Below are 231,553 nucleotides of genomic sequence, written 5' to 3' on the forward strand. Positions count from 1 at the left end.
ATCTATAGGGCTGTCACATGGAGGATGGAGCAATTTGTTTTCTTCTGCTCTGGAGAGTAGGATTAGAACCAACGGCTTCAAGTTACAAGAAAGAAGATTCCGACTAAACTTCAGGAAGAACATTCTGACTGTAAGAGTTGTTTGACAGTGGAACAGATCCCACAAGAGTCGGTGGACTCTCTTACCTTGGAGGTTTTTAAGCAGAGGTTGGGTGGCTATCTGTCATGTATGATCTGGTTGAGATTCCTGCATTACAGGGGGATGGACTAGATGATCCTCAAGGTAAAAATAATAACGTGTTATTCTTATTTCCCTTGCTTTCATATGTATACACCATAAGAACAGAGATATGATTAAAAATAAAATATCATAAAACAAAAGAAAATAGCATGGGTGTGTTGAATCTTATTGATAGTATTTTCATGTAACCCATACTACAGCATTAGCTGGAGGGATAATCCGTCCATATGCCTCCTTATTTGTAAATGACATAAATTAAACCATAATGCAAGGGGGGGGGGGCTGTTTTTGTTTTTTTACTAGACCTCTTAGAGACTTTCAGTTTATGAGAATTTTTTTCCTAAGAAGGCTGTCTGCCAGACCCTTGAGTACCAAGAGTCCAAACTAACTAACTCAAACATTTTCCAGAATCTAGCTGCCTTTATATGGAGACAGATGAGAACTATTTTAAATAATTAAATGCTTAGCATGGGGCACAGGATTAATTTTATTACATTTATATCCTGCTCTTTCCTTTCGGAAGCTTAGAGCAGAGCAGCCCTACAGATGGCTCCATAGAGGCAGAATCTTTAAGCAATTACTATACATCAAATAGAGAAGCCGTCTCCAATTTGGTGTCTTCCAGCTGCTTTTGGACCACAATGCCAGCTGGGGCTGATGGGAGCTGTAGTCCAAAAACAGCTGGAGTGCCCCGATAGGAAAAGACTGAATACAGTGATCGTAATTCGGTTCAGAAAAGCAGAAATCATCTCTTCAAAGAGATACCAGATTGGAACAGCTTTAAATTTTGTGGTGTGTAAAATCAATTAAGACATCTAGACTTTTCTCACCCCCCACCCCCAATTTCCTCTCTGGTTAAAGCAATTGCCCTCTCACAGTGCATTTCCCCACTGAGAGGCTCTAAATAGTTTTAATTGCCTGCGGATGAGAAGAAGGATCAACCCCTGGAGATGTTTACTGAGCCTATACAGGTTTTACTCTCCCCTTGTACTAGCTGGTGGAAGCCACTGCTGGAGAGAGACTAGCAGACAAGACCATTACATTGTTCTGAGCCCATCTGGTAACACCCCAGTTCAAGTGGTCATATCCAGGGCCGGATTTAGGTTTGATGAGGCCCTAAGCTACTGAAGGTAATGGGGCCCTTTATATGTCCAGCTGTCCTTTGTCAACAACAAATTGTCACTGCTTTTTGTGTTGAATATATGCTGTATGGTAATTTATGGACCTAATAGGTATCTAAAGCCATTTGAACATAACAAAATATTTATTTCTATCAAAGTAATTGTTGAACCGAAATACAATTAAGAAGTATATTAATAGTGAAATAATTATTAAGCTCTAACTGTATGTAGGTTTTATTTTATTTGTTTTTTATCTTATATTTTGGAAATGTACATCCGGTTTCCCCCCTTTAATTTTTTTGGGGGGCCTCCAAGAGAGTGGGGCCCTAAGCTATAGCTTGTTTAGCTTATACGTAAATCCAGCACTGGTCATATCAATTAGTTTCATTCTCCTTTTTTCTTTTGCTTGTCCTTTGTCCCCAGTAGGTCCGCACAGATACTGCTGTAGCACCTGCAATTTCAAATCTGTTTTATGTTGGAGCATCTGCATTAGAAAAGAAGTCTTTGGCTTTTTCAGAATTTGGAGCCACCTTTAATCCCCATCTTCTCTCCCTTTCTGATATTCTGCTGTTTCCATTCCTCTTGTAACACCTAGCTGTGGTCCTTTTAGATGGCTTAAATCAGCCTTCAGTCTAGTGCCACTACAACATTTGGACCACAACTCCCATCAACCACATGGGAATTAATATAAGAGCATAAGAAGAGCCTATTGGATCAGGCTGAAACCCCACCTACTTCAACATCTTGCTCTCACAGTGGCCAACCAGATACTTATGGGAAACATCCAAGCAGGACCTGAATGTTACAGCACTCTTACCGTTTGTGATTCCCAGTAACTGATATGCAGGGCCACATGGCATCCAGCATAACCATTGTGACTACAGTGGTACCTCAGGTTAAGTACTTAATTCGTTCCAGAGCTCTGTATTTAACCTGAAACTGTTCTTAACTGCCAGAGCACAATTTCTGTTCTCATCCTGAAGCAAAGTTCTTAACTTGAAGCACTATTTCTGGGTTAGCGGAGTCTGTAACCTGAAGCGTATGTAACCTGAAGCGTATGTAACCTGAAGCGTATGTAACCTGAGGTACCACTGTAGTAGTAATTTATATCCTTCATGGATTTGTCAAACCTTCTTTTAAAGCCATCTAAGTTGTGGAGGTGAATTCCATGCTTTAACTATACTGTATTTATGTTTTAGTCCAAAACATCTGCTGGGGCTGATGGGAATTGCATTCCAAAACATCTGGAGAGCACTGTGTTGGGAAAGGGTGCTCTAAATATGCACACTAGTCTGCATGACACCTGCCCCTGCCTCCCCTTTTGCACACTAGTTTCTTCCCTAATAATCAGGACAAACTTAATGGGCAGAAATGTTGGCAGCACCACTTAAGGCCGACTTACATATGCCATGAAAATATAGCCCGGTATCATCTACTCTAGTGGCCAGCAAATTTTTTTTTAGCTGCGGGCTGGTCCACTGTCCCTCAGACTTTGTGGCGGGCCAGAGAAACAGCACCGGGGGTGGGTGGGTGGGGAGCTATAAGAAGAGGCGAGGGGGGCAAGTAGTCCTCCTCCCCACCCCCCAGACCCAGCCGCTGCACTTACCTTCCCTGGGGCTACCACCACCACTGCCGCTGCTGCTTCTCGTGGGTAGGCAGAGCGAACTCATCCACTCCACTCTCTGGCCTACAGGAGCACCAGGGCGGTGGCTGCTGCGGAGGGAAGGTGAGCGGCGTGAAAGGGCTGGCTCTGGAGAGGGGCTACTTAAAATGGCACTCAGCCCAGCTCCCTTCCTCCTCTAGGCAGGGCAGGGAGAAGCCAGGAGGAGGGAGGGAGGAGGCGCCACAAGTTGTGTGTGTGAGAGAGAGGGAAAATGGAATGGCATAGGAAAAAGAGGCGTAGCCCAAATGAACAGAATCCCCACGCCGATCCGGTTGTCACCGATGGAAGCGAAGGCTCAGAAAAAGCTCAATATAGAGGCCAAATGGCCGAAATATTGGGAAATTTTGGAACAAGTGGGAGACAAACTGAAATTGCAGAGTTATGAAAAACTAAAAAACAAAGTGCGAGATTGGCTTCATTCTTATCAAATAATGGAGGCATACAATTTGGACAAAAAAATTGGATTCCAGGTGGAAAAATCAAAATTGGAAACAGAATTGTTAGATTCCAAAACTAAGACTTTGTCAAGGATGTATAACTTGCTGTTGAAATGTTTCAGGATGAAACAGTGAAATCTGTTATGATTAAATGGGCACAGGATGTTGGACATAACATTATGATGGCTGACTGGGAACAGTTATGGACCACAGGTATGAAATTTACGGCATGTAATGCCTTAAGAGAGAATATTATGAAAATGATATACAGGTGGTACATGACACCAGTCAAGCTTGCAAAAATCTATCATTTGCCCGATAATAAATGTTGGAAATGTAAAGAAACTGAAGGTACATTCTTTCACCTTTGGTGGACGTGCCCAAGGATTAAGGCTTTCTGGGAGATGATATATAATGAAATGAAAAAGGTATTTAAATATACCTTCCTGAAGAAACCAGAGGCCTTTCTCCTGGGCATGGTCGGCCAATTGGTGTCAAAGAAGGATAGAACTTTCTTTATGTATGCCACAACAGCAGCAAGAATACTTATCGCAAAGTATTGGAAGACACAAGATCTACCCACCCGGGAAGAATGGCAGATGAAGATGATGGACTATATGGAACTGGCGGAAATGACCGGCAGAATCCGAGACCAGGGAGAGGAGTCGGTGGAAGAAGATTGGAAAAAGTTTAAAGTCTACTTACAGAAATACTGTAAAATTAATGAATGTTAGAATGATGTTGGATAAGAAGTTAAGTGGTTTTTAGCTATAATGCTATAAGGAATATGAAAAAATGGATTATTAACAGGTAAAAATTTAATGTTATAATATTTTAAGATTAAAGACTAGGATAAACAAAGAGGGAAAGGATTTGCTGAACTAACAAATTGAACTGGAATACAAAAAAGGGAGGTGTGAGGAGGTCCGGGAAACAAGCAAATGAAAGATAAGTAATGGGAAGATGGAATTGTTTTTAACTATTTTTATTTTGTATTTTTCTTTTTTCATTTTGTAATACTTTGAAAACCTTATATAAATATCTTTTTTAAAAAAAGAATCCCCACGCCGATCCATGGACACTCCGTGGGCCAGATCCTGAAGGCAATTGGGCCTGATCCGGCCGACAGGCCTTAGTTTGCCGACCCCTGATCTACTCTGACTGACATCAACTCACCAGCAGAGAAAGGTATTTTGCATCACCTCCAACTTTTTATTATTATTGTCCATTTCACCATACACACAACCCAAGCACTGTCCTGTGACCAAAGGCAGAAGGTTCTTGCATAAAACATACAGGTTTGCTTAAATGCTTAAAAAACCCAAAAAACCCCACAAACCAAACGCAGCAAGGGAGACACCTAGTGGTTTCAACTATTTATTTGTGCTTTTATCTTGTGAGATCAGGATGCTGGACTCCACAGGCCTCTGGTCTGATCCAGAAGGGCTCTTCTTTCTTACTTACTGCCAAGCTGGCCCTACTGTGTTTGAGGTCTGCCCTGCTCACTCTGCCTCACGGGGCCCTGGGCTTTTGCTTCTGAGACTGTCCTGACAATACAAAGTCAGCTTTTCATTGGCCCTGCAATATGTGATCCTGCCCCCACTCCCTAAAACTGCCTTTTGTTACCTTCGAGACTTACTTACTTATTAAAAGATTTCATTGAAGTAAATCAAAGAAAATAATGTGATAAAAGTAACAGAAGTACAAAAAAGCAGCCCAATATATCTTAGAGAGACTTAACATTAGGTTGTTAAGGTACTTAAGAGCATTAGGAAAATAAAATTTCACATTGTACTGAGGGAGCACTGTGTTTTTTGCATATAAGATAATTTCCTACCATACAGCATTTATGGGTTATTTTCTCAGCTAGTGCCAAACTCTACACATTTTGATACCAAAGCAAAAGTAGCAAATCCTGCAAGGTTTTCCATTTTGGGGGCAGTTGAGGTTCTGACAGCTGGCAGCACCCATATCAAGAGTTCTAAGGAGCTGAAAGAGATTTATTAACTTATTTTCTTACTTTTATTTACCTGCCTTCCTTCTGCCATGGAACCCAAAGTGGTGGTGTTGGGTGGGTGGTTCCCAAGCAGTCACCATTTAGAAACTGACCAGACCCAGACCTACTTAGTTTCACCAAGGTGGTGACCTCATGTGTCTTCAGACCACATTCCATGAGGTCTTCCTCACAGCCTCAATGGGCTCCTGGCCTGGCCACATATGGACAGCTGGTCACTGCCCCTGGATCATGATTCTGAGAACCTGGCTTCCCAGAGATGGTCCTGGGCCCCCTTGCCTATGTGTCAGCTGTTTGTGAAAATCCCAGAAAGAGATGGTATCCAGTCCTACAACACTTTTCTCTCAGCAAAGGGGAGGGGTCACATTGCAGCTTTCAAAACTGCTCTGCTAAGCATGAAGGTTGCAAATAAGGGGGAGGGGAGAGAATTATGCCACAACAACTCCCCACTCTGGGCCTCATTCCATGACTGGCTGGGTTTTAGGGTTTTAGGAGGTACTCAGTTCAACAACTACCCTCAATATCTTCTAATGCTGCTGCTGCATTTATTATTAACGGCCAAGTCCTCAGGTCTTTATGCAAACTGCAGTGGGATGCTGAACATGCAGTTGAGGGTTGGGATTCTGTACACTTGCATGCCAAACAGATTGGACGCTGGTGTATTGGACTTGGAAGATATAGAAAATTTAGCAAGCAGTACAATTCAGACTGACAAATGGATGCTTGAAAATGACTTTTCTCCACTAGATGGCACTTTTAATACATCATAGGAAATGTTTCTGTTTCCTACTATTACAGCCACAAATTACCCATTTTAGAATTGAGTTGATGATATTCGGTAAGTGATCACAACATAGTTCAGTTTATTGACCTCCACTGGCTTTCTCAATTCCTCTCAACTTTAACATGGCTTACTGATTAACTGGTGTTCGTTGCTTTACAGAAATGCAAATAGACAAAAAAGAAAGAAAGTGCATTTAAAGAGAGTGATCCTCCTTCCTCTTTCGGAAAGAAAGCCTCATTCTGAAAGACTAATGTTACAGATTATTGCTTCTCATACCCTATGTTTAAAAACTCAAAAATATGGATAGGGCTATTAATGGCTACTAGCCATGATGGTTATGTTCCCTCTCCAGTGTCAGAGGCAGCATGTCTCTGTGTACCAGAATTGTAGAGTTGGAAGGGACCCCGAGGATCATCTAGTCCAACCCCCTGCAGTGCAGGAATCTCAACTAAAGCATCCATGACAAATGGCCATCCAACCTCTGCTTAAAAACCTCCAAGGAAGGAGAGTCTGCCACCCTCCTAGGGAGTGTGCTCCACTGTCAAACCACTCTCACTGTCAGAAAGTTCTTCCTGATGTTTAGTTGGAATCTCCTTTTCTGTAACATGAATCCATTGGTTTGGGTCCTGGCCTCTGGAGCAGGAGAAAATAAGCATGCTGCATCCCCTATGTCACAGGCCTTTAGATATTTGAAGATGGCTATTCATATCTCCCTCTCAGTCTCCTTTTAAACACACCCAAGTCCTTCAACTGTTCCTCATAAAGCTTGGTTTCCAGACCCTTGATCATCTTGGTGCACACATTTCTGCTTGTCAATATCCTTATTAAATTGTGGTGCCCAGAACTGGAAACACTACTCTGGGTGTGGTCTGACCAAGGCAAAATAGAGCAGTGCTATTACTTCCCTTGATTCTTCTGTTGATGCAGCCAGTGGGGAGAGTTGCTATTGCACTCAAGCCCTGCTTGCAGGCTTCACAGAAGAAGCATCTGGATGGCCACTGTTGGAGCTGGGTGTTGGAAGAGATGGACCTTTGGCCTGATCCAGAAGCTCTCTGTGTTTTTATGCTCTTACAAATAGCTATTGATAAAACAACAATGCTGTGGGGGGTGGGAACAGTATCTGTAGCATAGCCCTCTTCAGGGAGAAGGCTCCCCATGATCTTGTGGTGGTTCCTTATGCATTTTAGAAGCTTGGAAAATCATTGTTGTAAAATGTTTGCAGAACGTAAGTGCAGAACATCATGCTCCAGACAGTTATCTTTACTAAAGATGAATGTATAGACATTTTTTTATACACACACCTTGATATAATGCATTTGGGTATACTGTTTTCTTGAATGTATGCATTTTTGTGCACATTGTTTGAAGGATTGCATTGCATAGTTCAGGTAACTGCAAATTTTGAAGGATAGCTGTGTTTTGGTTCATGTATTGCTTGGAGAAGTGCAAATTGGGTAATTTCTCATTAAAATGCAAACAGAATTAAATTTATTCCTCCTCCCTAGTTCCAAGCGTGTATGGCAGGAAGCAGGGGGCTGGGTGAGGAAGCAGGTGGGTGGCGGGGATGGAAGAGCAGGGATAATAGTTATGTGTGGCAGCACTGGCTGCTGCATTGCAGCAGGGGCAGCATTTTGGGGCTTGTTGCTGTGTAGCATGTGAAACAGCCTCCTGCCATTCCATTCAGTCTAGAAATAAATGCATGAGTGAAAAGTGTAACAGTGGTGTCAAAGGACCTTCCAGTGTCAGCAAGGGAGAAGCTTTGAAGTATTCTTTGTAGGTGGTTTGTCAATGTACAGCTGCAGTTTAAAGCAAATTGCTTTGCAGAATAGAGTAAGACGGGTTTAAAAATAGAAATGTGTGGGCAGTGAAGAAAACTCTTCCCAAGAAGGCAGCAAACATTTCTGAAACCTTAAATGAGTTCTATCTGTCAGCTGAAGATTTCGACACACGTCTCTGATTTCAATAAAGCACAATTTGCAGTATGATAGCTTCTCAAAGGCATTATTAGGAGGTTATCTCAAGAAAGACATTGCCACAATATGTCATTCACAACTGGGTAAAAATAGCAAAAGATTCAGAAAATGTATTGTGAGGGGGTTTGGGGGTGCAGGTGTGGGTGGGGAGTGGAGATAGGCTGTTTGCCTGAGTCCCTTCTAATTCTTGAATCCAGCAAGGGTTAAATAACCTGGAATAACCAGGCCACCTTCTTGGTGAGTTAATGGTCCCTAAGTATGGGTTGTTAGAGTAGCAAAGGAAGTGGCTTTGTGAAAGAGAACAAATGGTAGGTCTTTCCTTGACCTGGCTGGTAGTGAAAAAGCCATGGGTCAGAGGTGTGTGACCATCCAGGCTTTCAGGTGGGAACTTTTTCCAGCTCTACCTGAAAATTTTGGGGACTGAACCTGGGACCTTCTGCATACAGAGAAGAGGCCCTAGGGCCTTTCCCCTTGGATTAAGATACCTGATTAAAATACAGGTTTGAGACCTAAGGGTACAAGTTGTGCAAACACACCAGCCACGAATCCTGATGAATTTCACAGCTTAGGAATGTGAAACAGATTGTGGATCTTGTAAAGGACCATTAGAAATGGAACTTTTAATTGCCAGAGACTGAAGATGTTCCACAGCTAAGCTGCTACACACTGCCATGCAAGAGACAGTGTGGTGTGACAGTTAGAGTGCTGGATGAGGACCTAGGAGACCAGGGTTCAATTCCCCACTCATACATGAAGCTTACTGGGAGACTTTGAGCTCTGTCACTCACTTTCAACCTAACTTACCTCACAGGGTTGTTGTGAAGGTATAATGGAGAGGGGAAGAACCCCTGCATGCTTCCTGGATCTCACTTGGAGAAAATATGGGATATGAATGTAATAATGCAGGTGTGTGTGTGTGTGTGTGTGTGTGTGTGTGTGTGTGTGTGTGAAATAAACACAGAGGCTTATAGCCTGTCAAGGTGTCAGGCATCAATGACCACTTGACCTCTCCACATTTGCAGCCTCTCCACATTTGCAGCCTTGTTGGGCATACATAGGTAGCCCTTCCACTCTCTATTTTGAAGACTCAGCAATGTGGCAAGAGCTTAGTATACCAGAACTAGGAACATAGTAGCTGACTTATTGGTAACCTCAAGACTCAATCATTGCAGTGAGGTTGTATTTTGTCACTGTTGGGTTGGTCCAGAAACTCCAGCTGTGGCATAATGCTGTGCCCAGACTAGGGTTTCCCAAACTTGGATCTCCAGCTGTTTTTGGACTATGACTCCCATCATCCCTAGTTAGAAGGACCAGTGGTCAGGGATGATGGGAATTGTAGTCCAAAACCAGCTGGAGACCCATGTTTGGGAAACCCTGGTCTCAACTGTTGGTGGGAACAGACTACCACTAGCACATAACTGTTCGTCCTGGTCTGAGTTCATCCTGGCTCAAATCAGACGAACCCCCCTTCCTGGTAAAGATTCTTATATTTCAGCTGTCTTTTTATGTATGTTTTCTTATTTTATGGCTAGTCATAGCTGGTTTTATCTTCACCTTTTATTTTGTAACCTTACACCCCTTAGTGACTATGGTGGAAAGCAGCATATAAATGGTTGAAAATTCATATGTAAATAAAACAGTATAATGAAGGTGCCTGCCTAATGCACATTTTGGAAAAGTAAAAATAATAAGCAGCAGGTACGAAAGCACGTCCAAGTGCAAGTAGATAAATAGGTACCACTCCGGCAGGAAGGTAAATGGCGTTTCCGTGCGCTGCTCTGGTTCACCAGAAGCGGCTTAGTCATGCTGGCCACATGACCCGGAAGCTGTACGCCGGCTCCCTCGGCCAATAAAGCGAGATGAACACCGCAACCCCAGAGTCGGTCACGACTGGACCTAATGGTCAGGGGTCCCTTTACCTTTACCTTTACTGCAGGGCAGTGGAGAAGCAGCAACAGGGCTGCAGGGACTTCCTTTCCCTGCCAAAATCCTGGCAAAAAATACTAAAAACATGAGAAGAGCCTGCTAAACATGAGAAGACCAAAAGCCCACCTACTACAGCATCCTGTTTTCATAGTGGCCATCCAGATGCTTGTGGGAAGCCCTCAAGCAGGACTCAAGTGCAGCAGCAACTCTCCCCACTTGCGATTCCAAGTAACTAGGATTCGGAGGCAGTATGCCTCCAACAGTGGATGTACAACCTAGCCATCATGGCTGAAAACCATTGAACCCCCCCAAAAAATGGTCTTTTGAAGCTGACCAACTTGGCGATATCCCATATCACCAAGTTGGTGGCAATTCCCACCTCTGAGGTTGTTGTTTGTGTTGGGAGCAGCGGCACCAGCTCATGGGGGCCGAACTGTTTGGAGCCCCCTCAATATTGGATGAGGTCAAGTGCAGAGAAAGCCAAGTGCAGAGGAGGCCAAGCGCAAGAGAGGAGCCCATTGTCCACTGAGGTAGCTCGGTGCTTGGTGCTTGGCTTAGCATGCTCAGCACCGCTTGGCACAGCAACACTGGCACGGGGTGCTTGGTGCATGCAGCTTCCTGCCAACCATGCAATGTCATGCGTGTGCAACGTCAGGCCCACTCAGTCATCGGCGGAAGGTGTTGCCTCTGATTGGGAGAGAAGCTTCCATGGCTTCTAACGTGACATTGACAACATAGATAAGTCTTGCCTGTTGTTTCATGGCTTGCTGAACAACAGAATTCTGCAAAGCAAGTAAAAGAAATTCATCTATATCATAAATCCCTGGCAGTTGAAAATATTCACCTTCCTTCCTTTCAAAAAGCCTTGCCTGGGGGTAGGTGGTGGTTGGGACTGTCCCTTTCTTGTGTTAGGCACACAGCAGGAAGAAGTACCTGTGGCAAAAACTCCTTTCCCTTTCCAGCATCTTGATCTCAGAAGAGGCAAGCTGTGACATTTGGCTCTGGTGTGTGGAGCAAAGCTTCTGTTGGCCTCCCTGAGCCATATCACTGCATCAGAGTATTGAGTGCCTCTGAAGGTGACCTGTTTGCAGAGTAAGAAGCAACTCACCAGTGAAGCAAATGTCACCTTGTCTGGATGAATAACTGCACAGAGTGTAACTAAATATCTTCCTGGTTTGGGGATGTGTCAGGTGACCAAGATAGCTTAGGGCCCTTCCCAGAACACTTTGGCCCATCTTAAGTCAATATTGTATTGCACCACAGTTTCAAGCACTTTTCTTTTTCTTTTCATGAGTTCTCTCCACCTTTTCCACATTATTTCTCTACTGAAATTTTTCAATAATATATGTATATAAAATTAAAAGTTAGAGCTCTGGTGCCATTTAGGTATTAAAACAACTGCAGGCTGCTGGGAGGGAGACTTTAACATTGGATCTCCATCTTTGACCTCAGAGCACCATCTCTAACTTTGTAGAGCTAGATACAGTCTATTGCATGATCCATGGGAGTTGGGATGGGTGAATCTGTTAATTTCAGTTTCTGATATTTCCATATTTTGTCAGTTTGCAATTTATTTATAAAGTTCTCATGAAAATCCATCAGCATTTACTGCAAATTTCTCCAAATATGCAAATTTTTGTATGCAAACTAGGAATGCTTGCCTTTAAATGTGAACTGGATCAATTCATCCTCAACCTCTATTTGGTCCCTCCACCCAGGAGTTATGTAATTCACCCAAAGCCCAGTTCAGCCCAAAGTTTGCTGAGCCTTGCTAGGTTTGCTAGGTCTGCAGAATCAGTAAACTAGAGGAAACTTGAAGTACACAGTAGAGCATAGGTAAATGATGGATCAGAATGGATGAAATGTACAACTTCATGTTGTTTCTGTGCAAGTTGCTTGGAACTTTATGCTAGACTTCACTTCCTTCTGTGTGAGATCTCTATATCCTGAGGGATGACAAGATTAGAAGGCAGGAAACAGTTGTAGACCCAGTTACAAAACCAAAAACATAATGCAATTTGGCCAACCCTGTGTGGGGAAATGCTGATGAAGCAAGAGTCCCAGCTACACTACTCCCCTCTTGGATAGATTATGTCTTAAGTAGGTCCACCCACGTAAGTAGTTAAATGAGGGCAAGAGAATTAAAAGTCCATGCCCAAGGCCCGGTTTGTTGTTGTTGTTGTTATATGCAGTTATTGGCTCACATTTGCATGCATAACAGGGTTAACCTGAGCCTTGAGCTCAAGTTGCCAATGTGTTTATCTTAGCAGGCTCTGCTCCCAACCCTTTTTTCCTACCTGGAACAAGCTAGAAGCCATGCGGCCATGGCTCCCTGCAAGTGAACTGAATATCTCTAAAATGTGATTTTACAGCCTGCATCTTTGCTAACACAAGATTGCATAATCTTTTTTTGTAAGGAAATCAAGTCATTTTCTTTTCTAGTCATTTAGAACCCCTTACATATTCATTGGGACGCGGGTGGCGCTGTGGGTTAAAGCCTCAGCGCCTAGGACTTGCCGATCGAAAGGTCGGCGGTTCGAATCCCCGCGGCGGGGTGCGCTCCCGTCGTTCGGTCCCAGCGCCTACCAACCTAGCAGTTCGAAAGCACCTTCGGGTGCAAGTAGATAAATAGGGACCGCTTACCAGCGGGAAGGTAAACGGCGTTCCGTGTGCTGCGCTGGCTCGCCAGATGCAGCTTTGTCACGCTGGCCACGTGACCCGGAAGTGTCTGCGGACAGTGCTGGCTCCCGGCCTATAGAGTGAGATGAGCGCACAACCCTAGAGTCTGGCAAGACTGGCCCATACGGGCAGGGGTACCTTTACCTTTACATATTCATTACATCACCTTACCAACAAAGGTCCGCGTAGTTAAAGCCATGGTATTCCCAGTAGTGATGTATGGAAGTGAGAGCTGGACCATAAAGAAGGCTGGTCGCCGAAGAATTGATGCTTTTGAATTATGGTGCTGGAAGAGACTCTTGAGAGTCCCATGGACTGCAAGAAGATCAAACGTATCCATTCTTAAGGAAATCAGCCCTGAGTGCTCACTGGAAGCACAGATTGTGAAGTTGAGGCTCCAATACTTTGGCCACCTCATGAGAAGAGAAGACTCCCTGGAAAAGACCCTGATGCTGGGAAAGATGGAGGGCACAAGGAGAAGGGGACGACAGAGGACGAGATGGTTGGACAGTGTTCTCAAAGCTACAAACATGAGTCTGACCAAACTGCGGGAGGTAGTGGAAGATAGGAGTGCCTGGCGTGCTCTGATCTATGGGGTCACGAAGAGTCGGACATGACTAAACGACTAAACAACAACAACAACATATTCATTTCTGCCCATGGTTGGAGACTTGTTTCCAACCCAGCCTGCAATGCAAGAATCACAACTAAAACACCCATGACAGACGGCCACCCAAGATCTCTGATATTAATATATTTAGCATACTATACAATGTTTAGGCCTGCATGCTCAGATAAGGTATAGGATAAATGAGTGTCAATGTTCTGCTATAGTCCTAGATTAACATCCAGTATGTTGGGGAAGTTTCCATCATGGATGCCAGTTGCAAGAGGTCTTATTGTGTTGATGAATTATTCATTTCACTGACATCATGCCTCAGTGGAATCATCTTTAGGAATCTAAGAAAAACCTGCTGTATTAAGCCAATTGCTCATTTAGTCCAGCATTCTGTTCTCACAGTGGCCAACAAGATGCCAACAACAACATTATTTATACCCTGCTCATCTGCCTGGGTTTCCCCAGCCACTCTGGGCGGCTTCTAACAAAATATTGAAAATACAATAAAACACCAGACATTAAAAACCAACAGGGCTGCCTTCAGATGTCTTCTAAAAGTCAGATAGTTTTTTATTTCCTTGACATCTGATGGGTTAGGGTGTTCCACAGGGCGGGCGCCACAACTGAGAAACACCCAAGAGTTGAGCACAAGTTGAGTTGAGCACAGTTTCCAGCAACTAGTGTTCAGAAGCATTGCTGCTTCCAACTGTGGAGGTACAGCATAGCTGTCAGGGCTAGTAGCCCTCTCCTCCATGAATTTGTTTAATTGTCTTTGGAGTGGAGGGGGTTGGACTAGATGACCCTCAGAGTCTTCTTCCATCTCTACAGTTCCATGATTGTGGTCATCATTGCTTCATGGGGAAACATGTTCCCTTGTTGGTAGAAATGAAGTCTTGAATAGGAGCACTACTCTTAAGCCTCAACTGCAAAATTTCCTTGCAGTTCCCTACTTGTATACATATTTTTATACATATTCTGTAGTGCAGTGGTGGCCAAACTTGGCCCTCCAGCTGTTGCTGGACTACAACTCCCATCATCCCTAGCTAACAGGACCAGTGGTCAGGGATGATGGGAATTGTAGTCCAGCAACAGCTGGAGGGCTAAGTTTGGTCACCACTGCTGTAGTGAGATGCAGTATTTCCCAGCTCACAGCTGATATTCATAGCTATTGCATGGATGCATTATGAGTTTTGATAGGACCAAATGCTTTTTGTGTCTTTAAATTGAAGTTTATCTGGTATAGCAAACTTATTTTCTTTGGTGTTTTAATAGCAAATAACTTCCACTTCTATAGGCTTCATTCATTGCTACTGTTAAAATAGATCATTTACTGACACAACATATTATAGATACTTTTTTACCACCCTGGATTTGCTTAGCCTAAATTTGACTTTCCTTCCCTACATTTTCTGTGATTTAGGAACTCACCAGCTAATGAAATTTCATGAAATTCTACCTCTGTTGAGATGTTTGATTCAATATGTTTAAAGAGGACATTTATTTCTTCACATTCAGCTTAGCTGCCTCAGCTGGAGCTGTTTGTGGCAGAATAAATTTCATTTCTCATTCAAAAGCAGGGCTGAAGTTAATCAGTTTCAAGTTTAGAAGCTGATATTGAAATGACACTTGCTACAATGGCTTACTCTAAGGCTTCCTGCTACCTTCATGTCAGCATGAGAACCAGGATAGCAGAGCCTGTTGAAAAAGTAGCAGAATCAACTTCCTGCTTTTTAGATGAGGGGACCCCCCCCCCCCCGCTTTCCTTTAAAAACAGAGATAGAAAAGGAAATAATATCACTGTCTCTGGTGTAACCCAGTTTAAATTGGGGGCAACCAACCTGCTAAGGACCAATGTATTGCTTTTGTTTTGTTTTCTAGGTGGGTAATGGAATGACATTTGTTATTATTATTTTTGCTTTCTTAGGGCAACCAAAATGCCAAATAGTGTGCAAGTGTTCAAGTTCTCTAGAACCTGATGGAGGCCTGATGAAGAGTTCTGATGAACCTGAAAACTTGCACACTGTTTCATGAAATTTTGGTTGCCCTAATAAAGGCATTGCCCCAATATGGACTTTGGAATGTTTTATCATGGGCTTCAGCGGCACACTCAGAGCACAATCCAAATCTGCTAGGGCTTTATGGAGCAGGGCAACTGCTGCACCTGCAACCTTGAACTCACAACAGATGGGGTGGAAGATGGGGATGGGACAGGGCAATTGCCACACTAAGCCTGGAACTGGAACAGTGAGTGGGCCTGGACAGGGTTTGATGCCACTGCAAGATGGCAGTGAGACCGATTCAGGTTCCACCCACCCTGGAATGCTCCATTTTGGGGCCCTCTGCAGGTTACTCTGCTAGGGATCCTGCCAATGGCACTCCTTCAGGGGGTTGAACTAGATGATCCTTGGGGTCCCATCCAACTCTATAATTCTATGATTCCATGAAGAAAACACCTCTCTATCCACTGTCTCCATGATATGCCACACCATGCATACTTTTAGGAACCTACTTGGCTTTTCTTGAAACTAATAAGACCCAAATGCTGCTACCTTTCAGCATAGAGTTGCTCCATTCTGTGGATCATATAAAGGCTTCAACTGGCTGGCTAAACCAGGTGAGGGTAGCCAATGGATCGCAAACACTTGGTGAGTTAGGGACTTCCGCTTTATGCAAAGACAGGCTCCGGCAGATTGAGTAGACAAGGCCAACACGGGTTCTAACAGTCAAGAAGGCAGTTTTGGCCTGTGCTGTATGGGGCACGTTGGGCTCATCAACTTGGGAAGGTAGCCCATTTAGGAGTCACAGGTGAGAGCTGATTGTGGAGTGGGGGCCAAATGTGGACAAACTGCCCCAGAAGGAGCATGACATGTCCCCCACCAGAGGTACTACCCCCTCCCCTAACACTCCATGCACCCTGGACCCTGGAGGGTTGTGTACTCAGAGTAGGCCCATTGAAATGAATAGCCCTAAATTAGCCATGTCCTTTCATTTCAGTTGCTCTTTTCTGCATATGACCATTATGGGAGAGAACAAGCTGGGGCTGCTGGGAGTTGTAGTCCAGAGGGCACCAAGTTAATATGGCAGATCTATAGAGAGAGTCACAAAAGCTGCCAAACATAACTACACCAAAACACATTGATGCTAAGGCAAATACCGTATTTTTTGCTCTATAAGACTCACTTTTTCCCTCCTAAAAAGTAAAGGGAAATGTGTGTGCGTCTTATGGAGCAAATGCAGGCTGTGCAGCTATCCCAGAAGCCAGAACAGCAAGAGGGATTGCTGCTTTCACTGCGCAGCGATCCCTCTTGCTGTTCTGGCTTCTGAGATTCAGAATTTTTCCCCCCTTGTTTTCCTCCTCCAAAAACTAGGTGCGTCTTGTGGTCTTGTGGTCTGGTGCGTCTTATAGAGCGAAAAATACGGTACATGGATTTCCTGCTCCCCAGAATTGGTAAAATGTTCTCCTCCAGTTTGCAAATTGGAGGAAATAATTTATTAACTGTTCTAATGAATCAGCCTTTAGAATGCAAGAAAAGGGGATATTGAAAAGGTTCTTCAGGGCAATTCAGTTCTAGCATGCTGTTGGCATGTTTTGTCTCTCCATCGAGCAAAACTGGAACATCAGTGCCTTATATTGAGGGCTTATCCACACTTACCTTTATTCTGCTCTTTCTAGGCCAAGTCTGTGATTTAAACCTCCATGTGTCATGTCCCGAGCTTTCCTTGTGAAAACCCACTCTTTAAAGCTCAGTTGGAGCAAATGTCAATCTGCAGAAAACCCAAATCGATGTTTGCTCTGATTCAGTTTTAAAGAGTGTGTTTTGGTGGGGAAAGTGGAGAGGAAAACAACAACAACAACTATGACACAGATCGTTAAAGCGCAAACCTCTCTCTGGAAAGAGTGAGGAAAAAGTTAAGTCTGGATAAGCTCCGAGTCTGGCTACTGGTCCATGTAGCTCAGTATTGCTTATACAGACTGGTTGTAGAATGGTTGCAGAATGGGGACAATCCCGGCCCTACCTGGAGATGCCACTGGGGATTGAATCTGGGACCTTCTGCACACAAAGCTACATGCTCTGCCATGGACCTATAGCCCTTCCCCATTATTGGCACCCAGTAATGAATCAGAGACCTGTTTATAAGGAAAAGAAAGGGAGTTGTTACCTTCAGACAGCTTGTTTTCCACCCCTCACAACCTGCTCTCCTCATCTTACCCCCACATTTCATTGTTTGCTGCTCGATTTGCTAAGACAGTTTGTGACATCCTTGCTCGTGGCGTAAACAGCAAATAGTGGAGTTGAAAAATATACATGAATAAAAGGTCAAAACTCTTCCAGGAAGGAATAAAGTTATCATTTTTTTAAAAATGTGTAGTTTATGAAAAGCAAATTAACCTTTTAGAACTTGAAGAATTTGTTCTGACAAAGGTTCAACTTCAAAATTAAGAGGCAGCTACTTCACCACCAGCAAATCCAAAGAGGCTTCTCCTGGCCATCTCTTTTTATATCTCCAGTATAAAAACAAAACAAAACCGTAAGCACATCAACAAATCAGTATCCCTTGCAAATCAGAGTCTATAGTTCTGGCTTACTCAAGTGACTGTTTATTGGGTGAGATTAGAGGACCAGATGTCAGAGAGTTATGAGTGAGGGCTGCTAGGTTCAAATGTCTTAAGAAAATAAGAGGAGCACGGCTGTTGGATCAGACCAAATGCCCATTTAGTCCAGCATCTTATTTTCACAGTGGCCAACCAGATGCCCCAATGGGACGCACGTAAGCAGGACCTGAGTGCTACAGCACTCTCCCCACCTGCAGTTCTTGATAGCTCGTATTGCTTTCAATTTTAAGGCAAGATGTAGCTTCTGGTTTGGATGACATGGTATAAACCTTAGCTACAGCTTATGGTTAGTGAGGAGAGAGAGCATAACCATGAGTCCATGTTCAGACAACACACTAAGCTACACATTGGCATAGTAAACACAGCACAGAAGCACTGACTCATGGGACTGCAGAACTGGAAGGGACCCAAAGGGTATTCTAGTCCAATCTGCAATACAGCAAAGTGGGGAAGCAAAACTGCTGTGAGTTCCTTGGTGGCAGCCTGCATGTTTACATATTCCTGAAAAGCCATAGTTTGGCTAAATGCAGTGGTGGGGAAGAACAAGCATGGGACCAAATGTGGACCTCCAAGCCTCCAAGTCTTAGATTTTCCCCCAGGCTGCACCTCTCACCAGCTCTGCTTCACACGCTCCTTGAGTGTTTCTACCTGGCTGAAATGTGTCCTTGAGCTCTGGTGCTGCCTCTTGTTTGCCTGGATGGAGGCTAGATAGAGGTGTGTAGAAACTAGCACAGGTGGGGTGTGTGCATATGCGTGGCTTTTTCTGTGTTATGTGTGTATGTGAACATTGGTGGCTGTGTTGTATTTAAAACAATTCAGCTGGCACTGAAACATTTCCATGTTGTTACTGTCCCCACCCCCAATTTATAGCTTTATTGTAAGAAGAAAAGAGGTTAGGAATAACAATTGATATAAAAAACTGAACTTAAAATATAAGTGACAGAGTCTGTGAATCTTTGGTCACAGCATTTTGCCAGACATTCACTGACATGGAAATAATATACAGTACAGGATACATCTAGATACTGAGAAGTTCTTCAAAAGGATTCCTGTGAGGTCAGCGGATGTGAGTCACCCGGCTCAGAGCTGACAAATGAGTCGTCCAAACCACATACCTTAAAGGGGGCCTTGTTTAATTTCCCTCCTGGCCAACTTGCATCATTGTGTTAGGATTTCTGCAAGAGGTGTTTGCCTGATTCTGTCATGCCATTGCCATATCCTACTCTCCAGCATTCCACCAATTAAAATCAGGAAGTGCATCTTTCGGTGTCAAGCCAGCTGGGTCCCATCCCCTGTCTCAGTTACCAGCTGCTACTCTTAGAGCAAGCACCATACCGGCACCTCCAGCTCCTCCTTCTCTTCCATTGTCATCCTTGACTTCCTTGGTTTCTTCTCCTCTGGTGGGGATGTCATTGGGTGGAGGTGGCACAACCTTTGGGTCCAGTGAGGGAAGCCTGGCCTGCACCACCACCAGCCCTCCTCCCCCTCCATGGGCTCCAACTCAGAGTCCTTCTTTCACATGAAAGATGTGCATCTTTTGGAGTTGAGCTCTTGCAGGAGCCTGCAGACTCGTGCAAGAGCTTGGCACCAAAAACAGGACATCCAATCAGAAGCTGGGATGTCTTTTGTAATTCTTGGTTACATTGGCATACCATATTGAAAATCAGTCTTTACTCTTTTATAAAAAGATGGTTTTCATGTGAGCTACAATGGGGAAATGCAATATTAAATCTTTAATAGCCCTGCTTACAGCATACTGATGTGCTGCCACCATTTTTGTACCCATGAATGCACCCTCCTTGTTTTAACAGCCTTCATTTTGTAAAGGCATTGGTCTGGATTTAGCCATGTGATCTTGACAAGGGTCATATGCTGCCCACCAAGTGGTGGGACACCCACAACTGTGAGAAGACCTGATTTCTTGCTTGAGGACCCTGCTATGCTTCTTGTCACTGTGGCTTCCCAATCATTGAGTCCTTTTAGGCTTCTGCCGTCAAGTGGATTCTTCCTGTTCTGCTGGTCACATAACAGGCTCTTTTGAGAGGCTGCCTTTGATTCTGTTTCCAATGTCCTTGTGTGCTTCCCCCTCCCACTTCTAACATCCTTTGGATGAAAACTATAGCACTAAACTGAAAACTATAGCAGTCCAATGCTGCATTGTGGCCCCATGCATTGAGTATGTACCTTCCTTCCTAGGAAAGATGCCTTATTCTAGGTTAGATTATTTACCCACAAAGCCTGTTTCTAACTCTGATTAGCAGCAGCTCCTCAGGTTCTTGGCTAGGGACCAGCTGAGCTTTTTAACAGGGCATGATTGGATTGAATGTAGGTCTTCTGCATGCAAAGCAGCTGAGCTACTGTTGCAATTCTGTCTATCTGTGTATTTTAGTGGAACCCAAAGATCTACCAACAAACCAGAGGCACCAGGCCTGCACTATAGTGTAAAGTGCTTTTAACTGGGGCTTTGAAGAAAAAAAAGAAGGCATCATGATTGGGTTTGTTTTGATGCCTCAGTTAACATGGGAATTCCTATCCGATGCTTGGGATAGAGAACATATGACACAAAGGAGGCTTAAGGCTGTATAAAATCAAATTATTTTTATTTATTTATTTTTGGTTAATAATTACAATACATTTTTGAATATATAATGAGAGCAGGTGTTTTGATTTCCCCCCAGTGCATTCTTCAGACAGACAGGGTCTGGTCTCACTGTACATTCTGTAGTGTTTGGAGCAGAATGGGACATTTACTTATTTGCTTGCACTGCCATCTCATTATTTGGGTCACAGGCATTTGTTAATGGTACTGACAACTCAGGAACAATGGGAAAATGGGGCAGTAGAAAAAAGAAACCCAAGACTATGGGAGTTTCTGCTCAGTGCGGTTCCTGATAAAAAGTCTTCCCACAACCAAGGCCCGGAGATTTAAGGACGTATGAAGAGCCCTTTTGGATCAGCATTCTGTTCTCACAGTGGCCAATGGGAAGCTCGCAAGCAGGAGATGGTTCCAACAGCACTCTCCCTGCTTGTGATTCCCAGCAAATGTCTCTCTCTGTCTCTGTGTCTTTCTCAACCGAGAGGCAGAAGGCCAAAGAAATATAGGGCAGGAAATAGGGTGATTATTGCTTTTGTCAGTGCAGCAGATAACGACATATAATTAGAGCAGGACGAGTAATATATTTCTGAAAGAATCATCTCACTGTAAGAATAGGTTGTGGCTATGAACAAATGTCTTTTCTGAAGCTGCTGATTATGGTATAAAGGGGGAGAAAACCAGGGCTGACTGAAGACATTTTGCTGCCTGAAGGGAAGCATGTGTCAGTGTCTCGCCCATTTCCAGGTACAAAAGCTGTCTAGACTGCCAGCTGAATTCTTAACTTCAACACTAGTGCCAGGACAAACTCCACAGGCAGCAGGCAGGTGGTGCAGGTCAGCCACATGGTACACAGTTTTGTGTGCCCCTCAGTGTCATTCTACCTAATGGTGGAGCCGGCCCTGGATACAAAACAGGTTAATAATACTATCTTCTCTGGTAATGTAGGGTTGCTACAGGAGTGAAAAAACATAAGGTCTGGCTTGGAACAAAGAGAGACAGGTTTGTACTCATTAACATTGAACATATCTGAGGTTTGTCAGGTCACAAAGGCAGGTGGCTGAGTATCTTCTGAAGTCACAAAATATTCCCTGAGTAGTCTTAAGATACCAAAATATACACTTCTATTGGGCAACTGGCTCCTCTTTTTGTCCTGCAATTGAGATCAGCCTCACGTGGGAACAAGGTCAGTTACCGTATTTTTCACTCTATAACACGCACCCGACCATAACACGCACGTAGTTTTTAGAGGAGGAAAATCCGTAGGCATGCCACCCGTAGGCATTTCCTCCATAACACGCACAGACATTTCCCCTTACTTTCTAGGAGGAAAAAAGTGAGTGTTATGGTGCAAAAAATACGGTATGTCTTTCTTGCTCTTTGATCCAAACACCACAAGATTCACATAGCTCCCTGTTTTCTGAAAGAAGCCAGGTGGCATTAAAAATAAAACAAAGACGTCCCCAAAATGATAAGGAAGATGGGGAAGTGGGTGGTGTTCGGCCAAATTGGCAGTAATTGTGGAACTGGGGAGATTCTTATAAACTGGGGCCTGTCCTGCAAGCGTTAGTGACATTTTCAGTAAACCCATGGAAAGCTCTTATTCCAGGGGATTTCCTGCTCTTTGGTAGTACATAAGAATTATACACGTTGCTACATAAATGAAAGTCTATATAGAACTGCGTTTACAGATTAAACACAATGAGCAAGATCCTGCAGAAGTCAAACATATTGGTAGCACCTTTGGGGAGAAAAGAGGTTATGCAAAGGAAAGGCTCACCTCTACCAGTGAGATCAGGTGCTTTGCTTCTGCAGGATTATATCTATCTCATATAGCAGCTTAATTGGAAACACACACACACATAGTAATTAAATTAAGGGAATAGGAAGATAAGGGCAGGAAAAATATTAGTAAATAAAATACAAGTAATATAGGTTCATTTTTAGGTAGTTACACAGACTGGTTAAAACAAAAACAGTGAGGAAGTCTATGAATCCAAAGTCAGAACCATTCCTGGCAAGAAACTAGGCACTGAGTCCAGATGGGGTGCTTCTTGCTTTGGGAAGAGTCATACTACACAAATTCTTCAATTCCATATTAGTTCAATGAAGGCCTCTTTGGGTTTCAGATCCAGAACAAGAGGTGAAGTAGGCAACCTGCCTGCAAGAAGATAAGGGTCACACCTACTCTCATGCCATAAGGCACTTTCTGCATCTCCCTTTCTCAGTTGCCAATTAGCTGAATTTAGGGAGAACACAAACATGCACCTCTCTTGCTACGTCTCTGCTCAGTGCCGCCTTTTTGTACACCTGAGATGCTGAATGCAGCAGGCCTTGAGAAAGCTGAATGTTCTTCTGCTGGTCCTGAAACCAGTTTTCAGAGACCCTGTTAGAAGGTTATGTGTTTGTCAGAGTTTCAGGATTGGGGGCTTGGGCAAAAGGGTTAGGGCACTTCTTCCACTGCTCTGCCTCTGAGGAAAGGGCCTCAAGGTTCCTTATTCTGTGCCATTCTCTGGATTTATGAGAGTGGCTGGTTGCATCTTCCCATACTCCTTCAATGCTAGTGTGGAATGAGCAGATACTTTGACTTACAACACCAGCATCGGTATCTCCCAAAAGAGAGCTGCATGTTAACATTAACTGGAATGGTGTGTGTGTGTGTGTGTGTGTGTGTGTAGTGGGGGAAGGACATCACAGAGAAACGGCAACTACACCTTTCTGGGAGCCATACAATGACTTTCAGGACCACAGTATGGTGCAGATGCCCTGGGGTGGTTGTGCAGCCAACACACCTCTTTGTGGGGAGCAGGAACAAAGTGGAAGTAGCCACAATCTCCACAGCATTCATATTACACAGCCAAAGAAAACATGTTATTGATCAGAATATGCAAGATAGTGACTGGAATACAACTCCCCCCCCCCCCACCTTAAATAGCCATCTCTCCTCTCTTCCTCTCAACGAAATGTTTTTGCTGCTCATCAAGGCATACAATTTTCTTTTTTGGAGCCACTGTCTGAAAAATCCCTACCAGAATCGAATAGATTTTCTTTCCAAACACCTTTTAAGAGGATGCTTTTAAAGTCACAGCTTCACAGGGTCACAGGCTTGCCTTCCAGCTTGACCTAGCCTGGCTCAAAAACACCTGAGGCATATTTTCTTTTTATGTTTTTCCAATATTGTTGGATCTATTGAACCTCACTACCCTAGATGGCTAAAGGTCTTTTTGGTCCCTGCTGAATGACTAACATTCATTGCCATGAAAGTTTTCACACCCATTTCTTTCTGTAATAGATTTTGAGGAAAGTGGAGCTAATGGCAAATCTACAGGCCAGGGAAAAGGATGTTATGTAATGGTCATTTTCTCCTCCAAGGGAGATTTCTATGAGTAAGGGCCTGGGATGGGGCCTGGGATCTGCAATGGAGAATTATCCTACACCCTTCCTAAACTATAATTTCCAGGGTTCTTTGGGGGAAGTCATGACAGTTACACAGTTATAATTGTCAGACTTTTCATTGGGAGAAAGAGGGAAGGGAAGTTTGCTCTGGAAAAGAATGAGCTCATCTAATTATTCCCTTATTAGCTTTTATTTATTAGGAACAAAGGACATTGGCTGTCAGTATAAATATGAATCCCACCCCAGCCCTGTTTTGCAGTGCAAGCTAATTGTAATCTGATGTGGACTAGGGAAGGGGTGGGATTCTGGCAGATGTAAATATGGTAATGATAATAAGGAACCAAAAATGAGGAAAAGAGAAATTCTTATTTCTACCTGAAACTGTGAGAGAAGTGATCCCTGAAGAATATGCCCCTGTTAACAGAACCAGAATTTTCAGTGTATATCCCAAAGCTTTGAGAAAGAAGCCCCCACAGAATGACAATGCAATGGGTACAACTGCATTTTTTCTTCTTTAAACAAATTTGCTGTGCAGAAGGTTAGAAAATAAGAGCTAGATCAGCAGAAATATACCCTTTAAGACAGCTGCTCTTCAAAGGACTTCTATCTGCTTTGGGGGTTTAATACCTTGGACAGATGGACCTGGATAAGAGTGTGATCTCTTATCCCCGTTTTTGTGCGAAAAAACCACCCCACTGGTTCCATTAAGCAGGCAGCACAAATAGGAAGCCTGATGAATATACTGTATGGTCAAAGATGTGTAAAATGAAGAAGATCAGCCCTGAGCCAATTACACTGGAGGAGCAGAGTACTGAATCACTGAGTTGTAGTCAGGAGGTGGGCTGTGGCACTCCAGGGTGGGATCGACTGGCAGGAGAACATACTGTTCCTGGACGGCATCGTTCACCTGTGTTGCCGACAGGTACTTCACAGCCTCACGCTCGTTCTCCGAGAATACAGACTCTTTGCTCTTGTTGATAGCTTTTCTCCTGTGGGAGGTAAAATGATTGAAAATTCAGCAAAAATGTCCTCACAAAAACGAACCAGCACTTTCATACACATTTTTCATAACATTTTTTGTTGGACTACTACATTGCAAAATCCAGTGAGGCGTGGATTAAGAAGGATAGCTGTGCTTTGGTTTGTGGATTATTTATGGAAGTGGGAATTAGGAAGGTTCACATTAAAATGCAAACCAAACCAAGTCTCTCCTCCATCCCTACCCTTAAGACATAAAATATTTGTGTTCCGAATAATGGTATAGTGGGTTAAAGTGTCACACTAAGACCAAGGAGTCTCAGGTTCAAACGTACTTGGCCATGAAGTTGCCTGGGTTTTCAGCATAACCTACTTTCCAGGGTTGAGGCTTTGAGGATAAAATGTGGATGGTGAGACCCTTACACATTGCCATGAGCTACTGATATATAATGATATATAATGTAATGAATGAATAAATTCATCTCATATCTTTCTGCCCCCACATCAGCTCAAACCATTGTGTGCTGCCGAGAATTCTGGGACGTGCCACACTTGGTTTACCAAGGACACTGGCTCAGCCTGTGGGTTTGAGTGTTGTCTCATGTGAATTCAAACCATAGTTTGCAGCACAGAAGAGGTGGTGGCAGTTGGTGGTTGGGATACGCTGCTACCAAATCACAGGTACAGTAGCATCCTAGATTTCTCCTGTGAGCACCTGTTGTTTTGACTGCTCTAACATCCTGGGAAGCCCTGTCCGAAGGCAAAGGAATTATCTGTATAGTACTATTATTTTGTGGTGTCTGCCTAGAACACAGGTGGAAAACCACTCTGAGTGGAACATTAGGAACATAAGAAGCTGCCTCATATTCAGTCAGAGTTCTACATGGGCTCAGAACTGCCTATACTGACTGGTAGTGGCTATCCAGGGTTTTAGGCAGGAGTGTGTCCTAGCTGCACCTGGAGATGCCTGGGATTGAACCTGCAGGGTTATGCTCTACCATTTAGCTAAATAAGGTCTGTAAGATCCTTGCTCCTGGGAAGGGAGACATTTGAGGCAAAGACTGTGAACTGTGAAAGGCTTTAAAAGAGTATTGGACAAATTCATGAAGGAAAAGGCCATCAATGGCTGCTAGCATGATGGCACCTCTATTGGTGGAGGCAGGGTGCCTCTGAATACCAGTTGCTGGAAATTGCAGGTAGGGTGATAATTAATTAATTAATTAATTAATTAATTATATTGTTTAATATATTAAAAACATCTCTAAGCAGTGTACAAAAAACTGAAGCAACAACAGGCAACTTAAAATATTACAAAAATACACAGTTAAACATAAAAATGTTTCATTAACATGAAGTTTCTAATATATGTTACCGTATTTTTCGCACCATAGGACGCACTTTTTCCCTCCTAAAAAGCAAGGGAAAATGTGTGTGCGTCCTATGGAGCGAATGCAGGCTTTCGCTGAAGCCTGGAGAGCGAGAGGGGTCGGTGCGCACCGACCCCTCTCGCTCTCCAGGCTTCAGGAAGCTATCCGCTAGCAGTGGGAGACCCAGCTCTCCCACCGCTAGCGGAGCGCTGCATTAATCCCGAAGCTTGGGGCGTGCGGAGCTCAGCGCGCCCCAAGCTTCTGGGTGCCGGCAAGGTCTCCGCTAGTCCTGGGAGAGCCCCGCGACGTCGCGCGGCTCTCCCAGGGCTAGCGGACCACTGCGCTAATCCCGAAGCTTGGGGCGTGCGGAGCTCAGCGCACCCCAAGCTTCTGGGTGCCGGCAAGGTCTCCGCTAGACGGCTAGCGGAGACCTTGCCGGCGCCCAGAAGCTTGGGGCGTGCTGAGCTCCGCACGCCCCAAGCTTCGGGATTAGCGCTCTGCTAGCCGTGTCTAGGCTGCGGATAGCAGCCTGCTTCCCGGAGCGTCGGGCGCCCTGAAAGCAGAGCTCCCGGCGCTTCGGGAACACATCCGCAGTGTGGGGACCCTTGCAGGAGTTCCCCGCAAGGCTCCCCACGCTGCGGATAGCAGCCTGCCGCCCGGCGGGTGGGGCGCCCTGAAGCAGAGCGCCCCTCGCGCCAGGCATACACCCGCAGCTTGGGGAGCCCTGCAGCAGTTCCCCGCAAGCCTCCCCAAGCTGCGGATAGCAGCCTGCTTCCCGGAGCGTCGGGCGCCCTGAAAGCAGAGCGCCCGGAGCTTCGGGAACACATCCGCTGCCTGGAGAGCCTTGCAGGAGTTCCCCGCAAGGCTCCCCACGCTGCGGATAGCAGCCTGCCGCCCGGCGCGAGGGGCGCCCTGAAGCAGAGCGCCCCTCGCGCCAGGCATACACCCGCAGCTTGGGGAGCCCTGCAGCAGTTCCCCGCAAGACTCCCCAAGCTGCGGATAGCAGCCTGCTTCCCGGAGCGTCGGGCGCCCTGAAAGCAGAGCTCCCGGCGCTTCGGGAACACATCCGCAGTGTGGGGACCCTTGCAGGAGTTCCCCGCAAGGCTCCCCACGCTGCGGATAGCAGCCTGCCGCCCGGCGGGTGGGGCGCCCTGAAGCAGAGCGCCCCTCGCGCCAGGCATACACCCGCAGCTTGGGGAGCCCTGCAGCAGTTCCCCGCAAGGCTCCCCAAGCTGCGGATAGCAGCCTGCTTCCCGGAGCGTTGGGCGCCCTGAAAGCAGAGCGCCCGGCGCTTCGGGAACACATCCGCTGCGTGGAGAGCCTTGCAGGAGTTCCCCGCAAGGCTCCCCACGCTGCGGATAGCAGCCTGCCGCCCGGCGCGAGGGGCGCCCTGAAGCAGAGCGCCCCTCGCGCCAGGCATACACCCGCAGCTTGGGGAGCCCTGCAGCAGTTCCCCGCAAGGCTCCCCAAGCTGCGGATAGCAGCCTGCTTCCTGGAGCGTCGGGCGCCCTGAAAGCAGAGCGCCCGGCGCTTCGGGAACACATCCGCTGCGTGGAGAGCCTTGCAGGAGTTCCCCGCAAGGCTCCCCACGCTGCGGATAGCAGCCTGCCGCCCGGCGCGAGGGGCGCCCTGAAGCAGAGCGCCCCTCGCGCCAGGCATACACCCGCAGCGTGGAGAGCCCTGCAGCAGTTCCCCGCAAGCCTCCCCAAGCTGCGGATAGCAGCCTGCTTCCCGGAGCGTCGGGCGCCCTGAAAGCAGAGCGCCCGGCGCTTCGGGAACACATCCGCTGCCTGGAGAGCCTTGCAGGAGTTCCCCGCAAGGCTCCCCACGCTGCGGATAGCAGCCTGCCGCCCGGCGCGAGGGGCGCCCTGAAGCAGAGCGCCCCTCGCGCCAGGCATACACCCGCAGCTTGGGGAGCCCTGCAGCAGTTCCCCGCAAGGCTCCCCAAGCTGCGGATAGCAGCCTGCTTTCCTGGAGCATCATAGGCATGTTTGTATCCTTGAATGCAGTTGGCTGCTCCCCTCTCTTTGTTAAACTCTTCATGTGAAAACGTTACTATTCATCTATTTCTCACCCACACGCCCTGCCATTGGTAACCCCTGATGTTTCTTCTCAGCTGACTCCATAGCTCCAGTAGCTTTTATAATTTACCAGGTATTAAACTGGTCAATGGGGATGGAGAAAAACACAAAAATATCGGTGTAACTTGGCCCTTGGCCTGGGCGAGTCTTGCTGTGCCCAATAAAAGAAGTGTTATTAAGGCTTAGCCTGGCCACACAATGAGACTATCTAAGCTCTGTCAGCTCCCAGTATGTAGGAAGAAGGGAGCTTGCATTTCTGGTTCATCCCAACCACCATGTCAAATCTGGGAATGACACTGTCTGTCAGCTAATGTTTAAAGCGAGCCTCTCAAACAATGACATTTAATATTTGCTCCCAAGTCAGAGGGATGACAAGTTTGGTCAGAGGCAAGGAGTGTGGTTAACTATCTCTGGCAGATTTGAAATGCAATTACCATCCTAGAAAATACTCATTTCACCCAAGCTGCATACCCTGAAATTAAGACAACTCTTCAGCCTTTGTTTCCTAACCCTTAACAACTTTCTGTATTTACTGAGATTTCATTTTGTTCTTCCCCTGCTCAGCAACTGACCCAATCTTGAGATGCTGCCAGTGTTGTTTACATGAATTTAGATGCACATTTTGTTTTCCCATTGAAGTCCTGGAAGCCCCCTTTGCATCTCCTTTCCTACTAGGAGGACCAAAGCCTCCTAGGGGTAGAGCACCTGCTCTGCATGAAGGGATGGGAACATCCCCTGTCTGAAACCCAGGGAAGCTACAGTCATTCAGTGTGGACAATACTGAGCTAAATGGACCAATGGTCTATTCTTTTCAAGTGTTCCTCATCTATAAAGCAAAGGTGAGGTTATTTTTTCTCCACAGTCAATTGTTCCAGCCATTTCCCCCTATTCTTGGCTGATGTTGTTTTTGTAGCTGGAAATGGAGAAAAGTGGCTAGTGCAAGATTGTGAGGAGGTTAAGGTGTGGGAGGAGGAAGCACTTAGCACTTCTTTTATTTTTAAAGCAAAACCCTGATTTATATGTAAATAAGGCAGAGACCTTATGGTGGCCTCATAGGTCTGGAATAGTGGCTCCAAAACCCTATGAATGAGAATGCTTGAGCTCATGCATACTTTCTTAGGAGCAAGGTCCACTATGTTCAATTGAGCTTACTCCCAAATAAGATTGACTAGGATTGCAGGCTTAATAGATTTTCCCATTCATTAAAAATTCTGTACACAAGGAGCAGCAGCCCTCAAAGAAAGACATCCCAATCAATTTGCTGTTTGCAGCAAGTTATACCTTGCATCTGAGTCCTGTAACAATTGCGGTAATTGAGCTGCAGGGGCTTATAATGGGCTTTATGGCTTTTTATAGGTGTTTAATGAGGCTTTATTTTTATTTTTTTGCAGGGCAAGCATGTTTAAGGCCCTTAATGGATTTAATAATGGTTGTAAGTTGAATTAGAATTTGCAGTAGTGAATGCAGTTGTTGAAACAATGGGTATTTCCCCTACAATCTGCTTCATGGGACAATTAATGGGATGTAAAGGTTTAAGGCCTGGAACATGCTCTCAGCCTGTATTAACATGCTAGAGACAGGTGGTACAAACACTGAAAATTCTAGCGATGCCAGATGGAGTTTCCCCAGCTACTCTGGGCGGCTTCTAATCAAGTGTTAATGGTAGGCAAAATGTAGATCAAGAACTACTGATATATCTCTGGGTGATTTGCAGTACAGCAGCAAGGGTTTCTGACTCCCAGTTGTTTATGGATGACAACTAAAAAAGCCATATTTTCCCCAAAATGTAAAAAAGCCTGGGAGGAAAACCAGGAGCAGATTTTTGCATAAAGTTGCCAAGAGTTCAGTTCTGGAACTGAAAACAAATCCTTGATCTGAGCATGTGCTCAGAATTTCAGCTAATTGCAGTTGGTGAATTGAGGGGTTCTAGTAAAAAGCAAAGTACCGTATTTTTCGCTCTATAAGACGCACCAGACCACAAGCCGCACCTAGTTTTTGGAGGAGGAAAACAAGAAAAAAAAATATTCTGAATCCCAGGAGCCAGAACAGCAAGAGGGATCGCTCCACAGCGAAAGCAGCGGTCCCTCTTGCTGTTCTGGCTTCTTGGATAGCTGCACAGCCTGCATTCTCTCCATAAGACGCACACACATTTCCCCTTACTTTTTAGGAGGGAAAAAGTGAGTCTTATAGAGCAAAAAATACGGTATATTCCACAAGCCTGAGCTCTTTCCACTTCTGGGTTACACTGATGGGCAATGGCTATGCAAGGTTTCAGTTAGGGGTCTTTCTCAACCCTACCTGCAGATGCTGGGGAGTGAACCTGGAATCTACTCGGCACAGAGTGTGTGTGCTGTAGCAGTGAGCTATGGTCCCTGAGGCAAGTCCCTTAGCTTCAATGCAGGATTCGGACAACCAGTTGGAGCCCCATCAGAAGCTGTTAATGATTATGATTTGCCCCCTAACACTTTAGATTGGAACAGGAAGGCCTGCCACAGTCGAGGTGGGTTGTTCGATTTGATTTTGCCAGGAGAAATGCGTCTGAGGCAAAGGCAGTATCCTTGCTGGAATGCTTTGGCATTCTGATGCCTGAAGCACCTCAGCTATGCCCTACTTGGGGAATATCTTGGTTCTCAGCTAAATCGTTAGGTCTAATTATTTCTGAGCTTAATTGGGTATGACAAAAACAAGGCAGAGCCAAGACTTCAATGTATATCAAATAATGGTTTGCTGAAGGAATTCAGAGGAGTATGACGACCAAGGTGGTTCTGCCCTGCTGCAGACGTAAACTTGAGGTTTACCTCACTGCTGCAGGCCTGTTCAGACGAGAGTCATGCACAAATTGCCAAATGAAAATCCTCCATACTGCTTGAGGGCACAGAAATGTTGGGGGCTATTTCACAAAATTCGCCCAGGAGGGGAAAAGAGAATGTATCCAAGGGAGGGGGACGAAGGGCAGCATATAAATTTTCTCTAAGAACATAAGAAGAGCTTGCTGGATCAGGCCAATGGCAAATCTAGTCCAGCATCCTGTTATCACAGTGGCCAACCAGGTGCCTGTGGGAAACCTGTGTGCAGGATCAGAGCGCAAGAGCCCTGGAAGCAGCCATCAATAGCCCTCTCCTCTCTGTGTGTATTACGTGTCAGCCTGCTTCAGCCTTGGAAAATTTATCTAGGGATAGAGAAGAAATTCTCCAACAGTTTCTCAGGGCTGCAGTCAATCATTTCTGGTGATACATATAGTGAATGTTTGGTGGGAGGGGTCAGGACTGGACCCACTCCCTTCCATTGCCTGCCACCCATTCACTGGAAAGGCTGAAAAGAGCCACATAGTGTGGGTTCTCAGTGCCTGGGGAGTACGAGTACGCAAGGGTGCAGAGGTGGCTGTGCCAGCCGAAGCCCTCACTGCCAACTGAGCTGGTCTGAGCCACAGTTGAGTGAGGTGAGGGAAGGAGAAAGAGGCTCGAAGCTGCCCTGTGATGAGGACAGAACTGAGAGCCGTGGTGCCCCATTCGCAGAGGTGGCTGCCTGTGCCTCTTGCCTCTGCAGGCAGTGCCAGCGGTGCCCCTTCACCGGCCACAAGGGGAAGAAGCCACCGCTGCTGCCCAGCCCTGAAGGCTCAGTCTGGGTGCAGCTCAGCAAGTGAGGGAGCCTGGTTGCGCCCCCTTACGCCCTTTCAAAAATCTGCACCCAGGGCCATGGGCCCCCTGGCCTTCCCCATGCTACGCCCCTTGCTGAAAACAGCTCACTTTTCAGGGGAAAAGGATTCAGATCTTCCTTCCATTCATTTGATATATCTCTGGACGGAGGATACAGGACTCACACCCAACTCATATTCAGCCTGTCTCTTTGGATGTTGTTTCTCTTTTCTTAACACCTGACACAGCATACAGTCATTGTTTGTCCAACAGGATTCCCAGTCCCAGAGTTTTGTATTTGTCTTCCCTAAACTCTCCAAATTCTTCACTTAAGCATTGCCAATTCCACCGCCTCCTCCACCCTTTCAACTCAGCAAAAGCAAGTCAAATAAACAGCTAGATTTGGCGGGGGGTGGAAAGAGGACGGGAGCCTCAAGAGCCACCCTGGTTTGGAAAACACACTAAGCCTTCCGTAGGGCTTGTAGAAGTAAAGCAGGACTGTTTGTAATAGGTCCAGAATAAATGTTTTTGATAAGAAGAGAGATATCGCTAACAAGGGCGACATACTGATTCCCAGCCAGCCTCAGCAAGCCACGGAGAAGAGAAGAGAAGATATTCAGAGCTGCTTTTTCCAAGTTTGTGGGTAGATGCAAAGCTGTATTTTTCTCAGGGCTTAACTAGGTGTTGGCTTTCGATGACATGGAATGATCCTCATAAATATATGAAATAAACTTTAGGAGTGCAGTTATTTAGTCAACTGAGGCTCAAACCTTATGCACCAAGGATGGGGAACTTACTCCAGCCCAAGGGCCACATTTCCTTCCAAGCAACCTTCCAGGGGCCACATGCTAATGGGCAAGACCAGAGATAGGAGTGGGCAGAGACACAAATGTGAATTTTACTTTCGTACTGTAGGCTACTGTCTACACACACTGCCATACCCAGCTCTATTGTCCAGGGTAGAAAGAGGCATCAAAGACACATTCCAGCCAGTCAGAAAGAGGAGGGTTACCTTTTCCCTCTTTCTATACAAGACCCCAGACATGAATAATGAATGAATACAACTTGTATTTCATCACAAACCAATTCTTGGATATATTAGCTTATGAAAAGATGCCAATGGCTATATTTGCATGTAAAGCTAAGTGTGGTTTGTTTAATAAACCACAAGTCAGCTCACAGATGACGTAACAAGCCATAGTTTGTTTCTTCAAAGCTTGGTTTGTTTTCCAGCTGCTCTTGCCTCATGAGAGTGTCTGTGGTGGGGTGGCCAAACAAACCATGGTTAAGTAAGGATTTGGACATAATACCAAAACGTAGTTAAAACAAGCCATGGTTCATAAGCCAACAACAAAACCATGCCTATATATCACAACTTTATTTGCAGAAAATAAACCATGGCTACTCTGCTGGGTTGAGTTTGCACATCCAAACAAACCACAGTTATCCCAAATAAACCATGGATAAGCACACCAGGCCAGTATCAACTACTATGTATTCATCCAGGGGTACTTACGCCAAAGCCATGATTCCATAAGGCCAAGAACGAATCTCCAATCTCTTCCGGCTTTTCATTTCATCCAAGGTCAGCACCATCCCGCTATCTGACTCGCATTCCTAAAGAAGGGAAAAAACACAAAAGCTTTAGCTTCTTCTAACTGTACAGCTCCTTTCAAGCTCAAAATACAATCTCGAGGGAGGGTTGGATTCATAGCAAATGCAGCCTGGCAGTGGCAGAAAAAGCAGAAGGAAGTGAATCCAACACCAGCTGTTCAATTTTTGCTAACCCTTCCAAGCAGAGTTCCACCCCTCTAGAATTTTTGTAATGCAAACAGCTTTTCTTCCCTTAGTGATGACACCATCAGAACCATTAAGCACATGGTTAGGGAACCACCAAATATTGAGGCCAGGCTTCTCTAACCTGGTGCCCTTCAGATGTTTGGACTACAGTTCCCATCAGTCCCAGCCAGCAAAGCCGGGCAATGCAGAATTCCCATGATTAGGTTTTCCAGCTTGCTTGCTTTATTTTATTTTTAAACTAATTGGGAGATCTGCATAACTCCTCTGAAGATTGAAGTAGTAGGTAAGGTTTTTTTGGGTTTTGGATCGACTCTTTCAGGTCATTTCCCCAAAGTAAATCAACGCATCCCAAGCACCAGTTGGCACCACGAAGGGAAAAATACCAGTGTGTAAGGTGCCAAGCCCATCATATTCAAAGGAGCCATGTGGGGATGTTAATTGGTAAAAGAGAAAAAGAGAGAGAGAGATCCTGATCACAGGTGTCCTGTGTCACATTTCTAGTTTGGCCCTAAATGCTTTTGTCAAAAGTCAGTCCCTTGTCCAAGGAGCATAGGTAAAGGGTAAAGGGACCCCTGACCATTAGGTCCAGTCGTGACCGACTCTGGGGTTGTGGCGCTCATCTTGCTTTACTGACCGAGGGTGTCAGCGTACAGCTTACGGGTCATATGGCCAGCATGACTAAGCCGCTTCTGGTGAACCAGAGCAACGCACGGAAACGCCGTTTACCTTCCCGCCGGAGTGGTACCTATTTATCTACTTGAACTTTGACGTGCTTTCGAACTGCTAGATTGGCAGGAGCAGGGACCGAGCAACAGGAGCTCACCCCATCACGGGGATTTGAACCGCCGACCTTCTGATCGGCATACTTAACCACAAAGCAAGCTGTTTTATACTGACTCAATACCATTGGCCTATATCATTCTGCCTTGTCTACATCAGACACAAGACTCTCCAGATGTGGAATCCAACTCCCATCATCCTTGACCACTGGAGAGGATGAGTGGGGCTGATGAGAGTTGTGGTTCATAACATCTAGAGGGCACCATGTTGGCTATCCCTAGTCTACACAGACCAATTGCACCTTTTCAGGATTTCTGGGTTTTTTTTTGGGGGGGGGGGCATTACCAGCACTACTTAGAGATGCCAGAGATTGAACTTGGGGCATTCTGCGTACAAAGCATAGCCCTCTCCCCACATAGTCTTGTAGTTCATATAAGTGACTGTAATGAGTTCTGTGACACAACAACATTTCTAAGCTGCTGAAACCATGCGTATTTCCTTGCACATGTGTACAGGATGACATATGGAGACACCTGTCAACAAAAACGGCACATCTGTGAGACTGCAGCTCAGCTGGGAACCCACCAGTGACCCATTATGTATCCATGCAATCATTCAGTGAATTGATCTGAGATGGGAGGGGGATCTTGTGAATGAGAGGAAAGCTAGGTTTAAATACTTCCATGGAGAAAGCATTTCTTCAGAATGGTAGTGCCCCACTGGTTTTAAGACAGATCTACTCCTGTGATTAGAGAGCCCACTTTCTACTTTAAATTCAAGGATATTCTTGGCAGAGAAATGGCTTAACCTCCCCATTCTCAGCCACCTGGCTTACAGCTGGCTGCAGTTTCATTTATAATGCTGGCACTCTGCAGTTAGCCTGTAAATTATTTCCTCTCTTAGTTTTATGAAGATAATGCTGGGGTGAGGGGAAAAGGCAAGTTTTAAAAACCATATAAAATTAACGTACACAGATGGTATAGTGAGGGTGGCTAATTATATAAAAAGCAAAGATGCTTTTATTTGATTCATTTGGCTTTCCCATGTATTAAATCCTGGGTATATTTAGCAGAAGGGATTTCTCCTGGGGAGGGGGGTTAGTGTTTAAAGCAGGGGTGGGATAACTTTTCCAGTCTAAGGGCCATATTCCACTGTGAACAACCTTTGGAGGGGCCACATGCTAGTGGTTGTGGGCAGGCAGAGGCAAAACTGGGTCCGATCAATAGATGTAATCCTTACCTTTGCACAGTAAGCTACATTCCAGCCATGCAAAAGCCAAAGCTTTCTATACCCCCCTCCCACTTATCTCTATCCAAGCAATCAAAAAGCATTATCACACATTACAACCAAGCAAAAGTAGGAGCAGGGATGCCAAGTGGGGGTGAACTGGGGAGCATCCTGAGGGCCAAATAGGGAGGCCTAGCTCTGAGGTTTCCCATCTCTGTTTTAAAGCCTGTTATGAAAGAGTTGGGTAGCTGTGGATAGAGGCTGATTAGTGTCACTTCCATTTAGGTGAGGTCCCCACAAGCTATAACTGCTTCTCTTTCTTTAACAGATAGTGATGGGCACCAACTTGGGATGGCTTTAAAAGAGGATTAGACAGATTCATGGAGGACAAGGCTATCAGCAGCTACCAGCCCCAAGGCTGATGCTCTGCATCCACTGTCAGAGGTGGAATTCCTATGAATACCAGTTTCTGGGAGTCACAGGTGGGAAGAGTGCTGTTGCACCTGGATCCTTCTTTTGTGCTTCCCACGACACTTGTTTGGCCACTGTGAAAAAATGATGGGTCTTTGTCCTGATCCAGCACAGTTTTTCTTCTTACTTTCAGAGGCTGGGCATTTGCCAAGGAAGGGCAATCGGTTAGTGGGTACCATATCAAAATTTGTATCTTATTCACTGCAGCGGCTATAATTACGGTTTTCCACTGCTTGTATGGTTTTGACAAGTTCAATATATTCTTTACAGTTGCGATGAGAGAAATAAAAACATGTGTTCAGGCTGCAATGGCAATCAGAATGATCTCATTTTTTTTTTGCTGGCTGTACAGAGGGCCAAACGACAAATGACTTTTATACTGACAGTTCTGCCTTGGGCGCAGGGTTTCCCTTACACACACTTGACCACACAAAGGATAGCGGGGACATTAACCCCCCTTTGCTCCCCGTGCCTGCAATCTGTGTTGCAAAATATGCCCAGGAAGGCATCTGTCTCTGGTCTCCCTGTTCAGGTTTTCTATGCATTGCAGAGCACTGGAGGGCAGCATCCAACAAAGTGTCAGAAACTGACCCCGGCAAAACACATTTCTATGTATTCTGGCCCTGGAAAACGTGAAGTTGCTGCGATCAGGATGGTCACTTTTTAATTTTATTGTTTATTATTAAAAATCACTCACACACTGCAATCCTAACCAAGAAAGAAAATAAGACGCCGACTTGGATGGCTTTGAAATGGGAATAGACAAATTGATGGGGGATAGGGCTATCAATGACTACTAACTGTGCTGGTTATGTTCCACTGTCAGAGGCAGCATGTTTCTGAATACTAGCTGCTAGAAACTGCAGAAGCAGAGAGTGCTGTTACTCTCTGTTCCTGCTTGTGGGCATCCTGTGAAAGCCCCCCTGGCCTGACTCAGCAGGCTCTTATGACAGCTTATGAACTGATAAATGCATCTCCTCTATTACTCTCTTCTAAGGACACTGTGAATTACATAATAATTAATTATGAAAAAACATGATGAAGAGCAATGACTATTTATATGCACACAACGCACAGGCAAATATATTTGTAACAGGTGCGTTACTAAATTATGATACATTAGGAATGCAGGAAGCCACTTCCAACTAGGCCAGTACTGTCTGCAAGGGAAGAGTTATCAAGCCTCCTATCCTCCATACGATGGTCTGAATTGCTCCCCCTTCTTCTACACGCTGACAATTTTGTGTTCAGAAAGTCCCAAGCCTTCAGCTAATGACACACAGATGTAGCTAATGCAACATCAGCAGTAGAGCATCTGCTTTGCATGCAGAAGGTCCCAGGCTTAAACCCACCAAGTCAAGATAGGGGCTGGGGAAGACACTTGGCTAGAGAGCTTCTGCCAATCTGTGTACAGGCCCCACAGACAGTACTGACCTACATGACTCCTCCTGCCTTCCCTGCAACAGGCGCCTGTCTGATTTTGACTGGTAACTGATTCCAGAGAGCTGGAGCTGCAACACTAAAAGCTCAATTTCTAGTACAGGCTAAGCACACTTCTGGGGCATATGGTACTCTCCAAAGTGCCCGATCTGAGGAGTACAGTTGCTGGGCAGGAATATAGTGGGCAAGGTGGTCCCATAGATATCCTGGTCCCAGGTTGTTTAGCACTTCACATGTTAAAAACAGGTTTAAACTCAGTTTATTGGCTCTCATCCAGCTGTGGCCAGACACTAGTCCAGAGGCTGCATGGCTACTCCTGATTCGGATGTTCTGGAGATACAGAGCTGCATGCCATCAGCATACTGATGACACTTTCCTCCACATCCCTAATGGCTGATCTCAAAAGCTTCATATAGATGATAAATAGGGGGACAAAATGATACCCCATAACATAAATGCCAACTGGCCAATGAACAGTCCTGCAGGTGGGACTGTAACTGCTGTTAAACACTCATCTCACAGGAGGATGTCGCGGTTGGAGGTATCAAAAGCTGAGAAAATATCAGGCAAATGAAGCAAGGTTGTAGTCCCCTTGTCCCTCTCCTGAGAGAGGGATCATCCACCAGGGTGACCAAGGCTGACTCGCTGTCAAAACCAGGTCTGAAACCAGATTGAAATAGGTTTGGACAATAAGTTTCATCCAAGAGGGCCTGGAGCTGCCCTGCCACAGCCCTTTCAATCACCTTCCCAAGAAATGTTGTTATTAGCAACCGTGATGATGTTTAGGTGCCTACTAAAGACATGTTTGTTTAGTTAGGCTATCCCAGTGGTGTAACTGAGTCATTTATGTAAAATCACTTTTATATTTGATGAAATAGTTTGGTAGTTTCTAGAGTTTGTGTGGCTGGTTTTATCACTTTAGAGTTTGCTGAATCAATTTCACTAGAGCTTGTGTTATGTGCTTTATGGTGCAAAGCAGTCTATAAATTTAACCACATAGCAGCCACATAGGGCGGAGTAGAGCTGCTCTCCCCACACCAGTGTCACTGCAGTTTGCTTAGATGGGCTGGGGCAGGACAGTGGCAAGCAGAAGCAATGCAGTGCTCCTGCTGCTGCATCAGGTCTTATTCACACTTGTCTTTTGCTCCACTCTTTCTAGGCAGTGAAAAGCTTTGTATTTGAGTGCTGCCCCCCCTCGTGGAACTTTCCCTGTGAAAACATGCTCTTTAAAGCTGAATCGGAGCAAATGTCAATCTACAGAAAACCTGAACTGACATTTGGTCTGATTCAGCTTTAAAGAGCAGGTTTCCACAGGCATGACTCCAGGGCAAAAACCCCAACACCACTCAGACACAGAGTTTTTACAGCTGGAAAGAGCGGGGCAATTGGTAAATGTGGTTAAGCCTTCAATCATATAGGCAACCTGTGCTCATCTAGGAATTATGCAGGGGTGTGGGTGGCACTGTGGTCTAAACCACAGAGCCTAGGACTTGCCAATCAGAAGGTCGGCAGTTCGAATCCCTGCGACGGGGTGAGCTCCCGTTGCTCAGTCCCTGCTCCTGCCCACCTATCAGTTTGAAAGCACGTCAAAGTGCAAGTAGATAAATAGGTACCGCTCCAGCGGGACGGGAAATGGCGTTTCTGTGCGCTCCTCTGGCTTCGCCAGAAGTGGCTTAGTCATGCTGGCCACATGACCCGGAAGCTGTCTGCGGACAAACGTCGGCTCCCTCGGCCAGTAAAGCAAGATGAGCTCCGGAACCCCAGAGTCGTTCGCAACTGGGCTTAACTGTCAGGGGTCCTTTACCTTTACCTTTACCACAAGGGCAACACTATGGCTCCACCCCACCACACCAGCTACTACTGGTAACATATGGCAATCCCAAATGTATGATGCAATATCACTGCACTCCTGAGTGTTCCCACTCCAGTTCCAGGGAAGAGGTGCAAGGAAACTCAGAACACAATGATGTCACACGTCACACTTCTGTATTGCTAGATGCTTCTGGGGAAAAGAGAAGGAGAAGAGGTAAGGCTGCAGTATCTGGTGGTAGCTGTACAAACTCCATAACATCTGACTCTTGCCTACAACTACTCTGCTTTCTATCCAGAGTTCGGTAACGATTTTGGGAGTCTTCTTATTGATTTCAGCCAGTCTGATAGCAAGACTGTTTTCTCTTAAGGACAATCCAGTTCGATGAACACTAAAAATAACACAAGCAAAGGGAGAAAAGAGCCTAAGCCTGCACTTTGAACCTTCCCAAGCAACTCTTTGAATCAAGCATACTGAATTATTTTGACGTGTTGCACTGATACTAAACCTCATGTAACCTCATGGACTGGCGCGAGGGCTTGGCTGGGCAAGAGTCCCAAAGCAATTCAGAGCTCATTAGCAGCACCATTATTTTAAAATGTCACCTTGATCTAAAAGCAAAGACAGATGTTACCATTAAAGTGTTTCAGTTAAAAACTATCTCCCTTTATGAAGCAGCTTGCAGAACAAAATGAGAAAAGATAGATGTCACTAATGAGAAAAGATGCAAGCTCTTGTTTGGAAACTGATAAGTATTCATAACTATAGGTGCCAAATAGTGAAAGAAACCCAAGAGCCATCCAGTTCAGGGATGGCCAGCTTGTTGGGTCTCTCCCCCCGCACCACAAGCTATTTCAACAGCCTTCTGTTTTAACGTTGCCTTTTTGGCAATGATACCAACTGAGAGGCTCACCTGTGCCCACAATAATATACTTTCAGCAAAGACTTGTTTAAGAATCCAAGAAGGAGCCCTGCTGCATCACACCATCTAGTCCAGCTTTTGTCATCACAGTAGCAAAACAAGATGCCTATGAGAAGCCTGCAATGGGACATGAGCGTAATGCTCTCTTGCCATTTGTGAATCCTAGCAACTGGTGTCCAGAGGTACACTGCTACCAACAGTAGAGGTGGATTGCAGTCATCATGGCTAGTAGCCAATGGATAGACTTGCATACTGCCCAGGCTTGCGTCCTGGGGAGGTCACTTCAGTGCTGCTAGCGTAGTCGTTTGACTTTACCTCCAGAGGCACACTCCATTGTCTTTTGAAACAGATGGATGCTGACAAAAAAAGTGGGCAACGGGGTAGAGAGGTGTTTCTTACCTGGCCTTCTGATGGATGGTTCACTGCTGCTTTTCAAGAGAGAGACTGGGAGGAGCAAGGAAGCACAGAGATGCATTGTGGGGAAGAAAGCATTTGGCCCAAGCTTACCTCATGCAATCTTTTTTCCTTCTTCACTGACACCTCATCAAATGTTTTCACACTGAGTGGCCGATTCTTGGGGTTAATACTGAAAACAAGGAGAATGAGAGATTCAGTCATGGACTTTTAGTTCTTTATTGTGTGGTGGAAAGATGAAAACAACAGCTGCATTTAGCTTTCAGGCACATGTGTACTGAATCATTTTTGTTGAGCCACGGCACAATCACAACACAAGGAGAATGCTGGAGCTGGTCCCCAAAAACTTAGGACTCACCTGTGCAGTTGCTGTGTGGCCCCAACAAAGTTGTTCTAGCGCCTAGCCTCAGTTGCATGGAATATGGAAATAACAGCCACCAGCCCAAAAAATAGTTTGGAGGTAAAATTAGAAAGAAAAAAATCTCCACAGTCTACCCTCTCTCTTTCAGGTTTCTGTCATGCTCTAAATTAAAATTAAAATGCAGCTCCCTTCAATGAATGGATAGAAGATATGTACAAACTCACAACACATGAAAAAATGCCTATAAACGTAGACTTCCCATGGACAAATTTAATGATATTTGGAATTTTCTATAAATGCTGTATTAGGTTAAATGTAGGTTAACTACAATAACAATCTTGTAATGTTTAAAAGTTCTGTTTTTGTTTCGTATTGTATATGGTTGTTATCTTTCCCCCCCGTTTTCGCTTTCCCTCCTTTTTTCACGTTTTATTTTATCCTGTGCACTTAACAATTACATACACATTACTTTTTATATCTCAATAAAGAATATAAATATATTAACAAAAGAGCAAACAAAGGTGTAAAAAAACAGAACCCAGAACAGGGCTATGCAGGTAACATGACTATGAATACAGGAGAATGATACATTATGGAGGATGAAGGAAGTAGCCAGCAAATGGCATGACTGTTATGGAAGGGGCAAAAATGACCCCTCCAGAAAACCAAGTCAGCAGTGGAGAGGGGAGGCTCTACCACCCACTATTCCTGAAAATATCCCTTTATTGTCTCCTACATCAGGGTCAGGAACCTCAGGCCTAATAGCCAAATGTAGTCTTCCAACTCTCTCTATTCTCTATTCCCTTAGGATTCTCGCCTGGCTGTACCTCTTACTAGTCTTGCTCTGGCCTGAAAAAGGTTCTCCATCTGCACCTTGCCATCTTCTTTAAGAAGAAGTACAATTGTTGCCAAGAGATGCATTGCTGTCCCCATAACTCACAGCCATGTCCTCCTGCAATGGAGCCACTGCCTCTGCCTCCCTGTGATAACGATGCCTTTTTGCTGGTAAAGATATATAGATGCTGTATTATCTATTTGCTGAGATTCCGCAGGCTACCCCGGACCTCTTACATTTCCATCCCGGAACAGCAAACAAATCACTGGCTTTACCCTCCTGTTAGCAAAAGCTTAGAAACAGCAGCAGCCTTCTCCCAAACCCCAAAGAGAAGGACGAATCATTATGATTATTTTACAAAATCCTTACTAGGCTTCCAGTGTACTCCAGCGATGAAAACCCTTCTTCACATTCTCTTCAAGGATGCTGATTTTGGGTTTGGAATCTCCATCTGGGCACAACGTAATGTTCAGTGGGATGTAGTCTTTCCCATCCTACATATTTCATAATCAAGAAGAAAACAAGGGATTCATTTTTCTTACTTGGCTTCAGTCATTAGTGACTGTCACATTCTGCTGAGTTGGTCTCTAGCAGGTTGCCTATCCCAGAAACCCTCTGGAGTTTTGCTTCTTTCTTTCATTTTTCTATGAAACTACTGTGAATGTATTGGCAATGCAGCAGCACGATTAGGGCTTAGGGCTTTTGACTGGCCTCTCGTCTCTGAGGTGATCTAAGGATACCTAGTGAGCTGAGATTTAGTCTTGGGTCTCCCAGCTCAAAGCCTTGATCAGGAAGACAAAAATAACAAATTTGACACTCACTTTCAGTAGCTAAAAAGATCTGCTCATCTCTGTCATTTGGCATTGCCTATAACAATTTTCAAGGCAAATATTAGCAGAACTGGAGCACCCTCTTGCACATTTTAATGTTATGCCCTCAGTTCTCCTTGATGGAAGATTTAAGGAGTTACCTTATATTAACAGGTTATGTCCCTGTGGTTCAGACCTAAATGATACAGTAATCCATGTTTTATTGTTTTGCAATTTTAACACCAAATAGTTGATCAATCCACTAATCACTTTGAATCTTGGAAGACTGGTGGAAATGTTTATCTTCTTCTTTCTGATACAAATAAGTTAATTACAGAAATGGTAATTAAATTTCTGCTAAGTGCAATGATGATACAAGTAAAAATATTTTCCAAATAAATGAAATCTTTTTCCAAAAAGCACACACAAACCCTGCCCTGAGATATTTGATAATTCTGCAATTCTATTATGGTATGTTTTATTGTGAAATCTGGATCAATAAAATGAGTTATGATCACTTATATATCTATTTATTTAGGTAATTTATACATTGCCACATACAGTGGTACCTCGGGATGCGAACAGGATCCGTTCTGGAGCCCCGTTCACATCCCAAACAGAACGCAAAACATGACAGCGCATCTGTGCGTGCGCGGGTCGCATTTCGCCGCTTTCGCGCATGACGTCATTTTGACCATCTGCACATGTGTGAGCGGTGAAACCCAGAAGTAACGCGCTCTGTTACTTCCGGGTCGCCGCGGACTGCAACCCGAAAGCGCTCAATCTGAAGTGTATTTATCCCGAGGTATGACTGTACTTCGAAAATGGCTCAAAGCAGTTTACAGCATTCTAAAAAAATCATCAAAAATACAAAACATATTTTTAAAAGTTCATGTTGTAAAGCAGCACAGAAGAATTAGGTAACATCCTCCCAAACATCATTATATAAATCTAAAAGAACTAACATAGTAACTACTAAAAGATCAAAATACAGAAACACAGCAAAGATACCTAGTCATCTCTTATGCCCCTTTTCAATGTGCTACTTTCGTTGAGTATTCTTTACATAGCCATACCCATATCCTCCAAGGGGGTCAAAATAAAGGAGCTAGACCAGGCTTTGCCAACTACCAGACCACAAGACACACCTAGTTTTTGGAGGAGGAAAACAAGAAAAAAATATATTCTGAATCCCAGAAGCCAGAACAGCAAGAGGGACCGCTGCGCAGTGAAAGCAGCAATCCCTCTTGCTGTTCTGGCTTCTGGGATAGCTGTGCAGCCTGCATTCGCTCCATAAGACGCACACACATTTCCCCTTACTTTTTAGGAGGGGAAAAGTGAGTCTTATAGAGCAAAAAATGCGGTCAGTGCCCCTGAACGGTTTTTGACAACAGCTCTCATCAGCCCAAGCCAGGGCACAAGGCTGATGGAAGTTACGGTCAAAAACATCTGGAGGGCACCAGGATGGTGAAGGCTGTGTTAGATGAGCTTCCCAAAAGACATGTCTCAGGATATCTGCACATCAGTGTTGCTACATTTTTTTCTAAGGAGCTCAAGGTGGGGCACATAGTTCTCCCCCTCATTTAATCCCCACAACAACCCTGTGAGGTAGGCTAGGCTGAGAGGCAGCAACAGGCCCAGGATCTCTATTCAGTTTCAGTTTGATTATGTATTTTGTGTTCTCATTTTGTATTTTTATGTTGTGAGCCTTTCTTTGTTCTTTGGACGAATGATGGTATGCAAATTTAATAAATAATAGCAATAACAATGGCTCAGCGGGGATTTGAACCCTGGTCCCCCCAAGTCCTAGTTTGGTCCTCTAACCACTACATCACCCCACGAAGACCCTTTTCAATTCTGCCACCACCCTCTTCACCTACTTTTATTCTTCTTGTTCCTTAACATCATCTTTTCTTTCTTGTTCTCCTTGGCTATGTTTGGAATACACAAATTATACTCCCCACCCCCACCCCCACATGGCAAACTAGGTCTCCATCAACTGAGCTTCACTGATTTGTTTCGCCAAGTGAAAAGGGAGAACTGAAAACCAAGATACTGAAGGTTACATAACAGCTCTGCTCTAAAAGCAGAAATAAAAGGTTGATCAAGCTATTGTGCAGCAGGCAATTATGTAATTGCCTTTGTGGGACACAAAGCCTTTTATGTTAAAGCCCTTGAAAGCAATGATGAGTTTAGGACACCGGATATATGTCTGTGTCCAAGCTACATATCTAAGGAGAAACAAGGTAGTCACTTTCTGGATGCTGAAAACTAATTAAAAATATGCATATTGTTTATCTAGGGAGACAAATTAGGCTTTCAATGATTGGACATGATTTTTTTTGCTGGTCATGCATGGCTACAACTGGATCTGTGAGCATGAGATATATTGTGCCCATTCAACATTTGCTCTGTATTTTCTGCTATGATGCAACCTTTAACAAACTTGTTTAATGTAAGTTCCCATATTTCAGCAAAAGCACACAAGCTCTGCACACATTGATTAAACTTGAAACAAGATAGATTTCCCTGAACTTTACCTGTTGAACATTTGCCTGGAGTAAGTCTCCTAAACGTTCCACAAGTTCGGAGAAGGTGGGCCTCTCTGTCGGCACTCCATGCCAGCAATCCAGCATGGTCTTGTAGCTACAAGAAAAGAGAATTGAGCTTTAAACATCAACAATTCTTATTCACTTGTGATGTTATCTTTTCTCTTCCTGTCACCATCTGAAAGCTGGTATAAGGGCTTGTCCAGACTTCCTTTTGTGCCACGCTTTCAACGTCTGTGTCTGAGAATGGTTTTTTGTTTTGTTCCGCTGCTTTCCCCAGATTGCAGACCTGGGTGATGCTTTTCTAGAGCAGATTACCAAAGATTCAGAAAGGAGTGGTACAGTAGTAATGGGAGACTTCAACTACCCAAATATATTTTGGATGGCAGGTCTAATGATATTACATTGGCCGTGGCAAAGTTTCTTCCAGAAGTTAAAAGAAACAAAGATCATCATGCTTGAGACGTAACAAAATGACGGCCTGGGTTTCTCTCTCTTTTGTGATTGGCTGTCTTGACTGTATTTTGTTCTGAAATTGTTCTATGGGTCTTTGGACTGCAATAAAGATTTATTTATCTGTTGGAACTCAAACTCTGCCAAAAATGTAAAGTCCAACAAATTCCTCAACTGCTTCAATAACAATTTCATTTTCTAGAAGGTGGAAGAAGCAACAAAGGGGAAATCTATCTTGGATCTGGTCCTCACTAACAGGGAGGAACAGATCAACAAAGTGGAAGTACAGGGAATCTTGGGAGGAAGTGATCATGTCCTCTTGGGTTTCATGATACAGAGACAAGGGAAAGCTGAGTGTAGTCAGACACGTACTATGGACTATAAGAAGGTCAATTTCAAAAAGCTGAAGATACTACTGGGTGAGATACCATGATCAGAAATACTCAAGGAGAAAGGAGTCCAAGATGGATGCTAATTTCTTAAAGGTGAAATACTGAAGACATAAAAGCAGACAATTCCAAGAAAGAAAAAGTGGGAGGCATCTAAAGAAACCAGTACAATTGCATAAGGAGCTCACAGATGAGTGGAGATTTAAGAAGGGCATGTCTAGGGAATGGATAAATGGAAAAGCACAAAAGGAAGCATATACATGAATAGCCAACACTTGCAGGCAGAAGTTCAGGCAGGCTAAAGTGCAGAATGAACTCAGGCTTGCAAGAGAGGTTAAAAAATATATAAAAGGTTTCTTTGGCTATGTTTGAGGAGACAGGAAGAATAAATAGGTCCTTTGGATGGAGAAGAGGGAGAAATGCTATTGGGGGACAGAGAGAAGCCAGAGCAGCTCAGCACCTCCTCTGCCTCTTTTGTCACTTCCAGAAAAGCAGTTCCCAACCCGATGATAACAAAATTAATGATGCAAGGAGGGAGCTGCAGCCGAAGACAGGAAAAGAAGTGGTAAGGGAACACCTAGCTACTTTAAATGAATTCAGATCTCCAGGGCCTGATGAGCTTCACTCAAGGTACTAATGGAGCATGCAGATATAATCTCAGAGCCTCTGTCTATAATCTGGAATAGCTGGAAAACAGAAAAGGTCCCTGTGAGCAAATGTCACCCACATCTTCAAAAAGGAAGTTTGGTAATAAGGCATACACTTTGCATGTAGAAGATACTAGGTTCAACCTCTGTCATCCCAAGTAGGGCTGGGAAAGACTCCTGCCTGAAATCCTGGATAGCTTCTGCCAGTCATTGTAGATAATACTGAGTTTGATGAACCAATAGGCTCACATAGTGTAAGGTAGCTTCCCATGTTGACCTCTTTAAAATGATGCATTGCGGGTTAAGATCATGATTAGGACTGGGTGATGTATCAAAACATTGTCCTGGACCGGTCTGAAGGCCTTCACCTGGTGGTATATCACTGGGGGGCTTGCCTGCCACCTTCTTTCATTGGCTGCCTCCTTCGTCCCTGTGCTGGGCGCTGTCGCTGGAGGGAACTGAGGCAGTTTCACCCCATTGCCTTGCAGCGCTGGGGCTGAATGATGCTCCTTTTCAACATCACTATGTTTAGCTGGTTATACATCAGAATGTTGAAAAGCTGTTATCACCCAACCCTAGTCATGACTGCCCACATTCTAGAAAGCTGAACCACTGAAAGGTAAGCTGACATCTTGGTATTTATGAGAGAAGACTGGTTACTACATTTCCCCCTTTTTATCACTCTTAAAAGCCAAATGCTTGTATGAATTGGTCCTAAGGTCATTTGTATGAATGAATGAACACATATTCCCAATTTCATAGTAAATTACAGTACTTTTACACAGTATAACTATGTCCACATAAATGTTTTTAATGAAAAAAAATCCCACTTGTCTATTTAAAAGCAACTTGCATCCCACTTGTTTTTAGAACTTCTAAGGGAGGACCACCCCCACAAATGGTAAAGAATAGATATAATTTCCTAACCGCTGCTTTTGGACTAGGTGTTGGGTGAAACAGCTGTTCAGAGTACATTACTCAGCCAGCAGCTCTGCAAGGCAAAAATCCACACAGTACTTGAAGAAGAAGGGAGAGGGTAAGGCAGGCACACTAAACATTCCAAAAGGAAGAGGAACAATGAGGGACATATGCTGAAGCACATTAATACATAATGCTGTCCATTAGCAAAATTAATTGATAGATATGATTCATGCATTTCATCTCCAACAGGGTCAATATATCAGTACACAAAAGTGACCAAGGAAGACATGTGAATCACAATGGGGGGATTGGAAGTCATGTTGGAATTTGTGATGTGTGAACTCAATCTTTTTTTTGTATTGAGTGTTGATCATTTTGTTGATTGTTGTGTATTATAATAATAATAATAATAATTTATTATTTATACCCCGCCCATCTGGCTGAGTTTCCCCAGCCACTCTGGGCGGCTCCCAATCGAGTGTTAAAAACAATACAGTATTGTTTTGTACTTTTTTAAATAAAAAAAACCAATAAAGCATTTGAAAAGAAAAGAAAGACAGACATGCGAGATGAAATTACATTTCTGGAGTTGAATATTCTGGTGATCTCATCCTTGTCCCTTCCTTGAGGCGTCGACAGAAGTCCTCATCAATCTGCACACCTGGATATGGTGTCGCTCCTGTAGACACAAACACAGACACAGACACAGACACAGACAGACAGTTAATGTTCTGCCAGATGCTTTAAGCAGAGCCTGCATCTCCTGCAAGAAGGATAACACTTCCTTGATGCAACACCATCTAGCATCCCTACAAATAAATCAGAATGGATGCTAACTAAATAGCCAACATGGACCAATCTCCTTAGGAACAGATAATGAAGAAAGCTCAATAAACTGGTCATCTGGAAGCACCCTGAAACGGAAATCTCCACTTATCATTATGGCTCAGAATTATTGATAGACAAATTATTTTTAAGCTGTCTAAGCTGGTTGCCATCACCAAATGTGGTGGCACTGAATTGCAGAAAAAGGAGATAAGGTAAGGAGATTTGTGACCTACATACTATCATGTATAGAGAGGATGGGCTCATAAGTGGGACTGGCCAGTATCCCATTGTCCAGATGGATTTTCCCTGAAAATCTATGGCCTGGGACTAGGTGAAGAAATGTCATGAGATGGTTGCCTGCAGGTGATTCAGTTCCTCTTAGTTATGCATAGATGCGAAGTCAATGCAGAAATCCCCTTGCAGCGATCAAGCAAAACTATTGTGCGACTTCAGCTCCTGAAAAGACTCGGTCAAGAGCAAAAGTTTAAGGCAAGATAAGCTCAAGCTCTTGTTTCATGAACGGCTGATGGGATAAAAAGAAATGTGAAATGTACTGGATAGAAAATGTCTAGAGAGACAAGCCACCTCAGCCCGCTGCTTGCACCTTGTTCTCTTTTGAAGACCCTGCAGGAGCCTTGCCTCCAGTAATGACAGCTGAACTAATATGACAAGGAAACCGAAAAGAACACAAATAAATCACCCTGACTAATACAACTGTCAGGGCAAAGAAAGTAAGTGTGCAATGGAGCTGAGAAGCTCTCTACTAGACCTTGATTTCCTCAGAGCGGGGTGGGGGCGAGGAAGTATATTCCACTTCAGAATTGCAAGTGTTGGGACAAACATGACTCTCTTCAACTATGCTTCAGGTTTTATCTCCCTTTTTGTTTTTGTTTTGTTTTTTACAGGATGCCCATAAAACTGCTGGCTTGAGACAGCCTGAAGGCAGAAAACGAAGGGAAACCAGGCCTTCTTCCTCTTCATTCATTCATTCTTGCATATGTACATTTCATCACATTTACATCCTGCCTTTCTTCAGCTTTGGAACTCAAGGAAGCCTAAATGTGGTTCTTAGTTTGTGTCCTCCATCCAGGTGCTGACCAGACCTTGACCTGCTTAGCCTCAGGTGTCTTAAGTTACTATTTGACTATAAGCATCTACAGGACAAAAGAGCAAAAGAACAAACCACTGGATCAGGACGAGGAGGATATCATCTAGCTCACCATACTGTTTCCCACAGTGGTCTAACCCAGTGCTCCCAAAGTCACCCCTGATCCTGAAGCTTACCTATCTACTGTATGTGAAAAAACATGCTTTGGGGATTTAGAACTAGACAAAATACCTGTGCTGTATGTAGTTATTGCTAATTCATACAATCCTTCTGACATGTCAGGAAGTGAACCTGTAGCAACTCCTTGAGCTGTCACTGCACACCTGGTAAATCTTAAGTCCACCTTAAATCAAACAGCAACCAGGATTGCCCCAACCCTTTGATTACATTGCATTGTAAAATGTTAACCAACTACTTGCCAACTTTTCAAACAATTTATTGATCGCTTAAATGTATATTATAACTGCTTCTTCAATGCTGGACGGGCGTTAAAATAACTTAGTGTTTCAGAAAACAACAGATAATGTTCTGAGTGTGAGTTCCCTGTTCAGCAGCTTTCCCTGGAATCATGCCTCCTGAAAGCTTGAGTTATTATAAAAGTTAATAGAAGAATTAATTCCGCTCTAACTCTGTAAGCTTCCCAATTCCTTTATTTCCCAGAGGGTTGTGGGATGTAACGTTCTTTTCATAATCTGGCCTCCCTGAAGCCTGAAGAATCATTTGGAAGAACATGTAATCCGGTTTTAACATAGGAGATTTAAAGGAATCTGAATGGGAGTCCAAGTTTTGAAGAATCTCTGTACACTTTACATTCCATGCTCAATTTCCTGTTTTTGTCTGTCTCTGGCCTGACAGCTTTCACTGGATGCTTGGGAGCAAAGTAAGTAATGCAGGAACAAGGAGGAATGAATGAGAACCCAGGCCAGAGAACAACTGTTCCTTAAAACTGTTTGGATAACCTGGGGGTTGTCGCTTCAGCCACGGTATGCAAAGATGTGTTCCAATTGCTAAGGAGGCTTTTATGAAAACAATGTTGACAGAAGTTGGAAAATCCCTTTTGGGTGTATAAGAATATTTAAAATATGAATGTAATCAAACATAGAAGATATAAATAATATATCCTTAGGGTTTGGTCTCCTTTGCACTTCCTCCTTTCCTCTTTGACTACCTCCAACTCCACATTCCTTGTATCAGTTTTAATCATAGGTCAGTGTCACGTCTGCACTACTTAATAAATGCTATGCCAAACCTTCAAATGGTCTTTATTTTGACTGCTTGCGGGGCAGCAGGCACAAAGCATAGTCGTCTCAGAAAAAAGTGGTATGTGTATGTAGAAGTGATGTCTTTTACTATCTGAATTTTTTATTTTAATATAGGCAGTGGAGTGGAGGAGCCCTGTAAAAGGGGATTTTGGAAGCCCAAACATGCCCCATAACAAAGGCAAACAAGCCTTCATGTTCTGGTTCTTAATGATCTGTAAAAAAATTTTTATGTAAGTGAGTTCCATCACTGACACAGCTCCTCAATTAAATATTTATTGCATGAACTGTAGATAGGAGAGTGCCAAAACACAGAAATGCCTGGCTGATTTTTATCAACACATTGCTTTGGAAGAAAAACTTGCTTTTCAACTGCAGCCACAGAAAAGGAAATGGGACTCTAATCCTGAGTCACACGACAAGGTAATCAGAAATTGTGCTGTGACCAGAATGGGATGCAACCCAGTGCAGATAGAGCAACCCGTTGTCTCAATGGAGCAGTTTGGGTTGGCAGTAGGGATGCACGAATCTGTCATTTTTAGTTTTCCCCCCATTACTCATTTTTCCAGACTTAGATTCTGTTGTCCACATTTCCACATCTGTTTGTAATCTTTATATATATATAAAAGAAGCCCCATGAAAATTCAGTGATTTTCTCCTAATATGCACATTTCTGTATGCAACTTTCTCTCATGCGCATATTTTTGCAATATACCCAATATACTCTGTACCCAAAGAGAGTAGGTACAAGTTGGATTCCAGAGCAGAAGAGACTATTATGATTGACTATGCTCCTGGGAGCAAAGTATACAACATAATGGGCCTGAGAAAGGGAAAGTCAGCACAAGACATGTGGTTCATTTACCTCGACTACTTTGCTTAGGTATTCCACAACCTCTGTGTGGTCTTGGTCATTTTCAGTTGCAATAATTAAACCATCTACAATGCCAAAACTTAATAAAATTATTCATTTTTGCACTTGGTGTATAAGCACCTGTCTGTGTGATGCTGTGTGTAACCCCAGCTGTATAGTTTCTCATTCCATGCTGTAGCAGCTTGTTCTGAGCCACCAAGCCCCTTCTGAAATTTGCATACTAGATGTGCTTCCTTTGGTTTGATAAAACCTTTAGGCTGTTCCATATAAATCTCTTCTGAGATCTGGCCATGCAAAAATGTGGTTTTAATGTTCCACCTCCATTTGTTTAGAAACAGTGATGCTGAAAAGCAGGCTAGCACACACCCCCCCCCACCGCCCTAATGTCTCAGACTTCTCCAGATGTTTTGGACTACAACTCCTATCAGGCAGTCTGGAAATTGGAGCCCAAAACATTTGGAGGGCACCAAGTTGAGGGAAAGCAGAATATTGTAACTAAGTCTAAGCTGAGAAATAGAAACTGGCATTCTTTTCCAAGATCCACAGCCTGATGAAGCATTTGGACAAAAATAACCACTTTGTTGTTATTCAGATTCTTTCTAATAGATCAGCCTGAATACTTGCAATTGTAGATTGTTATGTTCAGTTTCTGTTAATTGGTTCTCGTGGGAAACTTGCAGATTCTAGCTTCGCACAATTAACTCAGGCTGGTGTCAATTTACTCTTGGCAGAAAGCCCAGGTCAGCTTGACCTAGAAACTGCTTACTCTGATTGGTTAACGACCAGCACTCAGCTCTGTTATCTAGGGATTGCTAGCTCAGTTTGATGTGAGGTGTTGTTAGGAGTAGAAGTGCTGTGTATGGTTTTGAGAGAGAGAAAGAGAGGATTTATTTTTGCTTTGATTTGTATGCAGAAACTCTGCTGGTTTTATTTTCTCCTTTTAATAAATCCTGTAAATAGTTATTCTGAGTCTAGCTGACTTGTCATTACTGCCGCAACTAGCTTCTTCGCTGTGCAGGAAAACTCTGCTACGTTTGGGCTAAAGCCAATAGGGCTATGCCTGACACTTCAAAGTTCCATGAGGTTATGGGCATTGTGCTGCCAGCCTGAGTTGCGGTGGTGTCAGCATCAACGGCGTTGGTTCCAGTAGTTCCAGAAGTTGTTGTTCCTGGCTGGTTCCTGACCGTGGTGAGCTGGTGACGCAGCGGACAGAAGGACAACAGCTGCAGCGTGTGAGTGCTGGGTGCTGTGGTTCCTGTTCTCTCTCTCGGTGGTCGTGAGTAGCTGGTTCCGGGTTCCAGGGACATCGCTCTCAAGATGGCCTCACAACCAGTTCAGATGGCTTTTGAGCGTCTGAATGACTCCAATTACTTGCTGTGGTCGGAACGCATGCAGGCAGTGCTGCAGAGGGATTGTCTCTGGCAAGTGGTGAGTACGTTTCCTGCGAAGCCTGATGATGAAGACCTCGATAAAGACCAAAGAGCAAGGGCCACAATTGTCTTGAGGCTGGAAGATTCCCAGTTGCCGTATGTGAGGGGAATCAAGACAGCTAGAGGTGTGTGGCAAGCACTTAAAGAACTCCATGTGCGTGAGACAGCGGTTTCCAAGCTGTTCATTCGCAAGGCATTGTACAAGGCAATGTTACAGCCTGGGGTTACAATGCAGGAACACCTACACAGTTTACAGTTAAAGTTTGCGGCGCTACAGGAAAGAGACTGTGCGTTAGACCAGCAGGAGAAGGTGGCTATTATTTTGAGTTCTCTCCCGGAAAGCTGGGATATTTTAGTTTTGTCTCTAGAAGGCATGCAGGAGCATGATTTATCAGTCAGTTACGTTACTGGGCGTTTGATTGAAGAATGGCAGAAGAGGCAAGAAAGGTCGTTGGCTGCAGAGGCTTCTACAGGCGGGCGGTTTGGAAGGAGTTCTCATGCCGTGCCAGAGGTGAAGCAAAAGCAGCGTACCAGTGAGGAGTCAGCATTTGCTGTTAGGCGTTGTTTCCGATGTGGGTCTTCAGCGCATCTAAAACGACAATGTCCGGAGTTGGTCAAGTCTCAGTTACCGGTGCAGGAGCAGAGACGAGATCAGCAGCAGCAGCGTAAAAAGAAATTCTTCAAACGAAAACAGTCGGCTCAGCTGGTGACCGGCGAGGTCAAGATTGCTGATGAGAAACAAGCGGTCTGGGTGGTCGATTCGGGAGCATCTCGCCACATCGTGAATTCAGATGAATTGTTTGTTTCCAAGAACTCAGCACAGCGCAGCCAGGTGGCTCTAGCAGACGGAAGTACTTCTGAAGTGATTTCGGGGGGTGCAGTTTTTGTTCCTTGTCTTCGTGAATGCCTGCAAAATGTACTTTGTGTGCCGTCATTAAGGAGCAATCTGATGTCTGTAGATTGTTTGCTAAAAGCTGGGTTTAAAGTGCATTTTGAAGGAGACAGTTGCATGATTAAGAAGGCTGGTGAGATTTTAGGCACTGCTAAGTCAGAGGGAGGCTTGTTTTGGCTTAAAGCAGGATCTCAAGTTGCAGCAGTAGTCAGTAAATCTCAGCCTGCAGTGAATAACAAAGCTATACATGACAACTGTGTGCACTTATTGCATAGGAAAATGGGGCATGCTTGCTGGAAAAGTGTACTAAAAATGTCTGAATTGGCTGATGGGGGTAATTTAAAGAGTTGTAACAAGTACCTTGATTGTAATGTTTGTAAAAAGGTTAAAACCCACAGAGTCTCTTACCCCAGAAGTGACAGAGTTAGTGAGTCACCGCTACAGCTGGTTCACATGGACGTAATTGGTCCATTTGCTGTAAGCAGGGGTGGATCGCGCTTTTCATTAACAATTGTGGATGACGCCACACGTTATTCTTGGGTTTTTCCCATGAAGAATAAGGGTGACGTGTTCACTAAGTTTAAAGGCTGGGTGGCATCTGTGGAAAGATTTCTGTCCATTAAACTTAAAAGGATTCAGACGGACAGAGGTGGTGAATTTATGTCAAATGCCTTTAAAGATTGGTTACAAAAGCGTGGCATTGGGCATAGAAAAACGAACGTTTTTCCCCCAGAGGAGAATGGCGTTGCAGAGCGAAAAAACAGATCTTTACAAGATATGATGTTTGCCATGCTTGATGATGCTGATTTGCCCATGTCTTATTGGGGGGAGAGCATGCTCACCGCGTGTTATCTCCAAAACAGGCTCTTTCATCAAACAATAGGTACAACCCCGTACTTTAAATTGTTTCAGAAAAACCCCAAAATTGACCATTTGCATGTGTTTGGATCAAAAGCCTGGGTATTAATTCCGAAACAAATGAGGAAGAAGGGAGATCCTAAGACCAAACAGTTAGTGTTTGTGGGTTACCAGGAGCTGGGAAAAGGTTTCCGCTTTGCTGAAGGGACAAATGGCATTGTGATCTCCAGGAATGCCAGTTTTTGTGAACATAGTGGCTGGGAGAGACTACATGCCAATACTGAGGTTTGGTTTGAACCTTCCCAGGAGCTTCATGACTCTGAAGGTAGACACAGGGAGTCAGAGTCTGAGGGGGAGGAAAGTTCAGATAAGAGCTCTCAGGAAAGTGAAGTTAGCCAGAGACCAGTGGCTATGCAACAAAAGAGAGGTCGAAGTTCTGAGGAGGAAAGTGGGTCAGATGAAAAGTTTTCTCCCAGAAGATCTAAAAGACAAAACAAAGGAGTGCCTCCGGTGCGTTTTTCTCCAGATACTGCAAATGTGTTTAGTGTGATTGCAGAACCCAAGAGTTTTCAGGAAGTGTTAAAGTTACCAAAAGAGGAGGCAGAGCGCTGGAAACAGGCAATGGAGGAAGAGATGTCCTCTCTAAATGAGCACAAGGTTTTTACACCAGTAGCAGCGCCTGAGGGGGCAAAGATTGTAGGCTGCAGGTGGGTGTACAAACTTAAACCTCTGGTGACAGGAGAGTACAAATACAAAGCTCGTTTAGTGGCTCAAGGATACTCTCAGAGGCCTGGAAAAGATTATGACGAGACTTTTTCCCCTACTGCTAAGGGGGACAGTGTAAGGCTGATTTTAACGCTTGGAGCAAAGAGAAAACTCCTGTTAAACCATTTTGACATTCAGACTGCATATTTACATGCATCAATATCAGAAGACCTGTATCTAGCCGAACCGCCTGGTTATGAGACAGGTTCCAATAGAGTGTTAAAATTAAACAAAGCTCTATACGGTCTCAAACAGGCTGCAAGATCTTGGAACAAATGTTTCCATGAGGCCTTAGTGTCATTTGGTTTCAAGCAGAGTACAGCTGACAATTGTGTTTATGTACGTGGTACAGGCAGTGATCAAGAGTTTTGTCTGATTTATGTAGATGATGTTTTGTATGCCTGCAAAACAGATAAACAAACTAAAAGGTTTGCCAAGCAATTGTCCAGTAAGTTCAAAGTGAAAGACTTAGGCCCGGTTAGGACGTATCTAGGGTTGGAAGTGTGCTGGGCCCAAGATGGCAGCTGCTTAATTAGTCAGCAGAACAAAGTTAAACAACTACTGACTACATACAGGATGCAGGATTGCAAAGGGGCAGTGGTGCCTATGGATCCAGGTTTCATAAAAACACTTCATGTAGATGAGAGTCCTGAATTTGAACATCCTGATGTATATCACTCTGTAATTGGAAGTTTATTGTATCTAGCACAGTGGTCCAGACCTGATATTAGTTATGCAGTAGGCATATTAAGTAGATTGGTCTCAAAACCCACACTAAATGCCTGGAAAGGGGTAAAACAAGTTCTGAGATATCTCAAACAGACAATTGGCTATATGTTACAATTAAATTCTTCAGAGGATGAAATGTTGAGTTGCTTCTGTGATAGTGACTGGGGAAATTTGCCGGATAGAAAATCTGTCACAGGACTAGTCATAATGGTCGGTGGAGCTTTAATCAGCTGGCGGTCACGCAAGCAAGACGTTGTAAGTGTGTCATCAACGGAATCAGAGTATGCCGCATTGAGTGAATTGTGCAACGAGGTGATTTATTTCAAGCATTTGTTAACAGATTTAAATGTAAATTGTGGAGAACCAGTACAAGTTTACATTGATAATCAAGCTTGTATAACCTTAAGTAAAACAGAGGGTTTCAAATCGCGTTCCAAACATATCTCTGTAAAATACCAAAATGTACGTTGCTGTGTACAAGACAATGTAATCACCTGTACTTATGTATCAAGTGAAGAAAATGTAGCAGATGTGTTAACTAAACCATTGGCAAAGATAAAGAACAAGCGAATGTGCAAGGGTTTAGGTTTGCTGGAAAAATGATCTCCTACATAGGTGTATTTGGTGTTAATTGTTCAGCAGAATCTGTGAGGGGGTGTTCAGTTTCTGTTAATTGGTTCTCGTGGGAAACTTGCAGATTCTAGCTTCGCACAATTAACTCAGGCTGGTGTCAATTTACTCTTGGCAGAAAGCCCAGGTCAGCTTGACCTAGAAACTGCTTACTCTGATTGGTTAACGACCAGCACTCAGCTCTGTTATCTAGGGATTGCTAGCTCAGTTTGATGTGAGGTGTTGTTAGGAGTAGAAGTGCTGTGTATGGTTTTGAGAGAGAGAAAGAGAGGATTTATTTTTGCTTTGATTTGTATGCAGAAACTCTGCTGGTTTTATTTTCTCCTTTTAATAAATCCTGTAAATAGTTATTCTGAGTCTAGCTGACTTGTCATTACTGCCGCAACTAGCTTCTTCGCTGTGCAGGAAAACTCTGCTACGTTTGGGCTAAAGCCAATAGGGCTATGCCTGACACTTCAAAGTTCCATGATGTTATTCATGAAACTCTCTGCAGACTAATTTAGTTTTCCTGCTCTCTACTCAAAATGCCTAAGGTTTGTTCCACTGCATACTGGGATAAAGAAGCAACAATCCACATTCCTTTCCCAAAATGTAAGCGATTTGATCTAGGGATTAGCAAAATCTGTCAATTTAAATTTCTCTCACTTTCTCATTTGTCCACTCTTCAGTTCAGTTCTCCACATTTCCACATCAGTTTGTGAATTTTTAAATCAACAAGTTGCCATGAAATTGAAGCAGCATTTTAGTGTGATTTTTTCCTAATACACACCGTTTTTGTTATTCAATTTTGCCTAATACATTAATTTTTGCAAAGCAACATTTAGTGATATCTGCATTTTTATGCACACTTGATCTTAGTATATGCATGTTTGCACACATTACTTGGCAGGTGAACTGCATTGCAAAATTGAGAGAAGTGCAAATTCCAAGCGGGGTTGTGTTTTGGTTTGCGTATTGCACTGGCAAGCGTGAATTAGGTTGGTTTGCCATTAAATGAAAACAATCAAATTCTCTCCCCACCCCATCCTTACTTTTGCCTTTCTAGAAAGCCTTACCCCTTAAAAATGCACATGGGCATGAATGGAGAATGAATAATCATTCCAAACATTCTGTGGCTTGCATGAGTGGCACAGTCAGGGGGGGGAAAAACCATCTCTTTCTCCTTCTGGCAAAAGAACATGCAAAGTCCGGCATAACTGCCTGCATTTCTGTGACAGCGGCTTCAGCCAACCTGTGGGCCCTGTGGGTGTTTTGTGTTTCATACGGTCAGCATTTTGGAAAGAATTCTTCTAGGATCAAATATCTGCAGCATTCATTCTCTCCCCGCTCCTTGTTGTGGGAGTTCTTATATTGCTAGCGGTGGGCAGATGAGCCGTCTGGGGCAGGAGCCGCAGCAAGCAACTCTTTGAGCTGTGTGGTCCCTAAGTTGAACCCGCTCGGCCTGTGGGAAAATACCATTTGACAGGAAGGTTTTCTGCTCCATCAAAATAGCTTTAATCCACAGAAGCCACGATTAAGTGTTTTCCACAAAGTCTCCTGGTTTGAACTGCTGCAAATGTCAATTCCAGCTTTGAAAGCATTTGTTGTGGGCCAAAATGTCTATCAGTCACATCAAGATCCATCTAAAATCAACCTCTGGCTTAAGAAGAGTGTATAATCAACAATCAGCTTTTGCTTTTTTTTTTAAAGGGTTTTGGCTTCAAACCAATTCAGAGATTGGCAAAGCTATTCACTGAGCCCTCACAGCCTGCCTCGCGGAAAGTAGGAAAGCTGTATCATATCACCTCAGACCACTTATCCATCAAGCTCTGTATGGCATATTCTGACTGGCAGAAATTTTCCAGGGTCAGGAAGGGCTCTTGCCCATCAGCTGCTCACACTTCTGCTTATGCCCTGCCTAGAAAGCACGTGTCTGTGCTGTTTTCCCCTTGGCCCGCTCCTTCCCAAAGGAAAACTTGCTCTTTAGCAAGAATAGACCCAGGAAAAACCCAAATGGCTGTTTGCTCCAGCTGAGAGCTAAAGAGCTGTTTTCCCCAGGAGAAAGCAGCAGGATGAGAGGAAGTGTGGATAAGCCCTAAGCTGAACTATATGGGGCAAAGCATTGGTGCTGACCTTTAAAGCCCTAAATGGCTTCAGCCCTGTATACCTGAAGGTGCATCTCCACCATCTTTCAGCCTGGACACTGAGGTCCAGCTCTGAGGGCTTTCTCGGAGGGTTCCCTCATTGAGAAAAGTGAGATGACAGAAAACCAGGCGGAGGGTCTTCTGGGTAGTGGCTCCCGCCCTGTGGAACACTGTCCCATCAATGTCAAGGAAACAGCTATCTGACTTTTAGAAGACATCTGAAGGCAGCCCTGTATAGGGATGTTTTTAATGTTTTATTATGCTTTTATATTTGTTGGAAGCTGCCCAGAGTAGTTGGGGACCCAGTCAGATGGACGGCATATAAATATATTTATGATGATGATGATCCCTTCTGAGACCCTACCCATAGAAATGTTTGGCTGCAGCAACTTTGACTTGTTACTGAGGTGCTCAGCTTTGCTTTCACTTTATACCTATATATTCCTGAGCACCGTGACTCCTAAATATTTGCTCTGTATGTGTGACTCTGCCAAGCAAGGGCTTGTGCACACCAGAGGATGTGAACAGCGCTGCATGCCAGCCATTTTCATGAACAGGAGGTGAGATTCTTCTTATGGCATATGGAGGTGTAAGCACTGTGGATAGATGCAAATTTCCTTGTTCTGCTGTGGTTGTTGTTATTTAACAAATTTATAAACTGCTTCAGGGTCTGAGGCCATCAAAGTAGTGTACAAGATTAAAAGGGAATTAAATAAAATCAAAAAGATTTTAAAAAAAACAATTAAAAGCACCCCTCCCTACACATCTATAGTTAATATTTCATAAATGAGTTGGTCACACCTCAGTGAAAACCTTCTTAAATAAAGCTGTCTTCAGCAGGTGCCTAAACATCTATTTTCAGCTGCTGTCTAATTTTCAGATGGCTGGAATGGCAACTCTAAAAGTCTGGTTTCTAGGAGAAACCAAGCACATCTCTAGGACATGTGGTGCTCTCAGCACAGCTCCATCTAAGGGCTGCTGTAACTGACTCCTTTTGAATATAGCCACCACAGGCATGCTGCCTTTCAGTAGTTCCGACAAGTACAAGCTTTGTAAGAGAGCACCTCAGTATCTACTGGTAATATAGACAACCATCGTTAGCACCGAAAAAGAATTAGGAACCCTTCATGCAGATTAGCACACAGAGCTCCAATAGTAACTCAGTAATATTAAATCATGCCTGATTTGTTACTCTCTATTAACAAATATCCTACTCTCATTCTTCATCTGAAATGCACAGCATTCAGTCCATTTAAAATAAAACACAATAAAAGTAAGCACAACCTTACCTAGAGAAAATATTTCCCACAGCAACACACCAAAAGACCAAACATCGCTCTGAGTGGTGTAAGTTTTGTCAAAAATAGCTTCTGGAGCCATCCATTTCAGAGGAAGTCTCGCCTACAAAATGAAGAAAGCAAAAGGAGACTAGTATTAACAATATTTACATTTGTCCAGATAGAGGCGGACTTAGGGGAGCAAGAACAGTTTGGCCGTACTGGACGTGGAGCCTCCTAGCTGCAGCTATGATATAGAATGGAAGGCAAGAGATGGGGGGATTTTGGCATTGTGGTGAGATTTGATACCCCAAGAGCCACCACTGGTCCAGATGCAGGGAAGTAATAGTGCCACTCCATTCTGCATTGGTCAGACTCCACCGGGAGTGCTGTGTCTAGTTCTAGTTTAAGAAGAATGTTGAAGAGCTAGAAAGTGCAGAGGAGGGCGACCAAAATTAGAAGGGTATGGAAACCTTATGAGGAACAGTTGAGGGACTTGGGTATGCTTAGGCTGGAGAAGAGAAGATTGAGAGGTGATAGGACAGCTGTCTTCAAATATCTGAAGGGCTGTAACATGGAAGATAGAACAGGCTTGTTTTCTGCTGCTCCAGAGGGTAGGACCTGAACCTTTGGATTCAAATTACAAAGAGGGAGATTCTGACTAAATATTAGGAAGTACTTTCTGACAGAGCTGCTTGACAGTGGAATGGACTTCTTTGGAAGGTGGTGGACTCTCCTTTGATGGAGGTTTTTAAGCAGAGGTTGGGTGGCCATCTACCTAGCTGAACTAGGCGACCCTTGGAGTCCCTTCCAACACTACCATTCTAGGATTCTATGATTTATCAACCTGTATTTACCCATATCCTATCCCACTGACTTATTTGTTTCAGTCTGCTTAAAAGGGTGGACCACACATGATTCTGCATGCCTACAAGACTTACGTCGCCTTTCCGCACATAGTCAGGATCTTTGTAAATATCTCTGGCCAATCCAAAGTCACAGATCTTCACCACATTGTTTTCAGACAGCAGAATGTTCCTGGCTGCCAGATCCCTGTGAATGCACTGGAGGAAAGGACAATTGAAATAAAAAAATATTTTAAAAATTTATTTTGTTTTGTTTTATTTATTATTTTATACCCTCATTGTAAGAGCTGAGCTTCAACAACTTATTGAAATATTAAAGGGCATTTTTTAAAATTAAAAAGTTTGCAAATAATGAAGCAAGTCACTAGAGAATGGAATCAGAACCAAAAATATTATTGAATCCCTCAAGATCAGATGTGCTTTCCTTTTACATTTTTCTTCAGAAACACTATTGCGAAAATATACCAATATACAACATTACTCCTAAGACACACATTCCTCAGATATTTACACTTTCTTTACATCTTATACATTACTATATGCTCAACTTCTACTTTGAATCCTAACATATGCATATATCAAAATAACATATAATCTTTTATTCAAACCCATGTTTTTCAGATAAACTGATCTGCCATAACTAAACGGTTCAAATCTTTCTACCATACATAGAAAGGACACTGTCAATCTGATTATTTATACCTGATTTCATACCTTGTGCAATAATACTGCCTTCTATTAATAATTACGCATTCAGCTGCTTTGCCTCTGTTAAATGGAGAATGTCGGGCTAGATGGACCTTAGTTGGATTAGTTGGATCTTGTTCTGATTCAGCAAGGAAGATCCTACAACTTTGATTACATCTCCATATGCATGCGGAAGTGATTCTTGCATTAGTGAGGACTTATAAGACTGGGTTGTGCTTATCAACTGATCCACGGTTCTTAATAAAGATCATATGGGACCTTCTCACTCAATGTCTTTAACAGCAATGGGGTTTTAAACAGGACTTACTTTCCTGGAGGCCAAGAACTCCATGCCTTTGGCGACCTGGAAGCTGTAGCAAATCAAGTCCTCCAAGGTCAGGGCACGCTTGTAGAGATCTTCAACATCTAAGAGAGACCAAGGAGAAATCTGAGCAATGCACATCACATCACAGGGTCAAGTCATGCATTCAGAGCAGTAGAGGGAATTGCTCTCAGGATTAGTCCTAGCCAGAAGCACTCCCACAAGAGGAGCCCACTGTGGCAATACCCCTCCAGCCCAAGGACTCCTGCTTGGAAGTACTAGTGCAATCAGGGTCTCCCCTGCTCTGCTAGAATCAATGATTGCTAAAACAGGCTGAGTCCCTCTACAGGAAGAGGCTCCCATCATCACAACTGCAATAGTCGCAAAACTGCATTAAAGTTCAGTCTGAGGATAACAAGTGCTGAAGCAACAGCTGAGCTTTGCTGTTAAGGAGCTGTCCAGGGTACCATTGAAGACTTAAGTCTCTACTACAGAGGCCCACCTAGCAGTTCTAAAGCACGTCAAAGCGCAATTAGATAAATGGGTACTGCCCCGGTAGGAAGGTAAACGACGTTTCCCTGCGCTGCTCTGGTTTCGCCTGAAGAGGCTTAGTCATGCTGGCCACATGACCTGGAAGCTGTCTGCGGACAAACGCCGGCTCCCTCGGCCTATAGAGCGAGATGAGCGCGCAACCCCAGAGTCGTCCACGACTGGACCTAACGGTCAGGGGTACCTTTACCTTTTTACAAAGGCTATGGCTCCAAACACATCCTAAGCATAGCTGTCAACGTTTCCCTTTTTCAAAGGGAAGTTCCCTTATTCCAAATAAGATTTCCCTTAAAAAAAGGGAAAGGTTGACAGCTATGAATTCCTAAGACACATGAAGGAGCCCTAGAAGCAACCGCAACAGAAAGCTTCAATCTTGACATTTGGTGGTAGAGGATCCATGATTGGCACAGCAGCTCCTTTTTTATGAAAAATGTCAAAGTAGCTTCCCGGGACTGCCAATTTAAATGGGAAAGCAGCTCTTCAAGGGGGAACGTTCAGCACTCTTCGATTTATTTTAAAAATACAACTAAAAGGGTTATAGTACAGGTATACAAATTAACGAATATGACAGAGAGAGTAGATAGGGAGAACTGTTCTCTATAATACTAGAATATTGGGGGCAGAGGGTGGTTAACGATCCTGAGCTCCTTGGAGAAAAAGGTGGGTTATAAATGCAAGAAACAATCAAATAAATAAATAAGCAATATATTTACCTTCCTCCTCTTCTTCTGAGTCTGTGTAACTCTTGTCTTCAATGAATCCTGAGCTTGCAGAGCTTCCTGTGCTTGCCACGCTCTCCAGGCGCCTCTTGATCAGTTCTGTTAAATCACTGATGTATGCTTCCAGCTCTTTCTCTGCAGGGTCTGGATTTTCCTGAGGCTGGAGGAAAGAAAGACCCAAAGAAGCTCTTTTCTTCTCTCTCTCTCTCCATTCCCAGCAGTCATCACACCCTAATGTATAGCTGGATCAATACATGTTCCTGCCATTTTGCAGCTCATAGTTAAACTATGCAGCTGGCTTCCACAGGAGGCAGTGATAGCAATAGGTGGCTTTAAAAGAGGATTGGACAAATACTCCTGATGACTACCATCCGCTATGGCTATGTTCTTCCTCTACAGCTGGGAGGCAGCAATGCTTCTGAACACCAGCTACTGGATACTACAAGAGGAGAGCACTCTTATGCTCGAATCTTGCTTGCCAGCTTCCCATTGGGACATTGGGCTTGGGTCCTGTTTGCAGGTTTCCAATAACTATCTGATTGGCCACTGGACTAGATGAGTCACTGATCTGATCCAGCAAGCTTTTCATTGGTTCTTATGCCTGAGGTGGTTTCATGGGGGGCGGGGGGCGGGCTTGAGCAAGACACCATTCATGGGCCCATTCCCTCCATGAGTCTACCTCCTCACTGAAGCCAGTCCAGGGGGCCCTTGCCAGTGGCCCTCTGCTGGGTGTAGGACCTCAAGTTGGGCTTTGACACCAGCCCTGTTGAGGTGGAACAGTAAATAGCAACCCATCCCACAGTCAAAGTGATTCAAGGCTGGTTATGTTCTTTCCCCCTGGAAAATAATCATAGCTAAACCACAATAATAAATTAAATCAGCTAGCGATCTCATCCCCTTTCATGACACTCAAATTCTTCAGCGAGTTGGTGCTCTCTAATGGTACAGTGAGACCCTAAAAAGAAAAGAAAACTGCTCTCCAAATCACCAGTGAAAAAGCCTGCTTCCACCTTACCAATAATCATCTGACCACAAAACGACAAACAGGGTTCCATTTATTGGTCTTTATGCCATTACTGGGCAAGAGAGGGAAAGACGGTCTTTCAGGTAGCCTAGTCCAGAGTTGTTTACGGTTTTATATGTAAGTAACAAGACTTCAGAATTGGTCTGGTGTCTAATAGACAGCCAGAGATTTCTGTCAATGTGTGGTAATGCTTATGGAAAGAAGATCATCAATGCTTTCTATGCACAAATGTGAGATCAGTTCGAGCTAATCATAAACATGTCGCCCCCTCCCCTAAACTAAAAATAATAAAGAACCCCGTAACCCACTGTTATCTTCCCAGCACACTGGACTCGATTTCTTAGAGCAGTGATGGGGAACCTGTAGTTATACAAAGGCTGCTGGACACTAGCAGCCAACAATACCTGACCATGCTGGCTGAGTCTGATGAGAACTGGAGTCCAACAACACCTGGAAGACCAGTGGTGCCCCATCCCTTCTTTCTGCTCTTCAGAAATGGGAGTTTCTGTGTGCTTAGGACCATTTTTTGAAAGTGAATGGTTATTTAGTGTGGGGGTTTCTTTTTCATAAATATGGTTTGATTTAGAGCATAAATGCCATCCCATGGAGGGAAAAGAAAACCATGGAGACATGCGGCTCAACACTTCTCTTTGTTCTGCATGTTCTAGTCACAGGTCTGGGTTTTCCATGTCTGTGTTTAAGTGTGTTTCTTTTTGTCCTGGTGCTTTTCCTGTGAAAACCCATGCTTTACTGCTGAACAGGAGCAAACAGCAATTTGGTTTTATGAGGAATGCTATTTACAGTGGTACCTCTGGTTACGAACTTAATTCGTTCTGGAGGTCCGTTCTTGTAACCCGAGGTACCACTGTACTCTGATTCAGCAGTAAAACACAGGTTTTCCTGGTGAAAATGCCGGTACCAAGAAATAAAACCCTGCTCAGAAGTAGACCTGAAAAGCTTGGACCTGGGTTTAGAAAGTGCAGCGCAAATGTCATGCACCCCCTAGTAGATAAGGCTGTGATGGAATTTGAACAATACACCCAAAAGAATATACATAGCTGATGCTGTCTTCGATGTTGGCAGGGAAACAAATATTAAAGACAGGCTCAGAATTTTATAAGCACTCACAGTGGTTCTTCACTCATGATGAGCTTTGCTACTCATGGGGCAAACATACATCCCTTCAGTTTAATCGTGTCTGAGGTGGGCTGCCTACCTGTTTTGTTTCATTAAGTGGTACCTGTACATTGTATTATGTACACATCGAAAGTTCACCTTACACCTCCCTCCCAAAAAACATTCAAAACATTTAAGGCACATTTGCTCTGCAGAAGAAATGGATACTAGTCTTTAGGTGTCCACAAACCTGCAGAGTCAGCTTTTAAGAACTACCTTATAGTGAATCAGACCATTGGTCTATCTATCTATGCAGCTCTCTAGGGTTTCAGAAAGGGATCCTTTCAAGGTCTATCTGGAGAAGCCAGGGATTTAACCTGGGTCATCCTGCATTCAGATCACATACTCTACCAGTGAGTCACCTTTACTTTTTGAAAAGACACAACCAGCCTTCCCCTCATTTTTTCAGACTTTCTCAGGAGAGAAAAACTTAAGCAGAGCTGCAATCAGGCTGCATCTGCTGCTTGGACAGTGTAATCCTATGCACAGATACCTGGGAGAAAGTACCATTGAATTCAATGGTTCTTACTTCAGGAAAACATGCAGAGGACTGCAGCTTCGGAATGCCATGCCTGTCTCCACCCAACCATTCCCAGGGCCTGTTTCTCCTCAGTTTTCCTTCTTTCACTTGGTGTCAGGAAGAGGGCAAAACAGAATTTATCCGGGCTTTTGGTAGGAAACAAACAAATGGCCTTTTAAAGGACAGCCAATTTCATATGCCTCAGAGGTCAGATATTCATCTTACCTTGCATGCGATGAAGTCTCCTCGTTTTCCTCGTAGGTAGTTAGACAGATTTCCGTACTTGCAGTATTCTACAATGACCATCAAAGGACCTGCAAAAATGATCAAAGAAAAGTTTCTAACATGACCTCATATAAAGGATGTAGGAATCATCACGTTTAAGAGAACATCCCTGTTGGATTCCTGACGGAAAATGAGATGCAGATAAAAGAACTACAGATTCAGGGGCAAATGGTGATCTGGTGTAAGGAAGTTACCAGGCTCTAAGTCGGGGTAGGGAATCTTTTTCAGACCAAGGCCCAGATCAAGAAATCCCCAAACCTCTTCAGGCCACGTAGAAAGAAGATGGGGAGAAGAGGTAAGATGCCGGGGGATATGGCAAGCCTTTCTTGTTCACGCTGCCTGCCTCACACCAGGAATTGTTCCCAACAATTCTTGCTGGGGTTTTTTGGGAGGGGGGCAGAGCCCAGTTTCATTATATTTTTCCTGCTGCCTGCCCCACAGAAGGTTCAGGGATTGTTCCTAAGATCTTGAGCATGGTGCGGGGAGCACAGTGCAGAGGCATAATTATCATTATTAGCATAATAATTACTATTGCTAATGATTATTATCATTATTTGTACAAGCTTATATTTTTGATACTTTTCATTTTTGTGTTAGCAAATTGGTGTGGGAATGGGATGAACTGAACTGATGGCTGGAAACATGAGAAACTGAGCGAACACAAAATGGACAGAGTCACCCATCCCTATAAACCCTCAATAAAAACACAGATTGTCCCTGTGATTACGTGCCTTTCCATCTCTCTGACTCTCTTTATGCAGTCACGATTGTATTTTGTTTGCATTCTGTCATCTAGCTTGACCTCCATATATTTTGTTGTTGTACATCTGGATGTGAAACTCCAGGAATGGAAGCGTGTCAAAAAACAATTGCTCTTGAATCACACCCATCTGCCAGCTTGTTTCTTCTGTATTTGGGGAGCCAACTAAGTATTGTTTAGTTTGCTATAATTGCTGTTGGTGTTCCAAGACACAGGACAATGTTTTAAGCAATTCCCTTTGTATTATAGTGAGAATCAGACAGCATCATTTTGAAACCATCAGCTTGTACTCTGTGTCTGATGTATAAAAATAACAGCAAGAAAAATACCTCAGAAATGCCAGAAAATATGAACAAATGGGATTAGACCACATGGAACGAGCCATTAATAGCCATCTCAAGCAATCAGCCTTTCAATGTCTAGAAACCTTCTCCAACACATAAGAGCTACAATTACATATTTGAATACTCAGAAAGCTGAATGCTTGCGTTCACTACAGCTAGCTTATAAAAGGGGCACCAAGACGATTCTCATGACCCAGTAAACTATTCTGCAGGGGGTGAGCAAATCCAGTGGTACTCTCAAAGCTTCAAGAAAGTTTGTGAACTCGGGCCCTTCCATTCATGTGTAATCTCTCTCTCTCTCTCTCTCTCTCTCTCTCTCTCTCTCTCACACACACACACACACACACACATTTGCCCTGCCTACAAATTTTCTGTAAAGTTTCCAACTTCCTCAGTGAGTGTTGGCAGAAATTGGTCAGTGGGTGGACTAGGGGTAAGTCATGGTGTGTCAGAGGTGGGGCCTGGTGATTTTTAGTAGAATAGGGATCTGTTGGTCAGGTCTGGTGGATCAGGGTGTAGGGTTAATGGGGGAGGTATAATAGTCCCAAGAGGTGCTACGCACATTGTGCAGAGTGAGGTGGTAGAACTATTAGCTACTTTTCCTATTGATGGAAAACAAGCACCTCAGATAGATATTTTTGACATAACTGCCTCCCTGATTTGCTCACTTATTATATGCAGGGTGCCATATGTGTGAGAAGATAGCTCAAAAGCATGACCTGCTCTGCACTCTAAAGCAATACACTTCAGAATTCTGCCACATCATTCTGGGTAATATTTAGAATTTGCATCTATGGAGAAGTTTGCTTTTGGCCATGTCATGGATCAGATCACTTGTGATGTGAGTTGTTTTTCCCTTACAGAAACAGATCTGAGTAAAAGAAAGAGATTGTAGTGGCTCACCTCCTGGCTTGGTGCAGGCACCCAACAGGTTGACGACATTCAGGTGGTGTCCAATATGAATAAGGATCTTCAGTTCAGACATCAAAGCCTTGCGCTCGTTGGTCGTTGAGCACTCTGCTTGAGATAAACAGGACAGAGCCATCTTGACACAACAGGATATTGTCAACGTGGGTGGAAAATCCTGTTTATACTCAAAACGGAAGCAAAACACCACCAACCACCATAGTGGAAAGGAAATGAATAAAGCCCTCCCAGGTTGCTTTGTGTGTGTGTGTGTGTCTTATTATTTATTCTCATTAGATTAGGAATGCCTTCCACCCAAATGTCCTGCCTTGGCCCTTACAACACCAAGTCCTCAGAGTAACTTCTCTTTTATCTGTGGAGTTGGGGTGTTGGTGGGGGGAGTTAACTGCCCTGCAGGAACTCTTCCTCTCCACATTTCCTGCTAGAGGTTGAAAGAGCTACAGCTGATGAAATGTCTCTCTGTGCTGCCAGTTACACGGAGAAGGGAGGCCTTTGAAGTTCTAAGAACATCTTCCCCAGTTGGGTGCCCTTCAGATGTTTTGGGCTGTAACTCCCATCATCCCCAGTCAGCACAAATGCTCCTGGGAGGGGCAGCCCAAAACGTGGAGCTATTCTTCTACTTCTTCTTGTTATTATTTCAGTTTATTACTCGCCATTCACTATAAGGTCCCAGAGCAGTTTTCAGTCATTTAAATCACAATATTAAGTAACAGTGTAAAACAAATTACAGTCACAAGACTAGGGCCTAGCAGGCACCAGGTTGGAAATCTGGAGGACACCAGTTAGGGAAGGTTTTTCTAATACAGTGTATGCTAATAACCTGGCAGCACAAAGTATCATCACAAAACCACTTAGCATCTTGCAAAAGACCCAAGTGGACTTTTAGGAAAGCTTTGTGGACCCTGGCTGTCAAGAATCCAGCACCTTTCCCAGAGATGTTTCCTGCACAATCCACATGGATGGTGAATTGTAATATGAAATTTTCCCACCTGTGGGAACTGCCTCAAAAGCTGTTTGTTGTCAGAACTAACCCTTGAAGGAGACCTGAAAATGATGTGCAGCACAGTGCAAAGGTGCCTATCCAGATAGCTTTGGGAGGAAGTTCAACATTTAAAGGGGTTGGGTGCCCAGGAGAGGAGGCAGAAGATTGTGATGGTTGAGCTAGAGAAGCATTCCACAACTTGGTGCCCCTCCCCCCCAGTCATTTTGGACTACAACTACCATTCGTCCTAGCCAGCATGGCCAATGGTCAGGGATGATGGGAGTTGTAGTCCAGGAACACCTGGACATCCACAGATTGGGGAAAGCTATACCAAGGTGTAGGGGGAGATTCTAAAGCAAAAGAGGCACTGAACTAACACCAGAACTAGTGGATAGGGAATGAAAGAATCATTTGCATAATTAGGTAAATGCACAGTTCCAAAAATATTTAAAAGTGCAACTAAAATATTTTTATAATGTATAACCTGACAGATGATTTGTTTGTTCATCAAGTTTCTGATATGTAAACGTCATTAGGAGGTACCATATGACCCAAGCTTTGGATAAGAAACACATTCCATTGTTTTAAACATGGTAAGCCTATTGCCCTTAATTTGCTCTCTTGGCACCACTCACTTTTCAGGCCCCTGAACTTCTCTCCATCCCCAAGGGCTGGGATCAAAGGTTTATATCCCATTTCAGACAATCAAATTCCTTTACGTTCTATGATCTCCTTCCCGCACGACCTACTTTCTAATGGAGGATGTCACTCCATTTATGCTAGGAATTCAAGACTGCATCGATGGCTGAGTGTAGAGTCCACATGTTATTCCCTCTGTGTAGACAGCCACTGTGCATCTGACAAATTGTTCCCATGCAGTAAGTCCACATTGTCTGTAGCCACTGGCAGGAAAGCTTACAACAAAGGTGGTTGGGCAGTGCTGTCCAACTTGCTCAACACTGACTAGCAGTGACTATTTCAGGTTTCAAACCAGGAATCTCTTCCCAGCCCTACCTGGAGATGCCAGGGATTGAACCTGGGACCAGGGAGTATAGGTAAATAACGCCTGGGTCGTGCATACGGGGCACACCCCCAAAAGGAGTGGGGCGTGCAGGGAGCTGCTCTCTGCCCCCAGGTCAGTCTTGACCCAGGGAAGGCGGAGCCTCGGCTGGGTGCTTTGTAGCTGCTCTCCTTCCTGACCTGGGGAAGGAGGAGTTGTGCCTGGGTGTGCTGGGCACCACAGCCGCTCTCTGCTTCTGGCTCAGGATTGACCCTGGGAAGGGGGAGCTGCAGCTGGGCCCACCAGGTGGGAGCAGAACATGCAGAGGGTGATCTTCATCCTATGTGTTCTCCAGTCCCTGCCATTGGCAGGGTGCAAGGGGGATCTTGGGAGGGCACTTGGTTCGTGCCCCTCCCAGATTGTGCGCCAAGGGCCACGGCCCCCATGGCTCCTCCCATGCTATGTTGCTGCCTAGGACCTTTTACACGCAAATCCGATGTTCTGCCAATGAACTACAGCTCTTCCTCAAGTAGCTCTGGGATCAGATCTGTAGGCAAAAGGAATGGAAGAGTACCTCAGGTGCACATTTATTTATTTGTTTTGTTTTGTTCTAGCCGAACATTTTGAATGAATTACTTTCTGTCTCTCTCTTGTGCACCTTGAGTCTCCTCCCTCCCTTCTTACATCTGACGTCTTCCCACTTTTCTTCGTGAAACAGCTCTGGAGCCAGAGGGTTGTATCCAATCTGTGCAGGCAGGGGACAGCTGGGTATATTTGCCCTGGGCCTCAGAGAGCTAAGCTGGCTGGGGGGGGCCACCAGGGACCAGCTGCTTTTCTGTTTGATTTTATTTTAACAAGACCCCCACCCCACCCCAGGCCTCAGACAAGCTCTGCATAGGCCTGCAATGTAGAACTAAAGTCACTCAGCAGTAATAATTCTGCTGGTGCATATGTCACACAAGTGAATGTACAGGCAGGTTGCTGATAACTTTGTTGCACATCTGTGAAAAACGAGCTTCTTCTAGTGCTGCTCTTGCATTGGATTGCTCTTTTGCGCAACATAAAAACAAGCAAGATTTGGATACAGCCCAGAGATATTGAGGTGAGGGTTGGCCTAACTGTACAATCCATTAAGGACAACCAGAACCAAGATATATCAAATTTAATATATCTAAAGTCATTTCGCTATGTTAAATATTTATTTACATATTACCAAATAAGGATCGATAGTGCTGGTCAGTTTTCTAGGGCCCTTTGCACTTGCTGTCCAAAACACTAGAAGGCAAGCACAAGTTTGCATCTCACTGACCAAATGGGTAGGTTGCCAGAGGGGTACAATTGCCCCCACAATTAGTTGACACTATACAAGTTGGAGGACTGCAGATGGATGTTTCCTCTAAAATCCTGCTGAATGTTCAAGGAAAGGTCCTGGGATCACTAAGAGGGGCCTGCTCCATATTTGAGGCGACTCTCAGCAAAGCGACCTCTGTTGGGCTCTCACATGTTGGTGGGACCCCAGTCTTGGGCTTCTCTGGTGGCAAGGGCAGTTTCCACCTTGTCTCAACATAGTGCCACTCCGCCCCGCTGGAAGTTGCCATTTAATTTCTATATCAGGGGATTTATGGGAAATTTAAGATACAGCATGAAGATCTAGCCCTTCAGCCCCAGTGACCCCAGCTGTGGTGCTGGGGTTCCAGGAGTTGTCCAGGACTGCTGACCCCAGACCTGGTCCCTGGTGTGGACATCACCACACTGCATTTTCCCATCCCCTATTCCACATAATTCACAGACGGGGATGTGAAGACAGACAATGCAGTGATGTCAGCACAAGAGTAAGGGAGAGGGAGGGAGGAAGTCAGTGCTAATCTGCTGTTTCCAGCAGTGGCTCCACGTTTCTGGTTATGTGGAGAAGGAGTGAAGAGCAACACAGGGCTACCATTTTCAGCAGTGATCCCTTCATGTGGAAAATCAGCCAGCAACGGAGAACTGGTTGGCCATATGCTTTGGGAGAAGCCTTCTGAGATTCTAAGAGAAGTGTACCTTTAAGCATTTTAACAGCAACAGTTTTGCAGGTTGAAGATTTATCTATGCCAAAAGCAGATGCCTCCACCACTTTCCCAAAAGCACCATGACCCAGAGTTTTACCTAGAGAAGCAAGAGGAAAGAGTGAGCCAGGCAGAACCGTCAACAGTTTGCATCCGACAGAAGCAAGGCTGTGTGTAGTATGTGCAAAGGAAAAAAAACAACCTAGAACAAAACTATATCACGGTAACCTGAATTTTGCGTCAAGAAATACTGCGTTCATCAACCTGAATAAATTATGCAAAACTGAACAGCTTTGCATAATCCCACTTATTCAGCACAGTTCACTTCGCTTTTCCTTCTTCTGCTAATCTTGGGGTAGAACTAGGATCTATGCAGGGAACAAACCCTCATCCCCAGGATTACCATTTCAGATAGAATCTTTGTAACTATAAGGGGGAAACTTGCTTTATTATCTTTAAACAAAAACTAAGAGTTTAAGGAAGCTGAATTCTACTCTCAAGATCACAATCTGTGCCGTTTTTTGCAACTGCACAGAATTGACATGCATACACACAGCCCTGGATACAAGAGAAACATGCACTGCTTGCTGTGCAAGAAGAGCAAAACATTGGAGTCTTGGTCACATGCAGCAGCCACCAGAAATCCATCAAAGGCCCATATCACTCCAGAACATGTGCATAAACTAATCAAAGTTTATGGACATATGCAGTGCTTTTTTTCTTTTTAAAAATGTTTAGGGGTATGCGTCCCCCTGCGTCCCTCCAGAAAAGAAGCACTGCACATATGTGATGTAAGATTTTTTTCTATAAAAAAAATCTTCAGAGGGAACATACATTGCAGAGATAACAGACAGGGTAGGAGTTAGCTCTCAAGAGTGCAGTTATTCCAGAATTCAGGTTGCATTCAGACAACCTTGCAAAAAAATGTGCTTTGTTAATCGTGAATTTTCCTACAGTGCAGATTGTTAAACCAGGATAAATTCTGAGGTCTGTTTTCCTCTACATTCACTGCACCACAAATTATTGCTCTCATGAAAAACTTGCAAGAAAAAGAATTCTCTGCTATGCCTCAGCTGAGGGCGCTTGCTTGATAGAGGCAATGACATTTCTTCTGCAGAGCTGAGTTTGAAGATGTTTTGAAGCATATTTCTATGGTGGCCTGCACATCCCCTGCTTTAATGAACCCATCAGTTCCTGCAAAGATGATGGACTAAATTGGGAGCCATCAAGTTGGTCAACATGCCTACCAGGAACAGTGGCTTCTAAAACAGAATCTGTAATTCAAGATTCCTCAATGCAAATACTAGTAATGTGGACAAGTTTCCTTGAAAGACAGCTTGCCTGCCTCTACCAACCCTCTTCCAAGATTCATTAGCTGCGGAGGGGTGCATACTTGGGTGTATATTCAATTACTTCAGAGCAATGAAAAGGCTTGACAGATTTGGACTAGGCTTTGCATGGCACTCAGAGCACCCTGCAGACCAAGTTTAGTCAACATGGTGCCCTCAATATGTTGTTGGACTGCAATTCCCATCAGCCCAGCCAGCATGTCAGGGATTATGTGAATTGTAGTCTAGCAATATCTGGAAGACACTGCATTGGCTATTCCTGCTTATATGATGGCCCGGTCAAATCCTTTTATACCATCTTGGGGTCCTGTAGCTGAAAAATCAATATGGAAAGCAGTTACTTGAAGGGTGAAAATTTGAAAACCACCATACAAGAATATCATATCTAACCGAGGTATCAGCAGAAGGTAGATTGGGATCTAGCAGTAGATATCTGAGTGACTTGCAGTAGACTACCAAGCGTTTCTGACTTCCCATTACCTAACAGTGGCAACATGAAAAGCGCCCCCCTTTTCTAAACGACACTGCTGAGATGGATAATCATAGAAGCATAAAATTGTGGAGTTGGAAGGGACATATCTTTTTCCAATCTAGTCCAACCCCCTGCAATGTAAGGGCGAGGAGAAAGGAAATGAGGAGCAAGGAAATCAGGAGTACATTTATGTTTTACAGGACTGTGAGGTCACTTCTGGTAGTGAAATAAAACCCCTGGGCTGAGCATGTGCTCAGAATTATTTCCCCCACCCCTGGCCACTATTTGGCACACAGCTCTGACTGGTGGACCTTGGGGTTCTGGTAAAAGTGTGTCCTACAAGCATGAAATCTATCCACTCCTGACCTAGGCTGTGGTTCTCAGAATGCTCAAGCTCCTGCTTCTGAAGCTTGGCATGATACACATCACTTACCCAGCCGCAGACGGTCCCTTGGGAATTCCCACTTGCTGCTGTCATATGGGAGACGCTCGCACTGCTCATCAAGCGGCATCTCCTCAGGATCCATTATGATTGACAAGTATCCTGTTTTAATATCTGTGGCATCTGGCTGCAAAGAACGGAGGTGGGGGGTGGGAATCCCCAGTTAATGTGGCAAATGGCTGCTGGATCCGAAGCTAAAGGAGAGGGAGTCTAACAAAAGGAGCACACGACTGGCCCAAAATCTTGGCTTCGCTTCAGTTTGCGTTCTGTTCACATGAGCACAGACTTATAAATATAGATAGGCGTTCACTTAGTCGCACCTGGCAAAGTTTAAATAAATACATCTCCAGGCAAGTAACCAGAGATGACTTTTTTAATATGCTCAATAAATATTAGATTAAATAACTGAGAAGATTAAATATTTGAGATGATGATTAAATATTTAAGATAATGACAGTAACAATGGTGATGATTAGAAATATATAATTTAATATATTATATACTATTAATAAACATTAAATAAAAAATACAATGTTTTTTTTATTTAAAAAACCCCAATAAATATACTTAGCTGAAAAACCAATATTAGAATCATAGAGCTGTGGAGTTGGAAAGGGCCCATAGGGTCATCAAGTCCAACACCCTGCAATTGATTTGGAGCACACATAAAGAAGCCATGCTGATTGCCAACCCAATGCATGTGAGAATAAAAATGTTTTAACCATGGCACCTAAAAGTCAGTAAATTTGCTGCCAAGCTGAGGAATTTGCTGAGGAATGTATTTCATAAGTGTGCCACCACAGAAAAGGTCCTGTCCCAATCACCATCTGTCTGCTTTTTGGAGGTGTGAATATTGGGAGCTGTGTGTCAGATGGCCGTTTCAGAAAAGGGGCAGGTTCACAGGGGAATAGACAGCTCTTCAGATACTCTGACCCCAAACAAAAACCCAGACCAGGGGCAGGGAGCACTTCTCATCCCGATGACTGCATTCTGTAATAGGCACCCTGGGGGGGGGGGGTGCCAGCAGGGGGTGCAGCAAGAGCTGTGGCTCGTATCTTTGTACAGCAGGCTCTCACAAAAGTTGGGAGGTTTCTACGCCCACAGGCATCTCTCCATCACCAGAGTTGAAGGACATGTTCTAGCTAGGCAAAAGCACTCAAGGAGGTCACAGAACAGTGCCAGTAAGGAGGGTGGCCTAGGGAGAATCTCAAGGGCCAGGTGGAGAGGGTTGGAGGGCCGTATTCCACCCCAAGGCCTGAGATTCCCCACCCCTGCCACAGATCATTATCTGCAGAATAGCTGCCTATTCCTGTTCTGAACAATTTTGGTATCTAAAAGAAAAGCCTGGGACATTTCAGAGATCCTCTTACTTTTCTCAGTTTCCGTATGAAGAGGGTGAGGAGGAGCCAGAAGAGGGTGGCTGCTAAACCAGTGCAAACCAAAATGATTACTTCAATGTTGGACTTTTCCTCGGAGCCTGGAAAAAGAAATACATGATTCACTTACAGCAAAGTGTTTCCCACGGCACTATGCACAACATTCCAGAAACCACACGTGTGTTCAGACACAATGATCACCGCTGCAGGTAACTAAAAAGAACACCTTGTAAAATTAAAATGGTGATTGGTGTAGCAAACCAAGGGATTGATTTCAGATGGCTAGATTGGATGTTGCTTGGAGTCACTTTCATACAGTGGTGGAACACCAACCTTATATGGATTGGGAGCATGTAGGAAGGAAAAATATTGGCAGGTGGCAATTTAAATTACTTCTCAGTTTGCAGGGAAGGTATGTGTGTTGGGGTACTGGGATTATTGATGACTACTAGGCGTGTGGTGGCTGTACTCTGCCTCCACGGTTGGAGGCAGCAAGTCTTCTGAATAGCAATTGCTGAAAACCACAGGAAGGGAGAGTGTTCTTGTGCTCGAATCCTGCTTGCTGATTCCTCACAGGCATCTGTTTGGCCACTGTGAGAACAGGATGCTGGACTAGATGGGCCACAGGCCTGATCCAGCAGAGGCTCTTCCTAAGTTCTTGGAAATGGAAACTAACTGGAGACACCACTTTTGGCCTCTGATACTGGCTGGGCCAGTATGTTGGAGGTTTCTGCATCACTAAGGGACAGCAGATGCTCTGTTGTATCCTGTGGCCTCTGGGTCACCCTTCCAGGGACCACAGGATTGCAACCTAAATAAACCTATGGAGCAAGAAACAAAAGCAATGAAAAACAGCCCAATGAAGACTGGGCATGCTCAATAGCTACAGTATGGAGGGCATGAGGGAGTAGAGTGATCCAGAACAGCAGTGTGAGTGGTGGGGTGGACTGGAATACCTGGAAGAGAGCATATCTGGCTGGTACGAATGACCAGAAGCACTCCTGCTAGGAGGCAAGGATATTCCGCAACATTTTGTTGCAGGCCCAGCTCATCCGCATTGCAGCTTATCTAGGGTATCTTTACAATGCTTGACTGAGCCTGTCAAAGGTTTTCCCCTCTTGCAATCTCACCTTCTATTTTAATAAATGCCTGGGTGCTGTCTTGGCCCATTTCATTGATGGCCTTGCACTTATAGTGACCCTCATCGTCCTTTTTCACTCGCTCAATCACCAGGGTGTTGTTTTCCATGGAAATTCCTGAGGGATGGATTGAAAAGTAGTTTTAGCACGTACTAGAGTGTTTTCATGGAAGCATTTTCAACATATAATTGGCATCTAGAGTTTGCTGGCAACATCACACAAAAGTGCCTGGCAGCGTGAAGGAACACGAAATCAAAGGGAGCTGCCTTATTCTGGGTCACACCAATGGATCATCTTGCTCAGGGCCATCTGCTCTGACCGGCAGCAGCTCTCCAGCATCTCAGGAAGAGTTTTGCTCTCTCAGCTTTCTGAAACCCTGTTAACTGGATGTATTGGGTATAGGATCATATGAGGCCTGCTCTCCCCTCACCCCAACCCACAATGTGTACTACATCTAAGGCATAAAATAGGCCTCAGGCTTGCAGGAGCCTGCTGAAAAAAAGCACCAAATTGAAGAAGAGAGCTCAGGAATTTGTTTTGAATCTCAAAATGAAACTGAGCTCCTAGTCCTTCCACACAAAAATCCATTCCAAGTTTTCTTCGTTTTGGCAGCATAATTTAGAGCAGCAGGGGAGTCATTTTGCTGAAGCTATGGTTAGAAAATTGGGATTCAGGAATTCTTTGCCAATCTATTACAATCTGTATTGGATTTTATGTACAAAATTGTTTTTAAATTGTTGTTATATATGGAATTGTTCTTTAATTGTCATTATAGTTTCTTTGTTTTTCTTGTTAAAATCACTCTGAGCTTTTTATAGGAAGTGATTTGCAAATAGGATTAAATAAATACAAAATACTTGGTTCCCCGCCCCACCCCCTGGAGTAAAAGGATATTTTTTGTTTGCCACTTTCTCAGTGCATTCTGATGCACTCTGAAAAGCAACCATTTGGATACACACCTAAAAACTTTAAGGTGCATGAGGCTCTCAGAGCCAGGCTAGCTCTCCAAATGTTTGCTGAACTACAACTCCCACCAGCTGCAGCCAGCATGGCCACTGATCAGGTACTATGAAAGTTATAGTTTGGGCCCTTTTAGTTGAGAAAAAAAGACAAGTAAGAGGTGACGTGACAGAAGTTTAAAAATTATGCATGGAATGGAAAAAGTAGATCGAGAGTTTTTCTTCCTCCCTCGTATTGCTACAACTCGTGAACACCCAGTGAGGCTGAATGTTGGAAGATTCAGGACAAATAGAAGGAAGTACATAGTTACGCAGTGCATAGTTAAACTATGGCACTGGCTCCCACAGGAGGCAATGATGCCCACCAACCTAGCTGACTTTAAAAGATGATTAGACGAATTCATGGTCCTCCAGCCATGGTGGGTATGCTCTGCCTCCACAGCTGCAGACAGCAATACTTTTGAATACCAGTTGCTGGGAAATGCAGGAGGGGAGAGTGTTGTTGTGCTCAGGTCCTGCTTGTAGGTTTCCCACAGGTAACTGGTTGGCCACTGTGAGAACAGGATGCTGGACTAGATGGGTCACTGGCCTGATCCAGTTATGTAGTTAAGTAACATCTGGAGGGCCACCCATAAGCCACACATGCCTTAATAGAACTCAGTGAAGGAATGGCTGTTCTAGAAGATGTAGTTTCAATGAAGGACCATTCTAAATAAGATGGGATAATATGCTTAGTCTGTCATACCTCAACATTTGGCCATATTTTATCATGACCAAGAAACAGAAGGTACAGACTACAGAGGGGGTTGTGGGCATGATTCTCAGTGGCTGGAGTAAGTGTCCGTTGTTAGGAGAAGAGTGAATTTATGACTGTAACATAGTGTGAACCCTTCAGATATTTTGTTATATTAAGCGGTAGGTATTAAAATGTATGAAATGAAATTGGCAGGGCAGCTCCTGGAGACGCTGCTGCAGTGAGCACAAGCCCTCCCCTCCATCCGGACGTTGCGTTGCCCCGGCCCCCACTTACAGGGATCGTGCTGTGGGTGGGCCCCACTCTTCCAAATTTCCTTACATCAAGGAAGGCCTCTCTGTGTTCACATACTTCACCCTCTGTAGCGATGGAAGCTTCTTACAAGCACTATGGAAAAGCCCATCGGCCTGTGCAGACACCAAGCAAAGCCTTCTATCTTTAATTTCCCTGCTAATGCAGGGGATTTCTAAGTGAATCTGTTTTGCTAAGGAGGTATCATCACCAAGCAGGTAAAACCCACTGGGACTGAAGGGGGATAGGGTTTAGATCTGTAATGTGTCCTGCCTATGAATACGGCTGTTGTTAACATAAGCTCTGCGTGCAAATTTCCATGCAGAATGCTGAAATATTTACCCTGAGGTGTCCCCCCCACTCCAGATATTTTATTCATGTTTCCATTGGCTGGATGAGTTACATGCTTGTCCCTCTGGAATTATTTATGAAATTTCAGGAGCTGTAAAGGGTTTCTGCCCAGAACAGCCCGATCTGAATTATATATCCCTTTCTGCCTAACCCAAGAAGGAAAATTAAAGACACAGGGGCAGCCACTGATGAGGAGCAGAGAAAAATATGCATCTTTGCAAAACACAAATTAATCAAGCCTTAGTTTGAGACATGGGTGGCAAATGTCTCTAAAGGATGAATGTTCTAAGACCAACAGAGGCTGGTCTTAGCACCTTCACGACCCCTAAAAAACACATACCTTATTCCAGCCCTGGGACAAGTACTGAACAAATCTGGGAACTTTTGGGAACTGACTTTTTAAGGAAAGGGCTGGTGCTGTGATGTTTTCATTGCAATAACCTGTATCCTTAAAAGATGATAGGTAGATAGATGATAAATACAGATAGATAGATTTAATTCTATTAGCTTTTAATTGCTTTTTAATAATGGTTTTTCTGTTTTTTAGTTGTTTCTATCTTATCTGCAAGCTACCCTGAGTCCTGGTCTGGGGAAAATGTGGGATATAAATAAATAAAATAATAGTAATACTAGTATCAGCCCTGCAAGTTTTCAGCCTCAACTGGAGAAAAGCTGACTCCTTCTCTGGGTTATGGTTGTGATGGATACCTCTCAGATAGCAACTGTTACAACACACACTCCCCAGAGCAGTGTTAATGTATAAAAAGAAGATTGTGAAGGGCAAATGACCATATGTCTCCTTCTCTCATGCATCCACCCCTTTCTAAAGGTCAGGCAGACTAGCTGAAATGAAAGGGGCAGTTAGGACTCGCTCGCCAATGCAGCATTCGAGTTACTTCTTAGTATATTTTGCACCGCATATGATATGGGGCTTATCCATACTTCCATTTGCTCCATTGCTTCCCCCCCGGGGAAAACCCAGAGTTTAGTGCTGAAACAGAACAACTGGCAACCAGGTTTTCCATTCATTTCCATTTGCTCCAATTTAGCACTAAAGACAGAGTTTTTCTGGATGAAAGTGGCAGGGCAGGGGCAAAGCCACTTATACCTGTGCTTTCTAGGCATGAAACAACTGGAAGTATAGACGAGCCGTAAGTTAAGTCCATCCCATCAGATGCTTCACACAATCCACACTCATTAAATTGGGGAGACTCATGAAGCCAGGATTTCTCATCAATCTGCCAGTATCAGGACAATGACACTATCTGAATTGAAGTGAACAGGTGTGGGTTCCTGGATGTGGCCTGCACTATAGCTAGCATGCTGAGCATCCCAGAACTATCACAATTGCAGAGAAGACTTTTCCTCATCTCAGACCAAGAGGACAAAATAAGCAGAACATCAGGAGTAATATTAACTGTGTTGTCCAGCAGTTAAAAGAATGAAACCTGCTGTTCTGATTTCTTTCTTATATAGTGGTGGGGCTGGATAACTTTCTTTCTTTCTTTCTTTCTTTCTTTCTTTCTTTCTTTCTTTCTTTCTTTCTTTCGTCATATTGTCATGATTAAAATGCATTTTGTATTTTTTACACATGGTTTTAGTAAGTTGCCAACCCTAATAAGCAAAAGCACTAAGGATGACTTGTATATCTGACAACCTAGTAATGTTTGCTAGAGACATTTATGCTTATGATATATCCCTGTATAATGCTTTTTTAAAAAAATGGATCTAATCTCTTTTTTCTACTCTATCCTTTTATTTTTAAAAGTTAAGTAAGCCATGTTTCTAACCCAGTTATGAGCTATGCAGAGCAGCATATTGCCTACACTGACTGGCAGCCTCCAGGTTTCAGATGCGAGTGTGTCTCTGATGTTAATCAAAGGAAAATACCACTACAGTAATCAAAGGTTGGAGAAACAGAGGCTCACCTGAAGCAGGAGTAATTGGATAGCCATTTTTCAGCCAAGCAATTGTGGGTTTGGGTGTCCCATTCACTTTGCACTCCAGAACAATTTTCCCACTAACATTAACTTCGAAGTCTGTGAAGTTCTCCATAATGTAAGGCACAGTCTTAACTGCAAATATAAGGAAGCAATGCTTTTAAGGACCACATATTCACCAAAGACCTGCATTTCCATCCTTATACCAACACAAAGTCTCTAATGCATGGAAAGCAGAAAAAGAAAGAAAGAAAAGTGGAAAGGATACAGAAAGATCACATCAATAAAAACACAGCACAGCTTTAAATCCAACCAAACTAGGAATGAACAGGTGGATGAGGCTATCCTCCAAAATTCAGAGGAATATGGTATAATAGAAAGTAGCTCTCGTGGTTCCAGATAACATGGCTGAAGCTTATAGTAAGTACTTTTACTCAGAGGACGTCCTCAGGCCACAAATTCAGCCCGGGTGTCAGTTTTATCACATGCTCACAGGAGGTGGTCCTGAGCCAAATATTGGGGCGACAAGAATGCAGAGTCAGTTTTGTCCTGTAAAAACAAGAGTGAAGATGACCACCACCCTAAATTAATGTATGATATGCTGAAAGTATCAAGGACAGGTGCCAGGAAGCATTATTTACTTCTCCTACCAGTAATTGCCAGACAATCTAGCATAGTTGTCTATACTTCTCATCCTTTCTGCCTCGACTATTGTATTTTAACCTCAGAAACATGGCTGGTGCCAGGGGTTGGTATGGTAGGACACATGCCAAGGGCCCAAAGCCCAGCAGGAGCCCCACTAATAAGAGCCCTGTGCACCTGCGTCTCATGTTTACCACTGGAACCTACTTGTTCACCTGCCTCTTCCTCTGCCCTGTCAACAGCTGAAACTGGCACTCCTCAAGAAGACTAGTCGAGATTTGAAAGTTTTCTTTTCCTTTTCCTTCTCCAAATAGTATCACCTTTATGCATTCATTTGGGTCATATCCACACCATACATATTTAAAGCACATCTAAACTACATGGCTTACCCCCAGAGAATCTTGGGTACTGTAGTTTACTGCTCACAGAGCAACAATTCCCAGCCCTCTTTAACAAACTACAAATCCCAGGATTCTTTAGAGGAAGCAATGTGCTTTCAAGGTATGGTGAAGATGTTAACTTTGTGGATTTGAAATGTGGATGTGAACTGTTAGTTTTATACCAAATTATCCGGTATAAAATTTTCTGTTTGAAATATCAGGATCGCCCTCTGTCTCCCAAACAGTTCTAATGTCAGCACAAGGGTGTAAGAACACAATGAGAGCCATGCTAGGTCAGGTTAGACATCCATCTAGCCCAGCATCCTGTTTTCAAAGTGTCCAACCAGATACTTGTGTCCTATGGACTGCAGCAATACCTCTCCCACCCTGTCCCACCCCACCCTCCAGTCAGGGTTGATATCATACTGAGTAGGCAGAGCTGAGTCAGATCAAGTCCATCCAGTTCTCACACCCAGGTCTTAATGGTGCACACCATGTTGGTTTTATAGGATTAAGAGACCTGTCACCTTCGAAATGTTGTTGGGACTACAGCTCCCAGTAAATATTGTTATCCATCAGCCATGTTGGCTGTGGATGATGAGACAACATCTGGATGGCTACAGGTCCCCTACTCCTGCTTTAGCCAAGGTGGCACAGCTCACGATGGCTCCTTAACAATGGAATGATTGAGCAGCCTAAACTTTTTCAACACTCTGACAGAGAAAATCTCCAACTGCTTAAAAATATAAATAAATAAATCCACCTGTACAGCTACAATATTTTGGTTCAAGTGAATGACGGACACAGCTCTTTGAAGTAAAGTGTTCTGAGGCACCTGGCTGCAGATAATAACATCCTGACAGGGAGAATGCTGTTGCTGGAATTGGATTTTCCAAAAAAGCTGGAATTGGATTTTCCATTTGCTCTGCTGGAGAAATTCTCTCTGACTCAAAGAACGTCACAGCAAATCAAGTGGCCAGGTAGAGAGAAGCAGCTCTCTTTTAACCTTGCTTGTCACATTTTAATCATTCAGATAATTGTGGGGCTGCACTTCACTTTTATATATTTTATTATTTGTTCTCTTACGTCTATATCCCATCTTCTTCCATCATGGAATCCAAGGCAGTGTACATGTTGTTCCCAGAAGTCTCCCATTCAGACACTCACCAGACCCAGACTTACTTTGCTTCAGCAAGGAGGTGGCTTCATGGTCCTTCAGGCTGGGCACTGGGGACATTTGCTACAGTCCTGTATTGTAGCTGGCATGGAGGAATTTGTTTGGGAGCCAAGACTCTCTGTTGACTTATGAACTTGGGAGAATCACCCGATTTTCACAGTCCCCCCCTAACTAGCATAAACCAAATGGACACCAGGGTGCAACTGGTGGCGGTGAAGGATATCCATTCCTCCTTTCTTTGAGGTCAAGTGGAGAAAATCTTCACTCACTAATACCATGCCTAGAAAGATGGCACAACTGAGATGTGTAGAATTTCTTTTTTTCTTGGTATGTTCTTGGTATGTTAAGAAATCTGACAAGGACCTGTTGACCAGCAGGAGTCTTCTATAGGCTTAGATAATCATGAACATTCCTTAAAATCACAAATCAAGTTTTAGAAATTGCAAGATGTGAAAGAAATAATCTGGATCTCCCTTTATCTGTCTCCTAATGGTTTCTTTGGATGGTATCCAACAAAGTACTTTTGGTTGCACGATGAACTTCCCTTCCCTCTCTTCTCCCCATGCACCTCTAAATCTATTCTGAGGGTTCCCTCAACCTTCCAGATTAGAGAGGGGCATGGGGGTACATGGGCAGAGGAAAAAGAGGAAGAAAGAAGCTTCCATTCCACAAGTGGAAATTATTGTGCTAGTGAATGTACTTTGTTGGATGCCACCCTTAGTCTTTATCATAGTCCACGGCCATATATTTATTCCTTCAATTATGAGGCTAATTCCAACATGCTCTTTTGAAAATCAGAGCTATGGTTTTCAGACCTTTAGCATACACCATGAAATGCACATGTGCTTTATGAAGGCCTTGAGGTTCAGAGCTCTTGTGAGATTTCAGTGAGATCTCATGTGATCTTGCCAGTGGTGGTGTGAAGCTACTCCTTGGTGTTCCACCGCTCAAGGCAGCTGCCTCAGCCCACCTCATGGGTGGGAGGGCACTGCTCAGAGATATCTAGATGGCCATTCTGGGGAACAGGTTACTATACTAAATGAACCTCTGGTCTCATCTATCAAGGGGTGCTCATATGTTCCTATCTATTTGTTTCCACACTAAAGTCTAGAGCCACACAACTTGTGACCCACCAAGCCAAATACAATATATCAGACATCTATTGAGGTTGACCTTGACAAAACCTCTTACTGTTTTTGTTCTGTTTGTTTTTATATTTCTACTGCTTGTCTGGGATTTCAGAAAAGTGAGACATGCACTGTGCAAAGCACCACCTCCTGTTTCAATCTTTCCACATTGAGTTTCAGTGAATAGTCTTGAGTTCTAATATTGTGAGATAATGAGAAAAACTTGTGCCTGTCCACCTCTTCCCTATATCACATATAATTTTATGCACCTCTGTTGAATCCCTTTCAACCTGAGTTCTTTCTACTAAAAAAAACCCTAATGTACCTTTTCTTCATAGGGGAGCTGCCCTTTTCTGAACATTTTCCAATTCTATGACATTCTTTTTGAGATGAGGCCACTGTGTACTAGAATGATACACAGTAGTCCAGCTATTCCACAGATATGCATAATGATGATATTTGTAGTTTTATTTTCAATCCCTTGACCTGCCGAGGTATGTCCCTGTTCAACAATGTTGCCTTGGGAAATCTGGCCACCCTACCAGACTCACCTTTGACACTGAGCATGGTGTTTTTCTCCAGCCCCTCAGTGCTATTTGGGTGGCTTCGAGCTCTGCACCTGTATAGGCCAGCGTGGGCCTGCGAGACATTCTTAAGGCCCAACGTCAAGTAGATGGAATAGTTGTCCACCTTCTTCTGCATCAAAGCATCAGGAACGGCCTGCAAGGTGGGGTTGTACCAAGAGAGGTGGTTGTAGATGTACTTGGAGGACTTGCAGGTCAACTGGACATTGCTTGCTACAATGGCTGTGATTTGTGGCTCAGTCTGTAGTTGGGATGGCACATCTGGAAGGGGGGGAAAGGAGGACACTTGTAACCATGCTTGAAATGCAATTGCGACGATGGATAACTTCTTGTTTTCAAATGGCAAAAAAGCAGTGGCACACAGGAAGCTGACTCAGACCATTGGTCCATCTAACTCAGTATTGGCAACACGTACAGGCAGTGGGTCTCCTGGGTCTCAGCAGGCAGGAGTCTTTTTCCAGCCCTGTTCACTCCAAGGACTGAACCTGGGACCTTCTGCATGCATAGCTGATGCTCTGCCACTAAGCTATGGTCTTTACCAAATGAAGTGCATATAGACTAATGTAGTTTGACCTGAACAATGCTACAAATGGGAGGGGACAGGGAAACTGTGTGTGTGTCAGTTGCCAAACACTCTCCCCAGCCTCTGACAATAGTTGCTCACCCTCTACGTGGATGATGTGGTATTTGCGGCCTGCTGCCATCTGTTGCACCACTGGGTATCGCTTCTGGCAACTGTTAGGAGACAAATTCCCCTCACGCCAGCTGCTGGGGGGGCAATTCAACGGGCCAGGCCTGAGACTGATTCTAAGGAGTCTTCACTCAGATCCACTCCCAGGATTTAAAAGCTGGTGTGGCTTCCCCTGATGCAGCAACTCTGTGGGGGTTGTACCCACTTGATGTATGTCATGGGTCAATCCCAAAACTGGCCTTGACCCCTCCAGCAGGTGGGCTGGAGGTGATGGTAGCTAGCCCAGTGCCAAGCCTAACTCACTCACATCTGTCATCAATAAGCCTGTGGCCTAATATTAACCCATACGATGTTGTTGGTGGTCTTTGGTTTTGCTGAGATGTCCTGATGGGGGCAGGTTCATGGCACCTGGGCATGCAGCCAGGCCTTAACCATTTTTTATAGTTCGAAATTACCTGGCAATTATCCTCACAGCTACTGAACTGAGACTAATACATTTTCCACACACATAGATTTCTCTGTTCCCTTTTTAGGATTGAAACTAACAGCAGACTGGGCATTCACCATTTCTTCTACCTAAAACAGGAGTATGGAACCTCAAGCCTGGGGGTCAAATGCAACCCTCTAGGCTTCTCTATCCAACCATTGGCTCTTTCTCCAGACCATGTTTGCCCCAAGACACCTCCATTGCTCTGCTCATTTTTGCCTCTGGTCCCACCCACCACTATCATGCAGACCCCTGGAAGATTGCCCATGGGGGAATGTGGGCCTCAGGCTGGTAAAGGTTCCCACCTAAGACATAAAACCCTTCTGTGTTGAGTCATTTTAGTCATCTATCCCAGAAAAGACCATGGCACAACTAAAAACCTTGCTCACTGCTTTGTAGAATTTCCCTGCTAAGAAAAAGGTATTGTTTCCTGGTCTAAATTTGGATTTTGAGTTATTTTCTTGCGATTAACAAGCAAGTTTATGGCTTGCTCCTCTAAAATAAAACACTGAAGTTAATAAATTCACTATTAAAGTCAAGCAATAACTATATGATAAAAGCTCAATGAAAAAAGGTACAAAGAATTCAATCCTATATTCACTTACCTGGGAGTAAGTCTCACTGAACTCAATGGAGCTTACTTCTTAGTAGTTATATATAGGACTGCACTGTAAAGTAATACTTTATTTTTATGACTTTTCAACAGCCCCATGTGTTTGATTACCAGCTCTCAATAACTGCTGGCTTTTAGATTTTCAAAGGAAGAGTGGCCATTGCTTCTTTATCCCAGCAGCAGTACGTAAAGCTGCACAAACACTCGCTCCACTCCATCCTGTGATGATTACAAACTGCAGAATGGGATCACGTCCAGTAGCAACATCTTTCTCCCTGCCCCTTTTCCTCTGTGGCTTAAAATCCTGCTCAAGGGGACTTGAAAGCTCGCTCACAACATTTCAGTCAGTCCTAATAATAGATATTACGCTACTGATGCTTTTGGGTTGTTGTTTGTTTTCTTCCCTAATGGATCAATATAGCTACCTGCAATGTTTGTCTAAAATAACATGGAAATCTGATGTAAAAGCAGCAGTCAAAACTTGTGTGAAACTTTTAGAAAGAAACCATCATCCAAAAAATAAACTGAAGTAAAATAATATTTAGGCAATGCTAAGTTAGTCAGACACAAATGCCCAGGCCTGGCTCCTGATGGCTTCTCTCTGGCCTGAGATTGGTGAATCTGTCAATTTTAGTTTCTCTCGGTTTCTTTCTTTCTTTCTTTTTACAGTCTTCAGTTTCCCCATATTCCCACATCAGTTTGTGACTTAAAAAAAAATATTCTCATGAAAATTCATCAACATTTTTGTGTGAAGTTGTCCTAATGCAGCCGTACCTTGGAAGTCGAACAGCTTGGCTCCTGAACGTTTTGGCTCCTGAACATTGCAAACCTGGAAGTGAACTATCCAAGGTATGACTGTATTCAAGGAGCTGAACATCCAAGGTATGACTGTATTCATATTTTTACAAAGCAAATTCCCCAAATACAACCCATTTTTAACACATTATATTCACTAATATATGCATTTTCATGCACACTTTACACCAGTATATGTATTTTTGTACATATTACTTGGTTGGAGAACCGCAGTGCAACATCTGCAGAAGTGCACGTTTTGAAGGGGGACTCTCAATTCATGTATTGCATCAGAAAGTGCAATCTGCATAAGCTCACCTTTAAATGTGTACTGAATAGAATTTCTGCTCTACCCCTAGGCCTGATCTGGCCATGTTGCCATTCACTAAACACCTCATTAGGCCTCTAAATGGCTATTTTGCTGCAGGCATCTTCATCTACCCCAAACAGAAGGTATCATAGGTCTATAGGCTTGGGCATTGCATTTGGGATAAATAATGTAGTATTTGGCAGAAACTGAACTGCAGCAGAATAGAAACAATGCTAATTGTGACAAGTGGCAATTCCTGCCTTCTTACACTGCCTATTGTAACTGGGCTCTGTTTGTATGAATGGTAACATACAGGGCAGGTCCATGACCACGTTTGTCACATGTACGTAAAGATACACTGTCAAGGCCTTCAGCTGAATGCATGGAATCCATGGAAGGATTTCTCTCCAACACATTCAGGTTTTCCAGACCAGAATTAGTAACACTCATTTCAGTCTGGAATCAAGAGCTGTTCAGGGATTCCAGACGAGGGCATGCAATGGTTTGTTCAGCTGAGTTCCTCTTCCCTGCTTCTCTCAGCTAACATGTTGTTTGTTCAATGGACTGTAAACAAACTTCTGTAATATGGATTTATTTCACATCAACACTTGCAAGTTGTCAGCTTGAAGGTGGGTGTGAATTTGCCCTGGAAACAACACCACAGAAAACAGGACATACCATATTTTTCCGTGTATAAGACAAGGGTTTTTTACTCTAAAATAATGTTCAAAATTTGGGCTCATCTTGCTCATATTGCAGAGGGGGGAATGGACGATTGGTTGTAGCCACGAGGAGGTTGTCAGTGGTGATTAGATGGGTAGTTAGTGGCTGTGGCAAGGGCTGCTGTGGATTGGCTTCCAACTGCTGCAATGGTGTGTTTGCTTGCTGGCTGCTGGTGTCGATTGGGCAGACGCTTTGTGGCGATTGTGACACATGTGATTGGCAGCGTTTCTCAGTCTGGTGAGTGATTTTCAGCAAAAAAAAGCTCAACAACCCTGGGCAATCCCCTCCATTTTCTTAAATTGGAGTCTCCAAAAACAGGGGGTTTCTTATACATGGGGGTGTCTTATACACAGAAAAATATGGCAATTCCCCAAGTGATATTCAGCAATTGGCATGATGGGTCATTTTGCTGGGAAAGATATAGTTTGGAACTCTGAAATGAATGAATGAATGAATGAATGAATGAATCAAAGCATGTTTAACTCCGCTCTACAACCAAAAAGGCTTCTAGAGCAGCTTAAAGATCAATAACAAGCATCTCCAGAGAAACCTCAGAGAGCTGTTGCCAGTCAGGGGGGAACATTTTTAAGCTCCAGGGCTACATTCAACTTATTTTATTTTTAAGTGCTTTTCAGATGCAATTTAATTCAGTTTGATTCTCAATTATTTCTAGGGCTGACACCCAATTATAGAAATCTGAGTTAATGTATGGGTTTTAGTTGATTAATCAAATTAATTCATCAAAATGTCTGCATGTTTGCAGGTGAATAAGATAATATTGCGAAAGCCAAAAAGCAGAATTTACTTATTTACTTTACTTATTTTGAGACGATGCACACACCTGTAACGCCAACTTAGAAAACGCTTTCCCTCATGTGTAAGGGATAAGGGTGTGTGTGTGGAGCTTGCCAAACTACATGTTTTGGACCCATGAGCACACCTGCAAACCAAATAAAATTCTTTGGGCATTACCCACCCACCACAGCCTATTCTACTGGCTGTAACATAATGCGTCTCTTGAGGTGAACTTCAGCAGGGAAGTGGGGAAGTAACATTGCAGGTACTAAGGAAGGCCTCTGTGGGCGCATGTGTTCTGAGATGCTTCTCTAATGTTACCTCCTTGTCACCATCTAGAGGGACAGTTTTGCACTATAGCACCAGAAAAGTGGAACAACCCCCACCTCACCCCTGGGAAATTGTAGTATGAAAAGTTACTGGAGTTCAGCAGAAAGTTATGGGACCTGCACTGATCAGAAACAAAGCAGCCTGACTGCCCCCTAAACCTTTGGAGGCACCAACAGCATTGAAAGCAAGATTGCGGTTAATCACCCAGATGGCATCATGAGCACAAACTGTCATGAATGCATAACAAAAAGGAACATCTGGACAATCAACCAAAAAGTTTTTAATTAATTAAATAGCTTTCTCCACCCTGGTGTCCTACAGGTATTTCAGACTATAATTCCCCCCAGTCCCATCCTGTGCATGTCTGGCACTGATGAAAGTTGTGGTCGGAAACATATTGATTGTTCCAAGTTGGGGAGACTAGATTAAACATGGTGTCCCTATTATGTAAAAGGTTGAAAAATGTGAAAACCTCTTGTGTCACTCATACCTAAGGAGGAGGATTCACCTTGAAAGTGCATCTTCACTTTGCTTGTTTGTTGAATGTCTGTGCTTACATTGTCCAGACACATAAAATATAATTCACATCCTTGCACTGACAGATGCAAATAGCCTTTAAAAAATCCACACACACAACTCACTGCTGTAAAGCATGAGCTATGTAACATCTTCTAAAAGTAGCTGAGCATTTGCTTTCAGCTGTAGTTACTGTATTTATTAATTGCTATTACTGCAATTTGGGAGCTCAAGTGTCCAGGATTCCTTACAAAAACATATAAATTATTCCAATGAGAAAAGGTAAACTGTCAGTATATATCAAAAAGGAAGTCTGGTTCCATTTGTTTTTACAAGGAATTAATTGGCTTTAATTTCCTGTCCTTTGCACAATAAACTGCATAATTTAAACCCTCTGTGCTTTTGCAAGTTCTGTTTCTGAGCTTCCGCAGAGCAGCTGCATTGCTTACAGTGAGAATGGACAGAACAGCCCCCTTGCCAGCCTGAAAAAGCACAGGCCCTTTTCATGTGTCTCATAAACGTGTCAGGAGAGGATAAACTGCCTGGGGCAACCATTTGTAACTGTCCCCATTTGGGAATCTGGCAGCAAATCTTATCTTATGTCTGTTAGGTAGGACATTTAAACTTTTGTGTGAGGAAATCAAGTGACCCTCAAGGGACACAATCGTACAGCAAAGTCCTCTGTGCAAGCTCCAGTAAAATTAGTCGGACCTGAACAGGCTTTAGGGATGCATGGTTCTGGCAAGTTCGGTTCGCGAAGATTCTCATTTCCCCAATATTAAATTCAATGCACCACACTTCTGCATCAGGCGGGGCCTGAAGGGCCAATAGGAACTGCTGCTGCGGCTACCACCCAGGAAGACTCCCCTGCTCAGCTCCTGAGGGCCCCAGTACTGCGGCTCAACATCTGGCCCAGGGCGGGGCCTGATGGGCTCTTTAAAGGACTGCTGCCACTGCTGCCGCTGGGCAGAGAGGGCTCCATTTTTGTTTTGTTTTTGTTTAAATTGCTGTTATTTTTTACCTAGGTCATTTTAAACTGTGATATTAATGCTGTATTCTTAGTTTTAGATTTTGATTTATGTGGAAATTGTTTCCCATTTGGTTGTGTATTTTTTTGATGTGGTTTATTTATTGTTTACGACTTTTGTAATTATGTAAATCTTGTTATGCTGCAAGCAGCCTTGAGCATTTTTTTTTAACTGTGGAAAGGCGGCATACAAATAAAAAAGGATGATGATGATGAATCAGCTTGCGAATTCATCAGCATTTTTGTGCCACTTTCTCCTAACAAGCATATTTTTAATGCACTTTTGACTAATGTACTTTAAAAAAACCCTAATGTCCCCTAATACAATGCATTTTACAAGTTACTTTCACGCATCTTTATGCACATTGCACCCAAAATGTAAATGTTTGTATATGTTGTTTGGTTGGACACAGTGCTATTTTCCCTAGATTTAAGAAGTGTGAATTTCTCATTAAGATGCAAATGAGCTTGATTTTCTTCTCCACCCTCTTCATTCATATTGCATGGGACTTGTGCAAGAGGATTCTTCTTTGCAACATTCCTAACTTAAGGGAGAAATCCTAGCATACTGATGTTGGTGGCTGTGAGTATGTGTTTAGGATTCAGGGCTGGCTCCTCTCCGCTAGTGGAGGAGAGCACCGCTGATTGGTGGAGGCTCTGAGATGGAGTAGGACTCTAAAACAGGACATTTTGGAGGTTGAGTTGGGCCAGCCTAGGATTTGCCAGTTCTTTGCCAGGTGGGGTGAAGGGTCTGATCCAAGCACCTCTGTTGCACCAGCTGGGAGCTGGCTCAGCAATAACGTCTGCAGGAGCCAAAAGGGCTCCCGATTCATTGGAGACTCAACATTCAACATAGATGCCTGGGACAGTAATAACTTTGCACGTAGGGCGAACAGCACAGCCATACTTCATCTTCTACATATGGACCTTCTTTCCATGGGAAGAAAGCTACTGATTGTGTAGCAGGGGGGAGGAATGGAAGCTATGAAGGTATAAATGAATTTAAGAATCAGAAATGTGTTCGTAAGCAAGCTGGCCATGCATGTGTGTCCCTTGCAGCTCTGGGCTGAGTGGAATGTAAGATCTGTTTAAACCGATAACCACAGGCATCTTTGACAAGATTACCGTATATAGCCTCTGCCACAGAAGACCCTGTTTTGCAACCTTGCTATTGTAAAGTGGGACATTCCTACTCTTGCCATGTGTATCTCTTTGTGCAATGTCACAATGTATGTTTAATGGAAACAGAAGTGTGTTTCAGCTGTTGGCGTCCAACTTGCTTCATCTGCATGGTGAGAGTATGTCAGAATGCAATGCAATGCTTTAGTAAATAAACATTATGCTTGACTTACAGTTGGAGTCTGGCTCTTATTGACCACCCTGGCTTAACCCACAGGGTACTGAACCCCAATATTTCCCTAGCAAGTATGCCAGATTCTGAAGCAGCCATGGTGTCCAGTGAACCTGCAATACATGTATGCATGGATATATGTGCACTGCTGCAGATGTGCTTCCAGAATATAAGGTGTGAAGGCGCACTGGTACCTTACCTGAGACATAGAATCGAATGCTTCTTTCTTCTGTGCCAACCTTGTTGGAAGCCACACAGAAATAGACCCCAGAGACATTACTTGCTGTCGTTTCCAGGGTGCTTATGATCTGCCACGTGGGGAAATAGAAAAGACAGCCTGGTTACTTTTAGAGGTCATGGAATAAGCAAATCTGCAGAATCTTTCATGCAAAGGACCCAAGACTCACCTTTGGGGGATGAACAGCAGAGGCATTGTCAAGGGAGGACAGGGATAAAGTTTAGCCCAAGCAAGGCAAATTTCATCTTCCAGTGATACCGTTACAGATCCTCAGATGTTTTCAGCTACAGGTCAGGTGCAGGTTAATCTACTTTACTTAAATATTGATACTCAGGAAACTGGTGGTGCAGACAGGGCCTAGCTTAGGGTAACAGCAAGGATGAAAAATTCCAAGAGTTTTCTACTTGAAAGGGGATTCTAGCTGAGGTCATTCCCATCTTGCTTGCTTCTTACACACATCTACCAGTCTGTCACACATTGATTTCACACTTTCATCAATGCAGCTTAGAGCTAAAAGATCCACATTAGCTAGGGAAACTTTGCAGTTTTAGGCCAGCCTTCATCATCCTGATGTTCTCCAGAGCATCATAATCATATTCCAAAACATCTGGAAGGGCACCAGGTTGTGGAAGGCTATTATACACCCTTACCTAAAAGTAAGTCCCATCAAACACAATGGAGCTTACTACTGAGTAGACATTCCAGTGCCAAAGAAGGAGCTGGGATCCAGGATATATTTCCCTCTTCTGTGTCATTTTAAATTTGTTTTAAAATTTATATGATATGGTCTATCCTCCCGCTTGCCCTGATTCTCGGTTCTATCTCACAATCAAGTTATGTTAGGCTTGTGAAGATGAACTAAGGGGCAGGGGTTAAGAAAGGAGTTCAGACTATACCAGGCAGATGAAATAAGAGAGAATCTTCCTACTAATCTAAATCCAAGCTTACACCAGTGATGTGTCAGTCTTCTGGCCACAGTTCACCCCCCAAAACTGTTTGCACCTTCCAAGTAGTTTTGTAGAACATAAAAAAGTCCTCAAGGTGCTTTTGTTTCATTTTGTTAGTCTTTAACAAACACATTGGACATGCCCAAATAAAAGAAGCCTGCCAGTCTCCTCCTTTCCACAAGCAAAACAAGCCTTACTTTGGGGGAGTGGGGGTGGTGGCAAAGGGTTCGCTTCCACACAGGAGAGGACCCACAAGGTCCCTCTTTACCTGGAAATTATACCTGGTGAGTCACTTCCTGCCAGGGACCACCCTTGTGGTTCCTCTGCTGAATAGGGATGGGATGGGGATTTTGCCTGAGGGTCTCAAGTCGTTTTGTTCTTGATACCAAGATCCCTTCTGCTGACAGGGTTTGAATGTGAGAATTCCCCTAAGCCTTATCTTTGTAGAATGCTTTGCAAAAAAAAGTATCTCTGGCTATTTTCTTTAACACCCTACACCGAATATGCACAGTAGGTTCCCTCTCCCTCTTTGTAAAACATTCACCTTGAATGAATTTGTATCAAAAACTAAGCTTCACTTTTCAGCTAGAGCTTCCAAACCAGGCTCAAGGGCAGCCCCAAATACAGTACATTGCAGTAATCTAGCCTCAAAGTTACCACACACGGTCTTCAACTGGTCCAGACATGACACCCAACTCTGACTCCCAAACTGCAATATGGGACCAACTGGGCAGTCACCCAAGGTGCAGACCTCGGAGGAGGTCTTTTATATTTTGAAGAATTTTATCGTTTCTGAAATAATTCATGAATTAGAATTGTTCTTTATGTATATGTGAAATAGATAAAGACCATAGAGTTGATCGGAGGTTATGTTACATATTTCTAGTAAGCTATGGCTGATAAAAACTGGCCACCTGTAGCTCAGTACCACAAACAAAAGGCAGAAAAAGCTAAGGAGCAGGCAAAGCAAGAAGAGTTCTTCCTGAAATACCTTTGCCCACAGAAAGCAATTGAAGAACAAGAATACGACTATACTCTTCTTGAAGCTAGCACAGAGGGAGCTGAATGTGGTGCTTCTACTACAAATTAGATACGTTTCTTGAAAACACACATAGGAAAAAGAGGATGTCAAGAAAGCGAGAGTAATGCAAAGTCTGCAAAAGAAGAAGGTATTGTGCCTGACTTGAATTACAGTCACCTTGTTAACTGGCCCAACTATTGCAGTGATAATTTGTGACATCTTATAACAGAACATGGACCACAGCAGGTTGTATCACACAATTTCTCCAAAGACTAAAAAAAAAAGAATTTCTCCTATACACTACAGGCGGAGACTAGCAAATAGTGAAGAAGTATGCTGTCAATGGTTGACACGTTCAACCTCAAAATATGTGGGTTTTCTTTTTGCTGTAAGTTGTATGTGAAAAATTCGGTAATCACCCCTACAAGGAACAGATTCAAAGGACTGGGGACTTATCCACACATACCTTTTGCCCCAATCTTTTGAGGCACAGGTCTGCCCTTCAAAGCTCTATGTCTGAGCATTTTACTTTTTGCCCCAGAAATTTCCTTGTGGGCTGCAGGGGTGATGATGGTTTTCAACAAGTTTGGATATATGCTACTGAGAATGAGGCCCAGGAAGAGGCACCACAAGATCTAAAGCAGAAATTCAAAGCAGGTTTCTACTATGCTGCCTCTGATATGGCTAAACAATCTATTGAAGAGATTCCAACAGCTACAAAACCATAATTGCCTATTTGGCTTCACGTATGATATATACAGTATCAACAAAACATCTGCTGAAGATGTACCTAAGGCCTGCAAGAATTTGGAAAAACTACTGATGCGGATTTTCTGTGCTGTGAACTTATAACAATAGTTCAAATGCCAAAAGGTGTGCTTCCTTTCATATTACAACAAAAACTCCTGGATAATGTGCTCAATGTTTCTGTTGCACAAAGGATCTTTCTCACACTTCCAATATCAGTGGCATGTGGTTGCTCAAAGCTTTAAGAAAATGCACATGCTCAACAATGTTGCAAAGGAGACTAGTCGGTTTGGAAACTACATCAATTGAACATACCCAAGCCTCAGCACTTGACCTGAAGGAATTGGTGACAAAATTTGCGAAGGAAATGGCACACAAAATGAGATTTTTATGTGCCTGAAATTGAAAACCTTTAAGAGACTTGAATTTCAACATCACAATTCACAAGGTTATTCAAAATGATTTGTGTGCTAAAACATTTTCTTCTGTATTTGAGAAAGTTAATCAAAGACTGTTGTGTTACTTATTCTTGCAATTTTAAAGCAAATTTAGCAGTTTCAATTTTGTGCTTCTAATTTTTTCTACAAGACATCTGTTTTTGAAAATTGAAGTTAGCAATTTTGGGGAGTGGTGTGTTCAAGTAGTTAGCCTTGCCTAGGGTACAAAATAGCCTGCCTCTGGGGCTACGGTTGGCCAGAAATATCTTTTGCATTGAAAAAGGCTTTTGCTTTTCTTTTGCCGTTTTGCAGCACCCATGGAAAGGAGACACTACTCAGACAATGCAAATAGTGCTCCTCTGTTTGGTCAGCCATCAGGGCAGGAACTACTTTGCCATGACCCACCTAGAATGGCATCACAACCGACCTATGAGTCCTGATCCACTGGCTGAAGACCTATGGACTACAGTGGTCAGGCTAACTATAATAGCTTGCAATGGCCAACAAGGCTAACTATTATAGCTTGCAATGGCCAACAAGGTGCCTTCCTGATGTTGTTGAACTACAACTTCCAACATTCCTGACAAACTGGGACTGCTGGAAGTTGTAGCCTAAAAACATCTGGAAGGAACCTTGTTGGTTATCCCTGCACTTAATAGTTTGGGTACCAAGTTACTTGAAGGACCACCTTTACCCATATTAGCCTGTCTGGGTTAACCAGGGTCCCCAGACACATGCAAACAGATGTTTAGAGCTACATAGGCATTGAAACAGATGTATCTTACATGCCCTCCATGCTTGTGTGGGAAATAAAGGTGTAACACAGGCAGACATTCACCAAACCCATTTGCTGCATAACTGCCTTTACTTGCAAACAACTCTTGAGCCCAGAAATTTGCAGGATTTCAGTGGGGAAATGAAAGATTGAGAGTGATTATCTTTTAATAAGAAGAATCCCTTGAAATGATTATGTGCCAGCCTTTCACTCAAGCTTTCTTCTTCTGCGTAAATCCCTGAGATCAAGAGTTCAGTTATCTTGGCAAGGATCTAATGCAAAAGTTTTAGTTGTCTGCATGCTCAGGTCCTCTTTCAGTTGCCAATACAATAATGCCACACGTCTCCAGAATATCACATTGTGCACATGGTGCTATATGTCTGCATGAGCAAACCTATCTGTGGATTTCCCTTTCCAGCATATTAAATAGTAAATCAGAAAACTGAATTCATATGGAAATGGTCAGGACGTCAGCACTGGTAGCTTCTTTAGCAGCCAGGCACTTCCTGCTTACAATCAAAGGATACAGAATGTCCTTAATGCTCTAAGGTTATCTGGAATATCGCTCTTGATTTTAGTTTAGAAAAGGGATAGACATTGGGGTATTTGAGAGCGGAGTCTAGCTCACAGCGGCTTTTTACAGCTGATCTGCCCCCTAAGATCATCCTGGTTCTCAAGGAACTCCTTTTACATTTTGTTCTGTTACCTTTTCACGGTGCAAATGGCTTAGGGTCAGACTAGATGTGACTTTTGTCTTTGCTGACTTGACAGTGGTTTTCCAGCATTTCAGACAGCAGTCCTTCGCAGCCCTAACTGGAGATGTCAGAGATTGAACCTGGATCTTTTTGCATGCAGATATCCTTTAGCTACTTAGCTGCAGCTCTTTCCCTAAAATAAATTAATATTTCAGCCTTCCTTGCTCTGAATAAAGGTTCAATTCAAAAAAGAACTTAGGAAGTCACTGACCAAGTCAATTCATTGATCCACCTAACTCAGGACTTTATACATTGATCAGCTGTGGAGCTCCAGAGTTTTCAGACAAATATCTTCCCCAGCCTTACCTGAAAACACCAAAGACTGAGCCTGGATACTTCTGCATGCAAAACATCTCCTTTGCTAGTGTGTTATAGCCATTTCTCAGTGAGGAAGCAGCTCTAAGAATGACTCAGACACATCACTTAAAATGTTGTAACTAAATTGCAAATTTGCAATTAAAAAGATCCTGATGTTTCATTGATTTGATAACATTTTTTTAAAACAACAACAAAAAAACCTGATTATGCCTCATTTATATGCTCAGAGGGTTGAATGCAATGTCAAAATGTGCGGCTACGCCCCCTCAGTCCAGATATGGCCTGCACTAACACAAACGATAAACTGCCTATGACTACATAATGCAGATGTTTGCACAGATGTACCCCAGCTGTTATTTTAGGTGCTTAGAAAAACCACCTCGGGTTGGAGAAGCCCCACTTCCATGAAATCCGTCTGTGTCTGGCCATGAACTGCCGTTGGGGATTAAGGGATTCTTCTTTCAAATCTTGTCTCTTTGGAACAACTTTAAGGCACACGTTTTTTAAACGTGCAGAGAAAGATGATCAAATAACGAGAAGAGTGGGATAAAGGCAAGCAAACAAAACATAAATGCTGAAAAGGATAAATCCAGCACTGCAAGATCAAACCAAAGCCTCTTCTTTCCCACTTCTTGTTTTCAGAAGTGGACAGGCCATTGCTTCCGGAAAGCCCACAAGCAGTGCTTGGAAGACATTCCCTCTCCCCTGCTGTGTAACCCCAGCACACTGCACCCAGAGAAAGACTGCCTCCAAGCATGAAGACTCTCTATAGCCATTGTGGCAGGCAGACACTGACAGAGCTATGCTGATCATAATTACTGGGGGTCCTGAATTATAGATTAAGGCATGGATGGAGAGCCTGCCCCTGTCCCCTTGATGTTGTTGGAATTCCAACCATCCCAGCTGCAGTCAACATGACCAAAGAAGGTTTTCATGGGGAAAGCTCTAGAACAAAAAAAAAGGGAGGTGGGGAGCTTGGATACTGAGCTTAAAATCGCAGACCATGCTTAGAAAGAGTGGAGGAAAGGCAAGCATGGAGAAGCCCTCAGTAATCTAATTGTGGAAGTATCCGTGGGATATACATTCACATAAGAACAACCCTCTGCTTTGAGACTGGATAGATTCAAGTACCATGTAGTAACCTCCTCTTTGCAGAATCAAGTATTCTACTTCTAAAATTCTAGAATGCACACCCTTGAGCCTCTAAGAAAAACAGAATACATGACATGGTTATTTGCCCCAAAGGAAGGCTACGCCATCCATCATGTGTGAATAAGAAATAGCTTTGTCTCCAGGACTATTTGCAAGATTATTCTGCAAAGGCTAAAGTGATGAAGGGGCACGCTCTTAAATTGATCTTCCAATTAAGCCTTAAGAGACAGGAAACTGCAGTCAGCAAAAATAGACAGGGCTTGTGTGACTCCACACTTTTCAGTTCCATAGTCTCGTCCCCACCCCCACCTCTATTTTCTCCCTTGCAGCGAGGCAATGCGGGTGAGTAGGTGTGGGGAAAGTGGGCGGGAAACAGTTCAAGCTGTTGGATACTGTCACAGTGCTGTGATAGAGATGGTTATGGGAAGACAGAATTGGCAGGTTTACACTAGCGTCGTTCAGCGGCTCCCTAAATCTGCCAAGTGCATGGCAACAAGCTAACGTTACTGCAAGAAAAGAAATCACTATTAAGCCACGGAAGACAATTCACCTCAAGTCTTAAGGATGATGGCATGTCCTCTAAAGATTACAAAGGGGGCCTGAAGCATACTAGAAACTTTCAGGAATGAAAGAAGTTTTACTGCCACCACCACCATCACTGGAATATGACGGTCTGCTTCATTTACACTTGTATTATATATGCCACCTGCAATAAATTTCTGGGTCAAGTTTATAATGCTGTTTTCAAAGCCCCTAGCTGGTTTCAGTACAAGCTATCTAACTGCCCCAGTACCATCTTGTCCACACACCAAGAGAGAGAGAGAGAGAGAGAAGATGAAACAATGTTTTAAACTGTAACTGTTTTTAGAATGTTTTAACTGTTTTATAACGCTGCATTTTAAAAAAATGTATTTGATGTGTTTGCCTCCCTGGGCTCCTTTGGGGAAAAAATGGCAGGATATTAAATAAATATGTAATAATAATTTGTGATGTGGGCAGTCCACATGAATGCCTCAACGTATAGCAAGCTACATTATGCATATAATTTTTGGGTGTTGCTATTTAGGTCCCTGCATCCACAGGCAACCCCATGGAGGGTGAGTGTCTCATTCTTTATTATACTGTCTTGACCCTTTGTGGGTGCATTTATTTATCAGACCAAAGCCAACATCTGACTGCTTAGTTATCTAAACTTCAGAATAATTGCATTCTCATCCAACCCTTCTGGCTCTTCAAATGTCTGCTCATCAGTCAGAGAAGATTTCCTTTGCCTTTCATGGTGACCACACATAATGGAGAATGAGGGTTGGGTTGTACTGGAGACAGAACTTAAGAGATGTCTGCTGCTTCCAAGCAAGGTGTCAGGCATGCATATACCATATTTTTTGCTCTATAAGACTCACTTTTCCCCTCCCAAAAAGTAAGGGGAAATGTGTGTGCGTCTTACGGAGCGAATGAAGGCTGCACAGGTATCCCAGAAGCCAGAACAGCAAGAGGGGTCGCTGCTTTCACTGCGCAGTGATCCCTCTTGCTGTTCTGGCTTCTGAGATTCAGAATATTTTTTTTCTTGTTTTCCTCCTCCAAAAACTAGGTGCATCTTGTGGTCTGGTGTGTCTTAGAGAGCGAAAAATACGGTAACTCACTCCTGACCCAGGAAGGGAGCAATGACAAAAAACAACAACAGTGCAGGACTCTTTCGAGGCCCTGAAATTGTGAAGTCTTTTAATAAGGTCTAAACTTAATGTAGCTTGCCAGCTGTTTTATGTGATAGTTAGTCACACTGTGAAGTGTTATTAAAACACACAATTTTAATAAACAAATAGGAGTTATGAACCTGGCGGGGAATGCTGTGCCTTGCCTATTTTATCACCACAACCACCACCACCGCCAGAGCAGGGTAAGCATCTCCAAGCCGTGTGTTTTGGTTTGGTTTTTTAATAACCATTTTTGTTTGTTTCTGAAATTTCTGCATCCTTACAGGCCACTCAATCACCAAAATGGAAGTAGGCAGCAAGTGATTCACTGGAGGCTGAGGAAATTTGTCTCTCCAGTGAGGTCTGTGATGCGAGGCTCTTGATACAGTACAAGAGAGTCAAGGCACATAGGAAAGATTATCAGATCTGAGCTCATGCCAGCATCACAGCACAGTCAATTAAAGGCAGGCCACCAGAGTCTCTGGCATTTTTGTTTTATCTGGCTTGCAAAGCACCAATAAAATTACTTGCTAGTATATGGTGGGAAATGAATTGGTCTGTTTCCTTAATGATCTATTTCTGGAGGTAATTGGCACTGATAAAAAGAGGGTGGGGGGAACGCTGGAGGCAATAGGGTTTTCATCAGTGTGTTGTTTATAAAATTATATTCATTATCTGAAAGTTTTGCTTAATGCAGACACCCTTGGACTTCATTAAAGTGTTTGCGCAGGAGTTTTTTCTCTAATGGGCCGTCACAGGGAAAATGCTTGAAATCCAAGCCTCAGATAGTTTAGCTTTATGAGTCTTAGGCACAATTACCACAATGGTTAGGAACCAAAAGGAAAACCAATACTGTACAATTCGCACATGTGCACACACATACAGTTTTTATCGTGGTCTAGGCAGGGGTGGGGAACGTTTATCATCCCAAGGGCCACATTTCTTTCTGGAGTACCTTTCAGAGGCCGTATAGGTAAGGCCAAAGGCAATGTTTGCAACAATTGATGTCACCCTTATCTTTGTACAGTAGGCTACATCCTAGCCATATGAGCCAGATGTTTCTACCTACCTGCATACACACACAGACACCTTTCCATCCCCCATCAGTGGATGCAAGGAACTGAAAGTTTAGTGCCAGACCCACAGTCTTTTATGAGACTGGTAGGACTGGGGTGTGGGGAGGAACTCCTTCTTAAACCCTCTAGAGACCCACTGCCATTCACCACAGATCTGCCTTCCACAACCTCTTGTCTGCCAGATGTAGTTGGACTGCAGCTCTCATCATTCCTGACCACTGGCCATGCTGGCTGCAAAGACTGATGGGAATTCAAAAACCATCTGGAGTACACTAGGTTGAGGAAGGCTGGTGTAGACAATACTGAGCTGGATTTTTTAAATCTTATTTTTATTGATTTTCAAGATAAGGATACAAATATAAAGAAAAGAAAAACACCCCCTAATACTGAGCAAGCTGGATTAATGGTCTGACAGGTAGGTATAAGGCAGGCAGGCAGACAGCAACATAGCTATAGAAAGGGCTTTTCCCCCAGCTGGAATTCAGTTCCAGCACCTCTCAGATGGGCACCACTGCCATTCTAAAAGAATGAGGGAGGTATTCATGGTGAGCTCCACCACCATTTTTCCCCTAGAAAAAAGCACTGATTACTGTATAGATATAAATGCACATAGATAAATGGATGAAGACTACAGAAAACCAGCCTACATTGTCCTAACCCCACGGCCCCCCGAAAAAGGGCATTTCTCCAAAACAGGAGAAAGTGAGGTAGGAATTTCATGCATTTCTGCTTTGTTTGGGGTCGGAACCATGGAGTGAATAGCAAGTGTGGCTGGAATGGTGGAGAGCAAAAAAGAAAGACAGCTGAGCATTTGGATGAGATAAGGGATCTCATTAGCTGGGTGCCCTTTGCAAGAGTTCTCATGGCTGGAAGCGCTTCTTGCACTTTCTCAGGCTCAAGACCAAAAAGCTTTCTGAGTGAGTCGTGCAATTTCTGAGAGCTTTAAAAATAAAATGAAAACCAGGGAAGGGGGACAAGTGACATCATCACCACAGTCGATAAACAGAGAAGATTTGAACATGATCCCAGGGTGGAAGAATTCCAAGCACGTCAAAAATTCAGCGCTAAAAGGAAATCAGTGCTTGAGATGTTTGAGAAAGGAGGCTATGTTTTATTTTATCATTACTAACACAACTGGATGTAGTTGTGGTTGTTATGGGGAGTGAACAGGGGGAAATTGTAACTGATCGTATGTTGGTTTTTATATTCAAAAATTAATTTAAAAAAAAACACAAAGAGAGAAAGGGGGCTTTTGAGTGAAGCCACTGAAACTGCAGGAAATCAATACTCCGTACCTTTAATTTATTGCCATGTCTTATGTACTTAGGTTCAATGGACTTGATTTTATTTGCTGGGTAGGTGATTTCACGGCCAATGGTTTCTTCCACCTTGATCCTTTCCCCTCGTTGCTTGCATCTGAAAATTTAAAAAAAAGGAAAAGGAAAAAGAATAAGAATAAGAATAAGCTGAAATGGCAAATCACATAAATCTGTGCACCTGACTTGAGACATGGCCATTTTTCTAGCATGGCATCCAAGAAAATGGACTTAGGGTTTGAAGTAGGAGTGAGGAACCTGTGGTCCTCCAGTTGCTGTTGGACTCCAACTCCCATCAGTCCCAGTCAGCAGAGGCAATTCTCAGGGGTGGTGGGAAGTGGAACCTCCTAACATTTGGAGGGCCACAATTTAGGAAAGCCTGGAATAAAGTACATAAGAAGAACCCTGTTGGATCAGGCCAAAAGCTCAGTGTTGGAAATAAAACAATAATACTTGCAATAAATTACCTGAACCAGTGGGGGGGGGGGAATGATAGACAGAAAGGCACTGGTTCCTTCTCTTTTAATAACCACCTGTTGGTAAAGGAGACTTCTTCTCCTAGTGAATTAGCTCAAGCCAGCTGCACTTTAGTTAGTCCACGTCTGATTCCATTTTGGCCACATGTAAAACCCATCCTTAGAACGACTTTCTTTGCCATGAGTAATAAACATTGTGTTTTCTTTACACTTTCAAGCAGTTTCACCAGACCATTTCTTTCCTGTACACTGCTGCAATATATTTACCAAACTCCAGAAAGTTCTGGGCCCAATGCCAGCTTACTAAAGCTACAGAAGGTTTCTGAATGAAAGAACAAAGGCTCAGGCCAATGTTAACAGGCATGCCTTGATCCCAACGTTGCAATCAGGAGATTTCCATGCTTGGCTGTACATAATCTAGTTGCATTTGGATGATGAAGGACTTCTGGAAATGGTGAAGACTGAAAAATCTGTGTAAGGTGCTGGTACCATCGCTGGATGGGAAAAACATAGGGCAAAGACTCTTTTAATCCAATGTTTAGCTAATTTCCAGCAAATACACATGGGAAATGAAAGTATTGAAAAGGGAGTGTTTCTAGCCTTAAAAAATCTATATGGGAAATAAGGAATTAAAGATTCAGAGTTACAAAGAATTCAGAGTTACAATTCAGAGTTACAAAGAATTGTTTTCTGCTTGATGAAGGGAAGGAGATTGTTCTATGAAACAAATGGAATTATTGCTAAATTTGATGGTCAAATTAAGCATTGCTGGAGGAAATCTAGACCCTGTTATTACAGTGACAACCATATGCTTATGAGAAGCCCACAAGCAGGAATTGAGTGCAACAATACTCTTCCCACTTGCAGTTTCCAGCAGCTGCTATACAGAGGCACGACTGCTTCCAATGGTGGAGGAAGAACATAGGCACCCTAGTTAGTAGCTTATGTATTTTTTACATACTGCTTGCACCTTTGCCAGAACAGGGTACCAAACAGGTTTGGCATCATTGGGCATCTGCCAAGGACCACATCCCAGGGAGGGGCCTTTCCAGAGTCCTCTTGGACTGGCTCACCCCCCTTGCTATCTCTGCATGATCACCTGCCCTCTCTGAGGATGTGAGCAGTGATAAGAGAAAGGGAAAGAACAAGGAGCTTCCAGTTTGTCTTACACTACTCTGGGTGGTTCTATGGACTGGGCCAAGAGGGAGGATCAAACAAGCAGATGTCTTATACTAATTCAGGTCATAGGTCCACCTAGATCAGTACTTCCTACACAGACTGACACTAGCTCTCCAGGGTCTTAGGCAAGGGTCTATCTTTATCCTACCTGGAGATGTCGGGGATTGAACATTGGGACATTTTGTATGCAAAGCAAATGCTTTAACTACTGAGCTGTGGCTCTTGAGAGGTGGCAAGAAAATCAGTATTGATGACAGTGGCAAAGATGAGGTAGGCCCACACAGTCCTTGGGACTAGGCCATTGAAAATAAACAAATGAAACACAAAATCAGTTATTATTAGAAAGATAAATATAGAATACCTATTCACCAGCACTAAAAACTGCCCTTGAACAAAAACAATGGGGCAGCTAATTATTTTAACAATATCAGGTAAATAAGGTGATTTTTATTATTATTATTATTTTGCTACACTACAAACACCTTTCCATTTAAGGAAATTATGCCACAACTTAATAATGGAGCATCTGTTTTGCAAACAGAAGGTGCCAGGTTCAATTCCTGGCATCTCCCTGAAGGGTGGGATGTCCCCTGACAGCTGCTACCAATCAGTGCAGACAATACTGAACTAGATGGGCCAAGAGGCTGCCTTAGTATAAAGCAGCTTCCTCGGCCCCTGTAATTTCCTGGTGGCTTTTGCAGTTTCCTTCAGACACAATATCACTCAATGAGTGCAAAGGAGACAGAACTCTCTGTACGCAGATTGAACAATGTCAGAAAATCAGGACATTAGAAAATAAAAATGGGAGCAGTGGGGAGTGGGGGTTAGGGGAAATGAAATAGCAACAGGAAATGAGGGAAGGGGTGTTTTTCTCACAAGAGGTTTCCCCTCCAGCTTCTGTAAGGAAAGATAAGGCTACTTTGGAGGTCAAGTGGAGATACAAACACACTTTGCCATTGTGTTTAAAGTGATAGAACCACAAGCTGGGCATTTTCATTATTTGGCTTAGTTTACACTCCTGAGGTCAGCAGAAACACTCAAGATTATATTACTCTGCAATCCTGTTTGTCCATTGAACAGGGTGGGCCTTACATGTGAGTAAGCCTAAAGAGGACTGGACTGTAAAGATGCTTAAATCCCTACTTGTAAGGCAATTTGCATGCAAAATGTGTCGATGTGGCATTTTAGCTAATGCATTGTCATGGGAAGAATGCCTGACTTGTTCTGGATTATCTAGACATACTTCAATCTGGTTTCAGGTCCAGTTTTAGCACAGAAACAGCCTTGGTCAGCCTAACTGATAACAACAGACGAGATGCTGTGCAGATGTTGTACTAGTGCCTTGAAGCAGTAAGGCTGAAAGGGAGTCAGTAATCTAAGGTTAAATGCTGGTAACAACTGGAGGTGCTTTGGGTGGGAGCTTCCAATATTGCGTAATTATGTGGATGATCTGTTCTGGGATGGGTTGCACTGAGGGAATGGGTTTGTAGTCTGTGGGTACTCCTGCAGTGGTTTTGCAGAAGCTTAACTTAGAGGAGACCTAATGAAATTAATGAGCATGAATAAACTGCAACCATTAATTTCAATAGGTGTATTTGTATTGGATTCCAACCTGTCACTGGGGTCTCAAGTGGCATGTGACAAGGAGTGCTTATGCCAAGCAAAACCAGCATTCACACAAGTTTAAAGCACTAAGATTCCACTATAATTCTCATGCCTTCTCACAAAGAATTCTGGGAACTGAGTTTGTTAAAGGTGCTGAGAGTTGTTAGGAGACCCTGATTCCTGTCCCAGAGCAACAAGTCCCAGAGTGGTTTAACAATCCCCCCTTCACAGGAAACTCTGTGAATTATAGCTCTGCGAGGGAAATAGGAGATCTCCTAGCTACTCTCAGCACCCTTAACAAACTGCAGCTCCCAGAATTATCTGGAGGAAGCCAGACAAAGTGGTATTATAGAGCTTTAAAGGTATGGTGTGAATGTGACCTTAGGCTGAGTTGCCAGTTATGGCAAAAACAGGCAATGCCTCTGGTATGCAGGGTCAGTTGAAACAAGAGGTAAAGTTCTATATTAGCAAAATTCTTCATCTGTAATTTTTGACATTTTCAATGCATACCAAAATTCACATTAAAAATGCCTACTTTAAGGCAAAAAGCACACAAAGATTCATATTTTAGGAAAACATACACAAGTTGTTTTTAAATGCAGATTGATTCCCAAATTCGATGGGATGTACTTGTGTATGAACACATGCAAAACTGATCAGAAATAGACTGATAGCATCAGTCTATCATGGAAAAACTGGAATTTTGTCACACTTCCTTACACTCCACCCCACTCTCCATATTTCTGTTTTCTTTTTATTATTTATCCCTACCCAAACCAGGGGGCATCTTACTAACATAGATTGAAATAATGCGAGGAAATCAGATCCTGTCATGGGTTGCAATAAATCTGTTTTATTACTGATGCGCACGCACGCACGCACACACCAGGAGGTTCTCCTGGCTGCTCCTCCAACGAACTATCACCAGCCATGACCTTGGACAAATTAAGCTGCAATCTCAACTTCAAATATTTTTTCCATGGGTGTTCTTCAAATGACAGTAAGCCTCCCCATCCCAACAAAAACATCAGAAAAGAGACAAGAGGGGGCCCATTTGGCTCTTTATATTCCCCCATCTGTCCTTTATTTTTAAGGGTGGAAAACCTGACTCCAGCCTCCTTGCTGCACAGAAGGGTGAAAGTGCAGGAGGAGATGTTGGGTTTGGCTCCCAGACATCCCTCCTGGTGCTCACCAAGGGAAGTGCTCCCCATTCAGGCCTGAACCAAGGCATCTCTCCATGGGTTGCTCTGCTAACATTTCAACAGGAACAAAGGAAACTTGTCTGTTTGTTTAGAGAAACTGCGCCGAGCAGCACCTCATGCCTAACTCACTTAATTCCTGTTTGGTAGATCTGGGATTCTTTGTCCCTCCTCTAACCCCACACAGAGAAATAAGGCAATTAGGGGGTTCCTGTATCTTATGCCTGCCGGGCAATATGTTTTGAACAGTGAGTGAAGTCAAGGATAAGAATCTGCCCTTCACATGCATGCAGAAGAGGCATGGGGATCTGGTGCGCCAGGCCTGCACAGCTGCAACCCACCAAGACCAGCCCAGCTCACAATTCTGAGCTGTGTATGGTATGCTCCAGGGAATTGGGCTGCATTCACATGGCAGTTTATTCCATTTCCTTGACCTCTCCCTGCATCAATTATGATTTTTCTTTGTTCATGGGGGAATGTGGCTCTCAGGCTGAAAGGATTGCCCCTCCTAGATTTCAGCCTCTATCAGCAGAAGCAGAACATTGTCATTGTGGCCAGTAGCAACTCATGAATTTATGCACTTTTAAAGCCATCTGAGTTGGTGGGCATTGAGAGTGAGGAAGAATGGGGACTAACCAAGGGGTTAAGTGCTGAACAGTGTTCTCTATAGCTAGCTGAAGCAGAATTAAGACCAGTGGCAGACTTTGGGCTCTCACATTTCAGCGCTGCCCTGTAAAACACAAAAAATTCAGCGCCCCCATCTCTCCTGCTTCATTTTACAGTATTGTTTTGGTGCCCCCTACAGTGTGCCGTCAATGTGGCTGCACCGGTTGCACCACCCAAAAACCACCTCTGATTAAGACTCATAGGAAGAATCATTGTTTCATTTTAAGACAATTGTATTGTCTCAGTTCTGTCACTAACAGACATGTAGAACACTGTGATCATATCGGTGTTCAAAATTGTGGGAGATATGCAGTCAAATCTAACAATGCATTTTCTTGCTAGTTGGCATGTGAAAGGATTAAGACCATAGAGCTGTACTGCCAATAGGCAGACTCAGACAATAGAAATGCAAGTGGTAGAGAAGACTCAATGTGATGTCAATTCCCCTTCACTCCTGCGAGGGAAGAAGCAAAAGAAATACCATATTTACTTGAATCTAATGCTCAGCATTTTTGGCCAAATTATGTTGCGAAAATTAAGGTGTAAATTAGATTCGCTGGCACATTTGCATTCACCAGCAAATGCTTTTTTTGGTTTCAAGGTTCTGGAAATTGAGGTGCGTATTAGATTTGATGGTGCATTAGACTCAAGCAAATGCGGTATTTCCGGTGCCTTCTCTCTCTCTTTCTTTCTCTTCAACCAGCCATAAAGAAGGGCGTGCCTCTAAACACTCCAGCATCAGGCACCTGCCAGAAGCAGAAGCTGTTTTTGCTGTAAACACAAGTATTTAACCTGCATTTACTTTTAATGCTGTTGCTGCTAAGGACAAATGCTTGACTGTGAGTAAAATATATGTTTTAAACTTACTTTTCAGTCTGTAGCCTGTTTCCTTGATAAACCTAATTTCTTTGCTTTCACTTAACCTGCTTAAGATGGAATTTAAACTCTGCTCAGCCCCACATTTTAAAACTCAAGCAATAAGTTGATTCTTTTATCTGTCTGTTAACCCACACATGTGGCTCTGTAGGGGGATAAAATATAGTTAATTATATCTCCTCACCTGCCTAATAAAACCCATCAAAATATTATTGGGCTTCTGTTGTTTTGCCCATTTGTTCTTTTCCCCTTAACATCTCATCTTGGACTGCCAGAATCTACAAAACCAGCTTGGTTTTTGTTCTGGCCTGAAGACCCTACAACAGACATTCTGTAGGGGCCTCTTTATTTGCTTCTGAACAGCTGTTGCAGTTGGAATCTCTGAAAACTTCAAAACTTCACAGTGGGGTGTGTGTTTTTTGTAGCTGTTTATTTGGGGGGGGGGGTTCTTATGCCTTTGGAGTTCCCGGTAATTTGGCAATTGGGGAGCTTATTTCAAAGCTACAAAACTGAGATTAACTTCATAGTTTTATGTTCACTGATACTCAGTTCTGTCAGAGGAGAAGCGTTTAAAAAAACCCTGAGGTTCAAGGAGCGGAGCTTAAGAGCTCAATGAAGATTCCTGGGGAAGGAGGTGAAGCCTGTCCTTACTAGGTGACTTATCTTCAGTGCAGTTCTTTATCTCGGGTGCAGTCAGCCGCTCAATCCCTCCCTCCAAGTGGAAGGAAGTAGAGGATCCTGGAACTGGAAGAGCATGCTGGGAAAAGGGGTCATTTAAATTTTGGGATGGATGTGGGGATATATGGAAATAGATCCTGTGCAAAAAACACCTTGGCTTATAGCTTCCCAATATGAATAGGCAAATCTGTCAATTTTGGTTTCTCAGATGATGCTCAGAGCTGGGGTTTTCTAATGTCACCAAGCTGCAAAAAAATGTGTGTAGGTGGAAACACTACTGGCTGTGATTATCAAATGCAGGCAGAGCTGGAGGTGCCGCTTCCTTTTCTATCCTATCCTTAACTTCTAGTTGGTAAAAGTTAACTATCTCAAGATGATGATGATGATGACACAAGTAATTATGATAGTATTTCAGACAAATCCATGAAAGAGAGTGTCTACTAGCCATGATAATAAATGGAACTTCCATGCCCAGAAGCAATATACCATATTTTTTGCTCTATAAGACTTACTTTTTCTCTCCTAAAAAGTAAGGGGAAATGTGTGTGCGTCTTGTGGAGCGAATGCAGGCTGCGCAGCTATCACAGAAGCCAGAACAGCAAGAGGGATTGCTGCTTTCACTGCACAGCGATCCCTCTTGCTGTTCCGGCTTCTGAGATTCAGAATATTTTTTTTCTTGTTTTCCTCCTCCAAAAACTAGGTGCGTCTTGTGGTCTGGTGCGTCTTATAGAGCGAAAAATACGGTGCCACATTTCAGATGCTGCATGCAAACCATAGGGAAATATTGCTGGGGATTTTTGTTATGTGAACTGACTTGACTTGTATTCCAGGGACTAATGCAGAGATCACAACGCAGCTCTCCACTGTATTGCAAACTATTTAGAATGTTGCAGCACAGTCCTGGGCTCAAAAAATGTATGCCAAAAAGATGCATACCTCAGAAGGAAATGCATACAAACTGCCTATTTTAGGAGGCAGCACGTCTCTGAATACCAGAGTTGATGTTGCTAGCAGGCTTCCAACAGGCATCTAGTTGGCTGTGAAAATAGAGCGCTGGGCCAGATGGCCTTTGGCCCGATTCAGCAGGGCACTTCTGATGTTCTTATGCTAGGTGGAAATGTGTATTTTAATCTATTTTCCAGAAAACAGATTAAAACAAACCTATGGACCACCACATGTGAAACTGACTAGGAAAGAAAATAGAAAGATCCGTCTACCTGTAAGGGTGCTTGTGCAGTGGTGTAGGGTCCTGTTGGCTTGCCAGTCATATCTGGCTGATTGGTGGGGGAAGCCAGATGCCAGACTAGATGGATGCCTGAGCAGGGCATTTCTTGTTTTTGACCCACACAGTCTTTACCAATTTTCTTCCACAGCTTAAGAGTTGAAGAAACACCTTCATAAATAAATGTCCTGCAACCTCTAGTTGCATTAGAGCAAGCCTTAGCTCTCTTTCCAGGACTTGGGTGAATAATGTTTCATATATCACAGTTTTCTGGCATCTTCAGTGCAGAGCCCTATGTTAACAGTCAGGGAAATGACTTGTGGGCAAATGGTTATTGATTCAGATCAGCACATTACAGTGATAACTTACAGGTTGTCTTCATGACTGCATGGCTCCCATTCCCAATGTATGGTGGGCAGAGGATTCCCACTTGATGTGCACTGGAGGCTCTGCTCTCCTCCTTTTGTGACCAGCTCCATTTTAGAAAAATCTGTCTCCTTTTCATAAATCCTGGGTCTCTCTGCAAAGAAAAAGCAAATTTGTCAAAGGACCATTTTCTCCAGAAAACTGCAGTTAAGCAGAAGAAAAAGATCGGTGGAAAGAACTTTATGAATCATGCATTCTGCCATAGAGAGCATCCAGGAACTACAAACTGGTCTGAGAAGCCCATGACACACCTCACTGGCCAGGCCCCAGGCACTCTGAATGTTTTTGTCTTGCTGAAATTTGTCTTTGATTTATGACAGTCCACCTATGCCCCCCCCCAAATCAGGATGTTGTACACCAGAGGTTCTAGGACACTTGATTAACTAAAATTATATCCCACTCCTCTGCCCAATATCTAGTTAGCAGGAGCAGATCACAATACTGTGCTGGCACCCACAAATTTATTTAAAAGTTGAGTCTCAGGAAAGAAATGTTTTATGCCCCCCTCAAGTAGTTTAGTTGACGAAATGCAGTGATTGATCACATTTTCCCAAGCTCTGTTATCTTGGTATAAACATGGAATCAGGTAGATGGTGAAAATAAGGAAGCTGTCAGGGTGTTGGGGAAAAAGCCATTGCTCAGTGGTAGAACATCTGCTTTGCATGCAGAATGACCCAGGTTCAATCCCTGGCATCTCCAGGTAGGGCTGAGATTGTTCCCCATCTGGAACTCTGGAGACCTAGAAAGCTGCTCCCCCTCAGTGTTAGCTATACTGAATTAGGTAAAGCAATGGTATGAGGCAGTTTCCTGTCTTTCTCCTATCTAGGTACTAACCAGGCCTGACTCTTCTTAGCTTCAGAGATCAGATGAGATTGGGTGTGTTCAGGGTAGTACAGTCGTAGACAGCTTCCTGTCTTTCTGTGTGTACTTTTTAAAAGGCGACCTGTATCGTTCCACACAAATGCAGAAATGTATGCAATGTCACTCCTCTCCATTGTCTCCACTGAATTCCCACCAAAATATACATACCGCAGGATCAGTCTCAGACATCATAAACTACCTTATGAACAAAGCACAGCATGTTCCTATGAGCGCTCATCACATGAAACACCAGGAGACTTAGTCTCCTCTAATTTTAGTTTCCTTAGAATGAACACAAAATAAAGACTATTACTTCTTCTTTTTTCTTCCTCCTTCTACTTAAAAAACAAAGAAATAAAAACAAAAGAGGCTGAACTGAAGGCTCTCTGACCCCAGAAAAAAGAAATGGTTCTGAGTTTGAGGTGAAAAAAAAGTCACCTCTCATTGTGCATGGATGTTTTCCCCCTATCCCAAGGCTGATTCATAACAGGAAATCGAACAGATGTATCCCTTTTATACCCACAGTTAGAGCACCTCTGTCCAATTGGGGGCAGCTGCTGTACTTTCAGCCCTTTCGACAACGTGCGGAACGGTCCACAAATTAAACTTTTTCGTTTTTTTGTCTTTGCTCAACAATTTTCTCTCTCTCATCTTGTCAAGCAGGCCCCTGCCTGGCAATTTCCTCCACCGTTCAGCCCTGCCTAGGTGTCCTCGTTTCTAAGGCCTAGAATGGGGAACCTCTTTGCCTTGGTAGCCACTTGCAAACCTCTAAGGCCTTTCTATATGGTATGGTATGGCTCATTTATATGCCACTTTTTAGCCCAAGCCCCCCAAAGCTGTGAACAACATAGTGTGCATCTCCAGTTAGAACTGGGGTGCAGAACCTCCAGCCTGTGGGGTGAATGCAGTGCCTATCTGCCCATGAGGCAAGGTGAGGCTGTTGCCTCAAGGCAGAAGGCTCTGGGACTGCAGTTCCCTATCCTTGCCTCAATATCCTGAGATTGTCTGGGACTTGATTGCTTAGGACTTTCTAGAAAGAAAAGAAAGCATTTGTTTGTATTTCAGAATTAAAAAGAAATATATTAAAATAATTCATTTATATTTCAGGGGGTAACCTTTTAAACTTGTGATTAGGGATTTGGCAAAATCAAAGCAAATGAACATGATATTCCTGTTTTCTCTCTCTGAAGGAATCAATAGAACAACAATTCAAATATCTGTTTTTAGTAAGTATTCCCCCCCACACTTTAGGGTTAATTAATATAATGAATAGCATGATTCAGAAACCCCTTTATAACTCCAGAATAATTTTTATATGCATTTTGTTATTAAATATTACTCCAACCCTGATAGTGAAGCAAAATGATTCATTGAATAAAATAATAATTTCTGGGGAAACAAATGAGTAATTATTGACTTTAAAATGAAAAATGGGACTACTGAAAACATTTTAATTCTTTATGAAACAGAAACAATGGTGGGTTGTGCACATGCATATAACAATTATGAGGGGCACATTAATTATGAGGCAGAGATAAATAGTATGAGAATGAGTGACTTAAGGAAGTCCTTTGTGGGAGGCATATATAATTCTGTTTTGTTGTATGCTAGAGGGATGTGATTGCTGTATAAGGAGTCAATCATAAACTGATAAGAGGTTACCATGGCAGCAACATTTCTTAAGCTACTGAATGAAATTAGTGCTTTGCTGAAATATGAGACACACACCCCATTTCTGAGAAATATACTTCCATTTTTCTGCCTCCTTCTCAGTTCAGTTTTAGAATTTCTTTGGAATTTTGATGGGTGGAACACAGGAACACAGAAAGCTGCCTCATACCTAGTCAGACATTGGGTCCATCTAGCTCAGTGTTGTTGAGGCTGAGTTGTGCCTGGTGTCTCCAGGTAAGGTTGGGAAGACCCCTGCCTGAAATACACGAGGGCTAGAATGCTACTAGCCCAGAGATGGGTGGAAGGAGAAATACCAACAAAAGAAGAATGGCAGATGACACTGATGGAGTATGCGGAGATGGAGAAACTGATGGGGAAGATCCGAAACCAGGAAGATCAAGTATTTTCTAAAGACTGGAGTAAATTTGTAATTTATTTAAAAGACCGTTGTAAACAGTTAAAATCTTTGGCAGAGATGTAATTACACTTGCAATGTGGAATTATTTATGGTAATGATGGTAATATAATAGATGGATAATGGTAATGGTAAAGGTAAAGGGACCCCTGACCGTTAGGTCCAGTCGCAGACAACTCTGGGGTTGCTGCGCTCATCTCACTTTACTGGCCGTGGGAGCCGGCGTACAGCTTCCGGGTCATGTGGCCAGCATGACTAAGCTGCTTCTGGTGAACTAGAGCAGCGCACAGAAACGCTGTTTACCTTCCTGCTGGAGCGGTACCTATTTATCTACTTGCACTTTGACATGCTTTTGAACTTCTAGGTTGGCAGGAGCTGGGACCGAACAACGGGAGTTCACCCCGTTGCGGGGATTTCAACTGTCAACCTTCTGATTGGCAAGCCCTAGGCTGTTGTTTAACCCACAGCGCCACCCGCATCCCTGGATAATGGTAAAAGATGCAGCAAATTTAAACTTAAACATGGAACCCATGGAGGGAGGGAAGGAGGTCCGAAGCTTAGAAAGAACCTTTTTATTTTTAATGTTTGAAATGGTTATGTTTCATATGTATAAAATTATCAAAAACCAAATAAAAATTATATACATATATATAAAAAAAATACGTGAGGGTTGCTGCCAGCTGGTGTTCAGCTAGATAGACCAATGGTCTGAATCAATATAAGGCAGCTTCCTCTGTGTACATAATCAAACTGGATTCTTCAGTATCTCCTTGCTGTGGCTGATGTGTAGCAACAGCCCATTTTTAACGAATTCCAAGATCTAAAAATAACTTGAGTTGCACTTTAAAAATCATGCATCTCCAACGCAAATTTAATAAGACAAGGACTGTGAAATGAAGCTGCTTTTACAAAAAGAATATTTCTTTAAAAGAGTGGGCGGGGGGGAGATACAACCTACCACATCCATCTGGTGTGAATTCAGAGCTTACTAAGTGATACACTTGCAAAAAGCTAATGCAAGGTGAACGGGTGTAACCAACATCTTCAGGCACAGAAGTAACACATTGCCACAAATAGCAAATGTATGGATTTAGCATGTTGCAGGAATGAAGCAGCAAGCATACAGAGGTGCAACAAGTTCGCTGGCAATGTTCATTTCAGCCCATGACCCCCCAAATCCAAGCTAGGATAGCAAATGCCAGAACTGTTTTAACAGTAGTCTGTTGGTAACTTTGACGAAACTAGAAAACTGTCCCATCTCTTTTTCAGCAACTGGGTGTGACCACTTTTGTAGCAAAGGGTTTATTGCTGTAATTAATTTCCAGTTAAGATGTGTGCCATGCTATCCAAAATATGATGGTCAAAAACCGCAGATGGGCCTCAACTCACATAAAATGGAGTCAGTTTGCATGTTTGTGTGCAAATCACCAAATGCTGAATAAAGAAGTGATGAAAAGTTGAGCTGACAGTCATGCATGTGTAGACAGGCCCTCTGTGCATATTTTCATGCTGTGTGAAAGAATAACAAGGCTGCTGAGCAGTGGGCAGAGCATGAAGGGAGTTGAAGGAAAGGAGGACGAGTATCGGGGGATATGGAAAATTCTTCCATCATCAAAGACATCCAACAACGTCTTCCTCCACTCCCACATTTCCTTAGCTCCATCTGCCAAATCACAGAATAGCGTCAGCTCAGGCTTACTGAGTCTGCAGGTGTCTCTTGCATGGTACCCTGCTAGCGTTACAACTCTAGCCAGACAAAGAACTCCAGTGACGCAGCGGGGTAATAGACTTGCCAAGTGATTAACCAGAAGTGTGTTTCTGAACACAATGATGCAGTTCCTCTTTTTTCAGAAGGGGACAACATGTCAAGGGGCGATCGACACCTGGCAGCAACACTGTTATATTACTGGCACTAGGCAAGGGTATTTTAGCTTCGCCTGTTATTTAAGCAGGAACAAAGGATGCTGCTTTTACACCAAAACCCTGTTATATGCGCTCCTCCGATTTTTCTTTTCGGACGGAGCTCTGCATGTCCCTTCGGCCCTAAAGGTGTTCAAGGCAAAAGTGGTTGCAGTGCTTGCTTATGCTGCCCCGCTCTGGGCCGTGATGACAGATCTTGCTCCCCTTGAGACTCTGCAAAGCCAATTCCTACGTCGGCTCCTAATGCTCCCCCTATGCGTAAGCAACGCAGCCATGCGACTAGAATTGAAGATCGCATCCTTAGAAACTTGCCTGTGGAAGCAAGTCTTCAATTACTGGTTATCATTGTGGCATAGATTACCAAACCATTACCTTGCCCAATGCTTATGGCGAGATGAATTCTCCAGCCTTTGGACTAGTAAAATTCATGCCAAACTCCTGAGCTATGGAATCTCTCCCTCAGATTCCCTAAAACTAGACCAAATCACTGCTCAAAGACTGATCCGTCAAAGACTGGATGACATCGACTTGCAGCAAAATTACACGCTGGGGGGAGGTGTTTGTTCGCCCCAGAACATTGGTATCACTTTAACTTATTGCGTTCCATCATACCTCTCCTCCCTTTCGACTGTTGCCCATAGACTGGCCTTCACCAAAGCGAGGTTCAACGTTTTCCCCTCCAATGTCCTGAGACATAGATTCTCAAAGGGCCAAGTCCCCGCCACGTGCGAATGTGATAAGGTGACGCCGGAGTCGCTCCAGCACATTATGTTCACTTGCCCCCTGTTCAATGTGCCACGGGCAAATTTGTTGGGATCAATCATACAGAAACTAGAGGGTACCCCACCAAAATTCCACCTTGCCCAAATCTTGCAGGATAAGGATTCCCACACAACCCTGAAAGTGGCTAGGTTCCTGGTCGCTGTCCTCTCCCAAAAGCGACGCCAAGGAGCGCTACAAGCTAATTAAGGCGTAGCATGCCTTTCCATCTTACAGTATTTATTGTTATAGTGGTGTTTTAGCGACTGTTTTTTTTCTTTTCCCCACGGCACAAGCTGCCACTTATGTTGTTGTTTTTACCTGTATGGGCCTATGGCCGTAATAAATATTATCTATCTATCACCATTGGTCCACTTAGCTCAGTGCTAGGTAGGCTGTCCAATCTGACTAGCAACAGCTCTTCAAGGTACCAGACTGGAGTCTTTCCAGGGACTGAACCAGGGGACCTGCTGCTAAGATACAGCCCTCCCTGTTCCAGCATTTCAATGACTTTTTTTTGTATTTTGTCTTGGTTTTGTAAACTATTCTAGAAGCTCAGCTGAATGGCAGTGCCCAATTTTAAAAAACAAAATAAGAGGAAAATCCACATTTGCTGTGCTTCTAATGCAATAGTGGAAACCTATGGCTCTCCAGCTGTTGTTGGACTCAGCATGGCCAATGGTCATGGATGATGGGAGCTGTAGTCCAGCAACATCTGGAGGATCTCCACCCTCGCTCTAACAGCAGTGCGAGCAGCAGGAAGCAGCCGGTGAACATCTTTTTCTCCAAGCTGTGAAAAGCATTACTAGCTAATGTCTGCATGTTAAGTTTCTGTTAAAGGCAGAGGAATATATGTGGGTGTTACCACCCTTCCAAAATACAACAGCTGCCTCTCCTGGCACACTCCCTCCCAAGCCACCCTCCTGCCACAACTAAGGATAGATTAAATCTTTGGAGTTTGCCAATTGCAAATTCACACTCTTCAAACATACTAAACATGCAATGTCAAGTGCTACCCTTGTCTTTGGGTTAAAGTGTTAAAGGGCTTCAGGTCTACTTTGATGAAAGGTGTAAAAGCTGACCTGAATAACAAAATAATTTCCCCAGTGCTCCACTTGAGAGAAGAATCAAGGAAGGGTGTTTTTTTCTCCCTTGTTCTATACCTTTCAAATTTGTTGGTTTTACGCCACAAAACTCTAGGGCCTTAAAAGAGGATTGGATAAATTCATGGAAGATAAGGCTATCAATAGCTACTAGCCATGATGGAGGCTATGTTCTGCCTCCAGTCAGAGGCAGAAATGCTTTTGAATACCAGTTGCTGGAAACCGAAGGAGTGGAGAGGACTCTTGCTCTTGGGTCTCTCTTGCTGATTTCCCAGAATGGGCTTCTGGTTGGCCCCTGTGAGAAGAGGACGCTGGACGAGATGGGCCATTGGCCTGATCCAGCAGGCTCTTCTTATGCTCTTATTCCTTGTCCTAAACCCTTGGAGAGCTGCTGCCAGTCACTGCACACAGAAGCATCTTTTTAAAAAAACCTACATCTGCTATTGCAAAAACTTACATGGTCTGCTTCATCAGATGCAGTAACACTAATTAATTGGAGCTTTCTTCCAGTTTTAAATAGCAGGTGCGTTGCATTGCATTGTATGGTTTCAATCACTGGTTTCATTTTATCAAATAGGTTTACATATAAATATAATGCAATAGATGTAAACCAATTTGATAATTTCGTTGTAAAGGTGAAAAACATTATAGAAGTTTCCTAAATAAACATATTAACAACTTTTTAAGAAACATCAAATTCTGCTGAATATTCAGATTTTATAATTTGGATTTAGTGGTTGAAATCTCAACACCCACCCACCTACCACCCACCCACCCACCCAAAACCATAACTTAAATTTTGAAGTCAAATCCAAAAGTTTGATCAGGTTGCTTTTTGCAACTCCTCCAAAGGATGTTTTCTGATTGATGAGTGAAGGTATCACAAATATCTGCCAATTTTTATTACAAGTCCTCTGCTGCAGAGCAGAGAAGGCAGTAAGATGGCTGCAGTCTGTTTGTTCCATTTTGTAAAATGGTTCAACAAAGTTTCCAATTGTTTTACAAACTGAGAATAATATGCAGCTAGCTTCAACTGAAACGCTGCCGGTTCCACAAAGCCTTGGAGAAGACCCAGAATATTCTGTTTATTTGTTCTAGGGTGAGAATTAAAAATACCCTTACCAGACCATAAGTAGTTTTTAATCCTCCCCCCACCCACCTTTGCTTTGTACTCAAGTCTGGAGTAACCATTTTCTCCCATGTTTTTTCTCCTTCTTTCCATTCTTGGCTCACCAGGATGTATAGTTGCCAGCTGTTTGTTAAGATTCCCTTTTGTTCACTCTCTCCCCTCCTCTCTAATATTTCATGACATTTGCTGCCTGAAACTTTGGCTCTCAACAAGAATTTAATCCAACAAAACAAAAACACAGCAACCCACCAGCTTCTTGGACAGCTCTTAATGTGCAAACATATAAAGGAAGAATGGGTTTATATATAAAAAAGGGGTCCAGTGGCCTCCAGGAGACTCAAAGAGACCTACATGCAAAGCAAGCAAGAGGGTTATATTCCTCATGCCAGATTAAATTCCATCTGTTTGTAGAGTGGGTTGGAAACATGGGTGGCCCAAGCATAGGGCTACTACATGTATCTTTATACAGGAAGTTTAAGGAGGAACGGACTTTGCAACAATCCTTACATTTACGGATCAGTGAATCCATCAATTCTGGTTTACTCAGTTTCTCACATTCCAACCGCAAGTCCAGTTTGCCTCATTTCCATATTAACTTGCAATTCCTTTTATATTTTTGTAGAAGTCCACACAAAACTTTGGCTGTTTCTCCTCATATATGCAAACAACCCCCCCCCCCCCCTTAATACAGCAATCCATCAAGTGCTTATTACAGTGGATCAAACAATATACAAAATATAAAATGCAAAATCAGAGTCTCTGTAGGGCCAATGATTATTTATTACTACTGACAAGCTAGGAACTAACAATCGTAAGTCTGAGAGATGTGGCAACATCTAGATATTTGACATTATAAGAGAATAAGTGAGTTCCGGCACCTCGTTTTCTAGAAAAATAGCACTGAATAGAACATATCCATTATAGTAAAAGCAGTCCTCAATAACCCTCTCTTCCATGAATTTGTCTACTCTTCTTCTAAAATCACCCAGGTTGGTGGCCAGCACTATATGCTGTGGGACTGAGTTGAATAGTTTAACTATAGGCTATGAGATTAAGTACCTCATGTTGTTTAGGATCATCCAAGAAACCCCTTCATTAGATGGCAAATTGTGCAATACGTTCTTTTCAGCACCTGAAGACATTCTTATTTAGACAAGCCTGCCCATAAGTTTCCAAGTTTGTATGAGTTTTATTTTGTTTTTAGTCCGTTCTATTGCGGTATAAACTTTCTGTATGTTTTAAATTACCATATGCTTGCAAAATTATTGGGGTGGGGTTGTTATTGCCTTTATCAGTATTAATTCTGTACCTTTATTGCAGATTTTCTTATGATTTATGTGGAAATACTTTAATTTATTTAATTTGATGTTTTATTTATTGTTTATGACCACTTCTGTTTTGTTTGTAATTATGTATTTTTCCATGTTGTTGACTGCCTTGTGCATGGTTTGAACTATGGAAAGGTGACATGAAATTAAGTATGCAGGCATACTTGTACTTTTTATGTACTTTTTAATTTTAATGGGGTTTTTTTTTGTAAACCGTTTTGAGCATTTTTTCTACAATTAAGTGGTGTATAAATTTTCTCCAAGGGATGCGGGTGGCGCTGTGGGTTAAACCACAGAGCCTAGGACTTGCCAATCAGAAGGTTGGCGGTTTGAATCCCTGCGAAGGGGTGAGCTCCCGTTGCTCAGTCCCTGCTCCTGCCAACCTAGCAGTTTGAAAGCACGTCAAAGTGCAAGTAGATAAATAGGTACCGCTCCGGTGGGAAGGTAAACGGCATTTCCGTGCGCTGTTCTGGTTCGCCAGAAGCGGCTTAGTCATGCTGGCCACATGACCCAGAAGTTATACGCTGGCTCCCTCGGCCAGGAAAGCGAGATGAGCGCCGCAACCCCAGAGTCGGCCACGACTGGACCTAATGGTCAGGGGTCCCTTTACCTTTACTTAATTTTTCTCCAAGGTTTGCCATGTCAAAATGTTGTAGTGACAGTAAAAGCCACATCTGAGAGGACTTACAAGTACTTAACGGATCCACCAGTAATGATGTAGACCACACTTCCAGATATTTTGGACTACAACTCCCATAAGTCCCAGACAGCATGACCAATGGCAAGGAGTGTTTACAACTGCCATTGAGCAACATCTGGAGAGCCGCAGGTTACCCCACCTTCCATACTACATAAATATGGGAGCACTGCATGCTAGGTGCACACAGGTGGCAGGAAATATGTCAATTTCAGTCTCCCTCAGCATCTTGTTTTTCCAACCTTAAGTTCCGTTCTCTACATTTCCACATCACTTTGAAATTAATTTATCTTTTAAAAAGTCCTCGTGAAAAACCACCAGCATTTTAGTTTAAATTTCTCCTACTGTACTGTTTGTAAGCAATTTTGCCTAATGCACAAACACACGCATAAGGAGCCACCCTATTCTTCTGACTGCAAATTTTTAGAACTGCTTTTAATCTTGCATTTTTATATTGCTGTAACATGCCCTGGGACCTTGTGGTAAAAGGTGGGCAAGGAATATTGTTACTCCTCTTTCAGTTCCTTCTTTGACCCACTTCTACAACCAGAGGATGTCACTATATCTTGTAGCAGTCAATGTAAAGTAGAGATGAGTTTCAAGAATTTGGAACACCATGATATCAGGAAATTAGTCAGTTCTAGCAAACATTATACAGCAGCAAGGCAGGAAGATTCTGTGAGCCTCGTGTTGCAATTGCCACATATGTGTTTACATCACGGTTAGTTTATCCCTAACAAACCTGTTTGCGGGGGTGGGGAATGCATCCACATTCATAACAAGAATAGTCATATTACTATTCTTGTTATTGCTATTACGATTATGATTACTGTAAGTCACATCACAGGGAAAATAAATCAACACCAGAGATTCCTTTTCAGATCATCTTTTTTGGAAGAGCAATCTGTTGCTAAAACTTATGAAGCACCTGTTGTTAATTTCTCTCCTGCCCTCTACGTGCAGAAATATTTTTTCAGTATATGAATTATCAGCATTCTTTGAGCTGGAACGGTTGCGATAAGCAACATATTTACAGTAATTGCAATAATGATCCCAGTTTAATTCATGCCACCATGCTGATGCATGACAAAAGAACAACAGAGAGCACTTGGGCATGAAATCGTAAACAAATACAAATACGAAAAGCTTGCAAAAGCATTAACGGAGATGAATTGAATGGATTGTAGCCAGCACACAAGAAACCCTTTTGTTAACTGCCTGTGAATTTCATGCCAGCTGATTTGTGTTTGCATCCCTAGTTACGGACAGTCAATTCTTTAACTAGAAAATAATTCTGTCTTGCACACAACATGCAAAAAAATCCGTTATCCATAATCCACACGCCATCCAACCAATACTAAACAAAGCCATGAGACAAAATGTTGATATATCAAAATCAAACGGGATTTCTTGCCCTGAAAAACTTTGATGGAAAAAACTTTGGCAGCAGAAATACAAGCACTGCAACAGACCTGCAAATAAGGCCCCCAGTCCTATGAGATGCTGAATTAAAGCAGAAGCTCAAAAGAATGGACATAGCAGACCTTGCCTTTCTTGTATACTGAATTTATTTGTCAATGTGTTAGTTGCCTTTCTAGTTACTGAATTATTGAAGTGATGTAAAACAATTTCAAAAACGCCACCCCAACGTTAAAAGCCAAGCGGTGGTGTCAAAATGAATTAGCTCACCCAAATTCCCAAAACCATCTTCTCCCAAAATCTAGCAGAAATTTCCTGGGTACTTGGCTATACACTGGTGTCTGTATTTGGCATGCTATGGCAGAAGCGGTGGGAACCTTTTTCAGTTTGACAACCACACTGCCTCATGGGCAGCCTTCCAGAAACTGTGAGCCAGTGGGGTGGGGAGGAGAAGCAAAAGTGGGTGGGACAACAGATGCGACTCTTATTTATTTTTATTACAGTCATGCAAAAGTCAGAGCTTTATACATCCGCACACCTCTCTGTCCAGGCAAGCAAGAGGCACCACCAAAGTTCAAAGACACTTTTCAGCCTGGCAAAAGCACTCAGGAGCAGGAGAAGAAAGCAGTGGGCCTGGGAAATCTTGAGGGCCGGACAGAGAGACCTACAGGGCCACATTGTCCCCTGGACAATGCTTCATCCCCTCTCACATGTATCCTGCCTGTCCTTCAAGGAGCTCAAGGCAGCATATATGGTTCACCCCATCCCCATCTTATCTTCACAACAACCCTGTGAGGTAGGTGAGACTGAGAGTGTGGGAATTGGCCCAAGGCCACCTAGTGAGCTTTATTGGAATTTGAACCTGGACCTTCTCAGTCCACACTTATCCCACACTTAGCCTAGAAAGCATGGGTCCAAGCAGTTTCCCACTTGCCCCATACTTTGTAGGCATGGGTCTGAGAAGTTTTGGCTATGTCCCACTGCTTTGCCCTGGAAAACCTGCTCTGTAGCACTAAATCGGAAAACCCAATTGCCGATTGCTCCATTTTAGCGCTAAACTGAGGGTTTCCACAGGGGGCAGTGTTGGGTCAAAGGGAACTGTGGATGGAGCCCTAAGTCCAGAACTCTAACCACTACAACACACAAGCTCTGTGTCATTTATTATACAGTAGTACCTCGGGTTAAGAACTTAATTCGTTCTGGAGGTCCGTTCTTAACCTGAAGCACCACTTTAGCTAATGGGACCTCCTCCTGCTGCTGCCGCACCGCCGGAGCACGATCTCTGTTCTCATCCTGAAGCAAAGTTATTAACCCGAGGTACTATTTCTGGGTTAGTGGAGTCTGTAACCTGAAGCGTATGTAACCCGAGGTACCACTGTACTGAAATAATGATAGTAATAACAGCTATAGCAGCAGGAGCAGGCAGCTCCTTGGAGAGATGCCACATGTTTGTACATCAATTATACAAAGCATTTGGCCAAAAACTGCTTGCCATTCTCCTTTGCCCTGGAAACCAGAAACAGAGGAATAAGCTGGTTATTTAGATCTAATAGGTGCTTACCTAATACATCCAGCTCAACAGTGTGTTGTTCATGGACATTATGCTTAGTGTTGCTCAGGGTTATGGTGTAATTCCCAGCATGCTTTGGTTTCACGTCCCTTATGATGAGCCTGTATTTCACTGGATCTAGTTCATAGCAGTCACTGTTCGAATTGGTCAGCTTCTTGCCATCCTTGTACCTATAATGTCCAGCAAGAAATATACCAATTGAAAGATAGAGTAGAGGGGAACAAGGGCAATCCCATTATAGGGTTACTGAGACTTATTCTTCTTATTCTTTATTAACATGACTTCTATGCAACCCCTTAATTAAAGTTTTCTGGGCAATGTACACAAAAATGGTTCAAAACAAACAAGGGATTGGGAATACCAAATGCCAAACAAAACACACCACAGCACAGATTTAAGCACTGCAATTAAGCACGGGCAAGCCTGAGTAGACCTGCAAAGAACTGCTGTTAGATTGTTATGCTTTCCTCGCCCCCCTGCATCAGCATTTTCCTTCTGTCAATTCAAAGTACCTCCTTGGTTCTTACCAGGTCACTATGGGGCGGGGGACAGCTTGAACCTTCCAAGACAATTTCAGCATCTTTTGCCCTTCGATAACTTCATAGGGATTGATTTTCTTAAAGGAAACTTTGATGAAAGCTTCTCCTTAAAATAAACAAGAAAAATTGCAGGCATGAATCTCAAATTTGCTTTTTTGCAAAACAATAGTAACACAACGGATAATAAAAGCTGTGGAGCAGAAAGCAAGTAGATGGACTGGCCAGCCAGAAGTTAGTATAAAGTAAGAATAGGAAATGATGCTGCCATTTGAAACATGTGCTTCATTTTTTAATTAATTTAAACCTGCAGTTGATTTTGATCCCTAAAGGACACATGATCAAACTATTTGGAGAAAGGAATTTACAACATCTGCCTTCCTCACCTACTTTTGTGCTTTTACCAGCTCCAACATTCAATATCACTTGGTGGCAGTAGCCATAAGATATGGTGTTACGACTTCCTGGGTGCTGGATTTTCCACTGACACACACAGAGCTGTAGAAAGAGCCATGGTGGCTTCAGGGCACTATAAGGACGAGGGCCCCTCCCCTCATGGTTGTCTTTTAGTTGAGTGCCGGGATTGTGGTGCAGGGAATGGGTGCCTCTGGCAATTTCAAGTTATTATTTCTTCCCATCTAACACACAGTTCTCCACATTTCCACACCCGTTTGGAATTGTTCTTTGAAAAAGCAAGTCCTTGTGGAAATTCACCAGCATTTGCAGAATTTGCAAGCAATTTTGCCTAACAAACATTTTTTTGCAAAGCATTTTCTGATTATAAAATGCATTTTGTATACTATTTTCACTAATTATGCATTTTTAAATGCATAGTTTACTCTAGTGCATGCATTTTTTTAAACCAAAACAAAAAAAACCAAAACATTACTTGGCTAGAGAATTGCATTGCAAGATTCAAAAAAGTGTGGATTTCAAAGGTTGGCTGTGTTTCAGTTCCCATATTGCAGTGTTGGCCAAACTTGGGTCTCCAGCTGTTTCTGGACTACAATTCCCATCATCCCTGACCACTGGCCTGTTAGCTAGGGATGGTGGGAGTTGTAGTCCAAAAACAGCTGGAGACCCAAGTTTGGCCAACACTGCCATATTGTTTCAGAAAGTGTGAATTAATTAGGTTTGCCTATAAATGTGAACTAGAGCAAATTTCTCCCCCATCGTTAGTGTGGTGCTGTTCCAAGGTAAGTACATAAAGTGGTTGGGGAAGTAGTTTGAGTCTGATCACTTCGCAGGTGGGAGCTGGAAACTGGTGGTTGATTACTAGGGTGAAAAGACAGATCCTCAGCTGTAGAGGATAACTCTATGAATGTGAACAAGTGATTAGGTGAAGGATGTTAGGCTTTTATTGATGTTGGTGGGGTCCTAGATTGGATTTGGTTTTAGTCTTGTAGCTAGGTTGCCTATGTGGTGGGGTGGTCTATTTGTATATGCTTCCAGGGGGGTGTTGGGACCAGCAGCTGATTATAATGAAGCACAGCGGGTTTGCAGTTGTGCGTGAGCCCAACAGCTGGCAAATATGTACAGGTGTAGTTTGATTGAAGTATAGGTGTGTTTGGACCATAAAGAAGGCTGATCGCCAAAGAATTGATGCTTTTGAATTATGGTGCTGGAGGAGACTCTTGAGAGTCCCATGGACTGCAAGAAGATCAAACCTATCCATTCTTAAGGAAATCAGCCCTGAGTGCTCACTGGAAGGACAGATCCTGAAGCTGAGACTCCAATACTTTGGCCACCTCATGAGAAGAGAAGACTCCCTGGAAAAGACCCTGATGTTGGAAAAGATGGAGGGCACAAGGAGAAGGGGACGACAGAGGATGAGATGGTTGGACAGTGTACTCGAAGCTACCAGCATGAGTTTGACCAAACTGTGGGAGGCAGTGGAAGACAGGAGTGCCTGGCGTGCTCTGGTCCATGGGGTCACGAAGAGTCGGACACGACTAAACGACTAAACAACAACAACAATAGGTGTGTTTTGGGATGTGCAATTTTGTGGGGGTATTGGGTGAATGGAATCCTATTTTATGGATATTGATGCTTTAATTGCTTTATATACTGTTTGTTAATTTTGTTCTTTATACCTGCTTCGTGAAAACTTTTTTCTGATGAAAGGTGGTGTATACTTGAAATAACAACATTTAGGCAGCAGAGACATTTTCAAAATGCCCACCCTGAGCAAAGGAGGCCAGCTGTTGGAATGCATCATTCAGCTGCTCTCTTTGCAGATGCGTACTCTTTTAAACTGTTGAATCAATGAATTTCTCACAGTACATAATTAGTTCTTTTATGACACATACTGTTTGGGAACAACTGCTTTAGATCAAAGGCACACACACAGTCAAACAATGATCTCCAAAGGGCAAATATCCCTTTCTGTACTATTCTTTTTTTAAAGTGTGGCGCCTGTCAATGTAACAACATGTCACAGAAACCCCTGGAGTTTCTTGAATGCCGGCTGATGCAATCAGAAATATCGAGTGGTAAATCATTTCCTTGACTTTAGGCTGCATATATGTGTCAGTGAATGTTTGTGATGTTGATTATGATACAGTTGGGGGTCTGTGAAGTGCTGTAAACTGATTGCTGGAGTGGACAGGTGGACTCTGCCTCCACAAAAAGAAGTTGCTACTTTCTAACCAGTGTAGATAGATAGATGATAGATATAGATTAGATTAGATTAGATAGATAGATAGATAGATCGATAGATAGATAGATTAGATAGATAGATGATAGATATCATACGTACTGTATACAGTGATGTTGGCCTCTGATTTTAATTGTGTTGTATTGGCAATTATGCCTCTGCATACATACAACCCTCTGTTTTCCATTGTAACATTCTTGATGACCACATTAGAAGAAGCTTTATACACTGGCTCACTTAGGTCGAATGTATTTTCAGCCTTGGTTTCCTAAAGGGAGCAGAGTGGAGACAGAAAAACACCTGCTATAAGGCCAGTTCAGAACAGCTCAAACAGAGAGTAACACATATCCAGTCAAGAACAGTGAACTACAAAGGCAAATCTTAGATTTCCTAAAAGTTTCCTCCTTAGAAAGCCATGAATCCAACAATGTAAAAGGCTAAATCAGGTGAGTCCTCAGACTCTTGGTTCAGAAATGTGACTTTTACAAGCTCCACCCTCATGGAATTTTAGTGAACATGAATTATTAAAATGAAAAATGGTATTCAATTGCAAAATGGTATTCAGTCACAATGATATTTGGACCCTCGATATTAGTGCAACTCATTCCTATAACAATGACAGAGTTAACTACCAGTGATGGTGGTGCATTGCAATGTAGGATGGGCTAGAATCAAAATTCAGGCCAGAACCACAGTTTGGGAGGGAATTTCCTCCTGAGTGGACACAGGGCTTGCCACTTTCTGATGGGTTTGGGGCCTGTGTCTGAAACAGCATGAGAGGTGGGCGTAGCATGTGCCTTTGTGTGCAAGATGCCTTGAAGGTGGGAGGCAGGTGGTGCAAAGACAACATAACTCTCCTTTGTTGTGCTGAAGGCCTCAGAGCAAATTTGGCAAGGCTGAGCAGCACATCCAAAGCACATCTATGAGCCATGCTAGATCTTCTCTCAGATGCTCAAAAACCTCTAGTGAGGCAAAGGGTGGTGGAACCATTACTCCATTTGCTCATCAGCAGCCTTAGGGCAGTGGTATCTCCAGGTCTTTCTGTCTGTGACCCAAATCCTCTAAGATGGAAAGGGAACAAGGCCGTCTTACCCATAGGCACTAGGGGTGCGAGGCACCTGGGCACCGGGCTCTCAGGGGCACCAGGCTGAGAGTCCGGGGCCTGAGAATTGAGTCTGGGGAAGAGCCCACCAGTCGGTTAGAGCACCGCGGCGGGCTCTTCTGCGGGCAGCTCTGTGCCACGAGTTCGAGGGCGACTGAGCCAGTGAGATGCTGACGCAGCCGGCAGGCTCCGCCCTCCTGCGAGCCTGGGACTGGACAACCGGGGGGGGGGGCACCAGGTGGATCTTTGCACCCCGGCGCCACATATGCTTAAGACAGCCCTGAAAGGAAATGACTGCAACAAAATTAGTATATCAGGGGATTTTAACCCAGGCTTTATTTTTCTGCATACCCTCCCCACTATCCTGACTAAAAACACAGTCTTAGCAAACAACTCATCAGAATGGACTGCAGATATATGGTTTAATCTGCTAATCTATGAACCCTTCTGAGGGCTGTTTCACTACTCATACATATGAGGCTGCTCTCCTTTTTATTGTTTTGACATTGGAAAGATGCTTGAAGCAGCTTCAAAATACAGTACCTGTAGCACACAAGGTAAACATGCTTGTTAAAATGGTACAGGAAGTGACCTTATGCCACTTCCTGTATAATTCTATGCACAAAGGGCCATTGTACATACAATGTACCTCCATCAGTATAAAATGGGGCAGCCATTTTGTTGTATGTAGAATGAACCGTTGTGCATAGAATTACACAATAAGTTGTTTCCTGTACCATTTTGAAAAATGTTTTCTTTGCTGTGCAGCTGATGTGCTGGGCTTTGAAGCTACTCCAATAAGATTTACAGTGTTAAAACAAGGAAACAGAAATTCACCTCATAAGTCCTCCACATCTGTGCATGGGGGGAGGGGTTATGGCTTTTTCTCTTACTTTTTAAGGATTTATACAGAGTTATCCCCCCAAAAAATGCACATGGGAACAGACAGGACATACTTTAAGACAGCCATGTGTGGAACCAGAAGAGAACAAACTGAGGCAGATTTATCCATCCCTAGACATGATGCTGGATTCTTCCATAGAGCTTTGCTCAGTGGTAGAGCAGCTCCAGGTAGTCCCGACAGAGACACCTGTCTGAAACAGACTGGAGGCTGCCAGTCAGTGCAGACAATACTGAGCAAGATGGCTTCATAGTTTCACATGATATAAGACAGCTTCCTATATTCCTATGTACATTAGCTCTCTCTGCAAACATGTAGAATATGTTATGCCTTTAAATTTACTCAGGATGTTCAGTGGAGCAGCCATAATCATTTCTCTCCCCATCAAAATGTACTACCGCCAACCCAAATATTTCTGTGCATTCCTAGCAATTCTGAACTGATGCTAGAAAGCAGGCAGATGCTGCTGGGCCCCCCCAGTTAGTGCCAGCCCGCAGTCCAACAACATATCTGACATCATAATTTCTTTGATTGGATACTGAGCATTTGAATGCTCGCTCAAAAACTATTTGAGGAAGTGAGGACAGAGATTGCTAGCACACAACAAAACTTCTGACTGGAATCTTTTGCAATCAGCAGAACCAATAACTGTCCTTGATCCAGGGACAGATGTGATTTACTCACAGTCCTTCCAGGAATTGTCCATACAAATTCAATGCGTCCATTGAAAAATGTCTCCGCACTGCATTCCAGGTTAAGGTTGTCTCCAACCACCAGCTTTTGGGGATTTGTTTTGAGAACCAGGTTCTGTATCCTTTTCTCTGGAAGACATAGCAAGCCAATAGCCAATATCAAAATCCAAACAGTAGCAGATGTCAAATGCAGATTATCAAGTATCTGGCAAATATTATAATACAATTATCGATAAGAAAAATAGCCACAATTTAAGACTTCTGAAAGGTTAAAATAGCAAAATTCTAAAAACAGATTAAAACTTGCTTCAGCTTTCTAAACCTCTGGGTAGGCTTGTCTAAATGAAAATGTTTTTAGCAGGTGCCCAAAAAAGTACAGTGAAGACACCTAACTGATAATCAATAGCAGAGGCAGATTTAGGGTAGCATAGCTGGTTCAGTCGCATGGGGGTGCCACAGGTGACGCCACAAATATGATTTAGAATGGAGTGTGAGAGGTAGGGGGCACCACATGTTGACATCACACAGGATCCCACTGAAATCTGTCCAAGATCTGCCACTGTCAATAGGCAGGGAGTTCCAAAGTGTAGGTGCTGCCACACTAAAAGATCATCAGCAAAATATCCAAGTATTTGAGCAGCCTTCCCAAACTGGGTGTCCTCCAGATGTTTTTGGACTACAAATCCTATCAGTCCCAGTTGGAGTGCACCAGATAGGGAGAGACTGACTTAAAGGATATCTGGAGAACTTCTGACACCAGGCTCTGCAAGGTAAAACTCTGGGCAGCATTTGTGGAAGCATCTTAATTTGATCTGTAATTGAAATTAGGGTTCACAAATACTATGCTCCTTTTCTGTGTCCGCCCTAAGGCAGTGCTGCTTACAATGAATACTGTACAGGATGGGATCTGCTTCCTCCTCACATCCCTACAAGCTACTCACCTACTTTCTGTGTCACATAGTAGGATGTGTATTCATCTCCCCTGACCATAGCAACACACTTGAGCATGCTACTGAAGAACTCATAGGTAGGCAAAGTGACCACAAATCCTCTCTTGGGGTCCCATTCCATCTTCACAGACCTCACGGCACTGCTGGAAGGATGCTGAGGAAGATAAGAGGCAGATGTGATGCTACACCTGACATTCAAAACCACCCCAACAGTTATTCATTCATTCATTCATTCATTCATTCATTCATTCATTCATTTATACGTTTTATTTATAAAACATTTTTCATGAAACATCCCAGAGCGATCACCTATATATCATCAAGTACGAAAACATAGAAACATAATTTCAAATCCAATGCACATACACACTGTGGATAAGAATCTCTACCTTGGAGGCTTGTTGAAAAAGGAAAAGATGATGAAAAGATCACAGGAATGGGAGGGAGTTCCAAGGGGCAGGTAAAGGTAAAGATACCCCTGCCCGTACGGGCCAGTCGTGTTCGACTCTAGGGTTGTGCGCCCATCTCACTTAAGAGGCCGGGGGCCAGCGCTGTCCGGAGACACTTCCGGGTCACGTGGCCAGCATGGCGAAGCTGCTCTGGCGAGCCGGCACCAGCGCAGCACACTTGAGGGTGCTTTCGAACTGCTAGGTGGGCAGGAGCTGGGACCGAAAGACGGGAGCTCACCCCGCCGCGGGGATTTGAACCGCCGACCATGTGATCGGCAAGCCCTAGGCGCTGAGGTTTTACCCACAGCGCCACCTGCTGCCATGCTAAAAAAGATCTGATTCCCACATCGTACAGAACAGACCTCCTGATGGGATGGTATCTGCAAGAGGTGCTCCTACAAAGGGCAGAGATTATTCTGGGAGCTGTAGTTTGTTAAGTGTGTTGAAAGTTGTTAGGAGGCCCCTTATTCCCCTCACAAAGCTAAAATTCTCAAGAGTTCCCTGTGAGGAGGGACTGATTATCCTTGTGATCGGGGATGGGAAGCTGTTTTTCTGTCCCTTTGTAGAGTTGGCCAGTATCTGCACATGCGCACACACCCTTCTCTGTCCTCTACCCAGGCAAGACCTCAAGGGTACAAAATCATTCAAGAGCATGCATGCAAAGCAGCAAGGCAAGAGGGTGTGGCCTGAGGAGAGTTCTAAGGGCCAAATGGAGAGAACTGGAGGGCCAACTTCATTCAACACTCCTCATCCTTGTTCTGTATTATTAGCAGGGTCCCGTCCCCCCAATGGTGGTGAATAGCCAGAATGGCACCATGTGACAGAGCACAGCACCACATGCTTTGGTTGGTCCCTATTTAGTGAATGAATCAGCCTTTACAAAGAGTCATGCCCCTGCCCTTGTTTCTCCAGTGTGTTAAGTTTTATATTGGGGATGATGGGGATGTTGAAAAGGTTGGATTTTAAGCTCAAACCAAAGAACAAATCATGTGAAGTTAGCCTCTTTCCTTGAGCATTAGCAGTCTGCACACTTCCCCATAAATATTTAAAGGATATGGAGTGCAGTCATTTTAAAGTATAATGGAAACATAAGAAAGGTAATTTATGAGGGGGAAAGTACATTCCTACAGGAATAATACAATGGAATAGAGTTGAATATTACGGCTTTGTGCTTGAGTATCCCCCAGTGGTCAAGAAAAAGAATAGGAAGGAATATCTGCCTTTTTAAGATGGCCCCACATATGAAACTTATTCATTATAATAAAATATTTTAGCAACAACAACAACAACAAAAGGGTAGCATCTACCCAACCACTTAAAAAGACCTTGTGGTATTTCCCCCCTCTCTCTCCTTCAGCTTTATCAGTGGCCAGTTATTAATTTTGGGTGAGGATATTCTAAATTCGTCCGATCAACGGACTCCTTCCTTCCGCGTCCCCTCAAACTTCCTCTGAGTACAGGAAGCAGCCAGCATGGCTCTACACGCTTCCAGGCCAGGCCAAAACAGCCACTATGGTATTTCCTTAAATGGGAACAGAACGAAGGCGCCCAAGGTAAACACTCGCTCACTCACACACCTCCATGAATAGGTCCATCATCTTTACTGAGGATGTCCGGAGGCACCTTCCTTTCCAGCCCTGCCCATTTGTCCCCTTTCAAAGAGGAAGAGTGGAATATTTGGCCTAGATTTTGTAGCAGCTCGAAGTGGAAACATTTAGTTTATCCACTCAAAAGGGTAGTAGGAAGAAGGTCCCTTCAGTTCCAATAACAAGAAATGACCAGCTAGAAATCTGAGACAAAGCCAGGTAAAAGGAAGGTTAAGACTCTAAAAATAAGGTATGTAATGCTCAGTTGCTCAAAGATAGTCACAAGGAACCTTCTTATGCCACTGGTCAATATTAATCTTTATACAGTTCTGGGGGTGGGGGAGAATGATTCTGGCCATGAATCAGATGCACCCCACATCTCATTCCACCCTCTGGGTCCCTTCAAGCCAACAGTTTTTCATTGGGATACAACTGTGAGGGTGATATCGTGCAACTGTGCATCTGCTGCTCCTTCCTCTTACAAGAAGACCAAAGCAGATGGGATACTGTCTGAAGAAACTGGTACTCTTTGCAAATATGCAAAACATAGTCCATGAGTTTTGCAAATTGCATATATGAAATTTTGGGGGTGCAGCTGCCTTTTGAAGTTTGATAATTTAAATAGATGTAAGGCGGTGCTTGCAGTTCAGCTGTGTATTGACATTATTTGCATTCTTTTGTAGGGACTACTGGGGTCTTCTTGCCTTTTGCATTCCTATGAAGAAACCCAGAAATGAAGCCCTAATTGGAAACTGTCTGCTGATGATGAAGTGTAGAGTTGCTCCTCCTCTCACTTTTTTCATGTTATCTCACCCTGCCTTCAGCTTAACTGGAGCCATCCTGTACTTCAGAAAGAATATTGTAAAGCTGGAAAGGTGCAGAAACAGGCAACCAACATGACCAAGTTCATAACAACTCCTCTATGAAGAAATGATTAGAACATCTGGGGCTTTCTAGTTTTGGCCTCATCTGCAGGGGCGTCTTTTCCATTTGGCTTAGTCGCACCCTGTGCCACAGCGCCTGTCCATCAGGGGTGCTGGGCTCAGGCGCCCAGCAGCAGATGTTTCATTTCTTTCTGACCATGCTGCTTACAGTTTCTCTCTATCTCAGCAGGAATATCTGTCCCCTAATGCTCATAACTACCTCCCAGAACATTTATATTAACCCCCACTTCTAAGCCATGAAACTTTTATCAACTTAAACCCTTAGTTTTCATCTCTTCCTAGTTTTGTAACTTGACTTGAGTATAGTCTTACATGGTTACCATCTTCTTTGGACTCAGCTAAAGGTAAAGGTACCCCTGCCCATACGGGCCAGTCTTGACAGACTCTAGGGTTGTGCGCCCATTTCACTCAAGAGGCCGGGGCCAGCGCTGTCCGGAGACACTTCCGGGTCACGTGGCCAGCGTGACATCGCTGCTCTGGCGAGCCAGAGCCGCACACAGAAATGCCATTTACCTTCCCGCTAGTAAGCGGTCCCTATTTATCTACTTGCACCCGAAGGTGCTTTCGAACTGCTAGGTTGGCAGGCGCTGGGACCGAACAACAGGAGCGCACCCCGCCACGGGGATTCGAACCGCCGACCTTTTGATCGGCAAGCCCTAGGCGCTGAGGCTTTTACCCACAGCGCCACCCGCGTCCCCCTTGGACTCAGCTACAATCAGTCAAAAAGCAGAGCTTTGTATGTGTTACAAACGTGCAGGCATAAATGGTATATTTGCCTGTTGATGTGACGCTGAGACTAAAAATTAACTGAAACTCATTCTTTATTGCCTTCAACTGGATTCTTAATTGTGGATTATGGATACACCTTGGCTGGAGTGGTTTAAAGAAGATTGAGTTTGTTTTCAAAGTACGTATTCTTATAGATAAATTGGAATTTTAAAGTTTGGAATGGGCTAGAGAAGCTGAAATATTGATAAGGACTGGATATACCTGTGTCTTTTTGAAAGGAGAAATTATTTCTACAAAGATCGCTGGGAAGGTGGTGCCATAATCTGGGAGCCCCCACACCACCTTCTTAAAGCTGGAATCCGCGTGTGCTTATAAAAATGCTTGGAGAGATAAACTGAAACTTTAAAGTTTGGAACTGTGGGGATTGAACCCGGGACCATCTGCATGCAAAGCAGCTGCTCTGCCACTGTCAACTAGTCAATCACTGCTGCGCACAGAATGGGCAAACAGTTCTCTTGTCTGGCTATTCATGCCAGAATACGCCTGGTCAGTTCAGGGTTTTGTACTCTGTGGCCATCATCACCTTCCCTGCTAAGACCTTTTTAGGGGAAAATAGCAACCCAAATACAGGATCCAAGCACAGGAGCAGCCTTTTCCCTTCCTGCGGTTCCCAGCAACTGGCATTCAGAAGCATCCCTGCCTCCAACTGAGGAGACAGAGCAGAACCATCCTAGCTGGTAGCCATTGGTAACCATCCCCTCCATCAATGTGGCTCGTCATCTTATGAAGCCACGAGGATTGGTGCCCACACACTTTGTTTGGCCTGAGACATTTTTCTGCCTGTGGCAACAGAGAATCCTTGAATTGTAGGACTGAAGGGACCCCAAGGGTCATCTGGCCCACCCCACCCCCGAAATGGAAGAAGGCAGCACACACATTCACTGGTTCCATGGACGGAGTCCAGCTGGAGGAGTGGCTGGGTTTTATTCTAGCTCCACCAACTCTGGGAGCTGATATGATTTCAAAATTTGCAGAGAACAAAGTTACGAAAAAAGGGTTTTAAGTGCTTATGCTCACAATGTCAAGTAAATAAACCAGAAAATAACACTTGCAACTGTAAGTATCTTATTTTTCCTTCTTTAATGATTTCAATTGGGGGGGGGGGGGTTGACAAAAAAAATTCCGCACCGGGTACCTCCTGACCTTGCTATGCCACTGGGTCAACAACTCTGGGAAATTGGGGGGGGGGGCGCCAGAGGGATCTTTGCACCACAGCACCAGATATGCTTAAGATGGCCCTGCTCATCTATCTGCACTTTCGTTTGACATGTATTTTGATCATATCCTGTCCCAATTAATTCTCCCAGGTCTGAGGGCTTTTTCCATTGTTCTGTGGCTGTGCCTTGGGAAAATCCAATCTGACCTGCTAAATCAGATCTTATCAGATTCACAGAAAATCTGAGGAGGGATTTTGCTTAACCGAGTTACCTTAGATTTTCACAGGGCACGGCTGCGGAACAATGAGAAAAGTTCTCTGACCCAGGAGAATTCATCAGCACACAATGCAATCAAAATACGGGTCAAGCAAAAATGTGGATGAGCCCTGAGTAAAAAAAGGGCGAGTTAAGGGAGATAGGATACAAGTGAGTACAGTTATGTATGGTATGGAGAAAGAGGCTACAGAGACTCTTTTCTCCCTCTCTCAAAAAACTAGAAGCCAGAGAAGTGTAATAAAGCTGGATGGTGGGAGATGCAGACAAAATAAAGTACTTAATCACACAGCACATAATTAAACTATGGGATCTGCTTCCAGAGGCACTATCAATTTAGGATGCTTTCACACTAACCTGTTTGAACCCTAAAGTTTGTGTTTTTCTCAATCTGGAATCATTCATGCTCATCCTCAGCACGCTGCTTTCAATCTAGGTCGATAGTGTTGTTTTCAAAAAGCTAAAGGGCTGGATCAGGAATAGCTAAAAATAGCTGAAGTGAGGACTGAAGCAAAACACTATGACGGGTGACAAGTCCGTCAAATCCTATTCCAAGCCGCTACCAAGAATCGGATTACACCCATAATCTGGTTATGCCACTTGCGGAATTGATTATTTCCTCTTAGATGAGACTTAGAAGAAGTGTGCTCACCAGCAGGAGCGTTGGTGTGATATCCGGCGAGGTGACCCGGCAAGGCACGATCACTTCTGTAGCATTGTGTACGAAGATAACATCAGGAACACTTGGGCGGAAGTCTACAAAAGGCTGTGTGTTATCTGCGGAACACAGAGAAGATAATGTTAGTTATGTGCCAGCCAGCAAGCTCGTTTGGTCATTAGTCAGATGCTCATGCAGGCAACTTTGATGGTATTTCTCTCCTTTGTAACCTGTTACTTTCTCCAAAAACAAAACAGCCCCTCGTTTTTCTCAACAGCAACCTTGTGAGATAGGTTAGACCAATGATCAGCAGCCATTTTAGGACCATGGGTACATTTTTATTTGTGAGTGAGTGATGTGGGTGCCACACCTTCTGGTCACTTTTCTTCCTGTCCCCTGAATCAGCTCCCACTCACCTCCTATGCAAGAAACAGGAAGGAAAAAAGTGAGTGTACACACGCATACACACACTTCAGTTTTTCAGGGGATCTGGATAAAGATCACAGTCACCAGTTGAATTAATCTGAGCCCTGAAAAGCATATCAGGTTGAATGAGGAAGTGGGAAAGAGCACCACTCTTTCCAACTTTCTCTTTCCACTCTATGTACTTTTCCTGGGAGAAATGGTAACCACCCTTACCTGTACCATGATGAAGTGGGCAGTGAGTGGAGGCCTCAGAGGCTTTGTTGTAACCTCAGAAAAGCCTCAAGGGTGCTTTTCTGCCCATGGGTGCCACACTGGCAACCCCTGGACTAGAATGAGAGAATGCTCGATTGAGCCTGGATCTGCCCAGTCTTGGCCTGTCACTCTACACTTTGCTGGCTTTACATGTGAGCAAGACGTCCACAGTGTCAGGACTGAAGTCTGTAGGAAGGCATGAACTGTCAACCTGTGCAGTTGCAGGCAGGGGCTTAATCTGGTGCACCACCAACCAGCTTCAGTCCAGAAGGAACTGTAGAGGAAAAAGCCCCACCGGTCAAGGAAGCTTCTTTGCACCGATAGTTCAGAATGGGTCCTTAACCCACGTAAGAGTTTATGGATCCTGCTCACTGGTCTGGACAATGCTAATGCCTGCTTTTACAGGCTGTAGACTCACTCTTACCTCACATCACTCTCTGCTTTTGCTCAAAATAACAGAGACACAACTGCGATGAGTTTTCATTTGTTTGTTTGTTTGTTTGTTTGCAATGAGCTTTTGAGACAAATCTGTGGAGGCTGGAATCTCTCATCTTTGTAATGACCATGACACCACAGTTTATGCAGTTACAGACGTGAAGTGTCAAATGCTGTGTATTGTGGGATCAGTTTCATACCTTCCAACATTCCTCAGATGAAAACAGGAAAAATGTCTCACTCCCCCACCCCAACTGACCCTCCTTGCACCCCACCTCATTCCCCCCCGAAGCAGACCATTTCCTAGCAGAGGAAGGGCAAGTGCCCCCACAACTACAGCAACGGGACACAGCACCCACCCCTCTGCCATCCTGAGAAAACCCTTAGTCTGGATTTTATTTTGTTCTTTGAAAGATTTACAAAAAGAAAAACACACACCAATAAATAAATTTTACAAAGGGTGAAATCAAGACTCTTTGCGCTCCACTCTGCCCCCCTTTCTGGGGCGGCCCTGCCCTCCACTTGCCCCTCAGAGCCAGCCTCAGAGGTGGGCCTCAGCGGTGATAGCCTCTCCTCCTCGCCTTCTCTACATCAAACCCTGCAAGCTACCCAAGGAAGAAGGCTGGCAGCAGCGGCCATGGAGAGGCAATGGGATGCTACTGCCACTTGAGACAAGCATCAGCTCCTCCTCCTCCTTGAGCTCATTGGTGGCAGCACTGGAGGGGGGAAAGGACATTGCAGGATCAAACCAGAAGCTGGGATGGCTTTCGTAATTCTGGGGCATCCTCTGGAGAATCAAGACTCTTGGAGGGTATGCAATTTCAGCCAATGCAAAGCTGACAGAATGCAACACCAGAAACCTGTGCTGTTCGGCGGTAATAATAGTTGGTGTGATCCATCCAAAACACTTATATCCAAATACTGCATCTCTAAGAGGCTGTCCGTTGTTTAGATACTGCTGAAAAATAAATTCCTTACATTCCAACATTTTCTATTTATTTCTCACATTTCTAACTTGCCTTATTCCATCAGAGAAGTCACAGTGGTGTACCTGGAATCCCCAGGCACCCTGTACAAAGAGAGGGGATCAATAAGACAGAAGAGAAACATTACCAAAAGATATATTGAAGAAGAAGACAGCTACTCAGAGATAATAGAGCTGACTTTCTTCTTTTTTGTCTTGGGTTCCCAGGTTTATAAGCACTGAAGGAAGCAGATCACATGCCCAGCAGGTTCACAGATAATGCTGTTTACAAGAAAGTTCCATGGTCCCTGCTTCCACTACACACATGGTGAACTCAATAAGCTTAGCGATAAGTCTTGACTTCCTTTGGCTCACTGGTTTACAGGCTTCAAGAGCTGCCCCTCCCTTCCATCCGTGAGGGAAAGAGACAGTCATCAACATGGTTCATCTGCTTTTTACTGTGTTATACACTGTGCACCATTCAAGCATGATGCTTCCCTAATGCTTTCAGGAGACCTTTGGCAGAAGAGTTCTGCAACACAAGCCCTGCCTATTACAAAGATGGATTGCATTAGATTTTAAAAATATGTTATTGAGGAGCCATCGCCAGCCTGATGCCCTTGGAGAACTACTTCCATCAGGCAAAGCTGCTGTGGTGTAGTCCAAAACCTCTAGAAGGCACTAAATTGATGAAGGATGCTGTGTAGCATATCTGTTGGGCCTAGGCATTCGTGATAACAGAATAACCTCAGGATTTGCAGGACAGGCTTGCAGGACAGGACTTGTTCTTCTAATGTCTCAAATCTGAGACATTGGTTTTACAACCCAAGTAAGAGACTCTCCTGGCAGCTCCATGCAAGTGGGATGCTGTTGTTTGACTTTGCAATACAGTATATCATTACAATTTCGCTATTTAAGCCTTGTAGCAAAGGATGAAAGTCTTACAGGCTGATCCAGTACCATGAAATACCAGTTCTTACCACACGAGGGTGCAGTTAGGGTGACTTCTAATCACATCCAAACGTTTCTCTTGGTACCAGTACTTTGTACAGAATTTTAAATTTTACCATACTTCTAAATTTATGCTTGGGTGGAGGAAACTGAGCATGTGAAGCAGAAAAGCAGCTAGTAAGAAGAGAAACATCCTCCCTCATGCATTTTGCATCCCTTCTCTTTTCGTTTTATTCAGGGCTACATGTACCCTGTCCTTAAAACACCCAAAACACCTTCACTAAGTTCTGCACCACAAACGGCTGCATTCTGCAATCTGCTTAAATTATTGCAAAATTTTCACAATTCCTCTTGGATTGTTCACTGCTTTGCCTAATTTAGTCTGGACTCACCAAGTCATTGGGAAGGGGAAGGAGATACATGTGGCCCCAACCCTAACTGCCACACATTTTATATAGCTGAAATTTTGGCTGCCAAGATTTCAGCAAACACTGCCCATGCCTTTCCAAACTCTCTCCCTCACAGTCATAAAAACAATTCCATAAGTTTCTCAGTGTACCTTATGGCACACCCTGTGTTTTTTTCACTCACAAACTTGCCCATGTCATGCTTTTGCTGGGGAAGAAAAATCCAAAGGGGGGCAGAGGATCCAAGACAGAGGAACAATGAAATTGAAAGCCTGCTAGGATCACACTGGAAGGGGCAGAGGAAGAGAGGGGGCAAGGAAGCTATTTTCTTGGCTCCCCTCATATTTCATTAGCTGTGCTTCCCCTGCCCACAGGGTTTGCTAAGCACAGTCAATATAGCTCTTCACATTTTGACAGGTTGGATGGCATTATAGCTACTATTATAGCTACTATTCAAATTAGTTTTGGAAAATACGCAGAAGCAGCTCCTTGTCAGCCTAAAGTCCATCCATTGGCCAGTAAATTAAAATTTCCCCAAGAGCAAAGTGCCTAAGGAAGATGAGAGTATCTACATCAACTTATGTTTGCAATTTCACACTCTCAGAATATTTTCTGCATCAAAAGCCTGTAGAACAAATCCAGATGTTATTTTATATTTTATTTTAGCTTGGGGGTTTTTTATTTAAAAAATGGGGCAAAACCAGCTGAAAGGGGAAGTTGGGGTTGGCACTGGGGCCCCCACCCTGACCTCACAACTACACTCCTTAATCACAGATGTATTTCTGCCCTCAGTTCCATCATCATTACAGTAAATATATAATCCTTACATTCTGAAGTGATGGGGATGGAAGAATCTGTCGATTTCAGTTTCTTCCCATTTCATTTTTTCCCAATCTTAAATTAAGTTCACCCCTTCTCTGCATAGGTTATTTTTGGCCATTACGTCATTCCCCAATGGGATGTAATGGCAAGTTGTGATGTGGAATTATTTATGATAATAAAGAAATAAGTAAGTTATTTTGGGCAGCCTGGAGGTTACCAACAGTCTTTTGGTGTGGCAGCTTACACTTACTTACACTTGGGAACTCCCTGCCTGACATTAGGCAGGTGCTTTCACTATACGCTTTTTAGGTAAAGGTAAAGGGACCCCTGTCCATTAGGTCCAGTCGTGACCGACTCTGGGGTTGCGGCGCTCATCTCGCTTTATTGGCCGAGGGAGCCGGCGTACAGCTCCCGGGTCATGAGGCCAGCATGACTAAGCCGCTTCTGGCGAAGCAGAGCAGCGCACGGAAACGTCGTTTACCTTCCCGCTGGAGCGGTACCTATTTATCTACTTGGAGTTTGATGTACTTTCGAACTGCTAGGTTGGCAAGAGCTGGAACAGAGCAATGGGAGCTCACCCTGTCGTGGGGATTCAAACTGCCGACCTTCTGATCAGCAAGTCCTAGGCTCTGTGGTTTAACCCACAGTGCCACCCGCGTTTAAAGGTAAAGGTAAAGGTACCCCTGCCTGTACGGGCCAGTCTTGCCAGACTCTAGGGTTGTGCGCTCATCTCACTCTATAGGCCGGGAGCCAGCGCTGTCCGCAGACACTTCCGGGTCACGTGGCCAGCGTGACAAGCTGCATCTGGCGAGCCAGCGCAGCACACGGAACGCCGTTTACCTTCCCGCTGGTAAGCGGTCCCTATTTATCTACTTGCACCCGGGGGTGCTTTCGAACTGCTAGGTTGGCAGGCGCTGGGACCGAACGACGGGAGCGCACCCCGCTGCGGGGATTCGAACCGCCGACCTTTCGATCGGCAAGTCCTAGGCGCTGAGGCTTTAACCCACAGCGCCACCCGCGTCCCATCAGCGCCACCCGCGTCCCATCCCACCCGCGTTTGGCTCTTGCTAAAAACCATTTTTGTTTGGACAAGTCTGCCCAGGTATCTAGAATATTGATGTGTGTTTTTAGTTTATTGCTTAGCTTATTTGGGGGGAATGCTTTTTAAACAGTTGTTTTTAACTGTATTTTACTAATAATTTTATTGTTTTATTCTCTTTCTAGACTACTTTGAGGCTTTTTCTGGAATCAATAAGTGTATTAATTTTACTTAATAAAGAATTAAGTTTGTTTTAAAAAAACTGTTTTAAGCCCTAGCCGAAATTCATAGGCATTTTTGTGTAGGCTTAACCTAACAGACACATTTTTGTAGGAAAGTTTCCCCAAAATTCATGTTTTTGCAAGCAATTTCCTCTAAGGTAACTTGCTTTTTGAACATTGCTCTCACCAACATACACATTCTTGCACACACTTTCTGCTAATCTTGGTTTGTGTTTTTTGACGCTGGCAAACTACATCCCAAAATTCAGAAGCGGTTGGATTTTAAAGGATAATGTGTGCACTTTTTGTTCACATACTAATTCAGGAAGTGTGAATTAGGTGGGTTCACATTAAAATGCGAACGAAGTCCTCCCCCACCCTTGGTCATAGGACACACAAACCCATTTTCCAGACTTCATTAAATGCCTCACTGCTTTTTTGCAGATCCTTTGCTGGCAAAAGGACAAAGCCATTCAGACCTCATTGTGCAAGTTCTTTCCTCACAAACACATTGTCCTTGGATCTGATAGTGACATTAAAAACAAGACAAAGAACCCAAACCGCTGACTCACTCTACATTGGTACCCATTATTAAACCTGAATTGTTCATTTTTATAATAGCTGGGCTCCATCTGAAAGACCATTTTCCTGCAACTGTCTAGTCGGAGACCAGGATGAAATCCTCTCTTCAAGCTAGAAGCAAAAAAGCTTGAGTTGGATGTTCTTAAGACTACCCTATTCAATGACAACTTTTGACCGTTTTTGGAGATTTCAGAGAACAAAGACAACAATCTTAATAACGACAAAGAGTACCTGACAAAGTGTGTATACACACGAAAGCTCATACCTTGAAAGCTTATATTTAGTTGATCTTTAAGGTGCCACTGGAATTATTAAAAAAGATTTTTTCATCTTTCATCTTGTTATTTAATATGACTATGACAGATCCACCTGAGTCTTAATAATGAGCAGCTTTGGCAGAAAAGCACTGCTTAGATTTAAGAACATCAGAACATAAGAATAGCCTGCTGGATCAGGCCAATGACTCATCCAGTCCAGCAACCTCTACTCAAAGTGGCTGACCAGATGTTCGTGGGAAGCCCACAAGCAGGATCCAGGTACAAAACTGATCCAAGTACAAAACTCACACAACCTCACTATGGTTTCCAGCCACTGGCATTCAGTGTGTGGCACCTAGACTGGTGACTGGGAGTGGCCACTAAGACCACGTTCTGTAAACCTGAAGGAGCATCTCCACCCCCATCGTCCAGCCCGGACACGTCGGTCCAGTGCTGAGGGCCTTCTGGCAGTTCCCTCGCTGTGAGAAGTGAGGTTACAGGGAACCAGGCAGAGGGCCTTCTCGGTAGTGGCGCCTGCCCTGTGGAACGCCCTCCCAGCAGATGTCAAGGCGATAAACAACTATTTTATTTTTAAAAGACAACTAAAGGCAGCCCTGTTTAGGGAAGTTTTTAATGTTTGATGCTGTATTGTTTTTAATATTCAGTTGGAAGCCACCCAGATGGGCGGGGTATATATTATTATTATTATTATTATTATTATTATTATTATTATCATCATCATCATCATCATCATCATCATCATCATCATTATATTCAGAAGCATTACAGAGCATGGCCATTGTGGCTAGTAGCCATGGATAGCCTTATCCTCCATGAATTTGCCTAATTTGTCCGTTAAGAGCTTGGGTGTAATCTTCGACACCTCCCTTTCCATGGAGGCGCAGACTGCAGCTATAACAAAGGCGGCATTTTTTCATCTCCGCCAAGCTAAGCAGTTGGCTCCTTACCTCTCTCTCCCTGACCTAGCCACTGTGATCCACGCGACGGTCACCTCCAGACTGGATTATTGTAACTCGCTCTACGTGGGGCTGCCCTTGAGACTGACCCAGAAACTCCAGCGGGTGCAGAATGCCGGCCGCGGCGAGACTCCTTACGGGGTCTTCGCTGCGAAATCACATTCACTCTCTGCTATACCAGCTGCACTGGCTCTCAGTGGAGTACAGGATCAGGTTTAAGGTGCTGGTTTTAACCTTTAAAGTCCTATACAGCCTAGGACCCTCATACCTACAGGATCGCCTCTCCTGGTATGTCCCACGGAGGACCTTACAGTCTTCAAATAAAAATATCTTGGAGATCCCGGGCAACAGGGAGGTTAAGCTGGCCTCGACCAGAGCCAGGGCTTTTACAGCCGTGGCCCCGATCTAGTGGAACACTCTGTCTCATGAGACTAGGGCCCTGCAGGACTTGACATCTTTCTGCAGGCCCTCAAAGGCCCTGTTCCACCAGGCCTTTGGCTAAGACACAGTCTGACCCCTCTCTCCTTCTGTAATCCTCATAGAACTCTAGCCCAATGGTTGCCATTAATTTGATTCTGAATTGATTTTAGAACATTTTTTAATTAACTGACTGTGTGATTTTATGTACACTGTGCTATTTTTACTTGTTAGCCACTCTGAGCCCAGCTTTGGCAGGGGAGGGCGGGATATAAATAAACAATTATTAATAATAATAATATTTATCATTATCATCATCATCATCTCTTAAAGCTATCCATGTTAGTGGCCATCATGGCCTCCTGTGGAAGTGAGTTGCATAGTTTTAACTATGTGCTCCATGAAGATGTACTTTTTAATCTTTATTGAATCTTCCAAAATTCCACTTCACTGGATGTTTTCCTAGTCACTTTCTCTATGCTAAGCATGATTTTCTAAACTTCCATCATGTCACCTCCTACTCTCCTTTTCTCTAAGCTAACCCCCCACCCCCCAAAAAAACCGCTGCATCCTTTCTTTACAGGGGAGTTGCTCTATCCTTTTAATAATTTTGGTTGCTCTTTTCCGAACCTTCTCCAACTGTACAATATCCTTTTTGCAGCGAGGCAACCAAAACTGTACACAACATTCCAAATGTGGTTGCACCACAGATTTGTAGAATAGCATTATGATATTGGCAACTGAACATGAGAGTTTCAAAGTGCTCCTAGATCTGCCTTTGCCACAGGCAGCTCAGGTAACCGCCTCTTTCAGCGGGTCTGGGAAGGCTCCCTCACAGAGAAAAGCATTCACCACCCCGCGAAGCCCATCGCCCAGCCCTTCCCGGCTAGCTTTTATAAGCCAAGATGGGCAAGGATCAAGGATCAAGGAGACAGGTGGCTGGTTTCACTCGTCCAAGCAGCCTGTCCACATCCTCGGAGGTAACAGATTGGAATTGGTTGAAAACATGTGGCTTCCCACCCAGAATCCTGGGAATGGTTGTTTATTAAGGGTGCTGGAAATGGTATTTCTGTGAGGGGGAACTACAATTCCCAGGATTCTCTGGGGAAGCCATGTCTTTTAAATGTGCACTGAATTTGTGTTAAATGTGTGTGTCTGCAGCAAGATGGCCAACACGGAAAGAGAATAATAGAAACATAGGATTGGAAGGACCACGAGAGTCATCAAGTCCAATCCCCTGCAATGCAGAAATCAGTGTGGGGCTCTAACCCACGATCCTGACATTAACAGCCTCAGGCTTTACCAACTGAGCTATCCCAGGACAAAGGCATCGATACATCAACCACAAGCAAATAAAAACAGCAGGTTGGTTAACAGTCAGAACCAGAGGGAACAGATACCAAAAAGGAGAGAGGCAGGCAGTAAAGTCAACCCAACACCTAGGTCAAATGCCTGCTGAGCAAAGCTGTTTCCAGATGACAGCAGAATACTACCAGAGCAGGGAGCAGGGAGTTCCAAATAGCAAATGCTGCAATGGTGGAAGCCCCTGTGATCACATCCACCCATCTCACAAAGGGTTAGGGTCTTCCCTGCTGACCTTAGTGAATGGGCAGAATTATGCAGGTTATGGTGGTGTCGCCCGAATCCTGTTCTCGAAGCCACTGATAGGGGCTTAAAAGCAATAGCCACTAACTTGAATCAATTACAGAAGCAGGCCATCAACTATCAGCAGCCATTCACTTACACAGCAGAAAAGAAAGAGATGAATCCATGGGTATCATCACCAGGCAGATGAATACAAGAATCATAGAACTGTAGAGTTGGAAGGGACCCTGAGGATCATCTATTCCAACCTCCTGCAATGGAGGAATCACAGTTAAAGAATCTCTGATAGGTGGCCATCCAACCTCTGCTTAAAAACCTCCAACAAATGAGAGTCTACCACTTTCTGAGGCAGTTCATTCAAAAGGCTCTTGCCGTCAGAAAGTTCTTCCTAGCATTTAGTTGGAATTTCCTTCCTCGTAATTTGAATCCATTGGTTCGGGTCTTTTCCTTTGGAGCAGCAGAAAACAAGCTTGCTCCATCCAGAGTTGGCAGTGCATTTTTTAGCTTCCCAAGGCAATGTTTCTTCAATCAGGCTTTCACCAACCTGGTGCCCTCCAGATGTTCCCATCCAAAACACCTGAAGGATTCCAAGTTGGTGAAGGCTGTCTTAAGTGGATGAATGAACAAAGGTCCATACAATTATCTTGCAGGACGTCCACAAGCTTTCGGATAATGTCAAATGTTGACTAAGCAGTCACATGGGACCACCCTAGATGGAAGCATATCTGGCATCCTGAGCTCCTAGAGAAGTGATTTCCCCTGCGGTACAAAATGTCTGTGCTGCAAGGGCAGCTCGCTGCCTCCCATTCAAACACCCTTCAAGCCACCCACAGCTTCTTCAAGGGAAGAAAATTGCTATGAGCTGCAACACACATCGCACCCAGAGACAGGCAGGCACTGCAGAATGTTCACAGCTTATCGGCTGTCAGGGAAGTCCGAGGAGACGGAAAAGGGTTTTTTTGTGGGTCCCGCAGACAGGCTGTCTGGCTCGGCAGGTCGGTGGAATTTTGCAGGAAGGCAGGCAGGGCGGGGCTCACACAATTTATGTCCAGTGTAGGTCAAGGAGGTACACTTACATGGAAGAGCTGAAGAAGCATTCATGACGGGTCAGAAGCTTTTGGGGGGGGGGTGGAGTGAAGAGGAGAGAGGGGCAGATGTGAGCTTAAATCAGCAGAGATTAGCAGGCAAAATGAAGCCACACCAATCTGTAGTGGAAAAACAAAACAAAGGTCACATCTGAAACATACATTTAACCCAATAGGATACCACTTTATAAACAGTTGTGGCTTTCCTCAAAGAATCATGGGAAGTGTAGCTTTTTTAAAGGGTGCTGAGAGTTGTCAGGACCAGGGCTTTTTTTCTGAAACTCAATTCGAGCACCTTTCAGGTAGGCGCCATTGCCATTCTAAGAGAACGAGGGAGGTGTTCATGGTGAGTTCCGTCACCTCTTTTTCTAGAAAAATAGACACCCCTATTCCCCTCACAGAGCTACACTAAACCACCCCTCTCAGAGTGGTTTAAGAATCAATCCGTCTTCACAGAGAACGCTGGGAATTGTAGCTCTGTGATGTGGACAGAGATCTCCTAACAGCTCTTAGCATCCTTAACGAACTACAGTTCCCAGGATTCTTTGCGAGCAGGGAAGCCATTGCTTTTAAAGCAGTATCAAAGTGTTTTAAATGTATGATTCAGAAGTGGCCAAAAAGTAGAATGGGTAGCTTTGTGATTCATTGAAATTCATCGCAGTAGCTTGCACAGCTATCACTGACAAATGTGCATGCCACACAAAATCAGAACACTAAGGCCAATTCACACTTTACACCTGGAACAGAGTTGACCCTGCTATTAGGCAGAATGAGGCAACTACCTCAGGCAGCAGACTGGAGTGGGGGGCAACTGATGGGCAAGTGTTAGAGAGCAGAGTTGTGTGTACCACACACAAGTGGGCCTGCACCACCAGCTTGCTGTTCTCAGGTGTAGTGGAATATGTTCTTCTATAGCTAGTGTTGAAGTAAGATTCACCCTGCCAGCCTGGCTGGCTTTAGTACATGGAATTGGAGTGGAAGGGTGCCATCTTGTCCTTTGCTTCAAACTGCAAGTTGTGTTTTGTGTTGAGCCAGTCATTCTTACAGTGATTCTGTATTGTACTGACGGTATTTTATGTTTTGCTGCACTTGCATATTTTGTTGTAACACCTCCTCAATATTTGATATCAGGAGGTGTGTGTGTGTGTGTGTGAATGCATGCATGCCATGGTTTAAGATCCTGGTTATTAAAGTCATGGTTTCCCAGTTTGAGTTAACAAGGATCAGTATACCACAGCTGATATGCTAAGAAGGGCAGGCAGTGGGGTGAGGGAAGACGCAGAGTCCTGGCACTCATCTGGTTTAGCACCATTTAGAGTTTACAAAACAAGACAGTCCTTGTTCCAGGGATCAAATTCCAGAAGGCACAACAGAAAATGAAAAATTGCCAGTGAGGGAAGGGGAAAGCCAGCAAACCCAGACTTAAAGCAGCATTGGTGTCATGATGCTGTGTTTGCGATGAAAACCTTACAAATGTTGCTGGGGTGGAGAAGCTCACATGGATTGCAAAAGTCAATTGGCCACATGAGGCAGAGGACAGTGAAGGCTAGGTAAACACAGAGGGCACCAATAAGCTTTGGAACAATATGACTGTTCAACAAAGCAATGTTTTCTCTCTTTTTGTCTGAGTAACTGACTACTGGTCTGTTTTTGAGCACAATTCTAAGTGCTGGTTATGACCTATAAAGCCCTATACAGCTTAGGTCTAAGCTCTCTGAAAGACTATCTTCTCACACAAACCTGCCCAGGCTCTGAGATCTTCAGGGGAGGCCCATCTGTTGGTTCCACCACTCTCACAGGCCAGCTTTATGGGGACATGGGGGAGAGCCTTCTTGGTGGCTGCTCCCAGACTTTGGAATTCCCTTCCTAGATAATCTAGGCTGGCTCCCTCACTGCTGTCCTTCCGCTGGCAGCTGAAGACTTTGTTCTGAAATGGACTGGGGTTTTTTTAAGGAAAGGGCTTTAATAGTGCTGTGCTCCTTTATTATCTGTATTTCAATAGATTTGTTTGTTTATATTGTTTTAATTCTGTTAGAGTTTAATTAGTTTTTAACAGTTATCTTTTACATGTTTTTAACTTTTTGTATTTTATCTGTGTTTTTAAAATTTGTGTAATTTGAATCCTGGCCGGGGACAATACGAGATATAAATAAATATGATAATGATTATGATAATGATAATGTACTTGGCTCAATCCAGCCTATTTTGTGCAGTCAGAGATGCAAGACAGCATCGTTCCCCATTCTGCCCTGTAATCAATGTATGCAGCATCACTTCTGTTCTGCTGCATTTCACTTTCTGCCAAAACTTATATTATTAGTCACTGTCCTCTGTGGCACAATTACATAATTTACACTGTCATTATATTATTCTACCCCATTCATTTCAATGCAAGGGAAGGACAATGCAAGTGAGGGGGGCAATAATTAATTTGCAGATTGAAAGCAACAGCAGGGTTTACTGATTATATTCATTCCAGACATAGGATGAATAAGTGAACAGTGGCAATTTCCACTCCACACACCAGGGATGTCTAACCTGTTCCCTTCTAGAGTCCAGATGTTGTCAGACTACAGCTCCCATCATTTCTGACTGCGGGTCATGCTGGCTGAGGCTGATGAGAGTTAGAGTACCACATCTGGAGGGCACCACATTGGCCACTCCTGTCTCAGGTAGTCTGTGCAGGCCAATATATTCAGCTGTCAAGGAGCCTAGTCTGACAGCCCTGCAAAACTCCCCGGGGAAGGCTGTCAAAACAGGGGCAGGAAACAGTAGCAAGGGCAGCAAAACTTCTGTTGCAACAACAATCAGGGACTTCAGCATTAAGCACAGCTGGGGTGGAGGGCAAAGAGGGATGGATACTATTTTTCTTCCCCTTTATTAAGAATGGCCTGGTGCTCCCAGAGGAAGAACAATTTACTCAGCAGTTCCTCTCACTCCACCTGCTACAGCCCAGAGCAGTTGTATAGACATTTCAAAATCCACACTTGCTTTGATGCAAACATGAAACAAAAGCTATGGAAGAGCTTAAATATAAAGTAGTAGTTTTAAAAAAGAATGGCAGCAACCATAATACTTGGCAACTGTCCTCTCCCCCCCCCTTTTTTTTTTTTTACTCACAATGCCATTGATTGGAACTTCCATGGCACTGCATTTTGGGATTGCATTTAGGGGCCAATCATATGGCATCCTGCTGAGGGTTCTTTGATCCCCTAACCAGCACCCATCAGGAGGACCTGCATATTACATATAATGGAGATGGGAAGGGGAGGCACCTAAATCCTACATGGTGTTTTAGCACCACAGCAGGAACTAGGGTGAAACGCAAACCTCCGGCCAAGTGTAGCGTGGCTGAATCTAGATTCCTGTTGCTTACAAAGGCCATGATGGAATTTCAGAGGGGGCTGAAATTCTGACAATTCTTGCTGCAGCAGATCTGAATGAGCCTTGATGGGTCCCTTTGCTAGCTGGACTGTCTTAGCATGCAGTGGATCCTTGTCTCTGTCCTCATTTTCCCTTCCCAAACAACCCATTTTGGGGGCTTCTGTCCATGTCTTTTAGTGGGTACAGTTGGTGGTGAAGTCCACCCCCAACTCTGCCCCTGTGCAGCCTGATGCAGTCTGGTGGAGAAGGTGACCTCTGCCACATCCTAACCCCCTCCAGCACAGCACAGCAGGACAGATAAAAGAAAATCAGAGACGTGCAGGCGAACTCTGCCTAGCACCATGGATCATTTTGTTTTGGTTGGCTGTTAATGTGCTTGTGGCGAGGAGATTGTATCTAAAGAGGAGAGAGTTGTGAAGAGGAAGCACAGTAAACCAGTAAGTTACATTTTGTACTAGCTGGCTTACAATGAGTCCAATATAACTGCAGGTACAGGCCACATCCTGTATTGGTCCACTCATAGGTGTGAAAAAGAAGCAGAGATGTGTGATCTTAAGCTGGAAAATGGAAGGAAGGAGAAAGAAATAAGTATACGTGTCCTGTCTCTTATTTCCATAGTCAGGTGTTCCCTGCCCATGTGCTAAATCACTGCTTCCCAACCTTTTCAGGCCCCTGCCCTCTTGGCTCCATAAACTCATCCCCAGTGCACCCACCCAGCATAGTTCAAAACTGTGGTTTGCACAACCCAGTAAGGAAGATAATAAAACAATAACAACTGGTTGCACATTTATTCGAAATCCAATTAAAACTATTTGGTTTAATTAATGCAACAAAACTGATGAGCTTGATCCAGTGATATCAGCTTTTCAAAGTCTGCTGGTTATTTACACTCTAGCACTCCCCTGCTGCCCCCGTGCCAATTAATGCCCCCCCCCCGGTAGATAATCCCACCACCCCACAGGGGACAGTACTGCCCACCTTGGGAACGCTGTGGTAAAACAAGTATCCAGCGATCAGCAGGAGAATGAACCACTGAGCTCTACATAGTGTGCCATATGAAGAGATTTGGAACCAATTTTTATTTAAATCTAATTTACCTAAGTTTTCCTATTCATATGCATATTATGATTGCCATATTTTGTAGTTACTTACACAAATGGTTTTAATTTCCACTGCCTTCTTCTGTCCCCAGGGGTTGAAGGTATGATATTCAAGTTCCCCAATTATCAGTTTCATTAAAAAATATAAAATTAATAAGATGATAATTTATGAATTGCTGAAATGCAATACTGATTTCACAAGTCACAATTAAGAGCTGGAGAGTTAGGGATCATGCTGAAGTATTTCTAGAGTTAATCAGTCCTCATTTCTTGCTCACAACAGGGAAGATTTTCTTAATACCGGACTGCGCTTTTTGTAAAAAAGGAAAGACCTTGGGCACTCCTGGAAGGGTCTCAAAACCCACGTTGAGGCAATCGCAGAGAAAAGCAATTCAAGTCAAGGTGGTTTTTAATTTGCCAAGGGCACCGAATGCGAGAGGGGAATTGAATTTTTGTGTGTCCTGCTTCCTGTGGCTTGAGATGCCCGGGGTGAGTCAAGAGAGTTAAAAGGCAGGCAATCACAGCAGAATGTTGAAACAGGAAGAGGAAACAGCTCAAGACTAGAATTAAGGGAGATAAAGACAAATCAAGGTTATTGTGCTGCAAGGAGAGGGAATTCCAGGAATGTACAAAATGGAGGAAGAAGAAAAAGAGTAATTCACCGCACACACCGATGTAGAAATAAACCCAACTAAGATCAAGGGAACCCACTGCCTATTATAAGGGGTTTAGGAACGAAGTCCTGTGGGTGCAGCAGTGCAGCTGGGCAAAAGCACAGGACCCACAACCCAAAGACCACCCAAAGGACCACGAAGAGAGCGGCAGGTGCCAGGGGCAACAGCATCTGGACTGACATGGTTGTGACATCATGATTTATTCCTTTCTATTTTTTGATAACATTTCATGGCATTCACTTTTAAAAGTGAGTAGAGAATAATTTCCATATTCTGCATCATGGCATCAGAAGCAAACCCCGGTTTATTCCTGTATTCATGATGGCTCTCTGCTTTACGTGAGTTTTAAAATGCAAAACTGCACATGCTCTGAGTATTCACTAAATTAAGAAAAATCTGGGTCTGCAAACACTTTAATTTGGCTTTTTGTTTTTTCTTTTGCTCTAACAGATCAGGAACATAGAAAGAATTACAGTATAAAGTATGGAATAATGGGGATGGGGAAGGTGCAGAGGAGAGAAAGGTTAACCGTTACTACACATGGTTGACTAAAGGCTATAAGACAATTAAGTCCAGGTTCTAAGATTACTGGTCTGCACCACTGCATGGGCAGTGCTTTAAGGGACTAAGGTCAAACTAAATCATTATTCAGATGACTTGAACATATACAGTGGTACCTCGAGATGCGAACGGGACCCGTTCCGGAACCCCGATCGCATCCTGAATGGAACATAAGATGCGACGGCGTGTCTGCGTATGCGCGGGTCGCATTTTGCCGTTTCCACACGTGACGTCATTTTGAGCATCTGCGCATGCGTGAGCGGCAAAACCCGGGAGTAATGCACTCTATTACTTCCGGGTTGCCGCGGAGCGCAACCTGAAAGTGCTTAACCTGAAGCACATTCAACCCGAGGTATGGTTGTACTCTGCCTTTCTTGGAAGATGCAGTGTAGTGTTTTGTTTTTAATGGTATTAAGACACAAAGCCTATAGTGCCCCCCCCCCCCGCCCCGGAAGGAAAACAGTGGAAAGTGATGGGCCTGGGAGATGCTTGGAGGACGGTGACACCAGCACATTAGAGTCAGTGCAGAGGGTAACCATGTGCTTCAGGAGCTCCCTGCAAGGCAGTATCTCGGAGGCTCACCAGATGATAAACCTGGCTTTCCATGCAAGGTTGTTGCAAGTGTCACTGAGCAGCTCTGCAAATATATATGCCTTCATTGTACTGTTTTGATGCCGGCTAAGAGCTTTCCTATTTATGTAAGCCTACTAAGGCATGTAATTTTATTATGTATACAGTGGTGCCCCGCAAGACGAATGCCTCGCAAGACGAAAAACTCGCTAGACGAAAGGGTTTTCCATTTTTTGAGTCGTTCCGCAAGACGAATTTCCCTATGGGCTTGCTTCGCAAGATGAAACGTCTTGCGAGTTCTTGCGAGTTTGTTTCCTTTTTCTTAAAGCCGCTAAGCCGTTAATAGCCGCTAAGCTGTTAATAGCCGCTAAGCCGCTAATAGCCGTGCTTTGCAAGACAAAAAAAACGCAAGACGAAGAGACTCGCGGAACGGATTAATTTCGTCTTGCGAGGCACCACTGTACCATTTTTTAAAAGAGCTGGTTTTATCTACATTTTGATTTTTTTAAAAAATTGTGCCTCCTTGTTTTTCCAAGTCTCTTGAATTTATTGGTATTTTCTTATAAATATTTTATATTCTTTTATATAAACAGTTTAGATGATTTTCTTATATTATGCAGTATATAAATCCTGTTAAATAAATAATGCTAAGTGCTGCTGTTACTATTCTTTGCTAAACAGTGTGATTCGTTTCCAGAAGCCTGACCAGTCCTCTTACAAGTGTGTGTGTGTGTGTGTGTGTGTGTGTGTGTGTGTTATAAAGCCACCAAGAAAATGCACTGACAGCCACCTTCTTTGATCACTCTTGAGAGCCAGCATGGTGTAGTGGTTAAGAGCAGTGGGCTCATAATCTGGTGAACCGGGTTCGCGTCTCCGCTCCTCCACATGCAGCTGCTGGGTGACCTTGGGCTAGTCACACTTCTCTGAAGTCTCTCAGCCTCACTCACCTCACAGAGTGTTTATTGTGGTGGAGGAAGGGAAAGGAGATTGTTAGCTGCTTTGAGACTCCTTAAGGGGAGTGAAAGGCGGGATATCAAATCCAAACTCTTCTTCTGCTAACAAAGGCTCCCCCAAGCCTTGCACTTTTCCAAAACCCTGCAAGGTATTTCAGTAGGCTTTGTATAATTTAGAGGGAAGGAGGACCCTAAAAAACATATTACCTGATTGGTAATATGCATTGCCTGCCCTTGCCCCTCCTCCCACAATTTGTGGAGCTGGTGTCTGGCATAGTACATCTCCCGTGGTATCCAGGTTCCTCTGCTCAAGTTGGTTTCTACTGTGACTTCACAGGAAGATGCCTTATACTGAGTCAGATCATTGGTCCATCCAGCAACTGCCCCATTTTTTCAGGCAGGGGTCTTTCCCAGCCCTGCCTGGAAATGCTGATGATTGAAATTGAGCCAAGGCAGGTGCACAACCACTGAGCTGCCCTTCCCCCTGATTTTTAGCCTTGGTTGTTCTCTGTCTTCCTAGGATTTCCACTTCCTCAAATTGAGAGGCTAAGGGCCAAGCAATGATGACTACAGAGGATACCCCTCTACATCCTGTTTAGTTGGTTTGAAGGTTCATTTCTTCACCACTGAGGGCTTCCCTCCACACTCCCTCCACACAGCAGCATGAAAATACATGATGTGAGTGAGTCAAAGATCCTGCCCCTCAGGCTCCCACGCGTATCTTTCCCTTCCTCGTCTTGTACTTGCTCATGTCTTTGTCTTTGCCCTTGACACCTTTCAGATCTTTGCTGTTACAGTCAATGATAGGCAAACAAGATAAGTAGTACAAGCTTTGCATTATCCAGGTGTGTATAGTAGAGTAAAAGAAAAAGAGAATAGAAAACAACAACACAGAAGTGGCACAGAGTGAAATAAAATCGGCACCAGCATTTTAAAAGTTGTAGTCATGTCATGAACTCCAAAAGAGGAAAATTACAAAATGTCAGAAGGGTCAGTTCCTGGAAGGTTTTGCTTGCTGCAGCATAAAACTTTGCCACACCAAGAGTATTAGATGCACTTTGGTAAAGAGTAAAAGGACCTAAAATGCATCTGGCTGTCTTGGCAGATTTAACAAAGATGTTGTGGGCTACTGACAACCCCTCTAGAGTCACATGGCATTGTGGGCTTTGTGGAAAATAAAGTAGCATCAGGGTGGAATGTTTTTTGAGAGCGGGGGGCCAAAAGCAGACATCAGCATTCAGCCTGGCAGATTTAATAAAAGGGGTTTGGCTTGCCATCTTTCATGCCACAAGAAGAAGCAGCCATGTAAAGACTGATAGCCTGAAAGACAGGTTAATGAGTACTTCATATATATCTTGAACCATTTACCTCTGACGAAAATGTATAACTCGGCCTTGAGTTCTTTGTTTGATGGAAGGTCGCTGTAAAGGCAGGTGAAGTAGCTTGTGTCATTGGCAACAGCTCGGTTGACCACAAGGGTGCTGCAGGTGTGATGTGACCTGCCTGGGCATTTCTTTTCAAATACCTGCCACCGATTGCCATCCTTGTACTGGTCATTTCTCCAGATCCAAGTCAAACCAGGCAAGCCTCTGTCAAAAGAAGACATTGAGACATGAAACCTGTTTTGGTCTTCAGACATAATTAGGCAAGTACATATGTGAGTGTAACATAGAGATGTGTCACCTCAGCCTTGGGGAACAAATGCAGCCCTCTGGGCCTCTCTGTCTGGCCCTTGGAACTGGATGGAGGACAGAGAAGCGTGTGCAAAAATCCTTTGGAACGGCAGGAATGTAGCCTACCGTAGAAATGTAAGAGTCTCCTCCATTGCTCCAAATATTTTTCCCCTCATTCACTCTGGGTCAGGACTCACCCACTCTGGCATGCGGCCCCCCTGAAGGCTGTCCATGAGGGAACATGGCCCTCAAGCTGAAAAAGGCACCTCACCCCTGATGTAACATATTAGGCAGGCATATATGTGAGTGCAACCTATGCTTCAACTATATGGAATGGGGATGAATTGTATGATGCATGGATGTATGAATAAAATTATACACAACTTGGAGAAAGTGGTTATATAAATGTTTTGCTGCCTCCCTTATATCACCAGAACTCATTGACACTTCATCACTCAGTGCATAGGAGGCAGTCACAGCCACCAACCTGGCTGGTTTCAAAAGATGACACAAATTCCTGCAGGAGAAAGCTATTAGTCACTAATAATTAGTGGCTACTAGCCATGATGGCTATGCTCTGAAGTTGGGGGCAGTAAAAGAAAAAGAAAAAGTGCACCAAAGAGGGCACAGACTTGTATATTTTTTGCAGATGCTAATTTATATGTATATTTGCACATTTAGAAATAATTTAAATAGTAATAAAATTAATGTTATAGTGGGGAAGAGTGGTGAGGTGGCCTGTGTGTGCTGGCTTAGCCTGCTGTCCTAGTGCCAGCCTCAAGCTTTGTCTCCCTGCCCACTCCTGAGGCTGCTCCCCCTTTATAGGATTATATTTAAGCCAGACTTATTCCAGGCAGCTCTTCAAATAGAGAACTCCTTCAAGTATAGGGCTGTCCTCTAAAGTAGGACACATAGATTACTGGTACATCCAGCTCAGTGCTGCCTACATTGACTGATAGCAGCTCTCGTGGGATATCAGACAGAGAACATTATCAGTCCTACCTGGAGACACCAGGGATTGAACCTGAGGCCTTATGCATGCAAAGCAGATGCTCAGTCACTGAGCTATGGGCCTTCCCTACTCCAGACACAGTCAGGCTCTTCTGCCAACCAGCCAGACACCATCTTCTGCCCTGACCAGGTACTATCCTTGGCCCAGTAAGCACAACCTCTACATTCTCAGATTCTGCTAACTCAAGCAACTCAAACTGGGGACTTTCACAGGCATCCTAATCCCTGTTCCTCAAGATTCATTGGAAGAGAGTTTGCTTTCCATTCCATCTTTTACCCAAGTCACCTGCAAGGAGCAGGGCCTCCTCAGTGTTGGCTCCCATCTTTGCAGAATTCACTCCCAAATGGGACTCTGCCTGGCTACCTTTCTAGCTAGCTTCGACATAATTCATGTGTGTGTCAGAAGGCCACAAATGGGATGAACCAAACCTGCCACTGCTCTTTATTCCCTGGAGTTTGCTTATAGCTTGTTTGTAGACTGCTCATATACTACACTGATGGTATTCATTTTGCTTAAAGATATCAATGTTGTATGTTGCTACAAATTCCTTTAAAGCAGAAGAGTAGCTTCTAAACACTCTCTCTTTTTCTTGGAAGAGACAACCCCATTACGATCTGTATTCTGAGATCCCATCTTCTTTAAGTAAAAACTATGATTGGCTAGTTCAGGAGAACAGCTGCGGCTTGGAGACAGATCATCTGCTTTGCATGCAGAAGGTCCCAGGTTCAATCCATGGCATCTCTAGCTGGGACAGACTCCATCTGAAACCCTGGAGAGCTGTTGCCAGTCACTGCCAACAATACTGAGATAGATGGACCAATAAGACAGCTCCCTATGTTCCTGAGGTTGACTGCTAAAGCTGTTTGAGGAGTTATGCTAAGTTGCTTTTCCCCAAAAGAAAACTTCTGAAAGGTTAAGGGATGAGTGTTGCTGCGTTTCTTGCATGACATACGTGATGTTACAAGAGCAAGGTTATAAGCAGAACAGTATTGATTCTGGAGGAAAGGTATGATTATATTCCATTTTGGTGCAACAAATAGTGGCTGTTTGAAGTTGCTATAGAAATGCTCTAAGACATTAGTGGGAAAACACACTATAGATTTCTTCCAAGTTAAATTCAAATCTATTTGTTTCCATCAGTGTGAGTGAGTGGGTGTTATAGGGGCAGGGAGGAAGGGAGAGGGAAAGGGGAAAGAGTGATCGGCTCAGGAGCTTGCAAAGAGGTTAGGATATTTTCACATGTTGTGAGGTTTAAACACAGCGTTTTCACTGCAATATTCTGCCTTGTACTGAATTCCTTATTAGAGCATGAGCATGATTAGGAGGTGATTGCCAAAGAAGGTTTTAAAAAAGATTTATGGTCCAAGCATAGACTTAAACAAAAGAAAGCCCCATTTAACTCAATGAAGCTTGCTTCTGAGTGGACATGCATAGGATCACACTCCTAATATGTCAATATATACATGGTTATAGTGTTTGGGGATGCAGGGAGTGTAATTCAAAACATGTTCAGTAAGTTTTACTATCTGGTAGAAAGTTCTTTGATTGGTTTGGACAGAATGCAAAAGCTGGAGTGGGGCACCAGTGACCCTCCAGACCGATGTTTCAAACTGGGACTGTCTGCATCCAAAGGATCTACTCTGCTACTCAGCTAAGCTTCCTTCCTGTCACCACTAGGGATGAGTGAAACCATCCATTTTGGTTTCTTTCAGTTTCCATTTTTCTTAAATCCAGTTCTCTACACGTGCATGTCAGTGTCCTGATGAAAAGTCATCACTATCTCACAGTGCATGTTCTCCTAATACACATGTTTGTATGCAATTTTGCCTAAAATACACATTTTAGCCAAAGATTTTTAAAAAGATTTTTTTAATTTATTGCATTTATACCCCACCGTTCCTTCAAGGAATCTGGCTTTTGTCTTTCTGTTTTCTCAAGAGTGGTGAGAGGGTTGCATTTTTATTTTATTGTAGGTTGTAGGTCTGATTTTTCATTTTCTTGTAAAAGTACCTTGAAGTTTGGTGAAGTAGGGTACAAATATTTGAAATTTCTGCCTCCTGCAATTTTTGGATCATGGCTTAATTAACACCCTCCCATTTAGAATTCCTCCCCTAATCTTTCCTGTCTGGGGAAAGATGCTTGTTGGGAATCCATGCATCAACTCTGGATTCACCACCACACCTTCCTTTTTAGGATGGAACCCTGGATTCTCAGTGCACCACTTACCGGCAAGTGATTGCGAAAGGCTTTCCGGCGGCAACTGAAATATGATCACTGTTCAAGTTCAACTCCGGTTTCATCAGCCGCAGTTCCTTTGCATGACCTGCATCAAAAATGCACAAAGAACACAAAGCAAAACAATTTAAATACTTGTGTCTATATGGTTCCACCCCTTTTTCACTTCTTAAACCCAAACTGATGGACAGGAGGTTGCAGATTTTTAAGATTAACACATCTCATGCAAAACTCTTTCACCATTCAACTCTTATGATGACAAATTGAGAGTGGAATATGGGGTGGCTTAGGGCAGCCACCACTGACCTGGAAGCCCTGCAGATGTTTTGGACTGTAATTCCCATCAGCCCCAGCATGATGCTGGGGCTGATGGGAACTTGGAAGTGCTGCCAGAGACTGATGGGAGTTGTAGTTCAAAACAAGTGGGCTACAGCTGGAGGGCGCCAGGCTGACAAAGGTTGACTTTAGGGGATATTCTGTGCTGGGCTTCCCTCCTCCCTTCCCTATTCCCTCCTCCTGCTTTTTTAGATGTTTAAAAAACTTGTAAAAAAAAGAGAGAGAGCCTCCCACTTTGATCAGCAGTAACACTTCCTCAGAGACTGGTGTCAGCGAAGCCTCAGGGGAAACGGAAGAAGAAAGGTGGAGAGAGGGAAGGCAAAAGCTCACAGACTTATCTGCGGGACGCAGAGATGCAACTTCCGTCGCCTAGTTTTGGCAGGGGTGTCAAGCGTAAGGGAAAAAGGCGGAGACTGGGCGTGGCGAGGTTCTTATGATGGGGGGGGGGGCAGGAAAAGCCCACTCTCGGAATCCGCTAGCGACTGAGGGAGTCATGAACTTTGGTTGTCTGCACTGTACATACGGTAGTTTGCACCAAATAAAACCTGTAAAAAGGCAAGTCGGAGTCCTGGCTGTTTCCTCGTGAGCAACCATACTCATCCCTGACAGGTGGGTTGGAAAACCTCTGGCACAATGTACTATATGTACCAATTTGAGTGGCAGTGTGGAGGTGACCAGAGCCCCCAGTGCCTGATGGGAATGTGAATCACCCCCACCTTCATGAATCAGCTGAGAAGAGGGACTGTGTGCCTGTGTCTGTGTGCATGCACATGTCCCTTGGAACAAAATACTAATAAAATAAATAAAGATTACCCACCCCAGCTAATGGCGGGAAAGTGGGGGGGGGGGGTGTTAAACAAAACAGAGTATCAGCAAGAACCCAGACACTCACCATCTGAATTTGCTCAGAGACAGAGATTTGTATCTATACATATACAGTAAAGCCGCAATTTATGCAGGGTTACATTCTGGGGATAGTGCATAAAGCCAATTGGGTGCAATGTTAGGTGGGATTGCCAAAGGTTTTTTTAATCTCAGACACTCACCCTGTTTCCGCCCCATTTTTTTAAAAGTTTAAACTTTTTTGCCAAGCACATAAAGCTGAATGTGCACAAGTTAAATGCACGTAACTCAAAATCATAGAATTGTAGAGTTCAAAGGGACCCTGGGGAACATCTAGTCCAACCCGCTGCAGTGCAGGAATATGCAGCTATCCCACATGGGGATCGAACCTGCAACATCGGCATTATCAGCACCGCGCTCTAACCAACTGAGCTGTCCAGGTCTACTGTATGACATTTGTATCTTCTTTTAAGTTATGTAACAATGGTCCTGTCAGCAACACAATTCACTTGGCTTAGTGGTTTTCCGCAGTAAGGTAAAGGTAAAGGTACCCCTGCCCGTACGGGCCAGTCTTGACAGACTCTAGGGTTGTGTGCCCATCTCACTCAAGAGGCCGGGGGCCAGCGCTGTCCGGAGACACTTCCAGGTCACGTGGCCAGCGTGACATCGCTGCTCTGGCGAGCCGCACATGGAAACGCCGTTTACCTTCCCGCTAGTAAGCGGTCCCTATTTATCTACTTGCACCCGGAGGTGCTTTCGAACTGCTAGGTTGGCAGGTGCTGGGACCGAGCAACGGGAGCGCATGCCGCCGCAGGGATTCGAACCGCCGACCTTTCGATCGGCAAGCCCTAGGCGCTGAGGCTTTTACCCACAGCGCCACCCGCGTCCCATGGTTTTCCGCAGTAACCGACCATAAATAAGAAATTTCTTCATGTGCAACTGAAGCCAGTCATAAGAACATAAGAACATAAGGAGAGGCCTTATGGATCAAGCCAGTGGCACATTTAGTCCAGTTTCTTGTTTTCAAGGTGGCCAACCAGTTACCTCTTCTGGGAAACTGGCAAGCAGGACCCAAGCATAAAAGCAGGACTCTCCCTACCCCCCACCCCCGGCGACTTACAGCTACTGGTATTCAGAAGCATTATTGCCTCCAACAGTGGAAGTAGTGGAGGCATCATGGTTCAACAATTCCGTTCTGTTTCACCATGGGACTTTCCAATACAAATATCACATGACACATCAGTGGAGCTGAAATGAGTCTTTGCAAAAACTCAAAAGTTTTCTGGAATTTCCAAACTTATCACTAAAAAGTGGAACGATACTTGACAATGAAATTCTGCTTTGACATTTGAAATCTGAGCAACAGATTTTAGATGACACTTCTTGGCTTCTAAATTTTAAAAAGTACAAATGTGTTGCAAGCAGTCGCACACCAAACACACCAATGCTATTCCATGTTGGCCATAAAATGCTGTCAAATATTCTATGGCATTAACATATCACTCATCAGAAATGTTGACTCAACTGACTGCCAAATATCAAATGCCAAAATAAAAAGTAAAGCAGACTATCTCATATTAAACTAAACATTGTTAAATATTGTCGTTAGTTGTTGGTCTTAAAATGATGGGTTGGAGTTGGATTGCAGGCAAAACCAAGAGAAGTTGCAGCAGGATCATAACCGCCATTTTGTCTTTAAATAACAATAAAGGGTAAAAGACAGACAGACAGACACACACACAGAGAGAGAGAGAGAGAGAAGAAACAAGGCAGAAGACTACTGCTTTTGACATGCAACAAACAGCTGGAACAGCATTGGCCAACCTGGTGCTCTCCAGCTGTGATACAGTGTTTGCACAGTACCGAAATAACATAAAGCATGCACTTGGCTGGCATTCTGATTCACTCCAACCTGATGTTTTCACTGGAGAGAGAGGAGTATGCAGTGTGGAGCTTTTCCTAATCCTTCAAAATGTTTTCACAAGAGGCAAGAGAGAGAAAAGTGCTTTCTTCCTCCGCAATTACAAGTGTTTGCATTAAACAGCTACTTCTTTAAGTGAGTTTCCTTTGGCTTCACAAAGCGGGGACAGGGGGGGAAGGGTCAACGAAGTGGGCTGTGGATGTTTCCTCTCTCCTGTCCTGGCTTTTATATTTTCTGCCAAAATCTTTTAATGCTCAAATCAGTACAGGGAACACAAGCAAAATAAGGTTCAAAGGCACAACAGGTGGTGGACATGGCCAAGAAAGCGAAGAGGTTGAGCCAATGATCAACATGCCTCCTTGGGTCTCATTATAAGGGAATGGGATGGGCACAACTTCAGCAGGGCAAGCAGGGCATTCCTTTGCACTGGACATGGAAAGAGGAACTTCCTTTGGTGTGATGGACCTGAACTTCTTGTTCACACCGCAGCTAGCATCCCTATGACCAAGGTAATAGAGGAGTTGGCAATGGCGGTTCCAAACCAGACCTGGCAGAGGATAGGCTGTGGATGGGTTCTGGCAGTGCTGGTGGTGGTTCCAGGACTGGAGGCAAGGTTGTCATGGGAACTGAGGGAAAAGTGGGCACCGAGCATCTGGTTAACATGAGAAAAAATGGGGCAGATCATTGCAGTGTCACCTCCCACCACTCATTCTGGTCTGACCAGCCCCTGCATGGCATCTCCTCAGGACTCATGACATCTCCTCCCCTCCATGAGGCAGCAGAGTGAGTGAGAGGACTCTACTTGTGATTGGTGCCTTCCCTTATCCATCTATATGAGAGCCTGTGTGGTGTACTGGCTAGAGTATTGGACTAGGACCTGAGAGACCAGTGTTCAAATCCACCACCACCCCCGCCTGGCCCTGAAGCTCACTGGGTGGCCTTGGGCCAGTCAGCCTAACCTACCTCATAGGGCTGTTGTTGGGGTTGAATGAGGAGGGGAAGAACTATGTATGCCACCATGAGCTCCATGGAGTTAAAAGTAATATCCCACTTTTTCTCCGGACTTGGACTCAAAACAGCTTTCACAAAGCAAAACAATACAGATAAAATACAAAAAGCTACTAACATATTTTAAAAATCATTAAAAAGTAATTGTGGGGGGGTACTGTTTTTACTATCTGTATTTTTGCATATACATAAACATGCACACACACATTAAAATACAGATAGTAAAAACAGCACAGCACTGTTAAAACCCTTTCCTTAAAGAACTGTCAGTTCCCAAAGGCCTGTTGGAATAAAATAGTCTTCACCTGCTCAAGGACGGACAAGGAAGCAGCCAATCTAGCTTCTCTATGAAGTACCAAAGTCTGGGAATAGCCACTGAGAAGGCCCTGCTCTGGGATGCTATGGCTACTCCTTCATCATATATGATCAAGGCCTTCGGTAGAAAGCCAGCATTCTGTTTTGCTTTCTACCTAGGATTATCAAGAAACGATGGGAGCTGGATTTCAAGCATAATTTCATAACTTCTCAAAAGGTTATGGTTATGAACTTGTGGATAGCAGGGAAGAAAGTTCAGACACCTTGAAAGACCCCAATAAATAGCTGGTGACCTGCATTTGTCTTAATGGGTCATATAAACAGGGGCCACGAACCTTCTTGAGCTTGGGGTGACATGTGCAAACTAGGGAATCTGTTTTGGGTACCACAGGCACACCACAACCAAGCACACATTGCAACCTATTGTATCGCCTACCAAAGAATGCTTCTTTCATGCCTGATCTGCACAGAGGGTCAAGGGAGCCTTGTGGGTACTCAAGAAGTCTTTTGTGGGCACCATGTTTGGAACCGCTGGTCTACAAGTACTCCAGTCCCTGCCCATCCAGTTATCTGCCTGGTTTAAAATAGCTACCAATGAACACACGATAGCTTGACATGAAGAAGTGTTCAAGGCACCGGATCCATTGACAACCAGCTAGCTGTCAAGCACTTGAAAAAAGGTGTTTGCTTTCTTAACAGGTCTTTGCCATGCTGAAAACTCAGCTGGCTCATGGCATGAAAAGCAAATTAATTGAAGAAGGACGACAATGAATGAAAGAGACATGAGGTGGGAGGATGACTTCAATCCCCTTTCAGCGAGAACATCATTTGTGATGCACATAGGAAGATCACCTTTGAATCTCGGGTTTCATTTTATTATTTTAAGTCTTGACAATTTCCTATTATGCAGCAGAACGCACGACAGCAGCAGAAACTGGGGAGAGGGGCAAGGTTGAAAGGAACACGCAAGCACGCTCACTGCTGCTGCTATTGAAGGTGCGCATCTACTCGGCAGAATGACAGTGAATGTCATCCTGACATCTGAGTAAAAGGTCCACATGCCCTTTTGAAGTGGCAGAATAGGCAGGAAGGAAGGCAAAGCACAATACACACAGGAGGAAGCACAAGGACTTGTGATATAAATAGGGATGCCCTGGGCCCACTCCTCATGAAGAAATGCTGCTTGTCTTCTCAAAACTTTCCCCCCTGCTCCTCAAAATTGATTGAGCACTTTGTCCAAGAACACACATAGATAGAGCAGGCTTTGAGCAAATGTCAGGGACTCTTCCAACAGCAGAAAAGCCTCGAAGTTTTGTTTCAAGAGAAACTCAAGAGAGGCAGCACTTGTACAAGAGAAAAACAAGAAGCCGAACGAATGTTAAGAACCTAAGAAAAGCCCTGCTCCTGGATTAGGCCAAAGGCCCATCTTGTTCAGCACAACAACAAAAGTCTGGATCCTACAGGATTATGCTCTTTGCCCAAGAAGAATAACTACAAAGCCAAGAAGACTTGTGAAATTGGCTTTCTAGTCTTCATGACAAGCACAAGGCAGACCCAAAGCCCATTCAAACTTTACACGTGAAAAATCACCTCTGAGACTCTTTCTTGCTATGTTAAGCATATGTCTGATTTTTGCTTACGCAGAAGATAAAAGCAGGGTGGAGCAATTTCTAATGCAAATGGGAACTCCTGCATTCACATTCCAAATGGGTTGAATCCAGAACCTTCTTTTTAATCTTCTCAATCAATGTTCTCTCAATCGGCGTTATAGCTAGCATCTAGCTCAGCTTTCTCTACTCTGAACCTGCCAGCAGCTGTTCAAACACTCAGAGAGGACTTTGCCACCACCAAATTACTGATCTGTTAAAAAACACACGCATCAGTGTCCATAGAGGTTGCAGCTGAAGCTGACTGAGGGATCAGACCCATCAGTTTCTGCATGCAAAGCTCAATAGGCTGCCAATTTACATGCTGACCCCAAAATATGAAATGCATGTTCAAAGAACAGGACAAAATATTAACATGCACATCTCTGTGTCCAGCTATGCAAGAAGATTTTTGAATGTTCAAGTATATATACCAGCCAGGGAAAAGGCTGTAGAGTTGAGCCAGCGAGAGACCTGGTCTGGGGAGGGAGTATAGAGAGTGATGAGGCAAGGAGGGCCACATCTGGCACCTGACGCTTAGGTTCCCCACAGCTTTAAATGAAACTTGGAGATGAAGCCCTTCAAATACAAGGCACCTTCAAAGATAGGATTGTCTTCTGTAGATGACATGTGGCCACTTTGGTTCTTCATATCTTAACTATGATGCTTCCCAATGTCTTTGCATCAATCAAAACAGCAGTACATATCTGTGGCACCTTCCAGGCCAGCCAGAGGTTTTGAGATCAATAATGCTAATGTACTGCAGCAACAAGTCTTGTGTAAACAGATCTTTTTTGTCTGATGCCCTGTGGCACCCCAGAGGCTCTGGGTCAGAATCTGTGCAGAAGAACACCACTACATTCCCAATTTTCCTTTTAAGCCTGACAATTGCATGGGCGCTGCACTCTGCATCAAGCCAATTCCCCCTAGCAAACAGAGCTCTGCTTCATAACCCCCTTGCTTCATCCAAGCACAACCCTGAAAAACAGAAGACGTAACAATCTAAGTGAAGACATCTCTTTTGAGAGCGTGTCAGCACAACCTGCCAAGCCATCAGTCTGAAAGGGAGATATTTCCAGCACATGTGTTTCTTAGACACTTGGTTTAACCACAAGCTTAAACAGCAGCCTGGCGCCAAGCACAACACAAGGCAAGGCAGATATTTATTGACTTCTCCCCAAAAACGGCTTGGCTATAGTGAGCAGCTTGCAAGAAAGCGGGCTGATAAATGTATGCTGTGGAAAAACCATGAAAGGAGAAAAGAGGAACAGGGACTCAGGGGCTCCAGCCTGGAACCACATCACCAAGTGTCCAGTGAGTGCTCTCGCATGAGAAAATGGGAAGTCCCATCTTTTTCCAGGATACTTGTGGGGTATGATAAAACCTATACTCAGAAAGGCTTTGTTTTCCATCACTAATAAACCTTGGGTTTTCTTCATCCTTTCAACCAGCAGTCCTACAAGACTATGGGCTCATCTATGCAGAGTTCCACTTGTCCTGCCAGTTTCACCCAAGTTTTACTTCTTTCCTTACAAGATTCTGACAGAATCGGAAAACAGTTTGCAATTCATCCTATGGTATTGTCCCATCTGCACAGTTGTATATACAGTGGTACCCCAGGTTACATACGCTTCAGGTTACATAAGCTTCAGGTTATAGACTCCGCTAACCCAGAAATAGTACCTCGGGTTAAGAACTTTGCTTCAGGATGAGAACAGAAATCGTGTGGTTGTGGCGCAGTGGCAGCGGGAGGCCCCAGGTTAAGAACAGTTTCAGGTTAAGAACGGACCTCCAGAACGAATTAAGTACTTAACCCGAGGTACCACTGTATCTTTATCAATTTACTTTATAGTGCCTTATGCCCTAAAAGATCCCGAAGTGATTTATAATGTTCAAATTAAAAGAATAAAGTCACTTTAACAACAACAACACCATACATCTAAGCTAAAGTTACCCAATTTTTTTCAATGAATCCGGGGCCACTTTTCAACCTCAATGGATTTTGTATGGGGACTGATTTGTAAATCTGGGGACTGTCTCCAGGAAACAGGGATGTCTGGTAACCTTAATCTTAGGTAATCAAATCACTGCAAACCAAGGTTACTATAGTTGCTGCAAACCATATCTAGCTGTGATGTCTGAACTAAATCTTGATTCCTCATTTGTGGAACGGAAACATTGATCTTCCTACTGGAATGGAACAAGGAACTCTTGGTCCTCTTCTTTTGTGTTCCAAGAGTTGCAGGTTATTCTCTTGCCTCCTTTTTGATTTTCTCACCTGAGTTTGTGATCTACAGTGGTCAAGACGCTTAATGAAGAGACAGAGGTGGAAATTGGAAAAGGAGAAGATGAGAGCAATCAAAATAAATTAAGGGAAATGAATGGTGTGTCTTTCATAATATTGCCTGTGGTTTGGCCTCTTCTGCTGGTTGGGGAGCGGGGACACTAGACTGTCTGAAGCATGAACAGAAAGATTTGAAATATTCAAACCTGAACAAGTTATCCAATCTTTTAAAGACATGTCTGTTTTTCTCACCAAAAGAATTATGCATACACTCAGAATTTTGATGCAACATATTGTTTTTCAGTCTCAGGGGTGGTGGCAGATTTCAAAAAAGCATCTCTTAACCTGGTACTGCGAACCTGGCTGTCACGACATCAGCAATAGCTACATGTCACAGTTCTCATGCATTTCAATAGGGTTTGCAGAACAGAACATCCAAGAGGATTGTGCCCAATTTGTCTGTAATGTGGCATTATCTGAACTGCAATCATGAGTACAGCCAAATCTTCACCCATTAATAGAATTCGCTACTACATGATGTGGCTAGGACCACCAACTGAGATGGCATTAAAATGAGACAGATCTATCTAAGATAAAGCTACCACACAATGCTGGATTTAAGTACAAGTTAAGTAAGCTATGGCTTAGGGCCTCTAAATAAATAAAAATACTAAATTTAGAGTTTTACATAATTGGTTAAAAAAACAAAGAAAACAGGGAAAACAGACTCTAAAACAGACATTATTGTTCTGCTATGAAAAAGCCCATTTAATGGCTGCACAGTTATTTGTCATGTTGTGTTCATAAATCTGTGAAGAAATATATGCTAAGTAAAAAATCCTAAGTTTTTTTTTTATTTTAAAGGTATTTAATATGCAAAAAAAAACTTATTTCAGGATATATGTTTAAGTCAGAGTGTTAAGTTTTTAGCTGCATCCTTACCGGTGTACCAATATATGAGCAAATATGAAAGATTCGTGTTTCTTTTTTCATCACCTTTTCTGGTAGAAGAATACACTTCCATGCTATGGGGCCTTCTCATCTGTCCCTGGCTATCAGCACCTTATTAGTAGTCATGATTATGATTAGATCCATCATAACATAAGAAGAGTCTGCTGGATCAGGCCAATGGTGAGAACATGGTGAGAACCAACATTTGCCCATGAAGCTCATTGTGAGACCTTGGACTAGGCACTGTATTTCAGCCTAGCCTACATCTCAGGGTTGTTATGAAGATATCATGGGGAAATGGAAAAGCATGAATGCCACCTTGAGCTCCTTTGCAGGGGACTATGAACATAGGATAAGATATCCAGTCTATCTGCCCCAATTCTGAAAAGGGCAGCTGAGGCTAGGTTTGGAATAATACAACAAACAAACAAACAAACAAACAAACAAACAAACAAACCTATAAATCAGAGAAAAGGGAATCTGGGACACAACCAGGATATTATTGCCTATGCACATTAGACTTTACGTGCAACTCCTTGGCAAATCTGCTGTGTGGGTGTCTGCCGCAGCAGGCTAGCCTGGTTAGGTTGTGCAGAAAAGCAATCCATGCTCCTATATTGCACATTGCATTCTCATCTTCTTTGAAAAACTGTTCTTAATCAAGGATGCATTAACCCAACAGAGCTTCTTAAGGAGGACACACCACTGCCTCCTTCAAGGTGGATGGTATTTCCCCTCCCTCCAGAGAAGCATTGATCATTCCCTGGAGTGACGCGCCCAGTCAATGCCCTACAGCTACTTCTAAGAAGCCAAGATGGGCAAGTGGTTGGCTACATTTCTGCAAGCAGCTTGTCTATCTCCTTGGGGCAAAATAATTGAAAGCAGTCCTGTGAAGATGGATTAGACAGGGCTCTGGTAGTTTCCATTGGACTTGTTCTAAGTATTACTACAGGTAATATGCTACCTCCAGGATCAGAGGAATAATTCTGAAGTGGAGAGAGTGCTGTTGCCCTTGTGTCCTGCTTGTAGCCTTCCAGTAAGCATCTGGTTTGGCTAGTGTGGGAAACAGGATGCTGAACTAAATGGGCCTTTGCTCTGACCCAGCAGGCAGGCTCTTCTTATGTTATCAGTTTCCTATGCTTTCTGTACAAATAAGCACTTCACACAGGCACTTTATGTGGGTGTGAATGCACCATCTCCAATGCGCCTTCCCCTTGTCTCAAGCGAGTAGCACATTTTACCACATCACACTCAAAATAAGCAAGGAAGGCCACAGCTTCGAGATAAGAGAAATAAATCCCAAAGGAAGTGGTGGTATCTTGAGCTCCTGTTGCACAGTGTTAACCAGGCCAGTCATATATGAATAAGCTTTTCCTGTTGGACTGCCATGGGGTCACGCTAGTTTCCTCCTGTAATCAGTAGAAACCTTTCCATAAGAGTCACTCAACTGCCCTTCCTTGCTATTGGCAACTCCCTAATAATTTCTGAGGATTCTTCAGCACTGCACTTTTCTGAACCCAGAAGTCTCATTTCTCCTCATACCAGGGTTGTGGACCTGAGGCTCGGGGGGGGGGGGGGCAAATGAGATCTTTTATCTGGCCCTCAGGACTCTCCCAGGACTCACCCCTCTCCAGGCCATGCCTCTCAGTTGCCTTGCTCCATGCCATCCTCAACTGCTTCTGCCTGGCTGGAATGTGCCCTAGAACTAGGATAATGCCTATTGCTTGCCTGGATGGAGGAGGAAAACATATAGGTGGATGTCAGAAATCTCTGACTTTTGCATGGGTGGAATGTAGCCAATTGCACAATGGTACTCTCATTGGCTGTGCCACCCGCTTTTGCCTCTGGTTCCATTCACCACTGACATGTACCTCTCAGAAGCCTGTCTATGAAGGAATGGGGCCCTCAGGCTGTGAATGGTTCTCTACCCCTGCCCTGCATCTCTGGTTCTGGCTCACTGTGTCTGCACAGTATGGGAAGCTTTAGAAGGTCAAGAATTTCAAGAATTTCCCGGCCCTTCTTGTTAGTTTCTATCTCTACCCCCCCCCCTTTTTTTGCATCCTTTATGATGTGCAGCCAGTAGTGATAAAGGAGTGGTGTCATTTCCTGGCCAATGTGCACTGCCAATGGGTGAAAAATTAGGGTTGTCACCTTTGGTCTGGCAAAATAAAGGACAGGTTGGGCAAAATAAGGGACCAAAAAAAAATTTGAAATGAAATTATCCATGAGAGAAATTAACAACAATTTAAGACTTTTGAAAAGATAAAATGACAATAGACTAAAAACAGATTAAAACTCACATCAACTTTGTAAACACTGGGTAGGTTTGTTTTTAGCAGGTGCCAAAAAGAGTGCAGTGAAGGCTCCTGCTGGATATCAATAGGCAGACAAATACAAATAAAAGCTTTTTAAAAATATGATAACCACCTCTCACTTTTCTCTCTCTCTTTATCTTGGGAACTGAGAGAGAATGGGCTGTATGCAACTAGGTTTCACTAAGAGTAGACCCATTGACATGCATTAGCCTATGTTAGTCATGCCCATCAATTTTCAATGGGCCTTTTACAACCCAGAAAGATTGAGAGAGGAATGCTAGTGACCTTAAAGAGAGGGAAAAACTGCACATGGAGTGCTGAAGATGTGCACGAAATTAGTTTGGTTTCCCATTTCTATCCTAGACCCTTCAGAGATGTGCTGTCTCTCCATAGCTCATTCTGGACTCAGAGACAGTCTTAACAGTTCTTCTTTCTTCTTCTTTAATTTCCCGTTGGTCAGATGTTGATCTAATTTCCAGGTCTTTGCTGTCATTTCTTCCCTTTCCCTTCTCCTTGGTTTTCCCTGGGCAGTGTGACATACCACTTCATCATTGCATTGTTGCCCATCAGAAGAACCACAATACTCCAATGACTGCCTCTCCTTTAGAGGCCAAGAGAGAGCGCCAAAACTTGGCACCACCATGATCTCCAGAGTTCTCATGAGCTGCACATCCTTTGACAAAGCAGTCAATTTGAGGGTTTTACCCACATGATGCTATGACAATGGTGCAGACACCAGTCAAACATAAACCATATGTTGTGGCTTTCCATTTGCCAAAACCCCCATCCTGGTTCATCCAGGTTAATCTAATAAGAATAACATCTTTGTAAGAGACCTCATGTGTAGCAACTTCCAGCAGTTCTGGATTCTAAAAAAGGGGAATGTTTTGAAAAATGCACACATAGCTAGGACTAAGCTGCCATATTATTACACCTAACTCATTTATCAAAAGAGCACTTGCAAAGCTGGAAAGTCATTGGTGGCAACCTGCAGGCTTTGTGCTGTCGTTCCTGCAGCCCTGTGTGTATCAAATTTGGCATCTCCTCCCTCTGTTTGTTTCAAACCCATTTGCTTTCCGCAGCCACAAAGGAATGAAAGCAATTGTTGCACGCAGCCTGGTCCAAGGAGCATTCTCCAACCTTTTAGCACATATCAAAGGAATGACATTACCAGAATCTATTATGATGCAAGCCAAGGCCTCATGTGTAGCAATAGCAGAAATACATCTGTATCTGCCAGCAGAGTGATCTGTTATCCATTTCCTATGTCATTTTTTACAAACTTATCTATTGGACTTTTCACCTTCAATAAAGGCCTAGCTTTGGACCAATGGATATATCAAGGAATTGCCATTTCTATTCAAACAAATGAGGAGAAACACCTGCAGAAGAGGGAACCAATGTTGTGCTCTCAGGGGAATGCACTAGTCAGACCCAGGCCTGCTTAAACTTCAGCAAGGTGGTGGCTTCATATGTCTTCAGATCATACCCTAGGACACTTGGAAAATAACCAGTAGATTTATTTATTTATGTATTTCTTATTTCATAAAATTTATATACTGCTTGATTGTAGAAAAAAAAGCTCTAAGTAGTTGATCTTAAATGGATTATCACTGTTGTCTTATTGACATTCTCTACCGAACCAGGATTGAAATGATGACCAGTGTTTTGAGTGCATTGGCATTTATTTTTTTAATTTAATAGCATTTAGAGAGGGGCCAGTCTATCTAAAAGGTGGACTATGGCACTTTGATCTAACAATCTGACTGCAATGAATACCGTCTTATTGAGCTGAATCTCTGGGCTTGCTTTACAATCAGATGTTTTTGCTTGGAAAATCAACACTGTGGTGGCAAAGGCTGAAGGAATCTGGAAATCAAATGACATCCTCGCACTCACAGTTAGCTTTAGAACTCAGCTGTTATGATTCTTTCGCAACTTCCAAAAAGAAGGAAGGAGAAAGAAACGGAAGCAAATGAGTCAAACAGTTCAGAGAGATCAACACAATTAACCTCCTTTTTTGAATGTTGACTCCTTTCTTTGACCTGTATAGATTCAGCATGCTGAAAATGAGGACATCCTTGCTGACAGGAACTTCACAAAGTGACTAATTATTATAGAGGGAATGTACAGTGGGTAACCTTCAAAGCCTGCTCTTTCATTTCTGAATGTTCTAGCTCCACAAATGTGAACATGCTAGAAACCAGTAAGTCTTCCCCTACGACTACCATCATCCCGGGACAGCCTTCCCCAACCAGGTGCCCTCCAGATTTTTTGAACTATAACCACCACTGTCACAGTTACTGGGTATCTGGCTGCAGGGGCTGATGGGAGCTGGAGTCCTAAATATCTAAATTAGATGGCTTGATAAATTTTTGGGTTTAAGGGTTTAATCTGAAACTTCAGGCTTTTAGTCTTCTCAGGGTCTCCCTGACACAGTTAAAATCATAGTGAGGAGAAGAATTAAGGACTGGGGTATTCTTTCTTTGTATTGAGAGTTTTTTGCTATTTAATTTGTACCACCCTCACCCACCCCCCACCCCCCGCCATGCCCACCAACATCTACCCTAAAGAATTAAGCACAGCTCCCTGGGTGCAATCTCTGTTCTCACTAGGAGCCACTATTTATTTATTGACTGTATTTTTTATAACAGACAAAATAAAATAAAATATTAATGTACAGTACAGAGAGAACATTTCCTCCCCTCTCCATCTGCACAGTAAAAAACAGCAGCAGTTTAGAAGCATAGATTTTGAGTAAATTGCAGATTAGATGTGTGGATACTAATAATACTAGTAATAATGTTATTGATCTGGTGCTGAGAAAACTGTGACAAAGGTGCCAAGTGAGCTTTTCTGGGGAGGCTATTCCAAAACTGGGGTGCCACATGTTTTTGGGAAGGCAAATGGGACAGTTGCTCATGGTGGCAAATTTGAGGAGGTGACATTGACATTGCTATCTGTGGTGCTGATACCAGTAAATGCCAGCACCTGTCAATCAAATAAGATATTGCCACCATACCACACCTTGCTAGAACATCCTCATTGAGCTTTAGTTGGATAACAGTTGAGCCTAACCGCTCTAAAAGAGACTTTGCCTAAAGACAGACTTAAAATTCCCACCAGAGAGTCCTTAAGTAAGGTGGTTTTTACTAAGGTATCTCTGGGCAATCTGCTTCTTCATTCCTCACACCATTCACTGATTGGAGAAATCAGTATTTAGAAATATAGTTTTTTACTTTCTGCTTCTGGATAGGAAAAAATATATCATTTTCCCCCTTTTTAAATGCCATGGGAATGGTGTGTGAGCTTGTGTTCTATGTTTCAAGTTGCTTTGGAAGCTGCATTTGTTTTTACTTGACTGGAGGCTTTAAAAATACTTTTTATCTGGGGGCAGTTTTTAAAGCTCTGAGTCTTGTATGCTGTTTAACATTATTTTGGAAGCTGCATTTGTTTTTGCTTCTTATATGGGAGTAGTTTTTAAGCTAGGTATGAGACTGTGTGCTGAAATTTGTTTTACTAAAAAATATGGTAGCCACTGCTCTAACCCCCCTGCCCTGGCATCTAATTCTAGTGTATTGCTACCATTCTTATATGGTTGTTTATTATTATTTTTACTTCACATACTTCTCAGACACTGAATATAGATTTAGAGACTAAGGCTACAATCCCAACCCCCCTTACCTGAGAGTAAGCACTATTGAATGCAATATGGCTTACATTTGAGTAGACATGGTTAGGATAGCTCTGGGCTTTGGGCTAGAAAGCTGTTCTGTGCAGAACAAAATGAAATGCATTGAAATGTCCACAGCAAAAAGTGTCCAGAGCAAATTCTTCTTCTTCTTCTTCTTCTTCTTCTTCTTCTTCTTCTTCTTCTTCTTCTTCTTCTACTACTACTACTACTACTACTACTACTACTACTTCTGACATACCTACAGAACGGGGGATTTCTCCAACAAATTCTGGTAGTTGAAGTTTGACAAGGAGCTGAAAAATCTCCATTAGCAATAGTTTTCTCATATAATATGTGAAGCAAATGGACTGTACTGTTACAGACTGTTCTGTTACATTTAAAGGCTAACTTGTTAAACTTGAAGGTGGGAGATTAATTGCAGGTGATAAGTAGGTGGCAAGTAGGCACTGTCTGTTGTTGGGACCCTCCAACTTTCTTGAAAATATGGATCAGGAGACACATAGCCCAAGGCTTTTCTGCACAGTGACTTGATTGGGTTAGCAGTTCAAGGCATGATCTCAAGAGAGAAAGGAATGAGGATGCCATTCTAACATCATACAAAGAATCGCCAGTTGTAAGTTGTTAGGGAATATTTGATCTAGAGGTAAAATACATGGTGTTTAATGTTATATTTATTTGCTGTATTCTATTTGCCCTATTGCATGTAACCGTTCTTATGTTAAAATCTCTTCTTTAAAAAACTACCCTTTTATCATTTAGCATACTTTTAATATTGTTTCATCGACCCTTCATCGTCTCCTTTTATGTACTACCCCACATCTAGTGTCAAGTCAGTGTCATGATACCTGGGGGTATTCTCAGGGATACAGGGGAATTTTAGGCTGTCAGGTGAAAGACAGCCAAAGGGTTACCATATTTTGAAGAGCAAAAAAGAAAAAAAAGAAAAAAAAGAGGATGCTATGACAGCCATTCAAAGCAAACAAATGCAATTGTCTTGAATTTACCCCAGAAAAAGAGGATGCGTCCTGGAAAAAGAGGACATATGGCAATCCTAAATTAAATAACTCTTGTACTTGGTGGAAGCGAAGATCTAAAAGGAATGATGGGCAAGCAGACAGGTACACTTTAACTAGGAAGGTTCTTCCTTCAGGACCCAAGGAAGCTGGGGTGTCATACGCACACACTCCCCAACAGAGCCACAGCTGACAGATTCCTTTGAGAAAAGGAATAAAAATTAAGCCAGTTTAAGGGTGCTTCAAGACTTTCGGTATTTTGCAGGAGAGAGTTCAAGCACATACAGGACTTTAAACTGGATTAAAGTGCTCTGTTTCCCTTAATACAAACAATCCATCTTTTAGAGAAAATGGGACTGTTTGTGTTTTGGAAAATAATGGGCGAACCCTTTGAAAAGTGTAGAATGCACAAGTGGTCAACAGGAAGACACGTAAATATTGCGTAAGCAAATCAGGCTGGATGCTCATTGCCATATAACCTCCTTACAAACAAATCAGGAGGAATGTTCAGTAATGACCGGATATAGTCTAAGCTTGTACAAACAAATCAGGATGAATGCTCAATAAACAGGTTGTTGGGAGAAGCCCTAAGTTTATAGTGTAGTGCAACAGTGAATAACATTTTGTTTTCATTCCAAGGGCCACATTATCTGATGAGGAACCTTCAGGAGGGGAGGCTACATGTCAGAGGTGGATGAAGCCAGAGATAAAAAGCGTGCAGAGTGATTATTATTGTTGCTATGGATTTGGAGGTAGCAAGGATCCCCTAAAATTCCTGGCTGTCTGGTTCTCCCCATAATTTCTGATATTAGTAAATGTAGTAAATTCCTCGGGAGCTGGGCTTAGAGGGGTGCCATCCAAGAAGAAAGACAAGTGATTGCAGAGCCATTACCCTGACAAAAGGAGAGAGGTTCATCACCAGACATTAAAGGGGAAGGCTTTTTTAAAAGACTATTTATAGAAATATTGTAAAATTAATGAATGTTAGAAGAATGTTGGAATGAAGTTATATGGCTTTAGTAGAAATGTTATAAGGAATTAAGTATAAATAGACTAATAGAATATTAAAGGAAAAAATAAGGCAAGAATGTGTTAAGATAATTATAGGATAGAAAACAGAGGAAGATGGAAAGGAATTGCTGAAACAATTAATAGAAGTGGAATACAAAAAGGAAGATGTGAGGAGGTCGTTGGAAATAAGGGAATGAAAGATAAGATATTGAAAATGTCTGAGGTGTTTTTAAACTGTTTTTGTTTGTTTTTGCTTTGTTTTGTTAGTTTAATGTGTTAGTGTTATGTAGTGTTTTTGTATTGTATTTGTATTGTTCTTTTTCTTTTCTTTTTTTTTGTTTGTAGTGTTGTGTTGAAATTGTTGCAAAAGTAATAAATATCATTTTTAAAAAATAAATAAAGGGGAAGGCTGCCAGGATTACAGGAAAAAATGTGCCTTTTGCAGAAGGCTTTTGAAATGGAGGTTGCCAGAGTGGCAGAGGGAAAGGGGACGCTGAAAGCGGAAGGGGAGGAGTTGTTTTCTGGAAAGACTGCTGGGAAGGAGGAGGGGGAACTAGGCGGAACTCCATGCAGTGCTGAAGGAAGAGGCTGCACTGAGAGACAAGTGGCCGTGACTGACAGCTGCTTTGGACTCAAGCTTGCTGAAGCTATGAGAGGAGTGAAGAGGCACACTCTTGGGGTGTAATGTTCTGTACCCCCGCTATTGAAGGCTTTAGGTGTAAGTATTTATAAAACAAACCATATTTCTTAAAGACACCAGTCTCCATTGTGCTTTGATTTTGCAATGGAAACACAACTTAGAGTGAGTGCTTAGAACCCCCTGGAATTTTGCTACTGCTCAGAAGTGCTGTGCAACACTTTTATTATTATTATATATTTCTCTGGCAGACTCAAGGCAGCTTACAGGTGAAACAAGAACAGCTAAAAACATAGGGGGCAATAACATTAAAAAGCAATTAAACATCAATAGAAATAACACAATCTATCATTCTGTCAATCCATGTAAAGGTAAAGGTACCCCTGACCATTAGGTCCAGTTGTGGATGCCTCTGGGGTTGCACACTTATCTTGCTCCATAGGCCAAGGGAGCTGGCGTTTGTCCGCAGACAGCTTCTGGGCTATGTGGCCAGCATGACTAATCCGCTTCTGGCGAACCAGAGCAGTGCACGGAAACGCCCTTTACCTTCCCACTGGAGTGGTACCTTCTTATCTACTTGCACTTGATGTGCTTTTGAACTGCTAGGTGGGCAGGTGCTGGGACCGAACAAGGGGAGCTCACCCTGTTGCGGGGATTTGAACTGCTAGCCTTCCAATCGGCAAGCCCTAGGCTCTGTGGTTTAGTCTACAGCGCCACCTGTGTCCCTCTACAACGTATTAAAAACATAGAGACAATCATAACAAAAACAGCAGGGCACCAACCCCTCATTAAAAGCAGCCAGTTCCCCAAAGCCTGTTGGGACAAGAAGGTCTTGCCACCTGCCAGCAGAAGAACAAGGAGGGAGCCCATTCAACTTTTCTAGGGAGGAATTCCAAAGTCTGGGAGCAGCCACTAAGAAGGCCCTCAGTGATGGATGTGACTCTTGCCCTTGTACAAGATGCTATATACCAGTCACGCAATATACTCCCCATCACCCACACAACTCTTCATCCAGGCAAGCAAGACATGCTATCACAGTTCAAGATAGCTACGACTTATATTTGGTTATAATTAATACATCTGAAACATGAGTATCACAGTTCAAGAACATTGCAGCACCTGAGGAGGGCACTAAGCAGAGCCAGTGAGAAATGCTCAGAGGGCAAGACAGAAACCCTAGAGGACCACATCAGCACCCTGGGCTTGAGGTCCCCCATTCCTGGTGTAGAGATATGCCTTTTAAAAAGAAACAAATAATGATGTTGATGTTTCTGTTCTCTTTCCCAAGCAGCAGGTTCCCTGAATTTCCTGTTCTTAGAATCTCTCCTGGGGAAGTTCAGCAGAACTACACCCAGGCACACCAGTTGGACATAAAAACAAAGCAAATATTTCAGAAATCAGATTCAGTGGCAAATTCCATCCTCCCAACAAGCTATCTCTTTGCTGTTTCCTTACACGACCCCTGTTTGTTCTTGTTCAGCTTCTCCACAGCTGTGACATAACGACAGGATCTGGAAGAATTCTGCTTGTGGCAAGGCTGTGGAGGAGAATCTGCTTTGCATTAGCACTCCACCTATTTATCAAGTCCCTGTGCAGCAAACAACACATTTCCTTTCCTTTGCCTCCCCACTGCTGCTGTCTACCAAGCTGTGCTTCTAAGCACACTTACTTGGTAGGGAGCTCTGCGGAAATCAGCACACCATAGGATTGATCTGCATGTTTTGCACAATACGGGTCCTTAACATGCTTGGTATACAAAAGGTCTCTGGCCTCCCCAGGCAGGACTGGGCAAATCCCTGGTGAGATGCTGCCTGCCATTGTAGACAGCAGTAAGCAATTTTGGATCAATGGTGTGGCTCAGTGTAAGGCAACTTCCTTAACTGCTCATTTTGAACTGAACCACTTCAGATGCTTGTGTATGTCTATCATATTTTTCATGCTTCCCTGAATGTGCACATCAGGGTGGAGGGGAGAGAAAGATGCACTTAGCCTTTCTCTCCCTGATTTGTTTCTTCATGCAGAGTGTGTGTGTGAACACACAAAAATGCTGATCATCAGCTATAGTATACAACTATAGTATACAACATTATTTTTAATAGGTCAGTTGGCTGAAATGTTCTATGAGATAATGGGTTGTATTCAATTAGGTTTTACTCAGAGTAGGTCTACTGAAACTAATAGACCTAACTTAATAATGTGCATTAATTTCAGTGGGTCTACTCTGAGTAAGAACTTGTTTTATTTGGTTTAGCTGACCATTGGGGTTTTTTTATTCTCATAAGTGGGGCAGACAATCTATACCACAAGTCTTTGCCAGGAATATACACTCTCATTCTACTGTAACTCAAATGAATCTCAGTGTGGGAAGATTAAGGGCAGACAAAAGGAAATACTTCTCAGTACAGTGCATTGTATAGAATTCACTCCCACAAGATAGCCACACTTGGAAGAGTTGTCTGGTTGGCCACTTTGAAAACAGCGTTCTGGACTAGGTGGACCTGAGCACAACAAAGACTTCAGTACCTCTCCTCCATATGCTCTTTTATCTAGGGTTTCAACCCAGGTATTTGCCCTGTCTGTGAGAGAAAGAAGAATCTCTCTCTAAAAGGTAAAGCTTGCCTGTTCAAAGGTAAAGGTACCCCTGCCTGTACGGGCCAGTCGTGTTCGACTCTAGGGTTGTGCGCCCATCTCACTTAAGAGGCCGGGGGCCAGCGCTGTTTGCAGACACTTCCGGGTCACGTGGCCAGCATGATGAAGCTGCTCTGGTGAGCCAGCACCAGCAAACGCCGTTTACCTTCCCGCTATAAAGCGGTACCTATTTATCTACTTGCACTTAGGGGTGCTTTTGAACTGCTAGGTGGGCAGGAGCTGGGACTGAAAGACGGGAGCTCACCCCGCCGCGGGGATTCGAACCGCCGACCATGCGATCGGCAAGCCCTAGGCACTGAGGTTTTACCCACAGCGCCACCTGCGTCCTTCTGTTGCCTGTTAGTTCGAAGCATCTTTTTAGTTCAGTCTTTCTTTTTAAAACTATCAATCTGATTAAAGGAGGGTGGGCAGGATGGGGCTCCATGGGGCCCTTGGACCAGTTTAATGTGGGTGGGAATGAGGTTGTAAAACGGGGACAAAAGAGGACAGGGGGCAGGGAGAGAGGGAGGAAGGAAGGAAGGAAGGAAGGAAGGAAGGAAGGAAGGAAGGAAGGAAGGAATAGTGCTCCACCTACTTTGGGGTCTGACCCCACCTACCACTAGCTTTAGCCCCGCTCACAACTGCCCTGACAGGTTACCCCTAAGGAACTGTTGCCTTCAACAGAAAAACGTTTCCCTACTCTGGATTAAACATTGCTTTTCCTACTTCTAGCTGGAATAGCAGTGGGTAAGATAAGCATATTGGATGGCACACTGTATACAAAAGCACCAAACTTCCCTAATTCAGTCTGGGCTGATGTTGTGCCATGAGTTCCATATGATACCTGTGGGAGGAAAAATGAATCCCTGTGACCCATGTGTGTGGGGTAAATAAGAAAAGAATTGGATGGGTGCCTGTATTCAAAACGCAGGGCTAAACGCACTCCCCAACAGAAGAGAGCCCCCAGCAACAGAGTTTAAACTCTAAAGTAATGTGGGAACATAGGGTATTAAACCCTTTTCATTTCCTGTTTAGTTGCATACAGCACTCCTCTCTTTCTACCCCTATTACAATGAACCAACCAGACACTGGTAAGTATGTTTCAAATGCTGTACTTACAAAATGTCCCAAAGTTCAGATTCATTTATTTATCCATGCAGCAGCAAGAATGCAGAATGCTCTTGAGCAGAAAATACAGGAAGACAGGTTGAAACACATGTTTTCTTAGTCAGTTACAGCTGAGAGAGTAAGGAAGAGAAGCAGCTTCAGTTACTCCCCCACGGTGATGAGGGGGTGTGACCTAGCCAAGTCTAGGAACAGAATTCTACGGTCTTAATCCCTTCAAGCACTAACTGACACACACACGTAATTATGTTTGACTGCAATTTCCATGTTATCAACATAATCAATTAAACAATTAAAATTATAATAAACTGATCTGCTTGGGGGGCTTCCCCAAAGAGGCAACTAGTTGGCCACTGTGAGAACAGGGTGCTGGACTAAACAGGCTATTGGCCTGGTTCAGCAGGGTATTCTTGTGTTCTTATGTTATTACTTATTTGTCTTATTGAAATACAGTGCTATTATTGAGTTCTTATTACTGAATTCTTTTTGAAATGCTTTTTGAAATGAAATGGCAGTAGATAGTTACAGAAATTATTATTATTATTATTATTATTATTATTATTATTATTATACCAAAAAATGCTTTGCTGAACTGAACCTTACCACACAGGCACACACTCAGTGACAATGTCTAGCTGGCCTCCAATAGTTTTCAGGAATGAACCACCACCTCTGGTTATTTCTGCTACAAGTGATGCCTCTGGGCTTCTGCAGGTATTTAGTTGCCTTTGATGAAATTGGTTACATGCACAGCAGACACACGGATCAATTTAGCAACAGCAAACCTCCTGGCAAAAACACATTCCTCGCTTCATCAAGACTCCCCTGGTGGGTGTATATGTGTCTATGTAGATCCCTGTTCATTACACTGTTCAGTCCAGGTGGGCAATCCTCTTGACCAAACACACATCACTAGAACCTGAAAGTGTGGGCTAGGGTTTCCTAAAAAGACTGAATGTGTAATGCAGTAATTTTAAATACATTTATACACTGAATTTAGCAGCACCAGCTCAGTTTAAGCATTGCCTGTATCAGGCCATCTTTTGCCTTGCCATTTTTTAATTGTGTGTAATGTATCTAATGTATTTTGTGTTCTCATTTTGCATTTTTATGTTGTGAACTTCCCTGGGATATGGGGTTGGGGGGGGCAGAACCCCTGGCTTTGGGAAACCCTGGGCTAAACATTGCATCAGTTTTCAGTTTTGGAGATATCTGAGTTGTACAACTGTGAATTATAAAAATGAAGGCCCTCATCCCACTCCCAAGGTAGATGTGACTAGTTAGGCTAATAAATTGAAGAGCTGATCCTGTTAACAAAAGCCAGGTCCTGTGCAGCAACCAAACAGCTTGGCAAGCTGCTAGGAGCATTAGCCACAGTTACTGAGTTTATCCCACTGAAGATCTGTTTTCTCCCCATCTCGGTTAGGAAAAGAGTTTTAGCCTGGCACAAACCGCTTTTGTTATTTGAGAATATCTGCTTGAGCCAAGCGGAAAGCAAATATGTTTCTGGTTACCTTTTGCAGCATAGAGACAAATAAAGTAGGAAAAGGTTAGGTGGGTGTAAACAAAGGTTGTCAAGATCAGGCCCAGGATAGAGGTAATACAAGATCAGGGGTGAAGCAGCAGACTTGAAAACAAAAGGTCAGAGGGAGATTTCACAGGTGAACAAAGTATCTGTGTAGCTGTGTAGAACAAATATATATTCCTGTTTATTTGAAAGGAAGATGAATTATGAGACCTCTGTGACTTTCAAGAGATTTATACTGTTTCTACCTATATTCACAAACCTCCCTCTATCCTCCATCTAGACAACCAAGAATCATTATCAAAGTCCAAGGACACATTAAAGCCAGGCCAAAATGCTTGGAGCATGAAGCAGGGCTGTGGCTTCGGGAGGCCTGAGGCCTGGAGAGAGTCCCATGGGTCAAACAGAGAGAGTTCTGAGGGCCTCATTTGGCCCACAGACCTGAGGTTTTCCACACTTGGTCCAAGCAATGCAATTTCTTTTCTGTCCAGCCTTTGACTTCTTCCAAGCAAGTTTAAAATTTTGTGTATGTTTGTAATTTTTTCCAATATTGCCACTCAAGGTTTGAGCAAAACGTTGCATTCAGAATTTATATTTACATTTGAGTGCTTTTAGGCTTGTTGGCACATCTTGACAGTTTTGCAGGTGCCAAAAGGGGATGTTTCCTTTGCTGTTTGATGCTGTATCATTTAGTATTAGCTGGTTATCAAACACTATCACCATTGCATATTAGCTGTTAAAGGTAAAGGGACCCCTGACCATTAGGTCCAGTCGTGGCCGACTCTGGGGTTGCGGCGCTCATCTCGCTTTATTGGCTGAGGGAGCCGGCGTACAGCTTCCGGGTCATGTGGCCAGCATAACTAAGCTGCTTCTGGCGAACCACAGCAGCGCACGGAAACGCCGTTTACCTTCCCGCCGGAGAGGTACCTATTTATCTACTTGCACTTTGACGTGCTTTCAAACTGCTAGGTTGGCAGGAGCAGGGATCGAGCAACAGGAGCTCGGGGATTCGAACCGCCAACCTTCTGATCAGCAAGCCCTAGTCTCTGTGGTTTAACCCACAGCGCCACCCACGTCCCTATGTTAGCTGTTACACACTGTCAAATACCAATAAGGGTGAATGGCGCATTGTCCCACCAACCTAAGCCAGTCTCACCTGCTTGCTTTTCTTCTTGCTTGCTTTTCTGCTTGCAGCCAAGGGAAGGCTCTGCCTGTCATAAGCGCTGGTTCCACCTATTGTTAGTCTCCTTGCCCTCCACCCTGCCAGTCCTAATGGGCACCAGTAACTACTGGAGTGACCACGGAATTACAGGACCTGAGTGCTGTGTCCAGATCAGGATACCAGGAGTCCAATATTTTGTGTAGAAAGTGGTAGGGATTCTGCAGGCCACCCTAGAATTCATTCCACACTCTGAAGGGTCTAAAATCTCATATTTAAGAGCACTGGTATGCTATTTTTCTTTTTCTAAAAATAAAAATAAAAATCTGATTCTGATTGCTAGATCTAATTTTTTATTATTATTACTTGTTCCAAAGAAGATAAGTTTAAGGTTTCTACCATTGTTCTTTAACAAGAATATCAGAAAATGGAATTCCTGAGGAAGAAAAAGCCTCTCAACTCAGATAAAGAAAACAGAGTTTGACTCAGAAATGTGTGAGACAAGGTTTTATAAATGGCACAAACAAACACAAATCCCCTTTCTAAGAAGTGCACATTGACAGTTTTCTACATTATTATTAGCCAGATCATGATTTTAGATACCTCTTTTCAAGGTTCTGTATTTCAATTGACTGTTGGCAGATTTCCCCCTGAAACCATCGTGAGAATCTGGCTGGACATTGATTTGTAGCAGACCTTCAAAACACCAAGTTTCAAACTCAACCCACCTACAATGTCAAAGTCCTTTACAAAGCTCGTTCTCTGACTCATTTAAAGCGCCCCCTCACAGTTTTCTCAAGCTGCTTGTCATTCAGAAGTGCAATATTTCTACTTTTACTTGAGTGCCAAACTGACATACACACACACAACTAATATGCCACTTTTAGATTCTCTAAACTTTTCATTTTTCCAGTTGTAAATTCATGTTGGCCCATTTACATAATAGTGTGCAATACAATGGAAATTTGTAATTAAAAAAGTACACATTTCTTCTAATATAGGCAACTTTGCAGCAGTGTTCCCCCATCTTATGGATTTATGCATCCAATGAACAGGGTGGGAGATTCAGGAATGACAAAAGGAAGTACTTCCTCATAAACAGCACAGCTGAATTATGGAAATCACTACCACAAGGTAGAGTTCAGTTGGCAGAACATGAAACTCTTTATCTCAGGGTCATGGATTTGAGCCCCACCTTGGGTGAAAGATTCATGCATTACAGGGAGTTGGAGTAGGTGGTCCTCATGGTCCCTTCCAACTCTACAGTTCTATAATTATATAATTCTATATCCTGATGGCCACAAATTTGGATGGCTTTAAAAGTGGGTCTAGACAAATTCATGGAGGTCAAGGCTACTCATGGCTACTCAACCATCACTGGACTGCCTCAATACTTTTGACACTGATTTGCAGTGGCTTTCCAATGTTTTAGCCCAGAATCCTTCCCAGACCTATAAGAAGTTGCCAGGGAGTTGTCCCCTCGTGCACCCTCAGCTTGGTTGTGGGCTTCTCAGGGACTTTGGGTTGGCTCAGATGGGCAAAGCTCTTCTTATGTTCTTATCAGATATGGAGTACTACTGGACTTGGAAGCTGTCAGATGCCATCAAAGGATGACGGCTGCTGCATAAATATCAGATTTCAAATGCCAATCCTGCATATCAATTATTTGCTGGATATTTGCCTTCCTGGAGAATATATGAATTCAAAATATGCAGAGGAGAATTTTGGAGGAGCTGCTCCAATGAGAACATCAGACATTTGGGTGGTGGGACTGACTTTTATTTCACCAGGAACAATATTTCACTTACTCTCTTACCCCGAGCACCATCTTTTGCAAAACAGCCTAGAGTGTATTTACTGCTGGGCAAAGGAAGTTCCATATCACAAGAAACAATGGCCGGAATTCCTCTATCTGTGACGACTCCTGGCGCTCAGGCCCCTTCCCGTCTCCTAAGTATACACAAAGTCCCACTCCCCACTTTTTACTTCTGCTGCAGCCCCAGCTATTAAAGATGCTTTATTCTTAAAAATCTTCCTGGGGCAGGATTTTGTTTTTTAATATTAAAAAAAAAACCTTTCCTTTCTGAAAGGTGTCCAAGGTGAAAAGTTAACAATAAAGAATAAGGAAAGGGAATAACAACCTCTTTGTAGTAAATTTGACTTCGACTGTTTTCAAAAACACACACACTTGGGTTTCTAATCTAATAAGGGAAGTGCATCAGTGAGCTGATTATTCCTCTGTGATAAATCTAATTGCAGCTATTTAGCTACTGTCCCCTCTTGTTCTCCTAATCTAAGGGGGGATGTGAGGGTATAAAGAAAGGAAAAAAATGTGAACCAAGTTGTGCAAAGGCTAACATTTTAATCAGTAACAACGAAGTGTCTTGTGGGACCTTAAACACTATGCATTATGGCATAAGATCCCATTTATCATTAGGCCACCATCAGTCTTTATGGTGCCAGAATAGTATTTGCTATTTTTGCCACAGGAGGCTAACATGGTTACCACCCTTCTGCAATCTGCAGCCATTGAATTGTTCTGCAAAATGTAAGAAACTAACGCTTCTTAGACATTTCACCAGAGGAGTTCATCCGATTATTCCCTTTAAATGAAACGTCATTGGCAACTCCCATAAAACTCCTCCAGCAGCCAAAGTATTTAGGCACCCCCAGCCTTTTTTCTTTGCACACAAAACTGGCCAAGGGTGGCTGCATGTTCAGTGCAACCTTGCAGTCTCTGTGGCAGGATGCAAGGCAAGATGTGGTGGCCCTTGGCAAAACTACATATCCCTGGTCTACTTGCAGCCTGGCACTGGGGTGGGTAGGGTGCCTTCCCTCCTTGGAGCTTGCAACTGCCAAAGTATCATCAGCAGACACTCATTTGATATTGTGCCTGTCTTCTGCCCTGCCCCCTGCAACAGTGGTCCTCCCCTCCCTGCCTTTTTGGCCAGTCAGACTTTTCAACCTTTTTGGGTCCTTGGCTTCCCTGACCAACTACATTATTTCTGTGGCACCCCTGTGGGGCTCAGGAGCCCAGTTATGTCAACCCTTGCCTGCAGAGCTGGCAGTCCCTCGCCCTTTTTAGAGCATCCTTCTTTGTGGAGTGTTACCTCAGCCTTCTCTCCTCTCCCCTCTCCTTGGGAGTCCTCTGAGCAGTCTCTGCTGCTACGAAAAGCTATGTAAGCCTTTGGGAGACAGAGCCACAAGAGGGCATCAGAGGAGGGAGGGATGGAGGCCACTGTTGCCCGTGGCACCCCTGGTCACGACACTCTGATTGAAAACCACTGATTAGGGTATTGGCATACCCTCTGAGTGTCCCGATCTTCCAGGGACAGTCCCAGAATTATGAAAGCTGTCCTGGCTTCTGATTTGATCCCAGAATGTCATGGATCTGGAAACAAAGCCTTATGAGGAATGGTTGAAGGAGCTGGGTATGTTTAGCCTAGAAAAGAGGAGACTGAGAGGAGATATGATAGCCATATTCGAATATCTCAAGGGCTCTTACATGGAAGAGGGAACAATGGCTTTAAATTACAGGAAAGCTGATTCCGAGTAAACATCAGGAAGAACTTTCTGACAGTAAGAGCTCTTCAACAGTGAAACAGTCTGCGTCGGGAGGTTGTGGACTCTCCATCCTTGAAGGCTTTTAAGCAGAGTTAGCCTAAAAATGCATATATTAGGGGAAAAATAGCATGTAAAACTGCTTCATCCTTGGGAAATTGCTTGCAAAATATGTAAAATGCTGGTGAATTTTAATGAGGACTATCACTGTCATTACAAACTGATATAGAAATATGGAGGACTGGATTTAAGATTGGAAAAAAGGAACAATTGAGAGAAACAAAAATCAACCAATTTACCCATCCCATGGCGCAGCGCTACTTTCTATTGGAGATCTTAGTGCTGGGGAATTTGCTAAGGAGCAAGCTCTGGCACTAAACCCTGAGAATAAACTTGGAGGCGGAGCAAACCCACAATTAAAAAAGGATCAAGTAACAGTTCCTTTTGAAGATACAGTGACTATGCACTCCAAAGAGCCTGAGATATGTGGCGTGATAACAGCAGCGCCCTGTGGTTGACTCGCAGCCCTGTCCAGAAGCAGGTGTTAACTTGCATTGTATGCAAAAATAGCGGAGGCGTCGCTTGTGTGAGTTTTGGGTGCTGGTTTCTAACTGATCCAGTGGTGCATGTATTCCCCTGCCACAAATTATGAAAGCCTGAGAACTTGGCGGCCATGGGGACATCTTGGCAGCTGAAGTTAGTTCACTGGCCCACTTATTTATGGCCTTGCTGCTTGAAGGCAGAACCAGATGTCCAGTCCCTGAGTTCTATAGACTGAGAGACTCTCGTTTGCATCAGCTTCTCACTAAATCCAGAGGCCAAGTGATTATAATTAAAAACAGAAAGAGAAAGCTAGTTGGTGGATCTCACCCACGGCAGCCATCTGCACTGTACATTTAAAGCAGTACCATGCCACTATGAACACTCGTTGTTAGGAGACAACCCCCATTCCCCTCACAGAGCTACAATTCCTAGAGTTCCCTGGCAAGAGGGATTTACTGTTAAACCACTCTGAGAACTGTAGCTCTGTTTTCATTCATATAAACATTTTTATTTTATTTCCTGCAAATGCACATTTTTGGGTGCCGCTGTAGGTTGAAGAAGTGTGGATTTGAAAGATAGCTGTGTTTCAGTCTGCATATTGGTTCCAGAAGTGTGAATTAGGCAGGTTTGCCTTAAAACGCAAATCAAACAAATTTATCCCCCCACCTCAAAGACTGATGCAGCTTCATATGACATAGGAACAGGGCTGTTCCCATTTGCAAGGACACTGGACTTTTAAGGCAGTGTGGTGTAGTGGTTAGAGTATTAGACCAGGACCTGGGAGACCAGGATTCAAATCCTCACTCAGCCAGGAAGCTCCCTTGATGATTTTCGGCCCATCACTCACTCTCGGCTTAACCTATCTCAGAGTTGCTGTGAGGATAAAATGAGGAGGAGAATAATGTATGCCACCTTGAGCTCCTTGGAGGAAATAAAGGGATATAAAAGCAACAAATAAATACATGAAAAAATCAGCTCAGGCCACAGCCTCAGAAGTACATGTGCCATGGATGTAAAGACTCACAATGACCAACAACTTTCAAAGATGTTATTTAATGAAATGCTGACTGAAAACAAATCAAACCAAAATTCATGCAATCTAAATTATTCAGGAGCATTTGATCCAATTGATATTCTGTTTCCAAGCCTAGATGCAGAAATCAGATTTCCCTATAATGTAATTAAAAGCAATAACAACAACCTGACATTACTGTGCATAATAGATATTCCTTACAGTCTCTAATAACTGACACCGAAAAGAAATTACTGATACTACAGTGACAGGATAATTCATAGTATGGATAGACTGAATGACTAGAAATATGAGGCAGAAGAGGGCACATAAGGGACAGGGCCATAGGTCAAGGGTAGAGCAGCTGCTTTGCATGTAGAAGGTCCCAATAACATCTTTTAAAAAAGAAGATATGGGGGAAGGTGAAAGGAATGATACCTGAGATCCTGAAGAGTGGGTGACAGTCAGAGTAGGCAGTAGAGCTAGCTAATTAACAAATGGCCTGACCAGGAATACAGCTGCTCCCCCAGAAGAGGTTAGAACAGAGGGGATGGCGGAATTTATTTGCATTTGTGTTTTAGGGGAACCAAGTTAATCTGGACTTCCTTAATTTATAAGCAAACTGAAAAATAGCTACTCTTGAAATTCACACTTCTCCAAATTTTGCAGTGCAATATCCAAAGCTCAAAGTATATTAGGGTAAGCTAACACAAAAATGCTTACATTAGCAAAAAAAAAGTACAGAAATGTAGTACAATAGGCACAATTGATTGCAAAGGTGAATGCATGAGGTAAAATTGTGTACAAAGTGCATATAGTAGGAGAAATGCACAAAAACGTGCCGAGATAGAAGCTTCATTTTTGCTTTAAAAAATTAAAATGTAAAGTTATTTGGAAAAAGATTTAAATGCAAACTAAGAGAAACCAAAATTGTCCAACTCTGGAGAGAACTCACAGCATGATAAAATAATCCTTTCTCTCTTGTTTTTGAGTTCACAACTCTCCTGTGCCTGGATCTTTCATTTCCATTTCACCCTGAGGTGCAGTCTTACAAGATTGCAAGCGGCTTCCCATCCTTATTTACCCAGAAAAGTTAAAAGAACCGTTCTGTTTTCCACATGGAAAAATGGGAGATGTATTTTGAGACTCCATCTTTTCTCAAGATTCTATTTTAACCATAACATCTTCTAAAACCCAGTACCTGGGTATAAACAAGCAGCCAATCAATGTGGTCCATTGGAGGGAGGGATTAGCAGAGAAATGTGAAAATTCCTGGCATGCTGGATTGGTAGTTATGAATATTATTCTCGGCTCATGAGTCACTTTTAAAGGGTGTTTTGTATCAAGCCTCGGTCTCAGTGAAGACGATCATGCCAAATCATGCTCTCTACCTCTAATTTGTAAGAGCCGGCTTTTCTGTTAGAAACATCTTCTCCAACTCAGAATATTGCAGCAATACATCAGGGGTGGGGAACCTGTGGCCATCCAGGTGTGATGAGACAGCAATGCTCACCGCCCCTGACCATTAGTCATGTTGGAAGGGGCTGATGCAAGTTGCCATCTAGCAACATCTGGTAGAGAGGCACAGGTTTCTCATCCCTGTGTCACATGGTAAGGAAGTGCTGCAGACTGAGGTGAAGAAACAACATCAAGGAGCAAGAGGACACACTGATGATCTAAAAAAACAAGGAAGGTCGTCATGTGGAAGGCAGATCCACTGAGTTGATCATGGACTAGCCACAGTCTATCAACCTAACTGATCTTGTGGGGTTCTTGTGGAGGTAAAATGGGGAGAAGGAGGGGGAGAGAACAATGTACACTGGGATGAAACAACGTACTCCTGGGAGGTATGGAGTAAATGCCATAAATAAAAGAGTGGCTTGCCTATATTAAAAACAAAACCTAAAAATGCAGGAAAGAGTTTGAAAGGAATATCCTTGACAGGGAAAGCCCTCGAGGTCTTCCCACATTCACCAAAAGCATAATCTTAATCCCTGATCCTGTGACATGCAGTGAAACATATAGCTGACAAAAATATGTGTTGGGCAAATCCCTCACCCATGTGCCCAACGCCACCTGACTGGCTGCTTTTCACAGGGGTGGGGAATCTCAGTGCAATTATGTCATGTTAGGACAAGCCTAAAGCACCCACTTTTACCTATTTTCAAGGTGCAGTTCTGCATGCCAAATCTGAGTGCCGAAAAACAAAGATAAAGCTCCCAGTTGTTGTATTTAATCATAGTTTCAAATACCTGTTGCAGCTCTGGAGCCAAAGACACATAAGCTCTTCAAGCACTTTTCTCACAGCTGCCATGCATCCAAAGGCCTTAATCGAGATCTTCCCTGAGGCATCCTATCCTATCATCTCTTTAAAAGAGCCTCAGAAGATCCCCACCCTTTTCCTCCCTCAGCTGTGGTAAACACAACATGAATGTAGTTGCATGAATTCTGACAAGTAAAGACCACCAAACTCCCTTTTCCTGTGAGGAAAAATGAATGATGGAGCCAATGTAGCTTGCAAGAGATGAAACCACATCTCTGCAGAGATTTGTTAGTTTTCTCAGTGACAGCAAGAAAGATATAGTTCCAATTCCAGCAGTGGCCCCTTAGAAAGGTTCCTGGACGCAGACAGTGCATGGGGATCAAAGCGCAACTCCTTAACCCTGGCAGATGTTGAGTGAGAATTCCACTTAAGACAGACAGGAACAGGCTCTGAGTATTTCATTCTGATTGGGAAGGCTGCCGAAATATAACCAAAGTGGCCTTTGGGGATGAATTCCACAGCTGAAGCCATTATTTTTCCTCTTCATGCATTCCCTGTTCAATGCACAATATGCATTGTCCCTGCTAGGAAATTAGGACACTGCATTGTGTTTGTGGGCAAATAACACAGGGGGGAGGATTGTATTCAAAAATAGATGCAAGGAGACCTAACAGACCCACAGCTAATCAGTGTTTTGCACAGATGGCATAATTAAAATTTATGGCAGGAAAAGGTGGGGGGATTCTATGGGCATTCCTACAGAGGAAGATGTATGGGGCATAATGAAGATTGCGCACATGCCTGGCATTTCAGAAACTCATGTCACGATTTTGCAGTAAAGCAAGTGTTGGAGCCCGGGAGACAAAAGAGCTGAAGTGTAACCACCTATACACCCTACTACTCATCCACTCCCAACTACCAAAGGAGGAAGGACAGGATCATCATAGTCATTTTTTATCAGTCTGTGCATAACATAATTAGCCAGACAAGGATTCCTCCTAATTTTGGGAGGTATGGTACAGATTAATTAACCAATATTGTAGCTTCATGGCTCATTCTTTTCCCACTATTTTTTTTAAAAAGATAAATGCTGGAAAACGGAAATCAAAAAGGCTGCTTTTGAATGTATGAACCTGCCTTCTACTGAGTCAGACCACTGGTCTATGTCTTCCCATATACATAAAAATCTAAGTCTGTCATCATGATGTGCAGTACACATGGCCACCAATAGGTGAGGATGCCAACTCCAGCACAATAAATACCAGGCATCAGAGTGAGAAAGCATCATTGGGGGTGAGCATTTAACTGAGGGTGGTGGAGCTGCTTCACAGACCGCTTTAGCAAGCCACTTTGTGAATGACAATTCCACCCATTAAATGCAGCTGCAGCAAGGGGTTGGGGATTGGAGTGAGCTGTGAGAGGAGGGGGAGGATGGGCTAGGTGGGAGCTTTAAGGGGAGAGGTGAGGGGTTGGGTTAACTGTAATGGCAGTGGGAACTGGTCATGTGAAGGAGAAGGTGGGGTTTGTAAGGAGAGCAAGCAGGGATGGAGCCCTTAGTTGTTTAATTTCTTTTTCTTCTTTGACAGGCAGCATATTTTCTAGCTCAGGGTGGCTGCCCTGTGGCCCTCCAGATACTACTGAACTACAACTCCCATCAGCCCCTGTAACTGCGGCCAATAGAAATGATGAGAGTTGTAGTCCAGAAAGTTCTGTCAGCCCAAAGGTCCCTCATCCATGCTTTAAGTAGAGATGTCAAGGAAGTAGCGGAAAGAGGAGATGTGTCCAGAGGCTTGAGAAAGAACAGTGAGTGTCCTTTTACCATCCTTGGGAACTCCCCAGACCAAGCCTTCTGTCACCTGGAACTGGGTGTGTGCAGAGCGGCTGATTGGAGTGCTGAATGGGACATAAGTGTGGGCAGCTTGAGGAAGCTCCATTACGCCTGGGTGCCTGCTCACAGCCCCAGGTGAGAGAAACTAGGGTGACACTATCAGATTCCAGGAACCCTCTTGGGGTGATCTGTGAGTTTGTTTGAGCCCTGGGTGAGAATCAGGGTAGCTGGGTGTCCTACTCTGAGGGCCAGGAGACTGAGAGGCATTGAGTGGGGAAGTGTGTCAGAAAAAGGATTTAATATTCATTTAGTAATTTGTATTAATAGTTTTTTTGGGTATTTGTTGTTAGGTTTTATGTGCACTGCTTGCAGTTTTATTAAATATATTGCCCAAATAAATAAACCTCAAACTTTATATATGTGTAGCCCGTGCTTTACAACTGAGCTATGGTAGGTTTACTAAAATCAATAAATTCTCAATGGCATCATTTTCAACCAAGGGAAATTATATACAGGTTGTTTGCAGGAGCATAGGGAGTTTACTTATACCAAGGTGGAATGTACACATATATAAAAACCGTTCTGAAAATGCTTTTTTAAAAAGCGTTTTTAAAAATATATTGAATTTTCTATAAAGCTCACCATCGCCATCTAGTGTAACATTGTGTATTGCACTTAAAACACACTTAAAACGTTTTATTTGCAGCTGTATAGCTGAGTCCCAAGTCAGGATGTTGTTCCATCCAGTTCAATATTTCCTATACTGACTGGCAGCAGCTCTCCAGGATTTCTCTTAGACCTACCTGGAGATGCCGGGAATTGAACCTGGGACTTTCTGCATACTCTGCCACTGAGCATGTCCTCCAATGGTGAGCTGCTTTCCCCAGCCCACATTTGCTGCCAAATTTGCTGTCACTCCTTTTAGCCAGTGTGCTAATGGGCACAATCCAGTATAAAATAACACCAAGTTGGATACAATAAATATACCAAGCTTTTTATAGACCCATATCCAGGTGCTTTTTTTTCCTCAGAGAGGCCCACCTTCTCATTCTGCAGAGTGGAACCCTGTTTCTATGCCCCCCAAAGTCCTACCCCAATGGCAACACTGCCCCGAGGTCTAGCTAGTCCCAAAAACAGCTAATCTGAAACTGGATTTGATAATTTTGGAGTACCCAGCACATGTCCTCAAAATTATTCAGTTTTAACTTAGCCTTTTCTTAATTAGATGCAGAGATGAGGCAGCAGCAGGGCTGTAGAGATGTCCACCCATCACTTGGTTGGAGATGGAATAGAGCAGCAGTAAATTCAAGGCTGTACTGTGTGAACACCAGCAGGCCTAATCTGGCACTCCTGCCAGCACATCTTTGCAACCCTCACCTTGCTGCCTTCCTGCCCCAGCCACATCCAAGTAAACTGCAACAGAAAGAGGTACCCCTGGCTCAAAGTGGACAGAGGTCTATCCATTTTGAATAAACCCCAGTCTGCCATGGTACAGTCCAGAATTCTACCACCCAGGATGCTACGACTTTATTCTGTTTAACATGCAGATAGGCTCTGTTATTACACTATGGGCTGTGTGTGTGTGTGTGTGTGTGTGTGTGTGTGTGTGTGTGTGTGTCCGATGTAGCTACATCTCAGAAACTAAGCAGATGTGGGTTCTGCTGTGAGTCTCCCCACACTTGGAGCAACTTGAAAAAAGGGAGGGGTCCGAATGCAACAGACAAAAATGTGTCTCTGTTTACAAAAGTACCATACCCAAAATAGCCACATCTTCTCAGAAATGAAAACTATTCCAAGGGCTAAAAGGTTAGATGATTCTCTTGGATTCTTTTCTTGAACCAGCTCAGAATTATGTTTGAAATGCATATTGGGGTGACATCATTGTTTATGTTTGCCTGGATGCCTTCTAATTGCAATAGCAGAAACATTTTCTCAACTAGCCAAATCTCCCCTCCCATTCTCCCTACCAGTGTCATGTCCAGAAAAAGCCATTTAAAAGTTCCCAGCTTTTCAAATATCTGAGAGTGAGAGATAAGAGGGTGTGATTCAGGGAAAGTTATCCAAGGCTTCTCTTCTTCTCTCCATGCTCCTCCCCAGCAAACACAGCAGCCATGTGCAGCCCTAGAACAATGTGTGGCTCTCTTTAGATAATAACCACGTGCTTGCATCTGGGAAACTTGTCCTGATCCAATTCACACTGCTTATCTTTGGCTAGGTCATTCCTAAACTGATGAAGGCACTCCAGATGAGAGTATTGGGTCCAACAGCAACCCATGTGGTGGGCTGGAGACATCCTACCAGCACTGGCACCAGTACAACTTAATGGGATAGGGATGAGGCAGGGAAGGATGATAGTGAGGTTGGGCTGTTCCAGATGAGCAAAATCATACGACATGGGAGTGATGGTTCCAGCTACCCCACTCCTTGCCCATTGAAACCTTATAAGCATCTGCTGCAGATGACGGACTGTGAGAAACATCAAGGAGTGGTGGTGAAACCGTAATGATCCCTTGCTATTTTTGCTATTGGATGCTGCAAATTGCTTAAGAGATCTTTTTATATCTATAGTATTGAAATGTCTTTTTTGTTATGCTATTATATTTTTGTTTTACTATGTTATTATGAAATAGTTTTTGCAATGTTTGTTTGAAATGCATCCCTGTTTCTTTGTTGTAAGATGCTTTGAGCATGGCTTTTATGTGTGAAAAGACAACATACAAATAAAATGAATGAATGAGATAGGCTCTGCTGGTGCACCCACCCAACCCCATTGCCTCTCAGCTACACCACTGTCCCATCTAGTTATGCTGCAGTAATGCCAGGGATGTCAAGAGGGTGCCTCTGCCCCAGCAGACAGGCTATGTCCAGTTCTGGGCACCACACTTTAAGAAAGATATAAACTGGAGCAGCTTTAGAGGATTGCAGTTAAGATGGTTAGGTATATTCAAAACAAGGTCTGCAAAGAAGGAATGCGTGTTAGTTAGCTGAAAGAAGTACTCTTCAAACTCTTGAAGAACTTTGGCATAATCGAGGACAAAGACTTGTTCTCTGCTGCCCATTTTCTTAGGTATGACTAGCTACTTGGGCTGTGAAGATTCAGGTTGGATCGCTTCAGGCCCAACCCAGTCCAAGAGGATCCAGGCTCTTGGAGCCAGGGGTTTTGCACAGCCTTAGGGGAGGGGAGAGATTTCTCACCTGCACAGTCTAATTCTCCCTTCTCCTTGCCACCTGGCTGCATGTTTAATATCCTCCCCCAAATTTCCACAGCTCCAGGTTGCTCTGAGTGAACCCGACCCAATCCGAGATGATCTGGGGCTGCATTGACCCACTCCAGACTGGATACTCAGCCTTAGCTGCCACAGTCATCAGTCTTCAGAATTCAATTTTCTCTTCAGGGTCACTTCAAGTTAGTTTTCTGGGTAGGAGGGTGGCTGCATCTTGTCTTTAGTCCTCATTCATATATGCATGAGCCCTAAGTCACACAGCCGCCATGTTTATCTCTATAAAGTGTTGAAGGGCATACAGAAATGCATCTTGAGAAACCTGTAGTTTTTCCTCAACAGCTTCTGTATTTGCCATCTGCTCTGTACTGGGAAATGTTTAATGCCTGATGTTTTACAATTTTTTATGTGCTGTAAGCTACCCAGAGTGGCTGGAAAAACCCAGCCAGATGCGCAGGGTATAAATAATAATAATAATAATAATAATAATAATAATAATAATACTTCTCATGGTGGAGAAAATAGGAGGAAAGGTTCTGTGAGACAGAATGGGAGTTTTCCTTTGTCATTTATTTACTTTTTTCAGGTTTTTAAAATTGAGAATAAAAAGAGATACAAAGGTACGCAGCAGGATACAAAACAGAAAAAACCAAATGGAGCATCAGATTAAGGTTTCAACCATTTCCAAACAAAATTGTATTTGGACTGGACTTGCCAGTGTTGAGTCTAATTTGATAAATAAGTCACAAAAAACCACCAGGTGGCTATGTTGTGGAAATATTGGAAGGGGGCTCCCTCCCCAACCCACAATACCTGTGGGTTCAGCCTGGATGGTCAAAATAATCCAGACACCAATTTGTTGGCCAAACAGGATGTCTTTATTAAAAACATTGCAATAGATGACATTTAACCCCCCCCCCCCCCAAGGCAGAGAAGGGATGCGGGTGGCGCTGTGGGTTGAACCACAGAGCCTAGGACTTGCCGATCAGGTCGGCAGTTCGAATCCCTGCGACGGGGTGAGCTCCCGTCGCTCGGTCCCTGCTCCTGCCAACCTAGCAGTTCGAAAGCACGTCAAAGTGCAAGTAGATAAATAGGTACCGCTCCGGCGGGAAGGTAAATGGCGTTTCCGTGCGCTGCTCTGGTTCACCAGAAGCGGCTTAGTCATGCTGGCCACATGACCAGGAAGCTGTATGCCGGCTCCCTCGGCCAATAAAGCAAGATGAGCGCCGCAACCCCAGAGTCGGCCACGATTGGACCTCATGGTCAGGGGTCCCTTTACCTTTACCTTTAAGGCAGAGAAGAAAATACTGCACCAGGTAAAAGACACAGAAATCTCTCTACCTTAAGCATTCCTAAACAACAGCTATTCTGTCTGGCTAAGTCATATGGGATAACAATTGCCTTCACCCTTATCTCCTTTGTCCTTCAACAGTTTCTCTTGTTTATGTGCCACTTTGTCTTTCTTTCATGCCTCTCTTGCAGACACAACCTTCACTTGTTCAACCCTTCTCATGCACATTTCAATTTTCATTCTAGAACTCCAATAATTTCAATAATTTCTCTGACAGCACTATAGTCCAGTGGAGCAGTGTCTCCCCAGACAACCCTTAGTTGGTGACTCACATTTCTCAGATATGGCCATGAACGGTTTAAACCATTTTAACACAGAATGCAGTGCATTCTTCTATCCTTGAGCTATAACCAAATAGGCTGTAGCCGTCAGGTGGGTAATCAGAGTCTTACTGTGAATTTCAGAGCTACCTTCTACAAACAGAGAAATCAAACATAACTTAGGAACCAAGAAAACTTTTTGCCCAGTAAATAATCCAATTTCTAGCACTATCTGACCTCAGAACTTATTTACTTGGACACAGTCCCACCACATGTGATGGTCGGTTCCTCACACATTACAATGTGTTTCAAACATGACTTCTTGAGAGGGAATGGTAGGTGAGTCAGGATGGCTGACGCTGGACAAAGGGACTTGGCAAAGTGTCCTCAAAGGAAGTTGCCTTGCACAGAGTCAACTTAGCTTAGGGTTGCCATATTTCAAAAAGTAAAAAAGCAGGATACCCGAAAAGTTTATGAGGTTTTGGGGGGAAGTTTCCAAAAGTTATTGAGCTTTTTCTTTGCAAAAACACATTAAAAAATTGTAATTTTTCGATTGACTTACCTAAGATCCAGGACAAAGCGCCACATTTCTGAAATTCCCCTTGGACATCATTTCTGGATTTGAAATCCTGGACATATGGCAGCCCTAACTTTTAGCTCAGGACTGTCTACATTGACTGGCAGCAACTCTCCAAGCTCTCAGGCAGAGAAGGGATTTCAAGGACAATTGCATTTAATCCCTGTGGCCGCAGCTCAGTGGAAATCACACATTGTGCATGTTTTTCTGCCATTACCACTTGAGAAACAATGTACTGGAGAGTAAACCCCACTGGACTCAATGGAACTTGGTTTTGTGGAGGGGGGGGTTGCATGTGTTTGCTGCTGTCAAGCCAGCCCCTATGCACACTTGCTTGAAAATAGCCCCAGCAGTATAAAAGGGACCATACATTCTAGTAATAATGCCTGCATGTCTCTTCTTCCCTGGCAACCCTGCCTTTAGACAGCCCTGGATCACTCCAGGTGGGTCCAAATGATGCAAAGCTATCACAACACAATCTGTTCAAAGCCCAAATCAACCCCATATCAGGTTAATGCGGTTCACTATCTGGGCTTCAGATGGATCTGACTGAGCCACTAATCTGAAAGTGCTTCAATCATTCCAAAGTGCTATAAAAATGCAGAGATTTTTATCGGTTTGGATAATAATGTGAAGGTTGGCCCTTGTGTCTGAAGCCAATAGAAGGCAGAGCATGATACCTAACAATGAGAATTTATGGCAGCAAAAGCAAGCCACACATTCTGGCTGAGGGGGAAAACCTTAGGTTCCAAGTTTTTCACCAAGGAACAATCATAATTTTAATTGTTCGTTGTGGTTGGATGTGCTATCTGTAGATCAGGCTTTTGAAACTAAACAAACAAACTGAACAGGTAATGGTGGGTCAGCTTTCCTTGACCCTCAAACCTCAGAACAATCCCAGTGATTCTGCAAGCTCCTCTGTCCACTTCCTTGGCAATCTCTTTCCCACACTTGAGAAAAAACACAGGAAGATCTAAGGAAGCCTATGTGGAAACACAGAAGACAAAAGCCACGAGTCCTGAAAATAGAACGAGAGACCATACATTTCCTTTACATATTGCAGCCAAGACCAGGATTTTGCAAAATCTTTCAGGCCCATAGGCTTTCATGATTCCCCATACACCATAAAAGGAAGCATAGCAAGGGCCATGCCATCATCAACTAAGTGCTTAAACAATCCTGTTTTCTTTCCCTCTTGACCAGTCCTTTCAAAAACTCCTTTGCGGTGCTAAAAGCTTTCCCATGTCAGAACCAAAACAAAATCTCTTTGCATCTGCACTGTGCAAATTCCCTTTCTGTTATGGGGGCATGAGAGGAACTAACAACAACAACAACAAAAACCCCAGCCAGTTCTAGCTCACTTCAGTGGCAAATGAAGAACGGCTGCCTTCCCATCTGCAGAAACGAAACATGCCAACTTAACCGATTGGACCCCAGCACAATAAATTCTGCTGCTCTCAATGGGCAACAGGACTGGGGCATCCCTCTATTTGAATGAATGAATAAATAAATAAATGGAGAAGGAAGCAGCAGCATTGGGGTGCCTACTGGTCCAGTCTGGCCCCATACAAAGCCCTTGACTGCCCCTTCATTATGCACCTTAGGTACCTCATTTCAAGTGAGCAAAGAGCAGCTCAAACAACTCTCCTATTCACAGAGTGGACAATAGTTTATTTACCTCCATCTCTGTTTGGCCACTTTGCTCATGTTATAGGGATGGGCAGACCTGCTGACTTAAGCACCTCTCAGTTTTTCATTTTTCCAGTCTTAAGTTCAGTTCTCCACATTTCCAAATCAGTTTGAGGGAGATGTTGTTGTTGTTGTGTTGTTTTTAAAGAAAAATCTCCATGAAAATTTATCAGCATTTCAGTGCAACTATTTTCCCTAATACACACATTTTTTGTATGCAATTCAGTCTAATGTACACATGTCTGCAACAACATTTCCTCTAAAACATTTTCTTTTTGTACACATTATTTGGCAGGGGAACTGCACTACAAAATTTGGAGAAGAACACTATTCCCCTCAAGAACCCAGAGTTTCCCAGAGTTCTCTGGGAAGAGGGATTGACTGTTAAACCACTATGAGACAACTATCATCACCATTCAATGAACCAAAGCTCCCAGAATTCTCTGGGAGAAGCCATGACTGTTTAAAGTGGTATCATAGAGCTTTAAATGCATGCTATGAACATTGCCTTAGTCAATGTTCTAAAGTGAGGGACTAAAGTGCATAATAGTAATCGGAGGGCTCTGTCACTTAACTAGATAATTCCTTGGCCTGATCCTTATATTCTCATTGTATCATGTATTAATGTTTTGCCTCACTTGACTCTCCCACTTTCCCCTCTTCCCCTCTTCTTTGTAACAGAAATGGGCCTGGGATGAGTCATTAGCATCCCATCTGCTGCACAATAACAGTTACATATGGTCAACTCCTATATTGCCTTGCTCCTTGCTGGCTGGGGCTTTCTCCTGCCACAGCAAACGCTCCCTTGGTAAAAATGTGCTTATGTGAAGTGGCATTGCCAGATAACAATCTGGGCTGGTTGATTTTGGCAGGTATTGCTGCTGTCTCTGTCTTTCCTGGCAGATAAATAAACAAGTAGTGGATAAAATATCTCATCAGCTAGTGAACTGAGGAGCGTTTAGCCTACCATCATTCTTATGCCAGGGTGCCAACTTGGCCAGAGTGCTTTGGGTATGGAGCTGGGCTTCCTGCCCAGTTATTCTCAAGGGGTGAAGGGATGTTGGCAAAAGGGCAGCTTAACTTCATGTCAGTCATTTCATGCAGGCTGCAAAATTGGGGTAAAAGTACAACAACCCTGATCTCTTATTTCAGGAACTGTTAAGAGACTGAAAGCATGGTTTTGTTGTGTCCATGCTGCCGCGTCCCCCTTCGAATTGCAATTCATTCTCCAAAAGGAAAAATGGGAGTGTGTGTGTGTGTGTGTGTGTGTGTGTGTGTGTGTAGTGATGCTTTCTAATTTCAACTATGAATTTGTTGGCACCTTTACTTGGAAACAATCTCCATTGAGCTCAGTGGGACTTACATCTGAGTAAACAGGTATAGCGAGGGATAAAAGACTCTCAAGCTCAAGGGTCTCTATCCAATCCTTCAGAATCTTCCCAGGAATCCCACCCTCCCTAGAAAGCACTCCCTACCTGCAGTGCTCTGTGCCCTCCTCAAGCATTTTTGCCAGTCTGGAATTGTGTCCTTGGACTGTAGTAATGCATTTTGCTTGCCTCTGTAGATGAACAGATGTGTGTGTAGAAAAAAACCCCACTTACCTTTGCATGGCTGGAATGTAACCTACTGTATACAGGTCAGTTGCATCTTTTTGCCCAACCCACTTTTTCCTGTGGCTTAACCCACTGCTGACATGTGGCCCTGGAAGGCTGTCCACAAGGCAATGTGGCCCCTGAGAAAAGGTGGGTGTGCTGCTGTCTGCTTCAGAGTATCCGTAAGTCTGTAAATGTTAGTCAGTCTTAGATACAAATCTATGTAAGATGCTTTAGCAATTTTGAGTAGCGCAACCCAAAAGCACTCAACCTGAAGCAACTTCAACCCGAGGTATGACTGTATCACCTATCTGCACTGTATATTTTAATCTATAACTGCAAGTACACTAAGTAAAAGTTATTTGTTATTTAAACATTAAAAGAGAGTGAAAAGAGAACTAATTAAAGGGTATAATGACACAGGGCTGTCTTCTGCATACTCTGCAAATGGGAACTAGAGTTTTAATTCCCCTTCTCGGACAAAGTGCTATGTACAATTATTATTTTTAAACATTTTCAGACTGATTTTGTCTCAAAGATCATTGAAACCTTTTTTTTTACTCTGAAGCAGACAGCAGCACAACACAATATGCCTGCTGCTCTAACTGTTAAGACTGTTCTACTAATTGCCATAACTGTACCAACTGAAAATAACTGCCACAGAGTCAATGACATCATAGAGTTCTACACTCTTGCAACTGACCTTTTACATATGCCTTGATGCTAACGTCCCACAAAAGGTTCCCCATCTCTGAGGTGTATAAGAACTGGCAATATCTATTTTTTTTCTGTGACTCCTGGTCCCCCTTTCCTAGTTGCATTACAAGTCTCATTGGCTTCTACAGCCATTCATTACTGCTTTCCCCCCCCAATTGGAACACAATATTGAAATCACTGGCTGGGGGTGAGGGCAGTGACGGTCTGCTTTCACAGCCCCACCCAGCCATGGAGAATAAGGAACAAGATCAGGTTTCGAGTATTTTGAAGGGAAATTACACCCTGTCTGAAGCCAGGTTTCTCTGCAAATCTTGGCACATGCTTCAACATCTGATGAATGAGAAGAGATAGACTTGTGTTGTTTTAAATAGCAAGCATGCAGCATAAGAATGATTCCAAGGCAAACCTGAGACGTCCAGGGGGATATGGCAGCATGTTCTCCACGAGGTAGGCAGCTCAGTCGTAGAGCTTGTGCCTCTCGGATTCAATCCCTAGCATCTCCAGGTAGGGCTAGGAGAGACTCACACCTGAAACCCTGGACAGCAGCTGCCAGTTGGTGTAGACAGTATTAAGCTAGACAAACCAGTGGCCCGGTTCAGTACAGTATGTCACCTTCCTATGCTCTTATTCACCTCAACAGTGCTCAAACAGGCTATTTCCTCTACCTACTTCCATTCAGATTTGGGCAGACAGAATTTCAAACCTACAGACACTGACTTGGAAATACAGTGGAACTTACTTCCAAGTAAACATGTGTTGGCTCCTGCCACATAGTTGCGCAGAGCCTGATACATTTTTATACCCTAAAATTCAGGAACAATTTTATGAGCACTAGTAACATGGCAGAAAGTTTGCAGGGTAGTGGTGGCTCCCAGTGGGAAGACAGCTAGTGGAGTATAGTGGCTAGAGTGTTGGATTAAGTTGTTGGAGACCAGGGTTGAAATCCCCACTCAGCCATGAAACTCACTGGGTTGACCTTGGGCTAGTCAGCAGTCTCTCAGTGTACCCTGCCAAACAGGGTTGTTGTAGGGATAAACTGGAGAGGGAAACGAAACTATGCAAATCCACCTCTAGCTCCTTAAAGCAGTGGTTCCCAATTAGCCAAGTACTGCAGATGCCCTGTTTTTCAAAAACAAAGCCATGGACCCCCTACTTGTGGAAATTTTGATATCTTTGTGATAGTTTTTGTTATGTTAATGGTGCCGCGGGTGTCTCACACAGACCCCCTAGGGTCTGCAGACCACCACTTGGGAACCACTGATTTAGAGGAAAGGCAGGATCTCAATGTTCCTATATTGTGACTGTAATCTTAAAGGGACAGGAAAGTGTGACATAATCAGGTAGAAGTGTTCTGGGAATTTAAAGAAAGACTGTATATGACTCCACTGCCAAGTCCTTGCCTGGGGTAGTGTGTGTGTGTGTGTGTGTGTGTGTGTGTGTGTGTGTGTGAGAGAGAGAGAGAGAGAGAGAGAGAGAGAGAATGCCTTTCAAGTACAGTGGTACCTCGGGTTAAGAACTTAATTCGTTCTGGAGGTCCGTTCTTAACCTGAAGCACCACTTTAGCTAATGGGGCCTCCTGCTGCCGCCGTGCCGCCGGAGCACGATTTCTCGATTTCTGTTCTCACCCTGAAGCCAAGTTCTTAATCCAAGGTACTATTTCTGGGTTAGCGGAGTCTGTAACCTGAAGTGTCTGTAACCTGAAGCATATGTAACCCGAGGTACCACTGTGTACAAAACTACAATGAGATTCCACATACAGTACACACACAAACACAGAGAGCTTTCTTGATTTTCACACTCTTCTAACAAGGGGCTGATGCATTTTGAAGTGGGCTTGATCTCTTTGGCAGGGACTCACACCTCCAAAGGTCTCCTGCTGCTTCATCTGACCACCTGTAGGCTGCTGGATAATTGGAGTTGACTTCTGGAAATCTAAGTGCTTGTTTACTGGAAGGAGGAAATCAAGGGTGAGGATGCACAAGTGGTAAAGAGAAGCCTATAAAGATGGTATCTTGCCAGAGTTAGCAAGTAAGGATGGGCAGCTCAATCTATTTTTGGACAGTGTCAACTTCACATATGTTCAGTCATAAATCCATTTCATCCCTTTACTGCTTTTTTATCTATTTACTTAAACTCCACACGAACAGTCATGTTTACATATGTATCTAACAAGTATTTAAATAAAATACATCAATAGTATTTATCTCAATGTTCTCTTTTTGAAAATACATATTTGTAATGCATTTTGGGCACGTATTTTGAGCTGACAACCGTATTGCAAAATCTGGAGAGGTGAAAACTCTGAAGAATAATTACATTCCAAACTGTTTATTGTCCAGGAGTTGCAAATTAGGTCAGTTTGTTTTGGAATCCACAGAAATTGAATTCCTAAAGGCAGGGCCAGCTCAAGACATTTTGGCACCTGACGTGAACCACAGAATGGTGCTCCCCTCCCTGGCAGGAAAGAAGTGGGAAGTGAAAATTGACACCAGAAATAAAGGTGAAATATAGATTTACACTGGGATCCACTCCCTTGTGGATTCTGCCACCTGAGGTGGTTACCTCACCTTGCCTCATGGATAGGCTGGCCCTGTCTAAAGGATCCCTTGTTGTTAGTCTCCACGGACAGTGAATGATGCAAATTTCATTTCAAAGCATGACTTAGTACAGGTTTCTCGTCTGTTGCTTTGCTTGACCTTTCTTTTCTGTTCTTTGTCCAGCTGTCAAAATGTAGATTGCAAGTTTCTGGTGACACTGACCTGTCTATATGTGGGTATGCAGGAGGGGTCCTTACATGGGGGAATAACCCCAGTGTCTGCAATAATAATGGTCCTACAGTACAAAACCAACTTTGCAGTGAGTTCTTTTAGTAGTAGAGATCCATCTGGACTCTGGCTGTACAAACTCACTGGGGAGATCTGCATCTCCCGCATGCTAGTCTTTTCAAGTTACTGTATTGCTACATAGTATTTTCTGGTATTTACCAATTGCCCCTGGCTCTTCCTGCTATTTTAAAAATAGAGTTAGGCAACTTCATGTCAGTTAAAGTGAACAATGGGTGTTAGCGATCATACAGATTGTGCCTGTATGTTCAGAGGCAGCATATCTGTGAAGCAACTGCAGGGTCTGTTGCTCTCACACGTTGCTTATAAATGTCTCAGAAGCACACAGGTGACTGATGGTAGGAAGAGAATTCCTGATTAAATGAACAGGCGCCTAATACAACAGTGCTCACTTTATGTTCTTAACTCTGTCCCCATTTTTCCCCAGGTTGCAAGCTTCTTTACCAGCCCTAGCTCCTGTACATTTAACAACAACTCAGTTGGCTGACAACTGCATGACACACTGATTTTGGAAGACCAGGTTGCTAATAAAGGCATGGAAACAGGCCAGGCTTGAGTTTTAGAACAATTGGCAACCCTGGGTATGCCTCCCTACTACACAGTGTTCATGGGGCTATAGGTATGACCAAGAAACAGAGCAGAGGTGCACACCTGACTTCTGATTCTTCCTAACTGCAGAATCCAATTATGTATTGAGATACCTCACAAGGCTCAAAATGTAGGTTTTGGTGTGCAAGGAAGATTGGCTGCAAAGGAGGGTCTTTAATTGCTATCCTGCAGAAGGAATGGTTGACAAATTCTCACTTTCCTTTCACAAGCAGCACCTGCTGACATTCTGGTGTTAAAAGGCACACCTGTCCTCTCCTGTATCCCTATAATGGGTCACCCTATAATGGGTACCTGGTGACTGAGCAACTGCATCCAGATTTCTTTTTAAAAATCCTGTTCACACACTAAGGTTCCAAGGGGTTCTCCAGGGCAAGATGAAAATAATGGTTGTGTTAATAGGTGTTCACAGGCAAGTGGGGAGTTAATGAAAAGTTGGGACTCTTTTGTGGACAGGGGAAGGGCTGATCATCAATGCAAATTTACTGGAGGGAGGACAGTAATTGCAAAAGGTAATGCCCATCTACTACTGCCTTTACTCCATCCTACTGAATACTAACTGAATGCAGGTAGTGGGTGTTTGCTTGCAGAAGGTCTCAGATCTGATAACTGACATTGCCAGCTTTCTTCTGCCCCCCCTTTTAATAAAAAAGTCATGTAGGTGGTGACCTACCATGGAAGACTGCTGTCAATCAGAGTAGACAGTACTGGGCTAGATTGACAGCTGGCCTGACTTGCAGATAATATCAAGTTGTGGGTTAGTGTTATATGCACAATTTTCAAGCTCTGATTCCCTGGTGCAGCTATGAAGAGGAACATTCCCCTCAGTTTTCTACTAACAACACTTTTGCATGATGTCCAAACAGGGAAATGAGGTTAATATTTATGGTTTACTGGAATACACCACAGTTCAAAGGTGGCTTGCTTAGACAAACCATTGTTAAAATTAACCACAGGTTGTCCAGTCTTGGACTTAACCTCAAAATGCAGCTAGATGAACCTGGAAGCAAAAGCTTACAAGACCTTCCATGCAGCCATGCCAAGAAGAAAGTGAGGGAGGACATAAGCCTGAGGCGCATGCACAGAAGCACTAAATGATGGTTTGGCATTATGTGCAAATGCAGTAGTGCAGCAATAGGAGGCATCTTCCTGAATTTCCACCTAGCATCTGTAGCAACTACGAAAATGTTTCTAGTAGGAACCGCCATCTAGTGCCAGCCCCCGGTATTAATGTGCACATCTCCAGTTCTGCTTTGCTTCAAAGCGAAGAGAAAAAGCATTGTAATTGGAAACATATCTAGGAAAATCCTGGCCAATTAAGTCAACAGCATTTTTGAAATACTTGTGTCTATAAAGGAAACCAAACTGAACTCTGTAACCGTTCAACTTTAGGCTGAATGATTTCCCCCAACCAGTGCCCTCTCTTCAGACAAGTGCAGCAACCATTATCATTACCATTTGATGAAACTGTCAGAACTTAAGCAGGAACAGTCACTCCCTAGCTCTGTGCTATGATAGGTAATGAACACATCTGTACAACTAGACAGCAGTGCATACCCAATGAAGGCTTCTACACAAGAGCAGCCCTCTGTCAATCCACCCTCTTCTACTTTGGAGCCATTAATTCTGAAAGAACTATTCTCTCCTTCTCTCAGCCTCACTATAAACACATCCTAGAGTGAACATGAAGCTCAAGTTGCCTTTCAGCCTCTCTCCTGCTATCAGCATGGACACCTGCTTGTCAGAAACTACATTAACCAAAAGATGCTCTAAACCCAATATGTGATAGAACCCCTTACATTCCCTATACCATGCCTAAGCATTGCTGGTAAAAACATGTACAAGTGTGTGCCCATGTGCCAATATCTTTTTAGCACCCCAGCTTCCCGTAAGTTCATTTCATATTGACCTCTTGCAAAGTATTCTTCTTATTCGACTAACAGAACTACCCCTCCAGAAATAGCTAAGGGGTCCTTGCTTTGTAGATAGGGTGAAGAATATAATCAGCATTCAAAGTTGGGAGTACTGAAGCAGGGGACAGGTTTTTTTTAACCCAAAGTAAAAATAGCATTGGGGATCTGTCCCCTTAATTGAAAATACCAAATGCTGGAATAACTTGCAGGAAAATTATTCCAGATAAAGGATGCATCCAGACCGGTGCCGTGTCAGACACCTCAGAAGTCAAACTGAAATTTTGAGGCTGGCAAGATCAGAATAAGTGGCACTACTGAAATGCAGGTCTGGCTTTGGAAAGAGTACTTAATTTTGAGAAAAGTCATTTGGGGTGCAAGTCTGTTTGGGAACAAACACTTGACTATTTAGAAGCCTTTAGTCACACACCATGCCTAATTTGATGCATTCTGCACCAGCTTAGAGAATGCATTTTTACTTCATATATTCCAGATTCCATTCTGGCATTAAATATGGATGCCCGGGCTGACATAAACTGCCCCCCAAGCCCCCCAGCACAAGTGAAATCCTGCCTATGGGCCATTGACTAACTTTGTACTTCATTTCACCACCCCCTTGGTTTCATAAACTCATCCCCAGTGCCCGCTACTTTACCCTACGAAAAGCATTATTCAGAATTGCAGTTTGCATGACCCACTAAAGAAGATAATAACACAATAAAATTCAAAACAGTAACATTTAATTACACCTTTACTGCAAATCCAGTTAAAACTATTTAGTTTAATTAATTCCAGAAAACTGGTTAACTTGATCCAGTGATGCCAGATATTTCAAGAAATATATTTTTCTGCGTTATTACAAATGAAAACAGAAATGCGAAGCAAATTTATAGCTTAAAGTATTTATAGATAACTACTTACCAAACTAATTTATAATAAAATCAATAGCTATACCCAATAAGAGGCTATCTTGTGACTTGAGACAAATGCAAGAAAACATGACCAAAGGAAAAAGCTTTGAAAGCAGTAAGAGCAGTAAAACTTTAAATTTGAAGTGAGGAAGGTGTTTTGCTCCAAGCTCTAGCCTGGTCAGTCATAAATAAGAGATCATCACACTTTAGAAGGACCCACTCCCAGTGTCCCCCTGCCACCCCTTGCCTCTTAGTGACCCCCTAGGTAATCCCACCTCCCACTTTGGGAACCACTGCTTTAGATGTTCTATTGGAAAGTGGATATATGAGTGATTTTCAGAGCTGTTTCTGTGCCACCAGTATAGCACCCAAAGAGGGAATTACTCTCATTACAAACCAAATGCAGAGATGGTTGCCATAACATGTGCACTTGGGATGCTGCATAAGAGCCACAATGCATGGACCTGTATGAGAGGGGTTTATATACACATAAACACAATGTATGATGGCTGGCTGCAAAATCAAAGAGCAATCTGCATATGTTCATGTGTACATCTTCTCCACCACATGACTGCATCACGACTAAGCCACCTCAGAAAGCATTATAATGTCACCTGGATCCACTTCAGGCACTGCACCTTTTACTGCAAATGGTTAATGCTCAAACTGTCCCCAATGAACACCGACGTTCTGTCCCCTGTGGGTTACTGTCCCACATTCACATTCTGGGGAGACTGTGGGGGTCCCTTTCAAAGCACAGGTGTGTATCAAAATTCTTCAAGTTTCAACCCTGTCATTGGAGACTCCGGAAGTTAACTCTGTCCCCATATCTTTGTATACATCTTGCTTCTGACACACGTGCATCTAAGCACTGTGCTTCCTTTTCCTCCCCTCTCCCTGGCATATAACCTACCCACCTCCATATGCAGGGACTCTAGCCTCATTGCAGAGCACTTTCTTTCCATGCAGAAGTCCCAGGCCAGCACCTCTAGTTAAAAGGGGGTATTAACTACAGGTGCTGCCAATCAAGAGTTGCAAATAACTGGGCTAGATGGACAAATTGCCTGACTTGGTATAAGGCCGTCTCATTTGTTCACTTGGATATGTAAAGAGTTGCAGCTGCTGTTTAATAAATACAAACAGTTCAACTAAACATCCTATTTAGTTTTTATAAATAAAAAAACCCCCAACAACAACAACAGCAAGCAAACAAGCCTGTTTCAAAAGCCAATGCAGGGCAGAGAAAATAAGTGCAACATAGAGATGGCACAGGAGAAATTTCGTCAATGCATGATTTGGGGAGAGAGATCAAACAGGGATCCTTGATAAGGAGAGAAGAGGGGTGCTACATGTGCCTAAGGGTGTCCTAGTAGTCCCCCATCTAAACCCTGGGAAGGCCATGCTGAGCTAAATAGACCTATGGTCAATTGGTATAAAGCTACTTCCTATGCTCCAATATACTAAATAACAGCTGCCGGTCAGTGAAGGCAATACTGTGCTAGATGAACCAATGATCTGACTTGGTACAAAGCAGTTTCTTATTGTCCTTTGCAAAACATTGAACAGCAGGTTGCATGCAACAGACAAGGGCTCAGTTATCCACTGACAAGATACCAACATATCCTACGTTTCTGTCTTGTCTCTTTAGGAAGAGAGAAAGCTGCCTTATACCAAGTCAGCTTATTGGTCCATCCAGCGCAGTGCTAGGAATTGAATTTGGGGCTTTCTATATGCAAAGCCTGCACTACCCCACTGAGGGTAAATTCTCCCACAGGGCATATTTCAGAATATGACACCGGCCTTTTGCTGAATCAGCACACTGGTCCATTTAAATCAGAGCATTGCATATTCTGATTGGCAGCAGCTTTCCTTGCACAGGTAGGTGTCTCCCATTACTGGAGATGCAAGGAATTAAACTCAGGATGTTCTGCATGTACCACATCATAGCTGGAAAATTCCCTTATTCCGAATAGGATTCCTTGCGAGAAAAGGGGAAAGTTGACAGCTATGTACCACATGTGCCCTGCCACCGAGTCATATTCATGCATATGTGAAGCAACCTCAAAATGTTTGCATTCATGGCAGAGAAAGAAAGCAAAAGAAGCAGAGGCTAGGGGAGAGGGGACGGGGTGAGGACAAATACATGGGATATTTGTTCGCTCCTTTTATCCAGTAATCTCCCTGACAGTGTATGTTTTGGCCCAGTGGGAATGCCTTGAAGCCAGGCCCAAGAACCCAGGAGCTGAAAACAAAGGCCACATTTTTAAAGGAGCGCTGACCAAGATCAACATGAAAGTGGCTGATTGGATTTTGCAAAGTGCCAATCCCACCTAAGGGCTCTTTCAACCCAAATCCACCTCGTCCTCAGTTCACACCAGAACAAGGTGGCCTGGCTGGCTTTGGAAACCCCTCGTTTGTCAAGGGTGGCTGTCAAAGTCTGCAGTGCCTTGCAAAAAGTAACTCTCAGCCAATCAGGTGGATGGAAGAAGAAATAAAAGCAAGGAGCCTTTTTGCAAAGGTGCCCCTGGAAGGTGGAGAGAGTGAGAGGGAAAGCCAGGTAACCCAGAAAGTTGATCTTGCCTGTTTTAAAAAAGAAGAACTGAAATGAAACCAGATTGAGTCACTTGGAAAATGCATCAGTCTGCACAGAGAAGCCGCTCTTACCTTGAAGCAACAGCAGTCCATGCAGAAGGGACAGCAGTAGGGAAATCCTGAGGTCCGGCAACATTTTCAGTTGCAGTTGAAGCGGATTCTTCTGAAAGGTGCCAAGAGGAGGAGGAGGACGACGACGACGAGTACTGCCAAAGGATGCCCGCTTGAGCAGCAAACAAGCTGAGTTGCTAGCAAGCTAGCTGTCTGGGCTGGAGGAGACGTCCAGCGCTGTTCTCACTTGTTGCTCCACTCACTGCTGGGGTGAAAAAAGTTTATCTCTCTTTCTTTTTTCCTGGTGATGCAAATCTTAATTTGTCGTTTAAAAAAAGAAAGAAAGAAAAATCCTTTTTTTGATCTAGAAGGTCTTTGATCTTGATGGGGGAAAATAATCAGCAAGTCACTCCAACAAAAGTTTGCAGACACCCCAACAGAAGTCTCTCTCTTGCCGTCTTCCACTGGGCTGCAATTATTTCTGGTAGAAAGTAAGCAGCTCTCTCTCGGCTTGAGGGGGCTTCTTCGCAGCTTCACCCGAGCTCTCCCTGGTGAGCCCGGGAGGCACAGGTGCTGCTGCTGCAGCTCCCGCTGTGCGGAGACCGAAGTTTGAAGCTTCCAAACTTGCTCAGGCTTTCCAAGGGATGGTGAGGATGCTTGAGAGAAAAGGAAAAAAAGAACCGCTTTAAGTTCCCAAGAACTCACGAGGATCTAATGTTGTGATGGGGCGGAGGGGCACAAAGCTGGGAAGAAGCGACCAGCTCTGCTGCTGCCTCTCAGAGGTCTGGGGCTTGTCCTGGACAGATCAGAGTGTAGGTATTATTCTCTCTCTCTCTCTCTCTCTCTCTCTCTCTCTCTCTCTCTCTCTCTCTCTCTCTCCAGCTCCTCCCAGACGGATTGCTTTTGCTGGGATGCTTAATGCAAGCCTGGAATTCTTTATAGCGAAAGAAAAGGAGGAAAGAGAGACGTCAGAAAGAGAGAGAGAGAGGATTGGGGGGGGGGGGGAGACCCACCACCACCTCTGTCACTTTTCCTCGGCTGCCGGGGAGTAATGCTGCTTCCTGTTGCTTAGGTCTGGGCAAGATTTCTCGACGCACCCACCTACCCACACATTTCTATATGCCAGACTACTTTGCCCTGAGTTTTGCTTCCAAAGTTTGAACAAGTAGCAGCAGCAAGCGGCGAAACAGAAAAAAAGACGAAGCAGGAGGACGGTGGCAGTTTTGCATAGTGGCTAGAGTATTGTTGGCGAGACAAGTTTAAATCCTTGCTTTGCCATAAAGCTCACAAGTGACCTTTTCTCAGGGCTCCTCCAATTGATGTGTTTAATAAGCATTCATCCCGATTTGCCTACACAAAGCTGACATGGAGGTCAGATGGTGTGCAGTCTTTACTGAGGATATACGTTCCAACTTGTTTGCGGGAAGGTTATACGGCAGTAAACATTCAGTCTGGTTTCTCCTGACTGCCTCCTTCCTGGCACTTTATTCTGTTTTCATTTATTTATTATTCTTATAATCACAGCATTCATAATTATACCACAAAATTTATAAGATCATTACTCATAAGAGAAAACAACAAAAGAGCAATAACAATAACAATAATCTTGCTAGACAAAAGCTTATCCAAAAGATGTACCCTTTTTGTTACCTGTTATACTCCTAGGTTAAAATAAATATAAAGCACTCTTTCCATAATTTATTTGATGTATCTCATAATCAATAACATATACTTGCATTTATTTATTATTTGCTTACTGCATTTATATCCCATCTTTTTCTCTGAGGAGTTATGCTTCTCCCTCTCCTCATTTAATCTCCACAACAACACTGTGAGGTTGGTGAGGCTGAGAGGTGGTGACTTACCGCAGGATCACCCCTGAGTAGGGCTTTGAACCCTGGTCTCCAAGATATTGGTTTGACACTCTAACCACTACACCACACTGGTTCTATTTTCCTGATATTATGCATTTTTGAATGTCATTTTCACTAATATATAATCTTTGCAAACACTTTACCCCTGTAAATGCATTTTTTGAGGGGGCGTTATTGGGTTGTTTTTGTTTTTATTATGCATTTGTGTTTTTGTATTGTGATTTTATGTTGTAACTGCCATGAGACCTGTACAAATTCAATAGATAATAATATATAATAATTTTTGCCGACATTTCTTGGCTGGGGAGCCATGCTGCAAAAATCAGAGAAGTGCGAATTTCAAAAGGATGAGTGTGTTTCTGTTCACATATTGTTTTGGAAAGTGTGGATTTGAGAGGCACGCCTTTAAATGCAAGCTGGCTTTCTATCTAGCATTTCTATTTTCCCCACAGCTCCTTCTCATTCAGCATACAACACTTTGCTTGGAGGATTTGCGCTGGCTGCCAACTGGCTACCTGGCTAAGTTCAAGGTGTTGGTGTCAACATGCAAGTCTCAATACAGCCCAGGACCAGGTTTCCTGAGAGACCTCCTTATTCCTTATACACCCAGTAGATCCTTGTAGCCTGCAGGAGAGTTTCTCCTGCAAGTTCCAAAGTCCTCAGAAGTTCACTTCACAGTAATGCAGGGCAGAGCTTTTGCTAGCGGTTGCCCCTGTGCAGTGGAATAGTGTTCCTGTCACAATACAGGCAAGCACTCACTATCTGTTCTTTCTGGAAACAGCTAAAGATATTCTTGTTCCAACAGTCTTTCCCAGTGGGATAAATGGGTCTTTACCGCATGTGCCCACTTGTTAGGGTTTTAGTCTTGTTATAAATGTATTAAATTAATTGTAGCAATAATAATATAATAAGAACGATTCATCCCGAATCCATCCTGATTTGCTTATGCAGTGGTTATGCCTTTCCATTTATGTGGTCATTTATTCCACACTTTGTAGTGCATTTCCCCATCGCCACAAAGTCTTTTTTTTTAAAAGCAGATTTATCGTGCCAGAGCAATAGAGTACTTTATAGTTCCACTTTAACTCTACAAACCTAAATTTTGGGCATGCTGTGGAATCCCTCCCACAAACTGTTGACAGCCTGGAGGTGACCTCGGCCTAACCTACCTCACAGGGTTGTTGCGAGGATACTATGGAAAGGGGAGGACTTTGTATCTTTGGCTTCTTCAGATACCTGGGCCCCCAGCCACTTAGGACTTTGTAAGTCAACAGGAGGAATTCAAACCAGAAGTCACCTGGCAATGAGTGGCACTTTATGAGGATTAGAGTTATATGATTCTTTGCAACTGTCTCTGTGGATACCCCAGCAGTTTCATTTTGGACTGCTTTCGAGAGCAGCCCATTCTAAAGCACAATGCAGTAGTAATAAGAGGCTGCCAGAACATGTGTCACCATGGCCAGGCTATCTCTGACTAGGAACAGTGACAGATGGCATACCAGCTTAGGCTAGGAAAAAGCATTCCATGCCACCAGAGCTACCTGGGCTTCTAGTAACAAGGCTGCATCAAGGAGTGCTCCCAGGCTACACACCTATGCTTTCAAGGGGAGTGCAACCCCATCTAGAACAGCCTGTCCGCCCAACACCTGGACACAAGAGACACTCACACATTGTACCTCCATCTTGTTGGAATTCAGTTGCAATTCACTGGCCCTCAGCTCACCCACGACCTGTAAGAGCCAGTCCATCACCACCTGCACAATGACCTTACTTGACTCAGATGACAAGCAGAAATAGAGGTGGTGCTGTCTACTATGTGATAATAACCATTGTTATTACTGTTGCTACTCTTATTGTCCAGACTGAGAGGCAATTCATTCACCTTTACGAATAAATAGTACATGACCTGTTTGGCACGCTCAAAGGCTGGGGAGGGGTTCAACTGAGGACTTCCTAGTTTGCATCTCTCAGCCTAGCTGGTTGATTATTTTGTCCAATCACTCCCCTATGTGCAGCAGTGAACAAGACTACCCTTTACCTGCTCATCCACCTGGCTGGCATGTCCTGCCCTCTCATTCAGTCTTATGTAGATACCACATCAGGTAACCCACTTCCCAGATAAAACCCATGCAACCTGAGCCTGCAACTGCTGCACTGTGCAAGCATTAAGTGATGAATGAGCATTATGATCACCCTTCTATGAATAGCTGGTATTATTGAATAGGACAGGTGTGCTGGGTCTTCTTATAATACAGATTTATTCAACCTCAGCACTCCAGATGTTGGATGACAACTCCCATCATCCCCAGACAGCTCCACCAACATGGATGCTGAGAGTTGTATTCCAGCAAAATAAGTAAATGATGCCACAGTGCAGCCACTCTAGAAGTGGGACAGAGGAAGGCAGAGGCAATGCAGAATAGCCGTGGGACTCTTTCAACAGGCTATTTTGACATGCATTCAAGCCATGAGGCTGGAGGCTAGGATGGAAACTAAATGCAACCCCTCCTTGCCTCCAGTTATTAACTTTCCTATGGCTCCTCCTCAATTCTTACTAGTTTGCAGGAATTTGGAATCTTGGAATATAGCAAGTAAATCTCTGAGCAGTGGAGATAGTTGCAAATGAATCTGTGACTTAAAGGAAATGAGTGATGGAACTCAATGGATTCAAAGCGGCTGTATCACAAACAAATTGTAAGCCACCTTGTAAATAAATGAACATCTGGGGTCCCATGGTGAAAATAAAGTTGTTATAGGACATGGGCCCATCACAGCAGATATACAAAAGGAGGAAGAAATGGAGTAAGAAGAAAACTCAGCAAGGGCAGTTTTATTGGTCATTTGCCTGAATCTCAAAAAACACCTGGGTTTTGAAAGTGAGCTAAACTGAGGAATGAGGTGCCAGTCAGGCCACGATGCTTGGATTACATTGGTGTTGAAACTTGCAGAAGAAAAACAGAAACTGAGACAAAGCTTATGTGCTTGTGGTCCTTCTATTTATAAGCATGTATTGGCTTTTCCAGCTTGTTTTGCCTACTGAGCTCTGAAGCATCTTCCAAGCTTTTGGGAAGAAGTGGGGGAAAGGACTGCCAGAGGTTGTTTACAAAAATCCAGGCTGTTCCAACTAGTCTTGGACAAGGTGATAGTTCAGAGGGAAGAAGCTGCTATGTTCCCATTCCATGAGGCTCAGAGACAAGCAGGCAGGCAGTTTTCCTGCAATGGAATCCCATAAATCACCTGGGAGAGAAACTGCACAATCTGGTTTCTTGTATACATGTATGCACCAACTCAAAACTGCTCAAGTATGTTCATGATACCAATACAGTGGTACCTCGGGTTAAGAACTTAATTCATTGCAGAGGTCTGTTCTTAACCTGAAACTGTTCTTAACCTGAAGCACCACTTTAGCTAATGGGGCCTCCCGCTGCCGCCGCCGCGCTGCTGCTGTGCGATTTCTGTTCTCATCCTGAAGCAAAGTTCTTAAGCCAAGGTAATATTTCTGGGTTAGCGGAGTCTGTAACCTGAAGCGTATGTAACCTGAAGCGTATGTAACCTGAGGTACCACTGTAGATCAAACATCTCAGGTTTGAATATGGATGCTGGAATGTAAGGAGTCTCTTAATGGGGCAAAGTTCACTGATGCTTTCAGGCATGCAAATTTGGAGAGGGGGGGATGTCACGACTGTATTTAGTGCTACAGTGCGGTTGTTGTTTTTTGTATATACACACACTTATTTAGAGTAAAGGGGGACATTCTGCCAGCTTTTGAAGACGCACCTGTTTACGCAGGCATTCCCTTCACCACTTCTTCTTCTTCTTACCTCATTCACAGAGGGGCCCACATCAACACTGATAATAAACCATTTAGATGGGAAGGGCCATAAGAGTGTGGCAACAAAGATGATTCAGTCATCTGATAATTCACATATACAATGGTACCTTGGTTTGCAACTGCTTTGGATTACAACTGTTTTGGATTAGAACTACGTCTTACCCAGAAGTGCATGTCCCTTTTTTTTGGATTACAACCCATTTTTGGGGAATTACAACTATTTTTGGGGGGGAGGCCCCATTGGTGAAAGCATGCCTTGGGTTACAACCTGTTTTGGTTTATAACCGGACCTCCAGAATGGATTATGGTTGTAAACCAAGGTACCACTGTATAAGAATATTTGAGCCCTACATTGGTCCATAAATCCCTGAATTTCTGGGGGTTGGACAAGATGACACTTATGGTCCCTTCCACCTCTACACTTTTATGGTTCTATGGGAACGGTCACATTATTGCCCACTCCCTGCCTGGATTCCCATTAACCTGCCTGATTGGGATTTCATCACATACTAAAAACCACTTTTACCCCACCCAGGCTTTGCCAGACTAGTTTGCTTCTTTATTTATTTATTGTGCACTGCTAGCATTTTTTGTATCTGTTTTGCTTTTTTTAATTTAACAAAATCAAGCACATTTTAGGAATATAAGTGTGTTGCCAGTTAGATTTCCATTTTCTACTCAGAAGTGATTTCCACTGAATTCAATGAGAATTACTCCTGGGTCAGTGGGAATAGGACTGTAGCTTTAATGTTTTAAAAGTGGAATTAGGTACTCACACAACTCACCTACAAAATATAGTGATTGGCCCTCTTCCTCCCCATCTTCTGCCTTTGCTAGGATGACTCACTTTCTAGTTTCTGCAGAAGGATGTGATAAATCTGACACTACTGCACAAAGACTTTTGAATATAATTTTTAATAAAGAATGGGCTGGAGCAGTTCCAAATATAGCTTTCTGCCCATATAGATGTAACTCTCTCCATTTCAAACTGTTAAGAAGAAAGAGCATTCTCCTAATTGCCCTTTATTAAAAAAATAAATTGTGATAAACAATGCTGCAGTCAAGACTGGCACCATTATCTGCTCTCTCTACAGAATGGGATCTTTTGAGATAAATTACTTTTGAGAAACTCATATATTAATTTAATGCCAGGAAAACTAGAAAAAGAAGATAACTTTTACAATAATCTGAATATAGTTTGTCATTATGTGATGAAATATGAAACAGAGGATTCATATATGCAGAAAGATTGTAGTAGTGAATTGAACCTCTTATTTAATATACTATTTTGTTTTTGTTTTTCAATTCACCCCACCTGTTTTAAATCTTTTTATTTCTTCAAATCATAACATGTTGCTTCTGATATTCAATATACATAGTTTTTCATAGAGTCATGGAATCACAGAATTGTAGAGAGGAACAAACTCTGGTGGTCATCTAGTCTAACCGCCTGCAATGCAGGAATCTCAACTAAAGTGTCCCTGACAGACAGCCATCCAACCTCTGCTTAAAAACCTCCAATCAAGGAGAGTCTACAACCTTCTGAGGGAATCTGTTCCACTGTCGAACAGCTCTTACTGTCAGAAAGTTCTTCCTGGTGTTAGTCACAATCTTTTTTCTTGTAACTTGAATCCTAGCCTCTGGAGTTCTATAGCAGACACCCACAGTTAGGTTCACAGTTGTTTTCCTCTCCTACAATTTCTACCCATGTACTCTCAATCTACCTTCCTTTTTCCAGATCTTGGAGCTGTTCACAAGTGTACACCTCCTTTACTTATAATGCTACTACTCCTCTCTTGTTTAGTCTATTCTTTCAAATATTTTATACCCCTCAGTTTCTATATGCTAGTCATAGGTCTCATCCCAGCAGGTTTCACTAATGCCTATTAAGTAATATTTGCCATCTTGTATTAAGAGCTAGGCGGGAAGGTAAACGACGTTTCCGTGTGCTGCTCTTGTTTCGCCAGAAGCGGCTTAGTCATGCTAGCCACATGACCCGGAAAAACTGTCTGCAGAAGCGGACAAACGCTGGCTCCCTCGGCCTGTAAAGCAAGATGAGCGCTGCAACCCCAGAGTCGTTTGCGACTGGACTTAATTGTCAGGGGTCCCTTTACCCTTTACCTTTATTAAGAGCTAGAATTTTTCTTGCTTGTTTCCCATACTCTGTGCATTAGTATTGAGAAAACTTAAACCACGAATCATTCCATCCAGCTGCTTCTTTCTTACAGTTTCAGGCGCTTTAGCAGGTTTCTGTAGCACTACCTCAGTCTCCTGTGCATCAGTGAAGCTATTATCCCTAGTACCAGTTGTTCCTTTGTGATCTGTGATATTGTCTCCTGCTTCCTCAAGATTTAATTTAAAGTTCTCCTGGTCAGGTTTGCAAGACTCTTGGCAAACACATTCTTCCAGTCACTGTGAGGTGCAACCCATCTCTTGCCAAAAGTCCTTCCTCAAGGAAGTGGAGACCATGGTCCAAGAAGTCAAACCGTTCCTAATAACACCATCTGCGCAGCCAGTGGTTTACTTCCAATGTTCTCCTCTCCCTTCCTGGGCCACAACCTTCAACAGGAAGGAGTAATGAAAAAAACACCTGTGCCCCAAAGCCCTTCAGCTTCCTGACCAAAGTCTTATAGTCCCTCGTTATACGTCAAAGGCTGTGTCTGGCAGTATCATTTATTTTCAAAGGATTATCTGCATATTTCCCCCCCAGGTGTGGGGTGGGGAAATGTCATTGGCACATGATGCTTCTTAGAGTCTTAAAAAGGGTGCGTAGATGCAAGTGGGACCTGAAACAAAATGTTGCAGATGCCCTCGGCACCTAACCAAAGTGCTTCTTCATTTCATTTCATTTTTAATTTGCATGTTGCCTTTCTATATTGCTATACACAGGCCAGTTTACGAGCCACAGAAACAACAGGTACAACAAAGCTCACAAATTCTATAACTATCAAACCCAATGCAAATAAGTCATAATAGAAAATATGACTTTAAAATAAACCTATGTCAAATAAATTGATATTCAACAATCCAATAAAATTAACTCAGAATGCCACCAAATAACAATTAAATAGAAATTCACTCTCAACATAAATAATTACTAGACTATAATCAATAAAAATAACAGCAAAGGCACCGTACATAAAATACCATGTAAAAAGATTACACCGAGCAACAAAGTTATATAGCTTATAAAATTACAAAATGCACTAACATAGCTAGTCCCCTGGTACAGATCCAATATCTAATCCATGACCTCTGGCTCCAAGCCTCGTGTGTCATAACAGATCCAGGGAGGAAAAATATCCTGAAGGTTGTGTTGATAAGTGTGTGGCTTTTGTTTTTTATTTATGCAGTTCCTGCCCTACCCTACCATTGCAGGTGATCTCAGGGTGGGGAATAACATTGTTTTAAATAAAACATAATCCAACAAAACACATCACAGTAAATCAAAACAAGGAAATTATGATGCAGTACATCGTCCATCTGTCCCAGCACAGTGCCAGTAGGGGCAGACTAGAAACTCTGGAAAACTGATAATAATAACATTATTATTATTATTTATTGAATTTATATACTGCCCTATACCCGGAGGTCTCAGGGCGGTTCACAGAAAAGATCAACATATATAATCAAACTAAAAATAACAACCCAATAACACCCCTCCAAAAGAGCCACATTTTAAAAGGACATAGGATGTCAATCATATCAACCAAAGGCCTGTTTAAAAAGGAATGCTTTTGCCTTGCCCCTAAAGGTGTATAATGAAGGTGCCAGGTGAATTTCCCTAGGGAGATCATTCCACAGATGGGAAGCCAATACAGAGAAGGCCCGTTCTTGTTTTGCCACCCTCCAGACGCACAAAGAGGAGGCACATGAAGGAGGGCCTTGAAATACAGTGGTACCTCAGGTTCAGTACTTAATTTGTTCCAGAGGTCCATTATTAACCTGAAACTGTTCTTAACCAGAAGCACCACTTTAGTTAATGGGGCCTCCTGCTGCTGCCGCGCTGCCGGAGCACGATTTCTGTTCTCATCCTGAAGCAAAGTTCTTAACCTGAAGCACTATTTCTGGGTTAGCGGAGTCTGTAACCTGAAGCGTATGTAACCTGAAGCGTATGTAACCTGAGGTACCACTGTATTGTGGCCCTGAGCCATTTAAGGCTTTATAGGTCAAAACCAGCACTTTGAATTGGGCCCGGAAACTAATTGGTAGCCAGTGCAATTGGACCAGGATTGGGGTAATATGTTCAAACCATCTTGCTCTGGTGAGCAACTTGGCAGCTGAATTCTGCGCTAGCTGAAGTTTCTGAACCATCTTCAGAGGCAGCCCTACGCATAACGTGTTGCAGTAATCTAACCTTGAGGTTACCAGAGCATAGACAACAATAGTTAGGCTATCCCTGCCCAGATAGGGGCATAGCTGGGCCACCAGCCGAAGCTGATGGAAGGCACTCTGGGCCACTGAGGCCACCTGAGCCTCGAGCGACAGCAAAGGATCCAGGAGGGCCCCTAAGCTATGAGCCTGCTCCTTCAGAGGTAATGTAATCCCATCAAGAGCAGGTGACCTCCCACCCATCTGGTCTAGGGAACCACCCTCTAACAGTGCCTCAGTCTTATTTGGATTGAGTTTCAGTTTGTCCAGTCCATTACCGAGGCAAGACACTGTTCCAGCACTTCTACTGCCTCATCTGCAGATGTGAAGGAGAAATACAGTTGAGTGTCATCAGCATACTGCTGACAACGTACTCCAAACCTCCGGATAAGCCCACTCAGGGGTTTCATATAGATGTTAAACAACATGGGGGATAGGACTGAGCCCTAAGGAACTCCACATTGAAGATTCCATGGGGCTGAAAAGCATTCCCCAAGTGACACCCTCTGGGAATGACCATTCAAGTAGGACTGGAACCACCGCAAAGTGGTGCCACCCAACCCTAGTTTGGAGCATCGCTCCAGAAGGATACCATGGTCGGTGGTATCAAAAACTGCTGAGGGGTCAAGAAGAATAAACAGGGACATGTTTCCCTTGTCTCGCTCTCAACAGAGGTCATCATACAGGGTGACCAAAGCAGTTTCTGTGCCAAAACCACGCCTAAATCCTGACTGAAATAGATCCAAAAGTGCCTAGTCTGCGACCACTCACTCCAGAACCTTGCTCAGGAAAGGGAGATTAGCAACTCACCAGTAGTTAGTTGGGTTTTCTGAATACAGGGAAGGTTTCTTAAGTAGTGGTTTTACCACTGCCTCCTTCAAAGATATTAGTGCCCACCAAGCCTTGGGGAAATGTTATTCCAAAGTCAGGGTGCCAGTGTTGAGAATACCCTCTGGCATGTCACTGTGTATCTGTCTTCACCCAAAAGGAAAGCAATGCTCAACCTGATGATTACACAATAAGCTACTATGGTGTAGTGGTTAGAGTGTTAGACTAGGGCCTGGGAGATTCCCACTCAGCCATGAGGCTCACTGGGTGACCTTGGGTCACTCGCCTCCTCTCAGCCTAACCTACCTCACAGGGTTGTTGCAGGGAGAACCATGCATGCCACCCCAATCTCCTTGGAGAAAAAGTTGAGAGATAAATGCAATAAATAAAAATCTGCTGAAACTTCAGAAAAAGTAGCAGTAATTGGGCCACAGTACCCCATACTTCCTATCTGGGAACCCTAGAACAATACTTCTCTCCTTATTATAGTCAGTAGTTAGCAATGTTGACCTCCTACTGGTAGCAAGCTTGTGGACCATTGCTGAACTTTGTATGGAAAAGTCCACTGAAAAATAAAACCTCTCCAGTCATAACAGACTGACTGAGAGAAATATGGGAGATAGCATTAATGGCAACATACAAAAGGAAAGCTTCAAGCAATAACCAGCAAGACAGATTTATTAAGAGGTGGGCCTTCATTATTCAGCACTGTACTGGAATGTTACAGACAGTATTTTCCCCTGTAACTCTTTCTCCTTAAATAGGATTACATTGTTCTGTAAACCTCTCCCCTCCTCTTCATTTTCACAGCCTTGTTATCGTTTTCTGTTTTTCAGTTGGTTTTCAGTTGGTATTCTCTATATTAAAAGTATCAATAAAAATAAAACCCACTATTATAGTTGCTGATTTCTTTCTGGGCTCAGTTCAAAGTGCTAGTTTTATCCAGCACTAAATAGGCAGATACCATATTAAGCTAGTGGGGTGTTGTGGTTAGAGTGTTGGACCCCAGAGCGTGGGAGACCAGGGTTCAAATTCCCACAGAACCATGAAGCTCTCTTGGTGACCTAATCTGCCTCACAGGGCAGTTGTACGGATTAACATGGGAGGGAGAGAACTCTCTTTGCCACCTTGACCCCCTTGGAGGAAAGGTGGGGTTACAAAGGTGATATATAAATAAATAATCTCTCAGGAATCACCTCGTCCCCTAGGAATCTTCTCCACAACTTCACTTTCAGGTACTTCTCCCTGTCACCCTGTCATTTTGATATTTGGCAGGGAATGGGGAAGGTGCAAAAGTATTTTTCTGAGGAAAATTTCTGAGATTTTAAAATGTTCTTTTCTGCATGCCTTAGGGGTAAATACCACATTGTGGAATCTCTCCACCCCCCCCCCGCCCCACCCTCATACCCTCCAACATTTCTCAGACGAAAATAGGGTCATCTCATTCCACAATGATAATTTTACTTTTTATACCCCTCCCATCTTACTGGGTTGCCCCAGCCACTCTGGGCAGCTTCCAACATATATATATATAAACTCGCCAGATGCAGCTTTGTCACGCTGGCCACGTGACCCGGAAGTGTCTTCGGACAGCGCTGGCCCCCGGCCTATAGAGTGAGATGGGTGCACAATCCCAGAGTCTGCCAAGACTGGCCCGTACGGGCAGGGGTACCTTTACCTTTACCTTAAGGAAAAGTTGGACATTCCAGGATCAAATCAGAAACTGGGATGGCTTCTCTAAACCAGGGACATCCCTGGAAAATAGGGACACTTGGAGGATCTGCACCCACTCAAATGCCTCAGAATAATGCAAGGCCCAGTGCATTGTAGAGGATGAAGAAAGGCTACCAAGATAGTTGGCCTTGGGGGTGGGGAGAAAGAAGCTATGCTGCTACCATTGCTAACAGCAAATCCCCATCCCAGAGAAATTATTTGAGAATTTTCCTCCCACTCAAAAAATTGTGGCTTATGCTCCCCGTCCCCGCCTCTGACCACATGCTCCCCCTCAACCAGTTTCTCTGCCTACAAACAGGGTAGAGGATTCTGAGAGGCCTTTAAAAACCATTATTTTACTACTTATTTTCCTCAAACCAAAGCTGCAAATTGATTTGAGTACACATCAACACGCAGATAGATAATGGATTGTATTGCACTGCAGTCACTTAGAAGCCTGAACTGTTTTTATGCTGTTTTATTTTGGTTGTCAGTATTGTGGGCTTCCACTCCCCCGTTTTTTCTTTCCTTTTTTAAAACATTTATTCTACAGTTACAATACAATACATTTTCAATCAATATATCCTCTCTACTGACACCTCTGTGATGATGGTGGCATTAAAATACCCTGTTCTTCTTCAATAAAAGAGAAAAAAGGGAAACCAGATTGTGTCAAAGGTATCTTTTTTGGAGATGCCTTTGATTAGTTGTCGATGGTATGTGAGGCATTCTGATAGAGCAATACTCCAGATGTTATTAAGTCAAGTCTCTATTGCTATACAATGGTACCTTGGGTTAAGTACTTAATTCGTTCCGGAGGTCCGTTCTTAACCTGAATCTGTTCTTAATCTGAAGCACCACTTTAGCTAATGGGGCCTCCTGCTGCCGCTGCGCCGCTGGAGCACAATTTCTGTTCTTATCCTGAAGCAAAGGTCTTAACCTGAGGTACTATTTCTGGGTTAGCGGAGTCTGTAACCTGAAGCATCTGTAACCTGAAGCGTCTGTAACCTGAAGCGTATGTAACCCGAGATACCACTGTATTAGAAGTTTCCTTCCATCATTGGGCAATAACTAGTCTAGCTGCTGTGAACAGGATGGCAATTAATTATTTAGATTTAAGGGTAGAATTTAGGGTCAAATCTAATGATAACAAGGCAAGTGCCAAATTAGGAGGGATAGATTATTTTGTGATTTTTGAGGTCAGATTAAAAACTTTTCCCCAAAAGCGTGGACCATGGTACACTCCCACTAAACATGAATATAGGAACCACATTCTCCACAGCCTTTCCAACATAATAGTGAGCTTAAAGAATTTATCTTTGCAAGGCGTGTGGGGGTCCAATGCCACCAAAAAATAATTCTAACAGGAATTTACTGGAGGTGAGCCAAATTTGTTTTTAAAACTGAATTTCACTATATCGATTCCAATGTGAGCTTTCTGTTATTGTTGTTGAGGGCCTTGTTTATTTATACAGACTGTGCCTGGACTCCACCACTTTTGACTGCAGGAGTGAACACATCTGCAATTGGCTCAGCAAGCAAGAGTCCTTATACATGATGTGAAGGGGGAGAAAATTATGCTAATTTGCAAGGTCACAAGGATGCAACAATGTAAATGTCAGACTAAAGGGCTGACACCAATCAAACCTCTCAGTTAGCACTAAGCCCTAAGTCATATTGCTTCTTCATTTGTGTTGGAATGCCCCACTTCTTGCCTTCTTCATTCAACTCCAGTTCTCAAAGCACTGCTTCTGAGATTGAGCTGCCCTTCTATGGCTTCCTGTCGCCATGAGTAAGGCTGGAATTCCCATAAAATTGGTCCCTGGGGAAATCACAAAACCCCACCCAAGCTTCTGGGAACCAGTCACATCTCTTACAGTTTTGAAGGGGAGAAAAATTAAATGACACAACACCTCCTCTGTATTCTCTGGGTTCAGCTTGCTGACCCTCCTCATTCATCTCTGGCATTAATTTTAAGTCTTTATGTAGCTGCTTCTTTTGTAGTTTTCCCATTTACTTGTTATTACATAATGGCCATATTGTATAATTGCGGATGCTTTCTTCTTCATCATCCTTATTTTGTTAAAACCGGGGGCACAGGAAATAAATCCTTAAAATAATGATATGCCAGGAAGTAAAGGCATTATTAATAGCTGTGATATCAAAAGGCACTGGCGCAACATAACTGGGAAAACAAACAGATTTGGTGAGGTGCAAAAGGAAAAAAGACAGCACAGGAACATTTCAAATACCAAACTAAATGTGAATGTGGGACTTTACATGAATGCTCTTGGGCTTTACCACTTGAGTGCCTGACTTTACTCCTGGTTTGCATTCAGCTCCCCACTCCTGACGAGCTGCCAGAGCCATCCCTGCGCATGTTCCTCACTGTCATTTCTGATCAGACAGAGCTATCACTGTAATCTGAGGGATGGGGCAACTCCCCTGTGAGAAAAGGTTTAAGCATTTACTACTTTTTAGCTTAGGGACGCGGGTGGCGCTGTGGGTAAAACCTCAGTACCTAGGACTTGCTGATCGTAAGGTCGGCGGTTTGAATCCCCGCGGCGGGGTGAGCTCCTGTCGTTCGGTCCCAGCTCCTGCCCACCTAGCAGTTTGAAAGCACCCCTAAGTGCAAGTAGATAAATAGGGACCGCTTTCTAGCGGGAAGGTAAACGGCGTTTCCGTGTGCGGCGCTGGTGCTGGCTCGGCAGAGCAGCTTCATCACGCTGGCCATGTGACCCAGAAGTGTCTTCGGACGGCGCCGGCTCCCGGCCTCTTGAGCGAGATGAGTGCACAACCCTAGAGTCGGACATGACTGGCCCGTATGGGCAGGGGTACCTTTTTTTACTTTTGGGCTTAGAAAATAGCCAAGTAAGAGTTGATGGCTGATAAGAGATGTCCAAAGTTTTCCCAAAGTTTGCTTCAGAATACAGATTACAGTGGACGCTTGTGTTGCGGACGTGATCCATGTGGGATGCACGTCCTCAACCCGCAGCATCCGCAACCTGCAGCGGGTTGCAATTTGGCGCTTCTGCACATGCACAAAGTGCGATTTAGTGCTTCTGCGCATGTGCAACTGCTGAAATCCGGAAGTAACGCGTTCTGGTACTTCCGGGTTTCAGCGGTCCGCAACCTGAAAAAACGTAATCTGAAGAGTCTGTAACCTGAGGTATGACTGTATGTATGTGTGCATATATATATATATATATATATATATATATATATATACATACACAGTGGTGCCCCGCAAGACGAATGCCTCGCAAGACGAAAAACTCACTAGACGAAAGGGTTTTCCGTTTTTTGAGTCGTTCCGCAAGACAAATTTCCCTATGGGCTTGCTTCGCAAGACGAAACGTCTTGCGAGTTCTTGCGAGTTTGTTTCCTTTTTCTTAAAGCCGCTAAGCCGTTAATAGCCGCTAAGCCGCTAAGCCGTTAATAGCCACTAAGCCGCTAAGCCGCTAATAGCCGCTAAGCCGCTAAGCTGCTAATAGCCGTGCTTCGCAAGACGAAAAAACCGCAAGACGAAGAGACTCGCGGAACGGATTAATTTCGTCTTGCGAGGCACCACTGTATACACACATATACACACACACAGAGAGAGAGAGAGACTCTGAAAGTGTGATGTAGGGGTTAGTGTGTTGGATTAAGCCGGAGAAGATCTAGGTTCAGATCCTCACTCAGCCATGAAACTCACTGGGTGACCTCCTTCAGCCTTTTAGTCTAACCTACCTCACAGGGTTATTATGGCCTGAGCTTCTGGGACATAAGGGTACGGTAAAAACATGCCAAGGGGATGGCAGTGAGGGGAAGTTCTTTGTTGCTGATTTATATCTTGTATTACCTGTAAAAGAAAATGTGAAAAAGAGAAAAGTATATGATGCTGAAAAACAGTCAAACAAAAATCCACCAAATGAGCCACCCTTGCCAGACCCTGTCCCCAAACAAGATCGAAAAGCACTTTAGCTATTATTATTGCTTGGTAATTAAAATTTGAAGCCAGCCCTATGCACACTTTGGTGGGAAAGGTGTCAGTCTGTGATAGAGTATCTCCTTTGCGTGGACAGGTGGAGTCCCCAGATCCCGAGCGGTCCCCCCCCCCCCGTCCTGTGGAATAACGACTCAAGACAACATGCTATGGGATTAAATTGGCCACAACTTTATTAAATTTCAAATGTGGGCAGACCTTGGCTCAGGCATTGGGCGTTCTCCCTCCCCAGTCCCCAGCCGGGGACCTAGGGAGCATCAGGGTTATCCAGTGTGTGTGGGGGGGATGGGCCGGCTCTGGAGAACATATGTTCAAGCAGAGATAGCCGCCCCCGTTACGTCGCCGCCGCAGGGGAGAGCAATGACGACCTTTCGGCGTACGGTCAAAGCCTCCCTTCAGAAACCCCTTTAACGGGGAACCCTGGTATCGCCACCGCAAAGAGGAAGATGGACTAAAGGATTCCGCCCAAGGCCTGATACCGCCAAAGTTGTGACGTTTTGCTACGGGAAAGGCGAAATCTGCCAATGCAGGGAAATTCCTTTCCGGCCCTTTAACAGCGACCTTAACGTAGCAGCGCCAGCATACCTGTGAAGAAAAGTTAACCTGCAAAATAAGCCATTAACTGAGGGTGGGTAGGGTGGGAGAAGCTCTGGAGCCAAGTGAGGATTCCCAGGTAAGATCCTCCCTCTATTGTGTGGGCAGGTAATCCCTCCCCTACCTGGCCTGGTCTCCTTGGCAACGCTTCCCCCAGGTGGGATTGGACAACTGACTGAGGTAGGCGGAGACCTCCAGGTATCCCACCTGAGGGAAGGCAAAGCCAAACCTATGCTGTTGGAGCCGCTCCAGATCTAGGGGCTGCGCGCGTCCACGCAAAGGGCGCCCCCTGTTTTAAGCGGGGAGAGGTCATTCCATACAGAAGGTTCGATCCTTGGCATCTCTAAGTAGGAGAATGAGAATGTCACCTGAGATCCCAGAGAGCGGCTGTCAGTCAGTGTAGTCACTACTGAGCTAGATGGACCAAGGGTCTGACTTGCTAAAAGACAGTTTCCTCTATTTCTGTGGGAGTAAGCCCAATAAAATACAGTGAAACGTGTACATCTGAGTAGTCACACACAGGATTGCAAGGTTAGAACTAGGCCAAAGTGCATACAAACTCCATTATATCAGGGGAAATTCTTTGCAAACAAGTGTATATTGATCAAAATTGCAAACAAATATGTGTACATTAGGTGAACCTTGCAATAAAATGCTGGGAAATTTTCATGAACACTTATTTTTATTTTTGCAAATATGGAAATGTAGACAACTGAATTTAAGACTGGAAATGAGAAAGTGAGAAAAATGGAAATTATATTTGCACATTCCTGCTTGTTAGTGATAATCTTAAATTACATTTCATTTTCATTAAGCATCCAAGAGACTAAAACAGCATACAGTACACAGATACATAGTACACTCAGAAATGTTCCATCTTTCTGTTAGATTTCACATGCAAATGTTTCAGGTCTCTGCAGGACAAGCCCTGAATTTATCATCATGTTTACAACTTTCTAAAAGTCAACAGAAGAAACAGGGCATCAGTGTTGCTGAAGCTACAGGAAAGAAATAACAGCCAAGATTATAGAGAGCTGATTAAAAACAGAAAGAAAGAAAAATCTGGTATTAAACAGACAGTGTAAGCCTTAATTAAAATGTGGGGGGGGGGGGAGGACAATTTTTTCAATACAACTTAAGAGCCAAGATAAATGTTGTATTGTGTCTACACATATTGAAGGGACAAGCAATAATTACGGCACAGCATTTTTATATTTTAAGTATGTTATTGACATTTTTCATTATGGGTGGACGGATAGATTGATAGATAGACAGACGGACTGTCAGTATATTGTATAAATGGACTAGGAAATATGCACACCTGTCCCTTTATAGACAGATTATCTGCATGTTCTCCTTCAGGCCTACGAAATGCACATAATTGCCAGATGTTATGCACGTTAATCACTCATATTCTCCTCTCTCTTCTTTCATCTCTCTTCCTGTAAAGGGGAGTGTAAGTTGAGTGGTTAATGTGTGTAAAAATGAGCCATTGTGCACATTCACCAAGCCTCTTGGATAATGTGCAAATAATCATTCCATGAAGAATTGTGCACATATCCCCATTAAGCTTTGGAGGACGTGCATACACGTTTTATTGTTGTTAGCCGCCCTGAGCCCGGCTTCGGCTGGGGAGGGCGGGATATAAATAAAATTTATTATTATTATTATTATTATTATTATTATTATTATTATTATTATTATTACTACTACTACTACTACTACTACTACTACTACTACTACTAAATTCTGCATATTCTCTGGGCAGTGTCCACATTCTCCAGTTAGTATGCCTCGTGTCCAACAAACTTCCTTTCCCCACTATTTCTTATTCAGAAGTTTGCAATCTGGGCTGCCAGGGCTTCTTCTGGTCCACTGCTTAACCTGACATGACCA

The 231,553-nt window shown here is 43.6% G+C and overlaps 1 protein-coding gene across 4 annotated transcripts; it reads right to left on the minus strand.

Moving 5' to 3' along the window:
• Positions 1–20,654: 20,654 nt before the first annotated feature.
• On the minus strand, positions 20,655–213,337 carry LOC114588860 (vascular endothelial growth factor receptor kdr-like). Of its 4 annotated transcripts, none has more exons than XM_028714546.2 (30): positions 212,479–213,337; positions 160,511–160,607; positions 156,968–157,188; positions 137,912–138,036; positions 132,053–132,215; positions 131,104–131,240; positions 128,519–128,684; positions 125,752–125,869; positions 125,216–125,394; positions 112,296–112,446; positions 104,005–104,125; positions 93,749–93,857; positions 85,879–86,172; positions 81,990–82,136; positions 77,698–77,823; positions 76,562–76,668; positions 75,183–75,318; positions 72,924–73,028; positions 68,878–68,994; positions 66,811–66,899; positions 63,860–64,025; positions 62,604–62,701; positions 61,664–61,786; positions 60,735–60,846; positions 48,529–48,628; positions 45,531–45,636; positions 42,551–42,675; positions 41,079–41,157; positions 33,638–33,738; positions 20,655–25,049 (listed from the first exon to the last, which is right to left on the minus strand). In XM_028714546.2, the coding sequence occupies exons 1-30, from the start codon at positions 212,540–212,542 to the stop codon at positions 24,851–24,853; spliced, it is 3,981 nt and encodes a 1,326-aa protein (XP_028570379.2). In that variant the 5' UTR covers positions 212,543–213,337; the 3' UTR covers positions 20,655–24,850. The 4 variants fall into 4 exon arrangements, with proteins under 4 accessions (XP_028570379.2, XP_028570380.2, XP_028570382.2 ...); XM_028714547.2 differs by having other exon boundaries at positions 68,878–68,991; positions 212,479–213,335; XM_028714549.2 differs by lacking the exon at positions 212,479–213,337 and adding an exon at positions 161,090–161,211.
• Positions 213,338–231,553: the final 18,216 nt, after the last annotated feature.

The sequence above is a fragment of the Podarcis muralis genome, chromosome Z, assembly GCF_964188315.1.
Source record: "Podarcis muralis chromosome Z, rPodMur119.hap1.1, whole genome shotgun sequence".
Classification (NCBI taxonomy): Eukaryota; Metazoa; Chordata; class Lepidosauria; order Squamata; family Lacertidae; genus Podarcis; species Podarcis muralis.

Bases quoted from the DNA above. Each gene is read 5' to 3' on its own strand.
- LOC114588860 (XM_028714546.2), bottom strand. From the start codon at position 212,542: ATGTTGCCGGACCTCAGGATTTCCCTACTGCTGTCCCTTCTGCATGGA. The intron at 132,216-137,911 runs GTGAGCACACTT...TATCTTCCTCAG, and splicing joins TCACACCAACGCTCCTGCTG to CATCCTTCCAGCAGTGCCGT. The intron at 104,126-112,295 runs GTAAGTTATCAC...TTAAATTTTCAG, and splicing joins TGCAGTCATGAAGACAACCT to ATGCAAGCAACGAGGGGAAA.